Genomic DNA, 264,375 nt, shown 5'->3' on the forward strand with positions numbered 1-264,375 from the left:
AGGGGCAGGGCCTCAAAAGGGCAAATTTTCTTAATTTTAGCTTTAAAATCCTACTCCTCCTTCATCCTTGGATGGATTTCATCCATATTTGGTGTGAAACTTCATTAGGGAAGGACAATCATATTTTATATAAATGAGCCTGGTCCGACCCCTAGGGTCAGAGGGGCAGGGCCCCAAAAGGGCAAATTTTCTTAATTTTAGCTTTAAAATCCTACTCCTCCTTCATCCTTGGAAGGATTTCATCCATATTTTGGTGTGAAACTTCAGTAGGGAAGGACAATCATATTTTATATAAATGAGCCTGGTCCGACCCCTAGAGTCAGAGGGGCGGGGCCCCAAAAGGGCAAATTTTCTTAATTTTCGCTTTAAAATCCTACTCCTCCTTCATCCTTGGATGGATTTCATCCATATTTGGTTTGAAACATCATTGGGGAAGGACAATCATATTTTATATAAATGAGCCTGGTCCGACCCCTAGAGTCAGAGGGACGGGGCCCCAAAAGGGCAAATTCTCTTAATTTTAGTTTTAAAATCCTACTCCTCCTTCATCCTTGGATGGATTTCATCCATATTTGGTGTGAAACTTCATTAGGGAAGGACAATCATATTTTTATATAAATGAGCCTGGTCGGACCCCTAGGGTCAGAGGGGCGGGGCCCCAAAAGGGCAAATTTTCTTAATTTCAGCTTTAAAATCCTACTCTTCCTTCATCCTGTGATGGATTTCATCCATATTTGGTTTGAAACATCATTGGGGAAGGACAATCATATATTATATAAATGAGCCTGGTCCGACCCCTAGGGGCTGAGGGGTGGGGCCCCAAAAGGGCAAATTTTCTTATTTTAGCTTTAAATTCCTACTCCTCCTTCATCCTTTGATGGATTTCATTCATATTTAGTGTGAAACATCATTAGGTAAGAACATTCATATTTTATATATTTGAGATAGGTATGACCCCTAGGGTCAGAGGGCGGGGCCCCAAAAGGGCAAATTATCTTATTTTAAGCTTTAAAATTCTACTCCTCCTTCATCCTTGGATGGATTTCATTTATATTTAGTGTGAAACATAATTGGGCAAGGACAATCATATTTTATATAAATGAGCCTGGTCCGACCCCTAGGGGCTGAGGGGTGGGGCCCCAAAATGGCAAATTTTCTTAATTTTAGCTGGCCCAATTCCTGTTTTCAGGTTTCGCTCTCTGATCTCAATGAAAATTGGTCTATAGGGGTTTTAATTGATGCCGAACAACGTGCAAACATTTTCGTAAAGATTATTGTATTCCAAGATGGCCGCTGGCCCACTTCCTGTTTTAAGGTTTCAGTCTCTGATCTTAATGAAAATTGGTCTATAGGGGTTTTAATTGATGCCGAACAACATGCAAAAATTTTCGTAAAAAATTTTGGTATTTCAAGATGGCTGCTGGCCCACTTCCTGTGTTTGGGTTCATTTCAGATCTCAATGAAAATTGGTCTAAAGGGGTTTTAATTGATTCAGAAGGGGGAACTTTAGGTGAGGACAATCATATTTTATAAAGGACCAGGCTAAGACCCATGGGGATAGTACGGCGGAGGTCCAAACTGGGAGCTTAGCTGAAATTTGGCTTTAAAATCTGTATCCTTATATTAATCCTTGAATGGGTTACAACCATATATGGATGAAGGGCAACCAAGTTTGTTCAACAAATGACATTGACCTATTTCAGAAACTTACATATTCAACTAAGGAGTTCCTTGTATTATTTATCTTAATTGTTAACCACTACTTTATACTGTGACTTTGTTGTTTTGTGCCATGAGTCAGATGACCGTAAAGGCCCATGGGCCTCTTGTTTCGGGATGCAATTAATTATTTTTTTCATATTTTTAACTTGAAGTAAAATTAGAAGCTTAAACTTTTCAATGGTGGTAATGGTGTAAAGTAAGTAACTTTTGTAACTGAAGAAAAATACTAAATCGTCTGCTTACGTTTTTGATAGTGAAAAATACCATTTGTCAGCGGTGGAGCATCTTTAATGTCGATGTATATTGCAGTGAAAAGGAAAAGTTTCTGCTAGTAGTTCAGATGAAATGGCAACAGAAACTATTGGAAACATTTTCCGAAACGTGCTTGATCGATAGCACATACGATATTAGCCAGTACAACATACCTGTGTATCAGGTAATTGTACAAGCAAACGTAGGATACTCCCCTGTGGCTGTCATTATTTGTGAAGACGAGACACTGCCGACAATCTGTCAAGAGGAATGGAGACACTTTTGCAATGGAATCCGCATTGGAAACCAAGAACTTTGATGAGTGACTACAGTTTACCACAAATGAATGTGCTTCGAAACTTGTTCCTAGGTAAGAAAACCACATCACCATAACTCCATGCCCAATTGCAATCATTATCGTATCTCATTGATACAAGATACACAGGTTTATAATATAAACTACAAAAAAGAAAAGATGAAATAGTTATAGTAATGTCCATTATTTAAAGCATACTAATGACGTATTACATGTCCTTAATGATATTGATAAATATGAATGTTTCATTAATTTCATTATCGAGAATGTGCATAATAATTTACAACTCCAATGGAAAATTGCCAGTGAATATGGTATGTTGTTCAAACATATTATTTAAATGTAATAAGAATTCGAGACTGTTTTTGACAGACGGAAACCTGATCCTCTGCAAATTTCATTAGGAACAAGCGTGGAGGAGATGGAGAACGAGGAAGGGAATCATAGAGGCGAAAGATGCCGAACATCTGTTCAATTTGTAAGTGATAACATATCTACTGTGTTTTTTAACTATACACTATGAATACTGCACACTATTCTATTGTTTTTAAAAGATTAAGTGATATCTAATTGATACACCAATACATGGATGATCAAAACCAAAAAGATATTTTTATGAATGTTCAAATGCATTACTATATTTGAAACAATGCATTTGCACATCTGTGTTCCTGTCTACGACAGTATTGGTAGATTTCCATCATTGCATCAGTGTCGTATGGGGTTGTTTTCCGTAAAAACTCATACAATGCAACCATACTGAGTCTATCAAATTCCACCTTCTATAAAACCTTTTTGTTACCACTCGCTTCTCGTACAGTATTACGGAGCCCCCTGACTGACATGTCACACAGTTATTTTATTTAGTTTTACCCGAAGACTTTTTCATGTTAACGAAATACTATTTCGTTTTATCGAAATGTGATTTCGTTGTATTGAAATACAATTTCGTATTATCGAAATACTATTTCATTTTATCGAAATATTATTTCGTTTTAACGAAAAGTTATTTCGTTTTTATCAAAATATTAGTTTGTTTTATCGAAATGTTATTTCGTTTTAACGAAATGATATTGAGATTATAGTATTTTACCATTTTGATGATTCATTCTTTATAATCCAAATTGCTCAGATGATACCCAGAAGATTGAAGGGGCCCTAGGCCCATGTTCATGAAAGTTGCCATGCTCAAACGTACAAAATAATAAGGGATGTGCTCTCTAAATCGGTATGTCATTTACATTTTATCGTCTTTTTGTCTCTTCTGAAGAAGACAAATTAATAATAGTATTATTTCTATTGTATACCGCATGTAAATAAAGTAAAATAAAAGTTACATCATTGGCTGATAGTCATAGAATTACATGATTAACAGAAACCATATTAAGTTCTTCCGATATATAGAACGAAACTAAAGAAAACAAGAGGCCCATGAGCCTTAACGGTCTGGTTCAGAAACAGAATGAAACAAAGACATATAAACACTATATATTCGCCCATCAGGCCCTTGAAGTCAGTCAGTGATTTAATAAATTTGACTTTTTAATCTATGAAGATTATTTGGTTCCATCAAATCTGTGAATTCAGAAGAAAGGTTTTTGAAATGTTATCCATTTTGGCCCCACCCCTCTGGCCCTGGGGGTCGGCCAGGACCAATATGGATATGATGATAAAATGCTATCTCAGGCTAATAATTCTAACCCAGATTGACTAATTTCCTATGAAAACTAAGCAAATAATGTTCCTAAATGTGTTTATCCTATATAAACTATTGTAAATTTGACCCCCTCCCCGGGGGGAAATCTGAGATCCCAGGGCCATGAAATTCACATTTTTTTGTAAAGGCCCGCCTTAAGACTTTCCAATTTATCAAGAGTATCTGGTTCCACCAAATCTGTGAATTCAAAAAGAAGATTTTTGAAATTACCATTTTGACCCCCTTTTGGCTCCGCCCCTCTGGCCCCTGGTGGTCGGCCATGACGAATATGAATATGATGTTAAAATGCTTTTTCAGACTAATAATTCTAACCCAGTTTGACTAATTTCCTATGAAAAATAGGCAAATAATGTTCATAATTGTGTTTTTCCTATATAAACCATAGTAAACTTGACCCCCTCCCCAGGGGGAAACGTGAGACCCAAGGGTCATATAATTCACAATTTTTGTAAAGGACCTCAAGACCTTTCCATCTATGAAGAGTATGTGATTCTACCATTTCCAGAATTTCAGAAGAAGATTTTTGAAGTTATAGCCTATTTGACCCCTTTTGACCCCGCCCCTAAGGCCCCTTGGGGTCAGTCATGGAAAATTGGTTAATAAAATTCAATGGCCATTTCATACTGATAATTCTGACAATATTTGACTCATTTCCTATCACAAATGATCTAATAATACTCAAAAATGTGTTTTCCCAATATAAACTATAGTAAACCTAACCCCCTCCCCAGGGGGAAACCCGAGACCAAAGGGTCATATAATTCACAATTTCATAAAAAACCTTAAGACCTGTCCATCTATGATGGGTATTTGATTCTACCATTTCCAGTATTTAAGATGAAGATTTTAAAAGTTTTCGCCTATTTGCCCCTTTTGGCCCCGCCCCTCTGCCCCGAGGGGGTTGACCAGGACCAATATAGATATAGTATTAAAATGTTATCGCAGGCTAATAATTCTAAACAAGTTTGACTCATTTCCTATGAAAGTTGAGCAAAAAATGCTCATAAATGTGTTTTCCCTATATAAACCATAGTAAACTTGACCCCCTCCCCAGGGGGAAACGTGAGACCCAAGGGTCATATAATTCACAATTTTTGTAAAGGACCTCAAGACCTTTCCATCTATGAAGAGTATGTGATTCTACCATTTCCAGAATTTCAGAAGAAGATTTTTGAAGTTATAGCCTATTTGACCCCTTTTGACCCCGCCCCTAAGGCCCCTTGGGGTCAGTCATGGAAAATTGGTTAATAAAATTCAATGGCCATTTCATACTGATAATTCTGACAATATTTGACTCATTTCCTATCACAAATGATCTAATAATACTCAAAAATGTGTTTTCCCAATATAAACTGTAGTAAACTTAACCCCCTCCCCAGGGGGAAACCTGAGACCCTAGGGTCATATAATTCACAATTTTTGTAAAGGACCTTAGGACCTTTCTATCTATCAAGGGTATTTAATTCCATCACATCTGTGAGTGGAGAAGAAGATTTTTGAAATTTTTGTCAATTTTACCCCTTTTAGCCCCTCCCATAGCTCCCTGGGGGGTGGGGACCAAATAATTCCCAATTTGGATTGGCCTTATGCCTTAGAAAGTTTGTGCAAAATTTCATTGAATTTGCTTCAGCAGTTTTGGAGAAGTCGAAAATGTAAATTGTTTACGGACATACGACGGACGACGCACGACGACGGACAAAAGGCGATTATAATAGGTCACTTGAGACTTCGTCTCAGGTAACCTAAAAATGCGGAAAATCTTTCTATAAAATTTTATAGCGAGACGATTTTCCCCTGGTTCTCCGGCTTTAATCCACCTCCTAAACCCATTATGCAAGCGATATGTCATGTCGTCTGTTGACATTAAATTCAATTAGTTTGTTCATTTCAATCATTTCAAACAGAACGAAAACAAGTCAATGTGGTGGGTTACAATAGCACTTTCAATGGAGTGGTATATCATTCAGGGGTGACTGATATCACCCTGGATGAGTATGACCGGGTAGGATTTTTAATATGTCGCATACACAAATTACATTTATTTGTTTGTTGTGTATACAATTCATCTGATTAATTACTATCCGTAAGAATTCTCTGAAACTATTCTCATATGGAATGAAGTACTAATTGGGCATGCACCAAAAGCAAAATAAACAAATCTTATTTCGTTAAACGAAACAGTATTTCTTTAAAATGAAAAAGTATTTCTTGAAAGCGAAATATCATTTCATTTAAACGATATAATATCTCGACAAAACGAAATATTATTTCGTTATATAACATTTCGTTAAAAAGAAATATTTAGATAAAACAAAATATTATTTCGATAAAGCGAAATTACATTTTGTTAAAACGAAAGAATATTTCGAGAAAACGAAAGAATTTTTCGTTAAAACAAAATTATATTTCGATAGAACGAAATAACTTTTCTTAAAATGAAATAGTATTTTGATAAAACAAAATAAAAAAAGTGTATGGCATGTCAGTCAGGGAGCTCCGTATATTATTTATAGAAGAGAACTTGATTTGATTTTATCACGTGAACAATCACATTTGCCATCCAGTCTTTCTGTTTCGAAACCAACATAAAAATCAGAAAAGTGGATATCAGTATTTCAAAGGTTAATATGTTTCCAATGATATGTACATATATTTATTTGTTGATCATTGAGATATCACATAAAATCATTAAAGTATATGATGGCTTACGACATTGCGTTTGTTTGTTTGTTTGAGTTTTACAGCCCATCGACAACTAAGGTCATTTAGGGCCAAACTACAAGTCATGCATTAATATCAGGATGAAAGATCAGGGTAAGAAAAGTCAGGTAAGAAAAAACAAGTAAGGACTAAAACACAGATTGTAAACGTTTATTTGATAAAAAAAGGTTTGCATGGGATAAAATAGTTTTGGCTAAAACACATAAGAAAACTCATGCACAATGTTGATGAAACGATGAAATATTCAGTTGATACGATGATATGATGAGAAAACGTTCATATTTTGTTTAAAATACCGATTATGTCTCACGGCATGAAACAAAGTGTACATGTCGGAGACATCATAGTACTTATCTCGTATGTGTTTAAAATCAATACAATGCAATAAAACATGCTCCACTGTGAGAGGAGAATCATATGCATGGCATGTAGGAGGATCCTCCCCTCTGTTGGTGTTCTTCGATATGGTCAAGCGCCAGACCGATAGCACATGCTTCCGCAGAGAAAATGGAGGCAACATCCGGGAGTCTGATAGAGGAGCAGTGATTAGATTACAGCATGCTGCCGCAGCTTTGATATCTCCATTGGCGGGGGATCTGAATGACTATGTCCTTGTTCTTCTATGTTCGCTTTAAATCCGCGTATGTTCCATTGTATGATAGTGTTTGTCTCTATGTTGGTCCCTGAGGATAGTTTGTCGGACCGACAGGACTACTTGAAGTAGGTTGTTTGGTGGCGATAAATGTGTTGTCACCAAACTCGCTGTCGTCCGATTGAACATCATAGATGTTCCGTCCAAGGATAGGGTCATCTGATCCCTTACTGGGTTTGTTGTTTAGTGCAGGGAGCCTCGCCAGCTTTACCTTGGTGGTTTTGGTTTGGCGTTGCTCCTGCGGTGGTGTATTTGCTGGACGCTTGGCTTTTTCGGGAAGTTTTTTAACGTCAATAGACGGTGAAGATATAGCACGTATATGACGAGCAGCGGTAACTTTTTTTCTGATGTTCGGTGTTTGAATTTGGTGTTGTGTAAGTCCTGGAGACGCTGGTGGGATTGGCGTTTTAGCTCCAGGTGGCTTTTGTTAGGTCATCTGACCCGAAGGGTCAGGATGACCTATTGTCATCATGCACCGTCCGTCGTCGTGCGCCGTGCGCCGTGCGCCGTCCGCCGTGCGTAAACTTTTTATTCAAACGACTTCTTCTCAATAACCGGAAGGCCCAGGGTACTCATATTTGGCCTGTAGGTTGCTGGGATGGAGGGCTACCAAGTTTGTTCAAATGAATGACCTTGACCTTCATTCAAGGTCACGGGGGTCAAAAAGGCTAAAATCTTTAAACAACTTCTTCTCAAAAACCAGAAGGCCCAGGGTACTGATATTTGGCCTGTAGGATGCTGGGATGAAGGGCTACCAAGTTTGTTCAAATAAATGACCTTGACCTTCATTCAAGGTCACAGGGGTCAAATAGGCTAAAATCCTTTAAACAACTTCTTGTGAATAACTAAGAGGCCTAGAGACCTGATATTAGGCCTGTGGCATGCTGGGATGAAGGGCTACCAAGTTTGTTCAAATAAATGACCTTGACCTTCATTCAAGGTCACGAGGGTCAAAAAGGCTAAAATCTTTAAAAAACTTCTTCTCAAGAACCAGAAGGCCCAGGGTACTGATATTTGGCCTGTAGGATGCTGGGATGAAGGGCTACCAAGTTTGTTCAAATAAATGACCTTGACCTTCATTCAAGGTCACGATGGGTCAAATAGGCTAAAATCTTTAAACAACTTCTTGTGAATAACTAAGAGGCCTAGAGACCTGATATTAGGCCTGTGGCATGCTGGGATGAAGGGCTACCAAGTTTGTTCAAATAAATGACCTTGACCTTCATTCAAGGTCTCAAGGGTCAAATAGGCTAAAATCTTTAAACGACTTCTTCTCAAGAACCAGAAGGCCCAGGGTACTGATATTGGGCCTGTGACATGCTTGGATGAAGGGCTACCAAGTTTGTTCAAATGAATGACCTTAACCTTCATTCAAGGTCACGGGGGTCAAAAAGGCTAAAATATTTAAACGACTTCTTCTCAAGAACCAGAAGGCCCAGGGTACTGATATTTGGCCGGTAGGATGCTGGGATGAAGGGCTACCAAGTTTGTTCAAATAAATGACCTTGACTTTCATTCAAGGTCACAGGGGTCAAATAGGCTAAAATCATTTAAACAAATTCTTGAATAACTAAGAGGCCTAGAGACCTGATATTAGGCTGTGGCATGCTAGGATAAAGGGCTACCAAGTTTGTTCAAATGAATGACCTTGATCTTCATTCAAGGTCACAGGGGTCAAATAGGCTAAAATCTTTAAATGACTTCTTCTTAAGAACCAGAAGGCCCAGGGTACTGATATTGGGCATGTAGCATGCTGGGATGAAGGGATACCAAGTTTGTTCAAATAAATGACCTTGACCTTCATTTAAGGTCACAGGGGTCAAATAGGCTAAAATATTTAAATGACTTCTTTTCAAGAACTAGAAGGCCAAGGCTACTGATATTGGGCATGTAGCATGCTTGGATGAAGGGCTACCAAGTTTGTTCAAATGAATTACCTTGACCTTCAATCAAGGTCACAGAGGTCAAATAGGCTAAAATCTTTAAACGACTATGTTGTATTGTACTAATAGTCAGATGACCGTTAAGGCCCATGGGCCTCTTGTTGTGGTTTGTGTTGTGGCTTAGATGGACCCGACTTGAACTTGTTCGGGTCCCCAATGATTATTTTGCAGGCCTTAGCATCAGCCATATCTGGGACATCATTGTCCCAGTTAGGCTTGTCAACCAAGGCCTGGACCGACGCATGTTTGACGGTGACACTGTCAACAGGCGTCTTTGCGCAGGTTATCTGAGCGTAGGTTGCCACATTCAGGTCTGAACGCTCGACTATCCTCCTAGCCTCGGGGAAAGAGACACCTTGGGTATATTTGACCCGTAATATCTCCCTCTCCCGAGTCCAGACAGGACAGGTTTGTTTGTTTGTTTGATTAATTAACGTCCTATTAACAGCTATGGTCATGTAAGGACGGCCTCCCATGTATGCGGTGTGTTGCGTGTATATTGTTCGAGGTGCTTGTTTTGGGAGACTGCAGTATATTCATGTTGTGTCTTGTATAGTGGAACTGTTGCCCTTTTAGAGTGCTATATCACTGAAGCATACCAAGCAACACACCCCACCCGGTCACATTATACTGACAACGGGCGAACCAGTCGTCCCACTCCCTGTATGCTGAGCGCTAAGCAGGAGCAGAAACTACCACTTTTACAGACTTTGGTGTGTCTCGAACCAGAACCCAGAGCCTTCCTCACAGGGGCGAACGCTCAACTCAAGGCCAAAAGTGAGGCGGTGCCAAGGGAGGCATTAGGAAAGATAAAGTCGGTTAGGAAGAAGAGAAAAGATAAGATCCTAAATTCAGTCGCCTTTTACGATCATGAAATAGGGGCAGCAGGTACAATTCTAACGCCCAACAGGTGCGAGCAGACGCAGCATGGTCACCCCCGCAATTGACGCAGTGATGGTTGACAATGTCACATTCGTCTTTTTCATCGTGACCTTCACGGCCACAGTACTGACTTACCATATTCCGTCTACAATTGCTCTCATGATTGCCGTACCTCTGGCAGTTACGGCACATCAATGGGTTTGGAATGTAGACGGTAACAGCATAACGCTGGTAACCAACAGTTACGCTCTGCGGTAACGTTGGAGTTGCGAATGTCAATATAAAAGTGTGTGTTGGGACCAAGTTCCTACTCTTTCTGGTCATGATTCTCTTCACGTAAGTGACCGGAATGCACTCCTCTTGGAAGTATGACAGTATGTCGGCCTCATTGTCATTGCGCAAGGCTGGGCACCTGATTACCCCATTGCTGCAATTCAATGATGCATTGCAAACGACATATGGGCAAGTGTCAACTTGAATAAAATATGTTGTTTCGTATTATAAAATAAGAACTTCTTTCACTCGTACATAGATTTAATTATTATGAATTAGACAATTACTGAATTTATGCAAGACGTGTGGTTAATTATTCTGTTCAGTTTTAATCAATGCATCAAGATTACAAGCATTTTGGTTTACTAATGCATGTGGGTAAAATTAAAGAATTTTCAGTTTAGTTCATTGTCATTCATAAATACAACATGCAAAGTTTATGGACAATCATTCAGAAAATGTTTTATGGCACTTTTAACTAACATCCGTAGATATTGAGCTGAATTAGTTTACGAAGAAAATTCTTCACGTTCTATATTATTTGCGTATTTGATTCGTCCAGAGCCAGAAATGTCGCTAATGCCATTACCAGGGATGAATTTGAATCATCGAAAAAGGAGCTGCTGTCATCCCCTCTAATGAGAACAAACAAGAAATACAGATTATATCAACAAGTATTGGCTCAATGTCCCAGAGGTATTTCAATTGTTTGTAGAATCTAAGTGTATGGATATCTTTGATATTTTATCATTTTCAAAGGTAATGACATACCTTGAGTTTGATAAACTACTCGTTAAAAAGGAAACATGGACACAAATAATTAATAACAAATTGTTAATACTAAAACTATTAGTTGGGTTTTTGCTTTCCATGAGCAGATTCAGTGCATGGCTACTAATGCCGTGGAGGTTCATCATAGGATGATGAAGGACATGATACGTGAAAACACATCATCGAAGTCTCTTGAAGCCGCAGTCTCCGTGGTAATCAAGGAGTTCTTTGGAAGTTGTTATGATAGGTAAGTGATATATATATTTGAGTGTATATATCATTAAACATTTGGTCGACATGTCAATGCAACAAGAGAACGGTTTTCATATAGTTACATTTAAAGATTGAATATTTATGCATGATTATGAATTAATTTAAGTGAACCATATAAGTTAGTGTTATAGTCATATTCACATCATAGATACACTTTTGATATTTATGAAGCAGAATTTTCAGTTTATTCATAAAAATTGTCCTGGACAAAATTAAGTTGCGGAATAGTAACTGCGACATTTTTCACATTTCAGATTCTTTCCTGTTGGTAATTTTCTTTATTTAAAAATGAAAATAATGAAATTGAAAAAAAATCCAGGGAAGCGACATATTACAGTATGGAAAATATTTTCTTTTGTATTTGCAGCTTTATAGAATAAAAAATGTCAAACAGCTTGCAACGATAAGATCATACGACCAAACTCTTCCTGAATTTTAACAAGATCGACCATTATCTTTGCAAAAACACTGTGTAAGTCAAATTGGAACTGTTGCTTTTTGTGATGTGGAAGACGACAAAGCAAGTACCACTTATGTCGTGTCAGATGGCCAGTCAACTCACAATGTGGATAGCTTGAAACCGTGTTGCTCGTGCATTGAATTCAAAAAGACATATCTACCATGTTGCCATATCGTAGCAGTGATTTTAAAACACAACAACTGGAACATACTTCACAATTGACAAGGCATTTTTGGACTTTGTTAATAGGAAAGAGCTCGGAAATGACATTTCCGTTCATGATATTCATTCACCCTGCCAACAGAATGATCTAAAACATGTTTCTGTCCACAAAAAAATCAGAAGTACCCTTGAGTCAATCTCAACTTGGATAAGTAACGTGAGTGACAAACCTCTCCTTACGAATGTATGAAAGACCCTCCGATTGTTAAATTGCGAGACGCGTCGTGGGGAACTTGGAGATGTCAGACCAGGTGTTTTGCATAAAGGAAAGAAAACTCTCTAACTAGGAATCCACAAGATGAAGCAATTAAAGTTAATTTTAACATGTAAGTCATGTGAGGTGGGAGACGTTACTGTGTGCTCTGCTCTAAACGAAGGACATACATTCGACAGTGTTGAGAAAATTACATTTCTTACAATACCATCATGAGAGAGTGATGACCAAAAGAAGAGGAGGGCTTTATGGTTACAAAGAATTCGATTAGTGAGACCTTATACTCCATGGGTTTCGGGCCCGGTACTAGAATCTGCGTTTTGAGAACAATATGTGTAATAGAGAATCTGTGCCTACTTAACGTAATCTGAACACTCCACAGAAAGTTGTTCTACCAAGACGGCCATTAGTTCGACTTAGCATTAACAAGAGTGAGGAAAATGTGGATCCGTTAGACACCTATCAAAGCCACAGATACACAGAAAGACATGGTGGTGATGCAGTCAGATTCTGTACAGTCTTTATCAGTTCAATTGTATGACATAGCTGCACAAACACGGAGTCCTGAAAGAAGACCAGCTGTAACCCAGACACCAATACCCCTCTTAAGACCTGAAGATATCCATGGTGATGATGAAAAGACCAGCATGTAGGTTGTCAGGGATCTATTCAGATCACGCGTTCGTGGAAAGCGGAGATTGCTGTAAACAAGTGTCCCTTGCTTTTGTATTTATGGCCAGACGTCAAACTGGTGACTATATGCAGGTAATCTAATTAAGAAGAGTAAAGCAATGGTAGGCCTAGTGATTTAAAACTGTTGACTATTGCATTTAACATGTTTAAAAAAAAAAAAAACAATACACAATATGAGATAATAAAAATAGCAATACATATGGAATATTTGAAAAAGTAAATAGCCTGATTGCTTCTTTATAGAAACAAGAGGCCCAGAGGGCCTGTATCGCTCACCTGGTTTGTAATGCCAAGTAATGTTCTGAACATAGGTTCATTGTTTCTTTTCTGAAGGAATTTATTAACCTCTAAACCCCTATTGGGCCCCACCCCTCCTGCCCCCAGAGGGTCAGAGCCAAAATTTATACAAGTTCTGTTCCCCTTCCCCCAAGGATGTTTGTGGCCAAATTTGGTTATAATCTATGCAGAACTCTATGACTAGTAGCTATTTAAAGGATTTACCTCTATTTCCCCTATTGGGCCCCGCCCCTCCTGCCCCCGGGGGGTCAGAGCCAAAATTTATACAAGTTCTGTTCCCCTTCCCCCAAGGATGTTTGTGGCCAAATTTGGTTACATTCCATGCAGAACTCTAGGACAAGTAGCGATTTAAAGGAAATGTTGACGGACAGACGGACGCCGACGGACGACGGACGCCGCGCCATGACATAAGCTCACCAGCCCTTCGGGCCAGGTGAGCTAAAAATAAATCATGTATTTCTTATAAAGGTTTTTGGCGCACTCCTCAATGCATTACCTTGACGACCAGCCATTCAAACCCTCGTAACAGACATCGAGAAGGCCACGTGGACATCCATTCAGCATGCTGGTCCGGGAGTAACAGTCAGTGGGTGTTCCTTTCATTGGAGCCAAGCAGTGTGGAGGAAGGTGCAGGTAGTAGGGTTAGAGGGAAATGATATCATTCAGGTTCAAATAATGTGTTCTGTAACATGCTTCATACTCATAATATATTTTTAATCATTATTCATGGTTTTTGTTAATTTAACTGATCAGTGAAAAGATTACAAATATCATTTGTTTCCCCGTTAGGTACCATACCATGAACAAGAGGCCCATGGGCCTTAACGGTCACATGATATTTGACACAAATTACGTATGTAATTTACTGATGTCTGTTGTTCATGAAATAGGAGCATACATCTAATAGGTCTACATACATAAAGTATCATTAACTTTGGTGCATATTTACTCACATTACTGTGTTCACAAGGTTCAACGATAACTCTGTAAATAAGTTGGAGTCGAATCAAGGTTATTTTCGAACTCGTTTAAGATCTTTCCCATTTTAGTCTAAATACAAAGTTTCATGAAGCTAAGTGCATATTTATTCAAGTTATCGTATTTTCAAGGTTCAATAATAATTATTAGTGCAAAGGGCAATAATCATTTATCATCGGATCAAGCTGATTTTTGAACTCATTCGAGATACTTCTAATGTTTAGTCTACATACAAAATTTCGTTAAGCTCGGTTTATATTTACTCAAGTTGTCATATTCACAAGGTTCAATAATTATTATTGCAAAGGGCAATAACTCGAATCAGGTTGATTTTCGAACTTGTCCAAGATCTATCCAATATTAGTCTACTTATAAAGTTTCATTAAGCTCGATTTATATTTACTCAAGTTATCGCGTTCAAAAGGTCCAATAATAATAATTATTGCAAAGACCAATAGCTCTGTAAATTACTTTTGAATCATGCTGATTTTCGAACTCGTTCGATATCTTTCTAATATAGGTCTACATACAAAGTGTCATGAAAATCGGTTTATATTTACAAGTTATCGCGTTCACAAGGTTCAATAATAATTATTAGTGCAAAAGGCGATAACTCTGTATATTACAGTTTTCGAACTCGTCCGAGATCTTTCCAATGTTAGTCTACATACAAAGTTTCATTAAGCTCGGTTTATATTTACTCAAGTTATCGTGTTCACAAGCAAATGTTAACGGGCGACGGACAAAAAACTATCGCAATAGGTCACCATGACCTATGGTCAGGTGACCTAAAAAGGTCACCATGACCTATGGTCAGGTGACCTAAAAAGGTGTGTATTACGCCTTTTTCCAGCAGATCCTGGGCGTTCCATACCTGCCACGGACGGACATTGAGACATACCATTTGGGACAGTATGAAAAACCCTTAGGGCAATATGAAAAAAATGGGACATTGTGACATTTGGGCGATCCGTCCGGCACCCGTTTACACTCCAGAACCGGAACTATCCAGACTGGTGGCGCCATCGACATTATAGCGACTATTTTTCGAAGGGACGAAATCCGGTAGGCCCCCATTGTTATCATCATGAGCATATATATCATCATCATATATGACTGCATCATCAACATCACTACCATCATCATCATACTCAATTTCATCATATGCATCACCATCATCATCTACATAATGTATAACCGGATAACTTTCCCTCTAGGAATACATTTCCAAATATAACTATTAATTTTTTTTGCTTAATCATAATCATCTTCATCATTATCGACAACATTAACATCATCACCATCATCAAATGATCGTTTTCATTATCTTCAACAATATTATATACATCATCATCATCTTTGTCATCATTATTAATAATCATCTTCATCTTCAATATTAACATCTTTAACACTATCTTCTTCATCAACAATATCATCAACATCATCATTGTCATTATCATCAACAATGTTATATACATCATCAATGTAATAGCCGTCGTTTGTCATCATCTTCATCTTCAACATTAACATCTTTAACACTATCTTCATCATCAAGAATGTCATCAACATCATCATCATTACCATCATCACTGCCAGAATATAATCTATGATTAAATCATCATCATCATCGTCATCATCGTTTTTAATCATCATCTTCATCTTTAACAACATTGACATAGTTTACATCATCATTATCATCAACAATATAATATATATAATCAATGTCATCATCGTTGTTAATCTTCATCTTTAACATCATCTTCATCATCAAGAATGTCATCAACATCATCATCGTCATATCAGCATCACTGTCAGAATATAATCTATCATGAAATCATCATCATCGTCGTTAATCATCATCCTTATCTTCAACAACATTAACATCTAATAGATGATAGTATAGACTATACTATCATCTTCATCATCAATGTCATCAACGTCATCATTATTATCAACAATTTCATCAACATGTTTATCATCAACAACTTAATCTAAATTAAAATGGTTATTATTGTTATTGTCATAACATAATCTTAATTCATAATTATCTTCTACAACGTCATCTACATAATCGTCATCATTGCCATCAAACATCATCATCAAAATATTCATTGTCATCATCATCATAGTCACCAATATCAATATCTGTCATCAACAATGTCATCTATATCATCATAGTCATCACTGTAATAATATTATTTTCTATCACGAAATTATCATCAACATTGTCATCATATTCATCATCATCAATGTCATCAATATTAGCATCATCATCAAAATCATTATTACTAAAAAGAGTCATCATTACTAAAAAGTCTTCATCTTTTTTGTTTGTTTGTTTGAGTTTTACGGCCCATCGACAACTAAGGTCATTTAGGGCCAAACTACAAGTCAGGCATTAATATCAGGATAAAAGGTCAGGTAAGAAAAGGCAAGTAAGGATTAAAACACAGATTGTAAACGTTTATTTGATAAAAAAAAGGTTTGCATGGGATAAAATAGTTTTGGCTAAAACACACGAGAAAACTCATGCAAAAAGTTGATGAAACGATGAAATGTTGAGTTGATACGATGATATGATGAGAAAAACGTTCATATTTTATCTAAAATTCCGATTTCTTTGAGATTAAAAATACGATTATGTCTCACTGGACTTTGCCCTCTCATGCAAAGATAAATTTATATCAGGTGTTTGAATGAGCCATGGTGGTACATCCGATATGGTGTCAATGGCGTCGAAATTTATATTTATTTTATTTAGTTCCTGCAAAAAATTCTGATGCCAAATGTTGATATGAGCTTTTGGTTTTGTCTGAATATGTCCTGGTGTTGCGGGGTTTTTGGGATTGGATTTCAGTTGGGCAGCATACTGTAAGGATAATTTCTTTCGTCGATCGTCTAGAGATGGCTCATTAGCTTCCACATGGAGACTCTTCACAGGTGTTGTTCGAAAAGCTCCAAGTGCCAAACGCAGTCCCTGATTCTGGATAGGGTCAAGCATCTGTAGATAGGAGCTGCGAGCCGATCCATAGACAATCGAGCCGATCCATAGACAATCGAGCCGTAGTCAAGTTTTGATCTAATAAGTGCCCGGTAGATACGCAGAAGCATTTCACGGTCTGCACCCCAATCAGAATGGGACAGAACACGTAGAATGTTCAGCGCCTTCGAGCACTTATCCTTCAGGTGTTTTATGTGTGGAACAAAGGACAGTTTCGAATCAAATATTAATCCAAGAAATTTAGTTTGTTCAACTACTGGAATTTTGATTCCATTGAGTGTGAGGTCTGGATCGTTGTGTGGTTTTCGTTTTTGACAGAAATGCATGCAGACAGTTTTTGATCTTGAAAATCTAAAGCCATTTTCGTCAGCCCAATTTTGTAATTTGCCTAAACATTGTTGTAGTTGTCGTTCTATAGTGTGCATGTTTTTTGATCTGTAACAGATCAAGAAATCATCCACAAATAGAGACCCTTCTGTAGATTGACCAAGACATTTGGTTATGATGTTAATTTTTAAGCCAAAAAGTGTGACAGACAGGATACCACCCTGAGGGACACCCATCTCCTGTTTTTGTGTTTCTGAATAAGTTGAACCCGTTCGAACTTTGAAATGCCTGTCAGATAAAAAAATTGAAATAAACTTTGGCAAATTACCACGTATACCGATATCATGGAGATCGTTCATGATTCCATATTGCCAAGTTGTGTCGTATGCCTTTTCAAGGTCAAAGAATACGGCCACAAGATGTTCTTTCTTGGCAAATGCTTCTCGTATAAATGTTTCTAGTCTAACTAAGTGGTCTACCGTTCCCCTGCGGTTTCTAAAGCCGCTTTGCAAAGGACTTAAAATATTGTTTGATTCCAGGAACCAAACTAATCTAGTATTTATCATACGTTCTAGAGTTTTACAAATACAACTCGTCAATGAAATAGGACGATAGTTATTGGCATCAGTAGCATCTTTCCCGGGCTTCGGAAGGGGTTAATATAGTTAAAAGACATTTTAGTGAAGATTCTGGTAATTGTTTTAAAAACATATATGGAATTTCGTCTGGTCCAGCTGCCGAGTCCCTTGATTTCTCAAGGGACTCGAGCAAGTCTGGTATCTCGAAAGGCCTATTGTAACTTTCAGTATTGGAGGATTTAAAATTTAGACGTCTCTTTTCCTTCTCTTTTTGAAATTTTTGGAATTTTTTGGAATGATTTTTGACCGATGAATGTTCAGCGAAATTTTTAGCAAAGGCGTCGGCTATTTCGGATTTAGTAGAAAAGATTTTATTTTTGTTAATGAGGTGGGAGGATGGTGTAGTTTTTCTTTTCCCACTAATTTTGCCAATCATTTCCCAAACTTTCTTCGAAGATGTATTGGAGTTAATTTTTGAAACGTACTCTTTCCAAGTACTTTTCTTGTCGGACTTAGTAGACCTTCGAGCTTTAGCTCTCCATATTTTAAAATTGTTGTAGTTTGAGACGGTTGGCGAAGCCAAGTACCGCCTCAGAGCTGCATTTCTACCAGATCTATTGATAAATGCATCATTTGAGAGACGAAACTTTGTAGGTTTTGGCACGGATTTTGGTATGGTTTTTGTAGCGATAGAAGTGAGCGCTTCTGTGAAAATTTTAATGGGGTCATCAAGGTTCAAAAAATTATCCTCGATGAGCTCCTTGGCGTATAAGGTTTTAAACTGAGCCCAATCCGCCTTATGTAAAATTCCAACGAGGAATCGGCTCCTCAAGTTTTGGTGACCCTATGTTTTTTAATAAAATTGGAAAGTGATCGCTTCCACAGAGATCATCGTTGACCCTCCAATCATAATCCAGCAGAATTGATGGATGGCATAACGATAGATCAATGTGGGTAAGCGAGCCAGAGGCAGGGTGTAAATATGTTGGGGCATTGGTGTTATAAAGACATAAGCTGTTTTTATCAATAAACTCTTTGATACGTCTACCTCTATCATCAGTACCTGGGGAGCCCCAGAGTCTATTATGACCGTTAAAGTCACCCATGATAATATATGGCACTGGTAGTTGTGATACGATGTTACTCAGTTCATCACAACTAAATGGAGTATTTGGAGGCAAGTATATAGAACAGATTGTTATTTTTCGGTGAAGAGTTGCGCTTATAGCAACAGCTTGTAAGGTGGTATTTAGCTGAATGTGTGTCTGTGAGGAACGTTTTTATGCACCGCCACCGCCACACCACCTGATGGGCGGCCACCTGTTGTTGGAGTTTTTGTGTATAGTGTAAATTGTCGGAGATTGATGGTGTCTTTCAGCATTATTTCTTGAAGGCAGAATATGGATGGGTTTTTTGTTTGTATAAGATGTTTTAATTCTTCTATATTCGCTTTAAATCCGCGTATGTTCCATTGTATGATAGTGTTTGTCTCTATGTTGGTCCCTGAGGATAGTTTGTCGGACCGACAGAACTACTTGAAGTAGGTTGTTTGGTGGCGATAAATGTGTTGTCACCAAACTCGCTGTCGTCCGATAGAACATCATAGATGTTCCGTCCAAAGATAGGGTCATCTGATCCCTTACTGGGTTTGTTGTTTAGTGCAGGGAGCCTCGCCAGCTTTACCTTGGTGGTTTTTGTCTGGCGTTGCTCCTGCGGTGGTGTATTTGCTGGTCGCTTGGCTTTCTCAGAGAGTGTTTTAACGTCAATAGACGGTGAAGATATAGCACGTCTATGACGAGCGGCGGTAACTTTTTTTCTAATGTTCGGTGTTGTGCAAGTCCTGGAGACGCCGGTGGGATTGGCGTTTTAGCTCCAGGTGGTTTTTGTTGTGGTTTGTGTTGTGGCTTAGATGGACCAGACTTGAACCTGTTCGGGTCCCCCATGATTATTGCAGGTCTTATCATCAGCCATATCTGGGACATCATTGTCCCAGTTAGGCTTGTCAACCAAGGCCTGGACCGACGCATGTTTGACGGTGACACTGTCAACAGGCGTCTTTGCGCGGGTGATCTGAGCATAGGTTGCCACATTCAGGTCTGAACGCTCGACTATCCTCCTAGCCTCTGGGAAAGAGACACCTTGGGTAAATTTGACCCGTAATATCTCCCTCTCCCGAGTCCAGGCAGGACAGGTGCGAGCAGACGCAGCATGGTCACCCCCGCAATTGACGCAGTGACGGTTGACAATGTCGCATTCGTCTTTTTCATCGTGACCTTCACGGCCACAGTACTGACATACCATTTTCCGTCTACAATTGTTCTCATGATGGCCGTACCTCTGGCAGTTACGGCACCTCAATGGATTTGGAATGTAGACGGTAACAGCATAACGCTGGTAACCAACAGTTACGCTCTGCGGTAACGTTGGTGTTGCGAACGTCAATATGAAAGTGTGTGTTGGGACCAAGTTCCCACTCTTTCTGGTCATGATTCTCTTCACGTACGTGACCGGAATGCACTCCTCTTGGAAGTATGACAGTATGTCGGCCTCATTGTCATTGCGCAAGGCTGGGCACCTGATTACCCCCTTGCTGCAATTCAATGATGAGTGTGGTTTTACACACACAGTGAGGCCGGCAAAACTGGTGGTTCCAAGGAGGTTCTCCGCTTGTTGCTTGCGGAAAACCTCTATTAGGAGATCACCCGATCCCAAAGGCTTAACAGATTTGACATCGCCGGCAATGCCTTTGATGCCCTATCGCAATATTAAGGGTGATAAACCTGCAGTGGTCTTGCCGCTCTGTGTAGAGGACATGACCAGAAACTGTGGGAATGTGTTTGTTGTACCGCTTTTTGTTTGTTGATTTGTGGTTGATTCCTTTTGGGGAGATTTTGGATGTAGTTCATTTTGTTTGTTTTGGGAAGCCATCTTTAAGAGTTTATACTATTCGCTAGCTGTGCCCCCACCCACCTCGGAGCCCAACAGGGGGACACTCATGATGACATGGATATCCAGTGTCAAAGTGCCAGGGTTACACAGATAGTATACTCGGAAGGATATTTCGAACGAACATAATTCAAATCAAGATTGTACACCCACAAGCTCGATCAGAATCAAGACAATCCAAATTAAACTCACGATTGACCCTAAGCCACCGCCTTCTTGGAAATCTACGAACCAAGGGCTCGGCATGACCAGTCGATTGATAATACAGGGCCCATATTACCTCTCGTCTTACCGGAGTCTGAAGCCAAAGTAGTGTGTAGCAGTAAAAAAAGGAAGAAAAAATAGCAAAACCTATTCAACCACCAGGACCTTCTTCCCCCGGATACGAGATGCAACCCACGGCAAACAGGTTGGCTCAAATTGGAGCTACTGTGAAAGCCTTCAGCTACACTGATATCACGCGGACGCACATCACACCCCCAAAAGTGGTGTGCATCCGCAAGAGACCAGTGCACCCAGTCTCGGGACGTGGACCCAGCTTTCATGGAGACCAGTCTTCATCTTCATCAACGTAATCAAAATCATGTTCATTATCATCAACAACGTCATCTACATTATAATCACCATCATTAGTCATCGTCGTCATAATAATTAACAAGTTTAACATCATCTTCATCAACATTATCATCATCATAATCATCAATAATGTCGTCAAAAAACTTCATCAACATCGATCATTATCATTACCAATAACATCATCATTATCTTCATCTATATCAACTTGCCAATATCTAGATCTTTATTACCAATTTCATCAGCAGCAGCACTATTCTACTAGTTTTACACTTTATATATTACATTATGGCTTGATTAAAATTGAAAACTTAGGAACTAATTGAGTTTCTTTTTTTTAATCTTTTTAGGAATTCAACACTTAAGGCCAATATCATATTTCATTTTTGTCGAGATATTATATCGTTTAAATGAAATCATTTTTCGCTTTAAAGAAACTTTTTCATTTTAAAGAAATACGTGTACATCTGTTTAACGAAAAAGATTTGTAAAATTTTGCTTTTTGGTGCATGCCAGAAACAATTAGTACTTCAATCCATATCAAAATATAGAGATGGACATTCTTACGGTATAGACAACTAATTATCAGATGAACTTGTATAAACAACAAACAAATAAATGATAATTTCACCAATAAGATATTAAAAATCCTACCCGGTCATGTTCATCCAAGTTGAGGTGATATCTTTAGGTCACCCCAAACCAATGACAGTCATATACCATCCACTTGAAAGTGCTATTGTAACCCACCACATTGATTTGATTCACGATATTAAGATTTTCATCTTATGAAATGAAAAATCATACAAACAAATTGAATTTAATGTCAAAGAATTCCAGACATTCGCTTGCATAATGGACATTTAGAATTAAGTCGGAGAACCAGGGGAAAATCGTCTGCTATAAAATTTTATAGAAATTCATTTTATTGTTTATTAGGTTACCTGAACAATGAAGTCTAACAAGTGACCTATTATAATCGCCTTTTGTCCGTCGTCGTCGCGTCGTCCGTCGTATGTCCGTAAACAATTTACATTTTTCGACATTCTCCAAAACTGCTGAAGCAAATTCAATGAAATTTTGCACAAACTTTCTAAGGCATAAGTTCCAATCCAACATTGGAATTATATGGTCCCCACCCCCCAGGGAGTTTATGGGAGGGGCTAAAAGGGGTAAAAATGACAAAAATTTCAAAAATCTTCTTCTCCACTCACAAATGTGATGGAATTAAGTTAGATACCCTTGATAGATAGAAAGGTATCTAAGGTCCTTTACAAAAATTGTGAATTATATGACCCTAGGGTCTCAGGTTTCCCCTGGGGAGGGGGTTAAATTACTATAGTTTATATTTGGGAAAACACATTTTTGAGTATTATTATCATTTGTTTAGGAAAAATGAGTCAAATATTGTCAGAATTATCAGCTATGAAATGGCCATGAATTTTATTAACAATTTTCCGGACTGACCCCAAGGGGCCTTAGTTGCGGTGGGTCAAAAAGGGGTCAAATAGGCTATAACTTCAAAAATCTTCTTCTGAAATTCTGGAAATTTATTGAATCACATTATCTTCATAGAAAAAGGTCTTGAGGTCCTTTACAAAAATTGTGAACATATACATTTGGGTCTCACGTTTCCCCCTAGAATAGGGGGTCAATTTTTAACTATGGTTTATATTAGGGGAAACCATTTATGAGCATTTTTTTTTGCTAAACTTTCATAGGAAATGAGTCAAACTTGTTTAGAATTATTAGCCTGCGATAACATTTTAATACTATATCTATATATTGGTCCTGGTCAACCCCCTCGGGGCAGAGGGGCGGGGCCAAAAGGGGCAAATAGGCAAACTTTTTAAAATCTTCATGTTAAAACTGGAAATGGTTAATCTAAAATACCGCCACATAGATGGACAGGTCATTAAAAATTTTTATTAAATTGTGAATTAAATATGACCCCTGTTGGTTCAGATTACTTTGAATGGAGGGGGTTAGGTTTACTATAAAGTTTATTTGGGAGAAACATTTTTTATTATCTGAAATTTTGAATGAAACATTATCATTATCAGAATTTCAGTATGAAATGGCTAGATTGAATTTTACCACCAATTTTTTGACTGACCCCCAGGGGCCTTAGTAAACAGCGGGGTTTTCAAATTATAACTTGTTAAAAACTTATATTTCTTCTGAATGATTCAGGAAAGTATTGAACATACTATTTCAAGTGGAAAGATCTTTTAGTCCTTTACATTGTGAAATATTGACACCTTGGGTCTCAACACCCCTGGGGAGGGGGTCAAGTTTAAATGTTTATATAGGAAAAACACATTTAATTATCAATATTTGCCTATTCTTCATAGCAGAAATTAGTCAAACTGGGTTAGAATTCATTAGTCTGAAAAAGCATTTTAACATCATATTCATATTCGTCATGGCCGCCCACCAGGGGCGATGCAAGCTGGGCAGAGCCAAAAGGGGGGCGGAGCCAAAAAGGGGTCAAAATGGTAATTTCAAAAATCTTCTTTTTGAATTCACAGATTTGGTGAAGAACCAGATACTCTTGATAAATTGGAAAGTCTTAAGGCGGGCCTTTACAAAAAAATGTGAATTTCATGGCCCTGGGATCTCAGATTTCCCCCCGGGGAGGGGGTCAAATTTACAATAGTTTATATAGGATAAACACATTTAGGAACATTATTTGCTTAGTTTTCATAGGAAATTAGTCAATCTGGGTTAGAATTATTAGCCTGAGATAGCATTTTATCATCATATCCATATTGGTCCTGGCCGACCCCCAGGGCCAGAGGGGTGGGGCCAAAATGGATAACATTTCAAAAACCTTTCTTCTGAATTCACAGATTTGATGGAACCAAATAATCTTCATAGATTAAAAAGTCAAATTTATTAAATCACTGACTGACTTCAAGGGCCTGATGGGCGAATATATAGTGTTTATATGTCTTTGTTTCATTCTGTTTCTGAACCAGACCGTAACAGTCTCATGGGCCTCTTGTTTTCTTTAGTTTAGTTCTATATATCGGAAGAACTTAATATGGTTTCTGTTATCATGTAATTCTATGACTATCACAGCCAATGATGTAACTTTTTTTTTAATTTATTTTACCATGCGGTATACAAGAGAAATAATACTATGTATTTAATTTGTCTTCTTCAGAAGAGACTAAAAGCCGATAAAATGTAAATGACATACCGATTTAGAGAGCACATCCCTTATTATTTTGTACGTTTTGAGCATTGGCACTTCATGAAAAATGGGCTAGGGCCACCTTCAAATCTTCTGGGTATCATCGGAGCATATGTGGATTATAAAGAATGAATCATTCAAAATGTAAAATACTATAATCTTCAATATCATTTCTGAATTAACGAAATAACATTTCGATAAAACAAAACTACATATTTGATAAAAAACGAAATAACATTTCGTTAAAAACGATATATTATTTCTGAAATTTTTATTAATTAATTATGACAATAGTATTTGCGATAATACGAAATTGGTATTTCAACTACAACGAAATCCAATCATTTCAGATATTATTATTTTATTTAAAAAACGAAATAGTATAAATAGTATGCGATAACCATGATAAAAAGTCTCTTACGTTATAAGTTTAAAAAACATAAATAAAATAAGTGGGTGTTGTTGACTTAGTGTCGTGTCTGCGACGGGGACTACGTCTCCGTAATACTGTACGAGAAGTGATTGTCTAGGTAACAAAATGGTTATCTTAGTTTGTATTGAAGGTGTGAATTGGTTTAGGACTCAGTACATGGATCATTGCAATCTGTCACATGAGGGTTTTGTACGGAAAACTACCCCATTTCGGACACTTGGATGCAGAATTATGGAAATATACCAAGTTACTGTACGTTATAGGACAGGAACACCAGAAACGAACATAAGATTGTGCAATTGCACTTTGGTTTCAATCATATAGTTATGCACTCTTGGAACCATTCATAAAAATTATCTCTTTTGGTTTTTGATTAATCCATGTATTGGGGTATCAATTAGGATATCTCTTAATCCTTTTAAATACAAAATTAGATTTGTGTGCAAGTAGTCTATTCATAGTCAGGCTGTATAGTTAAAACAATTAATCAAAAAAACACGTTGTTATGTTGTTCTCTTTACCAAATTGAGACAGATGTGTCGGCATATTTCGCCTCTATGATTTCCCCTCTTCCTTAGATTCTCCATCTCCTCCACGCTTGTTCCTAATGAAATTTTGCAGAGGATCGGGTTTTCCGTCCTAGTTTTCAAAAAAACTGTCTCGCAAATTACTATATTCATTTAATCATTTAAAATACATATGTTTTGAACAATAGCATACTCATATTCACATGGGCATTTTTCCATTGGGAGTTTGTAAAATTATTAAGCAACATTCTCGATAATGAAATTAATGAAACATTCATATTTATTAATAATCATTAAGGGACATGTTAATACGTCATTAGTATGCTTTAAATAATGGACATTACTATAAACCTATTTCATCTTTTCTTTTTTGTAGTTTTTATCATTATAAAACCTGTGTGATCTTGTTATCATGGAGAAACGATCGATATTGATTGCAATTGGGCCATGGAGTTTTGGTTGATGTGGTTTTCTTTCCTCGGGAACAAGTTTCGAAAGCACATTCATGTGAAAGGTAAAACTGTAGTCACATCAATCAAGTCTGTTCTTGGTTTCACATTGAGGGGACTTTCCATTGCAAAAAGTGGAATATATTTGGCGGATGCCGGATTCCTCACAATTTTGCAATTATAAAGGTGTCTCCATTACTCTTGGACAACGATTGTCGGCAGTCGGCAGTGTCTTCTGTGAAAACTGTGTATCCCGTTATCACATTTAATGACACCAGCCAATGGGGAGATAGAGTGAGGAAGTGGAAGTAGTTTGGGAGGTATCATACAGTGTTTGTTTCTGTCTCAAATTTACCCTGTTGACACAGTTATGTTATATACTGGCTAATGGCTGCTCTAATAATCTAATCGTATCGTGTATATGTGCACATACGATCAAGACAACGTTTTCCGGAAAATGTTTCAAATATAGTTTACGATCGCCGTTTTCTATACTGATACTTACTAGCAGAGAGATAAGAAACTTTTCCTTTTCACTGCATTATACGATCAAACATTTACAAGATTGCTCCTTTACCTACCGCCCATTCCACGATGATCAAATCACAAATGGTATTTTTCACTATCACTAAACAGTTCAGTAAGCAGACGATTTAGTATTTTATTCCAGTTACAAATAGGTTACTTTACTTTACCCCCATTACCACCATTTGAAAAGGTTTAAGCCTTCTTTTTTTACTTCAAAGTTAATATATGAAAAATATGAAAAAATAAATTTAATTTGCCATCCCGAAGGCAAACAGAGGCCAATGGGCCTTTATTATTTACGGTCATTCTGACTCTTTGCACCAAAACAACAACAGTAACAGTATAAACGTAGTGGCTTTGTAACAAATTAAGATTATTTAATTCAAGGAACTCCTTTGTTGAATAGGTATGTTTCTGTGAATAGGTTCAATGTCATCTTGCTTGTGTACAAAACTTGGTTTTCTTTTGCACTTCATCCTTTTGCTATGGTTGTAAACCCATTCAAGGCCTTTAATATAAGGTTACAGATTTTTAAAGCCAAAAATTTCAGTCTAAGCTCCCAGGGGGGTTTTAGGGACCTCAGCCGACGCTCACCTGGTACTTATCCCCATGGGTCTTAGCCCTAGGTCCACTTTTATTAAAATAAGGATTGTTCCTCACCTTTATAGTTACCCCATTCTGGAATCAATTAAATACACACTATAGACCAATTTTTCATTGAGATATCTGAAATGAACCCAAAACACAGGAAGCTGGGCCACAGCAGCCATCTGTGAAATACAAAAAATTTTACGAAAATGTTTTGCATGTTGTTCGGCATCAAAATTTAAACCACTTTAATACCTTTTGACCAATTTTCATTAAGTATCACGAGGACTGAAACCTTTATACATGGAAGTGAGAGTGCGAGCCCAGCGGCCATCTTGGAATACAATTAATCTTTTACGAAAATGTTTTTGCCACGTTGTTGTTCGGCATCAATTATTAAAACCACTATATTGGACCAAATTTTCATTGAGATAGAGAGTGAAACATTGAAAAAACAGGAAGTGGCGCCAGCTCTAAAATTAATGAAAATTTGCCATTTTTGGGGCCCCACCCCTCAGACCCTAGGGGTCGGGACCAGGCTAATTATATATAAAAATATGATTGTCCTTGCCCAATTATGTTTCACACTAAATATAAATGAAAATTCACTTCCAAGGATGAGGAAGAAGGAGTAGAATTTTAAAGCTTTAAAATAATATAATTTGCCCTTTTGGGGCCCCGCCCTCTGACACCTAGGGGCTCAGACCACTATCTCAAATATATAAAATATGAATGTTCTTACCTAATGATGTTTCACACTAAAATATGAATGAAATCCATCAATCATGATGACAGGGAGGAGTAGGAATTTAAAAGCTACTCTAAAATAAGAAAATTTGCCCTTTTGGGTGCCCCACCCTCGAGCCCTTGGGGTCGGACAAAGGCTCATTTTATATATTATTATGATTGTCCTTCTCCCAATGATGTTTCATAAACTTAATATCGGCATGTGTAAATCCATCACAGGATAGAAGGTTCAGAAGAGTAGGATTTTAAAGCTATAAATTAAGAAAATTTGCCCTTTTGGGGCCCCGCCCCTCTGACCCTAGGGTGTCGACCCTGCTCAGGCTCATTTATTATAAAATGATTGACTTGTTCCTTCCCTAATGAAGTGGTAGTTTCACACAATAATATGGAATTTAAAAATCCATCACATGCATGAAGGTAGGAATGATTATAGGAAGGAGGGGAGAGGAGGAGAGAGGAGGTTAGAATTTTAAAGCTAAAAAATTAATGAAAATTTGCCCTTTTTGGGGCCACGTCACCCTCTGTCTCTAGGGGTCGGGACAAAGGTCTCTCTTTATATTAAAATTTGATTGTCCTTCCCCCAATGAGTGTTTTCAAACCAAATATGGATGGGAAATCCATCCAAGAAAATGAAGGAGATAAGTAGGTTTATTTTTAAAGCGGAGGAAAATTAAGAAATTTTTGCCCTTTTGGGGCCCCCGCCCCCTCTGGACTCTAGGTGGTGGTTCGGACCAGGCTCATTGTATATAAAATATGAATTGTCCTTCCCTACTGAAGTTTCACCACCAACTTACTGGATGATCATCTTCCCAAGGATGAAGGAGGAAGTAGGATTTTTTAAAGCTAAAATTAAGAAAATTTGCCCTTTGGGGGCCCTGCCCCTATGTAACTAGGGGTCAGGACCAGGCTCATTTATTATTAAAATATGATTGTCCTTCCCTAATGAAGTTTCACCACAAATATGGATGAAATCCATCCCAAGGATGTAGGAGGAGTAGGATTTTAAAGTATAAATTAAGAAAAATTAGCCCTTTGAGGCCTCTTGCCCCTCTGTACCCTAGGGGGTCGGACCATGCTCATTTATAAAAAATATGATTGTACCTTACATAATGAAGTTTCACACCAAATATGGGTGAAATCCATCCCAATGGTTGAAGGAGGAGTAGGATTTTAAAAAAGCACTTAAAATAGAAATTTGGCCTTTTAGTTGCCCCACATCTCACGCCCCTAGGAAGTGAAGGACCAGGCCTCATTTATATAAAATATGTGATTGTCCTTCCCCAATGATGTTTCAAACCAAATATGGATGAAATCCATCAAAGAATGAAGGAGGTTTGTAGGCTTTGTGTATACATTAGTCTTACGCACGACGCTACGGCGGACGGCGCACAACGCCCGGGCGGACGGCGCAAAAAAAAAAACCGTATCACTATATCCTATCCTATATGGAATAAAGTACTGATTGCGCATGCACCAAAGGCAAAATAAATTATTTTATATTATTTTTTTGTGTTAATTAGACATATATTATATACGAGTAAACACCAATTATTGTTCAAATGATGAATAGCATTTATGCTCTGTCGGCGGTGGAGCACCTTTAACAAAAATTGTCGTACATGTTGTGCTAAATGATTCTAAGGCAGATTATCGAATATATATCACTTTTATGTAAATTCAATTTGGCAAATCTCAATCTAAATATAGTTTTATTTAACAAAGATTTCATAATAAATGTTTTAAGTTTCTTTTGAGTTAATAACGTTATTCTTATTCCTCTAATTTCAACAAAAGTTTTATTGATCGCTAATTGTTGAAAGATTTTGCATATTACATGCATGTATATCTTAAAAATTTTACGTTTTATTACAAAATATTGTGCAATTAAACTTAATCAATGCTTGTTTACAAGTGAATAACATATATATTTCTCATAATATGCGACATAATCTGTACTATATTTTTTTGTTTTTTAGGACTAAAAATGCCAGAATGCAGCTGAAACTTGCATGGTGATTTCTCCACCGATCAACAGAATTTTAAAATTTATAAAACATCTTCAAAATAGTTTAAAGTTGCAGCTGTGAATAGATTGAAAGAACTTGATTATCTCAATCTGGTAAAAATACAGATTCTTATTATCACGACGTTTGATAAGAGGATCTGAGAAAATCCCATTAGGGGTAATGTCAATCAAATTGCGAAATTTTGACAGTGAATTTCAGGGACGAAATAGTTTTAAAAACCCTGTCATAATTATTTTGGTTTACGTAGTCATCTCGCCCAAAGAGCACAATAAAGCTAAAAAAATGGTGAAAACAAGCAATGGTACAGAATCAAAGGCAGGGATGGTAAGTACAAGACTGGAATAACAAGAGGCCCATGGGCATTAACGGTCACCCGAGTTAGAAATATTTAATGAAAACAAAAAATGAAACAAATTAAAGACATATAAACACTATATGCTGAGCCTTGAAGTTGGTCAGTGATTTATGAATTTAACTTTTTAGACTTTGAAGAGTATTTGCTTCCATCAAACCTGTGAACTTAGAAGTATTTTTTGAAATTTTAAATCATTTTGACCCTGTTTGGTCCTGCCCCTCTGGTCCCCCAAGGGGTCATCGAGGACTGATATGATGTTTAAAATGCTATATCTTAGGGTAATAATATAATTATTTGATTCTCTTATTTCCAGAACTTTCTAAAATTTTTGAAGTTTTAGCCTATTTGACACTTTTTTTTAGCTCCGCCCCTCTGCCCCCAGGAGGTCGGCCAGGACCAACATAGATAAGACTTTAAAATGCTATCTCAGGCTAATAATTCTAATCAAGTTTGACTCAATTCCTATGAAAATTGAGCAATAATGTTCACATAAATGTTTTTCCTATATAAACTAAAGTAAACTTGACCCCCTACCCAGGGGGTAACGTGAGACCCCCAGGGTCATATAATTCACAATTTGTATAAAACACCTTAAGACCTTTCCATCTACATATATAATTATTTGATTCTACTATTTCTAGAATTTTCGAAGATTTTTGAAGTTTAAGCCTATTTGACCCTTTTTTAGCCCCGCCCATCTGCCCCTAGGTGGTCGGCCAGGACCAATATGGATATGCCATTAAAATGCTTTATCAGGCTAATAATTCTAACCAAGTTTGAATCATTTCCTATGAAAATTAAGCAAAAAATGCTCATTGATGTGTTTTTCCTATATAAACAATAGTAAAATTGACCCCTCCCCAAGGGGAAACACGAGACCCCTGGGCAATATAATTCACAATTTTTATAAAACACACTTTCAGACATTTCATCTATAACGTGTATTTGATTCTACCATTTCCAAAATTTTAGAAGAATATTTTTGAAGTTTTAGCCTATTTAAACTTCTTTTTGGCTCCGCCCCTCTGCCCCCAAGTGGTCGGCCTGGATCAAAATTGTTTGTTTGTTTTTTGTTTGTTTGATTAATTAACGTCCTATTAACAGCTTTGGTCATGTAAGGACGGCCTCCCATGTATGCGGTGTGTTGCGTTTATGTTGTGCAAGGTGCGTGTTTTGGGAGACTGCGGTAAATTCATGTTATGTCTTCTTGTATAGTGGAACTATTGCCCTTTTTATAGTGCTATATCACTGAAGCATGCCGCCGAAGACACCAAGCAACAAACCACACCCGGTCACATTATACTGACAACGGGCGAACCAGTCGTCCCACTCCCCGTTTGCTGAGCGCTAAGCAGGAGTAGAAACTACCACTTTTATAGACTTTGGTGTGTCTCGGCCAGGGGACAGAACCCAGAGCCTTCCTCACAGGGGCGAACGCTCAACGCAAGGCCGTGCCAAGGAAGGCATTAGGCAAGATAAAGTCAGTTAGGAAGAAAAGAAAAGATAAGATCCTAAATTTAGTCGCCTTTTACGATCATGCAATAGGGGCAGCAGGTACAATTCTAACGCCCTACCTGGATCAAAATGGATATGATGTTAAAATGCTATCTCAGGCTAATAATTCTAACAAAGTTTGACTCGTTTCAAATGAAAAAAGAGCAAAAAATACTCTTAAATGGAGCCTATTGGACCTTTTTATGGCCCCGCCCCTCTGCCCCCAGGAGGTCGGCCAGGACCAATATGGATATGACATTAAAATGCTATCTCAGGCTAATAATTCTAATCAAGTTTGACTCAATTCCTTTGAAAATTGAGCAAATAATGTTCACATAAATGTTTTTCCTATACAAACTAAAGTAAATTTGACCCCTCCCCAGGGGGTAACGTGAGACCCGAGGGTCATATAATTCACAATTTGTATAAAACATCTTAAGACCTTTCCATCTACATATATAATTATTTGATTCTACTATTTCTAGAATTTTCGAAGATTTTTGAAGTTTTAGCCTATTTGACCCTTTTTTTAGCCCCAACCATCTGCCCCTAGGTTGTCGGCCAGGACCAATATGGATATGACATTAAAATACTATATCAGGCTAATAATTCTAACCAAGTTTGAATCATTTCCTATGAAAATTAAGCAAAAAATGCTCATTGATGTATTTTTCCTATATAAACTATAGTAAAATTGACCCCCTCCCCAAGGGGAAACACGAGACCCCTGGGTAATATAATTCACAATTTTTATAAAACACACTTTCAGACATTTCATCTATAACGTGTATTTGATTCTACCATTTCCAAAATTTTAGAAGAATATTTTTGAAGTTTTAGCCTATTTAACCTCTTTTTGGCCCCGCCCCTCTGCCCCCAAGTGGTCGGCCTGAATCAAAATGGATATGATGTTAAAATGCTATCTCAGGCTAATAATTCTAACCAAGTTTGACTCGTTTCAAATGAAAAATCAAAAATACTCAAATGAGCCTATTGGACCTTTTTTTGGCCCGCCCCTCTGCCCCCAAGGTGTCGGCCTGGATCAAAAAATGATGTTAAAATGCTCAGGCTATTAAATAACCAAGTTTGACTTTTCCAATTTTAAATGCTATTACGTGTTTTTTTCCTCTATAAACTATAGTAAACTTGACCCCCTCCCCAGGGGGAATTGTGAGACCCCAGGGTCATACATGTATAACTCACAATTTGTGTAAAGGAGCTCAAGACCTTTCTATCTATGAAAAGTATTTGACTCTACCATTTCCAGCATTCAGAAGAAGATTTTTGAAGTTTTAGCCTATTTGACCCCGTCCTTAATAGCCTAAAAGGCCCCTGGGGGTTAGTCATAGAAAATTTGTTAATAGGAATTAATGGCCATCTCATACTGATAATTCTGACAACATTTGACTCATTTCCTATTACAAATGACCAAATAATGCTCAAAAATGTGTTTTCCCTATATAAACTATAGTAAACTTAACCTCCTCCCCAGGGGAAACTAGAGACCCAGGGTCATATAATTTTTGTAAAGGACCTTAAGACCTTTCTATCTATGAAGAGTATTTGATTCCACTACATCTGTGAGTAGGTGACTTAAAAAATATACTAGACGAACAAATAGCCTTTTATGAAACCCTTTTTAGGTCTGAAGGATGGGATGAAGGGAGTGCGAGTGATTTTACATAACATATAGAAAATAGGCTATCAGATGAGGAACGCAATTTTATTGACCGACCTGTAGAACAAAACGAAATTGAAAAAAGCAATTAAAACACTTAAAAGAAATAAAACACATGGAGAAGATGGTATTAAGTATTGCATTCTACCAGATATATTGGGATGTAATAAAAAATGAATTCATCTTATTGATTAAAAGATTCTTTACAACAACAAACTCACAAAAAACTCAAAACAAAGAGAATCATTTAATTATTATTCAAAAAGAGTGATCGGGCAATATGATTAAAATACAGATCCTTATTATCACTACGCTGGATAAGAGCTCTATTGAACGGAGTGGGTGTATAAGGATCTGTGTTTTAATCAGATTGGTGATCGGGAAGACAATAAAGAACTGGCGACCTATTACATTACTTAATGTTGATTACAAAATTATTGCTAAAATACAGACTAAAACCAGTTCTTAAAAAACTAATTCACCCCAATCAATTTGGTTTTGTTCCGGGAAGAAATATAATGGAAGCAAATAGAATGATTCAAGATATTATAGAATATTCAGATATGGAAAATCAAAATGGCTCAATTATTCTTTTAGATCAGCAAAAGGCATTTGATAGAATGGAATGGGAATAGGTCATGCATTGCTTGAAAAAATTTAATTTTGGGAACACTTTTTGTGGGTGGATATATACGCTTCTAAAAAAACTCAAAAACTTGCATTGAAACAAATGGATTTATTTCAAAATATTTCGATATTTCAAGACCTGCGCGACAGGGCTGCCCGATCGCCCCGCTCTTGTATATAATTTAAGCTGAGCCTCTTGCCTGTGCAATTAGAGCCAATCAAAATATAAAATGTGTTAAGCTACCGAGCCATGAAAACAGAAAAGCAAAAATAACCATGTTTGCAGATGATACTCAACTTTATAATGAAAATGACCAATCCATCACACATGCCTTTGGAATTTTAAAATTATATGAAAAGGCATCTGGTGCAAAAATAAACTTTTGACTTGATAAAATGGACTAAAACAAATGTCAAAACTCTGGGAGTCCATCACGGGTCGATGATGATAAAATATGGAGAACAAAAATTACAAAACTAGAAAATTGTGTACATATCTGGAAGACAAGAAATCTTACATTCAAAGGAAAAATACTTATTACTCAAAACCTTTATCATATCTACGATTAGATATAAAATTGAAGCTGGAGGAATTCCCCAGAAATATATACAAGAATTGAACAGCCTCATTTGGAACTTTGTGTGGGATCGGAAAACACATCAATTAGATAGAAAGATATGTTGTAGTAATATAGAGTATGGAGGTATGGGAATGATAGACATTAAAACCTTCATACAGTGTAAACAGTTAAAAATAATTTTCAACATACTCAAAATTCAAATATGGATAAATGGAGTATTATTGGTAAACATTTTTTAAGGAAATTGGACGAGTTTGGATATGAATACTTTCTGTGCTCCTGCTCAGATCTAAAAGGCATAATCAATGAAAAAACAATTTCTAAATTTTATTTAAATTGTTAAAAGGCATGGTCCAAATTTTTAAGTCAAGTACAAATACAGGTATACAGTAAAACTGATGTACTTAACCAAAATCTCTCTGGTAATATTCATATTCAACATCAGGGTAAACCGCTTTACTTCACTTCTTTTTTAAAAAAATGGCACGAAAAAAGTTTCAGATATTTGGGATATTGAAAATAATGATTTCATAGTAGGTGAGAGACTATTCGAAAAACTTGTATCTAGGAGAAACTGGATAGCTGAGTATGCTCAGAAAAAAAATCGATTCCAAGAAATTTTATTAGAATTTTAGAAAAGATAACCAAGAGATTGTAGATACTCAATCATCAAATCCCAAGCAAATTATATCCATTAATGGCAATTTTGAACTGCTACTAATGACAGAAATATAACACTAAAAAATTAATTCAAAAGATTTTAAAATCCAACTGGTACAATAGGTCATGTTACCAAACAATAGACCAAAAGCATGAATCTAAATGGGAAACTGAACTTCAAAAAACTTTTAATTGGAAAATAATTTGGACAAACAGTTTAGGTAAAATGACAGCAACAAACAACAAGATAAAAAGAATTTAACTGGAAATGTATGCACAAAATTATATATATATATACAATGAATATAAATTAAGAATCATGAACAGATCCAATGGTAAATGACACATGTGTAATAACCAGATAGAAACACAAAGTCACATGTTCTACCACTGCCCGTTCGCAACACAGTTATTACAGTGAATATGTGATCTATTAGCAAATTTGATTGACGCACGTTTAGAAGACAAGGATATTTTGATTGGGGTAGACGACGATGAAAATCCGTTTATCAGCACAATAACTTTCACTTTTAAATGGGTCATATGGAAAGTTAGAAATATAATTAAATATCCTTCGAAATACTTAAAGTTGTCCTATCAGAAAACCTTCACTTATTTTTACAAGTTAATAAGAGAGTGCATTTGACTGGAACCAAAATTTCAACCCTCCTAGAAAAATACTCCGAACTCAAAAATATCCTGACATAATCAGCTGATAATGACAGACAATTATGTAACACTGTCTATAGTTTCCAATTTTTCATAATCGCAGACAATCAAAATACTTTGACTAATATGTAAGACAAGATAGCACGATACAAATGTGGATATATTTACCATCTTATTCAGCGTTACTATATTCCAGGACCTCGTGTTTTTGAACTGGATTTATGTGGTACTACCTAATACAGTTTTGCTATGGATCCGGAAATGTGCCCGGATTATCTAATTCTACTTACTTACCAATATAATATATGAAGTAATTACAAAAGGCCTGGTCAATTGTACAGATAGCCAAATTGATGTGGCTAGAGTTGATACGACCAACACGGGAATTTGGCTCTCTGTGCAATTAATCAGGTTCCGTGCGCCTCCGCCTGCATTCGTTATAATTATTATATGCTTATAATACTAATCAGCATTCATGATGGAATGTCTTTACTCATTAATATTTGAAAAATATGTAAATATAATAAGAATCGTTCACTCACTATGATGAACGAGAATATTAAGCGAGCAAATTTAACAAATCAATTATATTTACACTATAGATGTTGTTTGATGAATGAATGATTATGATCAAATGTTACATACATGTTAATAGAGTATTTAGATGTAGATAATAAGTGTGTACAATATGTGATGGTGCGTGTGTATATGTGTAATGGTAATTGGTGTATATGGATATGTACATGTAGGCGGTTGGGTGCCGTAGATCATGAGTTCGAGGCCCGGATAGGGCACGAGTTAATAAATTGTCATGCTTTGTTAAATTGTGTTTCTTTGATATTTAATATTTACTAAACACAATGTATCATATTCACTATGTGTTGTTTATCCAAAGATTTAATTTGACAATTTCCACGGTGATCATGTCAGCATATCGAACCGACTATCACTTCGTCATTGAAACATCCTTTTTTGGGGATGTGGATGTGGCGCAATGGTAGAAGGCGCAGGTATGTTTGGCTAGGCGATTGGGTGCCGTAGATCGTGGAGTTCGAGGCCCGGATAGGGCACGAGTCAATAAATTGTCATGATTTGTTAAATTGTGTTTCTTTGATATTTGATATGTACATGTATATTTATTTAAGTGTATTTACAGCGTGTATGCATGCATATATATGTGTGTGTGTGTGTATGTATGAAAGGGTGTGTGTTATGTATGTATGTATGTTGTATGTATGTACATGTATGTATAATTGTCTACATGTATGCATGCTTATGTACCTAATTATATTGCATGAATCGGTATTTTTATGAAAATAAAAAAGAATAAAAGAAAATGCTCACAAAATATAATATTCTCAACTCTGAGTGAAAAAAACCAACTAATTGTATTAGTATACTGGGACGAAATATCGTTTTCAATGCATCTTAAATGAAGACCACGTCGTATAAAGGTCATCTAGACGTGACCCCCTATGGGATATTGTCAGATCCTTTATATAACGGAGTGGGTATAAGGATCTGCATTTTAATCAGATGGTTGATTATCTAGGACAAAGAGCCAATTACTTATGTATTCAATGTGCAATTTTCCGTAGATAATTTTATAAACAACAAATCAACACTCGTGAACGATGTCCTTACTGCAATAGAGAACAATGAAATTTCTAAGTCATTGATTAAGGCAGTACTGCCTTGGGTAAATGTCAATTTGATGAATTCGCTGACGATACAAAACTAATTTCACATGGTTATATGTCCGAAAACTTTGCTGCATGTTTTACCCACGAATGGTTAAGGAAAAGGAACCAGATTCGATCAAATTTCTTTGTGCCATTTGTAATAAAGATGTGTTTGAAGAATCAGGGAAAACATTGTCTCGGTTTTTTTTTTTATTGTTCTGGAAAGTGTGTATGCACTTCGTTGCAAAACTCTGGTATTGTCATTGTCTTTTCGCAAAAAACATTCTAACATATTTAATAACCTGAATTAAGAATGCTTGTCTATTGAACTCTATATTAGGTCCCTGTGGTAGCTATCAAACTATTCTAAAATGGATTAATGAAAATTCCGCTCAGCCAATCCGTGTGCATGACGATTGTGATTTCATTACTTATTTTGATAACAATAATGTTTTAGGACGTAACTGGCGCCTCCGTCACGATGATAATGCTCTTATTAGCATAACAATGACAGTTGTCCATTGTATACCATCTCCTTCTCATCTTCAAAAGAATCGTAATCTGTCTCCAAGAACATGGCTGTACAATTCATCTAACAAAGATGCGGTGTCCAAAATCTTGCGCTTAGGCCAAACGTGTGACTCCATATTTGGGAATTTGCACACCCAATTCGTCCAACAACGGATTCACCAGGTGTTTTACGGCAACAGGAAAACAACGATGGCGAATGTTGTGGTTACATTGACGTGGGAATAAAAAAAACACCGAAGAGACTTAAGAAAGACTCCGGCGTTGGTCGAGAAAAGTCAAAGCATAACATAGACATGTGTACATATTATTGATCATTAACACAATCAACCACCAACTATTATGATGAGGACCCTATTCGTGTCAATCCTTGTTCCCTAGATGCTGTTAAAGAAGTCCCTTTTGCAACTCAAACAAACGCTCCCAAACCGACCAAATTTTAACTAAAACGCCCGAGGTCTGCAACATATGTCTTCCATCAACAGAACGTGGCTATTGGATTGGATGTGACCACCGATTAAGCGATTATTGGTGCCATGATCAGTGTACTGTTTTTTTTTTGGTTTTTTTTAAAAAAAAAAACAGTTTAAAACTGCAAAATATTGGTGTTCATTTCACCGGTAAAATGTACGCATATATATATTGAAGGAATAAATAATATGAAGTACTTTTAATTCTGATTTACTTCCCTTGATATGGAACTATTCAGTGATATAAATCCGTAAAATATGTAGTGTGGCGGGCGAGTTCAGGCTTTGAAATCAAGAAACCCTAGAAACCATTAATCGAACATTTCGATTATCTTCTAAAACTCAAATTACTTATCTCTGGATTGCCAGCCAACGCAACAGGACTTTTATGCGTATGAACAGCAAAACATGGTTGATAACACAGTCAGTGTCCCTAGTCCATGTCGATTTAATATTAATAATATTAATATGTCTGTCATTTTCATGATGGATTTCTCACAATCAACCAAAAAGATCAGAAACAATATGATTAAAAGTGGTATACCCAGGGAATCTACAAGATTGTTGACATTACAAGATGGATCACAGATACAATTGCAGATGAAGGTAGACTGCTATAGATGGGAGCTTTCTCTCAAAAAGAGTCTAACTAATAAGCATATCTTCTCAAATGCACAGCTTAAAATGAGAAATCATCTGGCTGAAGATGTCCTAAACAATGAAATGCTTCACCTGTTTCTTCAGTACCAGGCAACCTTTGGCAACAAAGGTAAAGTTCTAAATGGAGCAATTCAACTTATTCGACAAACGTCAAAATTAATAAGCACTCAAAATTCAGTCTGCCGGATCAGCAGCTGGATCATATATGAATCTCCATAAATGGATGAAGACCCATGCAATCAATAAAGAATGATTTAGTAACCTTCTTTTGACAACAATCAGGTATATCAATTATCAATATTGGAATATTGTTTTTAATAATAATAATAAGTGTTTAGTTAATGCAAAAATCATATCGAAAATATTCATGATATAAACACTTATTACCGGTTACCTGGTAATAATAATAATAATAAGGAAAATCTAATTATGTTATCGCAAAAACTGGAAACGAAAATAAACCTAGTTAAATAAACATGCACAAATATACATTTCTGGATACATTATCATTGTACAGCTTTAATGAAATCTTCTACATGTTACTACTAGGTCAAATGTGAAGTATTACCATACCTGTTTTGTTGGCTCATGTTCTTTGAAATTGGGGCTCGTGTAGTCATAGCCCGCCCCAGAGGGTACCTCTATTAAAAGTTTCAACTTAGCACCCGTCCGCTAATAATAATAATTAATTCATTTGCCTACAAGGAAAATTGTCATTATCGATCCATAACCAAATCAGATATACCATGAACTTTTGTTTCTTGTCTATCAAATGCAAAGATGAATAGTTCAGTGTGTAAGATAGTTTTGTGAGTATAATATAATACTAATTTTTCTCAGATAAGATCCAACATTATAAACGTTCTGGGAATAAACCCTGAAGACGATGACAGTTCATACGTTGTTAACCTTTCCAAGGAAATTAGAGATTTTAGGTACATTGAATATAGTTATCTTGAATTTGAAGATTTCGGCGCGTTTAACTTGTGAAATGAAATATTTGTATAGCCTTAACGACCGCAGCCATTTCTTTCCGTGCTACTACATGTGTTTGTATCTTTCTAATTCATTAGGTGTGTCATACGGAAAAGTCAACTATTAAAAGAGCAGTCCTTGAAGAATTTGTCGTGGAAGTCACTTGACGGGGATCTTGTAATTTTTTCTCATGTGTGCAAAAAGGAACATGTTCGATTTCCTGGTGCACATATGTAACACTAATATGAGCACCGCACATATGAAAGACGAATATGAGCACCAGGAAGAAATTTGATCCTATCTTTTGTGCACACCAGAGGGACGGCAATCCCACAACGACTTCCGAACAAGATAAAAAATGAGATCCTGGCAGCTATAGAAAGTGCCATCGAAGAGCTTGAAAAAATGCCGAGCATTAAATTTAGGAGAAGTCTAAAAAAATTCAAGTACAACCAAAAGCAGCACTCCTTGCGTTCTTCGATGAAATTCAAGAACTGTTATAGATTTTGAACGTTTTCTCATCTCATCTTATATTCATATCAACGCAACACTCATCGTTTCGTCAACATTGTGCATGAGTTTTCCCATGTGTTTCAGCCAAAACTATTTTATCCTATGTAACTCTTTTTATTAAATCAACTTTTCAAATTTTGTTTTAGTTTGTGCTTGCCTTTTTCTTATCCTGATCTTTTAGATACAGTCCTTGTTTATATTCTGGTACTAATGCCTGCCCTGTAGTTTGGCCCTAAATGACCTTAGTTGTTGATGGGCCGTAAAACTCAAACAAAGTTTTAGGAGACTGCGGTATACTCATGTTGTGTCTTCTTGTATAGTGGAACTATTGCCCTTTTTATAGTGCTATATCAATGAAGCATGCCGCCGAAGACACCAAGTAACACACCCCACCCGGTCACATTATACTGACAACGGGCGAACCAGTCGTCCCACTCCCCTTTTCCGAGCGCTAAGCAGGAGCAGAAACTACCACTTTTACAGACTTTGGTGTGTCTCGGCCAGGGGACAAAACCCGGAGCCTTTCTCACACGGGCGAACGCTCAACGCCCTACCTGCAGGGCAAAAGTTAATTGTAAAGAATAATAACATAATAAAATTCATATCGATGGCCTAAATTCAGGCTATACCAGCAAACAAATGCTAGTTTCCTGCGTAATCTATGTTAAACGTGTATATTCAGTTCGCTGTTGGCGCAGTGATAGTCAACTAACGCGTGGTAACTAGGATGACGGCTAGAAACCTTATACGACCCGTGTTATGAAAAATAACGCTCAATTTATAATAATTGAATTGTTGAGAAGGAGATGATAAATGTGATTTATTGCGTTTCTGCAAAATAATTCAATTGAAAACCATTGGCGTAATATGTGTGTCGTTTCATGAATAGCTGAATATAAAATGTATATAGCCAAATATGGTTTGTATGGTCTGCCCTGTAGGTAGGGTGTTAGAATTGTACCTGCTGTCCCTATTGCATGATCGTAAAAGGCGACGTAATTTAGGATCTTATCTTTTCTCTTCTTACTAACTGACTTTATCCTTCCTAATGCCTCCCTTGGCACCACCTCATTTTTGGCCTAGAGTTGAGCGTTCGCCCCTGTAAGGAAGGCTCTGGGTTCTGTCCCCTGGCCGGGACACACCAAAGTCTATAAAAGTGGTAGTTTCTGATCCTGCTTAGCGCTCAGCATACAGGGAGTGGGACGACTGGTTCGCCCGTTGTCAGTATAATGTGACCGGGTGGGGCGTGTTGCTTGGTGTCTTCGGCGGCATGCTTCAGTGATATAGCACTATAAAACGGGCAACATAGTTCCACAATACAAGAAGACACAACACGCACCTCGCACTACACACACGCTACACACCGCATACAGGGGAGGTCCGTCCTAACATGACCATAGCTGTTAATAGGACGTTATTAACCAAACAAAGTATGGGCCACCGCACACTAAGTAAAATCCAGCTCACTGGGCCGAAGCATATAAGTAGAAGTCCTTTTCATTGGCTGATTGACATTGGTAAACCGAAAGTTGAATTAAATATTTTTGTTGTTGTTTTTCGATTATTTAACGTCCTCTTTCACGAACAATGGAAAATTTGCCCGCGAACTAATTTTATGAAAATTAATGTTATATGTAGCAACATTAATGTAACCCCTTGAAATACGTTTAAAAAAATCTAAAGGTCCCCCAGGGGTCTGTGCTGTGGCCATACTAAAATTGTCTTGTAGAGGTGTAAGACAGGGTTCCCGTTTTGATCCTAAACGGTATCAAAATCATGTTTTATGTCGTCAAACTATATTATTTTCTGAAGAGTATGAATAATTACATATTATGAACATAAAGATGTAGACAAATTGTAACAAATATAATTTTGGCTACATTTTTAAGACAAAAAAATGTCAACAGTTTTGGTGTTATTTTCTTATAAGTTTTGTCAATTATTAGCACAGAGTATTCACACACACACTTTGAGTGCACCAAATATATGTTCTAAAAAGTTCGCTCATTCTGGAGTAAGCCTTGTGAAAATTTGAGAAAAATCGTGGACCAGTAAATCTGTCGTTTTAAGGTCCTAGTGAGGCAAGGTATGTGTTTAGCAAAATTAGACCATGGTTACACCACGGTCTTTTTCAATCATAAAATTGAGAAAATAAAGAAAGTGACTACCGTATCTTATTTAATACTCATTTGTTACATTAAATATAAAGTCCTATCTGATTATGACTTGAGCGATGATTGTTTATATTACATAAATATCGCAGAATAATCAAAATGTTGAGGAGAAAAGTTTTCAAGTTTATTGTTAAAAACAGGACCTTTAACATTTGACCCTTACCGAAAACCGGAAGTTGCCATTTTTTGTAGTAACATAGAGAGAAAAAGTTTACGCTTAAGATTATCTGCAAAAAATATTACTGGATGAAATCTGTGAAAAGAACTGTTAGTGAGTTAAAAGCATTTTTAAATTTTAAGATATGACGTCATAGCGGCCATTTTGTTTTTTTGATGAAGATGAAAATCATATTAAACGTTAGAGAACATTAGAGGGGTCTTTTCTATAGCAATTGCAGACTATATTAGTCATTCAGTTCGACAATATATAATGTTAAACATTTTGGCGGGAATTTAGCAAAGATCAAAGGATTGTTCAAAATGGCATACAGCATTAACCGGGAGTGCTACCGAAAAATAAAAGACACCAAATTCATCGGAATGACATTCTGCATCGATATGTAAAAAGAAATTTCGCAAAATCAAAAAAAAATAAGAATTCGTGAACTTTGACCTCATAGCGAACTTTTTAGTTTGACCTTTGACCTAATTGCTGTAATTGTATAAAAGTTAGTCTTTTATACGATCTACATAAAACATCAAATATATTTGCTGTATCTTAAACGGTTATTGAGTTATGGCTGTTTTAAACTTTTTAGGTATGACGTCATGGCGGCCATCTTGGATTTTTGACCTACTTAAAAATGTTGCGGTCACCCCTTCAACTCATGCCAAACAATATGACAATAAGGCCATTGGCATTACTCTTACCATTTTGAAGATCTTTTGGACACAAAAAAAAGTGTAGAAGAATAATAATAATAACTAGAAATTGTCATAGACAATTTGGCGGGCTTTTCACTATATTTAGTTTACAATACTGTCATTGCCAGGTAAGTTAAGAACTAGGTAATGCATGGGTTTTGAAGTTGTAGCCAATAAATGACCTTGACTTTCAGCCCTGAATAAAAGTGTTTTAGTGACGATCTGCATGAAGTTTGTTCAGCCGAAGAGAACTCTCATCTTAATCCAATTCATATTTCCAAATTCGTTCGAGCCCTCTGGGATCTCTTGTTATAACAAGTTATTATTAGAAAAACATTGCCCTGTAGATTATCTTCAAATAATATACGTGCATGAAAGCTGTAAAACCAACGATAAGTTAGTTATGATTATTTAAACAATTTATTTATGATATGTGTATTTGACCCCTGTGAACTTGAATATGGGTCAAGGTCATTCCTAGTATCTGACTTTATAGCCAATCCCCTAGACATCTTATATATGAAATATGAAGATCCTAGACCTTACAGAACTTCAGGAGAAAAGTTCTCAAGTTTATTGTTAAAAACAGGACCTTTAACATTTGACCCTTACCGAAAGCCGGAAGTTGCCATTTTTTGTAATAACATGTAGAGAGAAAAAGTTTACGCTTGAGATTATCTGCAAAAAATATTATTGGATGAAATCTGTGAAAAGAACTGTTAGTGAGTTATAAGCATTTTTAAATTTTAAGATATGACGTCATAGCGGCCATTTTGTTTTTTTTTGATGAAGATGAAAATAATATCAAACGTTAGAGAACATTAGAGGGGTCTTTTCTATAGCAATTGCAGACTATATTAGTCATTCAGTTCGACAATATATAATGTTAAACATTTTGGCGGGAATTTAGCAAAGATCAAAGGAATGTTCAAAATGGCATACAGCATTTACCAGAAGTGTTACCGAAAAATAAAAGACACCAAATTCATCAGAATGACATTCTGCATCGATATGTAAAAAGAAATTCTGCAAAATCAAAAAAAAATAAAATTTGTGAACTTTGACCTCATAGCGAACTTTTTTGTTTGACCTTTGACCTAATTGCTGTAATGGAATAAAAGTTAGTCTTTTATACGATCTACATAAAACATCAAAAAATATTTGCTGTATCTTAAACGGTTTTTGAGTTATGGCTGTTTTAAACTTTTTAGGTATGACGTCATGGCGGCCATCTTGGATTTTTGACCTACTTAAAAATGTTGCGGTCACCCCTTCAAACTCATGCCATACAATATAACAATAAGGCCATTGGCATACCTCTTACCATTTCGAAGATCTTTTGGACACAAAAAAAAAAGTGTAGAAGAATAATAATAATAATAATAAAAAACATGGTGAAAAGCCCTAATAAAAAACAGAACAAAAACAATAGGTCTTTTCATGGTGAATAAGCCCACATGGTGAAAAGCTCCCAAAAAAACGGGGAAGAACAACCAAACGCAATAGGTCTTTTAGACACTTTTATACACCATACTCATGCGTAATGTTTATGGTGTTATTATGGCTTATTTAATTCACCACCCAAGGGGATGAGACACATTATCTTTGTATTCTATCTTACACAGATACGCAATCTCATTACACATATGAAATTAAATAAAGGTGTCCCTGAATATTTCATCGTCCATTTTAAACACCATTATAATATCACCCATTATGTAATCTACAGGGCAAACGAACTGATGTTTCTTCAAGAATGTTCATTTTTATGAAACAGCTTTATATCCTAGTTCCTCCATAGTTCACAGCTGATCTGGTGTCAATTCAGGTTTAGTTCGACGCCCTCGGAGCCCTTCATTTATTTAAAACAGCAGCATCTCCTACTTAGAACACTTATACTAACGTCAATCATCTTGAAAGTGCGAATTGAACATTAAGTGACAAACAATTATTTCACATACCACGTCGCACTAAGTTGCCATCAACCCAGAGCTCAAGATCCGGTGACCACTCGGATTGAGCAAATCATAAAGGTAAAATGAAATATCGTCCAGCAGCAAACATAAGCATTTTTAATATATTCATATACACAATTCTAGCTCAATTTCTCCCTAACTACATAAGTGTCATGATGCTGAAGAAATGGCTTGTTCATATGATAATTATATCCAGCTAAAGATTAAGCATCTCAACCGAAGGTAGATTCAGATTCTTTTAATTTCCTTGTTTTTTTACAACACTCGGAGAGTTGACATAAACATATACGATATAACAATGCAGACAGTGCTCAGGGCTACCATAGGTATATAGCTACGTATTTTGCATCACCACAAACAGATACATTGTATAGATTCATTACTGTATATATACCTATTTCATAAAACATAAGATCAATGCACATTTAGAGTATAATGCACATACTCAATAATTTATTAAGTAACTTATCATCTACTGTCGTATTATTCCAGAGATATGTTAATCCTAATTCTATTTAAATTCCCCTCGTACTTTTAAGGTAAGTGTATCAAGCACGGTTATGCACTCAAGGCAGCGGTTATGTACTCTCACCAGCGCAGTATCCTTTGAGTTTTATTCATAGTTTCTATGACGCGTGCTAAAATCTACAAGTTTTAAATGCGCCGGTATTATGCGAATATGTAACAACGTGTAAAATGTTACAGAGAAATGTTACAAATATATGTTATAATAATACATTGTTACATAGCATTGTGAGATGACACCACCTGCAACCGAGTCGAACACGATTTTTTAGGTCGTGCTGCGAGTCTGCGGGTCTCTGATCGATGTTAGAAATGTCTATGTGAATAAGAACAAGGACGTTATATTTAAATCACTAGAAAAACAACATATGTCATCAGGAGCTCATCAAGGATCCGTGCGGGGTCCCACTTCTGTCCATAATCACTTTCGTGAACGATCTAACGCGGAAATAGTTATCTTATATGTAAATTTATCTGCTTATAATGCTTATCTATAGAAATTATAACATCCAGACAGCTCGTTATCGTACGTCACAAAGTAGTCTCCTGTCAACTATACCAACAAAAAAAGATTTTCCTTTTCTTACGTGCGTCCTTTTTTGCTCGTTCGTTACTTCGTTCAACTTGATTGTTTGTCTCGTACTCCTTCTCATATATCGGACTATCTATTATCACCCAGCGCGAACCGCGTTTCTTATTGTGTAATACTTATTCAGTACTCAAGTGCCTCTAGTTGTGATATTAGCCTTTTAGCTAATGCATAACCTTCCCATACTTTGGTGTGTGTTTTTTTTGATGTAGACATTGGAAACCTAGACAATCAAAACAAATTTACTCGTTAAATTTTTGCACCACTTAAGCTGTTGTTTTCTAGTTTCATTACATATCACTACAATCACATTAATAAAACTAAACTTTTGTGAGCTTGATATCTGGGTTTTCATACCAACATTAGTGAAGCGCGAGGAATATGCCACGCTTAATTTTTGCGGCTCCCTGTTTGTGGATTTCAAATTACTAGTGTATGTTATAACCAAACCGTATACTAATGGATAAACCAAACCGGAATTTGTTGGCGTACCAAACTACGTACACCTAGTCATAACATGCTCAATAAACATCATCGATTATTGCACGAAGTATGTATTTACGAGAAAAAGATTGAAGTGGCTAGATAGTTTTTCTTTCTATCCACCTAATATTCTTCAATTCAACATTGTATCTTAAAGAAATTCAAACGATATCTTGAGATATGTTCATATTCTCACGCATTTTTCCCAGTTTTGCACGGAAATACCATCCAGGTTACATGTTTGAATACAAATAAGGAGGCTTTATTCTCATTTTCACATACAATTGTTGGACATATTATAATTTCAAGCTTTCATTGTTCTAATTTTTTGGTAGGTTTCAATAAACAAATGAAATTCTATCGAGTTTTTAAAGCGATTTAGCACGTACCCCTCTCATATGTTTGGGTACGATTTTTACGGAAGTAGATACCAAACAACCGGAGCCGGACCCCGTTACCATACAGTGGTAACACAATCGTGCAATCTTATGATAGAACGGCAGTAATATTTTCAGATCAATCGAAGGCCAAAAGTCAGACGGTGTCAATGGAGATGTTTAGAAGAACAGAAAAGATAAGTCCGAAATTTAGCCGACTGTCACGATCATGCAGTAGGGGCCGAGAGTGGTTTAACCTTCATATACTGCCGCCGGGGACACATTTTGCTTATACGGATAAGCTACCCTTGGGTGAATATTACTTAATTCGCGAAGAGTAAATGTAGAAATTGGATGGTGACCATGGGGGCACGCGGTCAAGTAAAATACGATATTTAATATTTTCCTGCCATGTGATGTATTTCAACTAATTCACAAAAATTGTTATTAACATGAGGTATAATAAAATACAAAGCAATATGGCCTGCTGACAGAATTGTATCGACTGATAAATATTCCACTTTGATTTCGAAGACAAGTCGTTCATTTTTGCACCTTTGTGTAATCAAGCTGCCTGGTCATTGGTCTGTGTACGCATCGTACTATTCATTACAACGTCACACATGAAACTTTCTCTCTGTAACATTGTCCTGCAGGTAGGGCGTTGTCAGTATAATGTGACCGGGTGGGGTGTGTTGCTTGGTGTCTTCAGCGGCATGCTTCAGTGATATAACACTATAAAAAGGGCAACAGTTCCACTATACAAGAAAAAACTACATGAATATACCACAGTCTCCCAAAACGCGCACTTCACACAACATACACGCAACACATCGCATACATGGGAGACCGTCCTTACATGACCATAGCTGTTAATAGGACGTTAAAATAATCAAACAAACAAACAAACAAACTCAGTGTAACAATATCATTGCATAAATAGTATTTTTCTTTTTTTTTTTTTTTTTTTTTTTATTTTTTTTTTTTTTTTTGCATAATTACATTACAACACAATGTACACAGTCACATAAAACAATATACAGGTACACATATATATGTATTCACAATCACATATCACTCGCGAGCACACACAAAAACACACATACACACACCCACACATCCTCACACCCACACACTCCCACCCACACACTCACCCTTACACACATCTACATTCGTGCAAGAATGTACACACAAATATTTCATTTTAAGGGAAAATTTTAGAATTGAATTTTATAATTGTTATTAATAGCACAATATTAATATCAAGTGTATTGTTATACTAGTTTAAAATACGTATTTGAACAGGCGATGTATTTTCAATCACAACTTACAAAATCAGTTATCCAGTAATAAAAAGATTATAATGATTTATCTTGAAATATCTTATATATTTTACTCAAATGGCTTGGTAAATATCTATATACTAAATAGCATTATTATACTAAATGTAATGGACAAGTTTTTTATGCTGATCTCCAATAAACATAAACATCTATTTGATATATCTACTTTATTTCAATTTTATCTTTATTTTATCGCAATTGTCAAACAGGGTCAATGCATGTGCAAAATAAAACTGCTTCATTTTATAGAGGAAATGACAACGATAGTGTTTTACAAAACCGGATCCAATCTACTGCAAGTTACATTGCCATACATGCGATCTTCCTGTACATTGCAATGGTATTTTTTTCGTATATCTTCATAATGACTATGTAATTGATGATGATGAAAAATAATGATTCATATTTGTCTCCAATCAGGAGTTGGTAGTGTCTATGTTATGGCTTCTGTTTCACGGCCTCTATTATGATATATAAAGTACTGCTTTGAATGTGATCGATCCTCTGGCATTTAAGAAGCATTTATTTGTAATAATAGCAATATATTTCTTAGTGTTCTCCATCACGCTGCCACCGTTCATTTTGCCAGATTTTCTTGAAATGTGGTCATGCTTTGCATGTCAGCCGTCAGGCCTCAGAACGTCTAACCAGATAAATAAAATCACGAAAATGAATAGACATTACGCGTTTAAAGGACCGGAAGGATGCTGACAAATGATGCAGGTGCGCTCTCTTCCATATATATCTTTCCTCCATCTTTAGGTCAGGGGTATAGGCGTATTATGTTTCGGATGCTAGATATTGGCTAAAGATCTTTTTGGAACAAAAAAAGTAAAAAAAAACCCATTAAGCAGTAATAAATGGCGACCGTTATTATTAGAGTGCTAAGGAGGACACTTAAGCACGTAAAACTCATATGTCACATTACATGTAAAACTGTACATTTCTTATTCCAATTTCCCACTCTCATCTATGATTAGTTAATCGTTTAGGTTTTACGTCATTCTAACACTGATTGTTGATAACACGTCTTTTTGAGTCTATCTTTATTCTTCTTGACGCTTCACAACAACAAACATAGCAATGACCCTGATTAAGGATACTAAGAAACGAAACGGACATAATTTAAATATCCGGATACCACTTTGATAGTCATACACAGTACATCCCCCCGGCCAAAACAAAATTGTGCACAATTTTGGAACGATAACTATCGAAGTGATATCAAGGATAATTGACTAGAAATGTAGACATAATCACAATGAAGTACAATTAACCAATCAATATCGACGTATTCAAATGTATGGAAATTTGTATCATAGAAACTACACTAATGAAATTAAGCGATTCTAAGGAATAAATCAGAAAATACATGAAAATCGGATCGAAAACATACATAACATTATATAGCGTATGGTAAAATCAAAAATGAATTGAGCCCTTGATTATCCAGAAATTATTATTTCTAGTACATGTCCATAAAAAAAATTCAATACAGACAATATATTCAGTAATGATATAGTAATGCTAATCAAAACTTTTCAATGTGAAATTACATCTAGAAATTGAATGAGGAATTACCTATTTTATCTGTCCAGCACTAATACAGTATCAAGCATAGCTACAGTGATAACTGAAAAGAGTGGCTTTAAATGGTAAGTTCACAAATGTGCACATCACTAGCAGGATATCAATCTAAAGTGATTAAGATCACTAATAAACCAACATATTCCGAACCAATAACCAATAACATGTATCATAATAATCATGCTACATTGAAATAGTTAAAAAAAAAAGGTTAATACATCAGAACATGTTCATATCCATGATTAAGGAGAGGTACACAAACTCCTGTGACATCCAGTATACCAACAGTTAGACATGATCACTTAATTGCTATTTAGAACAGAACCTCAATAACTATTCGAAAACTCAAGGGACATAACTCCAAAATGACAGATAATGGAGCCTAAGTAAAGGTTATAAGAGAGAACAAGTATATCAAATACCATATGCATCAATAGCTATAAATTGTAACATGTATATGCTTCTTGCAAAAGGTAAAATAAGAAAACACTATGGAATGTCATACAAAAAAAAAATACAGTGACTGAAATTAGACAATTACACAAAAAAAAAATCCTTTTAATACATGGACGTGACATGTGTATAATGCTTCTTATAATTCTAAGTAGCAATGTTGCATACATAATGTATAATTAGCATCGCTTCGTAGATGAAATGGTTGAACATAATGTAACCAAAATGTCTCAATCCCATGAAGTTGGAATATAAAAGTTCACCAGATACACAAGACAAAAATCTGGATTACTACATATTCTTGAATTACGATGTAAGGATTGGTGGTGGTTGTTTCTGAATAGCCTTGCGGGTTTGTCTATCTAAATCACATTTGTCAACCCAAATTGAGTTCTGGGCTGGTTCTCCAACAAAATGTATGAGATACTTGACATTGGGCTCGGTCCCTTTCTGACCTATGATACGCTTGACTTTGTAATAAGGTGCACTGTCAGTGTCCGCTGATGTATCCATTCCCATGTCACGATAACGAAGAGGCATACCACAAGCTCGTTTGGGACGTGTTTGTGGAGGAATAGGTAATTGGCCTAGGCCTTTATCCTGTAATGGACGAGTTACAGGAGCATTTTTGTCTTCTGTTGATTCAGTTTGCACTGCTACATGAGTTTGTGGTGTATTCTGTCGTGTAACAACGGATCCCAAGAGGTAAGGCACAGGGTGAGGTTCACGAACATATGCCATTTTGAGACGGTCGATATGTACAGCGTCTTTCTTACTAATTCCTGTAGCTGGGTCCTTCAGAATAACACGATGGTCTGAGGGAATATGATCTACAACGAAGGGTCCAGAATAACGCATTTGTAGTTTCTGTCCTTGTCCTGTAGTGGTGATTGAGAGAAACACATAGTCACCTTTTGATAAACTTAAGGTTATTCACAGAACTATTTGCACGCTCTACCATTGTTTGTTTTGATTGCTCAAGATTCTTAAGAATACAATCCCGTACAGTGTTTAGTTTGCGCGTAAACTGCTGCATATAAGTTTGGATGTCAGGGGGAGCATCCAAATCACCATGTGGGATAGGAACTAAAGGGAAATTTGGACGATGACCATACACCACCTCAAAGGGCGCAAATCCTAAACTTGAGTTGACACTTAGGTTCATGGCAAACACAGTAGAAGGAAGAAGGTCATCCCAGTTCCTACGAGCATCATCAACATAGGGTGTTAGGCGTTCCTCCAGTGATTTATGCATCCTTTCACAAGCTCCGAGGCAGTGGTGTGTAAAGCTTGGTGTAAATTGTTGGGCAATTCCCATTTCCTTACAAACAGCCTTTGTAACTTGAGCGATAAATTCCGAGCCCTGGTCGCTGAGGACTGTTTGGCATACACCGTATTGAGTGAAAAGTTGATGCATAGCTGATGAGACGGTCAAAGCATCCTTACTTGGTATTGGTACTGCGTACAAAAGTTTACTAAACATATCCGTTGCAGTGAATATATAAGAGTTACCTTTGTATGTTATCGGTAGTGGTCCAAGTAAATCAACCTGCCAGACCTCGAAGGGGCGGCCTGGTGTAGGGTAGGATGTAATGGATGATTTGGTATGCACCTGGGTCAGTTTTCGACGCTGACAAGTGAGACAAGATTTCACGTAGTCACTTACGTAGACAGACATCTTTGCAAAGTAGTAATGTTCTTTGATTCTGTCTAGTGTGTCCGTTATCCCACCATGTGCTCCCAAAGGTGAATCATGGTATAGTTCAAGGACAGTCTTGATCAGTGACTGGGGTAGAACAAGTTGGTAGTGAGTCATACCTTTAGTTCGTTGCGACTTGGCGACGCGTTTATGAAATAGTACATCATCAACTAGGAGATAATCCGAAGCTTCCAACAGTAACCGCCGAGACAGTTTCTGTGATACAGGTAGTTCATTGGTTTTCAAATATTTCACAAGTGGCAATATATCTGGATCAGCATGTTGAAGAACACAAATACTAGTACGACTGAGATCAAATGTGGCGAGGAAATTGTCAATATGTACACGAGGAAGCCTATCCACTGAATCTCTATCAGCTGATGCAACGTTACTTTGATCAACATTACTATCCGATATTGTGTCTCTGTCACTGGTAACAATGTGTGTCCATTTCACTGGATAGAGAATGAAGGTCTCTTTCATTCAATAACTGTACATCATGATTATCATTTGCTGAAGTGTCTCGATCACTAGTATCTTTGATATCAGATTGACAAGTAACAACATCATGTTGAGCGTCCTCATAAGTATCAGAGTCGCTGTCTGTAGAAGCTTCATGTGTTGAGATAGAATCAACATCTGTAGATACACAGTAAACCGATTTTATGTCAGGTAATGTTTCGGACTCAACATCTGTAGATGCACGATATTCGGCCTTAGGTTCGTGGCTTGTAGTAGAATCGACATCAGTAGATATATGATACACTGGGTTTATCTCCAACGACTTCTCTACATCTGTAGGTGTATGATAACCAGAGTTAGTATCGCAGAATGTAGTAGAATCAACATCAGTAGATATCTGATAGACTTGTTTGAGTTCTGGTGATATTTCTGAATCATCATCTGTAGGCGCTTGATACTTAGCATTGTCAATATCAGTTTCAACTTGAAATACAGAACAAGGTGTATGTTTGTCTGTTCCTGTAGGTTGAATAGTATCGGCCTTATCCGAAAAGTCACTTCCAGAATTACTTGACTCTGTAGCAGTATTTTTCCTGTGTTGTTCCCGTGGTTCAATGGGTATAGCGTTTACCTGTATCTTGTGTGTCTTCAAACTGTTCGAACCACCATGACGTTTGTGTTTACGTAATTTAACGTATCCTTTCTGTAATTGTCCATTATTTGTTTCAGCAATGTCATCAGTATCACCATCATATCCATCATCAAACTCAAAGTCAGAATTTAACTGACGGTATGTGACTTGTACTCTGTTGACCTGTGGAAACTGGTTATCCTGAAAGTCAATATTTCCAGTTCTTTCTCCAACATACGGAAAGTAAGGATCCGATACATCAGGACTGTCCAACGAGTCTTGAATGTCATCCCTGTCATCTGGTTCGCGTGATAAAGCATCAGGCACACACATTTCCTTTCCCGGTTTATATTTAACTGTAAAGTTGAACTCCTGTAATACCGCTAACCAGCGATCATAGACGGCACCTTTCAGCTTGTTCGCAAATAGTTGTTTTAAAGGTTGATGATCACATTCTATCACGAAGTGTGTCCCTCGGACGTAAGACGCACAATCAAGAACAGCTGTCACTACTCCGAGAAGTTCCAGCTTTGTAGGTCCATATGATCTCTGCCATTTTGAAAGACACTTGGAACCAAAGCGAATAACACGGGGTTCATGTTCGGTATTGTCAGGGGAAGGGTGATTTTGATATAGCATGTAACCAATCCCGCGACTAGATGTGTCAACTGCGATTCGAAATTCAAGATCAAACCGAGGGTATGCTAGAGCTGGCGATGAGAGCAAAAGATCCTTTAATCGTTGAAACGCTGTAGTATGAGTCTGTGTCCAATGAAATTTAACATCTTTCTTTAGGAGAAAGAATAGCGGATCTGCTACACTAGCGAACTCTGGAATGTATTTCCGAAACCATCCCACTAGACCGAGAAAACGACGCAGAGACTTTGCAGACTTTGGCCGACTGTACTCTGTGATGGCTTTAACTCTGTCCTTAGGTGCACGCAATCCATGGCGCGAAATAACGTGTCCGAGGAATAAACATTCAGTTTGGGCAAAATGACATTTTTTTGGACCCAATTTGAGGCCGGAAGATTGAAATCGTGCAAAGACTTCCTGTAGATCTTTGAGATGACCTTCAAATGTATCGGAACAAATAATCACATCGTCAAGGTAGCATAATGTAGACTGAAATGTTAGGCCACGTAAAACAGTATCCATTAAAAGTTGGAAAGTGTTTGGCGCTGTGGTAAGTCCCATGGGCATACGAAGGAATTTATATGTTCCGAAGCATGTATTAAATGCTGTGTAAGCAGAAGACTGTTCGTCAATACCCATTTGGAAGAATCCTGAACTCAAATCAATCGATGTTATGTAATTTGGTACGCGGTTGGTAAATGACTCGGTTAACTCCTGAAGGTCTGGAATCGCATATTTGAATTGTTGTGTCTGGGAATTTAGGTATCTAAAGTCACAACAAAAGCGAAAATGTGACAGACTAGCCTCCTTTGATCCTAGAACACTGTTGTCTGAATTTTGTTTCTTTTTAGACACCAAAACAATTGGAGATGTGATTGGAACATTTTTTCGTCTGCACGGACAGGGGCAATAACTCCTTGCTGTAATGACTCCTGTAAATGGTGCCGTAACACTTCACGCTTATCAGGATTAAGTCTATAGGGACGTTGATGTTTTGGTACAAAATCAGGTTTAAGATGAACATGGTGTTTCACAACATTAGTAAAACCTAATGATGGTCTATCTTTTGTTACAAAAATGTCTTTGTTCTCATACAAAACATCACATAAAGCATCTCGTTGACGTACAGATAAATGGGAACAGGAATCAATAATATCAAAGTTACTCAAAAATCTTTCAAAATCTGATGAAAAATTTGTACTTTGTACATTATCATTGTCTGACAAAAATTCAGAATACCAGCACTTTGATTTACACATGTTTCATCTGTACCAAGGGAAGTAACCCTTGCAGTCTGACAAGAATGTTTAACAGCACTTGTATTTTGACCCTTAGTATCTGTGTGTACAATGTAATCATTGGTCAATAATTCAAATTTTGCTAAAACACGGTTTCTAGGTATTGTCACAAGTTCACTGGTAGGGTTACAAATCTTAAGAGGAATATTACGGCTAAGATGAACAGTAACTAAACTACGAGCAACTAAACAGTTTGTAGATAACAAAAATTTGCTCGTTTGACATATTCCTTGAGCACCAATATGTACACTTTGGGGTAACTTCCCATACACTATACTCTCGGTGTGTGGTTCTAATTCAACCGATGACCGTGATCTAACAGAAAATGTTGTAGGTTTGATATGATTCTGGCGAAAGTCTAAAACAACACCTTTAGACTGTAAATAACTTGTACCCAAAATAAGAGGGTGCGAAGTATTATATAAAATATATACAAAAATCCTATGCTTACCATAAGGAGTAGCAACCTTAACTTTAGCAGTACCATACACCTCAACTTTCTGATCATTAGCAAGAGTTATCTTCTCATTAGTATGAGTTACTCTGATTTGAGATGAAAAACTATTTTGTGGCAGAGATTTGAACAATTTGTAAGACATAATATTAATAGAACTGCCACTGTCAAGTAACGAGGTAATCTGTACATTATTAATAGTGACAGGAAGATACAAAAATGAAAAATCATTGTGTGTAAAAGTTTCATCATCACTTGAGCTACATTCATCACTATCTATAGTGTTTTGCCCTGTATTAACATTATGTGCATTACTACACTGGTATTCTTTGTCATTTTGTTCATCAATATCACTGTCTACATCACTGTGAGGACAATGGTCACTGTCACTGTTCCAGCGCGTAGGTGGTGGACTGCGGTTTCGACGGTTTACACCCTGTATTGACGTCCTCGTCGACTGGCGTCTGGGCCGATCAAGTTTGGGTTGTTCCCTGGGAATGGTTGTGGATTGAAGTTTGGGTTTCCTCCTTGTGGTGAGTTGATGGGTGGTGGTGGAAATGGAAATGGTGGTGGGACCAGTGGTGGTCTCGCTGCTGAAGTATGAGCACCATAATGAAGAAAACAGTCATTGGCCTTGTGACCAAACTGCTGACACAGCTGACACTGATTAGATACACTGGACAAATTTTCAACTTGCTTTGACAGTTGTTCAACTTGTTTTGAGAGTACATCAACTGTAACAGTCTGCGCTGTTGTAGGTTCCAATCGCTGTGTTGGTGTTAGTGGAATCTTGTCCCCACGAAAGTTGTATGCCTCCCCCATACGTGCACTTTGGAAGGCTTCTTCAATGGTTTTTGGTCTACTTACGCGTACAAAGAACTGTAACTGGTCAGGTAGTCCGTCAATGAACTGTGTCATCATATCCATGGGCGATTTTTCGAGTCTGTGGCCCTTCTTGAGGATCAGGCCATAGAAGTCTTCCAATAACATGCCTGGCTGTAGGGCTAGAGTGTTGAAAGACCTGGTTTCAATGTATAGAGAAGCATTGTTGTTGGAATTGTTTATATATGACGCACGAAACATTTTTTTCTAACACATTCCAGCAACCTCCATGAAGGAAATCCTGGCCTTCAAACCAGGTATGGGCGGGGCCTGATAAGTAAAGCGAAAACGCGGCTAACAGCCGAGAACTGTCAGCGGTGTCATTTAAGTCTAAGCCTTGAAGTTGCATAAGGGCTTTGAAGTCTGATAGAAATTTTATTGGATCTTCATGGGGATAACCATTGAATTTAGAAATGTTTATTGGAAATGGTTGTACTGTGTGTGGTTGAACAAACGATCTGGTAGAGTATTTTATATCATTGTCATGTCCAACGGTACTCGTTTGAACGGCATCAAAATCCAAACGCTGACGTACAGGCGATGTATCGAAGGAAGGTGAGCCAGAATTATCATATTTCTCACGGGGAGCTGTCAAGAATGGGTTGGTGAGCGACAGTGACATATTGATGTTTTTTCATGTATATATATAGTCAATAAAAGTTCATGTTCACTTCATTCACATAAAACAATACGTGGAGGGTGTCAGTTCAGGTATGAGAATTCCCGCCAAAATAACCACGCGGTATTATCCACTAGCCAACTTCAGGGCGAAATAACTGGCATTCAACTTATTTTCCGCAGACATACATGCATGAAATGTTAAGTCAAGTACATAAAACCTTCGGATTCTCCACCATATGGCAATGTGAGAGGTTGGCAAATGCTGTATCGGGTAATTCTTCGCCAGATAAACGATAACACGTCTTCTTGAGTCTATCTTTATTCTTCTTGACGCTTCACAACAACAAACATAGCAATGACCCTGATTAAGGATACTAAGAAACGAAACGGACATAATTTAAATATCCGGATACCACTTTGATAGTCATACACAGTACACCGAATTGTGATAGCAGGATGTCGTATAACTCGATGTTATTTCGATTGTATCTAAAGCAAATAAGTTTGTACATTTAAGTGTGAATCTTAGTATCATGTGACATTGTCAGTATCACTTTTTATCGCCTTTTCAATACTTTTTCTATTTTCGTTTAATTTCAACCACTTTATATATATGATTGTTTAACCGGAAACACATATTATCATTCAAAACATAGAAAATATGTAAGAACGCACTTGTCTATTTTACCTTTTAAATCTGCCATTGCTGGTGTTAATTTGTTATCACACTGTATCCAATGTACTTTGTATGCGAGCGTGTCCAACCAGAATTATTATTTTAGACACTGGTGCCTGACAATACATCGAAACGAATCCTTATGTAAATACTCATTTCTAAAATTCAATTGAATGTTATACGATATAGATGGCAATCGTCGTAATTCCTCCGTTTCGCGTTTGCATCCTAGAAGGTTTTAGGCGATCGTTAGTAATTATTATAAATCTGGTAAAAACCTGTTTGATGAATCAAGAACAACTTTCAGATGTATCACTAAGATATAAAGCGGATGGTACTTGAGAACCGTGCTAAGCCTATGGTTAGATCCGCTCCACTTCAATGTTCTAATGTTTACATGTCTACACGATGAAAGTCTGATAAAATGTTTGTGATAAACAAGTCCCAAACGTCGACGTTACATGTACCAATCAGTTGGAATTATGCATCATGTAAGGGTATTCATCGTGCATGTATTAAACAGTGTATTGAAACATATATCAATCGTTTTTGTTTTGTAGAATATATTTCAATGTTTGGTAGAGATTTGTTGGGATGACAAAACAACGATTTTAATGGTATTGAGAAACTATGACATTGATTTTCCTCGTGATTTACAATATAATAGATCACACGTCGATAATCGACATATTGTATATGCTTTATTTATCTACAACAGCTTGAAAATATCAAGACGTATTCATATATCATAATTAATTAATTGATGAAATGCATCACATGACTGAGGCTATTCACAGAATAACTTTAGACATCGTTCCAGCATGAAACCAAGGAGATCGAAAAGGTGTTCTATTAGTGGTCTTTCCTAATCAATTGAATGTTCAATTATGAATAGGCAGACTCCGTTATAGCGGCGTTACAATTTAAAGTCGTATCCTTAGGATTCTTCGTAAAGGAGTATTTTCACACCTAGTGGAGCGGCTAAGCATAAAAACAGTTGGAAGAAAGCATGAAACTTTGCATATTGCTTCTTTAGGACAAAGTGTTTCAGGAAAAAATGGACCCCAAAAAACCATGGCCTCTGGTGGCTACCATATTTGTTTTAAGATGGCCGCAAAAACCGCCATCTGCGACCTATAACTCACGTTTTATACCAGCTAGACCCAAAACTTTAAACGTCTTCACCCATGTTACTGATAATTAAGGACATTCTGATAGTACTAAACTTCATGTAGAAGGACTACCATTCTGTATTTTCAACCTTACGAGCTATCTCTATAACATTTGTTTGATTAATTAACGTCCTATTAACAGCCAGGGTCATGTAAGGACGGCCTCCCATGTATGCAGTGTGTTGCGTGTATGTTGTGCGAGGTGCGTGTTTTGGGAGACTGCGGTATATTCATGAAGTGTCTTCTTGTATAGTGGAACTTTTGCCCTTTTTATAGTGCTATATCACTGAAGCATGCCGCCGAAGACACCAAGCAACACACCCCACCCGGTCACATTATCACACTGTACTGACAACGGGCGAACCAGTCGTCCCACTCCCTGTATGCTGAGCGCTAAGCAGGAGCAGAAACTACCACTTTTATAGACTTTGGTTTGTCTCGGCCAGGGGACAGAACCTAGGGCCTTCCTCACAGGGGCGAACGCTCAACTCAAGGCCAAAAGTGAGGCGGTGCCAAGGGAGGCATTAGGAAGGATAAAGTCATTTAGGAAGAAGAGAAAAGATAAGATCCTAAATTTAGTCGCCTTTTACGATCATGCAATAGGGGCAGCAGGTACAATTCCTACGCCCTACCTGCAGGGCCACTCTATAACATTAAGCAAATATATGCTGACAAATGTAGTGAGAGTATTTCTACTTTTGTAGTGTTTAATATATAGATAATTCTTATTTTAATTTCAAAATGACCGCACTTTTGAAATACAAGATGGCCGTTTAAACTAAAGTTGTTTTCGTATTTCTCGCTGTAAGTCTAAGAGATTGAGTAAAAATCAAGTCAACACTCTCAACGTCTACACCCATATTATATATATATATATATTATTGTTGATGCTTAGAATCATTCTGGTAGTGGTAAACCTCATGCCGAAAGACCGCCATTTTGTATTAAAAATTGCTGCCATATTCACTTCTTGTAACTTTATCTGTATATAATAATATAAGAATTGGCTAAGCTGACGTTAAGCAAATACAACACATACAAATACAATGAGTATTTACATTTTGCAGGGTTAGATACAAAATAATTCGATTTTAATATTAATTTCAAAATGGCCCCCAATCTGAAATTCAAGATGTCCGACAGCATCGATTAAAAGTAAATAAATGAACCTGGCTGAAAATTTCTGAAGCATTACTCAAAACTTGTGTGGTATTAACTTCTGTAAACATAACACTTAACATTATTATCTTTACCAATCGGAGTAGAGAAATCAGAAATAATGCAATCGTTAATTTCCCGACGTCGTCATTATAAACTCACCCTGGTTGTCTTTCACTACGGTTATTAGTAAACTTTTAACCATTTCATCTTTTTGGGCAGGTAGCGAACATTTAAGGCTTCCAGTCTACAGCAGCTTGGATAACATTTTTATCTCACACCAATATTTATCCCTAAAAGATAGTTTTCATATTTGTCATTCCGGAAAAAAACACTCATACAAGAACTCAGTGTTAATATTAAAGAGAGGCTTTGACAGAACCTATTACTAAAAACACAAAATGTAAGTTCATATTTATTGTAACAAGTTCATATTTATTATTCCTCTTCAACTACCTTTCCTCTTCATACCCTTATCCCCCTTTCTCACCCTCCTTTCTTTTTCTTTTCTTGACCCCCACCCCCATTTTCATTAATATTAATTAAAAGCAATGTAATTTTCTAGTGAACGAGAGGAAAATGCTAGAATGGAAGGAAGTTGAAGTAATGTACATGTATGTGTGGCAAATGTAGTTTTTGTTATAACATCTGAAAAAGAAAGTTAAAAAAAAGTCATATTGATATAGAGAAAAATTACAAATTGATCTGAGGAATCGTCTATAGGGATCAACCAACTAAATAAAAAAAGACCTTCGAAATGGCCCCTGTGTATAAAAGATTGAGCCCAGGATAGAATTTTAGCCCGGCCGCTGATTGGCTGGCTAATTATGAATTTCAAAAGTAAAAATGTTTTTTGACAGGTAATTATTCTTAGATAACCATGATATGAATTTGGAAATTCATATTGAGATTTAGGTTCAAAATATCAACTTTGATAATGAATAGGTAAAATCATTAGGATTTCAGGATTTTTTAGTGCAAAATGCGCCTGATTTCAATAAAGCTACCCTGGTTGGAGTTTGAGCAGAAGGACCCAAATTTTTTTTTCTATTTAGTGTTATATGAGAACCTAGACTTTAATTATAGAACACAACAGCTAACTAATATTCCTTTGTTTTAATGATACTGTACAAAACTTTAACAAAGTTTAACACTGTGGTCTATGTAAAATCATTTAGTTGGTTGCTCTCTATACATGTAGTTGGATATAAGCTATCCTGAAGGATATTGTCACTACATCAGCAAAAGACCTATTGGTATACATCACACTGTCTACAAATGCAAGATGTGCCAAAACCTTATAAAAGATCCTTTGGAGACTCATAAATGTCACTTGTCAGAAGATGGCGGATAAACTGTAGAGAGCAGAGCAGGTGTTTCCAAAAGATACAAATCGTAAAAAAGAAGAAAAAAACATTGAGGATTATCTCCTTTTTGAATGTTGAAATGAAGATAATACTTGCAAGAAGAACGGAAATCTTCTTGGCGCTTAACTAATATATTTTGCCTAAAGCAAAAAAGCATTCGAGGCATCAAATGGTTTATTATGACTGTAACTATTTAATAATTATTTATATTATAGATGATATTACACCACTATCCTTGACCATTGCAAGAAAATATCTAAACGAAATCACTTTGGCCGGTATTTACATAATGTCTATAAGATATTGATAAGGACAAGTTTTGGGAAAGAAGTTGTAAGGATAGTTGTGAAGAAGAGGAAGAATGGAAGAGTCTGGTATGAGATGTGTCGACATATTTGTGAAGATGTACAACGGGAGATAACTCTCACTAGGCTTACCTACCTGAAATAATATGCTAACTTGTCAGCTGATGAAACATGTGATACATAACGAATTCAGTATATGTACATTATTGTTCACTAATCATAACGATATTGAGGTATTAGTTTGTCCTGATTATAAGATTTCATTTTTCTACTGCTCATAAAAATACCAATATTGCCTTCTGGAATCAAAATATCCACATACAAACAAGACAATAGGAAAAACCACAAACGGACGTATAAGTCATAACTTTCCTTATGCGACATAAATTGCTTTCTCTCGAAGGTGCGCAAGGAATTAAACTACAAATGCATTTATGGTAGCTAGGTCTAGTGTACAGAGACTGCAGCTAGTTTGTTGAAACATCGTAAAAGCAACAGAGCTGGCAATGCAAGTTTAAAAATATACAATTGAGATAAATAAAAAAATAATGAAGTTTTTTTTTCAAAATTTGTTTCTGAGACATTCCCTTGCGTTTCTAAAGACGGGCAGACACCATTTTGTTTGAAGGATATTGTCACTACATCAGCAAAAGAACTATTGGTATACATCACACTGTCTATAAATGCAAGATGTGCCAAAACCTTATAAAAGATCCTTTGGAGACTCATAAATGTCATTGTCAGAAGATGGCGGATAAACTGTAGAAAGCAGAGCAGGTGTTTCCAAATGATCCAATCGTAAAATAAAAGAAAAAAAAAATATTGAGGATTATCTCCTTTTTGAATGTTGAAATGAAGATAATACTTACAAGAAGAACGGGAATCTTCTTGGCGCTTAACTAATATATTTTGTCTAAAGCAAGAAAGCATTCGAGGCATCAAATGGTTTATTATGACTGCAACTATTTAATAATTATTTATATTATAGATGATATGACAGCCACTATCCATTGACCATTTGGCAAGATCAAGTAAATGTTTCCTTAACGAAATCAGCTTTGGCGCGGTATAATAACATAATGTCTTTTTCATAAGGTCTATTAAGCCCCGTCCTTGAACCGCCCAAGTTGGTATTCTTATACATTTAGGGAGTAAAATGATTCAGGCGGAAGGTGTTGTCCCGTTACGGCGACGATAGATTGATAATGGGGGTGGGGCACTGTTTTGGGAACAGATGTTGGTAAGCGATTGTTGTGTAAGAATAGCCAAGAATGGAAGAGTTTGGTATGACGAAGAGTCGACTATTTGTGAAGATGTTAACCAAACAGACGATTCACATCAATATGGTGTAACAACCAAAATTACTGTCCACAAACAAGCGGGAGTACAAGCTCTCAGGACTTAGTGTCTTACCTACCTGAATTAATATTGCTAACTTGTCAGCGGAGGAATCCTTCGTAATACATAAACGGAATTCAGTTATATTGTACATTTATAGTGTTCAAACTAACGATAATCGATATGTGATGCGTATTTGTCTTGGTGCCTGATTATAAGATTTCATGTTCTTTTCTAACTGTCTCATAGAAAATACCAATATTTGCCCTTCATGGAAAGTTCAAAATATCGCACATACCTCAAACAAGACAAAGGAGTAAAACCCAAGCTAGACGCGACGTATAGGCGTCCATAACCACGCTGTTCCTTAATGCGACCAATAAATTGCTTTCTGCTCGAAGCGAGTGCCGCAGAGGGTTATGTTAAACTACAATTGCAATTATGGTATGCTAGGTATAGTGTACATGAGCAGATGCAGCTAAGTATGTTTGAACAACATATTAGTGTAAAAACAATAGAGCTGGCAATGCATAGTTTTAAAATAAAAAAATATACAATTGAGGGATATATAAATCATATCTCTGTACATTTGAATTACTATAACTGATACAATTAAATGTATTATGAAGCATAAAATAACAATAAAAAAAGCAATGCTATCCTTTCACAACAACCAGATTTCATTTTAAAATTACATACATCATAGACTTAAGGCTCTTAACTGTGGTAATCTTTCGAGATGTTTTAATGCCAAATAATAATATTTGGCCCTAAGTGAATTCACTATAGGGCAGTATTTGATGGTATCTGGTTATAGTGCAGCTATCTCACAAGCCTAATATAAGACACATAATTGATAAATATTAATATTCATGTGTTTGTGTTGATGGTAATGTTTAGTCTTCATGCCTATTCAATAAACACTGCTGACTTTCAGGAGGAGCAGGCACGACTGGAGAAGATGCTGGCTCAGTATGAAGAAGGGGAACTGTTAGTGGAAAAGTAAGTTTTCATCAAGAATTTCAATAGACTTACAGTGGAATTGATCCGAACTCGGATAATTTGACAACCCGGCTTAATATGAAGTACTTTGATGGTCCTGGCCGAGTTCCCTCTTTATCTTTGTTTAAAGAACTCGGGTAATTCGAATTCGGTAAAATCGAAAAACTCGGATAATACGAAGTAAATTTTGGGTCCGAAAGACAAAAATCGTATTCAAAATGTTCTTATAACTCGAAATGAGATTTTTTTGGACAACGAGATCGCCGAAATGCCGATTTCTTTTTCATAATTCTGAGTAGACCGGCATTTCAAAATATGTATCTAGGTTTTCTTGTTTTAATTTTGCAACTAGCTTCGGCAATTTTGACGTCTCTCTTGTTCACATTGTTTTTCATCATGGAACTAGTCTATATATACACCATGTAAAGAAATAATCAGCAGACAAGAGAACTTGCTTAATTCGAACACTCGGATAACTCGGAAGTTTTATCTCGGTCCCTTCGTGTTCGTATTAACTGAGTTTCACTGTACTTCCGTTTAACCTGTCAAACAGTTTTGATGTTCTTTTATTAGCCCACCATCATCAGATGGTGGGCTATTCAAATCGCCTTTCGTCCGTGGTCCGTCGTCCGTCCGTCCTTCCGTCCGTCCGTCCGTCCGTCCTTCCGTCCTTCCGTCCGTCCGTCCGTCCGTCCGTTAACAATTCTTGTTACCGCTATTTCTCTAAAAGTACTGAAGGGATCTTTCTCAAATTTCATATGTAGGTTCCCCTAGGACCCTAGTTGTGCATATTGTATTTTGGGACTGATCGGTCAACAAGATGGCCGCCAGGCAGCCATCTTGGATTTTGATAGTTAAAGTTTGTTACCGCTATTTCTCATAAAGTACTGAAGGGATCTTTCTCAAATTTCATATGTAGGTTCCCCTAGAACCCTAGTTGTGCATATTGCATTTTGGGACTGATCGGTCAACAAGATGGCCGACCAGCCGCCATCTTGGATTTTGATAGTTATTAAAGTTTGTTACGGCTAATTCTCAGAAAGTACTGAAGGGATCTTTCTCAAATTTCATATGTAGGTTCCCCTAGGACCCTAGAAGTGCATATTGCATTTTGGGACTGATCGGTCAACAAGATGGCCGCCAGGTAGCCATCTTGGATTTTGATAGTTAAAGTTTGTTACCGCTATTTCTCAGAAAGCACTGAAGGGATCTTTCTCAAATTTCATATGTAGGTTCCCCTAGGACCCTAGTTGTGCATATTGCATTTTGGGACTGATCGGTCAACAAGATGGCCGACCAGCCGCCATCTTGGATTTTGATAGTTAAAGTTTGTTACGGCTAAATCTCAGAAAGTACTGAAGGGATCTTTCTCAAATTTCATATGTAGGTTCCCCTAGGACCCTAGTAGTGCATATTGCATTTTGGGACTGATCGGTCAACAAGATGGCCGCCAGGTAGCCATCTTGGATTTTGATAGTTAAAGTTTGTTACCGCTATTTCTCAGAAAGCACTGAAGGGATCTTTCTCAAATTTCATATGTAGGTTCCCCTAGGACCCTAGTTGTGCATATTGTATTTTGGGACTGATCGGTCAACAAGATGGCCGCCAGGCAGCCATCTTGGATTTTGATAGTTAAAGTTTGTTACCGCTATTTCTCATAAAGTATTGAAGGGATCTTTCTCAAATATCATATGTAGGTTCCCGTAGGACCCTAGTTGTGCATATTGCATTTTGGGACTGATCGGTCAACAAGATGGCCGACCAGCCGCCATCTTGGATTTTGATAGTTAAAGTTTGTTACCACTATTTCTCAGAAAGTATTGAAGGGATCTTTCTCAAATTTCATATGTAGGTTCCTCTTGGACCCTAGTTCTGCATATTACATTTTGGGACTGATCGGTCAACAAGATGGCCGACAAGCAGCCATCTTGGATTTTGATAGTTAAAGTTTGTTACCGCTATTTCTCAAAAAGCACTAAAGGGATCTTTCTCAAATTTCATATGTAGGTTCCCCTAGGACCCCAGTTGTGCATATTGCATTTTGGGACTGATCGGTCAACAAGATGGCCGCCAGGTAGCCATCTTGGATTTTGATAGTTAAAGTTTGTTACCGCTATTTCTCAGAAAGCACTGAAGGGATCTTTCTCAAATTTCATATGTAGGTTCCCCTAGGACCCCAGTTGTGCATATTGCATTTTGGGACTGATAGGTCAACAAGATGGCCGACCGGTGGCCATCTTGGATTTTGATAGTTAAAGTTTGTTACCGCTATTTCTCAGAAAGTATTGAAGGGATTGTTCTCAAATATCATATGTATGTTCCTCTAGGACCCTAGTTCTGCCTATTGCATTTTGCGACCACCATCTTGGATTTTGATAGTTTAAAGTTTGAAAAGCAGAAAAAAGAATTGTAAGTTTGAAAAGCAGAGAAAAGATCCCTCTTTCATTTGTCAGACATAGATCAATCTTTGGTGGGCGCCAAGATCCCTCTGGGATCTCTTGTTATGGTGTCCAACTACATGCACCTGTATTTAAATTTTTGTTATGGGATAAAGTTTGGATTGTATCATCCTGAATGATGTCCCTCGACCCTCTACTCTTTCTTCATCTTATCTTAGTAGCAATTAAGTAAGAAACATACTAGTTTTACTGTTTTTTAAAACAATATACCAGGTATTGTAGATGCATCCTAAATACAATGGCAGATGTGCAATATAGCTGCTGCTCTATAACCTGTCCAAATTAGCCCTTGTCAAATCTGGATTATTGTCAAATTATTCCTGTATAATTAATTTGCATTTTTGTTCTTAATTATAATCATTGAGACTTGTATAATCTGGAAACCTGTCTATACCAACCAATGATACAAGCCTAAAATATAGCATCCCAATAATTAAGTGTTCCTTCTTCCATATTTTGTGTTGACATGGTCTTGAAGTGTTATAGTTGTCAATCATATCCTGTGCTACAATAAATCAACTTTACTAAACAAGTTACTTGTAACACATACTTGATATATGATACATTATACAGTTTTTGATGCTGTGAAACAGCATTCTTAGGTACGCTCGGAGAGCCTGTGCACATCAAAACAATGAAACCACTCCGCGATGAAAATTAAAAGTTGTTTTGTTCATTTCACGTAATACTTGATGGTATGAAAAAATAAAACCCCAATATTCAAAACCACAGACATAAAATTTGTACATACGTATACACCATGGAAGGAGTGTTTTAAGTGTTCAGTTGGGACTCTATGATATTTGTGTTACTCCAAGAACATTGGTCCTCTGAAAATCATGAACAACGCCTTCTTCGCTGTCTTCCTCCGCGACAGACTTTCGGTGGATTTTGGATTGTGCATGTTTATTTAAATTTTACGTAATTCATGCTAATGATCGATTATTGTAATCAAATGTTAGGAAGGTAACTGCAAAAGAAAGTTCTTATAACGCTTATAAAGTTTATTGTGTTGGTTGTATTGACGAACTATATATGGGATATTATTGCGCAGTAAAAGTTAATAGTTTTGAGTACGTGCCTCCTCCCTTGATCTGTAACTGGAAGTTCTGTCTTTTGTTAATAGACAACTGCGGTATATTGAAAGGGAAAAAGTACCAAATCTATCAACATAAACTTACAAAATATAATGATAATATAGATCTATTTATGTACGAGCAACTTAAAGTGACAAATGAACTTATATTGCCGTGTAATGTACGGTAGCCTTATGAAGACTTGCTAAAGTCCGATGTATTGCAGGAAGTTTTCTTGATGATAGCGTTCTTATGAATTAATTCAAAAGAAATTTGACTGTTAAAAGTAACCAAATAATGTATCCTTTACTTGACAAATGATTATGGCCATGTTTTATTATAAATTAAAAGTTGCCAAAGCAAAATACACGATAAATGTTTTGCACATTAATATCTCGCCAACCAGTAACGTACTATTAATGTTAGGCTTCTGAAGACTTGCTAAAGTCCGATACATTACAAGTTTTCTTGATGTTAACAGCTAGCGTTCTTGTGAATTTAAAAGAAATCCGAGTGATATACGTAATGAAATAATGTACCTTTTATTTGGCAAAAGTATTTGGCCATGATTAATTAGTCAAAAGTCCTCAAAGCAACCAATGTTAGTTTTCTAAAAAGGAAACCAAAACATATCCGGAAATGGTGATATTTCTAATGTTATATTTTTCCGAAAATATTCTTCAATGTTAAGTGGATATTAAGATACGAAAATGTTTACTTATTATTTTTTTGTCTTTGAAGAGACATTGATGAAATTGATAATTTAGCAATTAATAAAGAATCATAAAAAAATGATACTCAGATTCTGAACGGTTTCATTGGTGTTGAAATCGTTATTTCAAAAATAATTTAGAAATAAAATTTATTACAGTTATTTCAGGATAATAAGTTATTCAACTTATTGTTCTTGAAAAACTTCAAATATCATAAAATAAATACGGTATTTCGTAAATATTTTTTATTAAACTCCGAAATTCAACACTGCACACTAATGTATAGTTTACTAAATTCTATATTTAAATGAAAAAACATTTTTTTATTCCTTTGTTTGAGTCCTTCATTCACAGCATCTATGAGTGGCCTTGGCACTTTGATATTTTCAGCCCTTGTTCTTCAATGTTGAACATATGAAGTGTCAAAAATTAAATATCCTAATTTTGAGTACAAAACGCAAAATTTGCAAATAATGGAAATAAGCTGTTATATGATTATCAGTAACCAACTTTACAGTAACTGGAAATCCATTGACAACCAAGTTTGTACATGACAACCAAATTGTACATGACAACCAAGTTTGTACATGACAACCAAGTTTGACATGACAACCAAGTTTGTACATGACAACCAAGTTTGTACATGACAACCAAGTTTGTACATGACAACCAAGTTTGTACATGACAACCAAGTTTGAACATGACAACCAAGTTTGTACATGACATCCAAGTTTGTACATGACATCCAAGTTTGTACATGACAACCAAGTTTGTACATGACAACCAAGTTTGTACATGACAACCAAGTTTGTACATGACAACCAAGTTTGTACATGACAATTAAGTGTGTACATGACAAAAACATTTGACATGACAACCAAGTTCTTATATGACATCCAAGTTCTTATATGACATCCAAGTTTGTACATGACATCCAAGTTTGTACATGACAACCAAGTTTGTGCATGACATCCAAGTTTGTACATGACAACCAAGTTTGTACATGACAACCAAGTTTGTGCATGACATCCAAGTTTGTGCATGACAACCAAGTTTGTACATGACAACTAAGTTTGTACATGACAACCAAGTTTGTACATGACAACCAAGTTTGTGCATGACATCCAAGTTTGTACATGACAACCAAGTTTGTACATGACAACCAAGTTTGTACATGACAACCAAGTTTGTACATGACAACCAAGTTTGTACATGACATCCAAGTTTGTACATGACAACCAAGTTTGTACATGACATCCAAGTTTGTACATGACAACCAAGTTTGTACATGACAACCAAGTTTGTACATGACATCCAAGTTTGTACATGACAACCAAGTTTGTACATGACATCCAAGTTTGTACATGACAACCAAGTTTGTACATGACAACCAAGTTTGTACATGACAACCAAGTTTGTACATGACATCCAAGTTTGTACATGACAACCAAGTTTGTACATGACATCCAAATTTGTACATGGCAACCAAGTCTGTACATGACATCCAAGTCTGTACATGACAACCAAGTTTGAAATGACAACCATGTTTGTACATGGCAACCAAGTTTGTACATGACAACCATGTTTGTACATGACAACCAATTTCGTACATGACCAAGTTTGTTCATGACAATTAAGTTTGTTCATGACAAAAACGTTTGACATGACAACCAAGTTTGTACAGTTATCCAAGTTTGTACATGACAAAAACGTTTGACATGACAACCATGCTTGTATTTGATAACCAAGTTCTTATATGACATCCAAGTTTGTACATGACGACCAAATATGTTCATGACAATCAAGTTTACATGATCTTTGTACAACCGAGCTTTACATGAACCATTTTAACTGTTTGATAAGTGGATATGCAATGGTTCATGTACATATATTTAATAACATGAAATGAAGAAAATGTATTCTAATTAAAATGATTATTGTTTCATCCTCTTTCACACATTTAAGTGATTGTACACTGCTGTCCACAAGGGATGTAATACAGTGTGACTTGTCCTATTAACATCCGATTTAGACAGGTTCTACTGTAGAAGAATTCTGAGAAAGTTAGCTGATAAAAAAGTCAACTAATCAATTTTCATATTGGTTTTGATATCCAAAACTTCATAACATACCATGGTCATTGTAACATATAACTACTCTTGATATATATAGTCTAGCCGTTTACAGACAACAGCATATTTGGGGCTGTGCATATATGATAGCCAAATGGTTTTAATGATGTCTCGTCATATTACCTCCAACCCTCCATATCTGGGTTTCAAATTTGAATACCATGTGGGGGAGTTGCAAGGTATTGCTAGATATTTACAGTTTGCACTGACATGGACAATTTACACGTGCTCCATTATCATTATACCCTCATAACCTCAACAAAATAAACATCTATTCCTTAATTAATTAACCTCGTTAGGACAGTGGTTTTTCTCTGGGTAATCTGGCTTTCTTCCACTAAAATCTGGCAAATCCTTAAATGACCTTGGCTGTAAATAGGTCATTACATCTCAACTAATCTAACCAAACAATATCACATGTGATTGTTTCAGTCTAATAAAGAGTCACAATATATATGTTGAAAGTGTAAACATCAAAAGATATCTGTACAATGTTCACCACACTTTAGAAATTATTTATAGACTTCATTAGAACCTCACCATACTCGTGCACAGCGGGATTCAATCCTGGATATGGGATTCAGAAGCTGCAAATCTTTATTCTGAACAACACAGAGTTTGAAGTCTTTGCATTTAGATTCAGCCCTCTCATGCATACTATGATAAGAATAAAAAAGAAAAAAAAAATTGAAAAAAAGTGTGTGTAGGTGCAATACAATCCACCAGTCGGCTGTACAAATTATACTGGTGTGCTGTTTTCCTGGTGAATTTTCTACTCATTACATTTCATTAAGGATGTACATATAACAATCAGTGACCAGAGATGCCATCACCTGCTTCATATACGTAAATACATTTCACTAGCCTGATCCCTAGGGGGCTATGTGACAACACCAAATGAGGTTTGCTTTAATGTGCGAATTTCATATCATTAGTATTTCGTGAACGGTAATTATAAACCATGAAAGAAGAACCAAATGATTCTATATACATAATGAAATAAAATCACCGTGAAAAAGTCAATATATAGCCATGGAAATGTGAAATTAGATTGCTGGGAAAATAAGTTTGTTTACAGTATCAACATGTTTAATATCTATTTTGAAATGAAGAATTTTGAACTGTCCCCCTTTCTCCTTCTTACATAAAATAGAGGTTAATTTACTATTACCTAGATGTTTAAATCCTCCAGATTTCCTATGAACAAGACAGTGCTAATGGTGAGTGATCGGGTGGTGTAGTGGTTAAGCCACTCGCCTTTCACATAGCCAGCTGGGAAGCAATCCCCGGCACAGACATGAAGAGGTTAGGGGTCACCTGCCCAATCATGTGGGTTTTCTCTGGGCACTCCGGTTTCCTCCCATACTGAGACCCCTCACACGCTTACATCCAGGTCATCGAAAGTGATTTGCATAAGTTGTATTACTTGTTTCATAATCAATGTAAAAGAAATAAAGTTTATTTCTAGTGATAATTACCATAGAGCAATACACATATTGACTTCAGAATCTGGTTTCTAACTTGGTTATCATTTGATTCTACCAGGTTAGTAAGTCGTTTACTTAACCTCACTTAAGGTCAATAATAAATGAGAGTTATCTTGATTATGTGGTAATTAATGGATATGAGGTATTTGCTGGTTCCACTGAGATAATGAAATAACATCTTTGAAATGATTAAAATTGTCTGCTGATTAGATTTATATCTTCACCAGACTCTATCTAATAAAATGCTGAAGTTTTTTTTTCTGGAAAGGACAGTATATTATATAATTGTAACATGGAAAATTACTTTCCATTATATCCCTCTGTCTGTGTGTAGAGACATGCAGCCTTGGTTGGAGCTCTGCATCTCTCTGCCAATTGTATCGATAAATACATGTTTACGTAAAGAACATGTCTTGAATCTAAAATCAATTTAACAGTGCTTTCTTATCATTCTATAAAAAATGAAACAAACTGCCGATAAACGGAGTCTGATCACTGTTGTTACGCAATAGGGAACATTGCTTTTTGTACATTGGTTCTGGAAGTATAACTACTGAGGTTCTGCCCTGGAAAATCCTCGCATTTCACAAGGAATTGATTAAATAGAAGAAGAATGTTATAAAGAAAAGCCATGATTCCAACTCGACTGTCTGTAATGGAATGAGGCTGTGGAATATTTGGGGATTCAAGTCAATTATTGATTGTAATGAGCTAGTGCCTGGTACTGGGAGGTTAGAGTGACAGGCTAACATCCTGGGACACATCTATCACTGGCCATGTGAGTATAATATACTGTATAAAGTAAATTAAGCTGGATATTGCACGCATTTAAAGAATTACGTTGGGTGGGTAGGGAATGGAGATGTAGATCGAAGGAGGAGGTTAAAATTAACTCGAGTCACCCCTGAAAATTCATAACTAACTCTTCCAGGCTTTGAAACAGAAGAGTTTAAATGTGTTTTCAGGGTTGAATGACCATGAGTTATAAGTTAAGTCATGGAGGAGGCGGGGGGGGGGGGGGGGGGGGGGGGGTAGGGGGGGGTTAGAGGGGTGTTAAGGGTTAGAGTGCATTTAAACTCTTTGGGAGGGGAAATAAGAAATATCTAGTAGATCATCATGATACCTGTAATCACTATGTTTTGTTTCTTGTGATATTTGAAAAAAATAGGATGTGTTAATCAAAAACAAATGTCATTGTTTCGGTATGCACTTTAGCATGAATTATGATAGGTCATGTTTATTCTACAAAGATTACTTTCTCATTATATTTCTCATATTTTTCAATGATTTTACAGTGGATGGAACATACATGTAGTATTTAGTCAGTTTTGTACAATGACAGATATATCTGTAATACTAGTTTGTAAATATTTTACGATTTTCTTTTTTTTATATACGAAGTCACAATATACGGGTCCACAGATATCTTTTACAGAACCTTGATTATGTGACCGTCATGGTCTGATCATCTGTCTATATCAAGTGAAGGAAGGTTATAAAATTGGCCCTAATTTCTCGATTCAGACCTATTACAATAAGTAATTTCTTTTTTACTTAAAGATGCTCCACCGCTGACAAATGGTATTTTTTGCACTATTAAAAACAGGATCAGACGATTTGGTATTTTTCTTCAGTTACAAAAGTTACTTACTTTACACCATTACCATCATTGGAAAGTTTGAGCTTCTAATTTTACTTCAAGATAAAAATATTACAAATAATTAATTGCATCCCGAAAAAATTCCGTGGCACTATGTTCTATATAGAATGAAGTTCTGACTGCGCATGCACCAAAAGCAAAATAAATTATTTCATATTATTTTTTGTGTTAATTAGACATATATATACACGATTAAACACCAATTGTTGTTCAAATGATGAGTATCATTTATGGTCTGTCGGCGGTGGAGCATCTTTAATTACGTTTTGTTATGAAAATTCCTAAGTTTTGATGGATGTTGCTTCCCTGTTTTTCTCAGGATATTGTTGATTTATGGCCAAGTAATTTTGTTTTCTGTTATTTAATAGTCGGTACAACTTGGAATGTTTGGAAAGTGATTATTAAAATAATGATAAGGTAATATTTAGAACACTTTGTCAACTTGATGCGCAAGGAATGTTGATTAAAAATTTTCAGGGGAAATAACTCTATGGTACAGTGTTGAGGTAAGAATTTAGGAAATATGTTAAGTTTATATGTGTTTGTAATTATAACCTTAAAACTTAAACATTGAAGATGATCGTTATTGTATCCAGAACATTTGTAAAGTTCAAGTGCCCTTTTACAAGAATTCAATGACTAGGTATCAAGGAAGATTATTTCTTACTTGTTACAATGTTGTGTTAAAGGAGACCAACTTCTATACACTTCAATTCAATGTAGAGTAGAATAGTTTTAATTGGTTAAATGCTATACTGGAAAATAAAACACTTACCAAGAGACTTGAGCTAACATGGCCTAATATGTTATTTATAGATGTTCTAGAATCCACCAATTAAAAATATATGTTTCCAAAATACTTATTTGACATCATCTATGTTGGACCTAACTGCTGAATGCACTAAAACAGGAAGCAGGCATTAGGAACCACTGTGGACTGTTTTGTCAGGTCTAGTCAACTTTCTGTTAATGAGTGATTTAACATAAAGTTCTGTTTTTGTCAGGTCAACCGTGATAAAGCAGGCTAGCCTAGTCTGGCATTGGTCAATAGATCGATGCCCTCCAACTGTACACTGTCTGAAAGTAACACTGCTCTCTAAACTTACAAAACACTTCTCAGAAAATGTTTTGATTGATAGAAATAATTTGTTTTCTAAACAGTTACCTTAATAATTTTGAGATTATATTTAATGTCATTTAATTTAAATGCAATCTAACTTGATGATTTTTAACTCAATGTTTAAAAGAAATGATTTGATAGGTTTAAATAACATTCTATTAATAGCCATGGTCTCTTAATGATTAAATGTCATGGTTAAGAGGTGGAGAAAAGCTGGCCGGAGTACCTGTAGAAAAATCAGTGACCTGTGGTCAGTACAGTACTTAATTGGCAAAAGTAGCCAGCCCATATGGTATATAGACTTGTGAAGGAGGAAATATGTAATGATATGTCAGGACATTGTAACCACTCAGCCTTTGGGCCCCCCCTCCCAAGGCAGGAAAAGGAATAAAAATGAGCAAAAAAAATCTAAAGGAGAAAGTGTCAATATTAAAAAGATGGTGACAAGTGTTCAGAAGTGCCACTGATCTGTAATATTAAAGTCACCAAGTACTTATTGGAGTCTGAATTCCTGTTTTTGTCAACATTAACTCTATAATTGGCTATCACAAACTATCACAAGTGAACACATCCCATGAGTTGCTATGGTGATGCTTGACCTCACGTAAGGTCTCTGCAGCTATGTCACCAAAGGTCAGGAAAGGTCAAATTGCATGCATGATATGGTGTTTGCATTATAACTTACTATCTACAGAGTGTGATTTCATATTACTTTAGCTTGGTGTAACCAGGTTATCATGTCTATTTTGAAACTGAAAGATTAGGGGCTATATCTTACTTTAAATACCTATAGTGAAACACAAGGCAACAACCACTGGGGACCAACAAAATCACTTTACGTCATAATCATAGTTGGTTGTACACATATCACTCATAAAGATCGAGGGAAATAAAAACACAACTTTATAACCATGAATTTGTTGTTAGTGTCTTCATTATAAATGTGTTTTACTCTTCTACAAGTATGAAGTGTTTTAAGGACACGGGTGTTTTTATTGGATGAAATATGGAGTAACCTCTATAATCCTTGCAGGAATCGTGTCTGACCTGCTTTCCTATAATGGAGAAAAACATCAATGTAATGCTGCCTACTTCAAAGCCACTGATCGTCTGTTTTTGATTGATGAGGCAAGTCAATACATAATTTGTCTGATCATACTACCCAGCAGTAGATCCTGATTCATCAGAATTATTACTGGAAACCTGCAGGTTTTCTACAGCTAGGAAACAGTGAATGTTCCACAGATGCTGATAAGCCATAATGAAGTCAGATTTAATGGGTATTATGGAACAGTATGGGTTTGATATAGGGTATAAAACCAGAAGTTATAGACCAGGTATAGGGCGTTCCTGATGAAGATCATGTTGTAAATGTAGGTGTTTTATGTCGTGTAATTTGTTACAATATTTTCTACAAACATGATTTCACACAAAATTTTATTGATATCACGCTTCTTGTATCTACTGTAAACCAACTAAACTTCATGGTGAATTTTTTTTCATATTCGACGACTTTTTCATATTGGTAATTTTATGTAATGATCTTTGCTGTTCTTGTTGTTGAATCTTTTGAATCAATTTATTTTTGTAAACTCTAATCAAAATTCGCGAAAACAAGTTGATATACTGGTAAGGGCAAATTCTAAAAGTGCGGACCTGTAATATTTTAATTTTGAGGTGATTTGTCCGTTTATCAAGACAAAATAATTAAAAAAAAGCAAATTTACATACAGATAAGATCTCAAAATGTCCACTAAGATTTTTAAAATTGAAAGCACATACATTTCTGTAGAATACTAGTATATATTATATTAGCAGGTAATAAAAACAACTGTCATAACCATATATAGGTTGTAACAGTGTTTATTATAAACATTTTCTAATGTGCAATGACAGACAAGGCTTAATTACAGAATCATTGAAAACTATCAGAAGGCTGGACTGGATCATCTTCTCGATAGACACAATTGGAAGAGGATTGCTGTCGATGCAGATGAAAATTGTTTTCTGAAAGCTGTGCTTCCTCAATAAGATCAATCGTTATCTAAAGAAACTCTGTGCGATAGGATAGCAAATCATCTCCAAGATCATGAAGTTGGCAAACTCCGTGAATCAGGCATTTGGAGTACAGAATTAGCTTATCGCATCCCTCTTGCTCTTGCAAATACAGTGAAGAAGGTCATTCGTATTTACTCCAGCAAAATTCAAAACCCAGTTACTGATGTTGAGCCAGTCCTGTGCCAAAGAGTGGCTGATAGTAGCATGTGTCGCAATAAAGGGAAAATACCATTATGACCCTGTCTCCATACTTATTATACAAGTAGATGGAAATCAATCCTGCCTCAGAAATGAAATAACAACCACAGACTGCTCTAACATGCCTGAGAGTATTACATCCCAGGAGCGAGCAATATATACAAGCCTTCTACTAAAGAGAAAGTCACAGCCTATAGAATGGAAGAAAAATAAGAGGAAATGTCTGCCGAATAAAGGACAAGCTTATACATGAAGCAAAGGGAAGCGGATGATTGGAAATATTAACTGTAGTAACTGTAGATACAAGTGTTCAATCAGTGTTCTGGAATCTGGGAGATTATTCGAAACAATGTACGTTCATATGTCACACAGATAGACACAATATGTGGTTTGAAGAAGAAGAAATCTAATGCCTTTCATTTCAGAGTAAGAGAAATAAAGCACAGAGTTTAATTTGCAAACAGTTCTTCCTCAAAACCCTTGGTATCGTAAAGAAAACAATAGACATATTGCTCTGCGAAGGAACTCTCATGAAAATTTGTAGGCTGATGTGATCAAATTTTAAAGAGGAAAACAGTCCTCGAGTAACAAGACTTCCTCACGGTTACTTCATTCACAGTCATATCAAATCCTTTTCTACCATGCAATCTCATTGTTCTTCTTTAAAATCAAAGAAAAAATACTTAAGTGAAAAGCTCAATATTAAGATCATGTTCAAACTTTTTAAAGTACCGTGGTAAAGAACTTTTTAGATACAGAATTCCCAGTCAAAGAAGCAGTTTATAGGAAGATCTTCTGTGAATTTACAACTTGCAATATTAATTCTTCCATAAAACGAAGAAATATCAATATTGCTGTGTCCAAAAGAAGAGCGAAAGAGATATTAATCCAGATGGAGAATTGGATTTCAATAAGCATCAGGAAAAGGAAAAGTGAGCTGGTTGAATATCATAAGAAGGGCCAACTGGTCACCATTGGTTTGATTAGTTTAACGTCCTATTAACAGCCAGGGTCATTTAAGGACGTGTCAGGTTTGTTGGTGGAGGAAAGCCGGAGTACCCGGAGAAAAACCACCGACCAGCGGTCAGTACCTGACAACTGCCCCACATAGGATTCGAACTCGCGACCCAGAGGTGGGGAGGGCTTGTGGTTATATGTCGGTACATCTTAACCACTCGTCCACCAACTGGTCACCAACCATACATTCAACACAGAGCATTTATCACCAAACCATGTACATCAACTTTGCTACCTATCCAAGCTGCAAATTTCAGTGGCAAAAAAAAAATGATTTGTTGTCCTTGTGTAGATCTGGATTTCATGATTATTATATTTTGCTACTTTCAAGCAAAAACGCAAAAGACACCATTTTTGATGGAAACAAAGACGAAAGTGATGACTGATAAGCCAGACAAATAGATTGTGAAATAATCAGGAACTTATAGACAAAAGATGATTTTATAAGAAGGATTTAAATGTTTAGTGGATTAAGCCATTTTCTCAAATACTGATTCTGATACGAGAATGATTTTATACCATGGACAGATTCATCAGGATATTAAGTGTAAATCTGATTAAATTGACACGGGAGAAGACTTATATAGGCTTGCCTGTTGTCTGATCCCTTTGTTATCAATAAAATATGTTGAAATGAAATGAAATGAAATTGACATGATACGATGAACAATTGTCACAATTTACTCACAATTTACTTTCTCAAACGCGAGTAAAACAGATAAATGCAACAAGGTTCTATTTGGTGAGAAATTAAGATCCATGTTGCTTGAAATACATTTAGAAATGTCTGTGCAATAAGGTGCTATCTCATTAATTAGATTAACAGCTTTAAGCATGAAAAAGGTCAAGAAATTTTATCGAAATGACACATCGATGTATCAATAAATTAAAGAAAGTGATTGTAGCATTTGTACATTAGATACAATGATTGATATAAAACTTTAGACATGATTTTCTCTAAAGTACAAACAATCGAGATAGCACCTTGTTGCTCTAATGGGATGAAATGAAGTTGTTCTCTGATTTAAAAAAAAAAACCAACAACAACAAATTTTCAGTTTAAAGTGTACTTTTTTAAATTAGTAACTTCAATTATCAAACAAAATATCTAATTTTGATGTCTGAAATAGAAAGAAGAAGCATTTAATTTTATTCTGTTGTTGTTATATGAGGTTGTATGTTCCTTAAATGAAGGTATAACTATCCCTGTCACGATCCACCCTTATAGCAATGCCTGAGGTTTAATTGTCAGGGAGCAGTCATTGTAACAGGAAATTCAGACCAACCATTACCGGGGCACCTGTTTCTAACAATAAGCGCTGTGTTTAATTACTGAAGGGTGTACATTTGCTAAAGATCTCCACAGCTGATAGAAGAAGCAGTATCTAGTTGTTTACTGATCATTTGTTTCTGTCACTCCACTGTCTAAGGCTACATGTATTTATAAACAAAAACAGCTGCTTTCTAAAAGTTCATGAACCTAAGGCTGGAAAAAAGGAAGAATGTCAAGGGGAAACCATGATCTATTTATAAATCTTACCAGGAGGTAGGAATAGAAGTTTAAAGGCCCACTACCTTTCCGAAACGGCTTTTAATTTTTAAAATGGGAATGTAAAACAAGATCGATAATTTTGTAGAGTCCTAAAAATTATTAACTTACCGTTAATACTACATTTATCATCACCTTCTGAACGATTTGATTAAAATAAATAAAATGTTTATTTTCATAACGCGGGTCGTATTATGTTTCCCGCCGTCGTCCTAAATACCGCGCGGTAGTTGACTATCACTCCGCCAGACGGCTAAACAGCGAATTGACTCTCCACTGTTTTCATATATTACGCAGGCAATCTTGCATATGTTTGGTGTCGTAACCTTATTTTAGATCATCGGTATGCATTTTCTGGTGTTATTAATGTTTTTTAAGAAACCTTTATATTTTGCCCCGGAAAGGTAATGGGCCTTTAAGGGTCGTGTTAATAATCTATCTTAGTCTGTTGATTTAAAAGTCACACTTAATTCTCCCTTTGGTAAGTTTCAATCTTAGGTCTTCCTACAAATGGAATGGCATAGTGGTTTTTAAATTAAGTATAAGGACTTTATAAAGAAAGGACACATTTGATGTTGTATTACTTAATTGATATATGTTGTATGAACTTTTAAAAAAAAGAAGGAATACTGAAGACAATTTCACAATGATGTATGAATACTGATGACACCTTTGGTTTGTAAGTTTAAAATGATGAAAAGCATTTATTGACACCATTGTCCACTCTGTATCTATTAACCCTCATGTTTGGTCAACTAAATACACTGTTAGAGCTGGGAAAATATGGCCATGCTAATCAATATATTTTATTAATGGAAACCGGTTATAGAACATGTGTTTTTGACAGAATTCATTAGTCTTGGACCCTTTAAAGGAATAATCCTTTTGTGTGAATGTAAAGTGCATAAAGGTGATATTATATTTTCTGAAGACCAATGGAAGTTCTGCATATAAGACTGTCGGTTACAAGTATTTTATCTTTTAGTACCATTTACCTATCATCTAGATAACTCATCAGTTAATGGTGTTCATTGCCTGTGATGACCTTTCGTGTTATTCCAAGAAATAGTATAAATATATACAGTTAACCCTGCCTATAATAACAACTATCCCTGTATAAAGACCACCTGTTTAATCAGACCACATATGTCTCATATGTCATTCTCAACACAATTTGCCCTGTGTATAAAGACCACTTGGCTATTAAAACCTCCTGTGTGGTCTTCATAGATAAGTTTGAATATCTTATCAACCTGAGTCCTTGATTTGAAAACAGTATGGTTGACAGAAATGTCACAGAAAGTGATCTTGAATATGAATTTGGCAAAACAATTTGTGATGCGCCTTTTACTTTCTGGAAATTATAATGTTCAGTTGAGTGATGCCCATTTTATTACTAGTCTGTTTGAACGGGAACATTTATAAAGGATACATTTTGTACATAATGTATTTTAAATTTGAAACTCTGGATTGAAGCAAAATATCCAAATGGTAGGCATTCTGATTTTGGACATTTGAAGTTTGCTTTCATATTTGAAAACAAAATATGTTAAGTTTTCCTTCTGAAAAAGTATTAATTAATATAAAAAATGTCTTTCTAATTTTATCTTCAATCATGTCGTCCATACAATAAATAAATACATGTAAGTCAATGTTGTAGACATATCCTAGTCTCCAACAAATTAATTTAACTAGACATCTGTCGCCTGGCAACAATTAAATGACGATGTAGATAGTCAAATCTATAAATAGATCAACACAATTAAAGCTTCAGGTGCTATTTCTGTCTATAATTCAATGGCCCACATACAACCTCCTAGAAACAATGAAGAACAATAGAGTTAATTTCATTATCACCAAATAGTGGAGACTCGGCTCTTAATTGTGTCATGCAATGTCTTATTTTGGACCTAGAATGTATAGAAAGCAATTTGCATGTCAATGTTGTAAGAAATCTATGTGGAAAAGGCCTTGGCTGGCATGTTTCAAATTTCCTTTATGTAGACTGAGAAACTATATTGAGGAAATAATGTGATTTGTGTAGAAGAAAGCTGCAAGTGTTGGAAACTGTTTGTCACGAAGGTTTGACATCCGTTGTATCTCTAGTTTAATTATAGCATTAGATCAAACTCCATGGGAGTTTGGAGCAGAAGGGAATGCTGAAATTATGACCAAATCCTGGAACAACATCGCGGATGAATAATGAATAGAGCCTTTGACTGTATGGGTGTGCATCTCAACTATAGCTCATGTGGTATCGCCTGTCCGCCTTCAAATCACTTTTTTATTCCACTAAAGTCTATTATCCTCAGCAGTATATCGACATTCTTTAAAATTGATGATGTCATAGAGAGAACTGTTGCTGTAAGGTCAGAGCTGAGCTACATGTACTAAACTGTGTAGGTTTTAATAACCAGGGAAGCAGGAAATTTGGGTCATCATTTTATTGGATTAGATCACTGTTACCTACATCTTGGAGAGTTATCATATTACAGACGATTCATAAAAATGGTAAGATAGATTTTGTTTGAATTTAAACTATTTTAATGAATTTTTTGACGACATCATTGACTCATTCATTGTTTCAGTTTTCAAAGTATAATTAAGTTATTTTGTTAGTGTTTGAGTTTTACAGCCCATCAACAACTATATATGGTGATATTGATTCAGTTTAATTGAATAGAAAGAGTAAAGAAGAAGTGAGATGAAAAGGGAAGGAGACGTTAACATTGATTGTGTGACCATCTGATTATATATCTATACCTAGTGAAGGAAAGTTATCAATTAAGATTTAAATGATTGTCATAATTTTCAAAAAATAAAGACAGTGTTTATTTACATTGAACAAAGGTCATCACTAAGGTAACAATACAGGTTAAAGGTCATAAGATATTAAAGGTTCATCAAGCACCTGTTCTGATGTTAGCATTAGTATCAAATAGTTTGGATAGGGGGTAAAGAATCATTTTCCATCTGATGTGGTTGTAGCTACATTATTCATACAGATAAAGCTAGGATTTAAATCTAGAATTATTTTGCATCAGATCAAATGTGGGACAAGCTATGTAATCAAATTTTCACAGATTCTAGGTCTCTCTGAGGGGATGTCATTTCTAATATACGACCATCTAGCTGTCATACATGAACAGCCTCAATCATTAATTCTATATGTGTCTTATTTCCTCTACAAAATACTTTAATCAAAAATGGTTCTGTTGCAATATTGCATAAAAACTAATCTATGTTCAGCAGCTGAGATAGGGAATGCTGCAAGCTGTTTGTGACACGTACAGTCATTATGCCTTAGATATTGATTTAGAGTAAATAAACAGATGTTTGATAACTGACAATACCTGCAGTTACATCAAGCATGTACAATTTATGTGTTTTGCCAGATATTGCTTTCTATCATTTGTCTTTGATAAATTTTCCTGTTTTTGTGTCTCATAGATTATATGTCTTTCCTAAGTGTCCATCTTCCGGTTACTTGATCAATTATCTCACAGATTTGACAGTCTAGCTTTCTTTGTTTCTCACATATTTGACAGTTTGTCCTTATTTCTCCTTAAGATTTAGATTTGACAATTTGTCCTTATTTGTCTCACCTAATTTGACAGTTTGTCCTTATTTGTCTCTCATATTTGACAATTTTTCTTTATTTGTCTGACATATTTGACAATTTTTCCTTATTTGTCTGACATATTTGACAATTTTTCCTTATTTGTCACAGAGATTTGATAACTGCCCTTATTTGCTTCATATGCTTTGTACTACAAATTGTTTATTTTTTGTGAGAACATGCATATATGGAGCGATTGCATGGTCATAAGTTTATGAGAGTGATGTGACTTAACTTCTTACAGAGATAGGATATTATTCTAACAATTACAATGTTTTATCTATTGATCACAGGGGCAGATAACTGTGGTATGAAATGATCAAATGGAGACCATTAAGGGGCTTATTTTCATACCTGAGATATTTGCCAGATAAAAATCTCCTCACTTCCCTCATGATACCTTAACTATAGACTCATTGCCCCACCTGTCCGTACCCATCCGTGACAAATGGCCCCTTCCTGTCCCCATTTCAATCTACCAGCGGATCGTTCAAACACAGGTAACCCAGGTATATTGGTTTATTGTTAAAGTTGTAGGTGGTATTGTTCTATATAGGTAGATGTGTAAGTCATTCATTATTCATCCTCATATACACCACTACTGGTAAGGAAAGCCTGAATGGAGGATTGTGTGGAGTTGTGAATGGGACCAGGTATAAAGTTGTATAGGTGGTAGTGTAATAGAGTTGTACAACATAGTATACTCTAGTGTGTCTCACCTGTGATTGTGTCACCTGTACAGTCATTGATTTAAACATCTACAGGTAAGTGGGAAGGTATTTCTCTGTGATGAAGTGTATGATGTAATTTAATGTACATAATTGGCTTAATGCTTTAGGGGAGGTAATAAAACGATTTAACGATTTTCACTTTAGTAAGTTGTAACAATTTTATATTCCTTACTGAAATCTGAATGATATACAATTGTGGTCAAAATATTTCACTAACAATATATAATGTTCAGCATTGTGTGACACTCAGACAAAATTTCATATTTTGCGGAATGCTGTTTATTTATTTGACAATTCACAATACCTGATATAGTCTATTTGATACAATATTGTAAGTATATAAACTACAAATTCCATTGAAACTTCATTTATACATTATTAAATCTGCTTTTCATATACATATGATTGAATTATACAAGTCTTCGAATATAATCAAAATATTCATGAAAAAATGATATGCATGTATATGTAGATAATGTGTGTACATTAATTGACATTTAGGGATATGAGGCTTAATGTTACAGTTATAGGGTGACACCTATAGGCTACAGCGTGTATATGTTAACAGAGTGCAAATACAGGTTGACAAGTGCATATCAGATTATATTAGGTATGTAATGCTGAATATATATGCCGGAGAAATTTAATTAGATCTGGAGTTTTCAAAATTGTAACTTGAGATAATATTGGTTTGACTAACACTATACAAAGTTGTAATTTTAGATTGCAAGGACACTAAATATATATATTCATGCTTGCTGAAAGTGTTATAGTATGTTTGGTTTTAAAACAATGGACTTAAATAACATTTTCTTTTATAAATAAAGGTAGGGATACATAAAGAAATTGCTGCCATATTATATTGTGATTTCCTTACCACTCATACATGTACTTGAGTCAATTAAATGTCATCAATTGTTAACTTAAAACGTGATCATGGTTGAACTTTAAAGTGAATAAAGTTGGAACCCACTTTAATGTACGGTAACTTCAAATTAAGTGGTTCTTCAAATTATAGAAAACTTTTGAATAATTCACATTAGATTCAGCTTTTTGATATACTTTATTAACATAATTGATTTATGCTGATTAACTGTATCAACTTGATACCCATGGATAAAACACCTTCATGGTTATGCAGATTTCTGACGTTATTGAAGTCATTATGTAGCACTCAATTGTAATCATCAATGCATGCTTTTAATTTTTGTATTTGTTTAAAATGCACGTTATATTCATCAATATGTCTATAAACTTCAGGTACCTTTGAATACACCAGTTATTTATATCCCAGACTGTCTGTGTTTTACTTAAGGCAACCACAATTAAAATGCCTTCATTTTGTTGACATTTCTTGAGTGTACAATAGAATGGTCAGACTTGGTCCCTGACATTTGTGTTTGTCTAATGAACTAGAAAACAGCCGTGTCCATCAGAGTGTATACAGATAGTATCATTGCTAGCTTTTGACTGTGTGGGAGATAACTGTGTAGTCCTTCTGTGAGATTTTGATTAAATTTACTAAGCTAGACCACAGTGAGTCAAATAAAGGGTCAAATTAATATACTGAGTTATGTCCCCTGACTGAGATATTCAAGAGGCTGTAGAAATGACTTTTCATGGTCACTACTTAGAGGAGGTTGCATGAATTATTCAATGCAATCACCTTATATGTTGATAGAATGTTAACCTGTTACAGCTTAGTAATTTTAATGTAATCTCTGTCATTAAATGCAGGATTCTCATGGTGCATATATATTAGACTTTTATTTGATTTTTGGGTGCACAACATTGTATATATGGTCATACACAAACATAAGCTGTATTTTTACAGTCATGTACAAATTTTATCTAGCTGTCAGTCAGAATCTTTACTGTAAATTACTAATTATAGACCTTCATTTGTTTGTCTTTACAGTCACCAGTTAGAAGTTCTTTTGGATGACAATGCTACGACCCGTAGAAACCGCTCACGCAATTACCTTTCTCAAGTAATCACGTAAGTAAAAAACAAAAAAAAACCAACAGCAGCAGCAAAAAAACAAAACAAAAGTCTCCAGAAAAAGAGACTAAGGTAAGAATGAAATATCTTTGGAGCTCTACTATATGTTACTGTGTTGGTCAGACTGAAGGGCTATATATACATTAACTGATGATTCATATTTTATTGTGTAGTGGCAGGTGAAATTAGATAAATGTTGTATACAAAATATTGCTTACTAGTATGAAATCTTTTCTTGCAACATGATCCATAGAGATGACTCCATGGCCAAATGGCAGCTCTGACTGTATGTCAGTTACAATGGAGTTCAAAGATCAGACCACAGGTGCTCGTTTCTAATATAAGTATAAGTATAATACTGGGTCAAGGTCTATAACTCGGCCGGCCATATAACACTACCCAATTTCAGAAAAAGTATGATTATTATGAGAACATGCATATATGGAGCGATTGCACGGTCATAAGTTTATGAGAGTGATGTGACTTAACTTCTTACAGAGATAGGATATTATTCCAACAATTATAATGACCTATCTATTGATCACAGGGGCAGATAACTGTAGTATGAAATGATCAAATGGAGACCATTAAGGGGCTTATTTTCATACCTGATATATTTTCCAGATAAAAATCTCCTCACTTCCCTCATGATACATTAACTAGACTCATTGCCCCACCTGTCCGTACCCATCCGTGACAAATGGCCCCTTCCTGTCCCCATTTCAATCTACCAGCGGATCGTTCAAACACAGGTAACCCAGGTATATTGGTTTATTGTTAAAGTTGTAGGTGGTATTGTTCTATGTAGGTAGATGTGTAAGTCATTCATTATTCATCATCGTATACACCACTACTGGTGAGGAAAGTCTGAATGGAGGATTGTGTGGAGTTGTGAATGGGACCAGGTATAAAGTTGTATAGGTGGTAGTGTAATAGAGTTGTACAACATAGTATACTCTTGTGTGTCTCACCTGTGATTGTGTCACCTGTACAGTCATTGATTTAAACATCTACAGGTAAGTGGGAAGGTATTTCTCTTTGATGAAATGTATGATGTAATTTAATGTACATAATTGGCTTAATGCTTTAGGGGAGGTAATAAAACGATTTAACAATTTTCACTTTAGTAACTTGTAACAATTTTATATTCCTTACTGAAATCTGAATGATATACAATTGTAGTCAAAATATTTCACTAACAATTTATAATGTTCAGCATAGTGTGACACTCCGACAAAATTTCAAATTTAGCGGAACGCTGTTTATTTATTTGACAATTTACAATACCTGATATAGTCTATTTGATACAATATTGTAAGTATATAAACTACAAATTCCATTGAAACTTAATTTATACATTATTAAATCTGCTTTTTTTCATATGCATATGTAATCATCAAAATATTTGTGAAAAAATGATATGCATGTATATGTAGATAATGTGTGTACATTAATTGACATTTAGGGATATGAGGCTTAATGTTACAGTTATAGGGTGACACCTATAGGCTACAGCGTGTATATGTTAACGCAGTGCAAATACAGGTTGACAAGTGCATATCAGATTATGTTAGGTATGTAATGCTGAATATATATGCCAGAGAAATTTAATTAGATCTGGAGTTTTCAAAATTGTAACTTGAGATAATACTGGTTTGACTAACACTATACAAAGTTGTAATTTTAGATTGCAAGGACACTAACTTGCTGAAAGTGTTGTAGTATGTTTGGTTTTAAAACAATGGGCTTAAATAACATTTTCTTTTATAAATAAAGGTAGGGATACATAAAGAAATTGATGCCATATTATATTGTGATTTCCTTTCCACTCATGCATGTACTTGAGTCAATTAAATGTCATCAATTGTTAACTTAAAATGTGATCATGGTTGAACTTTAAAGTGAATAAAGTTGGGACCCACTTTAATGTACGGTAACTTCAAATTAAGTGGTTCTTCAAATTATAGAAAAGTTTTGAATAATTCACATTAGATTCAGCTTTTTGATATACTTCATTAACATAATTGATTTATGCTGATTAACTGTATCAACTTGATACCCATGGATAAAACCCCTTCATGGTTATGCAGATTTCTGACGTTATTGAAGTCATTATGTAGCACTCAATTGTAATCATCAATGCATGCTTTTAGTTTTTGTATTTGTTTAAAATGCACGTTATATTCATCAATATGTCTATAAACTTCTAGTACCTTTGAATACACCAGTTAGTTATATCCCAGACTGACTGTGTTTTACTTAAGGCAACCACAATTAAAATGCCTTCATTTTGTTGACATTTCTTGAGTGTACAATATAATGGTCAGACTTGGTCCCTGACATTTGTGTTTGTCTAATGAACTAGAAAAACAGCCGTGTCCATCAGAGTGTATACAGATAGTATCATTGCTAGCTTTTGACTGTGTGGTAGGTAACTGTGTAGTCTCTCTGTGAGATTTTGATTAAATTTACTAAGCTAGACCACAGTGAGTCAAATAAAGGGTCAAATTAATATACTGAGTTATGTCCCCTGACTGAGATATTCAAGAGGCTGTAGAAATGACTTTTCATGGTCACTACTTAGAGGAGGTTGCATGAATTATTCAATGCAATCACCTTATATGTTGATAGAATGTTAACCTGTTACAGCTTAGTAATTTTAAAGTAATCTCTGTCATTAAATGCAGGATTCTCATGGTGCATATATATATTAGACTTTTATTTGATTTTTGGGTGCACAACATTGTGTATATGGTCATACACAAACATAAGCTGTATTTTACAGTCATGTACAAATTGTGCACTAGCTGTCAGTCAGAATCTTTACTGTAAATTACTAATTATAGACCTTCATTTGTTTGTCTTTACAGTCACCAGTTAGAAGTTCTTTTGGATGACAATGCTACAACCCGTAGAAACCGATCACGCAATTACCTTTCTCAAGTAATCACGTAAGTAAAAAACAAAAAAAAAAACCAACAGCAGCAGCAAAAAACAAAACAAAAGTCTCCAGAAAAAGAGACTAAGGTAAGAATGATATATCTTTGGAGCTCTACTATATGTTACTGTGTTGGTCAGACTGAAGGGCTATATATACAATGACAGAAATAAAATTAGTCAACAGCAGCAGCTTTTAAGAAATACTTGATTCATATTTTATTAGCCCACCATCATCAGGCAGCCATTTTGGATTTTGATAGTTAAAGTTTGTTACTGCTATTTCTCAGAAAGAACTGAAGGGATCTGTCTCAAATTTCATATGCAAGTTCTCCTAGGGCCCTAGTTGTGCATACTGCATTTTGAGACTGATCGCCCAACAAGATGGCCACCAGGCAGCCATCTTGGATTTTGATAGTTGAGGTTTGTTATCTCTATTTCTCAGAAATGGCTGAAGGGATCTGTCTCAAATTTGATATATAGGTTTCCCTAGGGCCTTAGTTGTGCATATTGCATTTTTGGATCATTTGGTCAACAAGATGGCCGCCAGGCAGCCATCTTGGATTTTGATAGTTAAAGTTTGTTATCGCTATTTCTCAGAAAGTAGACCTTTCTCAAATTTCATATGTTGGTTGGCCGCTAGGCAGCCATCTTGGATTTTGATAGTTAAAGTTTGTTATCACTATTTCTCAGAAAGGGATCTGTCTCAAATTTTGTATGTAGTATGTTTAAAAAAGTTTGAAAAGCAGAGAAAAGATCCCTCTTTCCATTGTCAGACATAGATCATTCTTTGGTTGGCGCCAAGATCCCTCTTGGATCTCTTGTTGTGTAGTGGCAGGTGAAATAAGATATGTGTTAGATATAAATATGCTTACTATTATGAAATATTTCCTTGCAACATGATTCCTAGAGATGACTCCATGGCCAAATGGCAGCTCTGACTGTATGTCAGTAATGGAGTTCAAAGATCAGACAGAGAACTGCTGAAAGAATGGCAGCTCCAACTGTGGTCAAGAGGATGACTACTGGTTTTTGTAGCATGAAATTTTATTGACGTAAATTTAATGTCATTGAAAATATGTGAAATAAATATTATTTAGAAAACTGTTTTTCCTAAACTCCTAACTGCAGTGTCTCTCAAAATATTTGCAGCTACAGGGAATGCAAATCATGGTTGTGTTTGGTAACATTGCCAGTTCTATCAGGGGGACTTGGTGACCAAGATGGATGCCCGTTTGGTAACATTGCCAGTTCTATCAGGGGGACTTGGTGACCAAGATGGATGCCCATTTGGTAACATTGCCAGTTCTATCAGGGGGGGCTTGGTGACCAAGATGGATGCCCGTTTTACATGTGCCAACTATTAATATTGAACAGACATTGTGTTACCATAGCAACCTGTTCAGCTGTAATGCTCAGTGTGTAACTGTTTTATGTAAATCATTTAAAGATAACAGCAGACTAGTCAGGGTCCCAGAATGATAAAACTTTCATTAGACATCTTTCTGACTGGAAATCTCTCCTTTTGTCCCAGCAGTCATTCCACATTCATTAGTATGAACAAAACCACTTCAATATTCTCTTATAGTTTGTTGCATGTAACTCATATCTGCTCATAATGCTGTCTTAAATTTTGCAAAATTTATTGAATTTAACTTTCAGACCGATAAAGCATCTGTTTTTGTTAATTTAGTTATGGTAATGGGGAGAATAAATATGACCATTCTTCATTCCTCATCCAGTCTCACAGGGTATGATGAAAGGCAAAAAATGCTCTATACTGCTGGTCTGTCCAGGATAGAATGCTGACTTAGAACTGCTAGCTGGGTTGATGTATTGCCTAAATCAAGCTACATCCACTGTTGTTCAGTAAAACTGGCTAGGAAAACTTGATTGCATTAAAATGGACTGTTAATGTATGATTTCATGTTTCACATTAATATTTGAAACAGTAATATTTCTCCTGCTATGTGACATTTTAATTAGTGAATGGAGTGTATGCTTTCTAATATTTATATAACAGCTGCCTGACATTGAGGATATTACATAATTATGGAGCATTAACACATTTAGTGTTCTCTCAAAGAAATTGAAATAATTATGGTTGTCAGGAGACTAGATATTTTAAAAAGTTTTGATGAACAGTATGTAAAGGAACTCTATACAATATTTTGTGAGGACTCGTGTAGACACCGTTACTGTAATTTTCTGCGTATAACCCGCACCGGGGTATAGCCTGCGGGAATCAAAATCAGACATTTTCTATGATTTTTTAAAATAAATTCCAGATAACCCACACCGGCAGATTGCTGGCAGGTTGAACGTTGATATAAATCCTTGAAAGTACAGTACATGTCGGTGGTATATATACTGATAATAGTACACCTATCAGTTATAATTATTTCATTTTGAAGGAGCTACAAGTTTATTCATAGATATGTAAAATTATCGATAGCACATTGTTTGGTAATAGGTTTTAAATGCAACTAATAGAGCTGGTTGCTTGAGCTATTTCATGTATACAGTATTTGAAAGAGTTTACAACATAAATCTCTCATATTTTCACATTTGGTAATAGTTACCGCAGTAGCCCGCATCGACAGATAGCCCACATTAGGCATCATCTGATGTAAAAAAATTGTATAGCCTGCAGGCTCTACACACAAAATTACAGTATTTCAGACTTCACCCATAGACTATATGTGTACCAGTATTCAAATATGGATGACAAATCTGATTATAGAATTTAATTTGTAACAGCTACAAATTCATTAATGCAAAAATTATCTTTGGAGATTGTCTTTTACATTTGATAATGCTTAATATGATTAATAATTTAAAAAAGATAAACATTATGGAAAAATTCTGTTGCAAACCGTAGCAGGCAGGAGAATTGTGATAGTGTGACCATTTTACACCCAATAAGGGCCCAAGGCATTTGAAAAAATGATAAGGTGCTGATAATACAAAATTATTGCAAATCTATACAGTTTTGTATAGTTTTGGTCTTTGTTTTATGCCATGGGCTATTGAAATTGAGGCCTCCAAAATGGTGGTGGGTGCTTATAGGGACATGTGCGCTTATTGGGTTGAATATTTTAATCGCTGTTTCACTGAAATATGCGATAAATTAACACCAACGAAATATTCAGATGTACTGCAGCGCAGTTATTATTACGAATTTACCAAATTTACGGATTGACAAACCACAAAATGTAATCCCCGAGAATATATCCCTATAAGGAAACTGCAAAATATTGACCCTGCATTTAAAGCGATATACAGTATCAGAATTGTACATCATATATCATAGTTGAGTTTATATCAAATCCATTATGCAGTACTGTCCTTTTAGCTTTGGTATTGGACCGCAGTCGATCAGGACAATAATTAATTCTGTTATTATCAGATGTCTGTAGGAAGCAGGACAGACATTTTACTGGGAGGTCGATGCTATTGGGGGCCGTGTTGCATGTCTTTATTAGAACAAAATTGATCGTATCCGTTGGCTTGGAAGGCGAAAACAATGATGTATTGGGGATATCCCATAGTTGTGTATAAGATATTGTGCCATATCCCTTAATCCTTCCCTATCATACGACTGCTATTACGATACTGCTAAAAATTCATGGGGCTAAAAAAAGTGTACCGAATCACTTTATACGTACATGTCTGCAGGGCTTTTAGTGACTTTCTATCAAATGAAAGTGTAAACACATTTGATACATTGTCAGGATATTGAAGCATTTGTATGTAAAGTAGGTACTACAGTATACCAATTTTGTATTGTAAGAAAATGCATTCTTGTAAGGAGGGGTCGATGGAGGCCAAATGATGTTCAGTTGTGTCTGTCTCATCCATGTTGTACATCTGACTTCCCCCACTTCTCGGTTGTGGTTAGCTATACATATTAAAGTGTCTGATATTCTACAACTATAACCTACTACATATAAGTTTTGTAACTATAAGGATCAGCAATTTCCAGATTACATTCCGCTGAAATTTCAGCTTTTCACTGCCAGTAAAATTTGGCATGCATGCATCTTGAGCATATATTATACCTGCATAATGATTTGTATTTATATAGATATACGTACTACTTACTGGCCAAACTATATCCTGTTGGTAAAAGACCAACGCAATTATAGGGCTAGGCTGATAATGGGAATAATTCATGTGTATGTAATACCCGGTAACGTTTGTGGGGTACTAGTATCTCCAATGGTGATGGAACGTCACTCTTTGTTATCTTCCCGCTGAAACGTCATCGTATGACGTCATTCTATCACCAATTGATATAATAGTCCCACAGAAACATTATCGAATATCACGTGGTACGTGAATTATTCCCATTATATTCATTATCAATTGAAAAGAAAATAGTTTGAAAAATCTCAAGCTTGGACATAAATAAACTGAATGAAGAATTTTGTTATTTTCTATCCTGAGTGACTAAATTGTTCTGAAAAAAAGAAAGTTGTCTGGTTATTGGTCCCTTTGAAAAATAGGAAAATTTAGGAAAATGTTTTCTTTCTGATGTTTCAAAACCAAAATTAGGTTACTATAGTTACTCTAGAAAAAAGTTTTGGCTCTTTGAACTATGTTTATATTGTTTGATATCAACGTATCGTTTACATCATAATTTGTGTGCAAGAGTTAAAAAAACCAATTGAGGTTTGAATGTCAAAATTGGGTTATTGTTTGATATAGACAAGAGTTGTTGCCCTTTATTAATTATTTGATGCCAATTTTCCACCTTTATTGGGAAGAGTATTTGGCTGATGTCTGGATATTCAGACAGTATGCACTGTAGACTGGGAATGACTCCAGAATCGTTGATGATAGCTAACATGTGAGTCCCTGAGGTAAAGTAAAGGAGACATTCCTCTCGAGTGTTGTGGTATTACGCTGTACTGTGTAACATGCCGTCATTAAGTGTTTATTGGTATTTATATGTTGTTGGTGTCCATTGTATACATAAAACTAGAGCTTGACTGCCGCCAATTCTAGTGGAAATTGACAAATGAATTGATGAAGCCTGTTTATATATACCATAGTTATCCCCCAAAACACCATATGCAGAGATAGAGGGCTTGTAGTAATATGTGGGGACATCTTAACCACTTTGCCACCGTGGCCCCTTGCTGGAGGATTGGAAGTCAATACATTTTACAGAATTATGATTCTTATGCAGCTCCACGCACAGTACATTAGTTAAGCTGCCTATAAGACCACCAAAGCATCACAGAAAAATGTTTTTTATAGCCAGGTGGTCTTTATAGACAGGTTGAAGTACATGATGTATGTTTGCATTGGTTAGTTAGGACCCTAAAAAGTGGTCTTATTAAGCAGGTAGTCTTTATACAGAGGTGGTTACTACAGCAGGTGGTTCTATAATTTAAATGATTAAGGTATTTAATTCAAACTGTAATCAAGTAATACTGTCACCCGATGATCTACCAGTAGTAAACATTGTCTTAGTGTACAGATACACATTGTGTACTACCCCAAGGCTGTGGAGACTATTGAATTGTTACTCTCGACCTGTAAATCATCAATATTCTCTGACAAATCATTGTATTGATCTGTTCGCGGCTGATCTGACAGCATCTGTACCATACTGATGGGGAGTGTGCATCAGCATTCCTGACATTCTCCATCAGCATCCCTCACACTACACAAACTATCCCTGCCACTCACACTTCTGATACAAGATAATGTTGTGACATAAGAAGAAATAATTCAGATTAGAAGTTAAGGGGTCAGTAGAGGTCAGAAGGCCATATATAAGTGTTAAATATTAGTGGTTTGAAGGTCATAAAAATTATCAGGAAATCAGGAGGTAATATACCTGGTTTTCATGTAAAGTTGCAGCAGATTATTTAGGAGGTCATAAAGATCCAATGACATCGACATCTGAAGTCAAATAGGTGAAGGGGGTCAATAGAGTAAATTTTGAAGGTCAAAGTTGGAGGATAGTTAGTTTTTAAGGTAGTAGGAGTTAGGTTTTATAAAATCTGGAGGTCATGAGTTCGTTTGTGAGGTCATTGGGTGTCAGGAGGTTACAGGAGATCTAGTCTGAAGTCTTCTGAGATCAAGAGGTCAAAGAAGTTCATGTATGAGGTCAAAAGAGGTCAGGAGATCAGAGGAGTTCTTGTAAGAGGTCATGTGAGGTCAGGTAGTCCTAGTGGGGAGGTCACAGGAGCTATGTGTGAGGTCATGTGAGGCCAGGAAGTGTCTACACAGTGATAAGTTCTGTCAATAAGTGTGATGACATAGTTTACAGCTACAGTAGCTGTGGTGTCAGTGAGCTGATGGTGAGTAATACTACTGTACCTGTCCTATAGCAGGGAGACTGGTGGTGTGTACTGTCAGACTGGTGTGGTAAGTCAGGCTGCCTGATGATGATGATGATGGTCTAATGGACTAATTACCTTAATATGCCATTAGAAGTCAAGGACTCCTAACTATACAGTGATTACTTGCTGGGCATACTAGATACAGATGGCCTATATCATCCAAGGATAAGAAATATAGTTTTGTGTGCCTCATCAATGTATTGATTACCACGTGGAGTCACCTCAGTCAGCTACTTAATTGGAATTGCTAAAAATTCTAAAAAGGATTTCCTCTAGAAATACAGGAAAGGAAACCTGTACGAATATCAAGGGAAGGGTACCTGATTACCTGTATGATAACTCTGAAACATTTACCTGTGGAAGTGTAACCCAAACATATCACTACACAGGATTACCTGTATGATAACTCTGAAACATTTACCTGTGTGAAGTGTACCAAACAAATCACTGCAAAGGATTACCTGTAGGATAACTCTGAAACATTTACCTGTGTGAAGGATTACCTGTGTAAATACTACAAAGTTAATCAATGTAAATACTATGTGTTAACTCACTTTGTTATCTCTCCAAAATTGCAATAGATTTTGGATTACCAAGCTAAAAGTGATTACCTGGTACATTTGAGTATTCAAGGATTATATTTAGGACTATCAGTCAATATGACCATGGAGAGTAACAGGTAAGATCAGTATAAGTTAGTCCTTTTTGTAAATTGTTTAGCTACATCAACATTTGGTTGACTGGCTTGCAGTCTATAGAGTGTTAAAACATCACTAAAATTTAGCCTGATTACTTTTGTCTTGTCTCTACGACATATAACTTTAGTCTTAAGTTTTTTCAAACCAGGGAAAGATGATCTTGTATAAGAATTCTTCTGAGATATTGGAATTCTTTTGAGAAATTCCTGTCATTAACTCCGGGTCTGACAGCCAGTCTACAACTGGGTAGTCAAATTAGTAAAACTTATATCACCAATATAGCCCCCACCCCATTTCTTAGTCAGCTTTGTGAGAACCACTTGTTACATTGAAGGACAAAGTCTTGGAATATAAATATTGGATATGATACCTGAAGGCTAGGAATGATTTGGTAGAGATATTATATCTTTGGTACCAGTCTCCTGGTGTGTTTATAGTACATGTGTGCTGATGTAAACTTAGAGGGAGGGGGGGGAGGGGGTGTATCAACAGCAGATTATACTGCTGGGATAGAAGTGATGGCTTTATGCTGATCTGTGTATAGATATGGAAGGAATGGGTACATGTAGAATGGGCATGGGAAGAATAAGATGTAAGTATAAGAAGTAAGATAGATGTATACAGGTATAATTTGTAGTGTTAGGGTGGTAAGAATACAGGGGGGGGGGGCACTTTGTACTGGTGTAGAAGGAAGAGACCGGTGGGGGTGGGGATGGGGTGAGCAGACTGATCAACAAGTGATGGACTTATTAACTGATGTAGATATGGAAGGCCCGGGACATGGGTATTGGGTAGAAGGGGTATAGTAAGAATGATATTTTACGAGGTAGAGAAATAGAGCCTGAGAGATGTATAGATAGAACTTTAGTGTAGGGTAGAGAGGGTGAGGGTGGGGGTGTTAAGTTATCTACACCCAGGGAGGTTATAGGATGGGGAGGGGGCATAAGTGGGAATAGGAAGATGTTAGAGCTGGAGATATAGATATACTAACAATAATGGGACAGTGAGGAGATGGAGAAATGTGGATGTTAGATAAGCTCTGTAATAGTACATGTGGAGAACCAGATGTTGTAGCAGTAGGTGTTCTCAGTATCCTGGTCCACATTCCTTATCTCCTTAACATAAACCCTATAATTGCTTAATTGGACATAAGAATTAATGACAATGAGGTGTTTACATGTGCTGTATATATAGATATCCCTCAGAAGTAGACTAGTTAGAAAGTCACCCTTCAAGGTTCACTAATTCCTATAGCACTCACAGTATGTAGACATGTCAAAGAAATTCAACATATGTAAAGCTGTTTTAAAGCTGTTTCTGCCTAAATGGCAGCTCTGGCTGCTTGTACCCTTTGAAAGTTCAGACAATGGATAGCTGGTTGAAGTCCATTGTTAGATTGCTATGTGGTGTTGATACACAGGTCTTGCACTCCTGATCTCAATGAAGTATTAATTTGTTATTAAGGGTGGGGGTGGGGGTGGGGGTGGGTGGAGGTAGTATTACCAGGTACCCAATTCTGCATGAGTACCTTTACATCCTGTCTTAACATCGTATAGACACAGCATATATACAGACATTGCTATTTTATCATGGTTCGTTGGTAAATAACAAATTGAGGAACATTGGTAGAAACACTGAAGACTCTCTGTAGAGAACAATTTGTGAGCTATATATGTGTATTAGTATAAATACTTGGCCATCCGTTTGCTGGTCTGTCTGTATTAGTGTAATGGGAAGTTTGGATCCATTTACTACTGGAGATCAGCCGAGTGGTATTACTGTCCAAATCCTTCTATAAGTGCAACCCATTTACTGGAATGGCTTTAGGACTTTGATGTAGATAAAATGGGTTTCCTTTGTATAATTTGAAGGGGCTTAATTGTTGCAAAAAATATAAGCCTTTTCAGTTTTCGTTCTCAGTAAGACTATAGGGACAGCGTTAAACAGCGTTAATACAAACACTAATTCTTTAAATTCAATCCTCCCTATAATTGATTTTGGAAAGAATCAATATAGGCACTGCCTGTTATCCAATCCTTGTGTTGATCAATACAATATTTTGAATTAAATTGAAATTGATTTGGAGGATTAAGTAATATCATCATCATCCATGTAAGCATTGTTTTGTAGTCATGATACCATTTAATTGGAAGCGACTGTTCTTGGAAGAATGTTGAAATGAAAATCCAGAACTAGCGTGGCCAACCATTAAGTTTTCTGAAGTAAAGTTTAAAGAGCTATTACTATTGACCTGATTATGGTGATATTTCATTCACCTCAATTTCCGCATCACAATTAAATATTTATTGGCACAATCAGAATGTATTTTGATTGCTGTTACTGTTTTGTGTGCATCGATAATATCATTAGTCATTGGTTATTACTAATGGCTGGTGTCAGCCTGGGTGACCTAGTTAAGCCTAGTCCATTCAATTACCCATATAATTACCATTTAGTTTCTATCAACCCAACAACAGGAAATGGCTCCAATGAGTTTTTATCATTCAAAATCAGACACTGATACAATGACCTGTTATTTGTTGCATTATAATATAAAAATTGATCAATAATTATCGTTTGTCACTTCTTTTATGATTGGATCAGAAAAAGGATGTATTCCAATTCCTGTTTCGATTAATATAGATTGTATCCCATTGGTGGCCATTGATCTGAATTTGTTCTCCATTGGAAAGGACAAATCAATATCAGAAATGTGAAAATGGCATGGTCGGTCAATTAGTAGCCCTGTGGATAAAAAACTTCAACAGTCATCCTTTCATTTAGAATACTGCTGTATGTATTTTATTTAAATGAACTTAATTTCTTGTAAATAGTATCAATTCTATAATATGAGAAATTGCAAAAGTTAAAATCTGAAAACAAAAATAGAGAGAAAGAAAAGTAAGAAGAAAAATTCAGAAAATAGATATTGGATAACAAATCATAATCTTATATTGCTTTTAATGCACTGCACTTTGAAAGTTGATGATACTTTGCACTTTTCATTGATTTTTTTTAAGTTGAAAAAATGAAGACCATTTCTTTACTTTTTATTCTTTTAACATAATTAAATGTCCGAATTAAATTAAATTTTTGAATGCCGACCAGCAAGTAAGTTACTTAAAAGTAAAGTTGGCAAGGAATGGCATATTGTTAATTCAGCTGTCCTCGATATTGACACCTGATTAAACAGAAAACCAATAGATCTGTTACAGCTGCTAGTCTATGTGTAATGCTGACTTAACGATAAGTGATGATCAGTGATGACGTTACAGTGTTACCTGTACAGGTTACAGCATTAATTGATATACATAATTCTGTTATCTGTTGTCAATATGTGTAGATTTTCATGGAGATTACTTTTCTTTTTGCTGTCCCTCTCCAGTCCGTTATAGAGGGAGTGGTGATACCAACAGCTCACTGTGTTTCATTGTACCTTTGGTAGTGTGGGTTATACACGAAGCACTCGGCTTGATGTCTGTCATCTGCAAATTTTCTGTGTACGACTTTCTCCTAAGCTACTGGAAAAATTTCAATGAAAGTAGTGCTTCTGATTGGTAAAAATTAAGATATTGTGTGATCTGAAAGTTGAAGGGTATAGTTGTTGGGAATGTTAGTAACCATCTTCTTTTCTAATCAGAGGCTTTTATGTAGTTTTTTTTTCAAAAATTATTTCCTGGTGCCTTTCTTAAAATTATTTACTGGCTGCCAATAAAAAATATCCTTAAAGAAATGAGGTTGCAGTCAGGTCATCATTATTTAGTTATTGCTTATACTAGTTCTTATTGCTTGTTTGTATAGCAAAATAAAGTAGGAAGGCTTTGAGGTGAAATATTTGGATATTTCCCAAAATTTTGCATTAACACATGATGTGGGCTTATGTGTCTCAGACTACTAAACTTCATTACCCTAAATATTCACTATTTATAACACCATCAGAATAACGTATAAAGAGATTTCTAATACCCGAGAGAAAGCTAATGAGTTAGTGATCAAAAGGTCATGAAAGGTCAAATTGGATTTCCATAAAACACAGTGCAGCATGATCTATCAGTCTGAACCTGTACATATATATACTCATTTAGGTGAAAAGGAAATTAAAAAAAAAACTTACTTAGAGCTAATTTGATCTTATATTGGAATAAAATTTTATGGAAGCTCTCCATGTTGGATATTGTTTCCTAGGCAACAGGCGGAATTCAGGAGTGAATTCCGTTAGACAGGGGATGAGTCATCCCTGGCTGTTCTAGGAAAGCTAGTGTGTTATAATTATCATGGTGTACAGAGGGCTGGCTACTCACATGTGTAGAAATGGAGGCCAAGGACCTTACTTCTAGACCGACCAATTGGTTTGTGACATTTCTGTTATAATGTCTGTCTATGTCATTAGTTTGTTACACTTGTGACACATTTTTATTAACTTTTCTGTGCCATCTTGTACTTTTATGGATAATCAATGTATGTCATACAAATGTAGGGTTGATATGTGACAGTCATGTGTTGATACAGTAGATATATACTGTTATTTATGTATTACATTGATGGAATGATAGATTGGTAACTGTACATACATGGTATTCAAACTTTGGGTAATAGAGTATGATTATCTATAGTATGGATATCTAAAAAGTACGAGTATCTATAGAGTATGGGTATCTATAGTATGGGTATCTATAAAGTACAGGTATCTATATAGTACAGTTATCTATAGAGTATGGGTATCTATATATTACTGGTATCTATATATTATGGGTTTCTATAGTATGGGTATCTATAGTATGGGTATCTATATAATATAGTTCTGTATAGTATGGGTATCTATATAGTATAGGTATCTATATAGTATGGGTATCTATATAGTATGGGTATCTATATAGTATGGGTATCTATATAGTATGGGTATCTATATAGTATGGGTATCTATATAGTATGGGTATCTATATAGTATGGGTATCTATAGTATGGGTATCTATACAGTATGGCTAACTATATCGTATGGTTATCTATATAGTATGGGTATATATGTATATAGTATGGGTATCTATATAGTATGGGTATCAATATAGTATCAATATCTATAGAGTATGGGTATCTATAGTATGGGTATATATATAGTATGGGTATCTATATAGTATGGGTATCTATATAGTATGGGTATCTATATAGTATGGGTCTCTATAGTATGGGTATATAGTATGATAGTATGGTATCTATATAGTATGGGTATCTATATAGTATTGGTATCTATATAGTATGGGTATCTATATAGTATTGGTATCATATAGTATGGGTATCTATAGTATTGGTATCTCTATAGTATGGGTATCTATATAGTATGGGTATCTATTGGGTATGGGTATCTATATAGTATGGTATCTATATAGTATGGGTATCTATAGTATAGTATGGGTATTTATATAGTATGGGTATCTATATAGTATCATATCTATATAGTATGGGTATCTATATAGTATGGGTATCTATATAGTATGGGTCTCTATAGTATGGGTATCTATATAGTATGGGTATCTATATAGTATGGGTCTCTATATATAGTATGGGGTATCTATATAGTATGGGTATTTATATAGTATGGGTATCAATATAGTATCAATATCTATAGAGTATGGGTATCTATATAGTATGGGTATATATATAGTATGGGTATCTATATAGTATGGGTATCTATATAGTATGGGTCTCTATAGTATGGGTATCTATACAGTATGGGTATCTATATAGTATGGGTATCTATATAGTATGGTTATATATATAGTATGGGTATCTATAGAGTATGGGTATCTATATAGTATGGGTATCTCTATAGTATGGGTATCTATATAGTATGGGTATCTATATAGTATGGGTATCTATATAGGTATGGTATATTATATAGTATGGGTATCTATATAGTATGGGTATCTCTATAGTATGGGTATCTATAGTATGGGTATCTATATAGTATGGGTATCTATATAGTATGGGTATCTATTAGTATCAATATCTATATAGTATGGGTATCTATAGTATGGGTATATATATAGTATGGGTATCTATATAGTATGGGTATCTATATAGTATGGGTAATATATAGTACAGTTATCTATATAGTATGGGTATCTATATAGTATGGGTATCTATATAGTATGGGTATCTATATAGTATGGGTATCTATATAGTATGGGTATCTATATAGTATGGGTATCTATATAGTATGGGTATCTATATAGTATGGGTATCTATAGTATGGGTATCTATATAGTATGGGTATCTATATAGTATGGGTATCTATATAGTATGGGTATCTATATAGTATGGGTATCTATAGAGTATGGGTATCTATATAGTATGGGTATCTATATAGTATGGGTATCTATATAGTATGGGTATCTATATAGTATGGGTATCTATATAGTATGGGTATCTATATAGTATGGGTATCTATATAGTATGGGTATCTATAGTATGGGTATCTATATAGTATGGGTATCTTATAGTATGGGTATCTATATAGTATGGGTATCTATATAGTATGGGTATCTATATAGTAGGGGTATCTATATAGTATGGGTATCTATATAGTATGGGTATCTATATAGTATGGGTATTTATAGAGTATGGGTATCTATATAGTATGGGGTATCTATATAGTATGGGTATCTATATAGTATGGGTATCTATATAGTATGGGTATCTATATAGTATGGGTATCTATATAGTATGGGTATCAATATAGTATCAATATCTATAGAGTATGGGTCTCTATAGTATGGGTATCTATAGTATAGGTCTCTATAGTATGGGTATCTATAGTATAGGTCTCTATCGTATGGGTATCTATATAGTATGGGTATATATATAGTATGGGTCTCTATAGTATGGGTATATATATAGTATGGGTCTCTAAAGTATGGGTATCTATAGTATAGGGTCTCTATAGTATGGGTATATATATAGTATGGGTTTCTATAGTATGGGTATCTATAGTATGGGTATCTATATAGTATGGGTATCTATATAGCATTGGTATCTATATAGTATGGGTCTCTATATAGTATGGGTTTCTATAGTATAGGTATCTATATAGTATGGGTATCTATATAGTATGGGTATCTATATAGTATGGGTATCTATATAGTATGGGTATCTATATAGTATGGGTCTCTAAAGTATGGGTATCTATATAGTTTTGGTATCTATATTATGTGGGTATTATATAGTATGGGTATCTATATAGTATTGGGTATCTATATAGTAGGGGTATTTGTAGAGTATGGGTATCTATATAGTATGGGTATCTATATAGTATGGGTATCTTATATAGTATGGGTATTATATATAGTATGGGTATCTATATAGTATGGGTATCTATATAGTATGGGTATCTATAGTATGGAAATAGTATGGGTATATAGTATGGGTATCTATATAGTATGGGTATCTATATAGTATGGGTATCTATATAGTATGGGTATTTATAGTATGGGTATCTATATAGTATGGGTATATATAGTATGGGTATCTATATAGTACGGGTATCTATAGGGTATCTATATAGTATGGGTATCTATATAGTAGGGGTATTTATAGAGTATGGGTATCTATATAGTATGGGTATCTATATAGTATTGGTCTCTATAGTATGGGTATCTATATAGTATGGGTATTTATAGTATGGGTATCTATATAGTATGTGTATCTATAGTATGGGTATCTATATAGTATGGGTAACTATAGTATGGGTATCTATATAGTATGGGTATCTATAGTATGGGTATCTATAGTATGGGTATCTATATAGTATGGGTATCTATATAGTATGGGTATCTATATAATATGGGTATAGTATGGGTATCTAGATTATGTTATTGATATAGAATGGGTATCTATAAAGTATGGGTATCTATATAGTATGGGTGTTTATAGAAAATGGGTATCTAGGGTATGGGTGTATATAGTATGGGTATCTATAGTATGGGTAACTATAGTATGGGTATCTATAGTATGGGTAACTATAGTATGGGTATTTATAGAATATGGGTATTTAGGGTATGGGTATATATAGTATGGGTATCCACTGTTCAAATTTTCATATCAGGAGTATGTATATCTAGATGATACATGTATAGAATATTGCTATCCAGACTAGGAATATCTAGAATTGGGATATAATATCGTGATCCAGATTATGATAGAGAAATCTTCTCTCTTTTAGATCACAGTTTATTGTGGATAAAGGGAGATAACTGTTGTATCTCTTTGTTGAACTTTCAGACTATGAAACCCAAGCTGTTGACAGATTTTGGTCAATAAACCTATGTTGTCAGATGGGCCGACTTAATTGTGGTATTTTGTTTATTCATCCATTCTTCAGTACATGTCTCCAATTCTGCCGATGACGGGGTGTTAAATTGCTGTTAATGTTGGCATTTCAAGAGTAATGTATGAAGTTTTGATTTGCTAAATGCTGTTTCTAAATATACGATAAATATTTAATTTTGTTTTCTTTTTACTTTTAGTATTCAGAGAGCATGGAGATCATACTCAAAAAGGAAACACATTGTCGATAGTGACTCAGATGAAAACTCTGCTGAAGAGCTTGAGGAGCTGAAAATATTGCATGATGGCAGTGAGAAACAGACCATGACACAACAAAATGTGGATGGATTATCCCGGAGAGAGGATGTTGTCCTAGAGAATGTGTCTAGCACGGAATATCCGGATAAACGGGACTCATCGGAAGAGAAGGATTATCTCACGGAAAATCGGGGATCTTCAGAAGAGAAGGCGTACTCACCCGGACCTAGATTTGCCTCCCCTGCCCACAGACTGGTAAACAAGGTTAGGTATGAACATGATAGTGATTCTTTATCGTCAGACTATTCAGAGTTTTCAGCTCCTTTAAAGGACCTGGCTGATAGTGAAGTGACTATTATTGAGCGGGATCAGTTAGCTGAAGGTAACATTCCAAATTCTTCCAGAGACGCTTCCAACAAGGTGGTCAGAAAACCGTTTGAATCTGATGAGGAATTTAGCAGACGTATCAGAAAACTTAACTTTTTAAGCATTGCACAGGAATTTGCAGAATTGAAAAAAGTGAATTGTGATATTTTACCCTTTGACCTTCATAAAGGTCAACAGTATTCAGAGAGTTCTTGTAGTGATACTAGTTCTGCACCAACCTCGCAACTCTCCTCTGAAATGAATACTCCGAGTGAGCCCTCAGACTCATTTGTCCAACTTAATAATGGCATGAATAATCTCATATCAAAAGATCTGAACAGTAATATTAATAATGGAAATGTTGATGAAACAGATTACGGGTCACCAACTACAACAAGACAGTCAAATAATTCAAATGATAACCTTACACAAAAAACTACGAATTCCTTCACAACTAGTTCTTCCTCTCTAGGGGGAAGAGTTGCAAAACGCAGCAGGGACCCTGAAGAGGATAATAGTTACAAGGGAGATAATATAGATGAAAGGGGAGATAATTCAAATAATGATGAAGGTGAAGGTGATTTTGATGTGTATAATATAGAAACAGCTTTACCTCAGATGAACTGGGAAATACTTGGACAACAGTTAGAACAAGTCACTCTTCAACAGCAGTCACTACAACATCAGCCAGAAAGACCAAAGCAACCCGAACACAAGCCACTGGTAAGTAAATATATTCAACTTTTACTGTGGATTTGATGTTAAATCCATACTCAGTCTAAGAAAATTATTACAGTATAACTTGTCTAAACATGATGTCATCAGGACCAGAAAATTTGATCAGTATAGACAGGTTTTCTTATTATACAGATTTCAATTATTATAATAAAGAAGAAAATGCTATACATTGGAAGTTGGAATAGACAGAAATCTGATTAGACATAGTCCAGTTTTGACAGATTATACTGTATATTTAGTTTTTTAATTCTTTTTTTTTTCAGACAAATTTATTTCAGAAAGTCTAATAATCTACTGTTTATAAGCGGTTTCTGTTAACTTGTTTGAAATAGTCATATATCTAAGAGGAATTTATATGTAATACATCAGTTTCTGAAAAGATCATTATCCCCTCAAAAATGCAAAATATGATGATCAAGATTCTAGTACCTGTATCATTGAAACATTAGAGTGATGGACTACTGTGATGCAGGACAGTTATTTGAGTTTGAATTACATGTTAAGGGGAAACAACTCTTGTATTTTTGACTGCTGTACCTGAAAATCTTCATTTCACTAAAGGGAGACAAATCCTATGTGTCTGGTTATTGCATAATCAGAGAGAGAGAAAGAGAGAGAAATAAAAAAAGGCTCATAAAGTGGGAGTCGATTTTCTGCAGTGTAAATCAATATATGGATTCTGACATGGAATGTTGCGTCAGATCATCAAACACCCACTCCACTGGCACTTAGCCATCAGTCTTATAAAAAAAATGACTGCCCATCCTTATACCAAACAGTAATAATCAATAAAGCATTTTTCTTTTATCCACTCCTGAATGTACATCTATAGCCGACGTTCAAAACTGTCAGACATGAGATCATGTTCATGTACATCAAAATTTTCCACTAGACCTGTTACTCAGTTTCTGTGTTGTTGGTGTTTTTTTTTAATACCTAAAAAAAAAAAAAAACTACATGTGTATACCAATTTACAGCATATAATGCATTTGCAGCATATGCTGAAAACATGCTGTTGTGTATGTTGGCATCATGCTGCAGACATTGAAGCATGAAAGCAGCATGATGTCCATTACTATTCTTCATTACAGCACATACTGCAACCATGCTTTATAAATTAATATACTGCATTGCAGCATAGTGGCATGCTGAAAATTCATAAGGGTATGATATATCTTAATGCTATTATTTCTGATTTAGAAAAACATTGGTAAAACTTACAAAAATCAATCTTATGAGATTAAGTCCTCAGTCAGGCTAATTTGACTTAAAAGGTTCATATGTATATCAATGTGATTTTATATATAATCGTTAAAAAAATAAGTTTTTAGGTCATCTGAAGCACAAATTCATTCACAAAGCAAAATTTTGTAAAATGGTATTTCCAGTATTAAACTATTTGGGACTAATTTATATCCATATAAATAATAATTCATAGTTTTTTTCACATTTGCGTTAAAATTTGACTGTTCTTAGTTAATAATTTTTATAGTATTTGATTTTACAATTTCTTTTATATTAAAGTTGTAAAATATGGTAAGTTAGTGTCAATATCTCTTCTGGATATCTTCAGCAAAAAGAGAGAGAGAACAAGATGGATAAAAAAAACCCAACACAAACAGTCTGCACCAAACCAAATCTAAACATCGTAATTCAATGTTTTCAAACCAATTTATGAAATCAGTGAGGTATGCATTACCTGAAACCTATGTGAAAATCAAAATAATATAAACTCAAAGGTAACATCTACAATTTGAGAGGTCATAAGGAGGAATAATGGACAGCAAACCAACATTCTGTCCAGATTTAGATTTTCTTAGTGTCTACACAGAATAATGTTATATAGTTGTATAAAGGGAGGTAACTCTCTCCTTACACTATCTGTATATCTAACTACCATGATCTGATCTGTTAAGTGTTGGTCTAGAATACAATTTCTCTAATTGAATGAGATGTAATGCCTTTAGAACTCTGAAATCAGTATATTTTATTTCGCTGGATCAATAATGCAGTTTCAATGTTTATGTATACTTTATAACAGAAGATCTTTGGTGATGATACATGGTATATATAAATCTTGAAACAACTCTCCTTGCATTTATACATAAAGTTGATGTTTAGGATTATATGTATCATAGATCCTTGATGATTAAATTGGGCCTGAACAAGACTTTTTTATTGTGTCATTAAATAAACACGAAGATGTCAGTAGAAGATGGGAATTTACGACCAGATGGAATGCTAATCTGTTTCCCTGTTTGGGTCAGTCTTTAGAGACCTAGCTGAGCTGAAGCATAATAGGGTGAATTCATGAGGACTAATTAAGTAAAACCCAATAGATAATCAGCAAAGAGAGAAAGCTGAGTGAGTGTAGGCTGGATATAGTCACTATCACTGAATGGCTGACTGTTCCAGGGGATAGCACAGCTATTTATATCACACTGCCCATAACAGGCTGGGATATAGGGCAAATCTATAGGGACATCCTACGTCTGGTCGGACATGGAGTTATGATATCTGGAAATAATGGTATCCCCATTTATGGAACGTGTATTGCAGGTGAGACTTCTGTTTATTTTTTATGCGCAGGGATATGGCACGTGTCATTACCAATGACTTGAAGAAATGAGACTTCACAAATTACTTTACTTTTGATTTGCCTTGACAATGGCTTGCTCTATTTTCTTTAACAATATGAAGTGATTGCAATAATATTAGTGTTGTTGCCATCCTTTTGGGTGGATTGGAACATGCCAGGTCCCTATGATGTCATATGTGTCATTGACAAGAAAGGGGGGTAACTCTGATAACTTGTGTTTGAGATGGTGTAATGTACGTTTTGTATTGATGTACTCAGCTACAGTGTAACCTGTCAAAACCAGCAATTGTCTAATCTGGTTCCTTCTAAATTATAGTAATAAAAACCTCAGTTGGAAAAAAAAATACTGACCAAATCTTTAATTGTGTTAAAAAATATTATTTGATAATCTCATCGATGTTAATGGAAAAGCGTTTATACTTTCGTAATTCAGAAATAGATATGAATCTTGTTGAAATTTGAAAAGGGAGATAATTCCAAAGAAGAATCTTTCATGTGTGTATTAATCTTTATGATGCCTTAGGATGTGTGATTATATATCTTCTCAAATCATTAAATAATTTGTAACTGATTATGTTAGAGTTTAACATTTTGTGACAGATTGATACTCCCACGTATGAAATGAAAAAAAAATGCTACACATGAAATGCTTCTAGAATAAGACATATTGATGTGTTTTGAATAATTAACAATCCCGGAAATCTCTCAATCTATACTCTAACTATGCTTGCCTGATGAAGGATGCAATATTTTGTTTATGAAAGCCTATTTACCTTAAATGGTAGAGAGATTAGATTGAACACCCCCTGGTTGGGGATGGTGTGATAGATGTTTTTAGGACTTACCATTGGGATACATTTTGAAGGTATATTGATTTTTGTCCTGTTTATTTCTGTAGAACAACATGGAGCTAAAATCAATACCCCGCTAAACCATAACACTGCTACATTCCTCTGCAAACCACACTGGTTGCTGGCTGTGCTTTATTTTCTACTGGAAAAAACAATGAAATATTTTAATAAGCACAGGTTTTTCTGACAGTTTCTGAGACATGGCCAGTATAATATCATATACTGCCAGGAAGAACATCATTTGATGAAGTAGAACACATTTTCGTACAAAGTGAATATTGGTAGATAAAGTAAAAAAAAAAAGACAGTAAATGGCTTCTCAATTTTAAACCTGAAGAAGGACCAAATGTTGAGTCCATATCATAGTGACATACGGTGATAAACTGTCACATCTGTACTTGTTTCCTTCTACTAAGATAATTACCAATATTATAGAAACACAATTTAACAAAGGATGACAAATTATTGATTCAAGGATAAACAAACTGATCATGGTATCCTGTAAATGTCCTGACCAGCACATTTAATTACTCACCCCTGAAATTATATAATAAACTGTTCCAGTTTTAGATTTAGAAGAGTTGAAATGTGTCTGCAGGGGTGGATGAGATAACCTGCCAAGGAATCCCAGTAATAATGAACTTTTACTTGAAAATGAATCACATTACCATTTGTTATCATCTCCAGGAATCTTGATGATTTTTTTGTCAAGTTTCCCAGTAATTAATTTTGCTTTCTACGAACTGATGCAATCTCCTATTATTATTAAGAAGTCAGCTGCAGACCTTGTGGATTTCCTTCAAAATACACTTTCCATGGAGTTGAAATTTATATTTTGTGTAATGAAAATAAAGAAAGTATACATTGTGAACTATTGAACTGCGTCACCTTAAGAAAATCTAAGTAATAAATTTGTTGGTTTGTATTAGCAAAACCTGTCTTAGCAACCACCTATGTACAAAGACCATCTGTTTAATAAGACCCCTGACTTAATCTGTGTATAAAGACCCCTTTTCCAATGTCCCTAGGGTTGTCTATATGTACGAGGTTTGACTGTTTTGTAATGTTATATCCCCATGAACTGTCTTCATTTATTAGCATATTTATATATGTATGATTATCAGATATTTGAAGGCAGTGAACATGATAAACGGTAGATGTGAGATAAATTCTGACACTAAATACCTTGATTAATCTTCCAAAAGATGGAGTAGCTGAGTACGACCAGTGTATTTCACTGAGAGCTAATTCAGGTGATTAAATTAAGGTAATGAAAAAATTTAGTTTAAAAATGCTGAACTAGCAGCATGTGGAATCTTGATGTATGGAGGAGCATATAGTGTTTATACCAACATCTGTCCCATCACATCCTGTTTACCATTCACATGGAGAGAGATATCTACCAGATATTTTTAGGTTGATTTTTTTTCCCGCTTGATACATGTTGTCTAAACAGTATGGCTACGGAAAAACAAATTATCCACTAAACAAATCAAAGTTGTCAAAGCAACGCTAAGGAGTTATGATCTATTGTATGTTAGCTTCCATCCATATATTCATAAGTTCATATTCTAGATATTTCTAAATTTTCTTTTGCATCCAAACAAGATGAATTTTAAAAACAAGGATAAAACTTCAAAGAGTCTATCTTTACTACAGGCACAGGTTTGGTGCCAACTTGAACATCAGAGGGCGCCATAGGTCAAAGTGTGCAAAACAGAAAAAACCTTGGTAATCAGGACAACTGGTAAGGTTGCCATCATAACTTATCAAACTAGAAATCATGTGTTGGAGCTATCAATACAGTGTTATTTGGCACATCAGCGACTACCTGGGGCTTGTTACCGTGTGAATCAGATGATTTGCCCAATCAGGCGCTTTGTACGCTAGCTGAGGGACTTGTACCCTTCCAAATTAACCACTTTTCATGCTTTTCCCAGATGATTTTTTACTGGCGATGATGTTGAGATTATGGGCAAGAGATATTACTGATGGTCTTCATAAAAACGTTAGAAGCAATTTCAGAACTGACATTTCAGTCTTCTCAGAATCGTAGGAATTTGGGGATAAATAGAGTACGGGGTTAGGAGAGAGCTACTGGACCAATGACGGACATCAGAGAGAGACAGGACGAGAGAAAAGAGAGTCGGAGATTTGAAACGAATCTTACAAGAAATTGGATATACTGATTGAGAGAAAGAATATGAACACTATACGATCATGAACCAGGAATAAATTGTCAACTTTACAAAAAGACCCAGAGTTATGTTTTATATTTCAGAACTCAAAATATAGGGCTATCCAATGACTATCAAAGAAACTAAAGAGATTGATTTAGTCTTACAAAAATATGATGATGAAATCTATGATATGCCATCTAATACCGGTGATAGTGTATGTTGTGGGGGAAGAGGTTGGGGGATCATAGTAAATTATTCTCTCTTTTTCTGTAGCCATCTTATCCTGTCTCATCCATATTTCTTTTGGGGGTACTCTCTCATGTTAATTGCAGCTGTTTCTGTATTCCATCTGTTTTGCAAGCTTTTCAAGTATACAATTTATTTTTACATATAAAGTCTTTTAATAATGATATATATTTAGTTAACATATTGTCTAGTTTACCTTGACCTTCAAAAAAAACTGACCTCAAATGCAAAATTCTGAAACCAGATGATATTATTCCTGAAATAAAATGGTAAATCTGGAAATGGATTCCTCTGACAACATTGCAAGAAGAAAGTTTAAAGATTGAGATAGTAAGATAAATATAGCCGGTCAGACACTAAAGCAAAAAGATGAGATATAAAAAAATAGTTCTGATCACATGCCATATGGTTGGTTTAGGGTAAAATAGGCTTTCTTGATTGAGATTTGTAGATATTTCAAGTGGATGTAGTCCACTAGGGGAAAACAAACTTATTGTTTTAAAACTGTGCTACTACCTGCAGCTGTCAAGTTCTTGTCAATGAAATCCTATGGGCATGTTGTTGTTTTAACTATTGGCAGTATGCCTGTAGATAATGACACCGCTGTAGATACAGATGCTGGGTGATTCAAACCTGGTGATGAATCAGAGTCAAGGTCAATCCAAGGTCACCACTTACTCATCCTTGACAAGGGATATGTCTCTCATCTCAGAGTCTGACTAAGCTGTAAATTAAATGTAAAGAGATTTAGTTTGAATTTTAGAGATGTTAGTTAGATTTAACATCTAGTAAAATAGCTGATTTTGATATTTTTAGTAATACATAGAGGTTGAAGTAAATCATAGTTTGATAAATGTTTGTTTTACAGGATTGCAAAGAGTATTGATGATATATCTCGTAAAGATATTTAAATCTGCACTTAAAAAAATCAAGCATGCTGCAATATATAGGAAAAACGTGTATTTTCACTTTTTTTTCCATTGATTTTTGCAATTGTCTGAAGATAATCTTGATACATTCTAATTTGTGGCCCTTTGACAGAACAAATATATAAAGGTATACTGGTAACCATGGCGAGTGAATTAAAGGTTCACAGACAGATGTGTCATACAGTTGGAAGGTTGTTAATGTATACGTAGACATCAGGATGGTTCAATTAAGTCTTGATTAGAAGCCCAGAGTTTCAGCTGCTGCAGACTCTAGTCGGCTAGTGCACAATCTTACAAATCAAAGTATGCTGTTGTGTTGCAGTACAAATTCAATTAAGTTCTTGAACACTCAGCAAAATTTCTTTTAAAAAAATTCTCGTTGGCAAGATATTTTGAAATTTTTTATTTAATAATGTTTGCATTTAAATTTGAATTAAAATGTTTACATATCAGTGCAAACCTCTTTATCTCTGGATTTTTAACCCAATTTATCAAATGTACCTCTTTGACTTTTTTCTTTTAAGAACAACAATTGTTTGAGGAACATTTCTGATAAATGTCTATAGAACAAATTAAATGTTTTAGTGTTTGGCTCCTTAATTTGTCTTGATTCAAGCTTTACAGTAAGGGGAGGTAACTTTATAGACTGCTATGAAAGAAAATTAAGAAATAAAAAGGTTGGCAGGTCGAGTTTTTACCAGTAGCCATAACTTCAAGTTCCTGACACTGTACAGGAACCAATCTGAGTGGGAATTAAAAATACCCAGACAATTTGAGACCTGGAGGGCACTAGAGAGTTTGATTAACACAAAGGGGCTGCATCAAGGCTCTCTCATTTCCTCCCTGTTATCATATACAGGTTTCTGTGGGTCAAGGCCATGCAGATCTTGTTAAAGGTTAATGGCCTTCTGGTGTGACCTTTCACATTTTTGCACCATTTTATGTTTGGATTGTCATTTTGTTTGATGTGTAATCCAAGACCGATGATTAAAATCTTCAATCAGGCTTCCATGTGTTTCTGATTTTACTAATGAATTGATTTAATGTTGTAGTGGCAGGTGCTTGTTCCTATCTCTACAGTGGGGTTTACACATTATGAGGAGCTTTTACTCACAATCAAAAAACATGGAGAAGCAATCGTTTAAAATGTATTTTCAAATCCAAATAAAGATTACAAATTACATTGAAATTAATTATTGAATCTTTGTGTGAATTAACGTTAAACAGAAAATTTCAGTGAAACTTTATTCCATATTCATGTATCTATTAAAAGTAGACGATTAATTTAGCATGCACATAATTTTCAATTAATACCTAGCTGTATGTAGTGTACCTAGCTGTATGTAGTGACATAGGCATTTGTAAGCATGCCAAATTATATTAGACTATGATAGTAGTGTTTTTGTCGAATTTTAATCTGTGTAAATTAATTTTACAGCTTATCAACCAAGTTATTCATAAATCAATGATTTAACTATAACCTGAACATTACCATTATCACTATAGAAACATTTTAAATGTAACATGGATGTCTACTTTCTGTGCTTCATAATTAACAATTATATTTATGGCCAGAAGCCTAGCCCCTAACAGAACTATTAGTTAAAGTAGAATGATATCTTGAAGGCAGTTATGATTCAGTGATTCTGGACAGTCTGTCTTATTTCCAGCCCTTATTAGACAGATAAGTATAGTGATTTAAACTAAAACAATCCAGTGTTGTTTTAGTATCTCAGACTTCCTGTTGATAGCTTCACAGACAGTACATGTGCCAAGTTCAGCTTGAATTAGAATACCATATATATTACTGAACCACCCTGTTTAACCCCTTTCTATTTACCAAAGTTCATTTTAAGGAGGCATGCCAATTTGGAAAATAGGAAAACAAATATATTTTCAAACCAGCAAAGAAAAAAAAAGAATATCAAAATACAAATTAAAATAAGAAAACTCAAATAAGAAAACTCAAATTAATTCCTGTAGTAAGCTGGGAAAATATGTGTCGAGCATTGCACAATTTTATTAATTGAAGATAATAGAATTTAATATTGTTTATTTAAATTAAAAATATATATATATATATCAAATTTTACCTAATACATCTGTACATGACATTTGGTTTCTAATTGAAAAACAATACAGTCAAACCTGTCTGTAAAGGACACCAAATGGATATAGCAAAAATGTCCTTTATAATATAGACAGGTGTCCTTTATACAGAGGTCACTATTCTTACACTTTAACTGGGGATGATGAGTCTGTCCTTTATGCTTGGCATGTGACCTTTATAGAGAGGTATCCTTTATGGCAGGTTTGACTGTAGTTGTGTTTAAAGATTTCAGAAATACCAATCTTCAACATCAGCAACACTAAACTACTTGGTTACTAAACAGCTTACAATACAATGCCACGTAAAGTGTCTGCTTCTTATTTCTGTCAGAGATAATTGCTCTTTGTTTTGTCAAACAGGAGCCATATTTCATTGATATCTGATCCTGTACTGAATAATTATTCTTTACAATGAAGCCCAGCTTAGTGGTTGTGTATTTAAGAGTGAGAGGAAGTGATGCAGAAAGGCTGTTTTATGTTACAAGGATATAACTAGCTTTTCTTGTCATTTTCGTTTGGTGTAAGTTTTGGCAGTAGCTGACTTATCCGTGGGCATGTTAGTGCATAAGTCAGCAGGATTCTGTGTATGAAAAGCGTGCATATTGGATATATCATATACATTCTGATTTATCATAGTCAGACCCCAAATCTGTTGTAAGAAGGGGGATAATTAATTTAAGGGAGATAATCTGGTTAAGACTATTGTTGATTTTCATCGATTTGTTGTTTTATTAAAAAAGTCATAAAAAGTCCATTTTGTGAGGGGTATAAAATTGTTACCATCTGTTTTTTCCTCCTTCTTTTACTTTGTAAATTATCATAATGAAATGTAAATATGCTGACTCAAAAACTCCCATTCTGTTTGCTGGTTAAAGTAAAGCTTATTGGATATTATTTTGTTTAAATATCCTTAGTTATAATTCCATAGAAGTGTTTCACAATCAATTAAAATACCTTTGTCCTTCAGGTAAAGTTCAAATGTACATCTGTAATGATTTGTTGCTGACAGCCATTAAATTGTGTGTGGAATAGATTAGCTATAGATATCTGGACAGTTTCAGCCTTACTTATGGTCACGTTTATGACTGTATATCCCTGTGCATATATCTGAAATAAAAAGTTCGACTATAACACAGGATACGATATTGATTCTAATTTATATAACAACAATTGTGTGCCTATCGATTGCTCTGCACATGCCAACGATGTAATAGTGTTTTCCCCAATTAACTCGCTGCCAATAGGTGAACATCAGTACCAATGATTTTCCTAGACAGCGAGACAGACAAAATCACCAACAGATTCGCTATAATCTTCATAAGTTAGGCTGCAACAGATGGTAAACTCATGATCAGTACCGCTAAGGTTTTCAGCGGAATTGTATGAAAACATAATGGATAATAACTTTTCCTAGACAGTGCATGGTTCAAACTTTCTAAATATAGTTTATTGTCGATAATATCTCAAAGATTATGCAATATTTTCTGGGAATTGTCAAAACGAAATCTGCTATTTCAGAATCTACATAAAGGACCGCTAATGTGATGGTGATATTCATAGGAAAATTAATTGATTTAGTAAAAGTTATTAATGGATAAAAAATTTCACACAGACTTTGGTATTGGATGGTGATTATTATACCTGTTTCACTGGGATGAATCATGATGCAGTATTGAACTGCAGCCATTCCAGGAGATAAAGATGGTGACTCATTTGGTTTTCTCCCGAGCTTCAAATGTGAACAGATTTCCTGTTAGGATATCATGGCAATTTCTCCTGTGTGATCAACTTTCATTGTTCTTGGCCATGCAGGAAAAGTGTCAAATTCTCTGCGATCTGGAGTCAGTTTAATTAATATTGAAAGTATTCAAAATATTTCTAAACCCTTATCCTACAGTATTTCCAGAGGAGTCGGATTTTCAATATGCTTGTCATCTGTATGGAGGCATTTGGTGTCATTTTTATGGAAGAATTAATATTCGTGTTTCTCTTTAGAACCAGTCAGCATACCTAATTGCGAAAATTCTATCTGGTAATGATAATTTGGAATTATTCCCAATGCAACTGAAATATTCTGGTGCTGGAACCTATCATTGTCATTTCCATGTGGTGTCAAATTGCAAAATCTTCATTATTTTAAAGATTGTGACATTGTGATATATAACTATTGTAAAGTGTATTTATTTCTCAGGAGTTTATATTTCACTATAATCATGATTTGTTTCAAAGCGTGGTTTTATTCACGAATTCAGAACCCTAGTGGAACATAGTAAATGTATTATAATATACAAAAAAATGGTGTAGCACGAATTTTAGACCCAGCAATTAAGTTCTAGATTCAAAAACGTGAAATTTAGACTCCACGATGTAAATCACTTTACAGTATGCTATAGCAGCTAGGCTAGCTGTTACTGAATTACTTTTCTACTTTGAAGCTGAAATAAAAAAAAATGTTGTTTGTGTCATAACAAACATCTGTCAAAAGCTCAACACTGCCTGGAAATTGTGACATTGGAATATTCTATAGTGGCCTTAACTCATTTCCTGTCACGGGATTTAAGCCTAAAGTTTAATTTCAATCAAATACGTTTCAGGATTGAAAATTACAGGACCACGAATCGTCTTAAATTTCCTCACCATTTTTTTAAAGCAAATTCTGCCAGATAATGATAGAAGGAAGCTGTGTTTCATCTGTAAATAGCAGCCAAAGATGTCATAGTACAACTTATGGTATTTCCTTTTAGTTCCATGTGAAAAGCTGAAGCAGTATGTGTGGAAGCATTAGACTCACCTGTGTCTCATCTTGAGATGGGGTTATTGCACTTAACAGGCAGAGTCATGTATGTAATAAACCTACTCCTGAGTGGTGAAGAGCTCCTCTGTGCTGATATTGGATACATTTTTAATTTCTTTGTCGGGAGAATGATGTATTGGACAGTTTTGTGTTTCAGAACCATTTTATTGTCTGGAAAGATCCTAACCTAAAACCATTATACCTAAAGGTATATATATCACAAGGTTATGGAGGTCAAAGGAAAGGCTGTCCAAAATTCCTTTACTATCTAGAAATTAACAGGGGTGGAGAGATACGGATGGATAAAGATTATTGGGAAAGTTTCTTATTCAAAATCCTCAACTTTTGTCTTTTCTTCTTTGTGAATTATAAAGTTAGTTGTGTTTGTTGATTGTTATTCTATAGTTGTCATTCTCATTCATCTCATTCATTTGTGTATTATTTGTTGTTGTTTATTATGATGCTTATGAAGCACTGAGCAGAGCTCACTTAACCTCCAGAAACACATGGTTTCATTTGCCATTTTGAGATAAGACTCCTATAATCTTTTCAGAATATTTGTTGAGAAAAACAACAAACCATGATCATGAGTACACACAAGGATTTTTCCTGCACACTTTGTCATATCATGATATGTCGCCTACGTCTAGATTACACTTGAAATGTAAATGTCACCACAATGATTGGAACCGTGCTGCTGTATGATTGGATATCACTCTGCTTCTAATTTTCAGGATTGAAAACAAAAAGTCACAAGCAATCAGCCTAAAATTGGTGATAATTTTAATTAGATCATAATTAAGGTGCTCCCAAGGTTGAACAGCAAATGTCAAAAGAGATGCCAACAAGTTGTGGGATGGAAAGCCACAGGAGCAGCTAGGATATGATGACATAAGATCAAAGTTAGGGCAATCATACATCATAACCTATAGATTGGAAGGTCATTGGAGTTATCATAATATGAGATTGGAAGGTCACTGGAGTTATCATAATATGAGATTGGAAGGTCATTGGAGTTATCATAAAATGAGATTGGAAGGTCATTGGAGTTATCATAAAATGAGATTGGAAGGTCACTGGAGTTATCATAATATGAGATTGGAAGGTTATTGCATGTAGTTATCATAATATGAGATTGGAAGGTCATTGGAGTTATCATAATATGAGATTGGAAGGTCATTGGAGTTATCATAAAATGAGATTGGAAAGTCACTGGAGTTATCATAACATGAGATTGGAAAGTCACTGGAGTTATCATAATATGAGATTGGAAGGTCATGGGAGTTATCATAATATGAGATTGGAAGGTCATGGGAGTTATCATAATATGAGATTGGAAGGTCATTGGAGTTATCATAATATGAGATTGGAAGGTCATGTTTTAGACTGAGGGAGATTGGCCGATCGTTTTAGATATTGTTTTAGATATTACTGACACTGAGATAGGTGATTGCTGTAGATTTTACTGAGAGAGTTGATTGATGTAATTGTGAGGTACCAGACAGTGTGACAATCAATAGAGTTATATTCAGGAGATCATTGTCTCCCCACCTACAAATCAAATCTCCCACATCATACTGTTGTGTCTGCTGATCAGCTGTCTGGCAATCCTAATACAACTCCAGCAATGTTTCTACCACGCTAAATGATAGGAAATCCAGAAATGTTTCTACCACAAGTGTCCCTACCATAGATTCTCGCAGAATGACATGAAATCCTAATATAACTTGGACTATCTCATAACTTTTTATCCTTGAGTTTTTCTGCTGTCACTCGCTGCAGGCATATTCTCAGGAAAATTGCCAAGTTTCGAAAGTTCTCATTCATGGAATTGTTATTAACCTGGAACTTTGTGTGTAGATGTACCATTCCTTGTGATTTTTTAGGATTCCTTACTTTTTGTGATTGTTTTGTGGTATATTTGGTTCAGACACTAGTCTTGATATAGAAACACTTGGGCATAGATGTACAATATAATTGTCTACTTCACTCATTATGGTACATTCATGGAATATCTATACTGTACATCTATAACAGTGTATCTGGCTGTATGTGTAGACTGGAATGTCGTAAAGTGACTGATACATGGTGTTCTTTCTGTCTATAAGTGCTCGGAAACCTTGGAGACATTTAACACTAAAACCACTCTCTACCCATAACATTGATTTGGTAATTATATTATCACTAAGTAGATGGCGGAATTTTATTGTCTTTTTTTCTAGTGGAAGTTTATTGTCTTTTTTCCTGGTGGATTTCCTTACATCTGGATTAACCTGCAGAGATCTCCATAACGAATAAACACCATCAAACATCTCATGTGATTGACTCAAAGGATTCAAACATCTTGGTGAGGTTACTAAACTTACAGTTCACTCGTATACCATTCATTGATTACAGCATTGCCAACACAGAATATTGAATTATTCCTTTCCTAGCTACATATAGGAAAGCCACGAGTTCATAGTTGTGGTGGTGTACTCTATCTGTAAATCCTGTTCCTCGTTTGGAACGACCTTGAATCAGAGCTCTTTGGGATGGACATGACCTTACAACCTCGAAGCTGCTATGGTAACAAAGTGTAAGTTATAACAGGCAGGATAGACATTGAATGAACCTAATGGTCAAACTTTGTGTTGGATGTGAATGGTTGCTCTAGATTTTTGGCACAACAGATTACTAACATATTGTATTGATATAGAGTCTAATCACTCATGGTACAGCTTTTGATTAGGTTACACCTAATTTTTAAAAAAGGAAGTTTTCAGCAGATTTCTAATTTCTTAAAGAGGTGAAACTTGAATTTGATTTTTTTATGGCTACAATGAAAAAACTTGTGACTGGAAAAGTTTATGGGATTATAAATGTTGAAAAAACCCTCTGATAAAATGATATGACATTTTGTAAATGTCAAAACATTTTCGATTACATTCTGTCAGACTTTTAATGACAACAGAGAAGCTTCTCTATCATCTGGAAGATCATCATGTATGATTCAACACATGGAATGGTGAGTTTTTTGGTATGGAGTCTATATTGGCTGGCAAAGTAAAAGTTTAAAGATGTTGTCTGTGTAATACGCTAGAGGAGCAGTGAGATTAAGGTGAGAGCCTGTCAGTCGATGAATAACTTGGCCAACACATGTAAAGAACTAGATCTCTGAAAGATACAGATTGTGTCATCATTCCGAACACATTATCTCCGGTCTCAGAACCAAAGGTGTCTGATTTTATTGACAGAATGCTTACCGTGGTAGGTTCTGAAGATGTTATTTTTTGAAGGGCTGATTTAATGTGAAAATCCCAGTGAGCGTTGCTTGTGTGGCTGCCAGATCTTTCAATGTTTATGAATTATTGGATGAGCTGTAACAGAAATTCCAGCATTATCAAACATAAAATCTTACCTGGAGTTTTTTTACCAAAGGAATTCAGAATGATAAACAGCGGAGAAGAACTGTTTTCTTAAAAGTCAAGTTTTGATGTCTTGCTCATATTGTGTGCAGTTTGACAGTATGTACATTGTTTTGTATGGAGATTATCATGGAGAATGGCTTCAGACTATCTTCTGATGACAAATTAGCATCAGGTATTTCATGAAATGTAAGAATGAAAACTGTCAATATAGTCCCCTCAAAATATTCTGTATGACAAAACAATTTGATATTTCTAACCAGTTGAATACACAATTCTTCAGTGATATACATCTGTTCATACTTCCATGAAATCATAAATGAAAAACAAGGAGGGTAGCTAAAACTAATATCTCCATTCACATGTTTTAAAATTTTATATTAAGATTTTGATTAATATTGGAGTTTTTCTCCATTTCATCGTTGTGGGTTGGATTGATCAACCAGTATTTGATATTTGAGATCCTCTTTCTGTGAAAATTCTCTTCACATTTTAGTAAAAATCAACAGTCAATATTCATTAGGTTGTTTCATTTCAAATGCTATCTCAAATTTACTTTTTTTATGCTAAATTTAAATTTGCAATTATCTTATCTAGAATTCAAACCTTAATCAATTTAATTTTTAGATGAAAAGAAAAAAAAAATTAATTCTTGATGATAATTAATGTTTCAACTTCCTGTTATGAGATTGTACTTAAGAACTGTGTTGAGAAGCCTAATGGTCATGTAAAACAGGTCTGAATTATTTACACACCACGCTAGCTTCTACTGCAGACATCAAAGTGACCATTTCTGAATATATAATGGCTTTAAACAGTTGAAAATTAGTTCAACAGAAAACCATCATATTCAGACATGGCGTAATCAAAAATTTTTTTTCATCTTCAGACCTTAATGAAATATCGTCATGGAAACTTCTTTTTCCAAGTAATAATAGCTGTCTTGAAGTAGAGATAGTTGAGTTTATATCTAGCTGGAGCTGAGTCAGTTTGAGACGAACATGTCTGGGTTTTATACCATATATAGATGTGTGCAGGACGGTCCTTACAACAGAGAAAATCCCGAGAGAAATCTCTGTACAGGTACCTGAGAGATTAACACCCTGGCTTAATGGTAAATTCAAACTTGGACTTTTCTCAGCACAGAAATTTACAGGTAACTGGAAGATTAACACCTTTGCTTGGTAAATTCAAACTGGGAAATTTCTAGGCACTGTCATTAACTGCAACCTTGATGGACTTCATTCCATAGATGGTGCTTCCAAACCAGACATCTTAGGAGATAATTTTGATATTACATTGAGCTGTCCTTGTCCTGTACTGGTGATGGCAGTATATATGTATACACTATATATACCCAACAGATGTTTTATCAGAGTGTGTTAATGAGTGATTAGTAATCCCCTTCCAGCCTCTGTACCTCCTCAGTGTAACACACATATACACCTCACTCCACAACTGTTAGCCACTCCAACAGGCCAGGTGCTTGGTGCTACAGTAAGGTAACCCAGCTAAACATTACCGCTGATCCTAGTGATTCACATTAGATTTAATTATTGTCAATTATTGTTCTTTAAACTTGATTTGTGATGCTGGAGCATTGCATTCCATGTGTTTGTGATATTCCAGTTTGATAACAACAGGTTCTAATGGACTTAATCACTTAATATTGGTTCAATATGAATTTTAATACAGTTTTAATAGTATTTCCCTCTTGGATGTAATGGACTTTTAATGCTTTGTCCTTGGAAAATGTCTATTGATTTAAAGGGATTTTAATCTACAGATTATCACCAGTGGAATTTTGTTGACACGTTGACCATGGAATTGATGGATTTTTGGTAAAATTTCAAGGAACTATAGCAGATTGAGATTGAGTCTTGATTTACTTATATATGTGAATTTACCAGCGATGTATGTGAAGTTACATCTATAGTTCTGTGAAAAATGAACAACTGTCGATGATTAATGAAATCCTCCAGTGAAAACTTCTCAATCAACTTTTGCATTAAGAGTGACAATATTACCATTCTAATGGCGCGCTATGGAAACCCAGGAATAGAGACCTGACGATTTAGGAAAAGTATGGTGGTGTGCAGCTAGTGTGGGAATCCTGACTCTCTGGTGTTAGTAATGACACAAAGTAAACACTGAGGATGATTATGTACACCTGGGAATCGTGTTGGGATTATTACGAGTGGGTAAGTGTACATAGATCTGTATTTATTGGTCAAGGTCAAAAAGTCATTGATCTGTATTTATTGGTCAAGGTCAAAAAGTCATTGATCTGTATTTATTGGTCAAGGTCAAAAATCATAGATCTATATTTATTGGTCAAGGTAAAAAATCATTGATCTGTATTTATTGGTCAAGGTCAAAAATTATAGATCTGTATTTATTGGTCAAGGTCAAAAATCATAGATCTGTATTTATTGGTCAAGGTCAAAAAATCATAGATCTATATTTATTGGTCAAGGTCAAAAATCATAGATCTGTATTTATTGGTCAAGGTCAAAAATCATTTCACATTTATCTATTTTATATTGTAGGTTTTGAACTTTGCTTTTATTATTTGAAAATTTACGTATGTCATGTTATTAATAATTAATTAATGAGGTAGACATTTCGACATCAGTAGAAAATCAAGGCTTATAAACATTATTCATATTGCAAAATTTTGCATTGTACAAAATTAAGACTTCAAAATGTTATATATCTGACAAAATATTGCATGAAAGCTTTGAACTTGCAAGGGCCAAAGTAGATTCATAACTGATTAATCCTCCATGGATATGATGTGTTCAAAGCTAAAAGCAATATTGTATGTAGTTATTTTAGGGTCAGAAAAGCAATAACTGTATGTAGCTATTTTAGGATCAGAAAAGCAATATCTGTATGCCCACGTCACTACGTCTTTTTATTCCAGGTCCAGTGTTGTGTCCCATCACATTAACTATCATACTAAAAGTATAATTTGGTTGATAGGAAATCGTTAAAATCTTTAGATACATATTTTTCACTTTTGAGCATGACAAAATCATTATCCTTTTTAGTTGTAAAACACACAGCAGTATATGATTAAGAATTGTTTACCAGAGACAAACACAAACCCAGACTGCTCAGTCGATCAATGGCTTCTGTTGCTGATCCTCACACAGGAAATTGGTCAGATTCTGCCAACAGTTCACAGTTTAGTTAGACTCCAATAGTTTTATTTTTAAATTTTAAACCAGAACTTAATTTTTATGATCATTTACAGCTAAAGAAATTGAAAGTTGTTCTCTTTTAAGAATGATATTTGGAGAAGAATTTGCATAAGTGGAAAATTTCCTTATTGTAAATGTATTTGTGCAGAGACTTAATTAATAAATTTATAGTGTTTCCGTGCTCAAAGTCATTTTCCTAGCGATTTAATTTTGCTATTTACAGGTAACATGTTCTTATGTGAATCTTCGCTGTGATTTGTTTTAGCAAATTCCAATTAATATAATCACAAAATGTCTTTTTAAAATTTTTAACCATCCCAGACATTGTCAAACTCATGAATTCCATTTTGGAGTTAACTTTTACTTAAATTGCCAATTATATCTCTTACCTATCCTCTCTAACCTGTTTCAAGGCGTATGTTAACACAGAAAGAAGGATCAAACTTTGTATGGCATATCCGAATTCCTTATCAATATTACATATATACTAGTATGTATCTAACTCTTTGGTAGATATTGATAGCTTATGTTGTGCTGTACCTGTGTAATACCCCTATCAGAAAGATTACCAAAAATTTTACTTTGTACCATAGTACTATAAAGTATTTCTTTATCCAGATGTAAATGTAACAAATACTTTTGCTTTATATGCCCTTGTACTCTTTTTGATAGCTAGATCTCAGTAGAGAATTAAGGCAAGAGGAACAGATAATAGGGGCAGGTAGATGTTAACAAAGATATCATGATGCTACTGATGTTTGTCAGCATTTTTAGGTGCTCGGCCAATTCAAATTATAAGCTGCATTTTGAAGTTTAAAAATGTCAGAATAAAAAAAATGTGATGTAAAATATGATATTGGTTGAAAAGGGATGTGGCTTTATACCTACAATTTTTATTTCAATGTGGTCTTCTTGTGTTTTGGATCCTTACAGCCTAATACTCCTATAATTATTACAGTCAATTCATGTAGAATTATGGGATTAGTACACAATTGCTTTTCCTAGTGTTCCCAGATCAAGAGTCATCCATTGTGTGTTACTGTGGGGTATCACTATTAGTTTTGATAAAATACATAACAAGATAGTGTATGCAAAGTTTTTTTTTTTACATCCAATTTATCAGTCTGACTCGGAACAGTCCAAATAAGTTGTAACATCCTAGATTCAGAATATAGTCTAAAAAATCCTACTGTTTTATGTATTAGATATTACAAGGGGCACATAGACTCTCTCACATATATGGCTAAAGCCTAACTCGATTTGCCCTGTTCTACTTCTAGAATATAACTTCCAATCACTTTATTTGTAGCTCCTCTGCTTCTGGAAGCTCTTCCATCTATGAGTTGGAAGATTTTCTGAAAAGACTTCTCTTCTTAGAAGAGCATGTCAGATCGAGTTTGACTTGGGTATATTGGCAAAGATTGAGTTATTTTGGCCATTACAAGGCTTTAAGTGTTGTGTTTGTAGCAGTGTCAAAATTGACATTGAGCATTGATCTTTGACTTTCATTTTGAAGACAACTTGTACATGCTGCGTCTGCATGGTCATTTGTCTGATGGTCAACAGCTAGTGTACACATTGTGCTTTAGTCATCGAAAAGTCACACACAAAATTTCCACTGGTTGTGTAACGATATCATTACATTAACTTTACTCTTCGACTTAAAGAAAATGTTTAGAAACAATCCTAGTGTTGATAGGGTGTTTAAGCAATCAACACCTCAACCAAACCAGACTATTATCCCAGACCAAACTCATGTAGAGTCACAACAGCTGGAACACCTAGCTGTCAAACTAATATAGTTTTAATTAGATCCTTATAATTGGCTTGTTAAGAAAAGGAGAATTTGTAAAGCTGTTTAGGTTTTAATTAGGTATTATCAGTTGTAATTAGTGAAGTTCGTTATATAATTACCAGACTGACCCTCAGAGAGCTGCATGTCCAGTAATGGTTTCTCCTAATATGGTCGAGGTGTAACTGTGGAACATAATGTTCCCATGTGAGAATTTTCACGATTCTTGATTTTTAAAGAATCTGTTAAGAAAAGAAGATAGTTCTAATGAATCTGTTATGAGGAAAGATTAATATAAAACGACTGCAGGCAAAGAGTTTTAAACAGGTTGGGCTCCCAGTATTGTGATTTCGTTAGTTTGTTCATCACAACTACCAAGAAAAGGAGATGGACTCCTGCCATAGAATATTTTTAAAAGAAAGGATTTCTTATCAAATATTTTTAATTGGAAACAGTTTGAGGAATCATTTAGGTAACCCTGCAGGACAATATAATTATCTTGTGTGAATTAATTGTGAGATAGATTTGGAGAGAAGTCATGAGACACTATTTGTGCTGATCTTTCAACTGAGGGGACTATAGAAAAACTCACCCAGAAGAATTAGATTGGAAAAAATATATAAAATGTACCTGCCAGTCTCGATCAGCTGTATGTGTTTCATATGAACTTTGAATGATGACCTCTTGACTGGAATTTTGGATTTAGATGTCATGTCTTCCTCACTAAAGGAGGTAGGGATGTCTTTTAATGTGTCAAAGTAGGATTCTTAATATCATTTTATCAGTGATTCAACAAAACAGTAAGAGATGAATATTTGCTACATGTGTTGTTGTATAAGTACAACATGTAGCTTTATCGATAATTAAATCCATAAAATCAGTAGGAGGGGAGGTAACTCTTTGTTAGCTACTGCTAGATGAGGTTAAAAATGTCATAATTATAGTCTTACTACATGTACTTAGTATTATAAAAGCCATTTGGAAGAATTAACAGCATGTAAACAACTTAATATGAAAACAATATGTTTGTTTGCATTTTAATTTGTATATTTTTCTTTTGTTTGTGGAATTCATTTTAAAAGTACTGAAAAAGAACATCTTAATTAATTAATTAATTAATTAACTATCAGGAGTTAGTTTTATTTTAGGATACATTCAGGAGATATTGTCGGGGAGGCGTCATTATGCGTATTTTCAGTTCTTTTATGTCTTGTTCACATTGTGAATGCGTGGGTGAATCCGGAACTATAATCTAATTTTGGATTGTCTCCTAGCTGGCATTGATGACGCATTTACAAAAAATTATGATATCAACTGTTGTCATGATTTGTCACCCACATATAAAAGTACATGCAGCTATCAGCTGCTATCATTCTGAACTTTAAAAAAAAAACTTCAAAAAAAAAAAAAAAAACTAGCGTCAATTACACTTTTGATGCTGTGTCTGGTAGCTGATTATGGAAATCTATACAAAAATTTCATAAATTAAAAAAGTGCTTCTACAAATATACCCGGTACATTGAATTTCCCAAATGATAGCAATTGTTTACTAGTTATGGTGAAGTATAGCAGTATACAGTTACTGATGATTAACCCTCTAAACCTGTCTACTCAGTCAAACATTTCTGACTGTGGAATTGAATACCCTAAACCTCATTGTAATATAATTCAATTTTGGTTCCTCCACTATTGATTTTACAAAAGATAATGAAGGGTATGGAAATAGGCTTTTTGTGGAAGTGTGATATTTTAAAGTGAAATAGAAGAAACAAGGAACTCAAAACATCATTGTTGTCATGCTATAGTGAGTGTCGTTAACTGAGTTTGTTAGGTCTGTTAGCCTAGTTTCATGTAGAGTTCTGCTGTTGTCATGCTATAGTGAGTGTCATTAACTGAGTTTGTTTGGTCTATTAGCCTAGTTTCATGTATAGTTCTGCTGTTGTCATGCTATAGTGAGTGTCATTAACTGAGTTTGTTTGGTCTGTTAGCCTAGTTTCATGTAGAGTTCTGCTGTTGTCATGCTATAGTGAGTGTCATTAACTGAGTTTGTTTGGTCTATTAGCCTAGTTTCATGTATAGTTCTGCTGTTGTCATGCTATAGTGAGTGTCGTTAACTGAGTTTGTTTGGTCTATTAGCCTAGTTTCATGTAGAAGGAACTCAAAACATCATTGTTGTCATGCTATAGTGAGTGTCGTTAACTGAGTTTGTTAGGTCTGTTAGCCTAGTTTCATGTAGAGTTCTGCTGTTGTCATGCTATAGTGAGTGTCATTAACTGAGTTTGTTTGGTCTATTAGCCTAGTTTCATGTATAGTTCTGCTGTTGTCATGCTATAGTGAGTGTCGTTAACTGAGTTTGTTTGGTCTATTAGCCTAGTTTCATGTAGAGTTCTGCTGTTGTCATGCTATAGTGAGTGTCATTAACTGAGTTTGTTTGGTCTATTAGCCTAGTTTCATGTATAGTTCTGCTGTTGTCATGCTATAGTGAGTGTCGTTAACTGAGTTTGTTAGGTCTGTTAGCCTAGTTTCATGTAGAGTTCTGCTGTTGTCATGCTATAGTGAGTGTCGTTAACTGAGTTTGTTAGGTCTGTTAGCCTAGTTTCATGTAGAGTTCTGCACTTTAAAGGCAGTAAACTCAGTAAAATTCAAGTTTCATTTGATGCTCAGTGGATTAACAAATACATTACTGCATTGTGCTGCATTTGTGACGTCATGACTGTGGTGCCAGAGGAAATTTCCATCCCCAAGTTATAACGATTTAAACTTGTTTCCATCACATCCTATCACACAATGCCTTCATGTCCTGTCATTTCCTTCTCATAGCGACATTATGAATCAAGGTACCTTCAGCAGACCTTGGCAACCTTAATTGACCAATTAGCAGATGGAAACTATATGCATGCTCCCTGCTTTCATACATATTTGTACTAACATTTAATGTTGGAGCATGCAAAATGCAAAATCATATGTAGTACGCTGACAGTTTGACTGACAGCTGGCGAACTGTCATTTGTTTAAAAACATGATAAGACAATTTAAATAACTAATGTATTCGTACTTTTTGTATAAATTAATAGCCATTGTTTAATTGTTATGGGTCTCAATTAGCAATGTAAACAATAGTGTTTCATACAGATAAAGAATTTAACTAGTCATTGGTAAATTACACAGTAACATGTATTATACAGGTTTTATGGAGATACATTGTTAAGTATGCGACCATGTTCAAATTACCTGGAGAACAATCAGCTAATGGATGTTTACAGTTTTGTTGACCTTTAGATTCTACTGGATCAGTTACATGAACATGAAATCAATAAAGTTAAAAAAAAAATGTTGTTCTTTCTGGCTTGCTATGATGTTATTTATAGCCAAAGGTTAACGTTTTCTGCTTGCCTACTATATATAAAGAGGCAATACTGGAAAGCTAGCCTGGGAGACACATTTGAACTCCTATAATTCTAATACTGACACAGTTCAATAGGAGTAAATGAGTGATTAGGTCTGCCTGCTTCTCTCAAGGCGCTACCCTGAACCTTAATTCTGATGCTCAGATCTCAACTCCTTCATCGACCTATAGTCCTAACCTGTTGGGTTTGGTCCATTAATGTCTTGTGTTGGGTTCCAATTCATTGGTTGCATGGATAGGGAAGGTCCTGGTGCTATATCTATTTATATTAGGTCATATTCCACATAAGTTCTCTGTTTACAGTTACTACATGCTGATGGCCCATTGACAATTTATTTTACTATTTTATCAGTGATTTATCTATTTCTTGTCATATAAAGGGCTGTCATAAATGTTTTGGTATCCAATAGATTTTGGAAGAGTTTAATTTAATGATAAGTTTATGAAGCTAATTTCCTGATAATTATACTATAAACCGTGTAAACGAGTTCTGATGTGGTTGTCCTATGGCATAGTTTATTCTTATGGTGTAGTTCAAATTTATTGTTTCCTTTACTATAGCAGAATGGAAATAATGCCTCATTTCACTTTGATTGTATAGCTGTCGAACACTGTACTTTCACTTTCCTATTACTTAACATTGTCATGTAGTAATTACCATGGTTAACAATAGGGGGAGGTCATATGACTTTCTCCTGGTATAGTTACACATCATTAGACAGATTTTAAACTTGAATCAAAACTGGTACATGGACTATAAATCATTTAGCAAATTACCACCAAAATTACACAGTTTGTTAAAGTGGTTTGATCGCCAGATAAGGTTGTTGATTTAGGGGTACAGGTGTGTACGCTGACACACTAACGACAATTTTTTACCTGTCTATTCAGGTGCAAATGTCAGGGAGTATAAGGTATAGAACAGCGCTATTTTATTGTACATAAAATTGTCAAGGGAGTAAGGTGACCATAATCTATGGACCGCCTAGGTCAGTTTCTGTGTGTGGGATCTCAACGTTCTGTGTTTGTTTAGGACCAGGGATTTAACTAAAGTCAACTACCCAGTGGTGAATGTGTAATTTTACAGGTGTTTGTGATAGCAGCAACAAGTTGGATTTTGTTTGTGGCTAGGCATTTTCATTGATTCCAACAGGTAATTACGATATCGGATTAGAATTAATTAATCTATGTTTATAAAATCTTTTATATTTTGAAAAATTCAATATTCTTAACTCAGTTAACTGTGAAATTCCTTGATAATTGATATTTTGTTGATAAATTCAACAAAGTTTAAATACTCATACTTTATTTCAAACCAGACTTTAAGTATAATTATGCATAAAAAGTATAATTATGATAAGTAACTAATAAAATGAGGTTTAATAATATAATAGTTTGATAAATTATCAACCTGATGGCATGCATGCATTAAGAAATGGTGTTATATAGCAATATAGAAGATGATCAATGGGGGGAAAGGAGTAGTAGAAGCTTTTAAATTAGGTGCTGAGCAAAAAATAATGCTGCACATGACTTTGCATTTGTATTTGCACAAGCCATTATTGTGCACAAGCCATGCGCGATCGCTCAGTTTCTAGTATTTAGAAACTAAAGATTTCCATTGATTGGTTAAATTTTAATTTTAAGGAGTTCTTAAGTACCTGTCTGACAAAATTTTGTCTTTCCAAGTATGTGTCCTTAGATTGGTTAAGGCCATGCATACTCTTGTTTTGTTTGAACAAAACTCATGTGTTGGCATATAAAGCTATTATGCAATATTAATCAGCATGCTGTCAGTCTATTTGTCTCTCAGTCTGGAGCAGCCCACAAAGTTCTCTGAATGAAAAGATCTCGTACTGTGAGAAAGTACACACGACAAACCTCTGAATACAGATAGATATAAAATCATAGTATTGAATATCATGTGAAGTTGTATACACATAAATGTGTGAAGGATAAATCTACCCCGCAGTGTGACTCAGGCTTAGACCTATATAGGAATTACTGTAAAGTTATATAACAGCTGTCAGCCAGGGATGATTCACAAGGTCCCAGACACCATTCACAGCCAGTTTACACTTTCTTGCTTCATGAATAATTTCTCGGGTAAAATTTCACTTCAGTGTTTGATATTGGGTATAAAGGGGAATATATAATCGAGTCAGTATGTTTTAAAGTTGCATTTTAGTAACACATGGTGAAAGTATAGTGTGTCGATGCATGGGATCGAACCCACCACCCAGACTCAATGGTCCACCACTATCAGAAAAAGGGAAATTTCCCCTAACCCTGTAGTAAGCCATGTTTGCTAATGGAACTCCTTTGCCCCTTTCCTCCCCACTTCCAGCCTCCTGTCTCCATGCCACAATTGCTTCATCATCTGCCATTCATTATCAAGCTTGCTTTAGTGTATATCAGCATGATATCTGTGGGTGATGTGATATTAGGAGGCTGTGGGATGTTTGTTTCAGAGATGTGTCTCCTTGTGATAGCATGGTTCTACTATAGTCCACTATATATTGTGTTACCTCATGAATCACTGAAGAATCAGATTGACAATGAATGATGATGTCCAATAACACTCATCATTGGTAGGAGAACAGTCCACTATATATTGTGTTACCTCATTACATATTTACTCTGCATTGAGGTTGCAAAAAAACAGGTTTCTAACCAAGTGTTGTTATATTCCGTGTCAATCTGAAATCCAAGATGGCCACTGCAGTTCCCATCTTGTAAGTTTTTTGTCTTTTTGAGCTGTATTGTGTAATGCAGGTTTAGTAAACTTAAAACATATGTTAATGGTACAGAGATAACCCAGTGTCTGCAGAAATGTGTATTCTGCGTCAAGGATACACATGTAAATATATCTCCCAGAAGTTCCTTAAGTTCTACAGATCTTTATCAAATGATACTCTTAATGGGTGTTCTGATTGATAGATTTAGCTTTGTCTACAGAAAAAAATATGTAATGGGGCGGGGGTACCTGTCAGTTTGATTACAGATTCTGTTAAAATGTGCCTAGATCCTAGTCGTATTGATGATGCAGGATCGTAGAGATAGCTGTTTATTACATCTGATGGATTTAAACTTTGTTGTAGTACAATGCTGTACATTAAAGGTTTGTTCCAGACATAAGGGTATCATTTACATAAAAAGGTTCAGTAGTCTTAACATTTATAAAAAAAAATATGCAGGTTAAAACTGCCTTAACTGGCAAATGTTTACAGCACACAGAACTGTAAACATCAAGACTGGCCTTGGAAAAAAAGTGAAGCCCAGTTGTAAAGTAATTAAAATGTTTTGTTAATAGGTTAATATCTATGAATACCGTTAACATACTAGTTTTAGTGGTGGTTTTATTTTAGCAGTTTTTGCCCTCTCCTTGAAGCTCTAATTCATGTGCAGTACTAAATTTTTTAAAAGGATATCTCTGGTAATTTGAACCATTGAATTGTCCTAATTTATATCTGCACTAATAAATCCTATAATTTTCATTTATGTACTAAAATGTGACAGATGCTAACAGTTTTCGTAAAATATTGCCTCTACTTGCTTTGAATAAGCAAGGAGAGGGTAAAAAAATAAACAGTTTATTCAGATTATTTCCATTTTGTCCTGGTAATTACAGCCTGTTGAGTTTTAGGTCAGTTGGTTGATTGACCCTAAACTGCTTTTGTGTGGACATTTCATTGTATGTAAAGTCATTATGTAAGCCGATCTTTTTGCTGACAAAATGGTCCCATTAGATATTGCTCTAAGGTGTCTTATTTATAAAGCTGAAAGCATCATTTAAAAAAGCTGACCTCAATACTGTGGTCAATCTGAAATATGAGAATATAAAGGTCTTACAAATGACCAAATTAGTATCTTTTCAGATTTCTCAGCCTTATTTGAACACCTCTATTCACAGCCTGTACAATTTAAGCATGGTTTTCTTGGGAAATATTTATTTAACTGGGAGGTGAATAAGTCAACAACCCAAGTTTTTGATACTTAGGATTGATTTAAAACTTGGGTTAAATGCTAGCTATGATCCTCAGACAATGTGTGAAATGATTAACCTATTAGACAGTAAATTTATCACCAAATAAGAAATTAGAATGGTTTGATGCACTCCATTTAATGGTTTTACAATATATGAAGTAAAATGTATATATAAATAGTACATTATGTCTATGAGTAAAATGTGATAGTGTAATTCATTCATTTGACGGCCACCAGACCCTAAGTTTTTCTTATACTAGATTATCTCCCCCTAGCTTGAAATTTAGATTCAGGCATGTGATGTAGTCAGACAAGTCACAGCAAATTTTAGTGATGTTTTTGATATTCTAGGGACATGTGTCCATGCAATTTAAATATTGAGTAAACTATTGATCATTATGTTTGATCGGGTGAACAAGAGATTTGAAATGATCTAGTATCTTCCAACTGCATGTAGTGATTTTAAGAACATATAGAGAAGTCGTGTCCACGCACTAGAAACTGTCACTGAGTTTGAATAGAAGCTACTTTATCCTTTAAGTATGGTCACTTGTCAGATTAAATGAATCTCGAGTGGTGTATGAAGTGGTGTAGAGTTAGATAGCTATAAGTGTATCCTGTGTTCTCCACCAACACCTCATGGAGAAGATATGTGTACTTATAGTCCACCAACACCCCCTCATGTCTCCTACACTAAACACTTATGTAATTATAAACTACTCTAATGTTTGTCAACCTAACATGTTCATGTGTATACTTTACCAAAATTTATTTAAAATTTTTTTTGTCAAATATCTTATCGCCATGACAAGTAAAAACAACCTCATTAGTTTCCATATAAAAAGTGATATTTGGTAAGCAACATATTGATCATGACGATTATTTCCCCATTTTCCATTTCCCTGTTAAAGCTGAGTGTGCTGTCAATGTAAACATAGGGGTGGTTTAAACTGGCCCACTGGACTGTTAAAGATGTTGATCTATAAGTCAGGGCTGTAATCAGGGTGTTAGCTAGAGTATGATCCCATGATTGAGGGGATTAACTTGTGTATAGCTATTGTAAACAAACATTAAGCTGACCACATGTACGACTTAAACACCCATAGCCTTATATAGGGTTAAAGTGACCAGCAATGACATTGAAGCTGACCACTGGCTATTTCTAGTTCCATGCTATGATGGTGAGTAGTTTTATAAACAAATAATTTAAAAGCAAGTTTGATTTGTTTTACAAAACTTTGAAAGTTATATCCTCTAGGTTAAATGGCCTGCTGTAGATTTGCCACTGTGCCATATAGATCATCATATTAGTATTTGAAATTTGTTATGATCAACTGGCATAGTCTTTTGGATTGAGAATTATTCATGGTCATTTCTGATTGTATCACTAGGTCTTAGGGATGCATTGAAGCTTACATGCACAGCTATACCTATATTGCTGACCCCCTCCCCCCTCCCCCACCCCATCCCTCCCCCATCCCTCCCCCATACAGGTGGAGAGCTATAATTTCAGTTAGGAGTTGATTAGTAACTCACCAGTAAAAGTTCCTTTATTTCAACCATTTATTTAATTCTCAGAAAAAACTCATTTGTACTATTTTTTCGCATCTAAATCAAAAATACTTTAATGTATTTTTTTTTTAAACATTAAATCATGACTATTACTGTTTTGTCGGATTCCATATTCCAATATGCAAATTGATTATCATATACCTAGCCCACACCTATCAGCATCCTGTACATTCTATGACTGATGTAATGATCAAATTCAAATCACCCCTGAAAATTCATAGTGAACTGTTCCAGCTTTTGAACTGAGAAAGTTCATAAGTGTCTTTAGGGGTGAATGAGTTTAAGAAATAAAGGCATTGAGCTGATGTAAATATATGTTTCTTAAAGATACCCTTTATAGTAGGTTACTGAAAAAAGTGTGTCACATAAAACAACAGGTATATTATAGGTGTGCACTAGCTGTAACGTCTCTGTGATCCATAAATTTGTGACATAATTACATTTCAAGTAACATCAAGTACAGTGTTGATAGTCCCTAGGGGAGGGTGTAACATAAAATATTAGTACATTGTTTTATATATAGTTCCCGAGGGAGTTGGTGTACATAGTGTTACGACATGTCGCTGGTAACGTATTGATTGTCCTCATCTGCCCCATATTTCACATTTGGGGACACCAAAGGCTTGAATTGGATACAGTGAGCCCATACATTTGCTGTAGAATATATGATATTAAACAGTGTTTCTAAAAATCAATTGATAAAACATTGGAAAATTTTATTCAGATTTGAACATTCTCCAATACTTAGCTGGTCTATAAAGATGAAATTTAGTCCTGAAATTAGGTTTAAAAATGTCTAAAATCAAGCAAAATCAGTTTCAATCATGCATTCCATGGTCAATACCTACCGTATTCGACCCAATAAGTACCCGTGTCCCTATATTAAGCATCCCTCCCCGTTTTTGAGGCCTCAATTTCAATTGCCTAGTCTTAAATTAAGGTCAAAATTACACAAAACTATATTGATTTGCAAGAATTTTGTCTTATCAGCATCTTTTCATTTTTTTCAAATTTTTAACTGCCCTGGTCGCTTATTATGTCGAATACAGTAAATGAAAATTCTATTTGATCATGAAACCTTAGGATTCTTTTTTTCAATCGCTATTTTATACTGCCAAAAGAATTCTTAGAAATTGCAATCACAGAAATAGATAGGAATTCTTGTTCTGTTCAACAATTACATTTTGTTTGATCAGAAGATTTTTTTATTGATTTAATCTTGACACACAGTGTGCGTTGATAAGAGGAAATACAAGTTGGATAGATGTCTTGTAATTTAAGCTGAGTCGGCAGTAATGTCTGAAAGAGGAGGTTGTGGCGACAGGCCGTCTCAAGATAGGACGTCAATACTAGAAACCTATAACGTACATGGAGCACTAAATAATTTGATAACAATTCTGAATCATTGACATTATCGCATGTTGTGTGAAAATCTAAACATAAATCTGTTTTAATATATATGGAATATTCCACAAAATTCATTATGGAATTGTTTTTTTAGTACATCCAGTACATTGAGTGAAAACACTAAATGACGCAGTGAATGATTTGCAAAAAAAATCATTTTGCAATATATTAAGTTATTTTGGACTGACCCAGATATTCTGAAATCAGAATGAGCATATAGTGGTTAAATATTGAGGTGTCTGACATATATTATTTTGACTATAGAATTTGTAATGTGTCTGTTACAATTCCTGAGCGGACATTGAACAAACGTTCGTTTGTGGGCACAAGGCATGGCTAGATACTGCATAGCGATCGGTCAATTTGTTAGTGTCACCAAACACATTTTATCTGGCTTTCATTAGGTTTTAGATCATATACGGTATACATATTTGGTGTAATATTGTTTTATTGATCACTTTCCAAGGTCAACCCTCAAGGTCACTTGTCTATACATTGGTTTAGTTCTATTAGCCTTTATGTATCCATTCCTCATCTGTAGGGTATTTCTGTCTTCTACTGAGACAGGTTACAAAACATCGATACAGACTTCCGTTTCCTTATAGCTTGTTTGATCCACAATTTTATCGACGTAATTTAGGGTTAAATCGAAAAGTCAATTGCCGAAGAGAGATACAATTAGACGCACTGATTTTGGATATCGGTAGGATTACAGCATCAATACACACAGTAATTATAGAGCGTACAGTAACCTGGGATTTTATTCCTGTCACGCCTGAAGTAAATGTCAAATCTATTACCAGATAGAGTATCAATGGAGATTCACAGAGAAGTGATATTTTAAGCATCCCAGTAAATGGTAATAGTAAAAGTGGAAAAAACTGTAACTAATACATGTTTCAAATAAATTAAAATAGTGTTCAGGTTGAATTCATAAACTGATAATGTTACATGTGTCTTCATGCTTGGTTCTTTTCAAGTATAATTCAGTGAGGTTACAGTTTATAATGTAGTTACATATGGCTATAACTATCACAAGGAGACACTTTATATTGTAGTTACAGATGACTATAACTATCACAAGAGACACATTATAATGTAGTTACATATGGCTATAACTATCACAAGGAGACACTTTATATTGTAGTTACAGATGACTATAACTATCACAAGGAGACACTTTATATTGTAGTTACAGATGACTATAACTATCACAAGGAGACATATTACCAATATATATCACTGGGGTCACTCAAATCACACATTTACCAGCCTATTAAATTAACAGCCAGAGTCATTTAAGAACAAGCCAGGTTTAGGAAGTGGAGGAAAACTTGAATATCCTTAGAAAAAAAATCATTGACTAGTGTTTATGCATTACTTAGCCATTGCCTCAGATGGGATTCAAACCTTTGACCCAAAGGTGGAGGGCTTGTGGTAATATATTGAGAGAATATAATCGTTATCACTCAGCCACTGTGGTCCCCTTTAGGAGGTCGCAGTCCTGAAATGACTTTGATTGTTGGTGAGACATTAAATGGAGGATATAAAGGTGAAGCTGAAACCTTTGTGTATACAAATTAACAAAATCAGGTTTTATTGTAGCGCAGTTTTAAATAGAAGGTGACAGTGTAGTACCATTTTCTAGAGATATCCTTTTAGTACTAAGCAGAACAGGCTTCTGTCATCCTAAACACAGGAGCTGATCAATATCTTCCCTGGCCCCAGGAGAGGACGTGTCAAATGTCAAACCTGGGCATTGTAACACTGATGGTGTCTAAAGAAAGCATGTACATTTCTGGGGCTACATCAGCTGACATGCCAAATTTCTTGTTGGTCTTCCTAAAGAAAACATGTAAAACGTCAGCCCATACATGTTTGCATCTAGAACTCTTCTGGTCTTACTAGGCCATTGTGTACCCACACTCTGGGCCTAGGCCAGATAAACATGTACCCTGTCAGCTAACCCATTCAGGATCTTCATAAACAAAAATTACACCAAGAGAATCATCGGCTAATTAAGTATTTGTTGGCACTTTTAAGGTTTGTGTTCTTGGAGACATTGATTGGCTATATCCAGGTTCAGGACCTGAGGAAGGTGAGCGTGTACCCTATCAGGGCCTACTGTATTGTTCTTGGAGTTGGTTGTACCCTATCAGGGCCTACTGTATCTTCAGTTGGTGTACCCTATCAGGGCATACTGTATCTTCAGTTTGTGCCCTATCAGGGCCTACTGTATCTTCAGTTTGTGCCCTATCAGGGCCTACTGTATCTTCAGTTGAAGCTGAAGCTTTCATTGTTATTGATGGCAATCTGATAAAGCTTCATTTTAATATACATTGACTTCAAAGGGCACATATGATGTCAAAATGGCCTAGCTTGTAGGTGGTTAGACATCCCGATACAGATTGTATCTAAAATAATGAACAGATCAGTGTGCAATATTTTATGAAAACTGTTCAATGTAGCGGGTTACTTTTGATGGCTTAATCATGTGTTACCTTTTGAAGCTACAGTAGAGGAATGTTTTTGTGTCGCCAACTGTTTTTTCACCAGACTGAGCGACTATTGTGTGAGTATTTGATAGATGCCTATGGCCTTGACCGATTCCCACTACAGAGCTGAAACAGGCTTTTGGAGCCAACGATTTGATTTGCTTCCAGTTTGAGTGTGACAGGTGTAATCTAAAATTCGTACAAACCACCGGATCGAAAGTCTCAAGAAGTTGAGGCAATTGATTCTGAAGCATGGTTTCGCCTGTTTTAGAATCTGAACATTTGCTATTGAGTAGTTCACCGACTCATTGTAAAGCAGCTCGGGCTTGATATGAATGTCTAAAGTGAGAAAAAACGAAGAAGATACTGCTAAAGAAACGGGAGTTGTATGTGGATCATATGTGGTCATGAATTTGAATAAGAAGACAAACTGTAGAGTTAATATCCAGCAACAATATCCAGCCAGTTGAAAAGCAGTCTGAAGAGCTAAATGTGATAAGTTTTCTGTGGTGTCATGGATTTTGTGGGACCAACCAATATGTGTTTGGATAATTACCAAGGTCACAATGATTGTAATCATATCAAGTCTGGGTCAAATGGTCAAGGTCAAAGTATTCATGTTGTTTAAGAGTTATTGCAAGTTATATTTATAAATTCACGCTTTTTTCTTCTAAATTATCTCCTTACTTTGAAATTATGATATATATCCTTGGGATCCTCTCTCAAATATCTTACCTGCCTGGTTATAGCTAAGGATATGACATGTACGCATGTTTGATCTGTCATCAAATGATGAACCAGTAGGTACAATCTAGCAGTCGACCATCAGTTTAACTTGTATGGTTATTCTTGACGTTTTGGTATAGTGATACAAATGATCTATATCTGTAAACAATAAATATAGAGATATAATATGAAAATAAAAAAAATATCTAAAACAAACTCAGCCACTTTGCTGATGATTCCATGTGAAGATAACCATACAGCATTAGTAGTATTATGTGTAGCATATGAGTGAGTAGATCTCTAATGAAATAAAAGCATATCTGAATAATGTATAAGGCTGACATAATTACTAATTGGTTGGGTTTATAGTACAAAAATTACCATCCAGCTATCAAAATCAATGTTGACATTCAAAAGTTGCAGAGAAAAATGCGAAATGAGTTTGGATGTAAATGAGATTTTTTGCAATTAAATGATATTTACGATACTCACACAATCCTCTTAGAGGATTAAAACGTGATGGGTTGTGTCGTTGGATGGCGTTTATAGATGGACGGGGAACTATCTACTATAGGACTGTCAGTGTTAAAACATAATGGCTTTTCCATTCATGCTGCCCTGACACATTATAAACAGTATTGGCATGCCAGCAGGTTGATAATTATCCTCAAAATAAAGAAAATGAAATTATAGATTGGTAATTTAGTGAGTGTGACTTCGTACGTTATAACAGGGAAGGCGCGTGCACTAACCGTAATTAGCGGGAAATGCCTGAACAGGAACACATGTTAGCTGGAGGTTTTTGGAGCATTTGTATAATGTGACCTATAATGACAATTTTGTATGCTGGAGTCGAGAATTCCGTGGGAAATGCCAGCGTTGGATTTTGGAATATGAATAGTGACAATACCGATGATGTTGAGCCGCTAGACTTGGATTTCTCCGACAGGGATTTTAGTGTTTTAAGCTTCAGTCCCCAAACGAACGGCTCAGGGATCTGTCGGCCCACCTCTTGGATTGACAATACTGCATCTTCCTCAGTGGTAGGGATTTATTTTATATTGTGTAATGGAATTTTTTTAATTTTGTTGACAAATGTAGAAAATTTCTTTCTTTTTTCCACCCACACATATTGGATGCATTATGGTCATTTTAGTATATGTGCAATATTTAACTGTTTAATCTGTATTTGATTAAATCATTGGTAACTGCTAATTGCTGCATTTCTAAATGAGTAACAGTCAATGATGTTTTGTGACCTGTTCTAAAATCATAAGAATAATTTCACACTCACATGTTGATAAAGTTGTCATGAAATACTAATGCACAACTGTGCAATATGATGTTTTATCACTTCATATGGTGAAGTTTATAATTATTGTAAACATTAACATATGATTTGATATATGATCTGATACAAATCTGTATTTAAAAACTGTAACTATAAATCTACAAACAAAAAAGACTATTTTTATACCAGAAATCATAAAGAAGACCCTATAGTCAAACAAACCTCCAAAGTTTGCTGAGACAAAACAATTTTTGAGATATTGATATATTTGTATAATTTTCGCAATTGACAACAAACAGTATTTTTGCGGACCATAATTTTTGCGATTTGATCTAAAAATTAAAAATCATATATAAGCAAATTTTCGCTCTATGGATTTTTTAAAAGCAGATATCATACAACCATTTCTCATTATTTCGCGGATCAAATTTTGGCGATCAAAGCATTGTGCCACGAAATCGGGAAAATATTATCCCCACGAAAATAACTGGCTTTAGAGTAATATACATATTAAAAAAATATTAATATTTTCATAAAATGACTTTTATTCTTCTTTCAAATCTACTGATCCTGGTAACATCAAGTTTGGACATATTACTTACATTGTACCAGTAAAATAATGTAATATGTGTTGCTCTTCTGAGATTATCCCAACTGAAACATGAACCGTATGTAATTATATTTTGTTACTTTTGACTCGCCCTGAGAAGTTGGAGCTATAAATCAAGACAGTGTGTAACAGTTCATCAATAGTGTCTCTCACTATAAATCAAGACAGTGTGTAACAGTTCATCAATAGTCTCTCACATAATCCTTTTTAACTGCCAAGTTGGTTTAGTAATCGCCATGATCTAGAGATAATACCATTATAATGTTGTTTAAACTATTGAAGACTGAAACATTTCCAATCGCCAATGGTCATACTACTATTGACCTTTCAGATATTTGATAAAGATTACCAGTGTAATAGTCTCAAAACCAGTATTGTATTTTTACTAGGGAGATGATGCGGTTGAAATCATATTCTACATTAGATTAATCAAACTGGTGTCAATGTTTAGGAGTAGGTATGTTGACTTCTAAGAGAGGGGTTTTGTACACCTGTGGACATTCAAAATCAATGTAAAGGGCAGTTGCTAGCTTAGGTATTTAAAGATTGTAGACTTGTGATTTTTCTCCGGGTACTCTGGCTTTCCTCCATCTCCTCCAAACCTTGCATATTCTTTAATTACCCTGACTAATTATAAAACTAATATAAGAAAGTTAAACAACATCAACGCAAATCTACAACTAGCGTATGAAGGTTGCAGCACGGAAGCTGACAGACTCTTGACTTACAACTTAATTTTATCAAACTGTACACATCATTACCATTTATTCTGTTGTGATTACCGAAGGAGTACCTAAAATTCTAATTTGATCACATATTCAGTATCATAATGTGAATATAATTATTAATATATGTATTTTCCTGTGAATATATTATACCTTACATAAGTATTTTCCTGTGAATATAATATACCTTACATTGTATCTGTGATAAGGCCAATGTAAGGGAGATAACTCACCCAAACCTGATGATCCCTACTTATACAAGAGTACTTTGAAGTATTACTCGATGTATAAAGTGAATATAAATTCATTGAATGTATAAATGATTAAACATCTGCAACTTAACATCTTCTGATGTTAGAAAGATTCTGATTGGATAATCTGATGCTATAACGAAGTAGCATTTGTACTCCGATATGTACAGTAAATTTGACCCCCAGAAGATATATTAATCATGCCCACACAGAAGCCTTTCTTAATTAATGTTTCCTTATAAAGTCATCACTAAACTTCTAGAGCAGAACAATCCATTAATTAGTCTTCCTCAAACTACCCAGGAGACATAAGTTATCTGCTCTCATCAGATGATATTCTAGGACTTGCTCCACCCCTGTTTTATAAATTGTCCCGGAGAGACAAACATTTCTGCATCCTTACTCTTATATGGAATGCACTCCAGATCAATAAGGAGCCAAACTGCATGAATATACAATAGACAGTGGGTGGCGAGAGGTTTGATTTACGTGGGAGTTTGTTTAGTAATTGATATAACCATCTTCTGTATGTGTGGTGGGCTGTCAGTACTTATATATATATAGGTAATGCAGCAGGTGAAATATGCAAGAATCATTTAACTATTTTTTCACCTCAGCAAAGAGAAAAGGCTTCAATTTCTTGAAACAAAAGTGCCGACTTAAGTCAAAACTTCTGAGAAATCATGGCCTGGAATTGATGTAAATTCTGTATTGCTGGATTGGAAGGCAAGGGATATTATACAAATAAGTTGACTATGCCCTTTTTAAAGGTCAAAAATATCCAAGGATATTTATTAACTGTTTTATCAATAAAGAATTGTAGATTAGATTGTGGTTCCAAGTACTACACACTGGAATGAATAAGTTTGTATATTAGGCCTTGAATATAGGATTGTGCAAATTAATAACCTTGACCTATCAATCAATGTCAGATAACAGTGTAATTACTAAAAATAGAAACTAAAAAACTGATTAAAAGACTGGAAATTGAAATACCATACAGGACCATTGGACCTCTATCTTGTTTTTATGAGCATTGACTGTTATATATGACAAAGGTTTAATGGCTGAAAATTCGCTTCAAAATTATATTCCTGAGTTACATACATTAGTACAAGGTTCTTACTGACAATTGTGCATTCATTTTTAGCTCACCTGTGGAAGGGGAAAAGAACTTAAATTTTGGCTCTGACTCCCTGGGAGCAGGAAGGGCGGGGTCCAATAGGGATAATAGAGGTATTAAATTCTATAAAACGCTACTTGTCCTAGAATTCCGCATGGATTGCAACCAAATTTGGCCAAAAACATCCTTAGGGGAAGGGGAACAAAACTTGTATACATTTTTGCTCTGACACCCCGGGGCAAAAGGGGTGAGGCCCAATAGGGGAATATGAGGTAAATCCTATAAATCGCTACTTGTCCTAGAGTTCTGCATGGATTGTAACCAAATTTGACCACAAACATCCTTTGGAGAGGGTGAACAGAACTTGTATAAATTTTGGCTCTGACCCCTCGGGGGCAGGAGGGGCGGGGCCCAATAGGGGAAATAGAGGTAAATCCTCTAAATTGCTACTCGTCCTCGAGTTCTGCATGGATTGTAACCAAATTTTGGCCACAAACATCCTTTGGGGAAGGGAAACAGAACTTGTATAAATTTTGGCTCTGACCCCCCTGGGGGCAGGAGGGGCGGGCCCAATAGGGGAATTTGAAGTAAATATTTAAATTTCTTCAGAAAATAAACAATGATCCTGTATTCAGAACATTACTTGGCATTACAAATAGGTGAGCGATACAGGCCCTCTTGGCCTCTTGATTTGTTTGGCCTCTCAAAATTATTCAGAAATTTGTATCTTATGAAAATAAAGTGATTTAAAAGTTGGTACTTAGATATCATATTGCCACTGAATACTGAAATCCCATTGGATGAATATGTATTACTGTCAGGCCTTGTTTAGATATAAACCTATCCTGGAAATCACAATAAATTCACCTATGATCAACTAAAGGTCGTTAGGTACATGTTACCTTGCAGTCTGTACTACTCCATCATTTAGTAATAGTAAAATTGACAACTCCTTCATCCTCGTGTGCCGTAAATGAATAAATATTGATTCTTAGGTTCTAGAAGATTTACCTCACTCTACCCATTAAGATCTTGATATAAAACGATTGTTTTGTCACAGTGTGAAGTGTGTTCCTTGTGTTGGTACAAAGTCTGTTGGCAGCTAGGCCATTCACCTTAGGATATCTATAGTCAGGATTCCTGCTGGTGAACTTCTAACACTTTGATCCCTCATTGTCTACTTGAATCTATGTACTTAATGACCTGGTATATAGTATGCATTTACTAAATTGATAATGACATAACTAATGCCACCACCATGAACTGTTGGAGGGAATCTGTTCATCAGGTCCATCTTGTTATATCTCAGCCTGTCTCCGTTTTAGATGGAGGTAGTTGAAATTACATTACGTTTTAGAGACATTTTGGTGGTGGGGGGGGGGGGGGTGTTTCCCATCAAATATAGATGATGACAACCATGACTCCAGGCTACAGACTGAAAACTTATACTGTGTAATAACTGATCAGGAAATATATGTCCCATCTATCTAGAATTTGGTATCGAAACATGGTATGTAACATCTACCAACAACCCCAGCCCTTGTCTTATTTACTGAGTTTCTTTAAAAAACTTTCTGCTTTGAATTTTGATACTTTTCACAGGAATAAAAAAACATATATTCCTTTGGTATGGTTCTGTAGTGTACATTAATGCAGGGGAGGATTGACTAGGTAGCTCAATCCGTAGACTGCTGCATCTGACTAGTGTTTGGAGGTCCTAGGTTCGAGCAGCGATCTGACTTACAATTTTTCTGTTTTCCTGTTACAGTATGCTAACACTAAACAAAGTAGACAATAGTTTCACACTATCACAAAGAGACACAATTTATATACTATATGTCTCCAAAACCTATAAAATCACTCATATATCCGTGTATCATGCATTCTGGAGCGGGATGCCATTGATCGACCTTATAGCAATTGACATGAAACATGAAACCAATACTACAAAAAATGAAACAATACATTACCAAAACGTTTGAACTATAACAACCATGCAACCTATTGGTTCTTGTTTATTATGTACAAATATTGATTTTCAAGCTTCCCGAGATTTGTTTAATTGCAGTAATGTACCAAGAGGATTATTTTTGCAGTAAATGCTATGGTAATAGTTGATGCCTGGCTCCGTCAGCGTTGTAGTTGATGTAATACTGCTGATGTTGCAGCCAATATATTATGTCTGATGGGGTCTGCACAGTCTGTATCAGTTACACTCATCCATGGACCAACCTTATACAGGATATGATATGTGAATACCTAAAACGTTTTGTCTGGTTTGTTATTCATTAGTCACCGATTGTTGACTTAGCATTGTTGATTGATGTTTCAGTCTTGTACGCTGTATATTGATTCCTTTAAGATAGCTGCAGCATGCAGACAACCAATATTTAGATAAATAGAAAATGCCGCTACATTTGTTTGCTCAAATTATTTATTGCATATCAGGGTTTTGTTCAAAAGGGGGGGCTCTTTTACCTTATTTGGGTTCAAATTAATGAACTGTTAACCAAATTTCAACACGGTAAAGTAATTCTTCTTTTTTTAAATGATATAAGCATGGAAAGTTGTCTATCATCACCCTCAGAAAAATGGTTCTGGTTCTACTATCTCAACTTCTACACTTTAAGTTATTGAATTTATTGAAAATATGGTTACGATTTAAAATGTCTAAGAAGATGTAAAAAAAAAAAAAAAAGAGAGAAAAAAACAAACTATTTCAGTCAGCTGAATGAGAAATCAATTCCTTAAATTTCCCAAAGATTGCTGGTAAAAAAATTGAAATTGATGAATAAATCACTTGGCCGTGCCATTAAAATACAATGCATCCTGCATGCAATTACATCCTTGTGGATCTGCAACAAATCCATATTCATTCAAGCCCAGCATCCCGATCCGATCTGTCCCAATTATGGGCATCTGCTTCATGTGTGCTCTTGTTATTTCAGTCACAGCGAAATGACCGTGAGGAGATCCGCCGAAAGCTGGCCATGGGGGGCTTGGAAGAGGACTATTACGGTGGCGAGAGATCGTATAAAAAGCCAAACCTCTCCAAAAGACTACAGAGTGGTATGAACCTACAGATCTGTTTTATGAATGAATCTCCGGGAGAAGAGCCCGACCCGATTAAGTCTTCACCGCAAAAATCGGACCTCCTACAGGAGGAAAAGGTCAGTATACGAAAGCAACTTAATACTATCACTTAGGAAATATCCCCAATACATGACTTACATTTATCACTCAGGAAAAGGTCCCCAGCAGAAACCCAGCACAAACCCCAGCACTAACTATATTAGAATAGTGAATAAAGTGTTGTATAATTGTATTTATCTGCTGGCACCGATTTCTGGAAACAAAGGCTTTAATTATCACTATTATTTACTCTGCTGAGTAAATATTTCCAAAACTGAAAGATGATGAAAGTTCTTTCCAACTACATTGTACTACTTGTATTGTGTTGTATATTTATAGAGTTATTGCCCTTTATGCACTGTCAAACTTGCTGTGTACAAACCTGTAGATAATAGTTATCCCTATCCCAAAACACATAGTTACACACAGTGCACCACAGCCAATTAAATAAGTATACAGTTTTAAGGCTTGGTATGGGGGGAAAATCCCAAAGATATCGGGGTAGAGCCCCCTTCTCAGGTTTCATAGTAGGGCTCCCCTCTCAGGTATTGATCGGGGTAAGGCCCACCTCTCAGGTATTGATCGGGGTAGGGCCCCACTATCAGGTATTGGGTAGGGCCCTATCACGTAGGGCCCCCCTCTCAGTTATCTGGGTGGGGCCCCCCTCTCAGGTATCTGGGTGGGCCCCCCCCTCTCAGGTATCTGAGTGGGGCCCCCCTCTCAGGTGTCAGGATAGGGCCCTCACATGTATCAGGTAGGGTCCTTACAGGTATCAGGGTAGGGCCCCCCTCACAGGTATCAGGGTAGGGCCCTCACAGGTATCAGGGTAGGGCCCTCTCGGGTATCCGGGTAGGGTCTTGTGGCTGACTCCCTAAGTGCACCATTAGCCACCTACCCCATTATAGACCTTCTTATCTTGTCCATACTCAATAGCCCCTGATCAATATATACCAGTGTCTAGTAAGCTAGCCAGTAGTCTGCCGTGCCTGATATTTCTTCCTCACTTGTTTGGAGAAGAGCGGCCGTGAAAGCTGTCGACATGCTTCGAGGTCTTATATCATGGTCTGATTTGTGTGTGTTAATTATTCATTTTTAATAAGCGGATATTCCTCATGGAATACTGACATGGTGTAGGCTGTGGGTGTATCAGTTCTAGAGGTGGTTCAACTCTTATAGTACGGGTAGGTGTTCAGGGCTGCGGTCGGATCATTTCTTTTTCTCTCCGCTTTGGAAATTACGTCATATTAGGTATGACTCAATTATTATCATATTCATTCTTACATACGGTATGTATGGTATTAATTCAGACAGCAAGGCTTCGTCTTTTTCTTTGAGAAAAATGATGTTTGAAGAATTGATATAACTGTTTTTCAAATTCATGAATACAATGTATTTTATCAGTTTGAATTATTCAATTTTTCAAAAAATGTTTTTTTAGATATTTATAATGTAATGTCACGATCAATGTTATCATACAAATGTCGACTGATATAAAACAGAGATTGAAGTTAATTTTGGCAAAGTCATCTCATAATACTGAAATCACCCTGTTGAATTGTATAAGGTGTATATGTAACTGAAATTTGTTTGTGTGAAGTGGGGGAAAATCTTTGGTTGAAATAATGACATTTTAGCTTACAAATATGGACAGATATTTTTCAATTTATATCAAAAGAAAAATATCTCATTTCATCACATTCAACCATGCCCATGATCAAAGAAAACTGATTTTGTCAAATAATTATAAATTAGGTTTTGATTCTCTGAATTTGAAATTCTTCAGAATCAAAAATATGTTGTATTTTATATATTGTGTAATGATCATATGTTGTCTGCTATTGTTTTTATATCAACTGCTTCTTGAACTTTCACGCTATTTTTGTTCTTTTCTTTGTGCACAATTATGTTATTAGTAACATTATTACAAATTTTTCAACAGATGTCTTCAAAACTTTCCAAATTTTTTCGAAATAAGGTGAGAAAAAGCTTGATACTCAGTGTGACTGATGCATCATGGGTCACATATTGAGAGCATGGTTTCTGATGATCATACACAGAAATGATCAACTGAAGCAAATCCATAACAGTGATTTGTAGAATTCTCAGATTAATGGAATGATTGCATGACAAATGCATTTTTGAGTTTGAACAAAATATTTTGGATCGATAAACTTTGAATTTAGAATAAAATGTTCAAAGCATTTTTTGGATAAAAGTGCATGTCTTTTGTTTGACTCCTTTGAAAACATTCCATGTACCTTAACTACCAATTGACTTTAGATCTGCATGAGATGATGCATCATTGTAATTTGTTTTGAATCTATAAACATAATTATATATCGGAATTTTAATGAGAGTTAACCCCCTTTGAAAGTAAAATTACTGAATTTTGTCAAAATTACACATTACTTAGACAGAATATTTCAGACATTAAATTATGACCATGCAATGTGACTAAAATAAAAAGTGTAATTTTGCTACAGGAAAAGAATAAATGTGTTCAATGTAATTTTGCTACAGGAAAAGAATAAATGTGTTCAACCCATTTTAAGGAATTTGCAGAATACGTCTGCATAACGCAAATATGTTATTTAGTTGACAAGATTTTTAGAATTTCATAATGCTAGCATTTGTGGCTTCACCAAAGACACACACATTAATCAAAGAGACTGGTAATTAAAGCTCAAGGACGTAGATGTTTTTTTACTTTTTAGTATAATTGAAGTTTATGATGCTTCACTTTCAAGCAACCTCATACAATCTCTTAATGTTTAAATCAAACGCTGACACAAAGAGTGTCAGTCAAGGTTATAGTAAAACTATGGTTTGGAGCTCAAAATCTATTACAAGAGGAGAACTAAAGTAGAAATAACACAGCTTCCTTTGGATACTAACACCTGCTGTACTGTCTTTGTAATATTCAGGCTAAATCTATTTCAAATGAAGGTGTTAATTAAGGAGCCAGTACGGTGGCTGAGTGGTTAAGATGTCCACACATATTATCACAAGTCCTCTAACTCTGGGTCGCAAGTTTGAATCTCATGTGAGGCATTTGTTAGGTGCTGACTGCTGGTCGGTAGTTTTTCTCTGGGTACTCTGGGTTTCTTCCACCTCCTAAACCTAGCATGTCCTTAAATGACTGCTGGCTGTTAATTTAGATCAAATGTATGTATATCCCTTAAGTTCTTGTTATGTTATATTATGATTGCTCGTTTGAAAATCAAGCATGAAATTAACACAATTGCTTATGTGAACTAAACAATTTTTATTTCAATCTGAACAAATTGATATTCTTGAAAGAAAACAAAAATCTTTGAAAAATTTCTTCAGACATTTATGTTATGATAGTGAAATATTTTGTCGTGATTTTTGTGATGTCACATTCACCGGAAGGTAGGAATAATCGATGGTAAATAAAACAACTTTGATAAATACCCATGTTGCTTGTACCTCAAAACCTGTGTATTACATAATGCTAGTACTATATATGAAGTAACAAAATAGAGTTTAGGATCCACATTTATATAAGAGTTAAACAGAGAAACGTTTTCGACTGAAAACAGGGCTTAAAAACCCTCTGTATACAAAACATTGGCGTAACATAATGGTAGATTTGGGTAGAGTCCAACGGTGATCAGAGATTGTAATATGTAAATTCCAATACGTAGATATAAATGTTATGGAAGTCGGGTCTAGAGGGAGCCATGCTCCTACAAGATGTATCATTGCCCCGCTATTCTTATTTACATAAAAAGAATGGATGGCCGCAGGGAGACATTGGTGTATTATGTGGTATACAACTGATGTATCGTTCCATCAGGAACAACGCCGCCGGTGTCCAGTCACACGATCTGTCAAAAGACAAAAGTTAATGAAAACCAAGAGAGAAATGAACCTTATAGCAGCTGAGTCTGTACCCACTCTTTTCATTGCTCTTCCTTTCTTAAAGTCATTGTTAATACAGATAGTTATTGCAATTTTTTTCTTTCCGCATCGTGCCTTGAAATCATTCTTAATACAAACAGTTATTGCAATTTTTTTCTTTCCGCTTCGTGCCTTGAAATCATTCTTAATACACACAGTTATTGCAGTTTTTTTCTTTCTGCTTCGTGCCTTGAAATCATTCTTAATACAGATAGTTATTGCAATTTTTTTCTTTCTGCTTCGTGTCTTGAAATCATTCTTAATACAAACAGTTATTGCAATTCTTTTCTCTCCACTTCGTCCCTTGAAATCATTCTTAATACAGATAGTTATAGCAATTTTACACAGACTGTCACAAATGACAATGGCATCATTCCTAACCTGATTTTTATTGTACTTGATATTGTTTTCACTATGATGAATATTTTCCATTAAAGTTTATTAATACCCAGCTGCATAGTTACCTGTCTTTGTTGTGTGTTTCAGACTGAGTTGGGTAAGCTAGAATCAACAGATGTAAAAACATCAGCAGCCACTGGATCCAACCCAGATCTATCTGATAACAAAATGTCTGTGGCTGCCGAAACGAAGTCCGCGCGGTCCCTGGAGGCAAACAAATGGGGGACGAAGATTTCTTTAAGAAACAAGCTAGACTACAACGGGAAGCCAAAATAGCCTTGGCACAGGTACGTTAAACATGGAACGTCATCAAATTGAGTGTCCTTGGCAACACACTTTGAATACCCAGAGATCTTTGTCTCTGTGTTTTGTCTTGCCCTGGTACCAGACATAGACGTCTTGACGGACAGATTACGTTTCCAAGGGGCTTTTAGAGATATTAGCTGCCATGGGCTGAATACAGTAATAATAATACCAGAAACATTGTATCCTTGAACATAAATCAAAGCTGATGGGAAACTGTGCTCTAAAAATGGCCATGCTTCAATATCAGATGACAGTCGTTTACAAGAGACAAGACAATTTGTTTCTACATAAATAGATCCATTGCAATATACACAGTAATGTTTTGCAGTGGTGCGTGATTGTAAAAGCTTGTCAAACGTTGAATGTCTTCGGTAATTACATCGGGATCGGTGTATCCGTGGGGAATCGGATGCAAATGAAATCATTGATCCGCACTTGGTGTAGGTTAGGCCCTAACAAGGAATAACTGGCCTGTAAGTTACGGTATTGGTTGGTTAGCGGGAGTGGTTCGGATCTAATATATGTCATGATTTAAAGTTTCGCTCCAAATTACTGCAATTACATGGATCTATACATTGTGTACATAAACCGGAGTGTAACATTGCTTCTGGTCTAATAGACTAGCAATTTTTCTTAGGATTCCCTTTTTGTGGTCGATACAATGAGAGCTAAACCAAATTATTTCGATTTGCTGAATACTGAATTTACCTCTGAATCATTCTTTCTCGTAACATTAACCTATGGATATTTCTTCAGAATTAAGATGGAGACAAAAACATTCAGAATTAAGATGGAGACAAAATCAGAAAGAAAACAAAAAAGCTACAAATTCTGACATCAAGTTGAAGAAGGAAAAGCTAATTGAGCTTTTTAATTAAGTCATTTGGAGGAAGATAGCATATATATTTGAATTGGCAAAGGGAGTGGAAAGAGGTTAAAGGCAACATTCATTAAGTTTTATTAAAACAGTACTGGAGAGGATATCAGTATAAATACATGTAGATTTGAATCAGTGAGCCAACAGTGAATATAAGAGATACAAATTGAACTATGTATAGTGAGATTGGAACCAGGATTGGTCTAGGGGACCCCAGAGACAGAATAGTATTCAGATGGTGTCCAGATTAGTACCTTGTGGTCGTCCAAGTCAGTGGAAGTCTGATGGAAACCAAGGACTATTGGTGCCAAGGGGCAAGTATCAGAGTAAAGGGTCATGTTGTGAGAAGAGTATGAAGATTGTAGCATTGATAATTTGATAACTGTGTAGAGCACAAAATGGATAGAAATTGAGTATCGTTTTGCACGTGCTGCCTTCATTATCTGACTACTGGAAATGTCCACACAACAAAACCTGTCACCATGAGGGGATCAGATATGTTTATTGTCTGGTTAATGTCCATTCTCAAAAAATGCAAAAATGTTGAAAGCTATATTTGATAAAAATAATGGTTCCATAGGGAGTTAGCATGGTTGCAAAACTCAAAACAAGATTTATTCTTCAATTCTGTGACAAAGCAGAAGTTTTGATGACTAATGGTCAAACAAAACAGATATGTATCAAGTGGAATTAGCTACAAGTAGGACAACTGGAATTCAAGTCCCTCACTTTCTTCCTCTTGTACTTGTTCAAGTTAAACATACTTTGAACCTCTTTCTCTGAACCAGCATATAAGCTGAAAGACCTGAATGAATAGTATTTTGTTGATGACCCTGGAGACAATCACTGTAGTGAGGAATGCTCTGGGTCTTGTCCCCTGGTTGAGAGACACCAGAATTCTAAAAAAGGATTTTCTTAGCAATTTGAAATATGGAAGTCAGATGTTTTACTTAAAAAAAAAACAACAAAAAAACAAAAAACACATGGTCAAAGTTAAATCTGATGATATTGAACATCTTGATTAATTCTGACCTTCCAATGATGGTGATATCATATAAATCAAATGTCACAATCACCAGAAAGTGGGACTACTAATTAATGATGCTTTGCCCATGTCATTAAATGGCATCTCCATATAGTATGTTGGGTCTTTGACTTATTAGTCAATAAATGGAGGTGAAATGTGGCCAGCTAAGTAACTAATTACATGCTAAATCGTTTGTATAATGTATATAATCTTCTGTCTACAGGCTAGTACTATGGCACACATGCAGTTGGAGGTGGAGAAACAAAAAAAGAAGAAATCTCCAGTCACTGACATCGTAAGTTCTTATTTATAATCATATCACTGGTTTCTGGCAGTCATATTTCTAATTTGGATAATTATATATGTAAATAACACTGACTAATTAACAGTAGTTTCCATCAGAATACACAATACAGTACTTCTGATTTGTATTACAGGTCGGCCTTCCTTTACTCAGGTACTTCTGATTTATATTACAGATCGGCCTTCCTTTACTCAGGTACTTCTGATTTATATTACAGGTCGGCCTTCCTTTACTCAGGTACTTCTGATTTATATTACAGGTCGGCCTTCCTTTACTCAGGTACTTCTGATTTATATTACAGATCGGCCTTCCTTTACTCAGGTACTTCTGATTTGTATTACAGATCGGCCTTCCTATACTCAGGTACTTCTGATTTGTATTACAGGTCAGCCTTCCTTTACTCGAGTACTTCTGATTTATATTACAGGTCGGCCTTCCTTTACTTAGGTACTTCTGATTTATATTACAGGTCAGCCTTCCTTTACTCAGGTACTTCTGATTTATATTACAGATCGGCCTTCCTTTACTCAGGTACTTCTGATTTGTATTACAGATCGGCCTTCCTTTACTCAGGTACTTCTGATTTATATTACAGATCAGCCTTCCTTTACTCAGGTACTTCTGATTTATATTACAGGTCAGCCTTCCTTTACTCAGGTACTTCTGATTTATATTACAGGTCAGCCTTCCTTTACTCAGGTACTTCTGATTTGTATTACAGGTCGGCCTTCCTTTACTCAGGTACTTCTGATTTATATTACAGATCGGCCTTCCTTTACTCAGGTACTTCTGATTTGTATTACAGGTCAGCTTTCCTTTACTCAGGTACTTCTGATTTGTATTACAGGTCAGCCTTCCTTTACTCAGGTACTTCTGATTTGTATTACAGGTCAGCCTTCCTTTACTCAGGTACTTCTGATTTGTATTACAGGTCGGCCTTCCTTTACTCAGGTACTTCTGATTTGTATTACAGGTCAGCCTTCCTTTACTCAGGTACTTCTGATTTGTATTACAGGTCAGCCTTCCTTTACTCAGGTACTTCTGATTTATATTACAGGTCGGCCTTCCTTTACTCAGGTACTTCTGATTTGTATTACAGGTCAGCCTTCCTTTACTCAGGTACTTCTGATTTATATTACAGGTCAGCCTTCCTTTACTCAGGTACTTCTGATTTGTATTACAGGTCGGCCTTCCTTTACTCAGGTACTTCTGATTTATATTACAGATCGGCCTTCCTTTACTCAGGTACTTCTGATTTATATTACAGATCGGCCTTCCTTTACTCAGGTACTTCTGATTTATATTACAGGTCGGCCTTCCTTTACTCAGGTACTTCTGATTTGTATTACAGGTCAGCCTTCCTTTACTCAGGTACTTCTGATTTATATTACAGATCGGCCTTCCTTTACTCAGGTACTTCTGATTTATATTACAGGTCGGCCTTCCTTTACTCAGGTACTTCTGATTTGTATTACAGGTCAGCCTTCCTTTACTCAGGTACTTCTGATTTATATTACAGGTCAGCCTTAAGCCTTCCTTTACTCAGGTACTTCTGATTTGTATTACAGGTCGGCCTTCCTTTACTCAGGTACTTCTGATTTGTATTACAGATCGGCCTTCCTTTACTCAGGTACTTCTGATTTGTATTACAGGTCGGCCTTCCTTTACTCAGGTACTTCTGATTTATATTACAGATCGGCCTTCCTTTACTCAGGTACTTCTGATTTATATTACAGGTCAGCCTTCCTTTACTCAGGTACTTCTGATTTATATTACAGATCGGCCTTCCTTTACTCAGGTACTTCTGATTTGTATTACAGATCGGCCTTCCTTTACTCAGGTACTTCTGATTTGTATTACAGGTCAGCCTTCCTTTACTCAGGTACTTCTGATTTGTATTACAGATCGGCCTTCCTTTACTCAGGTACTTCTGATTTGTATTACAGGTCAGCCTTCCTTTACTCAGGTACTTCTGATTTGTATTACAGGTCAGCCTTCCTTTACTCAGGTACTTCTGATTTGTATTACAGATCGGCCTTCCTTTACTCAGGTACTTCTGATTTGTATTACAGGTCGGCCTTCCTTTACTCAGGTACTTCTGATTTGTATTACAGGTCGGCCTTCCTTTACTCAGGTACTTCTGATTTATATTACAGGTCGGCCTTCCTTTACTCAGGTACTTCTGATTTGTATTACAGGTCGGCCTTCCTTTACTCAGGTACTTCTGATTTGTATTACAGATCGGCCTTCCTTTACTCAGGTACTTCTGATTTGTATTACAGGTCGGCCTTCCTTTACTCAGGTACTTCTGATTTGTATTACAGGTCGGCCTTCCTTTACTCAGGTACTTCTGATTTGTATTACAGGTCAGCCTTCCTTTACTCAGGTACTTCTGATTTGTATTACAGGTCGGCTTTCCTTTACTCAGGTACTTCTGATTTATATTACAGGTCGGCTTTCATTTACTCAGGTACTTCTGATTTATATTACAGGTCACCTTTCCTTTACTCAGGTACTTCTGATTTATATTACAGGTCGGCTTTCCTTTACTCAGGTACTTCTGATTTGTATTACAGGTCGGCTTTCCTTTACTCAGGTACTTCTGATTTGTATTACAGGTCGGCTTTCCTTTACTCAGGTACTTCTGATTTGTATTACAGGTCAGCCTTCCTTTACTCAGGTACTTCTGATTTGTATTACAGGTCGGCCTTCCTTTACTCAGGTACTTCTGATTTGTATTACAGGTCAGCCTTCCTTTACTCAGGTACTTCTGATTTGTATTACAGGTCGGCTTTCCTTTACTCAGGTACTTCTGATTTGTATTACAGGTCAGCTTTCCTTTACTCAGGTACTTCTGATTTATATTACAGGTCAGCTTTCCTTTACTCAGGTACTTCTGATTTGTATTACAGGTCAGCTTTCCTTTACTCAGGTACTTCTGATTTATATTACAGGTCGGCTTTCCTTTACTCAGGTACTTCTGATTTGTATTACAGGTCGGCTTTCCTTTACTCAGGTACTTCTGATTTATATTACAGGTCGGCTTTCCTTTACTCAGGTACTTCTGATTTGTATTACAGATCGGCCTTCCTTTACTCAGGTACTTCTGATTTGTATTACAGGTCAGCCTTCCTTTACTCAGGTACTTCTGATTTGTATTACAGGTCGGCTTTCCTTTACTCAGGTACTTCTGATTTATATTACAGGTCAGCCTTCCTTTACTCAGGTACTTCTGATTTGTATTACAGGTCGGCTTTCCTTTACTCAGGTACTTCTGATTTGTATTACAGGTCGGCTTTCCTTTACTCAGGTACTTCTGATTTGTATTACAGGTCGGCCTTCCTTTACTCAGGTACTTCTGATTTATATTACAGGTCAGCCTTCCTTTACTCAGGTACTTCTGATTTGTATTACAGATCGGCCTTCCTTTACTCAGGTACTTTGATTTGTATTACAGATCGGCCTTCCTTTACTCAGGTACTTCTGATTTGTATTACAGGTCAGCCTTCCTTTACTCAGGTACTTCTGATTTATATTACAGATCGGCCTTCCTTTACTCAGGTACTTCTGATTTATATTACAGGTCGGCCTTCCTTTACTCAGGTACTTCTGATTTGTATTACAGGTCAGCCTTCCTTTACTCAGGTACTTCTGATTTATATTACAGGTCAGCCTTAAGCTTCCTTTACTCAGGTACTTCTGATTTGTATTACAGGTCGGCCTTCCTTTACTCAGGTACTTCTGATTTGTATTACAGATCAGCCTTCCTTTACTCAGGTACTTCTGATTTGTATTACAGGTCGGCTTTCCTTTACTCAGGTACTTCTGATTTGTATTACAGATCGGCCTTCCTTTACTCAGGTACTTCTGATTTGTATTACAGATCGGCCTTCCTTTACCTCAGGTACTTCTGATTTATATTACAGATCGGCCTTCCTTTACTCAGGTACTTCTGATTTGTATTACAGATCGGCCTTCCTTTACTCAGGTACTTCTGATTTATATAACAGGTCAGCCTTCCTTTACTCAGGTACTTCTGATTTGTATTACAGATCGGCCTTCCTTTACTCAGGTACTTCTGATTTATATTACAGGTCAGCCTTCCTTTACTCAGGTACTTCTGATTTGTATTACAGGTCAGCCTTCCTTTACTCAGGTACTTCTGATTTGTATTACAGGTCAGCCTTCCTTTACTCAGGTACTTCTGATTTGTATTACAGGTCGGCTTTCCTTTACTCAGGTACTTCTGATTTGTATTACAGGTCGGCTTTCCTTTACTCAGGTACTTCTGATTTATATTACAGGTCGGCCTTCCTTTACTCAGGTACTTCTGATTTGTATTACAGGTCGGCCTTCCTTTACTCAGGTACTTCTGATTTATATTACAGATCGGCCTTCCTTTACTCAGGTACTTCTGATTTGTATTACAGGTCGGCCTTCCTTTACTCAGGTACTTCTGATTTGTATTACAGGTCGGCTTTCCTTTACTCAGGTACTTCTGATTTGTATTACAGGTCAGCCTTCCTTTACTCAGGTACTTCTGATTTGTATTACAGGTCGGCTTTCCTTTACTCAGGTACTTCTGATTTATATTACAGGTCGGCTTTCATTTACTCAGGGTACTTCTGATTTATATTACAGGTCACCTTTCCTTTACTCAGGTACTTCTGATTTATATTACAGGTCGGCTTTCCTTTACTCAGGTACTTCTGATTTGTATTACAGGTCGGCTTTTCCTTTACTCAGGTACTTCTGATTTGTATTACAGGTCGGCTTTCCTTTACTCAGGTACTTCTGATTTGTATTACAGGTCAGGCCTTCCTTTACTCAGGTACTTCTGATTTGTATTACAGGTCAGCCTTCCTTTACTCAGGTACTTCTGATTTGTATTACAGGTCAGCCTTTCCTTTACTCAGGTACTTCTGATTTGTATTACAGGTCGGCTTTCCTTTACTCAGGTACTTCTGATTTGTATTACAGGTCAGCTTTCCTTTACTCAGGTACTTCTGATTTATATTACAGGTCAGCTTTCCTTTACTCAGGTACTTCTGATTTGTATTACAGGTCAGCTTTCCTTTACTCAGGTACTTCTGATTTATATTACAGGTCGGCTTTCCTTTACTCAGGTACTTCTGATTTGTATTACAGGTCGGCTTTCCTTTACTCAGGTACTTCTGATTTATATTACAGGTCGGCTTTCCTTTACTCAGGTACTTCTGATTTGTATTACAGATCGGCCTTCCTTTACTCAGGTACTTCTGATTTGTATTTACAGGTCAGCCTTCCTTTACTCAGGTACTTCTGATTTGTATTACAGGTCGGCTTTCCTTTACTCAGGTACTTCTGATTTATATTACAGGTCAGCCTTCCTTTACTCAGGTACTTCTGATTTGTATTACAGGTCGGCTTTCCTTTACTCAGGTACTTCTGATTTGTATTACAGGTCGGCTTTCCTTTACTCAGGTACTTCTGATTTGTATTACAGGTCGGCCTTCCTTTACTCAGGTACTTCTGATTTATATTACAGGTCAGCCTTCCTTTACTCAGGTACTTCTGATTTGTATTACAGATCGGCCTTCCTTTACTCAGGTACTTCTGATTTGTATTACAGATCGGCCTTCCTTTACTCAGGTACTTCTGATTTGTATTACAGGTCGGCCTTCCTTTACTCAGGTACTTCTGATTTATATTACAGGTCGGCCTTCCTTTACTCAGGGTACTTCTGATTTGTATTACAGATCGGCCTTCCTTTACTCAGGTACTTCTGATTTGTATTACAGGATCGGCCTTCCTTTACTCAGGTACTTCTGATTTGTATTACAAGATCGGCCTTCCTTTACTCAGGTACTTCTGATTTGTATTACAGATCGGCCTTCCTTTACTCAGGTACTTCTGATTTGTATTACAGGATCGGCCTTCCTTTACTCAGGTACTTCTGATTTGTATTACAGATCGGCCTTCCTTTACTCAGGTACTTCTGATTTGTATTACAGGTCAGCCTTCCTTTACTCAGGTACTTCTGATTTGTATTACAGATAGGCCTTCCTTTACTCAGGTACTTCTGATAAATTGTATTACAGGTCGGCCTTCCTTTACTCAGGTACTTCTGATTTGTATTACAGGTCGGCCTTCCTTTACTCAGGTACTTCTGATTTGTATTACAGGTCGGCTTTCCTTTACTCAGGTACTTCTGATTTGTATTACAGGTCGGCTTTCCTTTACTCAGGTACTTCTGATTTGTATTACAGGTCAGCCTTCCTTTACTCAGCAGGTACTTCTGATTTAGTATTACAGGTCGGCTTTCCTTTACTCAGGTACTTCTGATTTTATATTACAGGTCGGCTTTCCTTTACTCAGGTACTTCTGATTTTATATTACAGGTCGGCATTTCCTTTACTCAGGTACTTCTGATTTATATTACAGTCGGCTTTCCTTTACTCAGGTGACTTCTTGATTTGTATTACAGGTGACAGCCTTCCTTTACTCAGGTACTTCTGAATTTGTATTACAGGTCGGCTTTCCTTTACTCAGGTACTTCTGATTTGTATTACACTTCTGATTGTCAGGCCTTCCTTTACTCAGGTACTTCTGATTTGTATTACAGGTCGGCTTTCTTTACTCAGGTACTTCTGATTTGTATTACAGGTCAGGGCCTTCCCTTTACTCAGGTACTTCTGATTTGTATTACAGGTCGGCTTTCCTTTACTCAGGTACTTCTGATTTATATTACAGGTCAGCCTTCCCTTTACTCAGGTACTTCTGATTTGTATTACAGATCGGCCTTCTTTACTACAGGTACTTAGGATTTGTATTACAGATCGGCCTTCCTTTACTCAGGTACTTAGGATTTGTATTACAGATTCGGCCTTCCTTTACTTCAGGTACTTCTGATTTGTATTACAGGTCAGCCTTCCTTTACTCAGGTACTTCTGATTTGTATTACAGATCGGCCTTCCTTTTACTCAGGTACTTCTGATTTATATTACAGGTCAGCCTTCCTTTACTCAGGTTTACTTCTGATTTTGTATTACAGGTCAGCTTTCCTTTACTCAGGTTACTTCTGATTTGTATTACAGGTCGGTTTTTCCTTTACTCACGGGTACTTCTGGATTTGTATTCACAGGTCAGCTTTCCTTTACTCAGGTACTTCTGATTTGTATTACAGTGTCGGCTTTCCTGTTACTCAGGGTACTTCTGATTTGTATTTACAGATCGGCCCTTCCTTTACTCAGGTACTTCTGATTTGTATTACAGATCAGGCCTTCCTTTACTCAGGTACTTCTGATTTGTTATTACAGGTCGGCTTTCCTTTACTCAGGTACTTCTGATTTATATTACAGGTCGGCTTTCCTTTACTCAGGTACTTCTGATTTATATTACAGGTCGGCTTTCCTTTACTCAGGTACTTCTGATTTTGTATTACAGGTCGGCTTTCTTTACTCAGGTACTTCTGATTTGTATTACAGGTCGGCCTTCCTTTACTCAGGTACTTCTGATTTGTATTACAGGTCAGCCTTCCTTTACTCAGGTACTTCTGATTTGTATTACAGGTCGGCCTTCCTTTACTCAGGTACTTCTGATTTGTATTACAGATCAGCCTTCCTTTACTCAGGTACTTCTGATTTGTATTACAGGTCGGCCTTCCTTTACTCAGGTACTTCTGATTTATATTACAGGTCGGCCTTCCTTTACTCAGGTACTTCTGATTTGTATTACAGGTCAGCTTTCCTTTACTCAGGTACTTCTGATTTGTATTACAGGTCGGCCTTCCTTTACTCAGGTACTTCTGATTTATATTACAGGTCGGCCTTCCTTTACTCAGGTACTTCTGATTTGTATTACAGGTCGGCCTTCCTTTACTCAGGTACTTCTGATTTGTATTACAGGTCAGCCTTCCTTTACTCAGGTACTTCTGATTTATATTACAGGTCGGCCTTCCTTTACTCAGGTACTTCTGATTTATATTACAGGTCGGCCTTCCTTTACTCAGGTACTTCTGATTTGTATTACAGGTCGGCCTTCCTTTACTCAGGTACTTCTGATTTGTATTACAGATCGGCCTTCCTTTACTCGGTTATTTATGATTTATTTTACAGGTCAGCTTTCCTTTACTCAGGTACTTCTGATTTGTATTACAGGTCGGCCTTCCTTTACTCAGGTACTTCTGATTTGTATTACAGATCGGCTCTTCCATTTACTCAGGTACTTCTGATTTGTATTACAGGTCAGCCTTCCTTTAACTCGGTAATTTATGATTTACATTACAGGTCGGCCCTTCCTCTTACTTGGAGACAGAATCATGTCTTGGGGTAACAAACCTTTACACAGAGATGAACCTGGCCACAACTACAAGTTCTCGTCAACGACCTACATTCACAGATAGAAAGTAAGTAATATTGACCTACATGTACATTCTCGGATTAGAAAGTGAGGAATATTGACCTACAAATCACAGATAGAAAAGCAAGTAATATTAAGACCTACGTTCACAAATAGAAAAGTAAGTAATATTGACCTACTTTCACAAATAGAAAGTAAGTAATATTGACCTGCATTCACAGATAGAAAGTAAGTAATATTGACCTACATTCACAGATAGAAAAGTGGTAATATTGACCTACATTCACAGATAGAAAGTGAGTAATATTGACCTACATTCACAAATAGAAAGTGAGCAATATTGACCTACATTCACAGATTGATGAAAAGTAATATTGACCTACATTCAGAAATAGAAAGTAAGTAATATTGACCTACATTCACAGATAGAAAGTAAGTAATATTGACCTGCATTCACAGATAGAAAGTAAGTAATATTGACCTACATTCACCGATAGAAAGTAAGTAATATTGACCTGCATTCACAGTAATATTGACCTCATTCACATATTGTTAAGTAAATTGACTACATTCACCGATAGAAAGTAAAGTAATATTGACTCTGCATTTACACAGATAGAAAGTAAGTAATATTGACCTACATTCACAGATTGATAAGAAGTAATATTGAACCTACATTCACCGATAGAAAGTAAGTAATATTGACCTACATTCACAGATAGAAAGTGAGTAATATTGACCTACATTCACCGATAGAAAGTAAGTAATATTGACCTACATTCACAGATAGAAAGTAAGTAAATATTGACCTGCATTCACAGATTGATAAGAAGTAATATTGACCTACATTCACAGATAGAAAGTAAGTAATATTGACCTACATTCACAGATAGAAAGTGGAGTAATATTGACCTACATTCACAAATAAAAAGTGAGCAATATTGACCTACATTCACAGATTGATGAAAAGAAATATTGACCTACATTCACAGATAGAAAGTAAGTAATATTGACCTACATTCACAGATTGATAAGAAGTTATATTGACCTACATTCACCGAAAGAAAGTAAGTAATATTGACCTACATTCACAGATAGAAAGTAAGTAATATTGACCTACATTCACAGATAGAAAGTGAGTAATATTGACCTACATTCACCGATAGAAAGTAAGTAATATTGACCTACATTCACAGATAGAAAGTGAGCAATATTGACCTACATTCACAGATAAGTAAGTTTGCTTTGAAAATATTATATACTTGTAATATAACTCACATTATTTTAGACTTGTAACATTAGCTTAATGTGGATACAATAATTAGCCCTCCATCTTTAGGTTCAAACTTTGAGTTTTTGATGGAATATAATTGTTCTTATGATACTTATTTCCTACATCTATTGAAAGTCACTCCTTCAGTGAGCTTTATATGTAATCAGCTATGTCAAGCTTTTTGAACACCTGTTATAGGAAACTTACTGCTAGAATAAACGACGGTATACAAAAACCTATCTGTAGAAAACATTACCTCAATTTAGCTTTAGAATGACAAATGATTTATGTAAGTGTTTAAAATACATTGAATTATAAGGCAAATGATTTCTTTCAGACATGAAAGATTAATTTTGTAGGAAATAAAAAAAATTCAACGGAAACCATAACATTTGCAAAAAATCCTGTAGTGTGTATATCATGTGGACTGTAGCTATGATGTATATTCTATCATGCTGTATTTCTATGACTGTATATTCTTGCTATGCTGTATATCTATGTATGACTGTATATTCTATGCTATGACTGTATATTCTATGCTATGTCTGTATATATTCTATGCTATGACTGTATATTTCTATGCTATGACTGTATATTCTATGCTTTGCCTATATATTCTATGCTATGCCTATATATTCTATGCTATGACTGTATATTCTATGCTATGCCTATATATTCTATGCTATGACTGTATATTCTATACTATGACTATATTCTATACTATGACTGTATATTCTATGCTTTGCCTATATATTCTATGCTATGCCTATATATTCTATGCTATGACTGTATATTCTATGCTATGCCTATATATTCTATGCTATGACTGTATATTCTATACTATGACTGGTTTATTCTATTGATATGAATGTATATTCTATGCTATGAATGTATATTCATATGCTTAAGTCTGTATATTCTATGCTATGACTGTATATTCTATGCTATGACTGTATATTCTATGCTTCTGACCTGTATCATTCCTATGTTATCGTCTGTATATTCTGATACTATGTCTTGTATATTTCTATGCTATTGTCCTGGTATATTCTATGCTAATGCGCTGTAAAATCTATGCTATGGCTGTATATTATATGCTATACATGTCTGTTATATCTCTCTATGTAATGACTGTATATTCTATGCTACTGACTGTACTAATTCTATGCTATGGCTGTATATAACTCATGCTATGACATGTAAATATTCTATGGCTATGACTGTTTATTTCTATGCTATGGACTGTATATTACCTATGTTATGTCTGTATATACCTATGCTAGACTGTATATTCTATGCTATGACTGTATAGTTCTATGCATATGGCTGTATATTCTAGGCTATTGCTATGTATATTCTATGCTATTGTCTGTTTATTCTATGCTATCGACTGTTATACATTCTATGCTATGACTGTATTATTCTATCGCTATGTCTGTATATTCCTTATGGCTATGTCTGTATATCCTATGTATATGTCTGTATATGCTATTTATGACTTGTTATTATCCTATGCTATGTCTGTATATTCTTGCTATGGTACTTGTATATTTCTTTGTTAGGTCCTGTATATTCTATGTTACTATGTCTGTATATTCTATGCTATGTCTGTAATAGATCTATGCTATGTCTGTATATTCCTATGCTATGTCTGTAAATATCTATGCTTTGGTCGTATATTCTATACTATGTCTGTTATATTATTCTATGTCTGCTATCCTATGTTATGTCGTGTATATTCAATTGCATATGGCTGTATATTCTATACTATGTCCTGTATATTCTATGCTATGTACCTGTATATTCTATGATCTATGTGACTGTATAGTGTCTATGCTGATGGCACTGACTGTATTATTCTATGCTATGACTGTATATTCTATGCTATGACTATGACTATGACTAGATATTCTCTGCTATGACTAAATATTTCTATATTCATTTTTACAGAATTAAACGTGAGGATCTGGTACGCTTCTTTGATGGAGAGGGACGAGCTACACATGGGTCAGGACTCCATGTTAGTGGACATTGAGGACCTTACAAGGTATAATAATGGTGTTCCATGTAACAAAACTCCATGCTCTGTCTACAGGGCCGATGCCTGATCAGAGACACATTTTATGTTTGTACAATGTTTTCATAGATAATTCTATATCTTAGTGTGCAGTTTATATTAAGATACATATATGGAGGTTGAGAGATACCAAAACAGCTTGGGTAAAGTATATATTTTCATGTCAAAATATGACGTCACATTCTATGGAATGTGCGACTTATCGACGGTAAATCTGTACTTTATCCCACATCATTTTGGTCAACTCAAAATTGACTTATTGAATCAACATGTGTGGAATTCTCTATATGTTAATTAGTACTGCCAAACTATTTCAATAATTTGTACGATGGGTCTTAATGACAAAATAAAATATGTTAAATACTTGTTGCAAATTGAAGAGAAAAAACAAACACTGTGTTTGATTTAAACAAATCACTGTCTAAAATTCTTAGATCTTAAATCTGATTAATTTTCAGGCGAGCTGAGGACAAAGCCAAGAGATTTAACACACAGACAGGGAAAAAGGGAGGTAACTCTAAACGGTCATGACACCAGCTGTCTGTGTAGTGTTGAGTAAAATGTCCTGAAATCCATTCCAAAATTCCAAAGTCTTCCAGACTAGCCAGCACCTGCTTACTACAGACCTATAAAGCAAGCAGTAAACCAGTAGTGTCCAGTAGTGTCCAGCTGAAAAAATATCTGTATTTGACCAGCAGACTAGTGGCTAAATAATGTTTTTCCTTGGCTAACCGACTGGATGGAGAAAATCGCTGCTTGACCGTCTGCGCATCACACTGGCTGGTTGAATGGCCATGTTTGACCCACACATAGGATAGATATGTCCAGTACTTAACAGAATGAGGTTCATTGGGTCAATATGTGGAGCATTGTTAGCAATCTTCAGATACAGTGAACTGTACATACAGTTTAAAGGTATGCATTGCTGCATGCAGATGAATCAGATTCCGTATGTACTGATACATACACTAGACTTTGAGGGAGTTTACAAACTGCAAGTGTGTTGGACTGAATATATGTCTGATTGTATGTGTGTTGAAATACACATGTCAGATTGCAGGAGTGTTAAATGCACATGTATCTGACTGGGACATTCTCAAAATGCAGGTGTGTCTCACTATGGTGTTTTAAATTATGTGTTTAGCTAGATTGCAGATTTGCCAAACTACACATGTGTTTATTGAATTGCAAGTGTGTCAAATTGCAAGAGTGTCAGTACAGGTGTGTTAGCATGACTACACATGTGAGACTGATGTGATTTACTTATACAAAATATTTTAATCAAAATACCTGTTTCTTATACCTGCAGCAGTGCTTCAAGCTTTGCCGAGCACCGTGATGAACGATTTTTTTTTCCTGATTGAAGGGTGAGAGAGTGTGCATTTGATTGATTGGTAGTATATGGATATAATTGTAAATATATTTCCTATTCTGCTTTTAACAGTGATTGTGTCAGCAAGCTGTACCTGAAATTAAACAATTCCTGTATCTGGCAAAGTTATCTCAGTGATTTGTTATGTGACAGATTTTTGCTTTGATTATCGATTGGTGACTAATTAGGGATGAGATTGTTTTGATCTGATTAACATGTATAACAAACTACTGCAACTATAATTATGTTAATTGATTTGTACAAATTAACTTGATCATTTACACAGACATGCAAATGTGCCACACATGTAACATATATAATTAATTATTTTCTGTCGGTTGGTGTTTGCTTGACTCCATCACCTGTCACTTAGTTCATCACAAGTTTTATAGCAAGCCTCCAATCATATAGAAAAAATAATAAGTCATGTGACTTTACAGGAGCAATGGTTGAACTTCGCGAAAAGATATTATTTTTATGTATGCACTGTGATAGGAAGGTAAATGTATTGGTGATTGAGCTGTGAGGGAGTTTGAAGTACAGATGGAAATAAGTCCAATTACCATCCATCATGTTGTTTCAGTTTTATCTCAGAGAAAATATATATAGCTGTGTTTTTGATTATATTCGTAATTTAATAAACCAGCAACGACTGTATTACAAATAATTTGCAGTCATGTTTCAGACACTTTATGGTAGGTCATTTCATTATTATGCATTTGCAATCCGTTTTATCTACATTAATTACAGCTTAAATTAATAAAAACTGGGTCTAAGTAATGATGATGAATGGTCCCGATTTTGTGTGTTTTAATTGGTGTAATTTGAGAAACCTGAGATTGTGTGATAGTGTAAGATCATGTTCTGTTTGTGATTGCCTGACTGGTATCAGGCCTTAAATTGATACACAATTCTGATTAAACAGAATTATAATTATGTTTGTTTGCTGTAATATTCCTCTATGAGGTTGATATATTTATAACGACACTCTGTCACCCATCATTTTATTCTAATGAAGTTTTTTATCACATCAGTTGTTAGTCCGTACCAAAGTAAGCCTGTTGCCACGTTTAAGTTTTGTCTCAACATAGTCAGACATTTTTGTTAGCTTTTTTATGAGCTGTGACATATATGCATTTGTAAGATATTTTTATGCTGTTATTATTTTATTAATTTGTGTGTGAACTCGTTGAGTTGATGGTTGTGTTTAGTGACGTGAAGCGTTGTACATGCGTATGTATATTAAATCTATACACTATATTTATATGCAACCTTTTTCATCTTGTCTCAGCTTTAACCCTATACAATATATTATTTTTCAATATCACCCAATAGGTAAAACAGAATCTCTTGGATATCACTTTAATCTCCACTCAATGCCTTTACTTACACGTTATATTTATCAAATGTTGGTAAAGGGAAAAAACTCCTTACTCCAAATGAAATTTAGGGAGGTTGACTGCAGTGATAAAAGGTTTATCTCCATGCATATCTCAAGACCTGCACTCATAGAATTTTAAAAGCCTTGGATTACTGTGTGGACTCATTTTTTTTTAAAGATGAATAAAACATACTGATGAAAAAGAATCATTAAGCTTTTGTAATTTGCGTATCCTAGCTAGGTCACTTGTATCACTGAATCTCTTATTTCATTTGAATGTGATTCGAAATTTCCACATGGAAACTGGTAAGACTCTACCAGATTAAGCTCATTTTGATAATCTTGATTGCTTTACAATCAGGAGTAAAAGAGTTATCTCCCATGCAGAACTGTTGTAGGGTTCAAGGAGAGAAGATGTGTCGAATAGCTGCTTTTCTTGACATAGTTGCTTCCACATATTGATGGCTTTTTACATTTCAACAAGGACAAAATGTTCTGCACAATGTGTGATTCCACCAGATTTTAAAATTGTAAAATTATGGTCCATAACTTGTTTCAAAAAGCGATCATGGAAGTTGTTTTACTTTTTTTTGGATTGGTATAAAATAATTTCATTTTCTATGAGAGAGAGTAAGTAATACTCCATAAATTGATGCATATTTCGATTCACATATCATGAGAGGTTCCTTTCTTTGTGTTTTTTTTTTTAATTTTTTTTATTATATTTTCTACAATGACTATGACCATTGTAATGAATGAGACAGGAATTGTTCAAGCAAATGTCTCTAAAACTTACAGCAATTTAGTATGGTGAGACAGGAATTGTTCAAGCAAAATGTCTATAAAACTACAGCAATTTAGTAAAATGGTTCTATAATATCTACATTGGAAATAATGTATTTTCACTGGAATTGTAGTAGACGATTCATGACCTTCATTGTATAATTATGTAACCCACAATGTAGAGTTTTCTTTTAACAAATAAAAATCCCAAATGCTGTTATTATTTTTTAATTTGTGTGTGGTGAACTCGTTGAGTTGATGGTTGTGTTTATAGTGATGTGAAGCGTTGTACATGCGTATGTATATTAAATCTATACACTATATTTATATGCAACCTTTTTCATCTTGTCTCAGCTTTAACCCTATACAATATATTATTTTTCAATATCACCCAATAGGTAAAACAGAATCTCTTGGATATCACTTTAATCTCCACTCAATGCCTTTACTTACACGTTATATTTATCAAATGTTGGTAAAGGGAAATAACTCCTTACTCCAAATGAAATCTAGGGAGGTTGACTGCAGTGATAAAAGATTTATCTCCATGCATATCTCAAAACCTGCACTCATAGAATTTTAAAAGCCTTGGATTACTGTGGGACTCATTTTTTTTTAAAGATGAATAAAACATACTGATGAAAAAGAATCATTAAGCTTTTGTAATTTGCGTATCCTAGCTAGGTCACTTGTATCACTGAATTTCTTTTTTCATTTGAATGTGATTCCAAATGTCCACATGGAAATTGGTAAGACTCTACCAGAATTAAGTTCATTTTGATAATCTTGATCGCTTTACAATCAGGAGTAAAGAGTTATCTCCCATGCAGAACTGTTGTAGGGTTCAAGGAGGAAGATGTGTCGAATAGCTGCTTTTCTTGACATAGTTGCTTCCACATATTGATGGCTTTAACATTCAACAAGGATAAAATGTCTGCACAATTTGTGATGCCACCAGATTTTTAAATTGTAAATTAGGTCCATAACTTGTTTTAAAAAGCTATCATGAAAGTTGTTTTACTTTTTTTTGGATTCATATAAAATAAATTTCATTTTCTCTGAGAGAGTAAGTAATACTCCATAAATTGATGCATATTTCGATTCACATATCATGAGAGGTTCCTTTCTTTGTGTTTTTTTAAATTTTTTTTTTTATTATATTTTCTACAATGACTATGACCATTGTAATGAATGAGACAGGAATTGTTCAAGCAAATGTCTCTAAACTACAGCAATTTAGTATGGTTCTATAATATCTACATTGGAAATAATGTATTTTCACTGGAATTGTAGTAGACGATTCATGACCTTCATTGTATAAGGATGTAACCCACATGTAGAGTTCTGTAACAACATTGTACTCTAATGTGCTACCCTAACAGTTAGTAGTACATTGATGTTATAATTATTATGTTATAATTATTAGTATACACAATCATACTTTACATCCTCAGTAACCCAGGTTGTATATGTTAATTAGGATATATTTATAACACAGGATGTCTACATAGATGCTATATAACACAATTGTAGGATAAGGAAAAAACACTGTGTAGAGTTATCAGAATTTAATTGATGGAATAACAAAATAGTAAAATGGCAGAATAACCCTGTTGATTAATGTAATAAGTCTACATTGTGTGTACAGTGAAAATGTAATAAATCAATACAATGTCCTATACTTTTAACTTCTTTCTGTATGACATGACTTATTCCTCTTCCACAGCTACGCTAACATAAAACAGTGTAATCGGTCATATTAGCTCAGTGAATATCATGAAACAATGTTATAACAACTGTAATAAATTATTTTAAAAAATGATTGTTTGTTTTGCTTGTATGTGTTTTTTCCACTTACGAAGTCACATTTTAACAGCAGCCACTTCAAATTACCAGGGTAAATGTTTCTATGTGACTCAACATCTTTATTATACTGTCATTTGATTGGTCTGTTGGATTAAACAGTAACCATTGACATTAAGTCAGTTGTCATAAAAACTTCAACAGCCCATTTCATATGTCATGCATTTGTCATGGAGACATGAACAGTCAGGGTCATAAGGTCAGGTGTCACTAGCTCAACTCTATTTGCGATCTTTCACCTAATAGATGGAAGAGCTTACAGAAGTAGAAGAGGGCAAATCGAGTGTTCGGAAGTTATATTCTAGATGTAAAAGAGAGCAAACCGAATTAAGACTCTGGAGACATCAAAAACCAAGGTCATAAGGTTAGGTATCATGGAGACATCAAAATCCAGGGTCATAAGGTGCAGGGAAATTTTGTTCAAATGCTCTCCATTTACCTAAATGGTCACTGGAGAAAAATCTGACCTGGTTGTACTTGAAACACAAAGTGGTGACAGCAGAAAGTTATTCTGTCGCCAACTCAATTTGTGCTCTTCTCAGTAGGAAAGCCTTCCTAGAAAATCTACCAGCTCATAGAGAGAACAGCTTCCTGAAGCAGATGAGCTACAGATCAGGAGACTGGATTTGAGTAGTTGTATTTTAGGTAGAAGTACATGTAGAAGAGAGCATATGGAATTGGCCTCATGAAGGTCCTCTGATGTCTCTTGATCTAAAAATCACTATCTTCCCAGCATCAGTTACAAAGTAGGCTCAGAATAGTTACTGTCTATATCAAACTGTTATTTATATAGCATCAGTTAAGAAAATAACCATAAGCCTATTCCTTCATTTCTTGTTACTATTTTGTCTAGTGTAGGATCCCTATATAAATATTAAGTAACTCGGTGATATTCCTGTGGAGACTTGATTAGAACAATCAATGACAGACACCAAAATCTTGTTTATCCAAACCTTATCAGGGTAAACTACTCACAAACAACAAAACACATGTGATCTATTGGCCTCATTTAATGAGTACATCAAATTTGTAACCAATCAGTTGAACACACATAGTAATGTTTTAATTGATTAATAATAATTAAGATGAATGATTGTAAAATGATATCAGAAGTCACAAAATGTTAACATTCACATCGAACCAGTTCACATTGACGGTTGAACATAATTCATATTTTAAATATTTGATATTTTGTGTGAAATTTCATGTTACAATTTTCACTTTGTACCATATTTCATCCTCTGTAGGTCTTGAGTTTCACCATGCTGACTTTTATATCAGGTATACAACATTTAGTTTAATCAATGTGCCATTTTAAAGTAGGTTGATATTATTCAGGGTCTGGTTGTTCAAAGGCTGATTAGCTTAATAGCTTGATTAGTGAAACTTTCACTTCACATTCACTGCAAGACATGTGTCGGAATATATCTTCACAGAAATGAGTTACTAGGTAAATAATAGAGCTAGTAAGAATCTTACACAATTTTGTAAAGTTATCATAACAAGAAATCATTTCATCTTGATTTGAAAATTGTCGATGAACTGTGATTAAGCTAATCAGTCTTTGAACAACTGGACCCATGTTAATTTTGCCAGCTGTTTATGACGACTTAATGCTGGATAAATAAAGTAAAATATGAGGTTTTAATGCTCAATGAACCTTTCCATTGTTCAATACTTTAAATTAACAGCAATGAATTATGAGCAAGCTTAAACATTTTGTAAATATACAACAAATATGATGAGGCTGTTTTTGTTAACAAGATTAATCAAATACTTCAAACTCAACTGAATTCAACATCAAAATTAGTCTAAGTTACAAAAACATTGTAATAAATGTACTAGAACATCATGATTATTATGGTAACCATGCAATCGAATGTATTGACCTAGCATGTGTTAATTCTACACACAAACAATGTATCTGTAACAAACAAAAGATTCTTTACAGTGTAACACAAATGAAAGCAACACACTGCCTAATTTCTATAAATATGAGAGGTTTATACTGCAGATTTACTTTAAGAAAAGGGAAAACTATTAAATAATTTATTTAGATATTTTCTTAAACTTCATTTCTTAATATTTAGAAAAAAATCTTCAGTAATTTCCAAATACAAGAGATTCTTTGCAAAGAATATGTGGTACACTTTTGCTATGTTTCATGAATTCAGACCCAACACAAAAACAAAGTCACAAATAAATATATACAAGTTTGTATCAATAAATAATAAAGACATGGTTAATCACTCAAAAATATTAAGTTTACCATGTCACAAATACTGCGGGTATTTTACGATATTTTTCTCACTTTCATCAGTAAAATTTCTATAGTTACATTTTTCAAATATTTTTTTTCATTTATTTTGAAACTCTGTGGTGCATAAAAATAAAGACATGACTATTTTGGCAAGTTAACCCCAACAGAAGTCAAACATATTCCGATATAATATTATAATGCAATCAAAAGCTAGAACAAAAATCATACAGCAAAAGAAACTTCTGATCTTTTAGGCAACATAATCAATTTATCACAGACACAATGAAGGAGCAATTGTACAAACAAAAACACTTCAGACCTTGAGCAGACTAAAAGGCTGAACTAAACAATAAATTAAACCCTAGTAATAAATATGTAATATTATAGCTCCTATGACATATAATACATGTAAATCAGGGGAGATAACTGAACTTTTTTCCCCACAGGTAGCCACATTTGCACATTTTCATAAAAAAAATGTAACTTTTAATTACAAGTATTGATACAACTTGCTTTGTAATTGGTTTAAGAATAAATAAAAAAATTTTTTTACGTAAAATGTATACAATTTCTTTTGTTGCCAGGAACTCTCAATCTACATGAGAGAACTAAAATATAACAATGTGAGGTCTGAGTTATCATTAAATGTACTGGTATTAACTGTAGATGTTTTTGCAGGTACCAAATAATTTTTATTGAGAATGGAGACCAATACCAGTCAGGAAAAGCCCTGAATGATGTCATTTTAATGCACTTCAACAAAACACTTTAGATGCATTAGAGAAAAATATTCCAAAAGATAATCAAATTGAACAAGCTGCATATCAGCTGTCAATGAATGAATATGTTATAGCACCTTTTTGTTTAAGTGAGGGAGGAACAGGTGAGAGATGGGTTTTTGGCCGACACATGACAATTTAAAGGTAAACTTATCTTCGGAGATAGTTTATTGCACTACCCTACTTGTACACTGCACTTAAACATGGTGATAGGTGCAGAGTAGCATAGTGCAATCAACATGGATCTCTGACAATGAGTTAACATGTGATGTATGGTGCTCGAATATCATAGGGCAGAGTTAGGATGGGATTGTGGGAAGGCAAGGTGTAGAAGGACACAAGGGTTTCAGGATACAATAAGGTGGGGTGGGAGTGGGGGGTGGGGGGTAGGGGTGTCGCTATAAGTGGAGTTGGGTCAGGTTAGGGTGATGTTGGGAAGATAGGATTGGGTTATAAAGTGTATACACCCGACATTTACCACTATATTCTGACTACAACACAATGTTATAGAGGATGACCATCACTGATAAGTCCAGGTTAGGGTGATGTTGGGGTAGGGAGGATAGGATTGGGTTATAAAGTGTATACACCCGACATTTACCACTATACTCTGACTACAACACCAATGTTATAGAAGATGACCATCACTGATAAGGCCAGGTTAGGTTGATGTTGGGTAGGGAGGATAGGATTGTTTATAAAGTGTATACATCCGACATTTACCACTATATCTGACTACAACACAATGTTATAGAGGATGACCATCACTGATAAGCCAGGTTAGGGTGATGTTGGGGAGGAGGATGATGGTTATAAAGTGTATACACCCGACATTTACCACTATATTCTGACTACAACACAATGTTATAGAGGATGACCATCACTGATAAGTCCAGGTTAGGGTGATGTTGGGGTAGGGAGGATAGGATTGGGTTATAAAGTGTATACACCCGACATTTACCACTATATTCTGACTACAACACAATGTTATAGAGGATGACCATCACTGATATTTAACAGCAGATTTCCATCACACCTTGCAGGTAGTTCCTTTTCAATAACAATTAATCTTATCATCTTATCAAAATGTCAACTCCAATCAATTTCAATAAGACTATTTACATGATATCTCAATGTCTGGGTAAGTCGCTCTACGGCATTAAGGCATTTACTTATCATAACAGTACCGAACTAAAAGGTAAAACAAATAATGCAATATGATATAAAGCACTAATGTAACTTTTAATAGGATAAATATCAATTCTAGGCGAATAAATAACATATCAAAATGTTTCAAGTGAAACTTACAATAGGCCCAAATAAATGAAATAGACTAGGGGAAGTAACTCTGCATTTTACAAGCTTTAATTGTCATTTTATTTAATATTTCATCAACTAGATCTGAGCAACAAAAATTGCCATTTTTTCACAACACAAAAGAGCCTTTGATGCATCAAAAATGTTATTAACATCTCACCAATAAAAAAAATATATAAGGCACAAAATTACAACACATGTCACATAGTGTTGGAAACGGCTCCTGATGCTGTGTGCATACATCTAAGTGGACGGAATTGATGTAAAACTGTCATTACATTAAATTCACAAATTACTTTACATCGTTTTAGCAGCACATTGCAAGTCTGAATTCTCAGCGGTGATTGAAAACGTTCTGGTAAATTTAGATAAGATGTAGGATACAAGAATGTAACCCACATTTAAATGAATCTCACTAAATTCATCTACCTTCAAATGTCCATTCACATTCGAAATTCAAAATTTCATCATACACTAATAAATTATATATACACATTGTACAGAGTTAAATAACATATGCTGTACATGCAGTTCACACAACGACTGACTGACATAACTTAATACTGTTCAATTATATGTCCACATGCAATACCTCGGGTTTGGTTTTCCTTCACGTACCTGTGGTATTAATTTGCATGTGTCCACTAAGTTTTGACGTCTCACAACTATTCTTCACCTTGCACACATTTACATTAACCAATCATAAGCCTTATACAAATTCTCGTACGGGATATGCAATTATCCTGTCCAATGAAAACTTGTGTTACTTCAAATCAAAACACTTCATTTGCTCTCAACATCTGTAGGAAACTGAAGCACTTTTGGTGTGGCATTCATACTGACAACACACAGTTCTTGTAACCTACCGTAAGTATTAACCAATCATAATTGTTGTATCATACATGCTGACCAATAGCAGTCCTTGAAACAAGCTGTTGAGTCATTTGAGAACTGATATATAAAATAAAAGTCAGGAATTTGAAGGGACTTTATCAACATCCTGAGAACAACCAAAAGATAATATTTATGTAAAAGTTTCATAACAAAAACTTTCCATGTGTACACTAACTAGAATCAATAGCCAAGATCTTTTGTACTGAAGTCATAGATATCATCGTTGTTACTCTTCACGCCCATTTTTCCTCCTCGCGTTACAGGAGAGTTCCGCTGCATCTCGAGTTCCAAGTTTGCACGCTCTTTCTGTATGATGTCATCATCGTCAGGTTCAAAGTCGTCCTCATACAGTCTGTAACAACAAAGTTGTAGGAAATGTTAGCATACAAGAGCCAGTCCTATACTGTAAAAATACTAAGACAATGGTGTTATATATATACACAAGATAAATGTTCAAGACTTCATTCTCACAGTTAAAGCAAAAATCAGTTTTGCAACATGTGCTATGATATTTTTGTGTTCATTTCATGGTACAGATTAACTTGACATAGCTATATCCACTACATATGTACATATATATCATTCAAAATAAAAATAATCTGACATCAAACTATATGTATTACACATGCAAGAATTTTACCAGTTTCACAGACAGATATGCTTATCGACTGGTCTTCAATTTCTACTAATTACAGTTCAACATCAATATGCCAACAAACCCTGTATTATTTCTGATCTCCCTGTGTTCGACCATCACCTAGAGACATGCTCATTATTATCTGTATTACTTACATTTATACGTACCGTACAGGTTAACGGGTATGGACTATTCTTCATTAGCATATCACAGTTATCTGCCCTTGCCGGTAGGTATTGATTGTGACATCATTTGTTTGCAAGCATCATACTTTTCAGAGAAACAACGTCAGTTTCGCTCAGAAAAAAAAAAGATGTCACAATAGAAGCCTAACCGCAAGGGAGGTAACTCTAGGATTATTTAATACATATGAATGGGGAATGATACAAAATCACACAAAACTTGAACTAAAATACAAAGAAATTCTACAGAAACTCAAAACATTTTCAAAATTAATATAAAAAACCTTTTCACATAAAAGAATCTAGCTGGTCAATACCGACCAAACTCTTACATATAGTTCAAAGGTCAAAACAAACACAAAACAAACTTTCATAACAACAAGATTGACAAAGTATAACCCAGTTGGAAAGTCTTTTCTTTATAACTATTCAGAAACATCACAAAGAAAAAAGGAAAAGTCAATCCAGAAACTACTGATGAATCTTCAAGACGTGATTCAGAAGAAAGGAAAGAAAATCAAAATATGCACCATAAAAGGAAATCTGTCATTAAACCTTCATACATGCAAGAATTGAATATTTCTAATCCTTGTTAGTTAGAATTCTCAATGAAATAAATTGTCTGATATTAGAAAGAAAACATCACTACCTGATACTAATCAAATGCAACATAAGATGAATTTGTAAATGTAAAGCTGTATTAAGAAATAGAGACTCCAGCAGAGAAAAGAAGCAATTATGGCTGGTTTTTTTGTCACATCTCACACAAGCCTTTCTTGTCCACCAAAGCAAATTTCATTTTATACCTTTTTCAAATAAGATTTTTTTTGTTATCAAATCATATACTTTAATATGGTTTTCCCATTTACATTTTAAACTGAAATTGCAACGGAAACAAACATGCATGGATGTTTTCATTTTATAGTCATCGAACAATTCAGTTTTTGTAAATTTCTGCTTGAAGCTTATTTAATATTTCATGCTATTTTAATAAAATGAATTATGATTTATTCATTTTTTTTTCATTTTCTAAGCATTACAAAATGTACTGGTTCCCATTCCATCTAAAACCACTAATCTCAATTCAAACAAACACTCCAGAAGAAAATTTGAAACAATTCCTCTGTTAAAAGATAGATCAAAAGTTAATATAGGTCCTTATGAGAAACAAGGCCTTTCTGGTTCCCATGCAGGAGAGAGACGGGACATTCTACGAAAACCAAAAGAGTCTGAAGAGTCTACAACAACTATACTACCTAATAGTAATCGTCGTCTCGAGGTCCCCAGCTGCATGTGATGAAAAATGTGAGGAAAGTGACAATGAAAGCAAATGCGTGAAGAAATGTGATTTTTGTGACTTTTCCTTCTTAACATTATCAATAAATGATTCACATAATACGAACATGTATCACAGTATTAAAATGACAGTAAAATAGGTTTATAAGGCACATTCTTACAACACGTTCAATAAAACATGGTTATAAATACCTCTGGGGACCAACAAATTCACTTTGTTATAAGCATAGTTCGGTATACACACATTACAATCATAATGTATGAACCTTGACCGGACATAAAATTGACTACATTATAATAATGTGTTTGTTGTAAGTTTGTTCATTATAAACATATTTTACTGTACTATTAGCACACATTGTAGTACTTTTTGGTTGCCTATATAATACCCTGATCCTGATCACAAAATAAAATAACTGAATATGTCTAAAACTTTACAACAACCATTACCTGAGATCTACCAGCTATCAAAACCACTACAGATCATGCAAAGGCCATATTGTTAAACAAACCAATTATCATTTCTTAAATGGGACTAATTCATGTACCACATGATACCAGGTAACATTTTTGCGGGACTAGTATCTCCAGTGATGCTGGGAGGTTACTCTTTCTAATTTTCCTGCTGAAATGACGTTAGTGTGGGATATCTTTCAAAGTCACTAATAGAAACAATAGTCCCACACAAACATATCAGGTATTACATTGTAAGTGAATTAGTCCTAATCATACATTGACTGTTAATTAATTATTTACATTGTTTTTTTTTTTATTAAATAACATTTGGTTTTTTTTTTTCAAATATCTTTACTATACTTTGTGATCTTGGTATTCCACATAATTTTTTCTAATAAAACAATATGATATATTATAATATATATTTTTTTCCCTTCTTTTGAATATTTTCTAATACTATAATATAATAATATAATTTGAAAAGTGACTGGTTAAGTAACCTATAAAGGAAACAAGATTTTGATTTAGGCTATACATTATGAACTGTTACATAGCTAATATTACAGACAATATTCATCCCTGTGCAGTCTAGCTATCCTATATTATATGTGCCATGCACGAATGGAAGTTCCCTCACCCCTACCCAGTAACAACATATAGCTGACCTTTGACCTTGTCTGGTAGTATCACATGCATACATCATAGAACCCTAGTCCCTTATTGAATCACAACATATTGGTGACCTTTGACCTTGACTGTCACAATGTGACCCTGCATAGCCATATAAAGGTGGTACATATCTCCAATCCCAAATATGTGTCTATAATATCCGCAGGCAGACCCATTTATCTCTCTATATAGCCATACCTTCAATGATCGTCTATACTTCCTGTGGCTTGACTTATAATGTCTAAATCTACTTGTGGTCCCATTCAATAGAAAGAATCTTAGAAATGGAACAGACATGTAAAACCATCATTTGTCATACACTTACTTCATATCAAATACAGACTTCATTCACATAGCTTGCATCAGAATACCCTTTTTTTCTTTAAGAATCCATGAAAATTTTAAGTCACATATATCACAAAATTAAACCTATTACTATTAATCTGTGATCTCTTCGTATGCTCCAAACCTCCACAAGTTAACTATCAACAACATAAGCTTGGATCCTTAAAACATGATTCTGTCCTAGATACCCTTTAACTCTGATTAAGATTCTTTTTTCAGTCAAACTTTTAAAGTTATCTCCCTTTTTCTACAGTTATCTCCCCTGCTATGACTTACATTTCCTCCTGTTCTATGGCACCTTCCTCAGCCACGAGGTTTTCATACTCCTCAGCGGCGTACTTCTCCCAGTCAGTAGGCTCGGGACCATCATTCTCCAGATCCTGGATCACACAAAATTAAATACAGCAAAAAATTAACACCAATTAACGTTATTCCTATCACGCATGTTGTCAAACCAGTGCTTGGTCCTGTCTGCTTTCTGTTACATATTCTCAAAGTTATGTTTATTCTAAACTGTTTTCTGATATACATTTTGTAAATAAACATTGGAATTTAACAAGAAACTGGTACAATGATTTTCTGTTACTTGTATTCTGTACATTCCTGGAAATATGAAACCTTTCATTTTACAATCATATTCAATGAATATACATACAATTTTCAACTCATTCACCTGTCTTTGAACAAGAAAAGTTCAAATAGACATTTCTTCATTCATGGATGAATGAGTTAATCCATGTCCCCTTTGATAACATCAGTACACTTTTAGATTATGGTCAACTTATTGAATTTGTACTATTTGTTTTCTAACTTCTCTTGGCATTTTCCTTTGTTTTTAACCTCTTCACCCCTGAAATTTCTTAATGAACTGGTCTAGTATTTGAATTAGAAGAGCTCAAATGTGATTTTAGGAGTAAATAAGTTAATGGTATTTCAGCATCATTCAACAACAATATTGTCAACCAATCTTGTCTACACGACACAACATACCCTAACATTGGCAAATGGATCCCGCTGTTCATGTTCCAGGAATTTATCAAGGTTGAAGAATGTATCAAAGAAAATATTGGTCAATTTGCAGCCTTTTAGATCAGCTAGAGTTATCCGACCTTCATTTTTTGGTCGTACTAAATCCAACATCTGTAATAAAAGGAAAGACAAATTGAATTGAAATATTACTCAGTCAAATACACTGATAAATCTATGCATATATTCACAAAACATTTCGATTAGGCATAACAAACATGTTTCCTCTGAGGAAGAAAATTGTAGAAAACCAACCAGTCTCTCATGACAAATAAATGGCTACATATGTATATGGTTGGTTGAAGATAACCTACATACCAAGCAATAGACATATTTCAATCTAGACTGATAACACTTTACATATAATTGTTGTCGAGGAATAATAATAATTTATCAGCCTGATGCAATCCTTCAGGAATAAATGCTACTATACAGTACCAAATATTAGACATTTTTTTTTCAAAATAGCTTTACATACTGTTGACTATAATTATACTTTGGCCAGCTTATTTACTGCAGATGTATTTCCCTAAAAAAATTCTTTTATTCAATGTCATAATTGTTTTCCTTTTATCCGAGATTTAAGTTGTACTGTTGTAACAGTTATACCTATTATAACACAATGGTTCTATCTAAGTCTAATTTACCTGATGAAGACAGTCTTCAAAGGGAACATTCTCAATTTACCTGACAAAGACAGTCTTCAAAGGGAAGTTTCTCAATTTACCTGACAAAGACAGTCTTCAAAGGGAAGTTTCTCAATTTACCTGACAAAGACAGTCTTCAAAGGGAAGTTTCTCAATTTACCTGACAAAGACAGTCTTCAAAGGGAAGTTTCTCAATTTACCTGACAAAGACAGTCCTCAAAAGGAAGTTTCTCAATGCCCATGTCCTCCATTTTCTGCATCTGTTCCTCGTAAAAGTATTCCATTTCATACATAGATATCACACCATCACCGTCCAGATCCATACAGCGGAACCAGTACTCTATACTGTAAACAGTAACGCAAATTATACTTGTTTGTCTAAAGCATTATATTTTGGAATTACAAGCAAAATACTTATCAGATGGTTGTCATTGTTTAATCTGTAATATTTATAATATACTTGGCACATTTTTATAAATAACTTCTATACAAAACAGACATAGTTCAGTCTTAAATACATGTACAAAAAGTTGGTCTGAAATTCAATACTGAATATGGTATGACTGTTTTAAAATCTGTCTTTAAAGAAAATGTGCTATTTTTTTATTTGGTGTTTCCACTTCTTCCTATCAATCCCTTTGTCATTAAATTTTTGGAGAATTTTTGGAGGCTTTTTGTCAATCTCTAAACTAAGGACTTTAATCTAAAACTTTCCTGAGAGAGTCAAACTCGTGATGAAAATATCAATATACTACCTACTATAATCAGGTGTCGGGTAATATTCACACCAGATCTAGGTATTTGTCAGTGTACATACGCAGGGATCAATCTAGCTCTAATTTACTACCGTTTATGGGCAGTTTCCCCTCAAGGAATGAATTCCCCTCTGGCCTAAAATTCCCCTGAAGATTTAAAAATTCCCCATCTGAAGCCTAAAAAAGACCGTTATTGTAACACAATACCCCTGTAACTAATTGTTCATCACTTTTTTAGACTTTTGTTTGCAAATTTCTTCATATTTATCAAACAGCTACTGCATATTTTATGATAAATCAAATTTTTCATTATTGAGCTTAAATTCTTGCTTTATTAAATCTAAAAATAAAATAAATTGTTTTACAATACTTTTTCATCAAAATGAATATAATTTTGGACTAAAATAAGAGTAGTCATATTTCCAAATATTTTGCCAAATTTTTCCCTATTTTAGAAAAGGGTAGTTTCCCCGAAAACCTAGATTGATCTCTGATACCTTGTCGGGTTCCTTTTATCCTCTTCAGACAGTAAAAACCACACAAATTCAGGATAGCTCATCTTGCCCTCCTTAAACGTCTTACCCCTGACAAAACAATATCAGACAATAAATGCATATACAAATACAACAAAAATGCACAAAGAAAAAAAATAGAATATGGAATAAGAAATTAATTGGTGACCTCTGTCAGATATCTATGAATACTGCTGTTATGCATACTTTCTCATAGCACATACATATTTTTAATTATTATTATTACTATCTAGAATTTGATAATGTGATGTTTAAGATGTCAAGAAACACAATATCTAATAAAGATCAAAGAAAAAATATTTAAGCACTTACCTCGTTACACACCCTGAGAATATTCTGTCAATAACCCGCGTGGCTATGGCTAAATATAAAATTATAATATACAAAGATATAATAACAGAAGGTACAAATGTAATTTCAATGTTTTCAGAAGAGGACTAAGATATGATGTGCCTATTGTCCAATCGTATTGACATATATAACATGTTTTGTCACTAAAATCTTTAGAATTTCAATGGAAACTGGTAATATCAATGTTTTCCAAAAACTTTAAACAACAACTTTAGCTTACTGTATAAACCATACAATACAGTACTAAATACATTTTTTCCTTTTGTTCCTTTTGAGAAGAGTTACTGAAGCAGTGATTTAACTTCGCAGTTGAATTTTACAATGTAAGAGAGTCCATAGCTCAACTTGATTTGCCCTCTTCTAAGAACAGAAGTCTTCTCAGAAGATATTCCACCTCATAGATGGAAGAGCTTCCAGAAGCAGAAGTGCTACAAATCGAGTGTCCGGAAGTTATATTCTAGAAGTATAACAGGGCAAATCAAGCTAGGCTCTGGTCTAAATGTTTGTGGAAAGGGGAGGTAATTATATGTCATGTATGTTTATAAAGGGAGACAACTTACCATGATCATTGTGACGAGATAAGTCGTTTCTGTCGATCAGAAGATCATGATCTTTATCTAGTTCCCAAAACTTACAGTACACAACATAAAAATGTTCATAGGAAAAGAAATCAATTATTTGATTAATATCATCCTCTTCTTCTAGTCGTTCTAATGTCTGAAATATAAAAATGAAAAATAAAGTTCTCATTTTCATCAAGCAAAAAAAACGAAAACAAATGCGAGTTGTTTCATATATTTCCACAGCAATAATAATTGAACTGATAAAACACATTTTATCCAGTAATACAAAATGTTCACACATGCTTGATTACAGTGATTATGTATTTCATGTAAACATTTGATGATCTAACCTTCTGAAAGGAAAGGACAATTATAGGCTGATCGGCTAGGCCTGCATGATAACTCATTCAACCTCTATAATTTCATAATGGACTGGTCTAGTCATTGATTTAGTGATTTAGAAGAGTCTAAATGTGTTTTCAGGGAAGATTGAGTCAACATCTTCCTTTTGTCAATAAGTTTTTTTTGTTTTTTTTTTAAATTGAAATTGAACGTCTTTATAGTGTAAAATGATTCTAATTCTAATGTGAAGTTTAGGTAAAAGGGAATACCTAAACTCCACATGGCTGTAACCTTTTGGGTATAGAATGTTCCTATACACTTACCCGTAAGAAGTTACTCTTCCTCAGCTCTGGTATTGTGATCATGCCCGACCACGACCGGTTTATACAGTAAAACATCCTAGCTATCACCTGTAACAGCAGTACAAATCACATCCTAAAAATCTTTTATAAAAACTGTGACAAAATTGTATTAGAAACCTTACCACGGATATCACGAAATTTAGTAGCAGCAAAAGAAAGGTGGTTTACAGTAGTTTCCAAAAATTTAGCTTTACTAAAGAAACCTTATAATGAGCAAAATGAGGAGACATTTGATTGTACTTCAACTTTGGTACTTTTACTAAAATATCCTTTGAACTTATGTGAACTATGAGGTTAAGTTACTTACAGTATTTACATATCTGGAGTGGAATTCTGGAGCCTCTTGTAGAAAGGTCAAGCCAGGGTGTGTGTCCACTACATCCTGTAACAACCAAAGGTCAGAGGTCAAGTTCAAAACACAACAAGAAATTCCAGAGAATCTTAATCATTGCCCACCAAAGAATGATCTTGTCTGACAATGGCTGCAAGTTATTTGTACATTAGAAATATTTACCCTGTGGTTAGGTAGTGATTGTGATGTCATCAGTTTGCAAGTGTTACATCATTTCAAGAAAACAACGCGAGTTTCGCTCACAAAATAATGAAGTCACATTTGAATGACATCACAATAAATACCTACCCACAAGGTATTAACTTAATAAACAAACTAAAAGACAGAAAAAGGCTTGAAAAGTATCGAATATCAGAGCAAACAAGTGACAATGCAACAAAAATACAAAAGACAAAGGTCAGAGGTCACAACAATCAGGAAACAAAGGTCAGAGGTCATAACAAGCAAGAAACAAAGGTCAGAGGTCATCACAACTCCATGACAAAGATTAGAGCTCTGATCAATATGGTAACTACAGAGGTCAAAACAAAGGTCAAAATGATAACAACAATAATTGTTAATAAAACAATAATGAAGTAGTATATGTATCGGACCCATTTCAATCTATAGGCCGAGATGTTTAATTCATTTTCATGGATACAATAATTATAAAGAATGCAAGTTTTAGAAATTCTTTAGTGGAAGTAACATATTTCAAAATTAACTGAAAGCTAACAGAAGCCAAATTGTATTTATCTGTAGGTAAGTTTTCAGACCCTAGGAGTCTGGTATGGCTGGTCAGACAGACAGATGTCGGCCAATAACCACGCTCCATCGAACATAAATTGTACGTTCCTATAGTGTTTTATCAGCCACTAAACACAAAATCTTATTCAATTATCTGTTGCCAAAAAACAATATAAAACCTTACAGTTTAACACATAGCTTCTGTACAATGTTTATAAGTCTGATTAAATATAAAAGATCCTTGTTAAAAGCAATCATTTTATTACGTGACATACTGGTTTTGGCAGCTGAACAAAGGCAATATGCCAAATAATTTCACCAAATGAAAATAGCTGAATTATAGAAATGGAGATTTAATGAAACACAACACAAACCACTTTATAAAAGGATGCTTCCAATATTTTGTTAGCTGAGAAAGTGAATGTTGAGATATATCAAACATGTCTGGTAGCTTTCAAAAGGCCATGGCCACTAATTAGATATTTGGTGTATAAGTGTTTGTGTAAACATGATGGGTATGGGTAATAGCTGCCTGTTTTTGGAGGCTGCTGTATGTTTAAGTTTGTCTCCTTGTGATGTTGACTTTCTAGTGTTAGCATAATGTAACATCCTTAGTGGGTCATCTTGCCTTCTAACATGTTACTGACATTGGACAAAGGAAGAGTCAGTCATCATACAACACTACTATGTAAGAGCTGGAATAGAAGCTACAGTTATTACAGACCGGAGCGGTGATGACTGAGTGATCAGGATGTCTCCATATATTACTACAAACCTTCCAACTAAGGGTTGAAACTTTAAATCCCATGTGGGGCAATTGCCAGGTACATGACCACTGGTGGCTGGTTTTTCTTAACCTTTCCTCCACCGTATAAACCTGACTCTTCTTTAAATGATCCTGGCTATTAATGGGACGTAAAACTAATCACACCAATGTTTGACTCTGGTGAATGTTTTGGTAATTAAGATACTGTACCGACCCTAGTGTCTTATTCATTCTTTTAGAATTTTACCTGAATTAATGGAATTACGTCATCCTCTTCGAGGTAGTTAGTAGAAGGTTTGGCCAACAACTTCACAAACTGGGACGGTCGATCATGGCAAGTCTGGAATATTCTGTAGAAACAAAAGGCAATTCATTTCACATCTAGATAAAATATTCATAGCTAAAATTCCATTACCATTTTTAAAGTTTCTAGTAAATCCTTTTCACAGTCAAGGGTTCAGTCATAATAAGCACATTACATCATATTAATCAGGGTACCCGATGCACTGTTTTCGTCTTTTGTTTTATTAATTTAAATACTTTTCAATTCTCCAATAATATGTCGATCATTTCATAAATCACTTAAATTTTAAATTATTGCACTGGCCACCAAGAGTTATTTATAGTTATTATCATTTCATTACAAAGAAGACAAGAGAAACAAAATAGCTGAAAATCACATGGTGCAGACTTATATGTGTATGATTTATATTCTCTGGCTGATTTGTAGTCTAATTCTTTCCAACTTACAGAGTTGTCTGCCTTTGTGGGTAAGTATTGATGGTCAACAGATGTCATGTCTTTGTGAGTGATATTTCCCAAGGGAAATGACCTAATTGATATCTACTCCCAAGGACAGATAACTCTAATATGCAAAGACAGAATAACTACATGTACAAGTGTATACCTTTTCCACATGGAATTAAAGGACTGTTGTGTAATATAGCCATTCTTTTCACCTCCTGCCGCATGAAATATAAGGCTCTTCCAATAAAGAGGCAGTTTACAAGCCTGAAATAACACAAAAAATGTCAAAATTAATAGAATGCCATAGATACTTATGAAAATGAAAATTCTTTATTCTTATGGAAGACATGAAGTTATATTGGACTGCATTAATATCTTAAAACATCTGCTCACTAAAACAATAATTGCATGCTTCAACTCTGAAATTCACATTATCTATATAGAACATGAACTACATTTTGCAGATAAAATTCATACGGAAAACCGAGCTGGATTTTTTCAAACAAAATATCAGGAAAACTGATAAATTGTAAAATAGGATCCTGCATACACATGTATAAATTCATTAACCGTTGGGATGTGTATACACCTTCCCTCCAGATGTATAGATAGCAGGGTGTAAACTCCTACAACATTTAAGGATCCCCCTCCGCCTCAGCGATAAGTGGATTTCCAGGCCTCCAAGGATAAAGGAGATTGAAACATATGTTGTTTCCCATAAGCATGGTATTTCATAAAGTTATCTCCGCTGGCCCAGAACCGGTACGGGCCCCACCCACCCAAAACAGGGCTTATCTCTATAAACAGGTCTGCTATCACAATTATTACCTCATTTTCACCATTTTTCAGTTTTGTTTTGATTTCAGATTATTTTTTTAACTTAATTACATTTGGATAACAGATTACCAACAATACATGCTTTACTACGAGTGGCAAGAACAGCACTTGTTTGGCTTAAATCACTTTTTTGTCTTGATTCTCTAAATTCACTGTGTGTGTCTCTCTATCTCTTTAAGAACATGCTCATCACTATAACCACTCATTGCAAACAATGTGTACTATGATGACAGCTACTTCCGTCTAGGAAGCTGATTATGCACAACAATAATCAGTCGACAGTAAGACAGTCTATCAGTGGGTAGGAACAATGATGACATTCTATCAGTAAACTTGTGGGTAGAAACAATGATGACAGTCTATTAGTAAACTTGTGGGTACAAACAATGATGACAGTCTATCAGTAAACTTGTGGGTAGGAACAATGATGACAGTCTATCAGTGGGTAGGAACAATGATGACAGTCTATCAGTAAACTTGTGGGTACAAACAATGATGACAGTCTATCAGTAAACTTGTGGGTACAAACAATGATGACAGTCTATCAGTAAACTTGTGGGTACAAACAATGATGACAGTCTATCAGTAAACTTGTGGGTAGAAACAATGATGACAGTCTATCAGTAAACTTGTGGGTACAAACAATGATGACAGTCTATCAGTAAACTTGTGGGTAGAAACAATGATGACAGTCTATCAGTAAACTTGTGGGTACAAACAATGATGACAGTCTATCAGTAAACTTGTGGGTAGGAACAGTGATGACAGTCTATCTGTAAACTTGTGGGTAGAAACAATGATGACAGTCTATCAGTAAACTTGTGGGTAGAAACAATGATGACAGTCTATCAGTGGGTAGAAACAATGATGACAGTCTATTAGTAAACTTCTGGGTACAAACAATGATGACAGTCTATCAGTAAACTTGTGGGTAGAAACAATGATGACAGTCTATCAGTGGGTAGGAACAGTGATGACAGTATATCAGTAAACTTGTGGCTAGGAAGCTGATTATGCACAACAATGCATCAATGGTCTTATTAACATAACAATATATATCAACAAATGATTACTAAAATCCACGCCATATAAGGGCAAGATAGAAGGATAGAAGAGGAGTATCAATAGAATACCAATTATCATTGGATAACTAACTATGGATCTGCAATTAGGTTTGAGATTGGCAATTAATTTGCTGCCAGATTAATCACATAAACTATACGTGCCTTAAATGAATGACCATACCCCTGATCAAATGGTATCAAATACTATCGAATTAACATAAATCCCTAATGATACAAAACATATGTTAGAAGTAGTCTGTATATACTTACAACAAATCATAGTTTTTTTGTGTATATTATGTTCTATACTGTCTGACCATGCCAACAAAAATCATGATGAGGAGAACAAGTTTATAGGGAAGGGTCATGTTTACCAGCCAGGTCTGGTACCGAGGTAGGTTTGTCTGAGAGTGGAACTGGTCCAAAACACTTGGCAAATGTGCAAAAAAATACCGTAAAATGATTTCTCAGATTCTTAGATCTCTAAACATTAACAATAGACTATAGCGTCAAGTAGGGTCTGATGGATCACCTACAGGGTTCAGGTAACATCACAACAACAAGGAATAGGCAAACGATAATAATTTTTTTTTTTCTTTTTTTCCTTGCCCTTCATCAGGTCGTTGACCTTAAGCCAAAGAGCAACATATACTACAGGTTTTAGCTGTTCTTTTCCTTGTCCTTTTGTAAGAGTCTATCTGTATTCTGGGTATTCATTTTTGTTTATACAGTTTGTCTTCAAAAATAATGAAGCTTTCTTTTTTTCACCATTTTATCGAGTATTTGTTCCTTATTTCATATTTATTGACCGAAAAGAAAACAAAATACTAAATACAACACTTGTTCCTGAGGAACACTGCAGGGAAAGATTAATTATGAAGTAATATCAGTAGGATATATTGATAAAGCCTCTTTATGCTATCAGCATTAAAGCTTCAGTAAACCCAGAGGCAAAACAAGCCCACCAACAGATTAACATGTAGTAATAAACCATAGATTTACTATACAATCTCATCTTAAAGCATGTGGGTGGCATGACCAGTTGCTGCCCCCCCTCCCCTGAAAAAAGATATATTTTTATCCCCATATTCATAACATGTATAAACCCAAGTTCTTTAGGAGATAGATAGCACAGAAGGTATGATAGCTAGTAGTATAAGGCTGGTAGACAATACGTCCTACCCAAGGTCTCGACTTTCTACTTGTATCAGAGAAAAAAAGTGTTATCTAGACAATCAAAGATCAGTAGAATCCTTGGAGATTGTAAGACAGAGCCTTGAATCTGTTTGTAGAATTAGAGGGACAGTCTACAGTAAAAGTGAGCTGATGAGATAACATCTCTGGAGAGAGGCATTCACCTCCAGGATATACAAGGCGGAGGAAGACTGGGGTAAAATAGAATATAGTTGTGGCTTAATTCTTAGTGTATATGGATAACTAGAAGTCATCCATTTGAAGGTAATCTTGGAGATTATTAAGATTCCATGGCATATACTTTTGGACCATTTATTATAATTAATGGCAAATATAACAGTTATATTCTACAAAATTTGCCTTTTCATCAACAACATAACAAAAGTGGCTCCCCTCGCCACAAATTAGTTATCTCCCCTATTACAGATCAATTATGTCCCCTACCACAAATCATAATGGGATTTACATATTACAGCTATCAGGTATACAGATTAAACTTATAAATTGCTGACCTTTTCATGAAATAGTTTGTATCTTTCAACAAAATTAGCCTTTTGTCTACGCCAATCGTATTTATCTCCCCTGTTACATATATAATTACAGATCACTTATGTCCCCTACCTCAAATCATAATTTAATCTATCATATTCCAATATGGTGCCTTAAAGCCTGATTATTAATATTAGCTCAGCTATTCTGCTAGATTAAGTTAAAACCTTGCATAAATCTATAAGAAATTTTAAATCTTGTATAAGTACATTGGTACAGAATGCCTCTGTGTTTACAGTATCATCACACTGAGTTCACCTCATCCAACTCCCTAACCACGACCAGATGTAAAACTTCTACCATTTTACAACAAACTTACATATAATTCTATAATTTTCTAGTAAATTACAGGAACAGAGACCAGGAAAGTGTTCAATTATGACAGAAAGTCCTCCTACCGACCATATGAAATAGGAAAGTTCGACAAGAATCTCAATCAGTTTAGGAAGCTGCTAGCCGACATGTGTGAATCTTAATCGTTCGGCACCAAGCTTTTACTCATTATCTTCTCATCTAAAAACCAAAATCAGAAATACAGGTCCTCTGTAGTGTAGATAATTGGGTTTAATGGTTTTCTAAAGAAGATTGGATAAAGTACAGCCACATGCTGCATATTTACACAGAGTTGTTTTATTTATCTATCCAGAAATGTTTACAGATACTGTAGCATATAAACCAAATTTCGTTCATGTGCAATTTACATTTGCTATTTTCGCGATTGTGTTTAATTCGTGATAGTTTATCTCTGCTAATTATTATTAACTTTGTGATAATTTTGAAAGATTTTTCAATCAAGTTTTTGAATATGCAGAAATTAACTTATAAATATTTGCAAACTTGATTTTAAAATGAATTTGTGAAATTTGGTAGCTGTGCAAGAAAGTTGGTTTTAGATAATGCATCATTACAGGTGTATGCTATAAAATGTCTCCATAACCATGACCACAATATGATGAGTTGGAATGGTACAGGATGGGACTGGACAATCATGAATAGCAATATGCCCAAGTACTTAATTCTGTCAATAAACATCTGACAGCTTCATCAATGTTTATGAGACCTCTGTTTTAACCAAGATCTACCTGCATTTTCTCTGAAGGTCGATCACCATACTTAGCTAGTATGAAGAAAACACTGATTATATCCGAGATGCCTTGGCCTGAGGATGAACCCATTACCTCAAAATCTCTGTCAGAATAAATGTATTATTATAATCATGTCCGGAGGCCTGTAAAATCTAGTTATAATGGTAATACCCCCCTCCCTTACTAATAGCCTATACAGTTATGATAACAAGCCCATCCTGTAGCCCCCTTATCATAATGATCTAGGGTTTCCCCCTCCCACTGGCTGCTTGACCAGAGGTCTTGTTTAGGTATAACTTTGAGCTGGTGTTGATACAGTCTCTGCCCCAAGTAATTTCTGGGTTTGTTTATAGGAAATTATCAAAAATGTACAGGTCAGAGAAAAGTCAACTAAAAATATTTCTATGTTACTGGCACACCCTAAATTTTTAACATGGAGGGATGGAAATGGAGCATTACATATAAATCTATGTTCATGTTGACAGTTGTACTTTTAGAGATGTTCTATCCTGTTCTGGTTCCAAAGTATAAAGTGAGTTATAATATATGGAAGTGTGGTAAGATTAGGGCGGCTAGAAATACTATGGTTTGGTAAGAACACCTTTGGGAATAGGACATTTAAAGAATTGGGGGTGGAGGGAGAAATATAAAAGGGATGGTGAGGGGTAAAATGAGAAAAACCTTTAGTTGGTAAGACTTTGCTGATGAATCAGATATTGTGGGGAATGTAGGCAGCGAGAGGCATCATAATCGGGTTAGGGGTGTGGTGTGTGTGTTACAAACTGAGGTTTGAAAATAACCCAATGATATGTCCAAAAAGACTATCCTTAATCAATATTCACAAAACAAAACACCTCGATCATGTCAGCAATTTATTATCCCCATCATATAACAGAAGGATACAGAAACATCGTAATTTCTTTACAACCAAGGCATTGATGATACAGAAAACTTTCAAACACATATGTGGACTTTGCAATGAGAAATTATATATATAGGGATACTGGAGTAAACAAAATTCTAGACATCTCTAACAACATGGATAGTTCAAACACGTAAATGAAGTTCATGTACTCATCATACCCTTGGTAACGAAAGTTGGAAACAGTACAAACCACTTAATTACAATTTTCTTTGAATGTTTTCCAAAAGAAGAGTTTAGACGGGTCAAACAAACGAAGAAGGAAACTAATACCATCAATAACAGTCATAACAAGCCTCTTTGATTCCGTGTTTTCTACTGATACCAATCACTCGGCAGTAACTTTCTCTCTGTAGAGTACAATAACACTATGATTGCCTGAACACTGCCTAGTGCCTACCTATCATCCTTCACTAGGAAATACAGGAGGTAGATGTAAGCCAGAATTCTCGGAGGCATTTAGCCAAAAAAATCAGTGTCAGATGTATTTCCCTTTTGCTTTTCACTTTTATTATATTGAACAACATTCAAGTGCAACTGTTACAATTGTTTGTTTTTTGTTTTATGTGTTTTAATTCTGATCAACCTGCAGGGTTATTTAAGAGCACCCCAGGCTTAACAGGTAGATGCCAGACTTAGTAGGTGGAAGAAACTCAAGAGTACACAGAGAATAGCCATGACCTATGGTAAGTACCTGGCAACTGCCCAATGTGGAATTCAAAAGTAAAATCCAGAGGTGCAGCCTTTAATATGCCATTGTGACCTCTAACTTCTAAAATAGTGTTTCTGCTAAGGGTCAAAGTGGCCAATTGTGGAAGAATGTGGCCGAATTACCACAAGCCTTCCACTTCTGGGTACCATGTGGGACAGATGTCTGGTACTGACTGTTGGAGGGTGGTTTTTCTCTGGGTACTCTTGTTTTCCTATTCCAGTAAATCAAGCATGTCCTTATATGACCCTGGCTGTTAGGAATCAAATCAATCAGAGCAAACCATAAAGGGACAGTCTATCAGTAAACTTGTGGGTAGGAAACAATGATGACAGTCTATCAGTAAACTTGTGGGTAGGAAACAATGATGACAGTCTATCAGTAAACTTGTGGATAGGAACAATGATGACAGTCTATCGAAAGTGGGTAGGAACAATGATGACATTCTATCAGTAAACTTGTGGGTAGGAACAATGATGACAGTCTATCAGTGGGAAAGAACGTGAACAATGATGACAGTCTATCAGAAAACTTGTGGGTAGAAACAATGATGACAGTCTATCAGTAAACTTGTGGGTAGGAACAATGATGACAGTCTATCAGTAAACTTGTGGGAAGGAAACAATGATGACAGTCTATCAGTAAACTTGTGGGTAGAAACAATGATGACAGTCTATCAGTAAACTTGTGGGTAGGAACAATGATGACAGTCTATCAGTAAACTTGTGGGTAGGAACAATGATGACAGTCTATCAGTAAACTTGTGGGTAGAAACAATGATGACAGTCTATCAGTAAACTTGTGGGTAGAAACAATGATGACAGTCTATCAGTAAACTTGTGGGTAGGAACAATGAGGACAGTCTATCAGTAAACTTGTGGGTACAAACAATGATGACAGTCTATCAGTAAACTTGTGGGTACAGAACAATGATGACAGTCTATCAGTAAACTTGTGGGTAGGAACAATGATGACAATTATCAGTAAACTTGTGGGTAGGAACAATGATGACAGTCTATCAGTAAACTTGTGGGTAGGAACAATGATGACAGTCTATCAGTAAACTTTGTGGGTAGGAAACAATGATGACAGTCTATCAGTAAACTTGTGGGTAGAAACAATGATGACAGTCTATCAGTAAACTTGTGGGTAGAAACAATGATGACAGTCTATCAGTAAACTTGTGGGTAGGAACAATGATGACAGTCTATCAGTAAACTTGTGGGTAGAAACAATGATGACAGTCTATCAGTAAACTTGTGGGTAGAAACAATGATGACAGTCTATCAGTAAACTTGTGGGTAGAAACAATGATGACAGTCTATCAGTAAACTTGTGGGTAGGAACAATGATGACAGTCTATCAGTAAACTTGTGGGTAGGAACAATGATGACAGTCTATCAGTAAACTTGTGGGTAGAAACAATGATGACAGTCTATCAGTAAACTTGTGGGTAGAAACAATGATGACAGTCTATCAGTAAACTTGTGGGTAGGAACAATGATGACAGTCTATCAGTAAACTTGTGGGTAGAAACAATGATGACAGTCTATCAGTAAACTTGTGGGTAGGAACAATGATGACAGTCTATCAGTAAACTTGTGGGTAGGAACAATGATGACAGTCTATCAGTAAACTTGTGGGTAGAAACAATGATGACAGTCTATCAGTAAACTTGTGGGTAGGAAACAATGATGACAGTCTATCAGTAAACTTGTGGGTAGGAACAATGATGACAGTCTATCAGTAAACTTGTGGGTAGAAACAATGATGACAGTCTATCAGTAAACTTGTGGGTAGAAACAATGATGACAGTCTATCAGTAAACTTGTGGGTAGAAACAATGATGACAGTCTATCAGTAAACTTGTGGGTAGAATGAAACAATATATGACACATAGTCTATCAGTAAACTTGTGGTAGAAACAATGATGACAGTCTATCAGTAAACTTGTGGGTGAAACAATGTGATGACAGTGTGTATCAGTAAATTGTGGGTAGGAACATGATGACATCTACAGTATACAGTAAATTGTGGGTGTGTGTTGTGTGTATGATGACAGTCTATGTAAACTTGTGGGTTGTGTGACATGATCAGTAAACTTGTGTGTGTAGAAGTGTGTATGAGATTGTGATTGTGTGTGTTGTGTGTATGACATTAACATCCTGTGTGTGTTTGTGGAAGCAATTTAGGTGTGCTCCAAAGTGACCTGTGTGTATGATGTGTGTTGTGTGTGTGTTGTGTGTATGTGTGTGTGTGTGTGTATAGTTGTTGTGTGTGTGTGTATATGAGTGTGTTGTGTGTATGAAGTGTGTGTGTGTGTGTGTGTTGTGTGTGTTGTGTGTGTTGTGTGTGTGTGTGTATGTGTTGTGTGTATGAAGTGTGTTGTGTGTGTTGTGTGTGTTGTGTGTATGAAGTGTGTTGTTGTGTGTGTGTATGAAGTGTGTTGTGTGTGTTGTGTGTGTGATGTGTGTGTTGTGTGTATGAAGTGTGTTGTGTGTATGAAGTGTGTTGTGTGTATGAAGTGTGTTGTGTGTATGAAGTGTGTTGTGTGTGTTGTGTGTATGAAGTGTGTTGTGTGTGTTGTGTGTATGAAGTGTGTTGTGTGTATGAAGTGTGTTGTGTGTATGAAGTGTGTTGTGTGTATGAAGTGTGTTGTGTGTATGAAGTGTGTGTGTGTGTGTGTGTATGAAGTGTGTTGTGTGTGTTGTGTGTATGAAGTGTGTGTGTGTGTGTTTGAGTGTGTGTGTGTGTATGTGTGTGTGTGTGTGTGTGTTGTGTGTATGAATGTGTGTGTGTGTGTATGAAGTGTGTGTTGTGTGTGTTGTGTGTGTGTTGTGTGTGTGTTGTGTGTATGAAGTGTGTTGTGTGTATGAAGTGTGTTGTGTGTATGAAGTGTGTTGTGTGTATGAAGTGTGTTGTGTGTGTATGAAGTGTGTTGTGTGTATGAAGTGTGTTGTGTGTGTTGTGTGTATGAAGTGTGTTGTGTGTATGTGGTGTGTGTGTGTGTGTGTGTATGAAGTGTGTGTGTGTGTGTTGTGTGTATGAAGTGTGTTGTGTGTGTTGTGTGTATGAAGTGTGTTGTGTGTATGAAGTGTGTTGTGTGTGTTGTGTGTATGAAGTTTGTTGTGTGTGTTGTGTGTATGAAGTGTGTTGTGTGTATGAAGTGTGTTGTGTGTGTTGTGTGTATGAAGTGTGTTGTGTGTTTGATGTATGTTGTGTGTGTTGTGTGTATAGTGTGTGTGAAGTGTGTTGTGTGTATGAAGTGTGTTGTGTGTGTGTTGTGTGTATGAAGTGTGTGTGTGTGTGTGTATGAAGTGTGTTGTGTGTGTTGTGTGTTGAAGTGTGTTGTGTGTATGAATTGTGTTGTGTGTATGTGTGTGTGTGTGTGTATGAAGTTTGTGTGTATGTGTGTTGTGTGTATGAGTGTTGTGTGTGTATGAAGTGTGTTGTGTGTGTGTGTATGAAGTGTGTTGTGTGTATGTGTGTTGTGTGTGTGTGTATGAAGTGTGTTGTGTGTATGATGTGTTTGTGTGTTGTGTGTATGAAGTGTGTTGTGTGTGAGTGTGTTGAAGTGTGTTGTGTGTATGAAGTGTGTTGTGTGTATGAGTGTGTGTTGTGTGTGGTGTATGAAGTGTTGTGTGTGTTGTGTGTATGAAGTGTGTTGTGTGTATGAAGTGTGTGTGTGTGTGTGTTGTGTGTATGAAGTGTGTTGTGTGTATGAAGTGTGTTGTGTGTATGAAGTGTGTTGTGTGTATGAAGTGTGTTGTGTGTGTTGTGTGTATGAGTGTGTTGTGTGTATGAAGTGTGTGTGTGTGTATGAAGTGTGTGTGTGTATGAAGTGTGTTGTGTGTGTGTGTGAGTGTGTTGTGTGTATGAAGTGTGTTGTTGTTGTGTTGTGTGTGGTGTGTGTGTTGTGTGTATGAAGTGTGTTGTGTGTATGAAGTGTGTGTTGTGTGTTGTGTGTATGAAGTGTGTTGTGTGTGTGGTGTGTGTATGAAGTGTGTTGTGTGTATGAAGTGTGTTGTGTGTATGAAGTGTGTTGTGTGTATGAAGTGTGTGTATGAAGTGTGTTGTGTGTATGAAGTGTGTTGTGTGTGTGAAGTGTGTGCGTGTTTTGAGAGATGGTACTTTACTTGTGTTGTGTCTCCATGTAATAGGGGAACTCTTGGCCTTTTTATAGTGCTATCTCACTGACACATGCTGCCAGAGATACAGAACAAAGATAGCGGCCTCCAACGATAATAGAACAGATCAAGAGGCAGCAGATACACCTCTGACTATACCCTTCCTTTAGGCAGACTGTTTCATTCAAACCACTTTAAAATGACTGTATACAATTAAAAGTGTGTGCCTGTCATCAACCTTGTGATGTACAAGTATTAATTAAGATAAAGCGCAAAACAAAAGAAACCAAAGTAAATATATATCCATATTGATTACTGTTCAGGATAAATACAACAGCATGAAGTTGTGTATTTGCTATTTCTGTATAACCATGCACATCATATTACTTTAGGACTTAAAGGGATTCATCTAGATTTGTAAACTCTATTGTACAAATGTTATAAGCTAGAATTAAAGGTCGGGATTGACAGGGGAGATAACACCTACTGAGGATAGTAACCATCCTGAGATATAAATGAGAACTACAAACAAATATTACATCACTCCATAGGGAGGCTGAACACTGACTGGAATGTCAGCTGATTGTAATAGCCCCCTCCCCACACAACCTTCCACAAAAATATTTACCTGAGATAAGCCTGTTTATTTACCTCGTATTTCACTAGAGGAATTACACCTGAGATACCATCTAGCACCCTGAAATCTACCTGCAGAGCGTTTGGTGAAGAACATCCTACTGTATTATCTGTGGAGGTATTTCCTGGGGATTCTGGGCTATTTATGTAAGATACAACTGTTTCAACCTGAATTACTTAAACCTGAACCTTTGATCCAGACATCCCACCGTCCTTCCTTTACCTAAATTATTCTGAAATTTATTAAGGTCGTACAGGTTGACCTTATAATTGTAGTTAATTTTCAAATGATTATGGACCAAAACACTTTAAGTGTTCATCAGAACTCTCTGTATTAATGAAGATTCTTTAGCTCTGATTCTAATGGGATTTTTGATTTTGCGTTTTTAATTATTTTTTTTTTGTGCATAATATTTTACAAAGAGTTAGAACCAAAACAATACCACAAGTAATACAGATATAGTGAAGCCTGTCAAAAAAGATCCCCCCAAGAAAAAAAAAGGAAACTGTAGTGTTCATAGTATAGCCAAGTGTATTGGGACCCAAAGTAAGTGGTCATATTAAGTGTGTTTTCACTACACAGACAATATTTCTCCACATGAATTTTTTTCATATGAAATTCATGTAAAGAAACATTGCCTGTGTAATACTGGTTTTACGGTACTTGTATTTAAAAATTACCTCCCCTTTATTATGTACACAAAATATCATATTTGGTATAATTACCTTCATGATAGCTGCCATGTGTTGTTTGAAGGCCTTTCCTCCCTCCAGATTAGAGAACTCCTGACTGACTGCCTGAGTGACGACTTTGTCCCCATCCCCCGCCCCCGTTGGCTGACCCATGGGGAAGTAGAACTTCGGGATGTTTACGTTGAGCTGTCGTGTCTTCTCCTTCCTTTTGCCTTTACCTTCTTTGTCTGAAAGTGTTGTGATGGTCGGTGCAGCTGTTGACAGAGGGGGAGATAACTCCTTGTTTTCTTTGTCACGACCTTTACTGCTGACCTTGACATTGTCATTATCAATGTGACTGTCACGTGACACAATTTCTTTGGAATCTTTTCCGGAGTTTGACAAACCATGATTTGTCTGAAAAACAAAACAGATTTCTTCTTTTAAATTTAGAAAAAATAAACAACTGCTTCAACCTGAATTCCATGCACCTTTCTTGAAAATGTAAAAACAATGGATTTCAGCTTGGATACAGAAATACTTTAATTCATGGTAGCCATGTTGTGTTTCTATGCGATATAAGAATTCTAACTTGTTTGTCTTTAATGGCCAAAATTATATCTTTCAGTATTGTTAACAACTTTATTTTCTTGCATCATTATGAAAGTTGTGATGAAGGGTTCTTACCGAAAAAAGTGCCCTGATATATAGGTAAGTTTTTAAAAATATTTGCAAAACTTTTGATTTTGTGTTCGAGTTATCTCGCGAAACCATACAAAAACGTGTATCTCATGAAAATAGTGTTTTACATTATAAATTAACTGTTACCAATAATCACTTATTCCACTGATAGATGTTTTTGTGTTCTTGACCCCTGTACTTGATCATATATTCGTTAATTAAATAAAGTGTTGATGATGCACTTCGATTTCCCTAGGGTATAATTAGTACTGGTCAAGTTATACTAATCAATAGTTTACAGTGTCTCCTGTACATAAATATACAGCCATATCCATAGGTATCCTGATACAGATACAGCAGTTTTATTATCTAAAGGTACAAAGGTGGGGGCAGAGGGTATCTATTAATGTCATAGGAAGAAATTTTATTATTCATTCCTGAATAAAACTATTCAGAATATATATTTTTATGTTTTGGTACATGTCTATATCAGTGGATATAACTACATTTTTTTGTAATTATTAGTACCAAGGAACACATACTGCATAGAGAATATTTTGACACAGAATTCAAATTTGACATTTAGGGCACATTTGTTACATTTATGTTACATTCATGTTACATTCAATGACTTTTACAAGAAAAGTGAGTTTTCCAATAAACAGAAAATTGACAGAATGAATATGGCAGCCTGTCAAACCAACACCTACAATATCCTAAGCTATGTGAGCAATTTAAACACCTCTCCAAACTCATTACAACAGCACAGGAATTCTACCGATGAATTATGACAAAGTCCAGGTGGCCTTAGCAGAAAAGACATGAATAGAATTGTAGGAACCATTGAAAGGCATCATTACAAACATCCATGTGATTGGGACTTATTCCAACCCACAGTTTATCACACAAACAAATCTGGATCCTACTTGAATTCGGGCAAGTGAGAAACGTTGGAGAAGTTCCAGGGCATGTAAAAGATGTAATAAAGAGAGGAATTGTCTCCTAACGATATAACACATCTGTGGAGTGATGGTGAACAGTTACTGTTTTTATATGCCACTGATTGTATAAAATATACAACATGTACAGAGACAAAAAGTGCTCTCTAATCAATTCCCATATAAAACTTAACTTTAATTTGTTTTTTAAGCAATTGTGATAAAAGTTAATGATCAAAACGGGGGTTTCAAGATCCCAAAACAATGTGGGTTACAGGTATAAATAATATTTATTGTTGATTAGTCACACCTTACGGAGATTGTGACGTCGCCTTTTGTGTTTTTAGTAATGTCATAATCACCAGAGGGCGAAACAAATCGACAGTCAATTGTACTTTACCCACGTCGCTTTGGGATCTCGAAACCTTTGTATTTATATCAATCAATCATGCTGACTAGGAAGGAATTTAAAATGTTGTCTGATTAGCTAGAACAAAATCATCCCAAGTTTATCCCCATACGAAGAAATTTATGCTTCCTGATTACCCTATACAATATCAATCCAACTCCCAACTCCATATATAAGAAAGTTAAATGCTTTGGAACCATTGACATAAAGTCATCATACAAATACAATGTATCCATTTCTAAATTGATCCATAATTTCAAACCCATAAGTTGTCTGAAGGAGTCCAGATTTATCTATCTGTATGCTATAACCATTACAGTTAAATTTTGTCTCTGGCAGATCAATAATACCAGAAGTTAATATACAATTACCCTATCTGAACTCCCTACTTTCTGGCTTGAAGCCATTGTAATAGATACAAAGCCAAAATCCATGGAATGCTTTACCTAGAAATGTCACACTTCATATAAATAAAAAGAAGATTTATCATTAAACAATGAATCCAAAGTAAACTAAAGAAAAAACACCTGCCTTAGTGTAAATAGCTCTAAGACGATCTGTATTGTATTATATAAATAAATATAATATAATTGTGATGGCAATATCTAAGAGCCATAACTCCATACTTGCCAACCCTCCCTATTTTGGAAGGAGACTCCCGATTTTGAACCCCCATTTTAGGCTATTTTAGAAAGTCTAAAGACACCATCCCAACCAGAAATATGAACCTGAAAACTGCTCAGGTAAGTCACCTTATAACACCTTATCCACTTAGCTTACAAGCAATTTAAAGATGATAACTTATACAATTAGAGTCCAGTTAATAAAATTTTCTCCCTTACCAAGCTTTTCCTATTTACAAAATATTTCTGGAACGATTTTTTCTTATCCTCGACAGAATGTATGACATGTGAAAATGAAAGAATGTCATTTGTAAATAATTATCCCATTCATCCTCAGAATGTGTGATATATATATGTAAAACAACATTAAGTTTGTTATGTAAATAATGTGGGTCACCAATCACAGAAAAGATGGGGCACACTTTCCTGGTAGTCATATTGCTAATGACTAGTCAGCTTGACAAAGGTTTTCAATTCAATTTTATATCCAAATCTGCAATTACTTGTCTGCCATGAAATATTCTTCACAATTGATGATAACATATAAGCTCAGATATGTATAAATGAATTCAAAGAGATAAATACATATATTCTGTCTTTGCATATTACAGAGTTAGCTCCCTTGCGGGTAGGTATCGATTGTTATGTCATTATTTTGTGAGCGTAATTCACGTCATTTTCTCCGAAAAGTATGATGTTACGCTCGAAAACACATGACATCACAATCAATACCTACCTGCAAGGGCAGATAACTCTGTAATGTGCAAATACGGAATATATCACACTGCTAAAATTAACAGATCATTTTCCTGTTGAATCATCTGATGACTTTTTTTTATAAAAAAAGTGTTCATCACAAAAAACCAATGTATAGAAGGATGTTGAATATAGATCAACTCATATTGCAAATGTCAACTGACCTGAATGATCTGAATAGAGGATGTAAACAATTCTTTTTTTTTTATAGCCTATGTTGGGGAGGGGAATCCTATACTACAGAAGGTGAATTGATAAAAGCAAATGCATGGAAGTATATGTGATGCACAATAGATGTGCAATTCAACAAATATTTGTAAAATTTAATTTGACCTTGTGCATTTTTAACCTTTTAATTTCATGCTTGCATTTCAATAAACTTTCTTAAATTTTTGTTAGTTGAACCTCATAACAAAATGGGGCATGCTAAAATGTTATCATTATTTTTATTCCCATCCAACATACAACAAATTCATTGAAAAAAGTCAGGGTAATAAATTGAGAAAAAGTCAGACAATGTAAATAATTTCAGGTAAAGAAATCTTTGTCACACCAGTGAAGGTAAAAGTTCTTTGCTGTGAGTTCAGTTGTTGTACAGTTGTTGTACAGGTGTTGATAATAGATGATATGGTTAGGACTTTATGATCCTGTGACAAGTTACAAGTTTGTCATCCCCAACCCAAACACTCTTGGAAGATAAATCACAATGTTACTCACAGTAAGAAATACCGGATTAAAAAGTTTTCCAATAAAATAATAATTGCCAAATGGTCAATTTAAAATGAATATCTTCAGAAAATATTCATTACTGTATATATAAGGACAAAGCATGGGTACCAAACGTGTCAAAAAGGAGCTATAGCAACTCATTTGCCCCTGAATTTTCATAATAGACTGGTCTTGTCTTTTATTTAGAAGAGCCTAAATGTGTCTTCAGGGGTGAATCATGAGTTAAGTGATCAAATATTACAGACATTTACTGTACTATAAATTTATGTTAACTTGTAAAGTGTGTAAGGGCAAGCGATGACACACAAGACAGAAAAGGTGTATCTCCTAATTAACAGGTAGTTTGTCGTCTAAGGCACTTAAGTCATTACACAGGTACGTCCAGGTGAGCTATTAAAGGTTTTTACCTGGCCTTCATAACATTCCACATTCTTCTGTGTGATAGGTACTGAAATAATTCACTTAGCGTAAATAATTACGACTCGAGACAAACTTTACCAAGCCACCATGATTTACAGAAATCCTCTATAGGAGTAGGTTATGTAGCTATGTGTCACCATTCTATCAAATCCTTTTGGTCCATGAAATATATTAAGATTAAATTTAGCACAAATTAACATTTCAAATTCTCATAATGTAGCAGTTAATTGAGGTCTCAATGTAACAAGTGAAAATATTTGACAGGTGGAAAAAAAATAATCTGATAATTTGTTTTGAATATGTCAGGGAAATTTGAGAAATTGTGTTTATTGACCAAACAAGAAAAAAGGTCATATAACTAATTGAAGAACTTTAAATTTTTTTAAATTCCCACAGACAGAATGTAAGAATTACAATTACTGGTCCCATAGGTATATATTACATGGTCATTTAAGAACAATTAAGATTCTTGAGAAAATTCCAAGAACTCTTTCATATATAATTGCCAGAACAGCAAGTTCTGTAACTTGCCAGGAACCTTCTTGTTCAAATGTGGGACTTTCTTAATTTACAACATTCTACAAACAATCTTAAACTTAAGGTGTAGAAAATTTACCTCTTCTTATAACTGAAAAGAACTATACGATTACTACTAATGACATTGACTAACAGTTAGATTAAAACATATGTGAAAGAAATTTGTTATATTTATGAATAAACTTAGCTTTCATACTCAAGTGTTATTTTCTTGTCACAAAATAACTTTTAAAGGGAGACAATTTGCAGCAAATAACTGAAATTTGTAATTATCTCCCCTTAACATTTTTAGAAAGCTCATTTCTGAAATAGAGAACCTATGTGGTCGTATTACTGTCTAGTAGAGACAGGGATTGCATGACCACTTTATGTAGGCCCCTAGCTGACAGAGTTATGGGAAATATTATTAATGAGGGTTGTGATATCTGACCCCTTGGGTGGGGCCAGCATACAACCTGGGTGTGTGTGTAAATATATATAGTCAATGTATCCTCTAGTGCATTAGAGGGGGCGGTGTGAACCCACAGTGAAAACATAAGGAGGTCCTGCAGTATACAGTTACATTGATGAGTGAGACCTAGGGAGGTCCTATACAATAATATCATCATCTACAGCATTAACATGTGGAACATGGCCAGTCAAGGCTCAACTTCTGGTAGCTAGTCAGCATCCAACTGTCATGTTTCACTCACCTCACTTTAATTTGACGTCATGTAAAAAATAATGTCTGGAAAATTCATCAATGATGATGTACACGATGAAACATAATGAACCATCACCTAGAAAAGGTCTTCACCGAGACAGTTAGGAAGATGATGGTTAAATATTTATGAAGATTTTCTTTGTTTTCTGGGCATGTACTTGAGAAATATTTAAAACTTTTTAAAGATGTTTTTCAAACCTTTTAGTTTATGGAACTACATGATCAGACTTTCTAATTGAATTTTTAATAATTTTCTATAGTGCTATTATAGTTTGAATATGGAGATTTGTTGTATCTCTGCCTGTCATTTATAAAGAATTTAATAAAAAAAAATCTTTCTGTATTGATTAGAGCTGATTTGGAAAGTTTCTATTACTTTCTGCATATCTATATAATAGTAGCTTATATTGGGATTTCAATTTGCTTAGATTGATCTGCTTAAGAATTTACAAAATTGGCTCAAAATACGGTTGGTTAAATTTCGATTTTTATAGATAAAGAATTTTTCAGTAGAACATAATACAGCAATGTGAGATTTGTAATATATACACAAAAGAGCTCTATATTGTACCTGTAAGCCTCATGTGGAATCATAAACATTTCAAGTATTTAGCCTGCAGGGAAAAAGATTGTAGCAGCGGTCATATCTGACAATGTTCTGTCTATTTAGATGTATATCTCCAACTCATCCACACACCCAGTTTTTATACAAACTAACGAGAATGTATAAAGTATATCACTGTCAAGGTCGGTGTAGTTTGAAAATACCTAAAGGTATCTAAATGCATATTTTCCCCAGAACTAACAGTAAAATACCATAGATACTGAATAGTATCAAGGTAGTTTCCATATTTGGTCGATTTTTTCACAAAAAAAAAAAATCATGTTGAAAAGACTTCAAAAGTAACTTAAATAGCAGTTTGGTACATTTTTCTATCAGAAAAAACTTTCCTTGATTAGACTGTGATGGCAAGTCTAGCTATAGCTTTCTCTTCCACGACACAGTTCACTCTTTTCTTTTGAAGTAGTTCCTTTCCATTTAGAACTTTTCATTCGCAGATCCCTTCTTCATGTTATAAACTTTGTTTATCAATTACCATCTATGTTGTTACTGAATCTTTACCGATACTAAACCTACCCAATTGAGTCCTATATTGGTCTATTACTGACCAACATTTACACCATCCCTACTCAATCAAAATATAACTGAGTTATCTCCTATACCCCTAAATACATTTCCTAACATAGCACTTCATAACTCCCCTGAACTCCCAAAATTGAACAAGAGTACATAAATAGGGTGTACAAAACACATCTTTACAATGAACTAGCAACATCTGATATTGACTACACAAAAGTGTCTCATTCACTACTGTGCAGGCTAATAGCCGAATAAAATGACCCGCTCAGTAATAAACCCCCTCCCCCCTCAGTAATAAGCCCAGTATCCCCAGTAACACGACCCGCTCAGTAATAAACCCCCCTCAGTAATAAACCCCCCTCAGTAATAAATCCCCCTCGGTAATAACCCCTCCCCCCTATGTAACAAAACCAGTATCCCCAGTAACATGACCTGCTCAGTAATAAACCCCCGCTCCCCCCCCCTCAGTAATAATAACCCCCCCCAACCTCAGTAATAAACCCCCCCCCCCCCCCTCCCTCAGTAATAACCCCCCTCAGTAATAATAACCCCACCCCCCAGTAATAAGCCCAGTATCCCCAGTAACATGACCTGCTCAGTAATAAACCCCCCTCAGTAATAAACTCCCCTCAGTAATAAGACCCCCTCAGTAATAACACACACCCCCAGTAATAAAACCACCACTACCCCCCACCCCCCCCCCCCCCACCACCCCTCCCCCCCATCCCCCACCCCTAATAAGCCCAGTATCCCCAGTAACACGACCCACTCAGTATTAACTAAGTCCCACTCTGTAATAAACCCAGTGTTAATTATGATCTGTAAGATATATGATATAATGTGTTAGTTGACAAGAGCATGATCACCTGTCTATCAAACTCTGTATATTCATCATGTCTGACCTAATTCTGGAATAAATACACTTCCCCATACTGTCTTATGTTAGAACTAAGTTAAATATTCCTATTTATCCAAAACCTACTTTATATTTAATATGAGGGAAATAATTAAAAAATGTGCCCAGACATTGGAGGATGTCTACCATGGGCTCTATAAACTACATATACATCAACACCAATACTCAAATCTGTACAAAGGTGTTGAAGAGTTTTAGATTTGAGGTAGGCAATGCTAAAAGGAAATGTCTCCCAAAATTTTGAAAAGCCTATAGATAGATCCTAAGAGTACAAACTTGGAAACTGACCGTATTTTATCAATATGTGTGATGTACTATTGTCATAATAACATGCACATGTTTCTTAATTAATAATTACCACATGCTTCTTAATTAGCATGCCAGCTCTGAATAATGATGTAGAGAATTCTATGATGACACTTCATGGCTCTGGTATAATTGTTACGATAATTTATCCCACTAAACATAACAATGACTCGGATTACTGGGTTACGATAAAGCTTGATTACTGGGTTAGGATAATACTGGGGTAACCTGACCTACTACACAGTAGTGGTGAAAGCCTTTACTACTGGGTAGTAAATCCCTATAGATTAACAGTATGATCTGTTTATTGTTGATGTTGATCTGAATTGTGTTGCATAAATTAATCTGCGATAAGGCACCGCTATAACTGTGCCAGGATTAATCTTAATATAATAGTGATTTTAAATCAATAATTAGAAATCAGACCAATAAGCTGAAACAGGGAATTTGCTTACTAATGAAAATTATAGACATGCAGTTATTTACTAGCCAATCACATGATGAATTGTTTGAGGTGTTTGTGATAAATTCATTTTAAATTATATAACTGCAGTTTACACCATAACATACACTTGATTCCGTAAATACCTTCTGACCTCCACTCTAAAAATAAGATGAACCTTACCCCATCAATATTATCTCCCTTGTCAGGTTCGACCTCTGTGACCCCTGATTGTTCAGCGGGCGGTTCAGCCTTAACAGGTCGAGTTGGAATAACTTTGGCCACAGGGATAGGACCAGGAGAAGAGGGAGAGATTGGGCTTTTCTTCCTGTAATTCTGAGGGAACGGATACGACACAGGTGTACACCGCCCGTAATGAACGGCCCCGCATGGCACACTAGCTCTCCCCCTCATCCCCGGAGAACTGCTATTAATCCCAGTAGCTCCATAGTCACAAGCGTCACAGTAGTGAACCGATCGCTTCCAGCGGAGTTCAATACGATTACTATGGTAAACATTCACCCGGGTGTAAACATATTGGGCTCCTGCCCACGTTTTCTGTATTGCCCCTGTTCCCTTATTATCCGTTCCTCTCGGAACTGCAGCGAGGGATCCATCTTTGACTGGCATAGAAGACACCAAGCCTGTTCCGATTTTAATGGATCCGGATCCCGCAGACACTTGGGCATGGCCTTTTCCTAACTTTATGGACACCGATGGATTTGGGCCTGAGACAATTTTTACGGATTCTGCCTGCCCAAGGCCGGTTCCGATTTTGAGTGATCCTGGCTGTACCACAAACATGTAAATTTTTTAGAATTCACACAAATTAAAAACAGATTTTATATTTTCTTTAAGCACATGAATAAAACTTGTAAATACATCCTTGAATTTTATGAAACTTTCCTGGACTTCCCTCCAAATATTAAATCACTCATTCTGAAAGATGAATTATCCTGGAAGTTAATTTTCATTCAGAAAATTATTTCTGCTGTACAGAAATATCTTTAGGAACCAAACTAAGGCCCATAACTCTTCATCACAAGGTCATTGGAAGTTTGGTTAGCCTGGTAATTCTAATGATGGTGGCATTATCCAATCGAAAATCCCATGTTCTTGTGTCACTGTAATTGGTGCATTAAACTTCAGTAGACAGTAGATAATGAGACATACTCATGTCTATGTAACACTTCATGTACCATAGCTTTAAGTGGTAGAAGTGGGGCCCTGTACAGTTCCCAGGCCTCAGTCATCCAAACTCCACTACAAGTTTAAGAGACAAAGATGTGATTTCTTTAAGGGAAAATGTAGTAAATCGTGTGCAGTATGCCTAAATTTTATTATAAAAGTCTTTCTGTCCAAATTTGAAGCTTTAATGTCGGTGATGTGATGAGTGTTCTCCGCTAAAAAACTTTTAAGTCATGACACATTGGGTGTTGAGACTTTTAAATCTCCAGACAGTTCAACAGAAACTGCTATAAGTGATTAGAATTGTACCCACACCCATCAAATCCAAATCTGATAACACATCCATGGATCCAAATCAGAGTACAAATACCATTAGGGGGAATTCAGCATAGGAGCTGGTATAGAACTCCACATTATCTTGTTAATTTTCCATGAGGGAAAACTCATAATTCCAATGATAAACACAGCTTCAGTGAATTACAAGCCCCGATGTTTTACAATCTGATCTGAAGGCTGTTCCTGCTGATAACGGTCACACCTGTGTAGGCTGGGATGTTCAAACATGTAACGTCTTCCCAAGAGATGGAAAGAGAAGTCCAAATGTCAAAACAGAAAAGTAATGTGGGTACTAGAATTTCCAGAAAATTTCTCACTATTATTGTCTGAAGAGTTTCAACTGACCACACACTATTCCTGTTTCATAGAGAAGGACTCCAAAGCTTGTGTATATATATCCAAAGATGTAAATATTCCGATATAAATAGTTATTAATTGTAAGCATCCCAGTTGTATAGCAACCACTGAAGTTTATATCCAGCACAAGTTTTGTGTATGATATGAGAGATCAAACCAAAGTTCTGGCATAGATAATAAACCTAAGGTACAGTAGATTAGTTGTGATTTCCCTGGGAGATGTAGAGCATCCCACCACTACCACCACCTTAGTACAGGAGATGATCAGTGATTTCCTGAGATGTAAGGCGAACAGTAGTAGGTAGAGTAGTTAACCTGAGAAGTTGTATCCTGGAGATGTACAGTACTTACTGGCCCATCACTCAGTGTGTATTACCTGGTCCTAGAACAGCTATCTAGTCCCCCCTGGGCAAGGCCATTTCTCCCCAGTTTTACTACTCTCTTCCACACTCAAATAGACTTATAATCCTCACCACAGAAACACCTTTCAAAACTTACTTAAATCCCTTTTTTCAGTAATTTCCACTTCAGATGATAAGCATGTCTATACATTTTTTTCTGAATACACAAAACAACTGCTAAGTTCCACAGGAGAATTGTTGTCTATACACTGTCAATCACACTGAAGTTTTATCAAACAAGAGTTTGAGGTTTTCAATATCCATATCATCATGTGTAGTTTATCCTCATCTACAACAAACTTTTAACACTTTTACAAGTTTTGTATCAAATGTTCAACATCCTGGAAACTTATCTTGGCTGATCTAACCTGTAAATGTAATAAATGCGTAGATATTCGTGCTGTAGATATTCCTGCCACACTTTCTTGTTTATTCTGGCCCACTGATCCTCCTACCACTGTTATGATGAAGTGAGACAGAGGGGGGTACACACGTGTGTACACACACACTCCTCACTACTGGGGCTGCAGCACATGTACACTGTAGCATCTCCCCCTCATCATCAGCTGTAGATACACTTTACTGCCAGACAGGAGTAAAACAACCTTCATTCTTGAAAACCTCCACACTGACTACTCATAGAGAGCTTTATAGTTCAGAAAAGTGTGTGGTGCAGGGAAAGGGGAGTTATCTTTCTGTTAGGGTTGACTTATAGTTGGGGTGAAATGTCTCAAGAGGTAGATGGTAGGTCAATAAATGTAAAAAGGTCATGTTTTTGAGGTGGATGATATTTGGTAGAGTTGAGGTCTATGCCTGAATATTGATGATAGGTCTTGGGTTAGGAGTGGGTTATATGTCTTAGACAGATATGTCTAATGATTAAGTGATATGTCTTAGCGCCTGGTTATATGTCTTATAAGTTGGATGATATGTATTATAAATGGGTGATGTACGTGTCTTATGGATGAAAGATATATCTTAGGGTTGGATTATATGTCTTAAAGGTGAATGATAGGTCTTAGGGTCGGATACAGTTATAATGGCTAAAGGTATGTGATAGATAATCAACTGATATTTCCATTTTTAATGAATTCAAGAAAAGAATGTTTTAATGCATATCATGCAATTTGGCAGAGTATGGTTACATTAGTAGAATTTGTCATTTGATAATATTTTCTTTAGGAAGAAAGATAATTTAGATTATTAATTAATGATTTGAACACGACAATAATAGCCAAGTAAGAAGGGTCACATATTTTATACTGTCCTACTTTTTTTCCAATTCTGTATCATATTATTTAAGAATTAACTATTTTGACCTTTGATATTGTTTAAGAATCTTATTTGATAGAAGTGAAATCTTCAGACTATCCCTATACTGTCACTCTGTATAGTTAGAACATGTCAGTCTCACCTTGACATTTGACCTTGACATTTGACCTGACATGACCTATATCCAATTGTCATCCGACAGTCAAGTTGTCATGTGACATGGATGTAACTGTCTGGTAAACTTAATACAAAGATACAAATGACCAAGGTTATGTGCAATCTAGGCGTAACGTTGTAATATAGAATTGTTGTATAGTACCTGACCAGAATCTTGGAGAGAAGGTAACACTGTGTAATGTTTTACAGTGGTGATCTAATGAAGTGTAATCCCTGTACTAGATCCACTAAGATCTGTGATACTCAACACAAGATCTGGTGATTCCATATATAAATCCTTACGGCACATTTTATAATCTTCCAGAGATCCAAGTAATATTTCACTGTTTCCATCTGTGTCGTTTAAGTCATTAAACATTATCTGTGGATGATAGTGACGCTCCATTCCATTGTTGAGTGTTGATTATTTTGAATATCTTCCGTCACAATCCGAAGGCTGTAAATTCATGTAGGGTAATGCTGATCAATATATAGCAATCCGCTTCTCAAAATGTCTGATAATTCCCATCTTAATCATAGCAAAACAAAACATTTCACAGTAAAGTCAAGTCTTAAAACTGTGTGTACTACCTCCTTTTAAACTGCTTAATCATTTCTGATCATATTCTCACAAGAGCATTGCATAATATTTCATATTCAAGACAAGCTTTTATCATATCAAGATTCCTCCTTGAAAACCAGTGCTTTTAAATCCTGCTGTATTAATGTCTATAAAAGTAGATAAATTCCAAAGAAATAAAATTTTGTCATGTAGTTTGAAGTTCTTTTTGTGAATGTTATCCACTTTGATCTGGTGACGAACTTTCACAATCAGAGGCTATTTAAACGTTAATGTTCAGAAAACTTGAATGAGTTATTTCTTACCATAAAGTTTTAATATCAAAACTCCTAGTTTATTCTTGTAATATCCATACATATTCCATCAGAAATGAATATTTGGATATGTAAAATATCAAATCTCTTTTTTAAATCTTGAGGTTTCAGTTGAAGATATGTCTCTGCACTGTAAGATATAGCTTTGTTTAATTTTGAACAAAGAATGTCAAATTCTTTGTGCCAATGATGTAAGCTATTCAGTCCATTGTCTGAGACAAAAGAATGTTTGCAAATTTAGAAACGTCCACTCCATATAATTCATATACACACATGTACAGGGTGTAAGATTTATAACAGAAGTCTTCACAAATGTATTTCTCTGGTGAAAAGGTGAAAATCCAGGTGTACAAAAAATCTCATTTAAAGAGATAAAGTTCCAGTATGTCATCCAGGTGAGAAAAATAGGTTAACGAGATTGATGAACATACCACGCACCTGGTTTAGCCATGTGGGACAGCATAGTTGTATCGCGGTGAGGACCGTGTAAACCACTACAATACGTACAGGTAAATACCGAACACAATCACTGAGGCGTGTAAGAAATATACACCAGGTAGATTGGTATAACGGTACACAGGTAAACAACAGGTAAATCCAGAGTTATTTATAACATGATAATGTAATAATACCGCCCCACTGATCTCATTATAGCCAAACCTCCAAATTAATGGTGGTACTAATTGAATTTTTTTCTTCGTTTAATTCTGTTTACGGAGAAATCTGTCACCCTGAAGTAGATTTTAATCCGTGTGAATGATATATCGTATATCTGAAGCCCGAGGATGTGGTCACACAATACTATTTGTTACAAACTCTCACACTATATGGAAAAGTTCTATAACCAATTATCTTCTACATACAAACAAGACTTGGTCATCTTTCATGGCAGTGTTGTGCGGCCATCTAATTATATTGGCTCACGTACACATTTCTAGCTAGCGTGGACAATTTAGCTTAGTTCAGCATTATTAAAACCGAGACGTCTTGCTTCAGGGCAGCCTTAACTTAGTTGAAATGAACTTAATGATAGACTTTGTAGGATATTGACACCCTGTTAGAGGTCGGATAGCTGTGAACTTTGAAGTTTAAGTGTTAAAAGCGGTATAATTATGTGCCACTCACTATAATTTACTCTACATCTAAACAACTTTTAGCACTGGAGGTAAAGATAATTTGCATAATATAGTCGTTCACAAAAAAAATTCCCAGAGACAAAAATTTGATTCAAGTTTTTCTTCATATGGCATGTCTAATAGCACAAAATCAGCAGCCTTTCATATTCTGTTTTATGACTTCATCACCAATCAAATCAAAAGGAATAAAGAAAAGCAATGATGCTCATGCATGAACAAGAAAAAAATGGGAAATTGCTGCATCCCGACTTATTTCTATTGATACTCTGATGTAATATGTAAATTAATATTTTCATTATTTAGCAACAGATTCTGGACAATAGGTGCATTTGACATGATAATAAGAAAGGCATAAATAAATAGGACATACACAGGGAAAACATTTTATATGTCTTCTGCAACCACAAGGTAGAGCTAATTTTGCTGAAAGAATTGAAGACAAGTATTGCTAACACTATTTGTCTAAACAACAATTAACCTGTATCATTTATCATCAAATTCTCCTAAAGTTTCATCTTAGAAAGAATGACATATGGCCATTGATTTGACCATCGGTACATGTTAACCTGTCGAGAAGGTCTGATAAATATACTCAGGTGTAAATTATAGGTGTGTCGTACCTGTAATTTGTTACATATGTATCCCAAGGCACAGACAACCCCTAATCCATCATGCATCCACTCTTACTGACCTCACACCAGGAATCGTGAAGTATGTGCCACAGGCACTACAAGGAACTCTGTTACATGAACTAATTAGGACAGTAACTTTTAAGTTAATCTTATTTAATCTCACAAAATATTGTTATTGATTCCAATTTATTTTTTTTCTTCTTCCTCAACAACTTATTTGGACAGTTGAAGTATTAAAGAAAACTGGTCACCAGCAGCACCAAGACCATATAATGGCATGATTGCAAGACAATAAAGTTTATCAATTTCAAATAAACAACATAATTTTTCTTATATCTAAAAGAAAAGTTATATGCAGTACAAGCTAGGATATGGTATTTAGATTTTCTTCCAATAACACATACACATCTTTAATTTATAATTACTTGATGTTTTTATGTTCAACTTTTCTTTGTAAAATAAGATTCTAAATATTATTTTGGAATACATAAACAAACAAAGATCGCTACTAACAATCACCATGTAATATGATTTTACCTGGAAGTTGAAATCCAGAATATATCTGAAAGTGTGAAAAAACTTGAAAGAAAAAGTTGTTACTATACATACTTCTTACTATAAATACCAGAAATGTCCAAACCTGTGACCTTGATCCGACCTTCTAAGAACATATAGAATATGTCAATTACAATTACGTAATAACATGGGTTGCTATGACCTGGCACCACACACTGATTGTAATTGGAGCGATTCCCCCTATTACAGTGGCATACCTGTGATTAGGAGGGTCAACATTCCAGGCATTCTTGTGATAACTTAACCCCTTACTACTAACAGACACCAAACCATGGTATCCTTCCCTCTAATTAATGTTATAAGACACCAATGTGATACAATACAGGTACCTCTTCGAGGGATAGTTACCTGTTACTACATGTATATGTCAGCCCAGTTTTGTTCTGAAAATCCCTGATGATTGATTCCAATGTTAGGATGTGAAAAACCTTTCTTTGAGCTATTGCCATGCATATATCTAAAGCTTAGACCTATGAAATCTATGTGAATGGGGTAATTGCATGTTTTTTGGAGACTACACATGCAATCAATTTTGTTTGTCCTATATTGTCATAACATACATATAGATAAGATATATATGATGTGGTTTGCAAAATCACAAGGTTTTTTGTGGTCTACTCCTCCCCTTACATTAATCAAATATTTTTACTGTAACAATCTTGTGACATACTTTTCTGAAGAACTATCAAATTTAGAGAGATCATTGATAATTCACCCATTGGTACTGAAATACCTCAACAGCCATTCAGGTATCAGGTTGGCCCTTTATAGTTGCCCAAGGGGACAATTTCTTCCCTAAAAATTATTATTAATCTGTATAGCACTAAAATCATTCACCTCTAAAGACACATTTAGACTCTTCTACTTCAAAACCTGGAATATCCCATTTTGGAATTTCAGGGTTGAAAGAGTTAACAAATTCCAGTATTGGTTACAAATGACAAATGTTCTCATGCAGGGGTATTTATGTGTCAAAATTCTCAGTGAAAAGGTGTCAATCCAAATTCATAGTGCTGACGATGGTATCCAGATATGTAGTAAGTTGATCAGGAAGCCATTCACTTTGTAAAGACATACTCGACAGATCATCAATGATAACTCTGGCCTTGGAGACAAATGTTTTAAAAACGTATAGTCTGTGATCAAATCACACTTGACAAATATTTTTATTTACGTAGAACTGTTGAATGATAGCAGATTATAGCAGATATAATAGAACTGTTGAATGATAGCCGAGTAGAATAGTAATGCTCTGGTGCTTTGTTGTCCACAACAAACAAATGCTAATGAATTTTCACAACATATTTCATTTCACTTGGATAACTCACAAAAAGTATAGCCCAAGGTTTGTTTGAAATAACATCTCCTAATTCAGACAAGAATTAAATATTTAATGGACTTCTGCACTAGATAAGTTATCTATCAAACCAAACAAACAGACAGACTCCAAGAGCCCATAATCTTTTGTGAACATTTCGTTGTGAATTGTCTCCCTTTCATTTGAATAGTTCATAAAAATTTTCAGATTTATTGTGATATTACATAAGATAAGATGATGTTATTTGCATTTTTTTATTAGTATTAGTAAAATAGTTTATAATAATTTCTCCAAAGAAAAATAGGTGTCTCAAGTACAGATATTCAAATGTAATTGTATCATGAGATGTTTTTATTGGGTATGAATCTATAATCACTTGATGCACATGCTGATATGATATGTTTTTAGCCTGAATATTACATTTTTGGGACCGCATTGGCTGAGTGGTTAAGATATTACCAGAAGCCCTCCACCTATGGGTTTACGTTGCGAATTTGAATCCCAAGTGGGGCAGTTGCAAGATACTGACTGCAGGTCAGTGGTTTTTCTCCAGGGACTCCAGCTTTCCTCCACCAGCAAACCTGCCATATGTCCTTTAATGACCCTGGCTGTTAATTGGACGATAAACTAATAAAACCCAAAACCCTTATTACATTGTGAGTGCACTCTATCTCAAGAAAGGCTCATAGATTTAAGTCATAAAAAGTCTTCTCTTTAATTTCTAACTAGTCATCATCACATATTTCAATTTGAATATTCCTTTATATATAAAATAACTAACCTTTGATGAACCGTTTACTCGGCTATGGTTGTTCTTGTTTGACAGAGGTCGTCGTGGACTCCGGGGACTAGGAAGACCCAAGGTCGGAGAGGTAGGTCGTAGACGTGGTGACTGCGGCTTCCCACTTCCTCGAGGTGAAGAACTCGGAACATGGGTGACCGACTGTTTGAAGGCTTCCCCATGGACAAGGAGCCGTAAATTCTCTTTCAGGCTCTGCTGTGTGTCTGTCTCACTGAGCCAATGGAGGAAAAGTTCATCTACCTTTTTCTTTAATACTGGTTTTAATGTCATCTTGGTGTAGTTTTCTCAAAATCTTCCTCTAAAATGACATCTCAATTCTAAACCTTCAATCTAACCTGAAATGTATGAAATGGAAAAAGATTTTAAGTAACAATTGTTTCATAATGTCCATTTTCTTCAGTAATCACCTCTGAATTCTGAATTTATCAAATACATGTAGTTGGACGATAATGAATGATGCACACAGTGATATGCTTAGTTATACAAATTCAACTTTGAATATCACTGTTTTCCTTTCCTAAGAATGTGTCAGCAACATAAAATGAATAAGAATAAAGAATTTATATAACTTATCATGAAATTTATATTAAATAAGCATATCAGGAATCAGAACAAGGAACACAACATAGTTTTCATATAAATATACTACAGTATAACACAATTATATGAAAATATTCATGGTTATAACATTAATATAATAATTTGTATTTACCGAATTGTCATGGTTCATATAAGATGTTTGTAATATATATATATATGTAATGAACGTCTACATATGTATGTTTATAATAAAGTGATATCATTGTATACATCAAGCATTATACATTTCTTTACATACAAGACATGTTGGATTCAGGTCTAAGACAAATGGAGTTGTGCCCCTTGCCATCGTTGAATATGATCCAAATTCTTTACAATCATGATTGCCAAGTCTTTTTTTTTTAATTAAAAACACAACCTACATAATATATATCCTATTTAAACAAAGAAAAAGAAAAGGACCCCATTTCCTTTTACATACAGACCCCATTTTCTGGATCATCCAGTGCAAAGTCATGTTATACAAGTTGTTTAAGAAATATAATAATATATATATATTTGCCCTCAATATTTCTTCTCTGTAAACATATTATGATCTTTAATTGTGTTAGGCATGCAGCATATAAAGAAATTAATTTACTATTACCCCGTACTTACTTGTAGTCTGAGAATTAACAAATTGAAATGTTTGCAGAAAATGAAAATTCAAATGAGAGAACCGATCACTATTCACCATGCAAGAATATGATGAAATTAAACATTTTTCAACATTGAAATATTTACTAGAATGCAAATAACAGTTTTGCAAGTTAATACTCACCAAAACCAACATTGTTGGATCAGAAACATGTACTAAGCCTCAGCAGAGTGTAGTACTAGAGACCTCAATACACGTTTTCTTCATTACTTATTCATGATCATCAATAATTGAACAAGATGTATAGATGTAAGAGGGTTCTCGTGATCATTAACTACATTTCCACCTGATTAATCAGATGATGTCAGAACAGATCTATAGTGTTTCTTACCATATTTGACCACATAAACACCCATCAGCTGCATGAAAGTTCATACACAACACATTACTTGATATCCCACTCATTATATATTATAACTGCATTGTTTATTAACTACATCCCTATTAATAACCTAGGATATATACAATTTAAGGATGTGACAAGGATACATACAATTTAAGGATGTGACAGCTGGTTTGGAATATAGAGAAAACTTTTCAAAAGCCAGTGGATCTAAAGTAAACCCACCAACCAACATTAGAACTGTACAATTACCCCACATTAGGAATTGACATTATCTTCTTTTTAAACAATTTGTAAAAATTCCCAGAAGAAAAACATTTGTCTGGGTGGAAGCAAAGTTTCCAAATATCTGACCATTGGCTTACTAAATCATGTTGTAATATCTTACAATCCTCTTCATTTTTTATTGATCTAAAAATTAAAGCTTTCGTATCATCTGCATACAGATATAGGTGTCTGTCCCGGTACTTGTTACATCGGGCATATCATTTATATAGAGAACAAAGAAAAGTGGTCCAAACATAGATCCTTGTGGTATCCTGCTTAAAACTGGATTCCCCTCCGACATTTTGCCATTCAATACAACTCTTTGTTTTCTTCCAAACAGAAAGGCTTGGTTCCAGGTGGAAAACTGACCACCGATGCCATATTTTGCAAGTTTATGTACTAGTCGGCCATGAGGTTCTTTATTGAAAGCCTTCATAAAGTCACAGTATATAATATCCACGCATGCTCCTTTATCCAAAATATCTGTCCATCTATCCATGACATTGATAAGTTGAAGAACCGTGGATCTACTGTCTATAAAACCAAACTGTCGAGTGTTACTAAATAGCTTATTTATTTTCATGTGACTCATTATTTTATCCCTTATTATTGATTCTGATATTTTACAAATAACACTGGTCAGGCTTACTGGTCTGTAGTTTGAAGCCTCCTTCCGATCTCCTTTCTTAAATATTGCCGTTATATTAGCACATTTCAAGTCCACAGGTCATTTCCCAGTGTTGATTGATGTTTGAAATATCAATGATAGAGGATGGCATATAATATCGCATGTCTCTTTAAGAACTCTAGGATGGATCATATCCGGTCCAGGTGATTTTGAAATTTTCAACTTCATTAGCTTCTTCTGCATGACTTCTGGTGAAATATTTAATTAAGTGACCGGCTCCACATTAATCTTTTCAATATCAGGTATTGATTTATCATTATCTTGGGTAAACACTGCCTGGAAAAAATTAGCTAGTACAATTGCTTTTTCACCAGCTGTTAAAGTGATATCCTCTTTGTTATTATTTTTGTATATATTTGAAATATAGGATTTAGTTGTTGTCTTAGATTTCGCGTATCTCCAGAACGTTTTAGGATTGTCCTTTACTTGTTGTGCTATTTGTTTCTCACGTAATTTTACCGCCTTCCTTGTGAGTGACTTTACTTGATTCCTTACTTTACAATATTCTGCGTAGACTTCTTGATCCTGAGTGGACATATATCTGTTCCATAATCTTGCCTTATTTTTGATTTTAGACATTGTCTTTTTGTCTAGACAAATTTTGTGGTTACTTAATTTGCACGATGGTTTAATTTGTTGCACTAGAACTGTGTCCCTGATTGAGTTTTCAAGTATCTCTTTAAATTTTGACCAAAGCTGTTCTACATCATCATACAATCCAAAAAACTATTTTGCCAGTCTATGTTAAGGTTTTCAAGACAGTTCTTGAAAATTTATCTTTTCACATAAATATCGCATTTTCATATCATTTTCTATCTCCACGCTGAAATTATAACGTACTTCGATGACTGAGTGATCACTTTTCCCTTAAGGAGGATCGAGTTGAATCTATTCTATGCAATCTTCCTTATCAGCTAAAATCAAATCTATAACGCTAGGGTTATCCGTTCCACGTCCATGGGTGGGCCATCGTATATACTGATACATGTAACAGTCGCGTACCGTTACAACAAATTTGAATTGTTTTGAGGCTACACCACAATTAGTATTACAGACTGACCAATCAATTCCTGGTAAATTCAAGTCTCCAAATAGTATTTTGAAGCTGTACTTCATTTCTGTTGTTTTTAGTAGTAATGCACACAGTGCCTAATGGAAATATATGTCGGTGTATTTGGTCGAAAATAATTAACATTCAATTAAATATAAGCACTGTCCACAATTCATAATTCTTAATAATTAAAATAAATCACCCGTGAATTAACTTGAACTTAATTACAGAAATAACAAAACACAAACAGTTGTTTACTACGTGAATTTTCTTTGTCGATAAAACAAATTTGGTAACATTTTTAATTACCCTCTTGCTCAATCCCCAATCCAAAGGAAAAACAGGTGGGGGGGGTCTTATTTTCAGACATCCCCCTAAGCCTAGAAATGTGTCAAAATAGGTGGGGGGGTCTTATTTGCGGTGAAATATGGCAAATATTGTTCAACAATCATCTGACAGAATAAATTCTTTTAAAAAGAAGAAAAATCACATCCTCCATGCAAAAGTTTGTATCAGGACCAGGTTACTAGACACCCCTTCCCCTTCATACTGTACACACACAAATTGTTTGTTTGTTTGATTTTTTAATGTCCTATTAACAGCCAGTGTCATGTAAGGACGGCCTCCCATGTAATGTAGTGTGAAACACAATCATAAAACCCTGTGTCACCAACATATACAATGAAAACATGAACATGTTCTTTTATGACATGCAGGGCATTCAGTAGACCCCTGATAGTATGTATTTGACTCTCAAAAATCAGACTTGACTCCTGGGTTATAAGCACATGTATGTCAATTTCTCATGTTTTGAAACCAAGACTTCTGAGAAAAGGTTATCTGACTTTTGAAACTGCTGAAAGTCAAGGGTCAACTGGATAAAATACCATGAACATGTAAACTGATCAATTAAATTAGCTTTCTTCTTACTAATTCCCAATACACATGGTCATTAAATTGAGTATTCCATCATTTAGTTTTTAAAATATTGGTCAAATTGCCCATTTAGATCTGTTCGAGTGAATTGGATTATCGGTTTCAAAACAAAAGTAATCATCATGCCATGGAGCCCATCCTGGATTCATAAGAATAAATTATGAACAGGTGTTTAGCCTACCTGTAGCCTGTTTTTCTCGTTTCATTGCCATGCCCATGCGACAAGCGTTTTATTAACTGTCACATTTAACACAGTTTGTTAACTTACCAGTAAATAGTGTCATCTTTAAAATTCTCGTGTTCTCATAGAGTCCAAATGGTCACAAAGCACAACTCATTGTCTCCAAAATTTTCAATAAAATGAGTTTTTGGTCAACCAAACAAGTAGGATCTTGCCGCCGCAGACAATCCGGAAATGTCAAAAACTATCCGGAAGTAGTTTGGTCACACTAACTACGGCCAGGCAACACGGCCTTAATTATCCGGATCGTCTGAACATATAATTTTCTGCAATTTGAAACAATTCAATTCGATTCAATTCATTTTTATTCCGAATGCAAACAACATATAGGATTACAATAAACATAATTATGAAACATATCAAAGATGTGCAAGATGGCAGAGAACACAGCCAATGCAATACAACACAAAATATGATATAAATTTACATTACAAAAAGCTTAAAGATGCTCCACCGCCGACAGAGCATAAATGATATATTCATAATTTGGACAATAATTGGTGTTTAATCGTGTATGCATATGTCTAACTAACACAAAAAATATATAAAAAATAATTCGTTTTGCCTTTGGTGCATGCGCAATCAGTATTTCATTCCATATAGGATATATAGTGACACGAATTTTTTTCGGGATGCAATTATTTTTTTTTTTTACATTTTTGACCTAAAGTAAAATTTGAAGCTCAAAGTTTTCAACGGTGTTAATGGTGTATAGTGAGTAACTTTTGTAACTGAAGAAAACTACTGAATCGTTTGCTCCAGTTTTTCATAGTGAAAAAATACCATTTCAATACATGTACGTTTGCCAAGAGGAAAAAATACTACAATTTTGGTTTTATCTATATTTACGGACAAATCCATCGATCAGAATATCGTGTCAGGAATTCAAGCATATTTTGTAGATCGTCAATATTTTCGAAGAACAAAACAGTGTCTTCAGCATACATGTTTATGTACATGATCAAAAAAGGTTAAGCATCTGTATATGGTAACTTTGACAATTGGATTCGGTAAATTCTGATTCCATACCATTTACAAACAAAGAAAACATTATCGGCGACTAAGATTCGCCTTGTAATTACCCGACCTCTAGCTAGGTCATACAATGTACATACAGGGGAAAACTCGCCATGTAATTATAAATTTACACAGGATTTGATATTTTTATATAAACATTTAATAACCTTTAATAAACCGTACCCCTCACCCCAGATTTAAAGCTTTAGCCATAAATTATAATGCGATATACTATTGAATGCTTTTCTATAATATACGAATACACAATACAATCTTTTATTATTTTGCAAAGAGATTAAACTACTGTATTAAGAACAAAAATTGCGTCTCTGGTACAGTGTTGGTCATTTGGGCTTAAACCCAAATTGAGCATCGGATATTACGTTATCGCTCTTACTCCAATCTAAAAGGCGCTTAAGTTATTCAAAAGTAATGTAAATAATTTTGCTAAATGACTAATTAAAGTTATTCCTTATAGCTATTAACGTCATTTTTATCTTCTTTCTTGTGCGAAGGGATGATAACTCCTTCAGACCAAGCTTTTGGGGAAATAAAATTAAACAATTTCAATAAAACTGGTAAACAATTTCAATAAAACTTGTAAAAACATCACTGTATTCAATGAGGTATTCATTAAGGACCCCGTATAGTGCCGGAGATTTACCTCTAGACAATTCCTTGATTGCAACTGATAATTCTTCAACGCTAAACTCATTGTCAAGTTCAGGATATAAACTTTCATTTATTTGCATTTGATCCAAATTTTCATCAGAGCACTCAACCGGTATATTGCCAATGCCTTTAAAATAATCATAAAAGTGATCCAAGCCTAAATTTCATGCATTTTGGCTATTTCTTTTCGAAAATTACTTATAGAACGATTTGGGGTCATTTTTCTTTAAAATACTTAACATATCTCCTTCCATTTGAAGATAACAACGTTTTAACTTTGATTCGTATACTTAGTACTTTTTCTTTTGACGAACTAAGTTTCCCTATTGCCAGGGGATCTAAATATATTAAACAAATACAATGATTTTCTATACTCACTATACCATCTTTTGCACTCAGTATTAAACCAGGGCTTATCTGTCTCCTTGCATTTGTTAACCTGGTGACACGAGCAAATTTACTTACAAATTTGTCATTGACACAAAACTCATCAAAAACTGTTGTATAGTGTTCGTCAACTACTCAAAACAAACATCAATACTTTCTGCGTTATACTCTAATGCATGTAATGATGCGGTTAACAAAGATTTATTCTTATAAACTTTTTCGGCAGATTTATGTTTTGCCCCTTTTTTCCACAATACAGTACTGACTTTACATCTTTCGTTAGTGTCAAAAATTACAAATATTATTCAAAGATGCCGACGGGGTGAAAAACAACGGGGCATTGTCAGAAAAGTCACTGAAGTTTCCAACTTTAAAAACCCTCAACTCAATATGATCTTTATGAGAAAGTAAATAATCTATGGTGCTCGTACCTAAAGCGTTATAAAATTTAATTTTACCATTACTATCACTCGGTGCGCGACCATTCACATTTCTTAAATCATTTACACAACTCTAGTAAGCGACGTCCAAATTGATTGACAACTGTATCCTCAGAATTACGCAAAATACTACCATACTAATTTCCATCGCCATATGGTATAACACTGCCTAAAATGTTATGCATAGTATTCGGCAATACATTGAATGAAATGAAGTCTTTCTCCCGAACAGTTCTACTCTTGAAGTCCCCTGTAACATAAACGTTACCTAAACCAGTAAATTTTCCAATACCTGATTCCAATATTTCAAAAATGTCAACATCATAATTATGGTAGAAGGTCGGCCTTTCTGGTGGAATATAAACAAAACAAACGTAGGTGTCAATGTTATGGCTAAATAATTTACCATCTAATTTAATCCATTCGACACTATCAGCTTCAACGGAAACTAGAGAAATATGCTCTTTAATCCAAGGTTTAAATAAACAAATCATATCACCTCCTTCACATTTACTTCTCTTGAACGACGGGAAAAGTTCAAACTCATTTACTGAGAAATCATCCTTTACCCAACACTCATTGAGGAAAACAAGTTCACATCCTGTAAAATTTCCCAAAAATCACTGTTTACAATTTTATTACAAAAAATTTTGTGCATATTCCAGGAGCATATCTTAAAAGTGGATATGTTCTCCTGTGTAACCTATCTGCTGGCGATCTTTACGAATGTCTCATCCCGATCATCGCTAACGTCTCGCGATCCCGTGTCGTTATCATATTTGGTACGTCGTGATGGCGGCCGCTTGGAGGACGCTCTACCATCAGGCGTAGAAGGCCCACGATGCCTTATCCTGCTGTTCGAAACATGATCCGTGGTGGCAGAGGGTTGTAATGATGCATTACTAAAGTTCTACCCTTCTGCAGTGACGCCGCCGTCATAAAGTTTGCCATCGACAAACATTTAGTCCCTAACGAACTTCACACTATGTCTACGCTGATGCAATTCCTTTACGATGGGATATAGTGTTTTTCTTACATCTTCAACGGCTTTGAGGAATTGTTCGTCGATACCAAAAGGCTTGCCCTTTAACCGAAACGCGTTACTCAGTACCATGTCGTGTTGATGTTGGTACGATACAGGAATTGTGATTTAGACGCGGTTGTCTGCCGAACCGATGCACGTTGCCAAATTCCAGGTTATCGTCGATCCATAGCTCATTCTGAATAAATTGTCGTATCAATGATTCAGTATGCTCCCCGCTAGACTCGTTTGACCAGAAAACACCAGGTTACATTTCATTGATCTCTATTGTAGATCGGTGACAGTTTCCCTAAGTTCGCTTGCCTGTGCAGCGAACTCCCTTGAAACATCGTCGACATTAACTTCACATCCCTTACACCTTATATCGACCTTGATAATGTTTTCCTTGTTTTTGTCTACAGATACCTTTATATCGTCATACATATCGCTTATAAATTTTGTACTGTCTTTTAACTCATGTGTAACCTTAGTAGCATCCTTGACCTTAACCTCAACCTCAACCTCTTGGACTCTTACGGATAACGAATTTAATGCCGATTGAATATCACCTATCTTTACAACCTGGGCCTCTATAGCTTTCAGTCGAATGTCATTAATCTTTGTGAACCGCGTTTTGATAGCCTTCAATCACGGAGATCTAAAAATTTAGTTAATTGATATATATAGTAATATTCATTTGGACCCATCCTAAACCATTTAAGATGTCTAACATTTAATTTAAAAGGATGCAAATTCCACTCGCCACACACGAAAAATGTATTTTACCGTACATCTGATTCTGCCACCGTTTCTCTCTAAACGGTACTGTTTTTGATAGTATCTGTTGAAACCATAAAAAACCTGAATTTTACAAAGAACACGTACTTTTCCAAGAGAAACTGATAGTTATCTAATTAAATGATAATAATAACGATATAGTTGAAGATAATATTTGTTTGTTTGTTTGATTAATTAACGCCCTATTAACAGCTATGGTCATGTAAGGACGGCCTCCCATGTATGCGGTGTATTGCGTGTATGTTGTGCGAGATGCGTATTTTGGGAGACTGCGGTATATTCATGTTGTGTCTTCTTGTATAGTGGGACTGTTGCCCTTTTTATAGTGCTATATCACTGAATCATGCCGCCGAAGACTTCGAGCAACACACCCCACCCGGTCACATTAAAGGCCCACTACCTTTCCGGAGCAAATTTTATAGGTTTCTTAAAAACATTAATAACATAAGAAAATACATATCGATGGCCTAAGATGAGGTTACAACACCAAACATATGCAAGATTTCCTGCGTAATATATGAAAACTGTGGAGATTCATTTCGCTGTTTTTCCGTCTGGCGCAGTAGTATTCAACTACCGCGCGGTAAGTAGGACGTCGGCGGGAAACATCAGACGACCCGCGTTATGAAAATTAATATTAATGGTAAGTTAATAACTTTTGCGACTCTACACAATTATCGATCTCGTTTTACATTCTCATTTTAAAAATTAAAAGCCATTTCGGAAAGGTAGTGGGCCTTTAATATTATTTCAAGTCGTTTTTCGCGCACTTAAAAAGACGGGCTTTGTAAAACTCAGAAATAATAGAAAGTCAAACTTATCATAATCCACATACATTTACCCAATGCTGATGGTCAAGTTAAGGTGTTTTATACGCTCCCTTTGTACAATATTCATATCTACATTGTAACTGCTTCGCTGACGAAAACGATCTTTCAAACATACATTCCTACCCAGATTTCGGTCCTACTCTTGCTGCAAATTTTGCTGAAATTACCACACCGTGGCAGGCGTTGGAGAAATGGTCCGACGAATGTCAATTTAATTTAAAAAAGTGTAAACAACTGCATTTAGGAATAAATAAACACATCACTGGGGACTATATCATGGAAAATACATCAATCCAACACGTCACTGCAGAGAGAAAGACCTAGGCGTTATCGACCAACAACTGAAATTCACAAATCATATCGAAACATCAGCTAAAAAGACAAATCAAATTCTAGGAGTATTGAAAAGAAGCTTTAAATACTTAAATAAGAGATCTTTCTGTAATCTTTATAAAGCCATGGTGAGATGACATCTGGAGTATACATCTACCGTCTGGACAACAAATACAAAAAAAGATTTAAAATCACTCTGGAGAAAGTACAGCCCAATTCTGTTACTAATTTTGCTTTGACAAGATAATTTATAGAGTCATACATTACGTGAAAATCTTTAGATAAAAAAAAACTACAACCAACTTGTCTTGTTTTTGTGATATTTCAAAGGCGTTCGATCGGGTACGGCCCAAGGGACTGTATGTAAAACTAGCAAATGATGCCGTGCGTTCCATTTGCAGATGCAAATGCCAGCCGAACCGAACCGGTACAAGTGGTTCACTTGTATCCAAGATGGCGGACCCTAGATTCTTCATTTGTCACCGGAATGTTTTCTTTGTTGAAAACAAGACAGAGCGTAATTATATCCGATAAAATTACATGGATCGTTTATTTCAATGTGTGCTGAAACTATTTAGGTATTATTTTTATATCCATTTCATTGCCATCACCGAAAATACTTAGCTTTTGAATTCGAAGCGTACCTTTCTTATGGGTGCCGCGATCATGGATCACGGTGCCGTATCACTTTTGTGCCACTGGTACGAATCTGCAAATGGAACGCACTAGTTAATTCTCCCAAGTCGTCATTGATTTAAAGCCATCACACAATTACTGAACATCAACATATTATTGAACTTAAGTTTGACGTTAGCGTTGAATTCGTTGATAACCATAAGCATCTAGGAGTTACTCTTGACCCAAATTGTAAATGGAGCTACCACATTGACCACATTGACCACATTGACCAAATTAATGAAAACGTATCTAATCAAATTGGAGATCTTCGCAAACTTAAATTCATATTGGGTAGAAAACACTAGTCTAATCAAGGTTTACTAATCTTATACATGTTGTCATTAATTGAAAATGTTGTGAAGTTAGGAGTGGGTGTACTTGTGGTGATGCCATTAGTAAAAACCTATCCCCCGATTATTTGACTAATTTATTGCCTCTATCAGCGTCTGAAAACTCCGATTATAACCTACACAACTCCTGATTACAGCTTCCAACTTATCTTTGTTGACTGCTATTCAACTAAGGAACCAACTTGATCTACACATCCGACAAATTAGTTCGTATTCAAAAGCTCAATAAATACTATCAGACCTTCATTCAAAGTGACTATCTTATTGGAAATCGCTAATATATAGAGAATACATGGCCAGGGTTACGATTTCAAGATTTTAACTGTTTCATCCAGATACATGAAATGTGTTACATGAGGACATAATAATAAACATAGACATATATATGCCAAGATGGATACAAAATCTACATGTACATGGTATAAAAATACAGAAAGGTGTAATTGTGTAGCGTTTAATTTAAAGTAATACCATTACCTATAACTTGGATACTGTAAACATTCAATAGACTCTCTAATTTAAAAAAAGTGGGATATTTGGTGCAGTACTTAGCAAAATATGTTTCTCTTATAATTTTAATTTTCCTGTTTTCACATTTGAAAAGAAAGTGACATTCATCTCCGATATCAACATAACATAAATTACATATTCTATTCTCTTTTGAGATACCAATCCATCGCCCAGTTTCAATAGGGAACTTTACATTAGAGGTAGGAACTTTTGAAGTAGTAATTCTGTTTTGTTTCGACAGTTTAGTTAAATAACTTTTAGAGTATAATTTTGTTCTTAAAGGAGTTTTGAATAAAACAGACCTTTGGACGAGGATTCCATGTCTGCGAACATTTTGTATAAATGCGTTAAAAATTGCATTCATAGGTATTTCACTATCAAATATATATGTGAATACTGTATCATTAAATATTTGTGTAACGTTATCTAACCATTTAAACCTTATTTGTCCATTGCGACTTAAACTCGCCATTAGTCTTCATAATATATAATTGCTTTGGAATTTATTTTCATTTTGAGAAAAGGTAGTTACAAAAATTAAATATTCTCAGTTTTACCTTTATTTCTAACGGATATCTTCCCAATTCACCATATATCATATACCCAGGCGTGCTAGCCCTAACAGCTACCAATCTTTTGAAAAAAATAAGATGGGTTTGTTCTAAACGTTTTAAAACTTCGTAAACCCCGATTTCTGACCCATATAACAGAATGGTTCAACTAATGAGACAAAAAGTTTAAGTTGGAGATATACTGGTATTGCCTGATTTCGATTATTTTTAAAATTGAAAATATAGATTTCTGTTCTATTAGCCTCTGTCTAGCCGCCACAAAATTTCCGTTAAATTTCTAACTTCCATACTTTACAATATTCGCTGAAATTATCCAGTACATCGTGCATACCTTCAACACTTTCCGCAAAATAACAGTAATATCAGCATATAATAATACGAATCCTTATAACCATCGTAATAGTTATAATCTCATTAAGATTATGGAGAGAAGTACTACCTTTAAAACAACAACAAATCATGAAAAATTCTTCCCTTCCTAAATTGTTCTAACTCCAGTTGAGAATTATTTTCACAATTTCATAATGGGTAAGGCTGTGTGAGTGTATGTGTTTGTGTGTGTGAATGTATGAATTTTATATGTGTGTATTCAGTGCACAGACTGTATATACCTTTAAAGTGAATATATGTCCGAGTTTTTACTTTCACACTTATGTATTGGGTTTGTTTTCCCCCATCAGGTCCACATCATCAGTTATGATTAAACCTTTCTATATTATCTTATATTAGAGTTAAGTGATCTATGTTTTCTTTTTTCTTTTCAACGACACTGTTATTTTAACATTCATTTCCTTGTTGAAGTACTATTAGGGTGTTACTTCGAGCCGGGTCAACACGAACATATATTGGATCCCCATATACCCTCTCTCATATTCCCCCATATATCTTTTCCCAGTCAACCTGCGTTTTTCCTTGTAATTTTTCTGTGTCTAATGCATCTTTATTTTTCTCCTTTCTCAAGTATCTGTTGTCTCTCTATTTCTTTTTTCTACCCAACGCAAATTATTATTCGGATGGTGCAATACTCTTATGAATATGTAGCTCCAGGTACCTTTTGATTTTTACACGTATTTTTCTATTTGTTATTATTTTTACTCTCCATAATGGGTTGTTGCACTGATACGTGGATATGTGCTATTGGTACTTTTTTACTGTAAAACATGCTCTATTGGGTAAACGCTTTATTGAATATATACATTGTTGCTTGCTTTATGATATTTTTTTTCCATCAATAATAAAATGTAATGATCTCTTTCACTCTCTCTCTCTCTCTCTCTCTAAGAAACATATCTTTATTCAATATCTAACTTGTATATGTATTTATCGCAATTTGTAATTATTTATATATCATTTTTGTTGGATGAGGGCTTTAATAAATTGTGATAGCTTGTGCCCAATCCTGTTGTAATTTTTTTTGCAATAAAACACGACCTTTAGATATCAAAAATTCCTCCAGATCATTAAGAAACACAGAAAACAAAATTAGAGAAAGATTTTCACCTTGGCGTACCCCGACTTGACAGGTGAAACGTCAGAGGTTTCACACAGGATTTAATATTATCGTACATATTGTATATTATTTTGAAACATTTACCCTTTACACCACTTTTTGTCATTTTCTTCTAACGTCTTGCTGGGTAAATGAAACAATGTTCTTTGCTTTATCATTGTACAGTACGTGAAAAGTTTCACGTCAGTCAAGTTTATCGTACCGGATATAGATACCTTGACAATTTTACCTCGCTTCCACGAAGAATGGACTAAAGTTTACTTCCTCTGGTAGATCATCGGAGATGCGAACATCCTCCACATTATTATGAGTCAATGATTTAGCATATTTCATCACCTTTAATTTCTGATTGAAAGGTAAGAATTCAACCCGTTTGGGTCGAGCGTTCTCTCCTTTCCTCTTGGATCCTATACGTTAGGTTACTACCAGGAGCATGGATTGCATCTCTTCATGTTCCCCTCTAGATTAGATAATATTGTTATTTTAGAACAGGATATTAAAGATCAACTTGACTTACTTAATGAAAAAACCTCCTGGTCCAGACAACATGATACCAAAAATTATTAAACACCTAACTCCTTCTCTTAAACACCCTCCTACTCTACTGTGTAATAAAACATTAGAAACTGGAGTTATTCCATTATCTTGGAAAACAGCTAATATCAATGCAATTTATAAAGGAAAAGGGCTTGAGAGTAATGCTTCAAATTATAGACCAATATCTGTAACATCATGCTTTAGTAAAATTATAGAAAAAAGTAATTTTTAAATATATGTTTAACTATATGAAAGAGTGTGATATTATAACAAGGCACCAATCAGGATTTTTGCCTAAAGACTCAACAGTCAACCAGTTACTAGATATTTATAATACGATAGTGCATAAATTGGATAAAAACAATGAAATAAAATTTATATTCTGCGATATTTGCAAAGCTTTCGACAGAATCTGGCATGAAGAATCATTATTCAAATTAGAGTCTTATGGTATAATAGGGATAGTTTGTTTACTGATCGAAAACAAAGAGTATCTACAGATGGTTTCCTATCTTCTTTTTAAAATGTCAATGCCGGTGTACCACAAGGTTCTGTCTTAGGGTCATTCCTATTTTTATTATATATTAATGACATAACTGAATGTGTAAATAGTAAAATTAAACTCTTTGCTGATGATACTTCACTTTATGAAATAATAACTGATAACCATGTTGAAATTGCAGATAATCTAACCAATGACTTAATTAATATCAATAATTGGGCAAAGAAGTGGGACATTAATTTTAATCCTTCAAAAACAGAAACTGTACTTTTCTCAAGAAAAAGACATATATTCAATCCTGATATTTTATTTGCAGATGATATAGTAAACTCTGTTCTATTTCACAAACATTTGGGGGTAACTTTCAGCAGTGATGGTAAATGGTCTAAATATATTAATAATATTTATACTCAGGCCTCTACAAGACTAAATATTTTAAGATTACTAAAACATAATGTAGATAGAAAGAACCTATAAAAAATTATACATCCTTTATAAGACCTGTTTTAAAATATGGTGATGTCATTTGGGATAATTGTACAAACCAAGATAGAGACTTATTAGAATCTGTACAGATAGAAGCAATAAGAATTATAACAGGCCTGAGAAGAGGAACATCGCATAATAAACTTTATGCTGAAGTTGGACTTGATTCACTTGCATTCAGACAAAAACTCCATAGATCAATATTGATGTTTAAAATTGTAAATAATTAATCCCCTAGATATCTTACTACAGTGGACCCTTGATAATCTGGACACCTTCGTTCCCAGCCTAAACCGTCCGGACTACGAGTTTTCCGGACTGCCGAATTTCGTGTTCTTAGTCAATTAAATTGTCACGTACGCGTTACTCCCCTTGACCTTGTAATCGATGATAGGCTTTTATGTAATATACGTGTATGATAATTAATACTTCGTTTGTTATGTTTTATATCATTACGTTAAAAGTATTGAATACACGTATTTCTTCTTCAAAATACGAAACCTAAAGCCATAGTTAATTGTGTACTATATATGCATATAGCTACGTATCCGACTCTTGATCTATCGTACGGCAAATTGCCTAACAAAGGATCACTATCATCTACGTTCTTGGCATAAAAAACTATGATAACAAATAGTTGTGAAAATTTTATGAACTCATATAATTGTTATTTTGTATAATGTGTGTTTTTAATGACCATTTCTTTTGCTTTCTGACTTAGAGATGTTTGTAACAACCACGCGCCCGTTCACGTCTAACTTCGTGCACAATGTCACACACGTGTAAATGGCATATGCCGTAGCCTTTATATCTTATACCATAGGCGATGAATTCGAATTTGATTGAACCATTCTTTATTCGCGCCGACCGTCCCGTGTTTTGTATCGTGCTCGCATAAAAAATTGTCCGTGTATCGTATCCCATGTTGTGATCGTAGTGTACAGGTGCATTGCTCGTAAGTTTGTTGTTACGTCAGTGTCCTATGGTGTGATTTGTATTGGTCATAATTATGCAAGTTGTTTTGTTGGATTTCATTGGTCCGTTCCGGGTGGTCAGTTTTGGTGCGTGTTTCATTGTCCCTAGTTATCTCGTCAGTACCTTTTGTGGACTCATAGAGGACGGACGACTTTTATGACAGTAAGTGTCTTACTGATTTTTTGTACCATGTATGTTATATTCGATACTTTTTTTCTTAGTCTCATTAAGTTTATATTGAAACTAGACTTGTGAAACATAATTATTCGTCATATATGTATTTAAAAAAATTATTTTTAACTTTCTAAAATCGTGTAACATAATTAATTGTCTTGTTCAAGACTATGTAATATTCTTATCTGAGCAATGAGATTGTATCTATAAGTTTGCAGTACCTTACACTATTTGGATGGTCAGGATCATTGTATATCTAGATCTGGGGTGCGTTGTAAACCTTTCAGCCGATTATCAAGTGCTTGCGAAACCCGTGCAACGCCCTAAGCGCTAAAAACAGAATCAACATGGCGGCGAAATCTGTTCTGTTGGCTATCGTGATTAACGAAATCGCTGAAGATGACGTTCCGGGAACCTTAAAAGAGGAATTACAAAGGGGAAGTTCACCGGTGCTAACTTAATTATTAGCAAAGTTTCTGAGAGAAAAGCATGCACACATTGACAGCTATATGGAAAACACCGTACCAATGTATAGCGATGAGGACTTCAGACAACATTTTCGTTTGAGACGCACTACGGTGTCTGTAAGTTTATTTTGCCGAACTTCAGTTTTGCACATCACATTATTATATTCATTTGATATTGCTGTTGTTCACTTTCCAACTCTTTATACGAATATTTACGGAAGCGTATTATACGGAGGCGTATTAAGCTCACGTACGAAAATATTTTTTAGGATAGCGAAAATGTTTTATTTGGCGGCCGCCAGATAATTAAGTGGCGGCCGCCAAATAATTATCTGGCGGCCGCCACTTAATTGATCTGGCGGCCGCCACTTAATTTATGTGGCGGCTGCCAGATAATTATTTAACAGAAAATTTGTTTGTTTGTTTGATTAATTAACGTCCTATTAACAGCTATGGTCATGTAAGGACGGCCTCCCATGTATGCGGTGTGTTGCGTGTATGTTGTGCGAGGTGCGTGTTTTGGGAGACTGCGGTATATTCATGTAGTGTCTTCTTGTATAGTGGAACTGTTGCCCTTTTTATAGTGCTATATCACTGAAGCATGCCGCCGAAGACACCAAGCAACACACCCCACCCGGTCACATTATACTGACAACGGGCGAACCAGTCGTCCCACTCCCTGTATGCTGAACGCTAAGCAGGAGCAGAAACTACCACTTTTATATTTTTTGGTGTGTCTCGGCCAGGGGACAGAATCCAGAGCCTTCCTCACAGGGGCGAACGCTCAACTCAAGGCCAAAAGTGAGGCGGTGCCAAGGGAGGCATTAGGAAAGATAAAGTCAGTTAGGAAGAAGAGAAAAGATAAGATCCTAAATTTAGTCGCCTTTTACGATCATGCAATAGGGGCAGCAGGTACAATTCTAACGCCCTACCTGCAAGGCCAAAATTAAGTGGCGGCCGCCAAATAATTATATGGCGGCCGCCACTTAAATTTCTGGCATATACTTATCTGGCGGCCGCCATATAATTATATGGCGGCCGCCACTTAATTAACTGGCGGCCGCCAAATACTTATCTGGCGGCCGCCAGATAAATTAAGTGGCGGCCTCCAAATTAACAAAATCTGTTACCTGTAAGTGATCGAGATCGGGTTATCTCGGTCAGGTTGGGATGTTACAAAATCTTAGCCCGAGACTGAGATAACCCGTTCTTGATCACTTAAAGGTAATAGATTTTTTTTTTTCTCGCGCCTCTAAGATAAAATAAAATCATTTATAAACGCATTCAGAGTAAAATTATCCCGTCTTGGCTCTCCTGGTTCAAAGCCGATTTACCATTTCATCTGCGCTTCGAATTTAGTCATTCCGCGTAAAACTATAGTTCGGTTCAAAGAAAAAATCTGATCAATCGGTACATACTGTTTTAATAATTAAAACAACAACCAAACAATGCATGGTAAATACTTGAATGTACATATTTCTAATAATATTGATTGTCTGAAGCGTGTGACGTAATCGATTCGAGAGTATGGCGTCACATGCGCGGACTGTTACATGAATGGCGAAAAATTCCGCCAAAAATCGCGTAAAGGTACCAGACAGATCGAACGAGATAGAAAAATCTAGCACTGGGTATCATGTGAGATTTCCGTGTCCGAGGTACGAGAAAATTAAGTGGCGGCCGCCAAATAAAACATTTTCGTTATCCTGAAAAATGTTGTCGTACGTGAGCCTAATACGCTTCCGTATAATACGCTTCGTAAATATTAGTTAATTAAATGCGAATAATCTTATATAATCGTGTCTCCTTCGCTCCATCCGACATGCAAATTGCAAGGCAAATGTCCAAGTGATATCAATTTAAACGACTAGGTGATATCACTAAATGGGAAGGCGCCCCATACATACTCACTTAATGTCAAACAAAGCATTGTGCGGATATTTACTGTAGCCTGAATATATATGCAGATTAATTATGGCAAAACAAAAACCAGAGGGGAATTTGGATTTTTTAACTCGGATTTTATTTTTGATAATGAAAAGTTTAGGGTAGGGGGTATAGGTAGGGTCGGAGGACCTTAAACAAGCATTTTTTTGCCTAAATATTTTATACACAGTTATCATACATTGTGAAATTCATTATGTAAAACATTTATTGTTAAAACTGATAAATCTTTAGCTTAATGTTTTACTTAATCATATATTTATGTTTACAGAATTTGATTGAGGAGATAGGTCACACAGTGAGTCGGTGCAATAAAGTTAACATTGAAATCAAGGTTCTTTCAAGTTTGTGGATATTGTCCAACCAGGAGTCGTTTCGTGGTGTAGCAGACAGATTTGGATTAGAGAAAGGTCAGCTACACCGCATTTTCATGGATTTCTGTGAAAGTGTTTCGAATATCAGCAAGAAGTTCATTGAATGGCCAAGTGCATCACATGCTGCAGCAATACATGAAATCATTTGAAGAAAAGTCACCCATACCAAATATCATAGGCTGCATTGATGGATGTTACATCAATTTAGTGGGACAGGAGACTGAAAACCGGGCAAGTTACAGGTATGTATTTATACAGGAAACGCATTAGGGGTGGGCAATAGAATGCAATATGCTGTATCGGTACAGTATATATATATCTCAATCTTTTTCTAAGCATTATTCTTAATTTCTTTTGGGTTTATGAAAAACCTAAGGACTTTCTTCATAGACGCGAAACTATATGCATGTCTTTCAAATGTTTGTTGAAATGAGTAAAAGCATTTTGTTTCAAACTATTAATATCACTAAACGTTTTGCTAAAAAAAACGTTAAAAATCTTCATTACACCATTGGAGTACTCGCACTACATTATATTAAACCATGTATTATCTAATACCAAAAGTGATTATGTCGCATTTGAATTTAATGTATATATATATATGGCCTTTTTCAGGGAATTCCTCCATGCATCTTCAAGCTGTGTGTGACAACAATATGAAATTCACGGATATATACACTGGATGACCAGGATCAGTTCATGATTCAAGGGTGTTTAAAGCAGGTCCTTTGTACAATTACTTGGAGCAACATGGTGTGACTAATGATGGGCACATCCTTGGAGAAGCAGCATACCCAAATAATAACTATCTCCTGACACCATATAGGGACAATGAACACTTAAGCAATGTTCAAAAGAAATTCAATTTCCTTCATAGTTCTGCTCGATGTGTTATTGAAAGGGCATTTGCTCAGCTGAAGGGTAAATTTAGAAGGTTGAAGTATTTGGACATGCATAATGTTGAAATGATACCATGTGTAATCTTAACAGCTTGTGTTCTACACATTATATTCTTACATATGAAGTGTTAGCTGAAACTGACTACCACAATTTAGACCCTGATGATGTACATTTATCACTTGACGAACCATGTGTAATTCAAGGGTGGATTGAAAAGGGTTGTGCGAAGAGGGATAAACTTGCAAACTTGTTATAGCCTATTTATAGCTATAGGTTAATGCTACTTGTTACAAGTAACTTTGAGGCAGTGCTGTCATCCCGGTTTAAATGTAAATCTTTCTGAAGTTTTTTTGTATAATTTTTTTGGAAACCTTGTTAATGTTAGTCCAAAAGGATATACTCCACACCCTTCTAATTTGGTTTATATTTACCATTAGAGGTCTAGGAGAGATGTTTAGGCAGAATAACATTGAAATATTAACTGATTTTTAGGTCATCTGGCGCCGTGTGTCGTCGGCTGTCTGTAAACTTTTCACATTTCAAACTTCTCAAGACCCATCAATGGGACTGAGTACCTCAAATAAGGAGATGTTCCTTATCAAGTGTTGTTATTTTTGGTAGGTCCGAAATCCAAGATAGCCACCACCATAAAACTTCTTCTCCAGCTAAACTGGTGCCAATGAGCTGAAAATTGGTAGGGATCGATGCCAAGGGTGAAAAGTCTATATAATTTTGATGTATTTCGGCTTAAGGAAAAATTCACATGGCAGCTATAGCAGCCATTTTTGAACATGATTGTGTAATCATGGTTTTCCTGAACAACATCTGTTCCAAACTTTTGATATAGATTCATCTATTGTCATTCCTTTTGTAAAGTGGGTAAAAATTGCACAATTTTATCTGTAACAGTTATTACTAGTCAGTCCTGTATAATTATATTTTGGATCACAGAACGGAGTTAATTCATGAAATGGACATCATGAGATACATAATCCTGCCCCACTCACATGACCGAAGTAAAAAATCAATAAATCATATTGTGTATGTACGTACTGCTTTTATGTTTTCTGCGTTGTTTGTGTTTACATGTAGTTCTTAAAGGGACAATTCACTCAGACTAATTCTTGTACATAACCAAAAAGCCAAATATGGCACAAATGTATTGTTCTATATTTCTTATGAAACATATAATTCAAAATATACAGTGTTAAGTATTATAATTGATACCATTGTAATTACAAATCGTTGATCAATACGATTAAGCATATGTATGCTGTACCCATATCCGAGCCAAAGTCACGCACGTTAAACGAACATTAAACTACATAACCACTCTGGAGGTGATGCAATGATATTTTAGGCAAGAAATTTCACCTAATACGGTAAACATACTACTGTCAGAGCGATTTGAGCAGTTCTAGACAAAAGTAGCATTACTCTACGAGCATGGGACAGAGTTCAGCATACAAGATGTTTGACAACAATGTAATGGCGGACAGGGAGCGTGTTTGAACATTTCACATGCATTTCACCACCATGGGCTTTTCTGGCATATTACAGTAAAACCGACTAATCTAATTTCCATTAGAACTGGAATTTTTCTGATATATGTACAAATTTTAATGTTCTTTTAGACTGAATTGTCCCTTTAAAGATGTGTCTTGTGAAAAACATATCATGAGAGGTGTGTCACTACCTGCATTATTAGTGGGACTGAAGAACCACGCCACTGTTGTTAATGGACAAAAGCAATGAATGTTTAAATTACTATCATTTGGTTTCATCAGGTGAAGTATATAGTGACTGGAGAGTCCACAAGCATATAAAAAACAATGGACCGCTTCTGGACATAATATGCAGATCTATGAGAAGTTTAAGAAAATCCCTAATGTTATGAGTTTATGTCGTTTCTTTAAATACATTACTGCTCTCACTTTGTAGAAACTTGCAAATCAAGAATTACAACCACAACAATGTTTTTTTTCCAACAACTGTTTAAATCAACTGTTTCATATAATAAAACTATGAAAATCAACTGCTTCATAAAATAAAACTATCAAAATCAACAATACATAAATTAGTTTTCACAAACAAAGCCATTCTTTGGAAACAAATAAATAAAATGGAAAAAAAAAACCAAACAAGTGGCACACATGCCTTGAAGGGCTCACCTGAGAAATGGTTGAACTACAACTAAACAAGAGGCCCAGAGGACCTGTATCACTCCTGTATATTGCAAGAATTATAAAAGAAGAATTTCAATTAATGTGCTTTCTCCTGAAAGGATGCTTTTCATCTGGCTAATGGGCGAAATAATTTCACACAAAAAAACTTTTGAGCTATCATTGGTTCCTTTTATCCAAGGATACTAATAGATACTGTATGAAGAACTTACGTGTATTTCCCTAATTGGGCTTCGCCCCTCCTGTCGTAGAGGGGTCAAAGTAATTTGATACAAAATCTGTTTCACTTTTCCAAAGAATGTTCCTGACCAAATTTGGTTAAATTCCTTTTGAGAACTTTATAATTGGTAGTGTTTTAAAGGAATTACCTCTATTTACCCATTAGGCCCTGCCCCTACTGCCATGGGGAGGGGGAGGTCAGAGGCATCATTTATATATCTGTTTCCCTTTCCTAAAGAATATTTCTGACCAAATTTGGTTGAAATCCATGGAGAACTTCATAACTTAATGACTAGTAGGTTATTAAATGAATTGTTGACGGACATCAGATGGACAGTCGCCGCACCATGGCATAAACTCATTGGCTCAAAGAGTCCAGTTTCATCAACATCCATTAACTTAAGGAAATTCCTTAGCTTAGAATTCTTCATTGGAAAGCATTACAGAAATTAAGGAAAGTTCCCTAACTAAGATTGGTTTCCTTAAATTCTGTAATGCTTTCCTGTGGAGAATTTTAAGGAATTTCCGTAAGTTAAGGGACGTTGATGAAACTGGCCCCATGCGAGATAAAAATAAACATATTCCTATGATGGACTCATTTTGTCAAGGAATTAGGTTATTAGGATGATTTGAAATACAATGATGGTTTCATTTGCTTAACAAGTTTGTCAAGTTCTTTAGTAGTTCATTTTTTCCCTTATAATGTTCATCTGCTCCCTTCCCATTTCTTTTATTTCACGTAGTCTTTCTTGTTCCATTTGCCTTTGTTCTGTCATAAATTCACTGAACCAAGTTGGAGCTTTTCTTTTTTTTGTTACCCATAGTATCCTTTTTCTTCTCTGGTACAGTACGTGCGTATCACATGTTGAAGTTTCAGGGTTTGCTGTCGTAGACAATGTTTTGACCGGAAGTGGAACTTAGCCATGAAGTGGTTCCAAACAGGCTGCATATACATCCAGTGGTTCCACGGGAGCTATCGCTGGACCTGTCAAAAGAAAATGAAACTCATGAAACTCCAAACTGGATAGGGGTATGGACAAATGCTCAGTTAATACATATGCAAGATCAAGATGGGGCCATTGCAAAGATTAAAGAGATCCTCAGCAACAACGATGATCAACCGGAAGGAAACACCAATTGGAACAATGAGGTTAAACCTTGTACGCAATGAGACAAACACTGGAAATAACTAACGGTTTACTCTACTGTCGCAGAACTACAGATCCCACGTTGCCAACGGGTCAACTTATCGCACCTCGAGAGCTAAGAAAACAAATTTTTGAGGAATTGCACGTAAAGAGGACGGCGGGACACTTCTGTAGAGATAGATCATTAACAGCAATTAAAAAAAGGTTTTACTGTGTAAAAATGTCCGACGACATCGCCAGATTATGTAAACAGTGCCTTCTTTGCGCCAAGAGCAGACCAGGACCAGGATCAGACAAATCGGCACTTAAACAATTTAGACCAATCAGACCAATGCAGTATATGGCAGTGGGAATCTTTGGCGGGTTACCGGTGTCCAACAATGGCAATGCGTACATAGTAGTCGTGGGAGACTATTTTACCAAATGGAAAGAAGCCTTTGCCGTACCAAACCATACAGCACTCACGGTGGCCGATAAGCTGGTGACAGAGGTCTTCTGACGATTTGGTTGTCCTGAATTCATTCATACTGACCAGGGGGCAGAATTTGAGTCAGAACTGTTTCAGACTGTCTGTCACAAACTCGATGTCAGAAAAACGAGAACTTCACCTTACCGACCACAATCTGACGGACTGGTGGAAAGGTTTAACAGAATAATGAAGAGAATGCTAGCGGCCTTCTCACACGAAAATAAAGAAGACTGGGACGATCATCTTCCTTATCTCATGCTAGCCTACCGATCTTCGGAGCATATCAGCACAGGCTGTTCTCCAAACAGGCTGATGTTGGGAAGTGAGGTGACGCTGCCCATTGATCTCATGGTTGGACTTCCGCCTGATACAGAAAAATCGTGTCCAGTAGCATATGTTGAATGGATGCAGCACGCAATAAACACAGCGTTTGAAACGGCGAGCCAAAAGTTAAATGTATTTGCTAAAAGACAAAACAAATATTATGACATGGGATCAAGGGATAAAGAACTCAGGAGGGGATCTTGGGTATGGAGGTGGTATCCTTCAGCTGCAGGTCAAAAACTAGAATTAGGGTGGACAGGTCCTTACCTGATCACCGATAAATTATCAGACGTGACGTATACGATTCAAAAGGCATCCACCGCTAGGACAAAAAATGTTCACATAGATCAGCTGAAATCATATCTAGGGGATAGAACTCCTGTAAGTTGGTTGGAAGACTCAGTGCATGAGTCTGGGGGAGGTTGTCTATAAGCCAGTTTTAGGAAGACTCAGCAATTGAGTCTCATGGGTCATTAGAGGTTAGGCCCCCGATAGATGGTAGTAGTAACAAAAACAATCACAGGAATAATAGCCCCGCCTCAGAAGTAAGGAATAGGACTAGGGTGGGTCGGACGGTCAAGCCACCAGATTTACTCATCATAAAGCGAACAGGGTTACTGGTTTGGGGTAGGGGAGGTTGATATATATTGGGCTAGACATAGGTCACCATGAATTGAGCGTGTTACATTTAAACCTCTCCCCTAGATAGTGTTCGCATAGAAATACGCATTATACAGGATAGTATGTACACATAGTATAGGAGGGATGATAAGGTTGTAAATAAATTGTAAATAGGGGCGAGGCAGTTCCGAGTACCAAAAAATTATATATATATATATATATATATATATATATATATATATATGAACATAATAGAGCCTGTACAGCCTTGGCTATTGCGGATCATGGGCGTTATGCTTGGGTTGCAGGAGGGAGATTACGTATGAGGAGGAGGAGGAGGTGAAAGAATTAATGAGAGAGGAGGAGTTAGACGGGAGGGAACCTTGGAGGGAAAAGGGAAAGCTGTGCCCTGTAGCATCATGTGCCTCATTAGGACTATTCAGACGCCAACAGAGGCTCATGGAGCACTGGTCCCGCATCCACCAACGCCTTTCGATCCTACAGGAATCCACCTGGTGCAGGCGACAGTTTAGTCACCGCACCAGGTGCAGGGCCCACATTCAACGGGAGCATGCAGACCAAGTCCTGGATAGTTTTATCTACAGGAGAGAAGTGGTTAACAACTACTATATAAGCCCGGGGATGACACGCCCACCTCTACCACCACGCCGACCAGTGAAGTCAACCCCAGAGGAGGAACTCACGAGGACGACACTGCAGCCAGAATCCACCAAGGAGGGAGTGAAGGTGCCAGAGACGGAAGAAGGACAGGGGGTTCAAGTAGGAGGAGTCTCCCGGGGAGGGACAAGCCATGAGGCGGACCGTCTTCTTTCCCCCGAGGGACCCCTCCGCCCTGAACTCCCGGGATGTGGTAGTCGGATACGAGGAAGTAAGAGGACGAGTCCGAGGCTATCGTCGGGTGCGGGGCACTGTGGTCCTTACCACAAACGAAGCCCCGCGTTTCATTTTTGAGAGATATTTGGATGTGTGAGTGAATGGGATAAGAATGAGGGTGATTGGCCCACAGGTGTGATACGGTGTGATAGAGGATTCTTTTTATTTTTTTTATTATCAGGTTTATCAATTATTTTCTATTATTTTAAGATAAGATAGGTAATAATGTTTTTATGGGGTTAAATGTATCAGACAGGCAGACATCTTGAAGCTACTCACGCTGACAACTATATATGGTTTTTGAACTTTCCTTTGATGTATTTGCTAGCTATTAGAAACTCCTCTGGGTGAAATAAGAGTACAAGTAATATGTATAAAGCTTACCTATTTAAATCGTTACTAATTTACGATCAATTACGGTCTTATGGAGCTGTAGAGAGCCAAGGTACATTTCAGTTGTTCGAAACCAGCGCTACAGGCGGCCATGATGGAAACTACAGCCTTCAGAGCGATGTGCCGAGTACTGTGATTGGTCTATCGTGAGTAGTGACAAGTAATGTGGGCCATCGTCTCTACCGCGCGGCAGGTATAAATACTCGTGCGCGCACGCGATACAGCAGATTGGTTGCCAGCAGTCTCTGGAATGGAGGCACTATGGTGCACCCTGCCTCCTCATTACCTCCAAATTCAAATAGAATATACATATGAAATTGAATGAAATAATACGGGAATCATTCCGATGGTAACATGTAACAACTGTAACTAGTATAAATAAACAGTAAGCTGGCTGTGAAGTGATATTGCGTATGTCGGTCGGATATAGCGTAATTATTACTTGTCAGCGATAATGAAACTAGTACAGAAGGGAATTAGACATTTCGGGTTTATATTACCTAGGAGAAAGACAGGTTTTTACTGTCTATTTTACTGAGGATGTATATAATAGTGACAAATAATTATAATGATAGCTAGATACTAAAGAGAAGCACATTGATTCTATTTGTGGTCTCGAACAGTGAGCAAGCTTATATGTAAGTTTGTAGTATCGAGAATGGTGGGGGATGAGGGTGCGGCAGCGTTGACAGCGCCTCGGTTGAACAGTTATCGTGCGTCCTAGGGTGAGACAAGTAGGTTTAGGTCGGCCCAGTGCGCTAGGGATAAGTTTGGTTAAACCTTCAAAAATTCCACTATTAACTTCACTGTAAATGTTGTGCAAAGTTATTAAAGTCCATATCTAAATGAAACCTGTGCTCTGGCAGCGTGTGTAGGTCAGGATGTCAGTCTGTTCTGTTACTCAGGGTTAAAGGTCAATAGTTGGGACATTAGGCCAGTAATTAGTACGTTGGATGGGGGGGGGGTGGTGGTTATTACGCATTCAGGAGACCAATTGATTAAGTCAATTGGTCTATAAATATCATATGTATCCTATTAGATTTCATTGGATCTTAGTAACCGAAGTATTTCTTATTATATATTTTTCTTAGAAATATAATAGTATTTTTATTATACGAATTGTTATATAAAGTATTTTTGTATTATTGATATTGTTTATAAGGAGAAGGTCTAATTGTTGATTATTCATATTTTTGTTATCACATATTCTATAAGTCAGGACTATTTGTTAAATGAAACCGTTATCGGGTGTTTACCTATACCGTATTTTACTTGTTATGGGAATTGTCTCCCTTTGTTGCTAACTTTTGTTGAGGTTATCTCCCTTTGTTCCTTTTAGTTCTATTTTCGGGAATTTTATTGTAAACAGATATCTTAGGGTTTAGTAAATTGTTGAATCTTTTGTTAACCTTATTTTATGATTCTATTCAGTTCAGGAGTTTTTATTATGGGTAATTTACATACTTAAATTGTTATAGCTGGAATCAAATACTTTGTGCATTCCGATTAAATCCAGGATAATTCTTTTTGCTTTTGTTATCCGTTTACTTTATGCTTATATAATAAACTGTTGACATTTATTTTATCGTCTCGTTATACTTTCCATTGTGTCCCGCCGGAATCTCAAAAGAACATTGCAGAGGGGAACTTGAGGAATGGGTGATGAGCCATTTTACTAAAACAACGCGAATTACCATCTCCACTATACACGGAAGGCTCACCCATTCGCTAAGACCCCCTCCTGCTACAGTTCTATACTTCCTTATGTATTTTGTTGCTTGGTATGCAGAGCCACCCTTCGCACACTTCACATTGTATGGGCTCTGTTTCGTCGTTGACGACCTCACAGTCACATCCTGGGCACTCCTACTGTCGCCACTACTGCTGTTCTTTTTTGTGCGAGGTTTTGACGTTTTCATCTTTACGTTAGAACTATTGCTATTGTTGAAATTCGTACTACGTCCTCCTGACATCTTTGTTAATTGTGAAAACAGGATATTGTTTGTTTGACTAATTTAACATCCTATTAACAGCCAGAGTTGTGTAAGGACGGCCTCGCATATTCAATGTGTTGCCAACTTGCGTTTATGAAGTGCGGATGTGTGTTTTAGGAGACTGCGGTATATTCGTGTTATGTCTTGTATAGTAAAACTCTTGCCTTTTTATAGTGCTGTATCACTGAAGTATGCCGCCGATGAAACCAAGCAACACATCCCAATCGGTCACCTAATATTGACAACTGGGAAACCAGTCGTCGCACTCTCTTACTAGAAAGCAAGATCAAACCCGCTATACAACAACAATAAAAGTCAAGGTCATCCTACCGAGTCAGCCAGACATCAATATCGTTTATTTGTTTGAGTTTTACGGCCAATCGACAACTAAGGTCATTTAGTGTCAAACTACAAGTCGGGCATTAACAACAGGATAAAACAATGACTGTATCTAATGGATCAAAGATAAGTTTGTTTGTTTGTTTGTTTGATTTATTAACGTCCTATTAACAGCTATGGTCATGTAAGGACGGCCTCCCATGTATGCGGTGTGTTGCGTGTATGTTGTGCGAGGTGTGTGTACTGGGAGACTGCGGTATGTTCGTGTTGTGTCTTCTTGTATAGTGGAACTGTTGCCCTTTTTATAGTGCTATATCACTGAAGCATGCCGCCGAAGACACCAAGCAACACACCCCACCCGGTCACATTATACTGACAACGGGCGAACCAGTCGTCCCACTCCCTGTATGCTGAACGCTAAGCAGGAGCAGAAACTACCACTTTTATAGACTTTGGTGTGTCTCGGCCAGGGGACAGAACCCAGAGCCTTCCTCACAGGGGCGAACGCTCATCTCAAGGCCAAAAGTGAGGCGGTGCCAAGGGAGGCATTAGGAAAGATAAAGTCAGTTAGGAAGAAGAGAAAAGATAAGATCCTAAATTTAGTCGCCTTTTACGATCATGCAATAGGGGCAGCAGGTACAATTCTATCGCCCTACCTGCAGGGCCATCAGGATAAGACAAAGGCAAGTAAAACCTAACACAAAAATTGTAAATGTTGATTTAATAAAAAAGGAGTTGTGTGGGATGAAATAATTTCAGCTAAAACACATGAAAAACTCATTTACAATGTTGATGAAACGATGAAATGTTGAGTTGATAAGATGAGAGAACGTTCATATTTTGTTTAAAATGCCGATCTCTTCGAGAAAGTCGAAAATACGATTATATCTCACGATATGGAACAATGAAAATGTGTACATGTCGGAGACATCGTAATACATATCTTGTATGTGTTAAAAATCAAGACAGTGCACAAAAATACGTTCCACTGTGGGAGGAGAATCACATGCATGGCATGTACAATGTAGGAGGATCCTCCCCTCTTAATAGATAGGAATGTGTAAAATATGTGTGTCAAGTTCGGAGCCGAGAGAGAACAACTCTGCGGTCTCTCCGACTGGACAGTTAGAGGTTAGAGGAACAGCAATTAGATATACAGCATGCTGTCGCAACATTATCACCATCTTTTCAGCCGTCAGTGTAGTTTGTTTGTTTGTTTGATTAATTAACGTCCTATTAACAGCTATGGTCATGTAAGGACGGCCTCCCATGTATGCGGTGTGTTGCGTGTATGTTGTGCGAGGTGCGTGTTTTGGGAGACTGTGGTATATTCATGTTTTGTCTTCTTGTATAGTGGAACTGTTGCCCTTTTTATAGTGCTATATCACTGAAGCATGCCGCCGAAGACACCAAGCAACACACCCCACCCGGTCACATTATACTGACAACGGGCGAACCAGTCGTCCCACTCCCTGTATGCTGAGCGCTAAGCAGGAGCAGAAACTACCACTTTTATAGACTTTGGTGTGTCTCGGCCAGGGGTCAGAACCCAGAGCGCTCTCACAGGGGCGAACGCTCAACTCGAGGCCAAAAGTGAGGCGTTGCCATTCGAGGCATTAGGAAAGAAAAAGTCAGTTAGGAAGAAGAGAAACAAGAGGCCCATGGGCCTTAACGGTCACCTGAGTTAGAATATATAATGAAACAACTAATGAAACAAATTAAAGACATATAAACACTATATGCTGGGCCTTGAAGTTGGTCAGTGATTTATAAATTTGATCTTTTGAGACTATGAAGAGTATTTGCTTCCATCAAACCTGTGAACTTAGAGGTATTTTTGAAATTTTAATCAATTTGACCCTGTTTGGTCCTGCCCCTCTGGTCCCCCAGGGGGTCATCGAGGACGGATATGGATGTTAAAATGCTATATCTTCGGCTAATAATTCTAATCAAGTTTGACTAATTTCCTACGAAAATTGGGCAAATAATGTTCACAAATATGTTTTTCCTATATAAACTAAAGTAAACTTGACCCCTCCCAAGGGGGTAACGTGAGACCCCAAGATCATATAATTCACAGTTGACCTTTCCATCTATAATTATTTGATTCTACTATATCCAGAATTTTAGAAGATTTTTGAAGTTTTAGCCTATTTGACCCTTTTTTAGCCCCCCTGCCCCCAGGGGGTCGGCCAGGACCAATGTGGATATGATATTAAAATGCTATCTCAGGCTAATAATTCTAACCAAGTTTGACTCATTTCCTATGAAAATTGAGCAAAAAATGCTCATTAATGTGTTTATCCTATATATAAACTATAGTAAACTTGACCCACTCCCCAAGGGGAAACAGGAGACTCCAGGGTCATATAATTTACAATTTTTATAAACAAACTTTAAGACCTTTTCATATCTATATAAAGAGTATTTTTTTCTACCATTTCCAGAATTTCAGAATAAGTTTTTCGAAGTTTTAGCCTATTTGACCCTTTTTTAGCCCTACCCTCTGCCCCCCGGGGGTCGGCCAGAACCAATATGGATATGATGTTAAAATGCTATCTCAGGCTAATAATTCTAACCAAGTTTGACTTGTTTCCAATGAAAATTGAGCAAAAAATGCTCATAAATGTGTTTTCCCTATATAAACTATAGTAAACTTGACCCCCTCCCCAGGGGGAAACGTGAGACCCCAGGGTCATATAATTCACAATTTTTGTAAAGGACCTTAAGACCTTTCTATTTATGAAAAGTATTTGATTCTACCATTTCCAGAATTTCAGAAGAAGATTTTTGAAGTTTTAGCCTATTTGACCCCTTTTGACCCCGCCTCTAATAATTCACAATTTTTGTAAAGGACCTTAAGACCTTTCTATCTATGAAGAGTATTTGATTCTACCACATCTGTGAGTAGAGAAGAAGATTTTTGAAATTTTACTCAATTTTACCCCTTTTGGCCCCTCCCACAGCCCCCTGGGGGGTGGGGACCATATAATTCACAATTTTGATTGGCCTTATGCCTTAGAAGGTTTGTGCAAAATTTCATTGAAATTGCTTCAGCAGTTTTGGAGAAGAAGTCGAAAATGTAAATTGTTTACGGACATACGACGCACACGACGCACGACGGATGACGACGGACAAAAGGCGATTAGAATAGGTCACTTGAGACTTCGTCTCAGGTGACCTAAAAATAGGAACCTAAATTTAGTCGCCTTTTACGATCATGCATATATACAAATTTACATGCATGAGCTTCCGTACAACTGTATTACAACATTCCGGAATCGGATTTTTTTGCCCGTATTTGCCTCTGCAACTGCGCATCTTCCTGTTTACGGTATATCATTCCACTCTACATTCATGGCGGCAAAAGTTACGGGAGAAGACGCTTACTATTCATAGTTAATTTAACAACAATACTTACATTTAATGGCGATAGGTCGTCCTGTCAGCTACCCTACCACATGATATCTCTTCATTTCACTGTTTGCGTGTACCCAGTGGTCACTGGGCAGTTCCGTCTTTGTTTGGTTTTCCCACTTCAGTGATACCTGGACAGATATTTTAGTGGTCAGACGTTATATTGTCTTTCCCTACATTGTGCATGGCGACAACTTATATATATAATATCCCCGGCCAGGTATTGTCAGTTATGGTGGTCCAGCCATGTTTGGGTTCTGTACCACATAGAGGGTTCAGTTGAATTACAAATGACCAAATAATGTTCAAAAATGCCAGGATCATATAATTCACAATTTTGTAAAGGACCTTAAGACCTTTCTATCTATGAAAAGTATTCGATTCTACCACACATGTGAGTAGAGAAGAAGATTTTTGAAATTTGGTCAATTTTACCCCTTTTGGTCCCTCCCACAGCCCCCTAGGGGTGGGAACCATATAATTCACAATTTTGATTGACCTTATGCCTTAGAAGGTTTGTGCAAAAATTCACTGAAATTGCTTCAGCAGTTCTGGAGAAGAAGTCGAAAATGGAAATTGTTTACGGACATACGACGCACGACGACGGATAAAAGAATATTATAATAGGTTACTTGGAGACTTTGTCTCAGGTGACCTAAAAATCGAAATGGTACAAAAATGAGCTACACGATATGTCACCAACAAACACAGAAACACCTCCAGTATTGGTGACCAACTACAAAACCTTAACTGCCACTCTTTTAAACAAGACAGGAACGACAAGCCATGTTAACTGAAATACCAAACAATAAGGTAAACATCATAAAAGACCAACTTGTTCCTCCAATCTACCAAACAAAACATACACATTTGTACACATATGAATTTCTTTCATGTAGAACACAAGCACGTAAATATTAATTTTCCCTAGAGCTATAACTGACTGAACCTCCCTACCTCCACACATATATTCAATCGCCAAACTTGAGCCTTCAGATTACCAATTTGCTTTGGCTATTAAATTTTCCTTGTTAACACAATGACTTCTTTCACGAACAAAGGAAATTTGCCCACGAAATAATTTTATTAAATGTAGCAATATTAATGTAAACCCTTGAAATACGTTTGAAAAATTCAAAAGGTCCCAGGGGTCTGTGCTATGGCCAAAATTAAAATTGCCGTGTACAGGTGTAAGACAGGGTTCCCTTTTTGATCCAAAACGGTACCAAAGTCATGTTTTATGTTGTCAAACTGATTTATAATACATATGATCACACATATGTAGACAAAATGTAACAATTAAAACAGAAAATGTCAGATTTTGAGTGCTATATTCGGCCATGATTTTGATCGCATTACATGGTGTATATCCCTGTTTGTTTGTTTGTTTGATTAATTAACGTCCTATTAACATCAATGGTCATGAAAGGACGGCCTCCCATGTATGCGGTGTGTTGCGTGTTTTGGGAGACTGCGGTAAATTGATGTTGTGTCTTTTTGTATAGTAGAACTGTTGCCCCTTTCTATAGTGCCATATCAGTGAAGCATGCCGCCGAAGACATCCAGCAACAAACCCCACCCGGTCACATTGTACTGACTGTCGTTCTCATTCCTGTTTGCTGAGCGCTAATCAGGAGCAGAAACTACAACTTTTATAGACTTTGGTGAGTCTCGACCAGGGGACAGAACCCAGAGCCTTCCTCACAGGGGCGAACGCTCAACTCGAGGCCAAAAGTGAGGCGGTGTCAAGGGAGACATTAGGAAACACAATCTGATTAAAATACATATCCTTATTATCACTAAGTTAGATAAGAGGATCTGAGAAAATCCCATTAGGGGTCATGTCCAGGTGACCTTAAGAATTGCTCAATCAAATCGCTGCTGGCAAAATTTTGACCGTGAATTTCAGGGGACGAAATGGTTTGAAAATATGTCAGAATTATTTCCTTGTATGTAGTCATCTCGCCCAAAGAGCACAACAAAGCTAATCGTATATATATGTTGGAGCGAAATGGCGTTGCCAATTGATAAAGCAACGTGCAGAAAATGCATTTGTTCTAAATTACACGTGGTATAAAGGTCATCCGAACATGGCCCTTAATGGGATTTTCTCAAATCCTCTATTGAACGGAGTGGTTATAAGAATCTGTATTTCAATTAGATTGATGTGGGAAGACCATCTACGCGGGATTCGCGAATTCTTCGAGAAACTCACTACCATGAACTTGACTGTAAATTTACTGAAATGTGAATTTTGTAATGCAACTGTTGTTTTTTTTAGGTCTGACATGTTGTAGGACAAGGGCAGGTAAAAGTAGAAGCAATTATAGATTTTCCAACTCCTGGAAGCAAGAGAAAGCTGATGAGATTTCTTGGTATTGCTGCATACTGCAGAACATTTTGTCAAAATTTCTCTGTTATAGCAGCTCCACTTACTGCTTTGTTAAGAAAAAAGGTCAAATTTGTCTGGTCAGACGAATGTAAATCTGCCTTTGAGAAATTGAAAGTCATACTATCAAACTCACCAGTTCTGACTACTTCAGATTTTGATAAACCGTTTAAACTGTTTGTTGACGCCAGCGAAGTAGGTGTTGGTGCTATTTTGATGCAAGAAGGTTCTGAACAAATTGAACATCTAATTTGTTATTTCTAGAAAAGTTTGACAAACACCAGAGAAATTATTCCACAATTGAGAAAGAATGTTTAGCGTTGATTTTAGCATTGAACCAATTTGATGTGTATCGCTGCACTACAGTTGTGCCTGTGTTGGTTTTCACAGACCACAACCCTTTGACAGTCATTGGGAAAATGAAAAAAAAAAAAATCAAAGAATTCTCAGATGGAGTTTGACTCTGCAAGAGTATAATCTTGACATCAAACATATTAAATGGAAAGACAATAATCTTGCTGATGCTCTATCAAGGATTTAAATTTTATTTGATATTTCAAGAAAGTTTCCTTTTCAAGAAAACTTTCTTTTCTTTAAGGAGGGGTGTATTATGTATGACACTAAATACATGTAGTTATTAGATAAGGGAGATAAATCCTATAGCTTTATTATCAATCCATCCTACAAAGGTCATATCATTAATTTAGGGTATAGAACTTTCTATAATATTATCATGTATAAACAAATATGTTTGTAAACATGTTGAGTAGGGATCTAGAATGATCTATTTCCAGAAAGTTATGTGTGTTTATTTCTTTACTGTTTTAGTAAGATATTTCTAGAAGTAGAAGGTTCACCAATATTCTTGAATTAGGGTTTAGCTATAATACTCAAGCTGTCCAAGGCTAATCAGAACTGTGATGGAACCTGTAATTATACATATCAAGAATTATACAGCGCCATATTAGATACTATTGGAAGAGCTGTTGTGACTTGATCTGTGGATTGTAACAACGCATTGTGTGGATTTATTCATATTGCCTTAAACTTTATAAATTATCTATAGCCATTAATTTTCCTCGTGAATTTCTGAACATTATTAATTTGGAAACTGGAAGGATCAAGGATTATACCAGGACATTCGCATACAGATAAGAAACACTTTAAATTCTTGCATTACTCTTGTACCACCACCAATTACTTTAGATATTGTAAATCATCTCTGTATAATATTGTATATATAATTAAATTGTGTTTTGAATTTAGCTGCTGGTTTCTCATTTCTGTTAATCTGCTTGTAACAATATGGATAGATAGTCAAATAGAAAATGAGTCTGAAAATTGGTAAAAACTTTATCCTAATACATAATAATCTTTTCAAACCCTTTTTTGTTTTAATTTTGTAATCATCTTACTTTATATGTCTTTCGGCTGAAATAAATTTAAATATTTCTGAAAATTCAGCTGCAATCATCATCAAGCATGATGATGCCCTAAAATTCTATATATTTACCTCCAAATACTCCATTTAGTTGTGATGAACTGAGTAACATCGTATCACGACTACCAGTGCCATATATTATCATGGGTGACTTTAACGGTCATAATAGCCTCTGGGGCTCCCCAGGCACTGACGATAGAGGTAGACGTATCGAAGAGTTTATTGATAAAAACAGCTTATGCCTTTATAACACCAATGTCCCAACATATTTACACCCTGCCTCTGGCTCGCTTACCCACATTGATCTATCGTTATGCCATCCATCAATTCTTCTGGATTATGATTGGAGGGTCAACGATGATCTTTGTGGAAGCGATCACTTTCCAATTATATTAAAAAATATAGGGTCACCAAAACTTGAGGAGCCTATTCCTCGTTGGAATTTACATAAGGCGGATTGGGCTCAGTTTAAAACCTTATGCGCCGAGGAGCTCATCGAGGATAATTTTTTGAACCTCGATGACCCCATTAAAATTTTCACAGAAGCGCTCACTTCTATCGCTACAAAAACCATACCAAAATCCGTGCCAAAACCTACAAAGTTCCTTCTGTCAAATGATTCATTTATCAATAGATCTGGTAGAAATGCAGCTCTGAGGCGGTACTTGGCTTCGCCAACCGTCTCAAACTATAACAATTTTAAAATATGGAGAGCTAAAGCTCGAAGGTCTATTAAGTCCGACAAGAAAAGTACTTGGAAAGAGTACGTCTCAAAAATTAATTCCAATACATCTTCGAAGAAAGTTTGGGAAATGATTGGTAAAATCAGTGGGAAAAGAAAAGCAACACCATCCTCCCACCTCATTAACAAAAATAAAATATTTTCTTCAAAATCCGAAATAGCTGACGCCTTTGCCAAAAATTTTGCTAAAAATTCATCCGTCAAAAATCATTCCAAAAATTTCAAAAATTTAAAAAAAAAAAAAGGACGTCTTAATTTTAAATCCTCCAATAGTGAAAGTTACAATAGGCCTTTCGAGATACCAGAATTGCTCGAGTCCCTTGAGAATTACCAGACTCTTCACTAAAATGTCTTTTAACTATATTTAATCAAGTTTACTCTTCTGGCAAAATTCCCGAGTCTTGGAAGGAATCTACTATTATACCCCTTCCGAAGCCCGGGAAAGATGCTACTGATGCCAATAACTATCGTCCTATTTCATTGACGAGTTGTATTTGTAAAACTCTAGAACGTATGATAAATACTAGATTAGTTTGGTTCCTGGAATCAAACAATATTTTAAGTCCTTTGCAAAGCGGCTTTAGAAACCGCAGGGGAACGGTAGACCACTTAGTTAGACTAGAAACATTTATACGAGAAGCCTTTGCCAAGAAAGAACATCTTGTGGCCGTATTCTTTGACCTTGAAAAGGCATACGACACAACTTGGCAATATGGAATCATGAACGATCTCCATGATATCGGTATACGTGGTAATTTGCCAAAGTTTATTTCAAATTTTATATCTGACAGGCATTTCAAAGTTCGAACGGGTTCACAACTTATTCAGAAACAGAAACACAGGAGATGGGCGTCCCTCAGGGTGGTATCCTGTCCGTCACACTTTTTGGATTAAAAATTAACAGCATAACTAAATGTCTTGGCCAATCTACGGAAGGGTCTCTATTTGTGGATGATTTCTTGATCTGTTACAGATAAAAAAAACATGCACACTATAGAACAACAACTACAACAATGTTTAGGCAAATTACAAAATTGGGCTGACGAAAATGGCTTTAGATTTTCAAGATTAAAAACTCTCTGTATGCACTTCTGTCAAAAAAGAAAACCACACAATGATCCTGACCTCACACTCAATGGAATTAAAATTCCAGTAGTTGAACAAACTAAATTTCTTGGACTAATATTTGATTCGAAACTGTCCTTTGTTCCACATATCAAACATCTGAATGATAAGTGCTCGAAGGCGCTGAACATTCTACGAGTTCTTTCCCATTCTGATTGGGGTGCAGACCGTGAAATGCTTCTACGTATCTATCGGGCACTTATTAGATCAAAACTTGACTACGGCTCTATTGTCTATGGATCGGCTCGCAGCTCCTATCTACAGATGCTTGACCCTATACAGAATCAGGGACTGCGTCTTGCACTTGGAGCTTTTCGAACAACACCTGTGAAGAGTCTCAATGTGGAAGCTAATGAGCCATCTCTAGACGATCGACGGAAGAAATTCATCCTTACAGTATGCTGATCAACTGAAATCCAACCCCAAAAATCCCGCATTTAACCTTGTATTCAATCCACAACATCAAGAAATATTTACACAAAATCAAAAGCTCATACCAACATTTGGCATCAGAATTTCAAAATTGTTGCTGGAACTAAATATAAATTTCGACACCATTGACGAGTACACCATATCGGATGTATACCACCATGGCTCATTCAAACACCTGATATCAATTTATCTCTACATGAGAGGGCAAAATCCAGTTCATTACCCGAAGAACACAAATCCTCCTTTCGGGAGTGCATTAGGGCTTTCCCTGACCATGTTCAGATCTACACTGACGGATCAAAAGATGGTGATAATGTTGCGGCAGCATGCTGTACATCTAATCACTGCTCCTCTATCCGACTCCCGGATGTTGCCTCCATTTTCTCTGCGGAATCTTGTGCTATCGGTCTGGCTCTTGACCATATCGATTTTTTTGTTTGTTTGATTTATTAACGTCCTATTAACAGCTATGGTCATGTAAGGACGGCCTCCCATGTATGCGGTGTGTTGCGTGTATGTTGGGCGAGGTGAGTTTTACTGGGGAGACTGCGGTATGTTCGTGTAGTGTCTTCTTGTATAGTGGAACTGTTGCCCTTTTTATAGTGATTTTTGACCATATCGAAGAACATCGCATTGAAAAGGCAATTATCTGTTCCGACTCTCTTTCGGTTCTTCAGGCTTTGAAATCAAGAAACCCTAGAAACACATTAATCCAAAATCTTTTGATCCGAACATTTCGATTGTCTTCTAAAACTCAAATTACTTATCTCTGGATTCCTAGTCATGTGGGTATAAAGGGGAATGAACAGGCTGATAAAGCAGCTAAGACTGCTCTTCGCCTAGCACAAACAGATTTGAAACTACCATACACCGACATCAAAGCTTTGTGCTACCTTCTTCGTATTATCTTTTTTAGGTTTACAGAGGAATATCGGTAGTTGAAGACTAAATTTTGAAACTGATGTCGCAGCTTAGCATTCGTCATCAAAAGCAACTGTTCATCGTTGCAATCTGTGTTGGCATGAGTTTGTCTAGTGTGATTTGTAGCGCCAAAACTATGGATATGCCCTTGCCAATTCACTTTTTTTGTATATCTAAATATAACGTTAACAATCTGTGTGTGAAGTCCGTATCGTGCCGTTTCTTACCCTGTCCTGTGTAGCCGGATAAGAAGGCATTGTCTTGTAGTATGGCCCGAAATGACATGTTGTTATGGTCGATGGGCCCGTAAATCTAAAACAATCAAACAACCGAAAATTCTGAAATACCTTGGAGATTGGGTTTCATTATTGTGGAGTGATGCTGGCGCGGATAATTTATGGTAAGACAAAATCCTATAGGACTTTATATTTAATGTAACAAATGAGTATTAAATAAGATACGGTAGTCACTTTCTTTGTTTTCTCAATTTTATGATTGAAAAAGACCGTGGTGCAACCATGGTCTAATTTTGCTTAACATATACCTTGCCTCACTAGGACCTTTTAAACGACAGATTTACCGGTCCACGATTTTTCTCAAATTTTCACAAGGCTTACTCCAGAATGAGCGAACTTTTTAGAACATATATTTGGTGCACTCAAATTGAAAGTGTGTGAATACTTATAATTAACAAAACTTATAAGAAAATAACACCAAAACTGTTGATTTTTTTTTTGTCTTAAAAATGTAGCCAAAATTATATTTGTTATTAGTATATACTATGTAAGTAACAATTTGTCTATATATTTATGTTATAATATGTAATTATTCATCACAGTTTGACGACATAAAATATGATTTTGATACCGTTTAGGATCAAAACGGGAACCCTGTCTTACACTCTACTACAAGACAATTTTAATTTGGCCACAGTAAACAGACAAGACCAAGGTGGACCGTTTTGGATTTTTATACGTATTTCAAGGGGGTGGCATTAATGTTGCTACAATAAACCTTATTTTCAAGTAAATCAGTTTCGCGGGCAAATTTCCAATTGTTCGTGAAAGAGCACGTTAAATAATCGAAAAACAAAAAATTAAAATATTTAATTTAACTTTCGGTTTACCAATGTCAATCAGCCAATGAAAAGGACTTCTACTTATATGCTTCGGCCCAGTGAGCTGGAATTTTAACTTAGTGAAGGGGGGGTGCGGGTTTTTTTTGGCCCAACACTTTGTTTGGTTAATTAACGTCCTGTTAGACAGCTAATGGTCATGTTATTGACGACCTCCCCTGTAAGCGGTGTGTAGCTTGTGGTGTAGTGCCAGTATGGCGTGTTGTGTCTTCTTGGATTTGTGGAACTAATGCCCTTTAGAAATAGTGCGTATAGCATCTGAAGCATCCGGCCGAAGACACCAAAGCAACACAAGCCCTACGTCCGTCACATGTATACTGACATCGGGCGACAAACAAGATCGTCCCACTCCCTGTTATGCTGAGCGCTAAGCATGGGATCAGACACTACCATCTTTTATAGACTTTGGTTGTGTCTCGCCCAAGGGACATATACCCAGGATGCCTTCCTCACGGGCGAACGCTCTACGCTAGGCCTATAAAATTAGGTGGTGCCAAGGAGGCATTAGGAAGGATATAGTCAGTTAGTAAGAGTGAGAAAAGATAAGATCCTAAATTACGATCGCCTTTTACGATCATGCAATAGGGACAGCGCAGGTACAATTCTAACGCCCTAACCTACAGGGCAGACCATACAAACCATATTTGGCTATATACATTTTTATATTCAGCTATTCATGAAACGAACACACATTTTATGCCAATGGTTTTCAATTGAATTATTTTGCAGAAACGCAATAAATCACATTGATCATCTCCTTCTCAACAATTCAATTATTATAAATTGAGCGTTATTTTTCATAACACGGGTCGTATAAGGTTTTCTAGCCGTCATCCTAATTTACCGCGCGTTAGTTGACTATCACTGCGCCAAACAGCGAACTGAATATACACGTTTAACATAGATTACGCAGGAAACTAGCATTTGTTTGCTGGTATAGTCTGAATTTAGGCCATGGATATGAATTTTATTATGTTATTATTCTTTACAATTAACTTTTGCCCTGCAGGTAGGGCGTTGAGCATTCGCCCGTGTGAGAAAGGCTCCGGGTTTTTGTCCCCTGGCCGAGACACACCAAAGTCTGTAAAAGTGGTAGTTTATCTGCTCCTGCTTAGCGCTCAGCAGACAGGGAGTGGGACGACTGGTTCGCCCGTTGGCAGTATAATGTGACCGGGTGGGGTGTGTTGCTTGGTGTCTTCGGCGGCATGCTTCAGTGATATAGCACTATAAAAAGGGCAACAGTTCCACTATACAAGAAGACACAACATGAATATACCGCAGTCTCCCGAAACATGCACCTCGCACAACATACACGCAACACACTACATACATGGGAGGCCGTCCTTACATGACCATAGCTGTTAATAGGACGTTAATTAATCAAACAAACAAACAAACAAACAAGTGGTAGTTTCTGCTCCTGCTTAGCGCTCGGAAACGGGGAGTGGGACGACTGGTTCGCCCGTTGTCAGTATAATGTGACCGGGTGGGGTGTGTTACTTGGTGTCTTCGGCGGCATGCTTCAGTGATATAGCACTATAAAAAGGGCAAAAGTTCCACTATACAAGAAGACACAACATGAATATACCGCAGTCTCCCAAAACTTTTGTTTGTTTGAGTTTTACGGCCCATCGACAACTAAGGTCATTTAGGGCCAAACTACAGGGCAGGCATTAGTACCAGGATATAAACAAGGACTGTATCTAAAAGATCAGGATAAGAAAAAGGCAAGCAAAAACTAAAACAAAATTGTAAATGTTGATTTAATAAAAAGAGTTACATAGGATAAAATAGTTTTGGCTAAAACACATGAGAAAACTCATGCACAATGTTGACGAAACGATGAGTGTTGCGTTGATATGAATATAAGATGAGATGAGAAAACGTTCAAAATCTATAACAGTTCTTGAATTTAATCGAAGAACGCAAGGAGTGCTGCTTTTGGTTGTACTTGAATTTTTTTAGACTTCTCCTAAATTTAATGCTCGGCATTTTTTCAAGCTCTTCGATGGCACTTTCTATAGCTGCCAGGATCTCATTTTTTATCTTGTTCGGAAGTCGTTGTGGGATTGCCGTCCCTCTGGTGTGCAAAAGATAGGATCAAATTTCTTCCTGGTGCTCATATTCGTCGTACATATGTGCGGTGCTCATATTCGTGTTACATATGTGCACCAGGAAATCGACATGTTCCTTTTGCACACCTGAGAAAAAATTACAAGATCCCCGTCAAGTGACTTCCACGACAAATTCTTCAAGGACTGCTCTTCTAATAGTTTAATTTTCCGTATGACAAACCACCTAATGAATTAGGACGATACAAAGACATGTAGTAGCACGGAAAGAAATGGCTGCGGTCTTTAAGGCTATACAAACATTTCACTTCACAAGTTAAACGCGCCAAAATCTTCAAATTCAAGATAACTATATTCAATGTACCTAAAATCTCTAATTTCCTTGGAAAGCTTAACAACATAGGAACTGTCATCGTCTTCAGAGTTTATTCCCAGAACGTTTGTAAGGTTGGATCTTATCTGACAAAAAATAGTATTATATTATACACACAAACCATCTAACACACTGAACTATTCATCTTTGCATTTGATAGACAAGAAACAAAAGTTCATGGTATATTTCCGCTGGCCGGTGGTTTTTCTCCGGGTACTCCGGCTTTCCTCCACCAACAAACCTGGCACGTCCTTACATGACCCTGGCTGTTAATAGGACGTAAAACTAAACAAACCAAAAAAAAAAAAATATCTGATTTGGTTATGCATCGATAATGACAATTTTCCTTGTAGGCAAATGAATTAATTATTATTATTAGCGGACGGGTGCTAAGTTGAAACTTTTAATAGAGGTACCCTCTGGGGCGGGCTATGACTACACGAGCCCCAATTTCAAAGAACATGAGCCAACAAAACAGGTATGGTAATACTTCACATTTGACCCAGTAGTAAAATGTAGAAGATTTCATTAAAGCTGTACAATGATAATGTATCCGGAAATGTGTATTTGTGCATGTTTATTTAACTACGTTTATTTTCGTTTCCAGTTTTTGCGATAATACAATGAGATTTTCCGTTTTATTATTATGATTACTAGGTAACCGGTAATAAGTTTTTAAATCATGAATATTTTCGATATGGTTCTTGCATTAAATAAACACTTATTATTATTATTAAAAATAATATTCCAATATTGATAATTGATATACCTGATTGTTGTCAAAAGAAGGTTACTAAATCATTCTTTATTGATTGCATGGGTCTTCATCCATTTATGGAGATTCATATATGATCCAGCTGCTGATCCGGCAGACTGAATTGTGAGTGCTTATTAATTTTGACGTTTTGTCGAATAAGTTGAATTGCTCCATTTAGAACTTTACCTTTGTTGCCTGGTACTGAAGAAATAGGTGAAGCATTTCATTGTTTAGGACATCTTCAGCCAGATGATTTCTCATTTTAAGTTGTGCATTTGAGAAGATATGCTTATTAGTTAGACTCTTTTTTAGAGAAAGCTCCCATCTATAGCAGTCTACCTTCATCTGCAATTGTATCTGTGATCCATCTTGTCATGTCAACAATCTTGTAGATTCCTTGGGTATACCACTTTTAATGATGTTGTTTCTGATCTTTTTGGTTGATTGTGAGAAATCCATCATGAAAATGAGAGACATATTAATATTAAAACGACATAGACTAGGGACACTGACTGTGTTGTCAACCATTTTTTTGCTGCAAGTTCAATATGCATAAAAGTCCTGTTGCGTTGGCTGGCAATCCAGAGATAAGTAATTTGAGTTTTAGAAGATAATCGAAATGTTCGGATTAATGGATTTCTAGGGTTTCTTGAATTCAAAGCCTGAACTCGCCCCGCCACACTACATATTTTACGGATTTATATCACCGAATAGTTCCATATCAAGGGAAGTAAATCAGAATTACAAGTACTTAATATCATTTATTCCTTCAATATATATAAGAGAACATTTTACCGGTGAAGTGAACACCAATATTTTGCAGTTTTAAAACTGTGTTTTATTTTTTTTAAACCCAGTACACTGATCATGGCACCAATAATCGCATAATCGGTGGTCACATCCAATCCAATAGCCACGTTCTGCTGATGAAAGACATATGTTTCAGACCTCAGGCGTTTTATTTAAAATTTGGTCGGTTTGAGAGCGTTTGTTTGAGTTGCAAAATGACTTCTTTAACAGCATCTAGGGAACAAGGATTGATACCAATAGGGTCCCTCATCATAATAGTTGGTGGTTGATTGTGTTAATGATCAACAATATTGTACACATCTATGTTATGCTTTGACTTTTCTCAACCAACGCCGGAGTCTTTCTTAAGTCTCTTCGGTGGTTTTTTTTTAGGTCACCTGAGACGAAGGCTCAAGTGACCTATTCTAATCGCCTTTTGTCCGTCGTCGTCCGTCGTGCGTCGTCCGTCGTATGTCCGTAAACAATTTACATTTTCAACTTCTTCTCCATAACTGCTGAAGCAATTTCAATGAAATTTTGCACAAACCTTCTAAGGCATAAGGCCAATCAAAATTGTGAATTATATGGTCCCCACCCCCCAGGGAGCTATGGAGAGGGGCTAAAAGGGGTAAAATTGACTAAAATTTCAAAAAATCTTCTTCTCCACTCACAGATGTGATGGAATTAAATACTCTTCATAGATAGAAAGGTCCTAAGGTCCTTTACAAAAATTGTGAATTATATGACCCTGGGGTCTCAGGTTTCCCCCTGGGGAGGGGGTTAAGTTTACTATAGTTTATATAGGGAAAACATCATTTTTGAGTATTATTTGATCATTTGTAATAGGAAATGAAGTCAAATATTGTCAGAATATATCCGTAATGAGATGGCCATTCAATTGATCCTATTAACCAAATTTTCCCCATAACTGACCCCCCAGTGGCCTAATAGGGCGGGGGTCAAAAGGGGTCAAATAGGCTATAACTTCAAAAATCTATCTTCTGAAATCCTGGAAATGGTAGAATCACATACTCTTCGTAGATGGAAAAGGTCTTGAGTCCTTTACAAAAATTGTGAATTATATGACCCTGGGGTCTCAGGTTTCCCCCTGGGGAGGGGTTAAGTTTACTATAGTTTATATAGGGAAAACACATTTTTTGAGTATTATTTGATCATTTGTAATAGGAAATTGAGTCAAAATATTATCAGAATTATCCGTATGAGATGGCCATTGAGATCCTATTAACCAATTTTCCAATAACTGACCCCCCAGGGGCCTTAGAGGGGCTGGGGTCAATAAGGGGTCAAATATGCTATTAACCTCTCAAAAATCTTCTTCTGAAATCCTGGAAATGGTAGATATCACATACACTTCGTAGATGGAAATGGTCCTTGATGATCCTTTTACAAAAAATGTGTGAATTAAAAATGGACCCTAGCCTGGGGGTCTTAACACAGTTAAGTAATTCCCCCTGTGGAGGGTGCGTTGAAGTTATATAACTATAGTTTTATATAGGGAAAACTACATATTTTGAGAGTATTATTTCTATCATTTTTGTATTATATGGAAATGGAGTCAAATAATTGTCAGAATGATCCGAATGGAGATGGCCATCTGACTCCTATTAACCAATTTTCAATAAACTGACACACCCAGTGGCCGGTATAAGGGGTGGAGTCCAAAAGTTGATCAAATAGTGCTATAACTCACAAAAATCTTCTTCTGAAATCCTGGAAATGGTAGAATCACATACTCATAGATGGAAAGGTCTTGAGGTCCTTTACAAAAATTGTGAATTATATGACCCTGGGGTCTCATGTTTCCCCCTGGGGAGGGGTCAAGTTTACTAGGGAAAACACATTTATGAGCATTTTTTGCTCAATTTTCATAGGAAATGATCGAACTTGTTAGAAATTATTAGCCTGAGATAACATTTTAATATCATATCTATATTGGTCCTGGTCAACCCCCATCGGGCAGAGGGGCGGGGCCAAAAGGGGCAAATAGGCTAAAACTTTAAAAATTTCTTCTTAAATACTGAAATGGTAGAACCAAATACTCTTCTTAGATGGACAGGTCTTAAGGTGTTTTATTAAAAAATTGTGAATTATATGACCCATCACGTAATTCCCCCTGGGGAGGGGTCAAGTTAACTATGTTTATATAGGGAAAACACATTTTATTGAGCATTTTATTGCTCAATTTTCATATGAAATGATTCAAACTATGTTAGAATATATTAGCCTGAGATAACATGTTAAAATATTATAGCCTATCTATATTGGTCTGGTCAACCCCTCAGCGGCACAGGCGGGGCCAAAAACAGGTGCAAAAAGGTCTAAAACTCATTAAAAAATCATCTCTTAAATAACATGAAATGGTAGAGAATCAAATACTTCTGACATAAAAAAGGCAGCTCTTAAGGTGTGTTTATGATATTGTGATTAATAATGACCATCGGGTCATACAGGTTTCCCCTCGGGAGGGGGTAAGATTACCTGTAAGAATAAAAGGGAAAAGGTGTACATGTTTATTGAGACATTAATAAGTCATTATGATAAATGAATCTTAGTCAATTGTATATCAGCAAGTTTATCCCTATTGCGGTGTATGAAGACCAAGTGAATTCTTATATTACCAATTTACTATACATGATCCAAGGGGGCCGTTCAGGGCGGGTCCAAAAACGGGCTTCAAAAAGGCGAAAACTTCAAAAATCTTCTATCTTGAAATACGGAACTGGTAGAATCAAATACTCTGCGATAGATTGAAATTGGTCTAAAATCCTTATAACAAAAATATGTGAATTACCTTACATGGGTGCCCTCTGGGTACCCAATGTTTTCCCTCTGGGGAGGGGTTCAAGTTTACTTAGTTTATATAGAAAAACACATTTATGAACAATTATTTTTCCAATTTTTCATCCTAGGAAATTAGTCCACACTGGGTTAGAAT

The 264,375-nt window shown here is 35.7% G+C and overlaps 3 protein-coding genes and 1 pseudogene across 6 annotated transcripts in view; 2 read left to right on the plus strand and 2 right to left on the minus strand.

Annotated features, from left to right (window-relative positions):
- Positions 1 to 65,212: 65,212 nt before the first annotated feature.
- LOC138308344 (IQCJ-SCHIP1 readthrough transcript protein-like) lies at positions 65,213 to 168,266 on the plus strand. The gene is given in 13 exon segments (XM_069249337.1): positions 65,213 to 65,273; positions 89,965 to 90,045; positions 105,608 to 106,754; positions 147,424 to 147,645; positions 149,547 to 149,582; positions 152,018 to 152,123; positions 152,126 to 152,217; positions 154,364 to 154,435; positions 154,872 to 154,883; positions 162,726 to 162,776; positions 162,779 to 162,830; positions 166,008 to 166,104; positions 166,593 to 168,266. Coding segments are annotated over 13 exon segments (2,082 nt in total). The 5' UTR covers positions 65,213 to 65,232; the 3' UTR covers positions 166,666 to 168,266.
- A 7,387-nt stretch (positions 168,267 to 175,653) lies between these two features.
- Positions 175,654 to 221,952, minus strand: LOC138308270 (serine/threonine-protein phosphatase 2A regulatory subunit B'' subunit beta-like). Of its 4 annotated transcripts, none has more exons than XM_069249267.1 (14): positions 208,118 to 211,411; positions 199,388 to 199,750; positions 187,699 to 187,802; positions 187,039 to 187,141; positions 185,255 to 185,329; positions 184,909 to 184,995; positions 184,241 to 184,397; positions 183,642 to 183,690; positions 183,294 to 183,380; positions 182,242 to 182,386; positions 181,359 to 181,508; positions 180,645 to 180,748; positions 178,859 to 178,889; positions 177,000 to 177,135 (listed from the first exon to the last, which is right to left on the minus strand). In XM_069249267.1, exons 1-13 carry the CDS (start codon positions 208,736 to 208,738, stop codon positions 178,859 to 178,861), a joined length of 2,076 nt encoding a protein of 691 aa, XP_069105368.1. In that variant the 5' UTR covers positions 208,739 to 211,411; the 3' UTR covers positions 177,000 to 177,135. The 4 variants fall into 4 exon arrangements, with proteins under 4 accessions (XP_069105367.1, XP_069105368.1, XP_069105366.1 ...); XM_069249268.1 differs by lacking the exons at positions 177,000 to 177,135; positions 178,859 to 178,889; positions 208,118 to 211,411 and adding exons at positions 179,806 to 180,300; positions 216,982 to 217,337; positions 221,793 to 221,952; XM_069249266.1 differs by lacking the exon at positions 178,859 to 178,889 and having other exon boundaries at positions 175,654 to 177,135; positions 208,118 to 211,410.
- An 11,811-nt stretch (positions 221,953 to 233,763) lies between these two features.
- Positions 233,764 to 238,299, plus strand: LOC138308252 (uncharacterized; annotated as a pseudogene).
- Positions 238,300 to 259,528: 21,229 nt separating this feature from the next.
- LOC138307091 (uncharacterized) overlaps positions 259,529 to 264,375 on the minus strand; it is a 33,794-nt gene continuing 28,947 nt past the window's right edge. Inside the window, exon 7 of the mRNA XM_069247721.1 lies at positions 259,529 to 259,629. Within this exon, the coding sequence (XP_069103822.1) occupies positions 259,529 to 259,629 (101 nt within the window). The remainder of the gene's footprint in view (positions 259,630 to 264,375) is intronic.

This window comes from Argopecten irradians, chromosome 14, assembly GCF_041381155.1.
Source record: "Argopecten irradians isolate NY chromosome 14, Ai_NY, whole genome shotgun sequence".
Classification (NCBI taxonomy): domain Eukaryota; kingdom Metazoa; phylum Mollusca; class Bivalvia; order Pectinida; family Pectinidae; genus Argopecten; species Argopecten irradians.

Excerpts from the sequence above, each read along its gene's own strand:
- LOC138308270 (XM_069249265.1), bottom strand. The coding sequence starts at position 208,738 with ATGTTTGTGGTACAGCCAGGATCACTCAAAATCGGAACCGGCCTTGGG. Across the intron at positions 184,996-185,254 it reads ACTCCAGATATGTAAATACT|GTGATAGCTAGGATGTTTTA; the intron begins GTAAGTAACTTA and ends CTGCTGTTACAG. Across the intron at positions 180,301-180,644 it reads GCCATAGAACAGGAGGAAAT|ATTCTTTCTATTGAATGGGA; the intron begins GTAAGTCATAGC and ends TCCATTTCTAAG.